The sequence below is a fragment of the Bacillus rossius genome, chromosome 11, assembly GCF_032445375.1.
Source record: "Bacillus rossius redtenbacheri isolate Brsri chromosome 11, Brsri_v3, whole genome shotgun sequence".
NCBI classification, from domain to species: domain Eukaryota; kingdom Metazoa; phylum Arthropoda; class Insecta; order Phasmatodea; family Bacillidae; genus Bacillus; species Bacillus rossius.
Genome location: NC_086338.1, coordinates 40,975,796 through 41,238,884, shown reverse-complemented (window position 1 = coordinate 41,238,884; position 263,089 = coordinate 40,975,796). Strand labels below are relative to the sequence as shown.

The window sequence follows — 263,089 nt, the reverse complement described above, 5'->3', positions numbered from 1 at the left end:
TGTATGATAAGTCATTGAGTGACTGTTATGCCACTTACGTCCAACTCTGCTCCTCCTCCTGGGTACCCCACTGTCCTTTCTTGTGGGTATGCCATTCCGTGCTTCATGGCTTTTACGCTCTGAATAAAAAAAAATCAGTATTCAATACCATTCACTAAAATAGGTATATGATTTAAGAGTAAATTAATTTTTTTAATTGTATGTAGGCTTTTACATCTTAACAATTATTCATTGCATGCTGCGCGCATAATGTATAAATTCACTGTAATTTTTATCCATAACATGCCAAAAGAATTATAACATAACATCACCTGTGTATAACTTGTATGTGGCCTGTTTTCATCCTTTTTGCATGCTGCACGCACTTGTTGATACAGTTTTGTAAACACGTGCATGGTACTTGAAACTGACGTTTAGACGAGTAATCAGTATTTTTTTGTAATGATGATTTTTTTTGCAAATACAGTTTTAATGCAAGCCTAGTGTAAAATATAATTGTTTGTATACATGGAAATAATAGTTTTGGTTTATTTTTGTATTAGGTAACATTTTAAATATAGTCTTTGCGTGGCGAGGCCAATTATAGTTCACCGGGCCTGATAACAGTTTAGCTTTAAACAATAAACACTGAACGAAACAAGTTGTGTAATAGTGGTAATGGCTTGAGATGCCAGTGTTGCTTGAATAGTTATTTTGTGGTTAGAATTATAATAACGGTAATTCTTGTGGTAGTTGTTTGCTGTTAGATAATAACAGAACACGGAGTAAATGCACAGCTAGTTTCACGACACACACGGCACAACACACTGTTAAGGGTATTCCTTTATTCTTGTAAAACACGATATTAATAGTTGCGTATTTCATGTGATGTGTGCGGAGGCTCATTTGTGTAATAAAGCATTAATCAATTTGTGCTGAAGAGTCCACTATTTGTTTGTTGAAATTGTCTTTTGATTTAATTATGAATAAATCTAGCATACCTCTGAACCACTTGCATCTCACTCGTAACCATTCTTAAGACCTTGTAGTGCATTCCTTATTATTCTTGGTAGGTGTGATAAAAATAGAGAACAGTTCTACTGCCGACGCACCACTGCCTCCAGCCACGTGGTCGACGCTGACCCCTGAGAACCCTTGTGCTCTACGCTCGAACGTATGGTAACGTATGCATAAAGGTTTTATGCCATGAATGATTCCAACTACATAGGTGTATAATTATTCTTAAAATATTTGAGAGAAAAACATAATATTAACAATAACATTTTAAAACATAAAAAAGAGTTGCTACATCTCGCCTTGAAACTAGGTGTTCTGTCTGTGCCAATATTCAGGCTGGGATGTTGCATTAAAGGCCCGTCTACAATAGCAATGTCCTAAACTGTGTCCGAAGGACACTCGTCGCTGATTGGTCCACATGACCCTCTGACGTCATGCGTCAAATGCGCTGGACAGCAACAGCAAAACATGGCGCCATACTGTATGGGAGGTAATTCTACTACACACGCTGAAAACATCACTTTTTTAACATAATTTAACGAAAATAAAAGCATATAAAAGAAAGAAAAATGTATGAAATATACAACATAACAACATATATGTACCATAATATTAACAAAAAAAGTTTTAAACAATAAAAAACTTAAATTGTTGAAATATCAAGATAAACACAGCCCATATATTTTACAAATTTCTTTATATTTAAACGTCTCCAGGAATCATACCATGTATTGGCCGAACATCAGCCATGTACCAAATGAAAGCTGTCACCTTACTTAACAAAATATACTGTTCAGAATTTTTGTCTGGGCCGACACTTTTAATGCCGACGGACAGCAACAAGATCGCGCGCCCAGTTTCACTTGCAGGCAAAAGCTTCACCCGCCCATTACAGGCCTTGAAAAAAACATTTTACTTCTCCGTTAAAAAGTGAAATATGAAAATTCAACAACGAGGTCCTAAGCACAAGATATAAGGCTTTTTATTTAACCTAAAAAATTTGTAATTTAAAAACATTTTTTAAAATTATTTAAGGTCAAACAAAGTTCATATTTCAGAAAATGGCATTATATTATAACGACTCCAGGACTCATACCATGTATTGGCCGAACATCAGCCATATACCAACTGAAAGCTGTCACCTTACTTAACAAAATATACTGTTCAGAATTTTTGTCTGGGCCGACACTTTTAATGCCGACGGACAGCAACAAGATCGCGCGCCCAGTTTTACTTGCAGGCAATAGCTTCACCCGCCAATTACAGGCCTTGAAAAAACCATTTTACTTCTCTGTTAAAATGTGAAAAATAAAATCCAACAACGAGGTCCTAAACACAAGATGTGAGGCTTTTTATTTAAACGAAAAATTTGTATTTTTAAAAACATTATTTAAAGTTATTTAAGGTAAAACAAAGTACATATTTCAAAAACTTGCATTATATTAAAACGACTCCAGGACTCATACCAAGTATTGGCCGAACATCAGCCATATACCAAATGAAAGCTGTCACCTTACTTAACAAAATATACTGTTCAGAATTTTTGTCTGGGCCGACACTTTTAATGCCGACGGACAGCAACAAGATCGCGCGCCCTGTTTTACTTGCAGGCAATAGCTTCACCCGCCCATTACAGGCCTTGAAAAAACCATTTTACTTCTCTGTTAAAATGTGAAAAATGAAAATCCAACAACGAGGTCCTAAACAAAAGATGTGAGGCTTTTTATTTAAACTAAAAAATTTGTATTTTTAAAAACATTATTTAAAGTTATTTAAGGTAAAACAAAGTACATATTTCAAAAACTTGCATTATATTAAAACGACTCCAGGACTCATACCAAGTATTGGCCGAACATCAGCCATATACCAAATGAAAGTTGTCACCTTACTTAACAAAATATACTGTTCAGAATTTTTGTCTGGGCCGACACTTTTAATGCCGACGGACAGCAACAAGATCGCGCGCCCAGTTTTACTTGCAGGCAATAGCTTCACCCGCCCATTACAGGACCTGAAAAAACCATTTTATTTCTCTGTATAAAACTGAAATATAAAAATCCACCTAAAGGGTCCTAAACGCAAGATATGGCGCTTTGTATTTAATTTAAAAACTTAGTATTTGTTAATAGTATTATTAAAATTATTTAAGGTCAAAAAGGTACATATTTCAAAAACCTGCATTATATTAAAACGACTCCAGTACTCATACCAAGTATTGGCCGAACATCAGCCATACAACACATGAAAGCTGTCACCATACTTAACAAAATATACTGTTCAGAATTTTAGTCTGGGCCGACACTTTTAATGCCGACGGACAGCAACAAGATCGCGCGCCCAGTTTTACTTGCAGGCAATAGCTTCACCCGCCCATTACAGGACCTGAAAAAACCATTTTATTTCTCTGTTTAAAACTGAAATATAAAAATCCACCTAAAGGGTCCTAAACGCAAGATATGGCGCTTTGTATTTAATTTAAAAACTTAGTATTTGTTAATAGTATTATTAAAATTATTTAAGGTCAAAAAGGTACATATTTCAAAAACTTGCATTATATTAAAACGACTCCAGTACTCATACCAAGTATTGGCCGAACATCAGCCATATAACACATGAAAGCTGTCACCATACTTAACAAAATATACTGTTCAGAATTTTAGTCTGGGCCGACACTTTTAATGCCGACGGACAGCAACAAGATCGCGCGCCCAGTTTTACTTGCAGGCAATAGCTTCACCCGCCCATTACAGGCCTTGAAAAAACCATTTTACTTCTCCGTTAAAAAGTGAAATATGAAAATACAACAACGAGGTCCTAAACACAAGATATAAGGCTTTTTATTTAACCTAAAAAAATTCAAATTTAATAACATTTTTTTAAATTATTTAAGGTCACACAAAGTTCATATTTCAGAAAATGGCATTATATTATAACGACTCCAGGACTCATACCAAGTATTGGCCGAACATCAGCCATATACCAACTGAAAGCTGTGACCTTACTTAACAAAATATACTGTTCAGAATTTTTGTCTGGGCCGACACTTTTAATGCCGACGGACAGCAACAAGATCGCGCGCCCAGTTTTACTTGCAGGCAATAGCTTCACCCGCCCATTACAGGCCTTGAAAAAACCATTTTACTTCTCTGTTGAAAAGTGAAAAATGAAAATCCAACAACGAGGTCCTAAACACACGATGTGAGGCTTTTTATTTAAACTAAAAAAATTGTATTTTTAAAAACATTATTTAAAGTTATTTAAGGTAAAACAAAGTACATATTTCAAAAACTTGCATTATATTAAAACGACTCCAGGACTCATGCCAAGTATTGGCCGAACATCAGCCATATACCAAATGAAAGCTGTCACCTTACTTAACACATTATACTGTTCAGAATTTTTGTCTGGGCCGACACTTTTAATGCCGACGGACAGCAACAAGATCGCGCGCCCAGTTTTACTTGCAGGCAATAGCTTCACCCGCCAATTACAGGCCTTGAAAAAACCATTTTACTTCTCTGTTAAAATGTGAAAAATAAAATCCAACAACGAGGTCCTAAACACAAGATGTGAGGCTTTTTATTTAAACAAAAAATTTGTATTTTTAAAAACATTATTTAAAGTTATTTAAGGTAAAACAAAGTACATATTTCAAAAACTTGCATTATATTAAAACGACTCCAGGACTCATACCAAGTATTGGCCGAACATCAGCCATATACCAAATGAAAGCTGTCACCTTACTTAACAAAATATACTGTTCAGAATTTTTGTCTGGGCCGACACTTTTAATGCCGACGGACAGCAACAAGATCGCGCGCCCTGTTTTACTTGCAGGCAATAGCTTCACCCGCCCATTACAGGCCTTGAAAAAACCATTTTACTTATCTGTTAAAATGTGAAAAATGAAAATCCAACAACGAGGTCCTAAACACAAGATGTGAGGCTTTTTATTTAAACTAAAAAATTTTTTTTTAAAAACATTATTTAAAGTTATTTAAGGTAAAACAAAGTACATATTTAAAAAACTTGCATTATATTAAAACGACTCCAGGACTCATACCAAGTATTGGCCGAACATCAGCCATATACCAAATGAAAGTTGTCACCTTACTTAACAAAATATACTGTTCAGAATTTTTGTCTGGGCCGACACTTTTAATGCCGACGGACAGCAACAAGATCGCGCGCCCAGTTTTACTTGCAGGCAATAGCTTCACCCGCCCATTACAGGAATTGAAAAAACCATTTTATTTTTCTGTATAAAACTGAAATATAAAAATCCACCTAAAGGGTCCTAAACGCAAGATATGACGCTTTGTATTTAATTAATAACTTAGTATTTGTTAATAGTATTATTAAAATTATTTAAGGTCAAAAAGGTACATATTTCAAAAACTTGCATTATATTAAAACGACTCCAGTACTCATACCAAGTATTGGCCGAACATCAGCCATAAACACATGAAAGCTGTCACCATACTTAACAAAATATACTGTTCAGAATTTTAGTCTGGGCCGACACTTTTAATGCCGACGGACAGCAACAAGATCGCGCGCCCAGTTTTACTTGCAGGCAATAGCTTCACCCGCCCATTACAGGACCTGAAAAAACCATTTTATTTCTCTGTTTAAAACTGAAATATAAAAATCCACCTAAAGGGTCCTAAACGCAAGATATGGCGCTTTGTATTTAATTTAAAAACTTAGTATTTGTTAATAGTATTATTAAAATTATTTAAGGTCAAAAAGGTACATATTTCAAAAACTTGCATTATATTAAAACGACTCCAGTACTCATACCAAGTATTGGCCGAACATCAGCCATATAACACATGAAAGCTGTCACCATACTTAACAAAATATACTGTTCAGAATTTTAGTCTGGGCCGACACTTTTAATGCCGACGGACAGCAACAAGATCGCGCGCCCAGTTTTACTTGCAGGCAATAGCTTCACCCGCCCATTACAGGACCTGAAAAAACCATTTTATTTCTCTGTTTAAAACTGAAATATAAAAATCCACCTAAAGGGTCCTAAACGCAAGATATGGCGCTTTGTATTTAATTTAAAAACTTAGTATTTGTTAATAGTATTATTAAAATTATTTAAGGTCAAAAAGGTACATATTTCAAAAACTTGCATTATATTAAAACGACTCCAGTACTCATACCAAGTATTGGCCGAACATCAGCCATATAACACATGAAAGCTGTCACCATACTTAACAAAATATACTGTTCAGAATTTTAGTCTGGGCCGACACTTTTAATGCCGACGGACAGCAACAAGATCGCGCGCCCAGTTTTACTTGCAGGCAATAGCTTCACCCGCCCATTACAGGCCTTGAAAAAACCATTTTACTTCTCTGTTAAAAAGTGAAAAATGAAAATCCAACAACGAGGTCCTAAACACACGATGTGAGGCTTTTTATTTAAACTAAAAAATTTGTATTTTTAAAAACATTATTTAAAGTTATTTAAGGTAAAACAAAGTACATATTTCAAAAACTTGCATTATATTAAAACGACTCCAGGACTCATACCAAGTATTGGCCGAACATCAGCCATATACCAACTGAAAGCTGTGACCTTACTTAACAAAATATACTGTTCAGAATTTTTGTCTGGGCCGACACGTTTAATGCCGACGGACAGCAACAAGATCGCGCGCCCAGTTTTACTTGCAGGCAATAGCTTCACCCGCCCATTACAGGCCTTGAAAAAACCATTTTACTTCTCTGTTAAAAAGTGAAAAATGAAAATCCAACAACGAGGTCCTAAACACACGATGTGAGGCTTTTTATTTAAACTAAAAAAATTGTATTTTTAAAAACATTATTTAAAGTTATTTAAGGTAAAACAAAGTACATATTTCAAAAACTTGCATTATATTAAAACGACTCCAGTACTCATACCAAGTATTGGCCGAACATCAGCCATATACCAAATGAAAGCTGTCACCTTACTTAACAAATTATACTGTTCAGAATTTTTGTCTGGGCCGACACTTTTAATGCCGACGGACAGCAACAAGATCGCGCGCCCAGTTTCACTTGCAGGCAATAGCTTCACCCGCCCATTACAGGCCTTGAAAAAACCATTTTACTTCTCCGTTAAAAAGTGAAATATTTAAATTCAACTATGAGGTCCTAAACACAAGATATAAGGCTTTTTATTTAACCTAAAAATTTTTGTAATTTAAAAACATTTTTTAAAATTATTTAAGGTCAAACAAAGTTCATATTTCAGAAAATGGCATTATATTATAACGACTCCAGGACTCATACCATGTATTGGCCGAACATCAGCCATATACCAACTGAAAGCTGTCACCTTACTTAACAAAATATACTGTTCAGAATTTTTGTCTGGGCCGACACTTTTAATGCCGACGGACAGCAACAAGATCGCGCGCCCTGTTTTACTTGCAGGCAATAGCTTCACCCGCCCATTACAGGCCTTGAAAAAACCATTTTACTTCTCTGTTGAAAAGTGAAAAATGAAAATCCAACAACGAGGTCCTAAACACACGATGTGAGGCTTTTTTTAAACTAAAACATTTGTATTTTTAAAAACATTATTTAAAGTTATTTAAGGTAAAACAAAGTACATATTTCAAAAACTTGCATTATATTAAAACGACTCCAGGACTCATACCAAGTATTGGCCGAACATCAGCCATATACCAAATGAAAGCTGTCACCTTACTTAACAAATTATACTGTTCAGAATTTTTGTCTGGGCCGACACTTTTAATGCCGACGGACAGCAACAAGATCGCGCGCCCAGTTTTACTTGCAGGCAATAGCTTCACCCGCCAATTACAGGCCTTGAAAAAACCATTTTACTTCTCTGTTAAAATGTGAAAAATAAAATCCAACAACGAGGTCCTAAACACAAGATGTGAGGCTTTTTATTTAAACAAAAAATTTGTATTTTTAAAAACATTATTTAAAGTTATTTAAGGTAAAACAAAGTACATATTTCAAAAACTTGCATTATATTAAAACGACTCCAGGACTCATACCAAGTATTGGCCGAACATCAGCCATATACCAAATGAAAGCTGTCACCTTACTTAACAAAATATACTGTTCAGAATTTTTGTCTGGGCCGACACTTTTAATGCCGACGGACAGCAACAAGATCGCGCGCCCTGTTTTACTTGCAGGCAATAGCTTCACCCGCCCATTACAGGCCTTGAAAAAACCATTTTACTTCTCTGTTAAAATGTGAAAAATGAAAATCCAACAACGAGGTCCTCAACACAATATGTGAGGCTTTTTATTTAAACTAAAAAATTTGTATTTTTAAAAACATTATTTAAAGTTATTTAAGGTAAAACAAAGTACATATTTCAAAAACTGGCATTATATGATAACGAGTCTAGGACTGATAGCAAGTATTGGTCGAACATCAGCCATGTATCAAATGAATGCTGAAATCTTTCTTAACAAAATATTCCTATCATAATTTTTTACTGGGCCGACACTTTTAATGCCGACGGTCCTCAACAAGTTCTTACGCCCTGTTTTCCTTGCAGGCAATAGCTTCACCCGACAAATATGTTGATATTTTTATTTATTTCATTATATTTGAACCACTATTATATATTTTATTATTTATTGCATACTTAATTATTGTATATAAGTTTTTGATATGTCTTACTAATACTGCAAGGGGTGGAAAATTTTCAATCTGCGCTGCCATCGGAAGAGGACGTGTTGTGGAGCTGCTCCAAGGGTTTATGACGAGCGCAACGACCCGACCTTTCAAAGTATAAAGAAAGGTTTCCTTTCTGCTAAGACGCTCAGGCTATAAAAGTGTCAACTCATCTATAAACTTAGTCACCCGACTTGGCTACACCCGGGAAGCTAACATCCCTATAGCCTTCTTGTCGCCGGGCGTACATTCGCTAGCTTCGCTCGCGCGTGCTGTCGGCCGGGAGTGCCCTGCGCCCTTTGGGAATCACCTAAGGCGTGCAGTTCACCGAAGGGGAGTTGATGCGGGAACCGTAGCGTTTACTCACGGCATGCGCGGGGTGTGTCGCCCTGCCCAGGCCCTTGTCTAGGAAATACAAAAAGAATCACAAATCTGTGAAAAATTTGTCCATAGCTGAATTTCTGCCAATTGTTAGAGTTGACTATGCTTAATAACATACCTGAAGTTTACCGTTGTAGACCTTATGCGTATCACCGAAAACGTGCAGTTAAGTCCTAGAAGTTAGAGTCTTACAGCAGTCCATTAAAATGATTCCCGTTTACGCAGTTAATAACGTAGACTCTCTGTAAGTGCATAAAAATAATCCAGAAACACTATTCAACACGATCACGTTAAAAAAATTCAATGTTGAATAAAAAGTTGAAACAAAGTCGATAACGTTATTGATTATGTTTTTTTTTAAACATTCATTGAAATAAAAGTATGATTTACATACAAAACAAGGGTCGGCGTGTGTGCCGTCCTGCGGCGGTGCTTTGGTCGCAGCAAGCCGGCGCGACGAGCGTTGCACGCGACCTTCATGGCCAAGTTTCAAAGTTCCGAAGATTTAGTTTAGGGATTGCTGCAGATATGTTACGTTTATTCGATTTAACAAAAAATCCGTTAAATTATCGCAAATAAGATAATAATCTAATATTTTTTCTTAAGTTATGATGGCTCCATAAAGTTGCAATAAACAATTTTGTTAGAACTTGTTAACAGGAACACCCAAAAATACCAAGTTTAACAATTATGTATACAAATATCTAAAAAAAATTGGGAAAGCTTTCCTTCTCATAAAGAACGATTTAAGCTTTTATTTTTTATTTGACTAAATCTGTTTGAAATGGGAAAATCGAAACACTAATGAACTTTAAAGTAATAACTCTAGGCATCGGACGCATGACGTCACATTGGAGATGAGGCACAATATCAATATTTGAGAGCATGTTTTCAGTTCGTAAACTTAAAAAAAAAATGCTTTAGTAAAGACTGAAAAACCAGATTAGAAAAACTAAGTAAAGAATTTAAAATTAATACCAATACTAATCAACAAATAAATATATGATAGTTATTGTCTTATTCTATTACTTCAGTAACGTAATCTATTTTTTATCCAGGCTTCATGGTCTATTAGAAACAAAACATTTACAGTTTTCATAGCGCCCATAAAGGTTTGTGGTTTTTATCTTAGGTAAATATTTTCATTCTGATGTATTGTAATAAAATCAAATAAACTTTTGCATCTACTTACATTAGTTAATTGGAGGAATTTACTAGCGATTTTTATCTTTATTTTTAATATCTTTGTTGCCTGTGACTAAAACACTCCAACACAAACGACTTTAGCATGAAGCCTAGAGCAGTACACATTGCGACGCTCTAACGGCTCTAGCGACCCAATAGGTTATTGTAGACAACTAAATATATACCATTTAAAAACTAATAAATATCAAGAAACTTAATTTAAAAGACTTTCAAGTTCCTGTAGTTTATATATATATTAATTCCTGCGATTTTGTAAAAAAAAAAAACATTTCGCAAAATTTTGTTGATACAACTTTCTTATTTTGCATTATATATATATATTAATTCCTGCGATTTTGTAAAAAATATAATGCAAAATAAGAAAGTTGTATCAACAAAATTTTGCGAAATGTTTTTTTTTTTTACAAAATCGCAGGAATTTATATATATATATATATATATATATATATATATATATATATATATATACACACTTCTAAACTTTCAAAAGTATAAAAGATTTTGAAAACTAATTTTATTTGATAACTGAGAAGATACAATAATAAAAACGTTTGTAGAATTCATATTTGTAGAGCGCAACAAGGAGCTAAGATTTAGGACATAACCGCTAGTTTTCTGAGTGATGCACAAGGTATGGGGCGATAAACTGTTGATATGTTACTACAGAACGTTGATTCTAACTCTACTAAATAAATTCAGCGTTTATGTTTTTTTTATATTAAAAGTGTTAGTTTCCTAAGAGCTAAATTCACCGCAGCCCAAGTGACTTCAGCACCTCCCGCAGTAGAATAGGCCTACACATTACGCCGCTCGGAACGCTTCAGCGCCAGCGGGCAGATCAATGGAGTCACACTCTTAAGCAATATACCATTTGTTAAAGCTTAAAAAATATGCAACTTCGTTGGTTTAAATGAATTTTACGTGGGGCCTTTCATGTTTATGTAATTGTATTTTTATTTTCTTAAATTAAAAAAAAAATTGGTTGTCTGTAAAGTCGGTTTATGGACGATAGTTTAACGTGACGTCATAACAAAATATTGATGAAATGATTGCATACTTTTATGAATAAAATTGAATCAATTTTATTGAATTATCACTATTTTGTATTGATACAAAGAAGGAGTGAAATGAAATCTACTACCTATTTAATGAAAATATATTTAATCTTTATAAATGTGTTTGTTTTTAACAATTGAAGTTAAGTTCCTAGAACATTTTGGGCTTCATTATGAGATTATACTATAGAAATTGCATTTACAAAATTTATTTTTGTGGGTCAATGCAAGAAATTGTAACTTAGGCCTTAACTGCACGATTTTGGTACAACGCACAGGGTTTGCAGCGGTAAACTTTTGATATGTTACTAAGAAATATTGATACTGCTGCTGTACAAAATTTCAGGTTTTATGTAATTTTCCATATGTTAAAAAACTTTGTTTCCTAAGACCAAAATTTGTTCCAACCCGAGCGACTTAAGTACCCACACGGTAGGATACACACTACGACGCTCGGAACCTTTCAGAGGCCCGGTCAGTTGAGTCAGAGAATTAACCAATATACCATTTTAAAGCTTTAAAAATATGCAACAACGTTTGTAAAAGGGATTATTACGGCGGACCATATATCTTTATGTTAATCGTGTTTTTAATTCTTTCGTTGTGAATAAAAGACACTTCTTATTACTTCATCGATTAATATCGTACCTTTAGTATTAACATTTTGAAAATGTTTTAACATAAATGTGTAAAATGGTGTTTCTAGATTATTTGGATGCATTTACGGAGAGTCTACGTTAATAACTGCGTATACGCGAATCATTTTAATGAACTGCTGTAAGTCGCTGCCATCTAGGACTTAACTGCACGTTTTCGGTGATACGTACAAGGTCTACAGCAGTAAACTTTCGGTATGTTATTAAGCATAGTAGGCTCTACCACTGTGCAAAAATTCAGCTTTGGGGAAATTTTTCACAGATTGAAAGCTTTGTTTCGTGGACGACTCGGGGTGCTCGCCTCGCAACAAGAACCGGGGGCGACAGCTGCAGGCACTCTGGAGCCGGGGCGCCCGCCCGGGCTGTGTGCCTGCGGGGAGGGCGTAGAGGCAGTCAGTCACGCCCTGGAGGTTTCCAATACAGGAGCTCTTTGTTGGGAATATAGTGAATACCAACTCGCGGACAATTCGGCGGAAGTCGCTGTTGTATCGTCGGCCCTGAGAAGATCAGTGGAAGCCGATTTTTCAAGTCGATAATGGGAAAGGAACGAGAATATTATAATAATACAAATTTGACAAAAAGTTGCGTGTAAAACGTTACACTACCAAAGCGTTGTGCTCTTATTTATGACAACTTGGTATTGTTCCACGTGGTGAGAACAAAACATGCAACACGCTTTGTTGCTGGTAAGACGAGAGTCGTAGCGCCAAGGTGCCATCCTTAAGGACGTGGTTCAGGTGTATAAAACATTTTCTGCCATTGCGATATTTCACTGTTATTCTATTTGAAAACGGGAAAACTTCTATTGCTGCCTATTCGAAGACTTAACTTTGCTATTGCAATTAAAGCTAACGATAATTAGATAAAATAACTTTTAACTCTAAAAATAGGAGCTAGAGTATGAGTCAAAATGCTGTCAATCAGTGTTGTTATGTAACAGATACCTAACATTTTATTCATACATGATAATCAAAATATGTAGTTTCATTGTTTTTCTAAAGTATTATCCCTAAAGTCTCCTACAGATACAATTGGATCATAGTGCTCCATTAATGAGGAAATAATTATTTTCTTTATTTTGGTGAATACATGTGATGACAAAATTAAAATTTTTAAGTGAAATAAGTATAAATACTGCTAAGAGTAAAAGAAGTTTTATGGATTACTTAGATGCTTTGTGCGTTTCCTTTTTTTTCTTAACCTAACTAAAACCAAATGTATTTGGGAGGGGTCTGGGTTAGGGAGAGACCTAGGTCCGTCTCAGGCCGAAGCCTATACGCTCTAATCATGCAGGGGTTAGCCATGCAGGAGAGGTCGCATGCATCATGTGCTAGGAGGGAATTGGTCAGCCATGGCCACCATTAGTGCCATGACAAACTCCCCTCACTGACTACTCTAGACTAACACTAGATAAGGTGCGCCCAGGTGAAACCTCTATTGACAGAGGGAAAACCCTGGGTTCATTCATGCTGGATGCAAAATTAATGTATTAATTAACAAGCAGGTTGGTTACGGGAACAGAAGGGTTGTTCTGGAAGAAGAGTTGGACAGAGTAAAAAAGCACTACTAAGCGAAGGTGGTGAGCTTGGACTGTTTGGTCCGTGTTCGCGCCATGATGCCAGCCAGCACACATTCTTAAACTAGAAATATCAGTATGAATGTGTACATGTGTATGGGATTATTCTTGGGCGCTTCGCCATTCAAGGTCTCAGGAGACCAAAAAAGTGGAAAATCAGACGATAATTCGAGCCCTGCTGGGCCGAAACACGACAGTATTTTTCGCCTACACGGAAGGACCTACAGGGAGGGCTGCGTCGGTGTTGGGCGTTGTATGTCAATTAGAACCATATTATACTTAATAATACTTAATACTATGAGCTGCCAGCTTAGGATTGCAAGAACTGTGCTTTTTCGCTGGCTCAGTATATGTGCTTAATGAAGCACCCCCTCAGCAGACTCTCGTCTGACTGATAAAGGGATAACATCATCGCCGATGTGGGCCGCGGGGCCCGAATGCCGCATCTTGGCATCGAACTCCGCGACCCTTTAGGAGTACCAGGTGGCTTACTGCCGACCCATAACCTCCTGTTTTGCCTAATGTGTTTTCGGTTTTGACTTTTTGTGTGACTGACTTTTAAATAAGCTGCGAAGCTGTGTTTTGTTGCAAGTGACCTGGTATAATCTACTTTAATTTCGTGTGGTGACTCTACTTTAAACTCGTGTGTTGTCCAGCCCTCCCTTTAAGTTTAAAATTTAAATTCAAAGGGGGGGAAGGGGGGTGAATATTAATTTAATCTGAGCAGTTGGCCTTAGCTGCTCAGTTTGTTTTGATTTTTATTTACTTGCTTGAAGAGCGTGTTGATTTATTTATTTGCGTGTGGGCAAAGGCTGGACTGATTTACTGTGTTAGCTACTGTGTTGTGTGTGTGGCGAGGTTCCTAGACCGTGGGCTGCTGACCCCCTCCCTTTAACGGGAAGAGGGGCTAGGCCGGCGGAGGGGACAAGTCCCCTCTGCCCACGGCTGGCTCGGTGTGTACCTAGCGCGGCTCAGCACCGCAGTTAACATTTCTGCCAACTGCAGCACTGCGCCGCGCGGAGCAGACTGCAGCTCGGTGCGGCCCCAGGCCCTGGGGAGCTGCGGTCTGGTGTGAGCTGGTTCAGCTGCGAGCTGTGCGCCCTTGGTGGCTAGGCCGGCCTCCAGGAGTCGAGTGGCTTCTTCAGGTGTTGCAAAAGCCACTCGGTGAAGGCCGGTGGGGCGCCCTGTTGCCTTGCTGCGTATGCGCCAACACTTGGTCGGTTTGTGGCCGGCCTCGTGCAGTGCAGACTCCACTTCTTCGGTCGGTACCCCAGCCCCTCCGCCGCCCCGCAGGACGACAAAGTGCCAGGGCACTCTCTTCAGTTGCGGAGGCCGCTGGCGATGTTCTGCAGCAGGCTGCAGTCTTGGTTCCCGCGCATCAGTGGCGGCCGCCTCCCTCTTCTTGGCTGGAGGGGCCGGCGTCACTGGGCGGTCTCGAGGCGTGCGCAGCTGTTGTTGACTTGGTGCTGGTGCTGTGGCTGCAGTGCTGGTACCTTTCTCTGCCGTAAAAACGGCGGTTTGGGTGCCAGAGTGTTTCCACTTGGCTGCGGCGGGCGTCTGACACGAGGTGTGTCGGAGCCCTGCTGGTTTGTCCGTCTGTGTGCTGCAGTCCTGCAGCTCTGGAGTGAGCTCAGGCGTCTGGAATGAGCTGTCGTTGCTGTGGTTATTCTTGTTTTGCCTTGCTTGCTCCTCGCATTGCACCACATCCCAGTAGATGCCCCATCCGAGGTAATCCGGCGGGTCTGATGCAATGCGGACGACCGCATTTGTTGTACGAATGCGGTACCTTGAGTCCCGCACTCTCTTGAGACGGTCAAGGCAGGCCGAATCACGCAGATACACCAACGCCTCTGTGGTGCCTGCTGCGCTGCGGATCGGCACTACATCTACTTCTGGCTGGTACTCTTCATCGTCGTAGTCCTCCACGTATCCAGTGACCAGCTCGCTCAGCTTCCCCGGCTCGATGGCTGGATCCCACTTGATCGTGCAACAGAAAGCCGGGGAGCCGATGCCAGCGGGCATGTGTTCCTCGTAGATCTTCTCGTAGAAGTCGATTATTCGACCACTCTCTGAGCGCATCGGCGACCAGTCCTTGAACTCTGCCTCTAGGCTGGATTCGCATTGCTCGGTGTGCTTGTGGCCGCGGTGGTTTCCCCTCCTCTTTCGGTGCGGGTTTGGCATCTTGCTGCTAGTGAGGAGAGAGCTCGACCGACCAGGTGCTTTTTCGCTCCGCGCGCATTGGCCGGCAGTGCCGCTTATATTTTTGTCTTACGTCCGGATCAAAATTTCCGAGCGATAAAACATGTGGGTTTTAACTATTTACGCATTTATCGTAAAATGTTTCTGGGGTTCGAATGTAAAAGTCTTGCAAAGTTTCCGTGTCCGTTTCACAATGCAAGGCTTCTGTAGGGTAATACATTGGAGCGTCTGTAGCTATTCGAATACATTTATTCTGAATTCGCTGCAGCTTTAATAAATGTGTTTTCGCAGTGGTTGCCCAGACTGGGGCTGCGTACGTAATAATAGGGTGAATCAGTGTTTTGTAGAGCACAGTAAACCGTTCGTTACTGTGCCTCCACATCGCCTGCTCATTACTGGATATAGTGAGCTTAGTCTAACCTCAGTTTGAATTCTCTAGGCATCTATATGATGGTGCCAGAGAAGCTTCCTGTCCATGTGGACGCCTAGATATTTTACGACGTCCTTGTGTGGGATTTGTTCGCCAAACAAACGTATTTATGGCCTGTGTTCTACAGGTGGAAGATTTCCGCGAGTAAACACAATAGCTTCGGACATCGTTGTGTTCACTTTGCTAAGCCAGGTCGTACACCATTGCTAGCACACAGCTAATGCATCCGTTTTTTTCCTAGCCTAATTTAATCTAAGCTAATGCAGTCTGGTAGTGGCTAGGTGAAGTGTGTATGATCTGCTATACAGAAACGTGTCGTTTGCATAGCACATAGCAGCCTAACTTCACTAGGCGGTGTTCGGGGCGTGGCAAATCTCTAGAAGGCTATATATGTTAAATAGAACAGGGCCTAGAATACTGCCCTGTGGTACGCCTGCTCTTATTTGTTTGATGTCAGACATAGTTCTTTAAGTTGATACTGAAAACGTTCTGTCTTCTAGGTAGGACGCGACTAGCTTGGTATAGCAGACCAGGAAATTAGTTTGATATAGTTTGTATAGATTAGCCCCGCGTGATAAACTCTGTCGAAGGCTTTTTCTACGTCTAAAAACGTCGCAACTACATAATCTTTTACGTTGAAGGCGCTTGTTATCTCTTCAGTGAGGCGTATGAGTTGGTGCACTGTCAAGTGATTACTGCGAAAAATCGAATGGCCTAAGTGTACAGGCCTGCCCGATCCGCGGACGAATATTTTCACGTTCTGCGCGCATACTTTTCGTTGGTGATACTGCCGACGAGCGCGGGTTTGAATGGTAGTTTGATGATATGAATTGACAAACTGCTAGACTGTGTGTAATATAGTTACCCAAATAACACTAAAACAACAAAAATGAATTAAATAATAAATAACCATCTCTTTTAAAACTATAACGTGTCAGAACTTAGTGTTATTGTGCAAACAAAGACTAATTTTAGCAAAGATTATTGCACGAAGTAAGGAAGGTAGGGTTATATGAATAGTCAAAATAAGTTTTTATAGCAACTGATCTTGAGAAAATGATTTTTTTGTTTGTGTAGGCCTCAACTTTGACAGCTGAGTAAAGTTTATTTAAACAAAGGCACAGCATTTCAATGAGTGTTTTATTTTTTAATGAATTTCTGAATTATAACCTTGTCACAAATTTTTATGTAGGATACATACAGATGCAAGTTTATTATAAACTGAACTATTAGTATTAATGTTTATACGTTTCATTTAGAAAATAAATTTAGCTCTTATTGTTACATGAATTAATATATCTGATACGCTTACTTGCGTTATTAAAATAACTTGCATTAACTTCGGAACAATTGTAACGTGTCCCAAATTTTCGGTTGTAAACGCAAACCAAATATTTTCATTTAATTATATTATTAATTGATGTCATGTTATGTTGATAGAACTAACAAAAAACGGCGAAATATAAATTCAAATTTTTGATATTCGTGCTTTATTGTTTGGCTATTTATTTTGGCAATTTTTCATAGTTTAAGCACTTATGAAAATATTTACATAAAATTCTTATAAATGTTTTTTGAGATTCTTTAATTATGTGTGATGATTCTGCTAATAGTTGTTGAGATAATTGAGGTAGATTACCGGTATTTTACCATTGGTTTTGTATTTTGTATTACGTTAGCTACTTTTAAAATACTTTTAAGTCATTTGGATGGTTGGTTAAGTTTTGTTAGCTTAATTTAAAACATTGTTTAATCGTGTGAATGGCTGGAGGGATAAGGTAATTTAATTTCGAACACTGTTCAATTATTTGAATGATTGGTTGTATACAATATTCATTTAAAATACTGTATATTGGTGTAAATGTTTGGGTAAGTTACGTTAGCCACATTAAAAATACTTAACGGCGTTCTTCGGGATAGGTGTTATTCAAAAAACCATTAAATGTTCTTAATGGAGAACCTTCTCTAGAAAATTAGCATTACTTGAAATAGGGATAACAATCTGCAGGTAGAGAAGTAAAGATTGTGTTAGGTAAGTTCCGGGAAGAGGAGTGGCAGATTTTGCATTTAAAACTGCAGAATAAAAAGTACGAATTTTTGAAAAATTTAAATATTTAAGCTTTGTGAAACGATTAATAACCATGCAACATTTTTAAATAATCAATATTAATATTACAAGACTGACATATTTTTAATTATATAATCTTGATTTTTGAAATAAATGCTTTTTTTTTTTCGGATGAGGTTGTACTAACCAGCGAAATGATTTTTTTTCCGTATCTAAACTACCGCGTTATTATTTTCCTGCCTAGTATTTTGTTAGTACAATATATAGTACACAATATATAGTGCACAAAATAATTTATTACGGTTGTGGCAAACAACAGTTAACTGGTGTCACTGCTACAAAAGTTTAACATTATTTAGCCAAACTTGTGTTGTGAATGTATTACACTGAAATAAATAATAAAATCACTTCAGGCTATATAAAAAAAGATTGTCAAAATTAAATGATATCGTAGCTTTCGTCCATTCGAAACCTAAATTGGGCGGAGACAAAACAAAATACAGAAAAAAACTTATTTTGTAATAAATGAGGCAATAAAATTAGTTATAGGTATCTAATTTCTTAATTTATTTACTTGAATGGAAATAAATTTGCCATTAGAATCATCATTTGTTGATAACCGCCGTTCTAACAAAATGTAAAACTCAGATTAACGTATATTTCCGTATACATAGCCTACTTTAGCAAAATATCTCCAGAGTGACGTCACAAATTGCTAGCCAGTGAAAGAGAAAGGTGCGCAAAAGGATACATATATAACTTCACGATGATTCACCCGTTATGTTCACAGTTGACAGAACAGAAGAACGAATGAATATCAAGCAATGATTTGTGTAACATTTTCTTAAGTGTTATGAGTACGTAATAAATATTCTCGCAGAAACTGTATGGTGTTATGTAGGCTGAAGTATCTATTTATTCGATTTTTTATTTATTAGAAAACAATTTGATCCGATTTCCGCATAGGTAGTTGAGAAGTGTAATTAGGATAATAAATTTTAAGCTCAATATTGTGCTAAAACAGATTAAGATAAATTGTAATTGGAACCGAATTAGGGGTTCATATGTAAAAATACAAATGTTTGTTAAGTGACACAATATTTCTGTAAACCTTTGTGTTCTGTACCATTACAAGAAGGAACAACCATATTTCTATACATTTGAGAATAATAACAGTAGTATTACAGAATTATTTTTATTTGGTTTCATATAGAACTTCTATAAGCACTCGAACTATGGTCAATGGACTGGGAATGTTTAGTTTAATGCCGATTATAATTTGTTGTGTTTGTTGCCAGCCAAACTTGTTTAACTATATGATAGAACCTTACACTTAGTACGTGTGGTTTCCAAGTGATGTTATGTTCTCTGGATTATGTAATTACAGTTTCCCTTATACGAATGTACCGAACAAAAATAAAGTGTTGTGGTGTATACCACCATTGAAATATAAGAAACCTCTTAGTTAACACTAGGAAAATAACAAATGCAAGTGACAAGTAGCTCATTTGACATTGAACAAGAGGATCGTTCCAAAGAGAGGTTGCACCCTCCTTCCTGAGCGAGCCTTTTGTGACGTTGCAAGTTGTTTCTTGTTTCATTACAAAGAAAAATTGAAAAAGTAAGCCATAAATTGCACCATTTTAAAACATATTTGCAACATTGCAAATAATTGCTTGAATATCTTTCACACTTGGGGTTGGCTAATGACTAAATTTCGAATAAAATTTTCTATTTACTCATTGATATAACGTTACGTTAACCATGCAAGCACATTTGTTGAAATGCAGCATGTACTTTGTATGGTGTACAATTAACAGCATCTTTCATGTACTTTATTTTAATAATTCTTGGGAATTTTTTTTCCAGAACTAATTGATATGTTCTCGCCCCTTAAATACAGGTAACGAGATGCTGGCCCGTTACCATCACATGCAAGGTCTCAATAGTATATAAACAACATTATTCTAATGTATTGTTATTGTGGTGACTAGCGAATGAATGCAGCAGATTCCAACTCTTCAGAATTGTTTCCAGTAGACGCAGCGTCGCAATGCGTGGCTGCGACTGGTTGATAATCGCTGGCTCCTCTGTGACATTGTGGGCATTGGTGAATCAAGCTTGTCGTGAATGTCAGTGCGCTTGCAAACTGACTCCCCTGCTGCAGCTCATACACCGGTCGTCACTGGATTCTGATGTACTTTGTAATAATTAAGATAGTTTCTGAACCAGAACAGTTGATAAGCTACGGTCCTGAATCAAAAAAGGTAAATTTAAAATGTGTCGTAACTTTATCTTTGAGCCTCATTTAGAAAATGTTAACATACTCACCTTTCATTGTTAGGTACATATTTTTTTACACAATCCCGCATAACCCTGCAAGTTATAAAAATTCTTCCAATGTATGAATTTCCCAATTACATACATATTGATAATGCCGAATGTGGACTTTATATATATATACACATGCATACTTACACATATATGTATAAAAATTGAAAGAAAATGTTTGCTTCAATGTCTCCCCTATAAATAATAAATGAATTACCTATATGATTAAATATCCGTGTTCTTAGTGGATATAACTAGGAAAATCTGCATAATTTGTATGTATTTTGGTAGTTATTAAAAAAGTACAATTAAACTTACAATATTATGAATTGTCATACCTCTAATGTTAAATTTTACTCTTGTACAGATAGCACACTGTATCTAAGTAACATAATTAAGATGTCACAGATATAATAATTAATACTTACTAATTTTATTCGACAATGTGTTTCCGATTCATTTGACTTCTTGCAAATGGGTTATAAATTAAGTATAACTCCAGAGACGTACCAAATTAGGTTACCTTGAGAAACTCATGACGTCAGCGTGTATGGTTTATGTGTTAGGGAAAATTTATTCAAATACTGTGTATTAAAAAAGTGCATGACATGGTATATTATTGTTTTATTTTGAAACAATTAACCCCAATTATTGCGAACACCATGGTAATATGCTTAAAAAATGTGTGAACTCTGGAGTGTATGAGAAGTTATTTCCAGGCCGGCCGTCGAATCGTCCGGTTTTAGGATCGAGTATAAATGACAGAACTTCGACTATCATCCCTTTTCTACGTGTGTCTAAAGCCAACCAGGAGCGTGGAGAAACCCCCCTGAAAAGCCTGACTCGAATGACAATTGAAATGTTTTCCTAACTTAAATTAAACTAAGCTAAAGTGTGTGGGAAAGGGGCCAATTTAAGGTAGGACCTAGGCGTGTCTCAGGGCAAACCCTATACACTAGAATAAATACCAATTATTTAAGTTAAATACAAAGCGTCATATCTTGCGTTTAGGACCTTGTAGTTGGATTTTTATATTTCAGTTTTAAACGGAGAAATAAAATGGTTTTTTCAGGGCCTGTAATGGCCGGGTAAATTTATTGCCTGCAAGGATAACTGGGCGCGCGATCTTGTTGCTGTCCGTCGGCATTAAAAGTGTCGGCCCAGACAAAAATTATGATTAGTATATTTTGTTAAGAAACGTTACAGCTTTCATTTGGTACATGGCTGATATTCGGCCAATACTTGGTATGAGTCCTGGAGTCGTTTTTATAAAATGAAAGTTTTTGAAATATGTACCTTTTTTGACCTTATATATTTTAAAGAACACTATTAATAAATACTAATTTTTTTAGTTAAATACAAAGCGTCATATCTTGCGTTTAGGACCTTGTAGTTGGATTTTTATATTTCAGTTTTAAACTGAGAAATAAAATGGTTTTTTCAGGTCCTGTAATGGGCGGGTGAAGCTATTGCCTGCAAGGAAAACAGAGCACGCGATCTTGTTGCTGTCCGTCGGCATTAAAAGTGTCGGCCCAGACAAAAATTCTGAAAAGTATATTTTGTTAAGAAACGTTACAGCTTTCATTTGGTACATGGCTGATATTCGGCCAATACTTGGTATGAGTCCTGGAGTCGTTTTTATAAAATGCAAGTTTTTGAAATATGTACCTTCTTTGACCTTATATATTTTAAAGAATACTATTAATAAATACTATTTTTTTTAGTTAAATACAAAGCGTCATATCTTGAGTTTAGGACCTTGTAGTTGGATTTTTATATTTCAGTTTTAAACGGAGAAATAAAATGTTTTTTTCAGGTCCTGTAATGGGCGGGTGAAGCTAGTGCCTGCAAGGAAAACAGGGCACGCGATCTCGTTGCTGTTCGTCGGCATTAAAAGTGTCGGCCCAGACAAAAATTCTGAAAAGTATACTTTGTTTAGAAATGTTACAGATTTCATTTGGTACATGGCTTATGTTCGGCCAATACTTGGTATGAGTCCTGGAGTCGTTTTTATAAAATGCAAGTTTTTTAAATATGTACCTTTTTTGACCTTATATAATTTTTAGAATACTATTAATAAATATTCTTTTTTTAGTTTAATACAAAGCGTCATATCTTGCGTTTAGGACCTTGTAGTTGGATATTTATATTTCAGTTTTAAACGGAGAAATAAAATGGTTTTTTCAGGGCCTGTAATGGGCGGGTGAAGCTATTGCCTGCAAGGAAAACAGGGCACGCGATCTTGTTGCTGTCCGTCGGCATTAAAAGTGTCGGCCCAGACAAAAATTCTGAAAAGTATATTTTGTTAAGAAACGTTACAGCTTTCATTTGGTACATGGCTGATATTCGGCCAATACTTGGTATGAGTCCTGGAGTCGTTTTTATAAAATGCAAGTTTTTGAAATATGTACCTTATTTGACCTTATATAATTTATAGAATACTATTAATAAATATTCTTTTTTTTAGTTTAATACAAAGCGTCATATCTTGCGTTTAGGACCTTGTAGTTGGATTTTTATATTTCAGTTTTAAACGGAGAAATAAAATGGTTTTTCAGGTCCTGTAATGGGCGGGTGAAGCTATTGCCTGCAAGGAAAACAGGGCACGCGATCTTGTTGCTGTCCGTCGGCATTAAAAGTGTCGGCCCAGACAAAAATTCTGAAAAGTATATTTTGTTAAGAAACGTTACAGCTTTCATTTGGTACATGGCTGATATTCGGCCAATACTTGGTATGAGTCCTGGAGTCGTTTTTATAAAATGCAAGTTTTTGAAATATGTACCTTTTTTGACCTTATATAATTTATAGAATACTATTAATAAATATTCTTTTTTTTAGTTTAATACAAAGCGTCATATCTTGCGTTTAGGACCTTGTAGTTGGATTTTTATATTTCAGTTTTAAACGGAGAAATAAAATGGTTTTTCAGGTCCTGTAATGGGCGGGTGAAGCTATTGCCTGCAAGGAAAACAGGGCACGCGATCTTGTTGCTGTCCGTCGGCATTAAAAGTGTCGGCCCAGACAAAAATTCTGAAAAGTATATTTTGTTAAGAAACGTTACAGCTTTCATTTGGTACATGGCTGATATTCGGCCAATACTTGGTATGAGTCCTGGAGTCGTTTTTATAAAATGCAAGTTTTTGAAATATGTACCTTCTTTGACCTTATATATTTTAAAGAATACTATTAATAAATACTATTTTTTTTAGTTAAGTACAAAGCGTCATATCTTGAGTTTAGGACCTTGTAGTTGGATTTTTATATTTCAGTTTTAAACGGAGAAATAAAATGTTTTTTTCAGGTCCTGTAATGGGCGGGTGAAGCTAGTGCCTGCAAGGAAAACAGGGCACGCGATCTTGTTGCTGTCCGTCGGCATTAAAAGTGTCGGCCCAGACAAAAATTCTGAAAAGTATATTTTGTTAAGAAATGTTACAGCTTTCATTTGGTACATGGCTTATGTTCGGCCAATACTTGGTATGAGTCCTGGAGTCGTTTTTATAAAATGCAAGTTTTTTAAATATGTACCTTTTTTGACCTTATATAATTTTTAGAATACTATTAATAAATATTCTTTTTTTAGTTTAATACAAAGCGTCATATCTTGCGTTTAGGACCTTGTAGTTGGATTTTTATATTTCAGTTTTAATCGAAGAAATAAAATGGTTTTTTCAGGGCCTGTAATGGGCGGGTAAATCTATTGCCTGCAAAGAAAACTGGGCGCGCGACCTTGTTGCTGTCCGTCGGCATTAAAAGTGTCGGCCCAGACAAAAATTATGATTAGTATATTTTGTTAAGAAATGTTACAGCTTTCATTTGGTACATGGCTGATGTTCGGCCAATTCTTGGTATGAGTCCTAGAGTCGTTTTAATATAATGCAAGTTTTTGAAATATGTACTTTTTTTGAATTTAAATAATTTAAAGAATACTATTAATAAATAATATTTATTTAGTTAATACAAAGCGTCATATCTTGCGTTTAGGACCTTGTAGTTGGATATTTATATTTCAGTTTTAAACGGAGAAATAAAATGTTTTTTTCAGGGCCTGTAATGGGCGGGTGAAGCTATTGCCTGCAAGGAAAACAGGACACGCGATCTTGTTGCTGTCCGTCGGCATTAAAAGTGTCGGCCCAGACAAAAATTCTGAAAAGTATATTTTGTTAAGAAACGTTACAGCTTTCATTTGGTACATGGCTGATATTCGGCCAATACTTGGTATTAGTCCTGGAGTCGTTTTTATAAAATGCAAGTTTTTGAAATATGTACCTTTTTTGACCTTATATAATTTATAGAATACTATTAATAAATATTCTTTTTTTTAGTTTAATACAAAGCGTCATATCTTGCGTTTAGGACCTTGTAGTTGGATTTTAATATTTCAGTTTTAAACGGAGAAATAAAATGGTTTTTTCAGGTCCTGTAATGGGCGGGTGAAGCTATTGCCTGCAAGGAAAACAGGGCACGCGATCTTGTTGCTGTCCGTCGGCATTAAAAGTGTCGGCCCAGACAAAAATTCTGAAAAGTATATTTTGTTAAGAAACGTTACAGCTTTCATTTTGTACATGGCTGATATTCGGCCAATACTTGGTATGAGTCCTGGAGTCGTTTTTATAAAATGCAAGTTTTTGAAATATGTACCTTCTTTGACCTTATATATTTTAAAGAATACTATTAATAAATACTATTTTTTTTAGTTAAATACAAAGCGTCATATCTTGAGTTTAGGACCTTGTAGTTGGATTTTTATATTTCAGTTTTAAACGGAGAAATAAAATGTTTTTTTCAGGTCCTGTAATGGGCGGGTGAAGCTAGTGCCTGCAAGGAAAACAGGGCACGCGATCTTGTTGCTGTCCGTCGGCATTAAAAGTGTCGGCCCAGACAAAAATTCTGAAAAGTATATTTTGTTAAGAAACGTTACAGCTTTCATTTGGTACATGGCTGATATTCGGCCAATACTTGGTATGAGTCCTGGAGTCGTTTTAATATAATGCACGTTTTTGAAATATGTATATTTTTTGACCTTATTTAATTTAAAGAATACTATTAATAAATAATATTAATTTAGTTAAATACAAAGCGTAATATCTTGCGTTTAGGACCTTGTAGTTGGATTTTTATATTTCAGTTTTAATCGAAGAAATAAAATGGTTTTTTCAGGGCCTGTAATGGGCGGGTAAATCTATTGCCTACAAAGAAAACTGGGCGCGCGATCTTGTTGCTGTCCGTCGGCATTAAAAGTGTCGGCCCAGACAAAAATTCTGAAGAGTATGTTTTGTTAAGAAACGTTACAGCTTTCATTTGGTACATTGCTGATATTCGGCCAATACTTGGTATGAGTCCTGGAGTCGTTTTTATAAAATGCAAGTTTTTGAAATATGTACCTTTTTTGACCTTATATAATTTATAGAATTCTATTAATAAATATTCTTTTTTTTAGTTTAATACAAAGCGACATATCTTGCGTTTAGGAACTTGTAGTTGGATTTTTATATTTCAGTTTTAAACTGAGAAAAAAAAATGGTTTTTTCAGGGCCTGTATGGGCGGGTGAATCTATTGCCTGCAAAGAAAACCGGGCGCGCGATCTTGTTGCTGTCCGTCGGCATTAAAAGTGTCGGCCCAGACAAAAATTCTGAAAAGTATATTTTGTTAAGAAATGTTACAGGTTTCATTTGGTACATGGCTGATATTCGGCCAATACTTGGTATGAGTCCTGGAGTCGTTTTTATAAAATGCAAGTTTTTGAAATATGTACCTTTTTTGACCTTTTATAATTTAAAGAATACTATTAAATAATACAATTTTTTTAGTTAAATACAAACCGTCATATCTTGCGTTTAGGACCTTATAGTTGTATTTTTATATTTCAGTTTTTAACGGAGAAATAAAATGGTTTTTTCAGGTCCTGTAATGGGCGGGTAAATCTATTGGCTGCAAGGAAAACTGGGCGCGCGATCTTGTTGCTGTCCGTCGGCATTAAATGTGTCGGCCCAGACAAAAATTCTGAAATGTATATTTTGTTAAGAAATGTTACAGCTTTCATTTGGTACATGGCTGATGTTCGGCCAATACTTGGTACGAGTCCTGGAGTCGTTTTAATATAATGCACGTTTTTGAAATATGTACATTTTTTGACCTTATTTAATTTAAAGAATACTATTAATAAATAATATTTACTTAGTTAATACAAAGCGTCATATCTTGCGTTTAGGACCTTGTAGTTGGATATTTATATTTCAGTTTTAAACGGAGAAATAAAATGTTTTTTTCAGGGCCTGTAATGGGCGGGTAAATCTATTGGCTGCAAGGAAAACTGGGCGCGCGATCTTGTTGCTGACCGTCGGCATTAAATGTGTCGGCCCAGACAAAAATTCTGAAATGTATATTTTGTTAAGAAATGTTACAGGTTTCATTTGGTACATGGCTGATATTCGGCCAATACTTGGTATGAGTCCGGGAGTCGTTTTTATAAAATGCAAGTTTTTGAAATATGTACCTTCTTTGACCTTAAATAATTTAAAGAATACTATTAATAAATAATATTTATTTAGTTAAATACAAAGCGTCATATCTTGCGTTTAGGACCTTGTAGTTGGATTTTTATATTTCAGTTTTAAACGGAGAAATAAAATGGTTTTTTCAGGGCCTGTAATGGGCGGGTAAATCTATTGGCTGCAAGGAAAACTGGGCGCGCGATCTTGTTGCTGTCCGTCGGCATTAAATGTGTCGGCCCAGACAAAAATTCTGAAATGTATATTTTGTTAAGAAATGTTACAGCTTTCATTTGGTACATGGCTGATGTTCGGCCAATACTTGGTACGAGTCCTGGAGTCGTTTTAATATAATGCACGTTTTTGAAATATGTACATTTTTTGACCTTATTTAATTTAAAGAATACTATTAATAAATAATATTTACTTAGTTAATACAAAGCGTCATATCTTGCGTTTAGGACCTTGTAGTTGGATATTTATATTTCAGTTTTAAACGGAGAAATAAAATGTTTTTTTCAGGGCCTGTAATGGGCGGGTAAATCTATTGGCTGCAAGGAAAACTGGGCGCGCGATCTTGTTGCTGACCGTCGGCATTAAATGTGTCGGCCCAGACAAAAATTCTGAAAAGTATATTTTGTTAAGAAATGTTACAGCTTTCATTTGGTACATGGCTGATGTTCGGCCAATACTTGGTATGAGTCCTGGAGTCGTTTTAATATAATGCACGTTTTTGAAATATGTATAATTTTTGACCTTATTTAATTTAAAGAATACTATTAATAAATAATATTTATTTAGTTAAATACAAAGCGTTATATCTTGCGTTTAGTTCCTTGTAGGTGGATTTTTATATTTCAGTTTTAATCGAAGAAATAAAATGGTTTTTTCAGGGCCTGTAATGGGCGGGTAAATCTATTGCCTACAAGGAAAACTGGGCGCGCGATCTTGTTGCTGTTTGTCGGCATTAAAAGTGTCGGCCCAGACAAAAATTATGATTAGTATATTTTGTTAAGAAATTTTACAGCTTTCATTTGGTACATGGCTTATGTTCGGCCAATACTTGGTATGAGTCCTGGAGTCGTTTTTATAAAATGCAAGTTTTTTAAATATGTACCTTTTTTGACCTTATATAATTTTTAGAATACTATTAATAAATATTCTTTTTTTAGTTTAATACAAAGCGTCATGTCTTGCGTTTAGGACCTTGTAGTTGTATTTTTATATTTCAGTTTTAAACGGAGAAATAAAATGGTTTTTTCAGGGCCTGTAATGGGCGGGTAAATCTATTGCCTGCAAAGAAAACTGGGCGCGCGATCTTGTTGCTGTCCGTCGGCATTAAAAGTGTCGGCCCAGACAAAAATTATGATTATAATATTTTGTTAAGAAATGTTACAGCTTTCATTTGGTACATGGCTGATATTCGGCCAATACTTGGTATGAGTCCTGGAGTCGTTTTTATAAAATGCAAGTTTTTGAAATATGTACCTTCTTGACCTTATATAATTTAAGGAATACTATTAATAAATACTATTTTTTTTTAGTTAATTACAAAGCGTCATATCTTGCGTTTAGGACCTTGTATTTGGATTTTTATATTTCAGTTTTAAACTGAGAAATAAAATGGTTTTTTCAGGTCCTGTAATGGGCGGGTGAAGCTATTGCCTGCAAGTAAAACAGGGCGCGAGATCTTGTTGCTGTCCGTCGGCATTAAAAGTGTCGGCCCAGACAAAAATTCTGAAAAGTATATTTTGTTAAGAAATGTTACAGCTTTCATTTGGTACATGGCTGATGTTCGGCCAATACTTGGTATGAGTCCTGGAGTCGTTTTAATATAATGCAAGTTTTTGAAATATGTACTTTTTTTGTATTTAAATAATTTAAAGAATACTATTAATAAATACTATTTTTTTTTGTTAAATACAAAGCGTCATATCTTGCGTTTAGGACCTTGTAGTTGGATTTTTTTATTTCAGTTTTAAACTGAGAAATAAAATGGTTTTTTCAGGTCCTTTAATGGGCGGGTGAAGCTATTGCCTGCAAGTAAAACAGGGCGCGAGATCTTGTTGCTGTCCGTCGGCATTAAAAGTGTCGGCCCAGACAAAAATTCTGAAAAGTATATTTTGTTAAGAAATGTTACAGCTTTCATTTGGTACATGGCTGATGTTCGGGCAATACTTAGTGTGAGTCCTGGAGTCGTTTTAATATAATGCAAGTTTTTGAAATATGTACTTTTTTTGAATTTAAATAATTTTAAGAATACTATTAATAAATACTATTTTTTTGTTAAATACAAAGCTTATTATCTTGGGTTTAGGACTTTGTAGTTAGATTTATATATTTCAGTTTTAAATGGAGAAATAAAATGGTTTTTTTCAGGGCCTGTAATGGGCGGGTAAATCTATTGCCTGCAAGGAAAACTGGGCGCGCGATCCTGTTGCTGTCCGTCGGCATTAAAAGTGTCGGCCCAGACAAAAATTCTGAAAACTATTATCTGTTAAGAAATGTTACAGCTTTCATTTGGTACATGGCTGATATTTGGCCAATACTTGGTATGAGTCCAGGAGTTGTTATAATATAATACCATTTTTTGAAATATATATCATATTTGACTTTTAAATAATTTTAACATTGCGTATAAAAATTCACTTTTTTTTAATATTATTAACTAGCCTTACGTTTTGCCTTTATGACTTCGTAGTTGTATTTTGGCTTACATTTTGTCTATTTTATGTTTGGGTAAATGTTTTTGAAACGCGAAAACTGTCATGGCCGAAATGTATGTGTGCGTCTGTTGCTGTTGCTGTCCAAATGCATAATTTTGACTCCGGTCCGAACCTACCTGGTCCGAAGACATTCGTCAATTTGAACTTTTTGTCCCAACCTGTGTACTTCGGACACAGAAAAAGAACAGAACACTCACGATATTTGAATTTCCGGTTCCCGTTTGAAAACTAAGTGTTTGTTTTTGTTATTGAAGGAAATGGAAGGTGTTGTAATTCAAGAAGAGCAAGACGACATTTAAATTAGTGTTGTTCGATTGCTGTGATATGAGTTCATTTTTTAGCATTTACATTTGCCACTTTGCCTTACTGAATAAATATATAAAATTGAACTCCCACAACTTTCAAAAGTTCATTCTCAAACTACAAAGCATCAAAACAATAAACAAAAACTCATCGGGTTTTACCTTACACAAATAAATGCTTTGCTGTAGGCTACATGAGGTTTTTAGTTTTAAAATATAAAATTTTGAAAGGAGAAAATTGAATCTAAGACTATATATATAGCCTATTATGGAATTACCTTACTAGAGTTGATAAAGATTTTGCCCAGCATGATAGGGGATTGAAATATAAATAAAAATAATTTTTTCAACAAACTTTTTACATTAAAATATATATTTGGGTTTTTAATGGTTTTAATTATATTTATTGATTGTGTTTTAATTTATTAAAATAAAAATATATATACTTATTTTAGGGGAGTAATCTGCTAAAAATATTGTACCACTGATTTAACAGTCTTTATTTATTTATAATAATATTTAAAAGATTTATAATATCACAAATTAGAATGAACGTTAGATTTTCTCCAAGTCATAATAATTTCACGTGTTAAATAATTTGTAAATTAGTATATGTTAAAAATGTTACGGGGGCCGCGGTCTCTGATCTTTAATAACGGTTTTTTTTTTTTTTTTTTTATGAATGCTCGGATTTTAAGGGCGCCACCGTGCAACGGGCACGGACCTATGTGAGACTCTTTACCAGGGTCGTGACGTCGCCCATGTGAGGCGTGATTTTAATTCCCCCCTGAAAACAACCTAGCACTAATGCCTGCCCGCTCTCAGAGTCGGGCACGCTATTCCCTACGCAGTGGGCTCTTAGGCGTCCCACACGCCGTCGCACTCCACGTGGCAGGGGCGTTGGGAAGGGGGGGGGGATCATAGGGATCAATCCCCTCCCGAAATGTGTGGAAGGTTTTTTTTACCTGAGTTGAGTTTGTAATTTGTGTTATTTTAATATTCAAAATCAATAATGTTTACAGCAGAACAATATTCAATGTTATATTATGAAAACTGCTAAAATAGCACCATTTTGCACGTAAAAATCCAAATTTTTCCGGGGAAGGACCCCCGGACCCCCCCCCCCTCCCCCCCCGCTTCACAAGGGGGGTGGGTGAATAGCCAAATGTTTAATCCCCCCCCCCCCCCCAAATAAAATCCTGGCTACGCCCCTGCCACGTGGTCACACATATTTAAAAGAATAAAAGAATAAGTTTAGATTTACACACCTGATTTATTTGGCCAACTCCGATCATACACGTACACGATTAAACTGCATCAAACGCCCGCAGCACGAATCGGTTTAAGTGTAGTGACCCACCACGTGGGCACACCTCGACTTACGTATTACATTTGGAAAAAGACCGATATTGGTCGCAAGGTAATTAATTAAGCAGTCCCCCGACCGAGAGGAGCTCCGAGGACTAAACGAAAAAGATTTGAAAAAGAATTAACGTGGAACAGAATTACTTAGCGGTGAAGAACAAGCGGTGAGGTCCCCGGAGTGCTGAAGCGTCTGCTCTCGGTCGTTGATGGCGGAAGACTGGGCTGAGATCATGGCTCGCTCGACTAACATGGCATCCTCCCGCCGAAATAATTGCCGTTGAAGATATTTCTGAATTCGTGCCACGGGAAACTAAAATAACATAAAAAAGATTCTTGAAATATTACGTGATAATTACTGAATTTAAGAAAAAGATCATTCAGATTATAATTATTAAGAATTACATTTAAATATTGTCTGGCTTCGACTTCCGTCGGGAATGTCCGGAAACGCTCTTATATTTCATTACACAATTTTAATTAACAGTACATAAAAAAACCCTCCCGGCCGATCTGCCGTCACGTTGCACTCGGGAACAATAAAAACAATTTACACAATTGACTTTAATTATATTTTAGGGGTGCGGTGCACTGGCTCTACAGCGCCCTCTTGCCGGGCGAACACACACGCACGCACACGTACGCACGGGTAAGCGGGAGGTTTGAATGGATGTTGGGTGGTGTTTGGGCGGTGGCATATCGGACTTAAAAGGGGCCGCAGGCCCGGACGATGTCAAAGATTTATTCTATTAAATATTAGTTTATTAAGTATTTTATATAAAGTATGAGCACAATTTCGCAAGTATGAAAATAATACCTCCATAACAGGATTAAATGCAATATGACAAGATTGACTTTTATAAAAAAATTTAGCATATAAGAATTTAAATTAAAGATATGAGCACAATTTCACCAGTGAGAGAATAATCTCTACGTAACAGCATTAAATGCAATACGATAAATGACATCACTTAGATGATATATCTGTAATAATTTCTATTAGGCAAGTGTAATTACATGTTTTGGGTTAATATTATATGTAAGAATACATTATGAATGTCTTAAAGTATAGGCGTGCAATTTTGTACGACTAAAAGGGGGGTAAGTATGTTTTAGAGATTAATAACTATATCTGTGATTTATTTACGAAAAATTAATGATTTTGGTACCAATAATAAACATATAAAATTTTACAACAAATATTTTTATATTCTTCATAATTCAACCCATAGAGTGTGAATAGAGGTAAGTATGTTTTGAAAACGAATAATTATATCTCTAAAGTTAAAGTAAATTAAGCATAATGAATGATTTTGGGTACCTACTACCAATAATGACCATAAGAAAACTTTTTTAAATTCAATCCCTAAAGAGTGAAAAATAGGTAAGTATGGTTTTAAGATTAATAATTATATCTCCAAATTTAATTTAGCTTAATAAATTATATTGGGTACCAATAATAAAGATACAAAAATAACCAACCACAATTTTTTTTTTCATTTTGTGAATCCAACCCCTAAATGGGGAAAAAGGGATGTGCATGTTTTTAAGATTAATAATTATATTTCCGAATTTAACTAAGCATAATAATTTATATTGGGTACACATAATAAACATACAAAAATATTAACCACAATTTTTAAAATTTGAGAACTGCACCTCCTAAGTTTAATATATACGACATTTAAGTTTCATTTCGTCCACTTAGCAAGATAAATTTACACATATATGTATCATTTCCTGTTAATAATAAAGGACAATAAAATCGTATTATTTGTCTTTAACTACATTGTAGCATGTAATAATTTGTTCTTTAGAGAGGCCATGGTCGTTCAGGTTCTGACCTCAAATGTAAACAGGGTGAAGGTTACATACCTACACCCACTTCCTAAATTCTTTACTTCTTGATTCCCTGAGAGTGGCATCTGTTTGGTACATTAAATGTCACACTTAAGTTAAATTACCGCTGGAGCTCTTATGTATGTGTGTATCCTCTTAATCTTCAATAACATATTTCATTAAAACAACCACAAGGATGATTATTTCCTTAATTTATGAATGCTTTCATATTAAAGTTACTTTTTTTATTGCTGTGCAGGAAGAGTTTTTTTTATATATTATTGAAATTTTTATTATTTTGAGGGCGTACCGATGTTACGTTTTGCACTAGTTGCGGAGATAGTGGGCGCCACCACGTGAGTGGGCACGTGGACCCGACTATAGACTCTTATTCAGGGTGTTATGTGGTCTGTGTGAGGCGAGATATTAGCCCTCCTGATCTCGATGCTGACACCTGTTCCTATACCGAACCCGCTCTCAGCGTCGGGCACACTTCTACCTAACCGCAGTGGGCTCTTAGGGTGTCCCACACGCCACTGAGTGGGTTAAGGACCCATGTGGCCCCCAAACACAAAAGACATGTGACTCGATTGAGTTGGTTTTATTGATACGTTACACGTCCTTCTACACAGCTAAAACACCCGAGGCACGAATCGGTATAAGTTGAGGAGGCGGACCACACACGTGGCCGCCTCAAGCCTTTACGTAGAAAGAAGGTGGTAAAAAACTCCTGAGAGTATAAAAATTAATTATTAAACAGCCCCCACCAACCGAGAGAGCCCCCGAGGATGAAAAAGAAAGCGATTTGGATTAGTTAATTTTACAGAGCTACTTATCGGTGAGACAACGGTGATGTCCTCGGGGTGTCTGCAGAGATGTCTGCTCTCGGCCGGCTGAAGAAGGAGACTGGGGCGAGACAAGGCTCGCGGCAGGAAACATGGCATCCTTCGCGCCGAACACAATTACCGTTAACATTTTAGAGACTGCGTGCCCCGGGTTATTACAGAGAATAACATGAATCTTTTATAAAATTAATATACACATACCCACGACCAGACTGTCTATAATATTTGTTTGTGCATGAAATTAGTTTAAATAAAGTTATATACTAGTTCCGCCATCGCCCGCTAGGGAGCGTCCTTGGCTGTGCTTGCACTTACTTTATTAAAAAATATTATATTAAGAAAACAAAAGACACTCACTTGACTGACCCGTCGTGACACTGTTTAGGGGTGAAAAGAAAAGGTTTACAATATTAATTTAAATACATATAGGTGTGCGGCGCACTGCAGCTAAGCGCCCTTTTGCCGGGCGACCAACTCACACATACAGGCACGCACTTGTAAGCGGGAGGTTTGAATGGAGGGTGGTTGTTTTTGGGCGGTGGCATATCGGACTCAAAGGGGCCGCAGGCCCGGACGATGTCAATTTAAAGGACAAATTATAAACATTTTCAGTGTTAATTAACAAAAATATGAGATAGTAGGTACTTATTAATAGTTCTAATGTTCATGTCCCTAAAAATGATTGTATCCATATTCTTAAAGTGAGCAAACAGAATTCGTGCGCCCTCACTAGACAAATAACAATTTTAATGAAGTAGAGTTTCGAAAATGGCCTGTTCATGTTATTAGGTACTGTACATTTAATCCTGGACGAAGGGGTGGGGGCGGGGAGGATGACACCACAATGTCTCTTGATTGATACAAATCTATAGCTATAAAATATATTATTTGGGTGTTTATAGACCTTGATTGATACCTCTTTCCCTCTTGGCATCTAGCTTAGCATGGTATTGCATGAGACACACCTCATTTCGTGCTATGAAATGATGCCCTCTATATGTGTACTGCTTGTTGAAATTGATATCTCAATAATTAAAATTGTTTGGATCAGCATACACATGGCACCAACACAAAGAAGAACGATTTTTGTTTAATATTTAATTTAATGGTGAGCTAAATTTTCGTGAAGACGTTACTCTGTGACTGTTTGTGTCACTGGGCATCAAACACTCGAACCACGGATTGGCCACGAATTTATGATTACGTATAGCAAGTCTGTGTGATTTTTTTTTTTCCTTCAGTTAATACGTATGCACAATTTGTTAGATGTCCAAAAAAAATTGCGGCAATGTAGTGTTAGCTATGTGAAAACAATTTTAAAAGATATTTTATTAAAGTTACTTTTAAAAAAGGGAGACATAATTCGTAGGTACTTACTATCCATCATATAAAGTTAACGTACACCATTTCCGCATTTTTTTTATGGTCCTGAAGAGGTGGTGGGGGGGTGGTTATGAAAAAATATGGTGATTCTAAGGTTACATAGTTACATTTAAAAGAGCTGGTATTTATAGTAGTATCTTTCGGAAAAATCTTGAAATTCTCTTCAGCTACATCTTGAGACAATCTTGTGGTTTTATTCGGGGATTGGAGTAAATATAAATAGGTACTGTTTTGTAATCTGTCATACTTAAATATCACTAAACAAAGAGCGTTGAATAAATTAATACTTAAGTAAATTATTTTATTTAATTTTAGTTTGAAAAGTAAACTAGAAAAATTAAAACCATTTTTTAAATCATATCAGTTTTTGCGCGGGCAGCTGCAAGTTTTCGGCGCACGCAATTGTTTCTAAATGCTTATACAGAATATCTTGACCCAGCTAGAAAAAGTGATTAATTCATTTTGTTAAGGAACCTTATAGCAATCGCTGGGTGTAGTTATAATGTGTGTACATAATTTGGTTTGATTCCAGTTTATTTTAAAAATGTACTTTTTTTCCGGGGTGAAGGTATAATATCAAGTAGTGGTTTTAAATTTATTTTATTCGAAGATCGCTATAAATAATAATTTTAATAAGTAATGCAGTAGTGAAACTGGTTTTCAATATAATAGGTTTAATTTATAACATCTTAACTTAATAATCGTACTTTTTCGTTTGGATAAATGTTTTTGAATTGATGAATTTTCTCAGAAGCCATCATGGTGGTGTGCTGTATGAGTTCTGTTGTTGTTTCAGCTATACATATAGAAATTGACTGTGTTGTTACAAGGTTCTAATATCGCGAGTTGTGATTTTGTGTTTGATTAATAGAGTATTTTTAAACGGTTGTCTGATATAGTAAGTATTTTTAATATTGAATTGTTTGCCAATAAGGTAAATTTATTGTAACTTACTAATATCGTGGTTTTTTTTAGTCAAAGTAAAACTATTAAATGTTACGTGGTGTTCTAGAACATTTGTCGAGTAATGCCGGTTCTGTTTTAATATTTACTTTTCTATCTGCATAATTATGTCTAACTTAAGTAAATACTTTTATAGATTACATTTATATTATTTTACGGTGTGATGCCAATTTTCAGTTAGTTTAGTGGCGACTCGCCACATTGTACAGTGAATATTTTTGCATTGAAAGTGTTAATCGGTCACGAATCACAATTTCCTCAATATCTGTTTAATTGCACAAATTTTTTGCAGGAAAAACAATTGTATTACGTTTTTAGGGTCCACGTATATTGCTTGAGTGGTTCCTGTAAAGGTGTGTTTGTGTACAATTTTTTAGAAATTTAGTGGAGGAAGACGTAACTGTTCTGTATCACGTATCCAAGTTATTCCTTGTTTCTGATGGTATCGTCTTTTATAATTGCTCCTGTAGGTCATGATGCTTGCTGTTTAAATTTTGTACATCAAAAGATCCGAGACAATATTAAATATCACAATACAATTACATTATTAAATATCACAATACAATTAAATTAGGTAAATATGTAGAGTCGCGGTATATGCGAAAAAAAAGTGCTAAAAATCCGAAAATACTTTTATTCTATGCTGTTTCACTTCATCTTTTCAAATCAACCGGCGAAGATAAGAAATTCCAAATACTTTAGGAGATATCAATTTTTTTAATTTTCATCACAATACCTGGGTATTCATGCGGCGATCACCATTGTTTCTGGTTTGCGAGTATCTATTATGTTTCTTATTGGACAATTTTGTCACGTGACAGTTCCATGATTGGCCATTATTAAAATGAACCAATATGTATTTATTTATTTATTAATGTTCTGTCGGAGGTATCGCGACGTAGGTGAACGACTACATCATTTCCTTCTAATGGCAAAGGAAATGTACCCGCCTCCAACTTAGGTGGTTTTTTAACATTTCTAATTTTAAAGTCTTATTTTTTATTTGGATATTGTTGTGCAAGTAATAAGTAACAAAAAGAATTGACGTGAGTTGTTAATGTTCATCATTTGTCGGGGTTTGTTAGGTCAGGTCAGTTACCTTGTAAATACTTTAAAACTAAAGAATCATTGAAATTAAATCATATTATTTTTAATGTACGCTTAGTTTGAAAGTATTCATAATGTAACTGACCTGACCTAATCGACCATTTTATTTCCTACTGTTCATCCTTTGTCCCGGTTTGTTTGGTCAGGTCAGTTACATTATAAATATTTTAAAACTAAACGGCCATTAAAATTAATTCACATTATTTTTTATGTCCGCTTAGTTTGAAAGTATTAATAATGTAACTGACCTGACCTAATCGACCATTTAATTTATTACGCATTCACGAACACACTGCAAAATAACAAACATGGTGACGTTCGAATGGTTGTACAGGTGTTGTATTGCAAAATTAAAAAATTCGATATCTCCTAAAGTATTTGGAATTTCTTATCTCCGCCAGTTTTAATGAAAAGAGGAAGTGAAAGAGCATATAATAAAAGTAATTTCAGATTTTTAGAATTTTTTTTTCCACAAATACCGCTACTCTACATGTTCAAAATTAAAAAATTCGATATCTCCTATAGTATTTAAATTTCTTATCTCCGCCGGTTGATTTGAAAAGAGGAAGTGAAAGAGCATAGAAAAAAGGATTTTCGGATTTTTAGCATTTTTTTTCGCATATACCGCTACTCTACATATTTACCTTAATTAAATTATGTTAGATCTTCGGGAATTAAATTTTTTTATGAAATTAGACCGTTGTGCTTGAGGTTATTCGAGTACAATTCACAATGGCAGAGAGACGTGTACTGATCAAAATGGTTGCCATTGGAAGAACTTTCTCCTGTTTCCATTTTTGAAAGCTGCACTCTCAGCACGTCACTTCTAAAACAATGCTGAGGTGGTGCAGGCTGTGCGACAATTCCTTGCATGACAGGGCACCAAGTTTTACCAGAGTGGTTTCTTCAAACTGATTTGCAGGCTACGGCAAGTGTCGCAATGACGGTGGCGACAATGTTGAAAAATGGTGCAAGGTGTATAGTTTATGAGACTGTAATTTTCTAGGGACTATGCTAATAAAATAATAAAATTCTTCGGAACATACTTTTTCCGAACACTAAAGACATTCCTCTATTTAGCCTTAAAACAGCGTTTCTCAATTTTTTTTTTTTTAAATTAATTTATTTAGAAATTACTGTTTATAGGTTACATTACAACACCTGTGCAGTGTGAAGTGGCCGTTGCCATGTTGTGTTTTAATTGTGTTGCAGATCCTGTGGTTTTCCATAAATAAGAACTTTTATATTTTTGATTTGGATATTGCAACGTAAATAGTGACGAAAAAATTACTTGAACCCCTATTGTGCATCCAAGTCCAAGCGTCAAACCTTGACTGGGATTTTTTTTTTATAAAAGAAATTGTCATTGTGTGTATCAAGCAACACCAAATTAATTTCTTCTAGTAAACAGTATTTAAAAAAAATTACAACCCGATATTCACAAAAATTACTCAGAAATACTCAAAAACAACCATACAGGACCTATGGAAACAAACTGGTAAAATAATTTATGTTGAAAAAATTCTTATAGATATTGCCAAGGATATATTTGTACATGAATACAAATAAATTAAAATTATAAAAAAGTATAATTAATTTAAATTAAAGTTTGCAATGACTAGTTTTGTAAGCAGCTGCTGCCATCTACTATTGGATGTCCAAAAATGCCCATTTAAGTTACACTCCGTGCTTTTGATGTTCTAAATTAAAAAAAGCAAGCATCAGGTTCATATTAAAATACTACAATTCAAACAAATTATATCAGGCGTTGTGGAATTTAATTTTTGTATTCAACTTTGTCATAATTGTTATATCAGAAGTTTTTGTTATGTCCAGAACCTTCAACATATTAGATTTTAAAAAAAGCAAGCATCATGTACTACAAGATCAATGGGGATTTGTCTGGATTCTGATTCTGTAACAATACTGATGGTGTACCTATGAAGACGTCGCTTACGTCATTACCACCTCTACATTCTTATGGAACAAGCGCGGAAATATAGGAGTTTTGGGTGAACTATAAAAACACTATTTTTCACGTATTTTATTTTTAGAATATTAGACTATTTTGGCAAGTATTGTAAAACAGACTATTCTATTTTGCAATACTGATATTTTTCTTCTTTGCAATATTGCAAAAATGTTATGGCAAAGTGTCTCATTTTCACTAAATGAAATTCTGGTATTGCTAAATAGACCTGGTAGAATTTAAGTCTACTTTACGATAACCCAAACTTATAATTTAATTAAGTGAAATATGAGAAAATACTGCATATACATTCTCTCTTGTCAAAACCTATTTTTTTCACTTATATTGTAAGAATGTACAGGTTATAATTGCTTCAGCACAGTCTTGTTGGTGACTTCATGAATATCCCTACCATATCGTAATGTAAAAGTATATATAATTTTTTTTTTATTACCTGACCTACCCTCACCAAACCTTTCGCTCTGTTCTTTCACTTCAACAACTCAGCTTTCACCTAACCTATCAAATGAAATTCACATAAAATAACTTTTAATTACAGACATATATTACAACAATATATAACAATGCTTCATTCACTGTGCTTATGCAGTAAGTTATAGTACTTCATTTGTGTCATGGAATATTCCTTGTGAAGCTTATTGTATCAATGAACATGTGTTTCTCAAGCAGTGGGAGTGAAACTGTAAGTGTATAAATCACTATAACAAGACATTATGAACTTAGTTTGTTGACACTTTAAACTTATTCTCATTTGTAAACTTAATTTGTCTAAATATATATAACTCAAAGGTGACTGACTGACTGACTGACATAGTGATATCAACGCACAGCCCAAACCACTGGACGGTTCGGGATGAAATTTGGCATGCAGGTAGGTGTTATGACGTAGGCATCCGCTAAGAAAGGATTTTGATTAATTCTACCCTCAAGGGGATAAAATACCACTCACTGACTCACTCATCACGAGATCTCTAAAACTACACCCGATTGACTTGAAATGTAGCATAGTTACTCATTTTGTGATGTAGACGCTCACTAAGAACGGACTCTGCGGAAATCTGATCCCAAGGGGAGTTTCGGGGGCGTAATATATCAAAATTTCCAGTTTTTGGTAGGAAATCACCATGGCAACGGCTGTTGCTTTGTTGATGCTTCATTCGTCTCTATGGCAACGACTATTTCATTATTAGTGCAGTCCTCATCACCGTTGAAATTTTGCGGGTACTTTAAATGTAAAATTTTCCCTTTTTTTTTTTTCAAGTATATATATTTTACAGACTTGAAACTTCACAGTAATGTTCCTTATGTTACGCAGGATGACATTTTCCGAAAATTAGATCCCATGGGTGGTTTAAACCAGGCAACAGTGGGTACTTTGTGTGCATGAGAACAGGATTTTGCATTGTTCATGCCTTCTGCATCTCCATGGCAACGGGCATCGCGCGGCAGTGGCGTACCCACAAGGAGGGGCATGTATAATGAGCGGCCTAAGAGTGATCTGCCTGTAGACTGCCGTAGCGAAGTACGGGTACATCAGTTGTACGTTGCGTGCACGAGTCGGGAAACCATCAGTGCTATTCATTTTCTCTCCGGTACATTATACAACATTGTAATAAATTTTCACTGAATATTTTTTTTTTACCCTAGTACTTTCTTTCTTTCATTCTCCCAAATTTAGACTTTCATAATTTTTTTATTTTATATTTTGATACATAAAATTAAAAATTTAAAACTATACGCACAATTGTTGTAGTTACATTTTGTGGGAGAAAATTTTTCCAGATTCTTAGTGTTGATAAATTGTGTGCTATCATTTTCCATAAAAATATAGTGTTCACTAACTTTTGATGCTACTAGATAGGCCCCTATATCTTCTTCTAGTGCCTCTTCTGCTCCTTGGAAATTTAAATCACCTAAAGTTTTGGTAACATTATGGAGCACAACACAGCTAACAATTATTTTATGGCACATTTTCAGATTCAAGTGACAAATGTAATGTAGGAAACTGGTGCTTCAGTTGGTCAAAATATTGTTCAATTATTAGTATCTCTTTTTCAAAAGTTTGTTATAATTTAGCTCAGCAAAAGGAGTAGAATTTCTAAATGGTATAATGAGGCATGTCTCTATCCCATACCTATCATCAAGTAGCAAAACATTTACCTTACTTGTTAATTGCAATCTGACCTTTGAATTTTTTCATGCCTTCAAATTGTGCATGGATCCAGGCCAACTATTGTCAATACTAGTGAAACATTTCTCTTGCATCACAAGTGGCATGCATATGTCCAGAGTATGTTTACTTTTTCGATGTAATCATCTTCGTGGCGATTTGGTTTCATCATTCCTACGTGGGTACAATCAATAATAATGCCAGTTGCGATTGGAATTTTATACTTTCTTTGCCATTACTGTTTCCCCCCAATAATTTGATTGTTTGTTGTTGGAAACTTTATTGATACATTTGACTGTGCAATTGTGCTGTTAAGTACTGCAGTCACAGTCCAAAATACCGTAGCTTGACTAATGCAAAGTTCTGACCAATAATATTTTGATAACTGAGATATCGTAAACAGTAAACATATTTTCAGTCAATGAACAGATGACTATGCACCTCTCCGAGTTTCTTCATTTGCTCCTAAAAATCTGTTGCCACTGTACATTTCCTATTTTGAAACTGTATGATCCTTTAAATTAAAATCACAGAAAGTGGGGCTTGTAATTTTTAACATCGTCATTCACAAAAGCTACCATCATTCTGATAATTGAATAAAACAACCCTTCACTATAAACCTGAGTCTGCTACTGACCAAACTCAGAATTTTTGAAGGATATGCTTTTTATTTAATGTAAAAAGTAAAGGTTATGCATATCCATTTACTTCTACATGAGTACAAGTCAACTTTGAATATGCGTATAGGTACTCTAAAAGTATTAGGTTTTGCTTGAAATTATTATGAATACAAGCTGAAGGATTTACTTGATAAGGATCTACTTATGTTTTATGAATAGTACCCTATGTAATTGCTTGTGAGTACATATTATGATTGAGCTGAAAAAATATCTATTGCTCATGTATGTGTTTTATGGTTTAGCTAAGTGAATGTAAATTGCCTGTAAGTGTGTATTAGAGTTAAGCTAAGTGGAAATAAATTGATTGTATGTTTTATGGATGGTTAGTTGTGAGTGCATTTTATGATTGTGAGATGACTGAGTCTCTATTGTTCATATTAATGCATATTGATTGTATGTATTATACAGTAGTTTGGTTAAGTGAGTGTAAATTGCTCATGAGTATGTATTATGAAAGAGCTGAATGAGTGTAAATTTATTAATGGTCTAGCAAAGTGAATGTAAGTTGTCTGAGTAGAGACCTGCAAAATTCACGGTTTCGATGGCCTTCAGGATAGACTGCACATACCCCTGTACACTCGTGCAAATAACGCAAGTTCTTTGGCTGCCGGCTCGTAAGTCGTCTCAGCTGGTTTGTCTGTGATTCGATCCTTCTTTGGTTGAGGGTTTATAACTGGTTGAGATTCGTCCAGATGAACAGTAAGCCAATAGCAAAACTATCTAAGAGGTATGTGTGTTTGAATTCTAGCCTATCACTGAATGAATCTGCGAATTTTGCAGGTCTCTATCTACGAGTCTGTGTTATGGGTTGAGCTAAGTGAACGTGAATTGCCCGCTGGTGTTAATGGCTGAGCTAAGTGTCGAGCTGAGCGAGGGTGCGTTGCCGGCAGGCAGGCGCACCATGTCGGCCGGCCCACTGTCGGAGGCGGAAGTGAAGCTGCTCAACGAGGTGGTGAGGCTGTGCAAGCAGGACCCGGCCCTGTTGCACCATCCGGGCCTCGGCCCCTTCCGCAGCTACGTGGAGTCTCTGGGGGGCTCCATCCCGGCCGCCCGCGGCCCAGCGGCGAGCCCCGGTTCGCCCCGGCCGTCTGCCCCGGCCGCCGCCGCCTCGGAGGAGAGCGAGGAGAGCGACATAGAGCTGGACAACTCCGGGGTGATAGGTGAGTCGCAGGCGACCAGCTTGACCAGGGAAGTTACTTGACCACTTCTGATTTTTTTAAAAATTTTTAAACTATGTCACAGGGACAGTGACCTGGAAAACTCAAGGTCGTTGGTTCAGTTGCATCCAGTAATTGGTAAATTCACTGTATGTGTATCTTCACACGGGTCACGGGTGGTATGAGTGGTCGGACCATTTGCCCCCTTGCCAAGCTTATCTGGGTTCGATTCATTGCCACTCCCACTATCCCAGGGCGAGCGACCACCACAATTTCCCGCAACCTTCCTGGAGTCTTGCGTCGGTTTTGCGCGACATGCGAAAAATTACGTTTGTTCTCGAAGCCGCGCCTTTGCTTGACGTGTTTTTCCCCCCCGGAACAGGGTACAGACAAATGTTCTCAAAGGGCATAAATTGAAAATAGCAAGCAGCGTTTTCAGCAAGTTGGAAACGGGTTGGATGTTATGTTTCCCCCACCAAATTGATTGAAGATGGCTAGCAACAAAAAAAATTGGATAAGTCAGGATATTTTTTAGCAAAAGTGAGGGAAAAGTCAGGTAATTTCTTAGGTGGTCAAGGAATATTTTTAATGATGTGGCTAAAAGTCATTTCAGATTATTATTTTGATGGTTACTAGTTCTATGTGCTTATCTTTTCTTCCCCCTTTCCAAACTATCTATGTGTTAATTAATATTTTCCTCCCAGTCCTTTATGTTTATCCGCACCTATATCAGCACTTCATTTATGCACATTTTCAGTACTATTGACAGTTGTGCAATGAAATAATTATTAATAGCTGCGTTTTTCAATAGCAAAGTGTGGTATGCGTACAAATAGTGGTTTTGAATTTTATTTTTTCGTAGTTATTAGGGACTAAGTAATTCCCCAGTGGTTAGACAATTATTTTTTCCAGACCTGAGAAAGTGAAGGATTTTTTCTTATCACAGGTGTGTTAGCCTCCCTGTTATTTCTATGCAACTCATCATTTACACCTCATCCGTTTTCAGTGATCTCTAATTGGCGAGACAAATCCTAAATGTAAGTCCATTGCAAGATTTAGTTTACATTCAGCACTAATTTGACTCTGTGAACTCCTTTGTCAAGCCAGGTTTGCCTTCTTTGAATTCTTGTTCTTATCCTCTGACGGGGAGTCTGGCTTTCCGGCTTTCCTTATCCCTCGAATCGTTTGACATAGTTTTTCTGCAACGTGATTCAAGGGATTGGGGAACCAGACTTTACAGAGGATTGGAAACATGAAATTAAAGTATGGATAACTTGGCTGGACATATGAGTTCCATGTGAGTAAACATTCTCATTATTTCCACCCCAAGCAACACGATTTTGAGCACACTCTAACACTTGATCGGAGGTTCTGTTACCTCTGAACTCAAAAGTTATTCACTGTACCTACAAGTTTTGTAATATCTTTAGCCCCTAAGCCTGTGCTGGCCAGCTTCACTCTCTTTGATGGCCAGATATTTTTTAAACTGATCCGAGGCCAGACACATACAAATTAATATTAAATATGTTGCATCTGATGAAATATTATACCTTTATGCACACACAAGCTGTACTTGACCATGTGTTCTCAGTCTGGTTAAATTGGGAAGGGGGGGGGGGGGGGAATAGCACACAATTTTTTTTGTAATTTGTTTGAAGTAAGTAAACATATACAAAGCATCTCTATCACTCTATATATATCCCTCTATAAATCTTACTATATTTCTCTGTATATAAAACCTCTCTTATCTACATATTATATATCCATATCTCACTCTATGTATCTATATATATTCTGCTCTCTATATATCTTTATCTTTACAAAACAGAAGATGAACACTTAAACATTAATTTTTATATATTTATTTACCTATCTATATTTTTATCTTTTTTAATGTCACATGTGTGACATAGGTATATAAAAACATGTGCATATTTGAATGCAACTGTGTGTCAAATTTTCAAAGCAAACGGTGAAGAACTTTCGGAGGTTTCCGTTTTTGAATGAATGAACAAAATTTTTGTTTAGACTAGCTAATAACCCATGGCTTTGCTCACACATTTTCAGGGTACTGCTGGTATTTTACCATTGAAAGAAAAGTATGTGATTCAATCAATCATTTTTATCAAATGTGCACACAAAATTAATTTATTAATTTTTTATTAATTAAAGTATAATTCTATTAATTGAATTCTTATCAAAGTCATATAAGAACAATATTTTTAAGTGTTTACATTTAGGCATTTTATTTTTAGTATAGATTAATGTTACCTAGTTGATTTTGATGAAATAATGTCTGTGTTGCCCCAAGCTAAGCTCAAGTTACATGTGAAAAACCCCATGAAAATTTGTGTAGTACCGTAATCACTTGTGTAATGTCCGCAGTAATTTGACCACATTTTTGGCCAAAAAAATGGGGTGCGGACATTATGCGAGGAAAAATACAAAAATACAAAATTTTGTGTCTTAATTATTACTAAAAAGGCACAAAACGTATCTAAAATCAATTTGGATTTCACTAGCTAGGTATTTTAAAAGAATATTGCTGCGGGATCACTTGCAAACAACCCGGCTTAGACCATGTTTACTTTGCTGTAATTGCCACCGGTAACCGTCTCGCACCCGCCGGAACATTAAAAAAAATTATGCGCTACACTGAAATAAGTGTGGTTACGTGTGCCTTATTAATGTGATTAATATGTGATGTATTAAAATGGCTATTAACGGCACGGCTGCAATATTTTAGCAGTACCATATCCTTACGTGCGGCGCGTAGGTAACCAGCGAGCTGGCAACAGCACAGTGACTCACCAGTTCCACATCTGCTGCGCACTGTACTCCCCCCCTACCGGCAATATGATGGCCTTCGTGACGTAGAGAAGGAGGAAGGGGAAGGAAACATTTAGAGCGTGAGAATGGCCAAGGGACGGATTCCAACCAAATGTAAACAAAGAGGGGTTCTGTTCTGTCCTGACACGTAAAACAGGGTACACACTAATTAAAGTTGACATTTCTTTTACGCTGCGCTGCGTGTCTTACCTCAACAGAAAACAAGACTGATCCACGCCGTGTTGCATTTGTTGACTGCAACTGTTCTTTTATTTTCCGCCACTGACGAACACTTTTTTCGTGCACTTCAAACTCCCTTTTAGCAGCCCTGTTCCCATGCTCTTCAGCATAACGAACAACTCTTAATTTAAACCGCGCAGTGAAGGATTTATATTTACCCATTCTGTACTCTACACTACAAAACTCGACGCGAAACTCATGCCTTGAACTTGCGTGCGTGTTGGTCAGCTGTGTTTACCGTTACCGTGCTTTGTTCAGTTCAACGAATTTTCCCACCCTTTCAGGACAGGAGAGAAAGGACAGCTCAAGGTCACGGCTTTGTTTACAGAGCCGTCAACTTTCCATTCATACTGCGTCCTTTAGGGGTGGCCAAAGTTGTGTTGCCCGCCGTAGACGACTGGTGCGGACATTATGCAAATTTTTAATTTTTTCTTTTAGGGAAATATAAATAAAGGGTGTGGACATTACGCGAGTGAATACGGGTTTTGAAGATTAGCGTGTTCAAACAAACAAACTTTTTTTTTAAATAGTCATATTGTGTTATTACTCTTCCTACATCACCTGCAATCAGTTTTTGCAAATATTCTCAATGTACTGACAATGCTTATACTGTTTTTATTATAGTATAGGTAAAAGCATTTTGAAAATAGTATGTACAAAAACTACAAAAAAAAGAGATTTAAAAATGAATATCATGAAACAATTGTCGTCCTGCCGATGTTGATGCGTGGTTGGGTGGTGTCTGAGGGCGCCAACTAACCTTTAACAGGGGTGGTTACTGTGGGCTAGTTCGCAGCACGAGACTCCGTCTCTCTGTGGTTGTGACGTCGCCACGTGGCAGGCAGGAGTGGTTGGACCACACACACGACTAACGTTGTCGGCACGCACACGACCGTCCGGTCCGCACACGAACGCCGATCGCCGAACTCCGTGAGTCGCACACGACTGCTCGCGCCGAGGGGTGAAGGCCAACTGGCGCGTCCTGGCAGGTCCCGTTAGGGCTCGAGTCGATCTCCGCTCTCCATGACAATCGACCTACACCCGTTCGAGACACTACCACCGACCACACACGCCGACCGGTGAGGCACCGAGGTGGCATAACGACCTGTGCGAGCCACGGGAGCACCTGGGACGACGTCAAAACCCCCCTCCTCACTGAGGCCGTTATGCCCCTCGAAGCCCCCATCACACGCATTGCCTCGGGGCATTTCCTCCGTAGGTACACTGTAAGTTCTCTGGAGTGCACTGTGTCTGAGAGGTGTTGGTAGATGTAGTGGAGTTGGGCTGGGCGATATGCGGTAGCAGCCTCATCACTGAGCAGTGGTGTGCATCCGGGAAAAGGTTCTGTCTAGGGTTGGTGCGGCCCCCAGCACTGGCCTCTAGTGGTGGTTGGTACCCCTCATTTACCCCGAACCTGACGGGGGACATGAGGCCGGGTCGATCGCCGCACCACCTGAGTTTGTGACGTGGCGTCTGGCTCAGCTCGGTTGGGTACAGGCGGTGCTTTCCCTGTGTCGTCGGCCTCATCGAGAGGGACGATGGTCACTCCTCCGTCCTCCTGGCTGGGTTGCCCGTCGCCTCGCTGGTCTGCCCCTGTGGACTCAGGCTCGTCAACCGGCACCGAAAATGTCGATCTCTCTAGACTCGCATCCGCTGGCCATTAAGGGGGGGACATGCCCTGGGTAACGGCAGATGCCGTTAACCCCAGATAGTCCCAGTAACCCAAGCGCCTCATCATGTGCTCCAGCTCGGGCATCGTGGCCCTGCTTGCCTGGGGCTCGGGCATCATGGCCCTGCTTGCCTGGGCCTCGGGGGACGAGCAAGTATGGTGCGCATTCGCCGTCTGCATGGCCTGTGACAGGAGGGGTTGACCTGTGGCTGGTGTCATTGGGCTTGGTGATACTATGGTTGCATGATCTGTGTCCGATGTCGCCGCGAGAGGTGATGGGGGGAATTGATGTTTGTCTGATGTCCTTCTTGTCCTCTGTGGACCTTTGTGCAGGTGTCCCGGACCAACCTTAGGGTGGACTAACCGGAGATCATCTCAGTGAATTTTGGCGGCTCTTCCACTCCGTGTTGTGACCGCGTAGGTGGTAGGCCCGAGTCGCTTCACTACCTCACGGGGTTCGGACCATTTAGGGGCCAGGCTTGCGCAAAACTTCTTGCCTCTGGAGGAAAGGTGGTGACATCGGACGTACACCTGTTGCCCCGGCTCCAATGGCAGGGGTGGGTGAGTGGTCTGAGGGGTATGAGTGGCTCCAAACTGTGCCTGATTCCGGCGTGCATCCTCCCGTCTTTCGGCGACAGGCATTTGAAGCACTCGTTCAGCAGCACCCGCTACACGACCTGTGCGAGCCACGGGAGCACCTGGGACGACATCACAATATAAAGATCACATGTATAGTAATAATATTTTTTTTTATATATATATATTTTTGTGAAAACACTGAATGCTGTTTTCTGACAAATTATTCAACATATATTTGACAAAGATGACTAATGCTCAACAACGTAACTAATAATATTTTATATATATATATATAAAATTATTTAAGTTGCCTATCACTGCTATAAGTAGTAGTATAAGAGTTCTTATCTGAAGAAACTGACTAAAGCTGGTAAAATAACAAACAACTGTAAATTTAATGTATTTGTTCTCAGTACAGTTTAGAATCTGACAAATAGTACACGCTAACCTTGATATAATTAGTCTTATTTGCTATGTTTATTTATATTTCTTTCAGAGCCGGATGATGAGAAACCCCAACCGATGGGTGATGCTGACAAGGAAGTTAGTGAGGAAGACATAGAAAAATCTAATGAGAAAAAGAGGGAAGCAATTTCTGCCTTTGCAGAGGGTGACTACCAGAAGGCCATTCAAATGTACACAGAGGCGATTCTGCTGAATCCTCGTGAGTGTCGTAGGATCATTCTAAATTAGAGCTCATCCAATACCTCCTTTTCTGATATTTATTCCCAATATTACTACCAATATCTCAACACCGCTATAAATTCATAATACTACTATCAACATCTACAAATACTGTAAACACTATGAATAAGTAATGGAAATAATATTTTTTTTATGGTCATGCTGAAGAATGTTATTTTATTTTTAAACTAAATATAAAAAAGCGTATTGTAAAACTATATGCATCACTTGCCGTATTCACCCGAAAATAAGTCGACTCTTGAAAGTAAGACGACGCCCGTTATATAAGTTAAGGTTCCAAGAAAAAATTATTCTCGCCTTTTTTCCTTTCCTTTCTTAGCAGTGCATAGAATCATGAAAATATTTGCAAATTGAATTTTTGAATTATTCTTCCGAATTTGAGTAGTTGTATTAATTGCTATGCACAGCCAGTGGCGTAGCCAGGATTTTTGTGTATGGGGGGTGTTAATGAAGCATGCAACCCTCCCCCCCCCCCCCCCCATATTAAAGCGGGGGGTCCTCCCCCAGGAAAATTTGGATTTTAAGGTGTAAAATAGTGCTATCGTACCAGTTTCCGGTACTTACGTTTAAATATTGTAATGGTAAAAATTTTATTGATTTTAATATGAAATTTGTTTGAGTGATGAATAAGAAATTATTTAAAGATTTGGTGCTAAGGGTAGGGGGGGGTTGAACCCCTAACCCCCCCCTCCCCCCTGGCTTCGCCCCTGACAGCTATTCGTGTTAAAAGACTACTCACTCGCCCCTCGTAATCATCCGTGTGTTTGTGTGTTTTTTGTGACAAGCCACGCTTGAAATTTAATGTTGTCGTGTCGAGGAATAGCGGGAAAAATTCGAAAAACCCAAGCTAACGCGGGCCCAACTCCTCGGTAAGAACGGCTTCTGTCCTGTGGCGGGCGCAGAGTCGGCGCTGCTGTACGCGAAGCGCGGCCAGTGCTACCTGCAGCTGGGGAAGCCCAACGCGTGCATCCGGGACTGCAGCCGCGCCCTGGACATCAACCCCGACAGCGCGGCGGCCCACAAGTTCCGGGGGCGCGCCCAGCGCCTGCTCGGCCGCTGGGAGGAGGCCGCGCGCGACCTGCGCGACGCCTGCAAGATTGACTTTGACGAGCAGGCCGACGAGTGGCTGCGGGAGGTCACGCCTAACGTGAGTAGCGGGACGAGTGATTCCTGTGTTACCGTTTCTGATTTTCATGGAAGTGTGTGTGTTAAGGGCAGTAGCGGCCGGTATTAAAGAGCACAGGTGCACGTGCACACCCAGTTTTCTACAGAGCATTTATTTATTTATTTATTTATTTATTTATTTTGTAGAGTTAAAAGTTCCTTTTTATCTACTTTTACCAGTGGCAGCTACAGCTACCAGAGTTACACTCGTCGCTTTGTTTGCATCTGTCACGGACGTCTGTTTTTTTTTTTTTTTTTTGCGATTGCGGCGATATGGCAACGCTGTAGTGTTCACAGTGGATCTGTGCACGAAAAGCGCTGCCTGCATGCCTGCCTCGGTCCTTCTGCGCATGCGCACAAAGTAACTACGTCACCTCCTACGGGACATTTAACACTGGACGAGTGCACGACTCTGATGTGCTCGCGATTGTCCTGGCGTTTCGTTGCTCATTGTTGGAGTTCCAAATTTCAGCACGCACAGCAGCACTGATCAGAGAAGTAAGTCATAACTTATGAATCAGCCCGGTAGATGCCAGTATTGTCCACTCAAATACTATTACCCCTAACCAAACAAACTTTTCGTTTTCAGTTTTTTACGTCCAGTGGAAACAAGCAGTTGCGTGTGGTTCAATGTGAGCGTAAATATCTGTAAATAATTATTGTGCGTGTGCGTTTGTAAAATATTTTTCTGAGCCTTACGCAGGACATCATTTTTCTGAGGTATGTTATAAAGTTTCCCTTTGTTGTAATACTGTAACTGTGAAAATGTGACTGTGTTATTTGGCGCGTACAGCAAACATGTACGATTTTTAAAAATCTACATAATGAATTCCGTACAAACAATTTTAGCGAACAGAAAACTTACATACAAGGAAAAGTTAACAATTAAAAATTTAGGTCCTGATCAGCCTCATTTAGAAATAACTACGGAAACAAAGTCACAAAAACGTATTTTCAGACGTAAATTTAACAAAAACATTTACACAAAACTTAAGTGGCTATGCGGCTGTGTAAACACAAATGCTCTGTTTTGATTTTGGTGCTTGATTTTTAGTGCAGAAGTTAGAGCTTGGACAAAGTCAGGTTATAAGGACCTCGTACATTTGGGCGATAAAATTAATAAACATGAAAACTCTCTTTCTCACAAAAATGCCAATGTTGAACTTACATTGTTAGATAGAATAAACATCAGTACACAGCTAGACAGTGCTTACAGAGAGTCTGCTTTCAGGTGCAACACTTTGATAAGCTAAAGCCCAGCCACAAATTTGAAAAATCAAGAACATCAAACATAATTTTTTATTATTTATGTGAGGCTTGATCAGCAATCGACCATTTTAATTACAATTTAAAATCTCTTAAAATACAACTAGTCTGCTCAATAAGCTTCGTTGTGTTAATTTGGGCTACAAATGAGTTTGTGTAATAAACGAAACATATCTTTCACGACTCCAAGAAAAGCAGTAACTGCTACGGTGCCGCACCAACACAGATAATCTGACACCAAAACAGTCTTCAAGAACGCAGTAAGGTAGGACGTCTTCTTTTTTTTCTTTATGAGTGCCTATGTGTTCGCATGTGTGTATGTATGAGTGTATGAACACCCATAATTTAAAATCACCGGCCGCTACTGGTTAAGGGGGTGCCTCCCATTTCAGGTCAATTTTTATATTTATAGTAAGTACAGATAAACTTGTAGATGTTTTCAATTGTTTAACTTTCACGAAATGAAAAATAATTACAGCGCATACTTTTTTTTACATAATTAGCTGCCAAAGTTGCATTTTTAACATTTTTTGGGTTGTACAAATGAGGAGAATTTAATTTATTGCAGAACTGAATCTTTGTAAGGTTTAACTGCAATGCCACTGGCTACTTCAAGAAATGGTTTCAATTTCTTTCAGAAAATTTTAATTAATTTTACCTGGCATTTCAAAATTCTCAAATTTGTTACGATTTTGAGAGCCAAGAAACATGAAATGATTTTTTGTGATAGAAATGCAAACCATTATCATGAAGTAACCAGTGGCATTTCAGTTAACCTAAAAAGTTTCAGTTCTGCAATAAATTAAATTCTCCTTATTTGTACAACCCAAAAACATTAAAAATGTAATTTGGGCAGCTAATTATGCAAAAAGTATGTGATTTATATATTTTTCATTTCGTGAAAGTTAAACCATTGAAAAAGTCTAAAAGTGAATGAGTGATTAATATAAATATAAAGTCATGACCTGAAATGGGAAGCACCCCCTTAATGAATTTTTACTCTTTATAACATTTAAAATGAGAAAATCATACTTAATACAATTTTCAATAAAGTACCTCTGTGGTGATTACTGAACAAGCTGTATTTTTTAATTTAAAAAAATATGTAAATGCATGTGTGGAGATTTATAAGAAAAAAAAATAGAAGTATAATAACGGTGCGACAATTATGCGCATGCAATGATTATGCGATAAAACACGGTAAGTACAGAAACATGTACAGAAAATGATTAAAGTATAATTTGAAATCGTTTTTCAGTATATATGTGGCACATTCAACATTCTGCAGTTTGCTTGTTGCTGGTAAAGAAGTAAAAGATTCCACTTTTTTTTAGTTTTTATCATCATCATCATCATAATGAACTTCAATAAACATCATTTTAAAAATATTAATTTTTTTTTTTATTTTTTTTTAAACTAGCACAAAACAAGTTAGGCCTCTCCAGCACCCAAGGACAATGGCTGACTACACATATAGCTAAAGAAGTCAGAATCCATGTAGGTACCATAGCAGGTTTTCATAGATTTTTTCTGTACTCAACAAAACTACAGCACAGTGGTTACACATTTCCGTTCCATGCTTCTTCTGTTCTATTGCACAAAATTACTTCTACCAAATGCTGAATACTGAGAGCTAAAATGTTGCACATAAAAAAAACCCCTGAGTATCAGTTTTTTAGGACGTGAACTCGAGTTGTAGTATTACAAAATAACTTGGCTGAAAACTCTAAATTTCAATTCCCAGGTATCTAAATGAAACTCTAGCATGTTGATGCAGGCACAAGCTTCACACTGAATGCAGGTTAGGTGTCCTTTTGAGGTTTTTTTTAATTCAACCGTAAAAAACTAAGTAAAATTTTTTTTCTTAAGTAGTTGTAGCATCCTTTGAAGCTGCATGCAGTTAGCCACTCCAAGAACTACTTTAAAAAATTTCTTAGTTCTTCTGCAGCAGACATCTCTGTGATGCAATTAACTCTTTGCCAGCAATATACAATCATAAGAACTAACGAGACTTTATTGTATGTTGTAATATTTGTAGTATTTATTGTCAGATCTCTAATTCGTGGATTCCCCTTTATTGTATGAAGTGATGAACCAAGTCTTGGTTTGTATGGATACCAGAGATTTAAAAAAATATTTAAAAAGCTACTGCTAAATTGCTACTAGTTGTAGAGAAATGTTTTAAAAAAAATTATAAGGTAGCTGAGCCAAATCCTAAAGGTGCCTGCCCACCTGGTGTGTGAAAATACACTTTTTTTTTTTAAGTGCACAGATTTTTGGGATAATTCAGAACCTAATTCACAATTCTGCAGCGAAAATAATGTGATCCCCAGGATATTGTATTACAGTAGAACCCCTGCCATACTCTTTTCAACGGAGGGCACAAAAATGGTGTATGATGCGGGAAAGTGTATGAAAAAGGAATGGAAATAATAAAAAAAAATTTCAATCTAGCATACCAGCACAATGTCAGATTAAACTTCAATAGCCTACATAATGTGTGAATAATTGCATTATATTAATGAAAGATATGAATTCATCATTATATATATATATTATATGACAGTTGCAGCCGAGAGTTCATAGCCGACGGACGTGTGCGCCGTGCGCTCCGCCGGCCTTTTGTGTGTTGCGTGTTCGCCGCGAGTTATTCATCATTAATTTGTCAGTGAGCAATCAATCAGATTTTTTGGGGTTTCCCTCATCAGTGTGTGATGCGTCCTTTTGTGAAACAAATGTAAAATCCCATTCTAAAATGTTTAGGTCACCCAATAGGAAATCGGCATCTGTAACTACTGGATCTGGATCTGCCTCTACTGATTCTCTGGAAAAAAAGACGTTTGGAATTACAAGGCTGGAAATTTTAGATAGTACTGAAGCTCCTAATTTCAATGATTTAGTAAAGAGGATTGACTTGCTTTGTGCCAAGTTTGACGGATCTACGAAGTGAAAATGAAGTTCTTAAAACTTTACTAATAGACTCGCGTAATGAAACGGCCGAAATCAAACAGGAACTACTTCATATTAAAAGTTTATTACCATGCTTGGACAAGGTGAAATCGTATAGTCAAGCTTTGCTTAAGTCCTCAAACAACAAGAACACGGAAAGTGAAAGTGTCGCAACAGCTAGTGTCGCAACAGCTGGTGTCTCGGGTAACGGTACTCCGTCCCGTGACCCACTTATGAATCAGCATGAAAAGCGCTTCGCCAAGAGCAGTAATAATATCACTAACCAACAACCCAGTGAAGATGGTTTCACTACGGTGCAATACGGACGGAAAGCCAAGAACATTGTTAATTCAGATGAAAAACGTGACCATGATCGCAAAAAACCGCCCATGCAAGTAGGCATCAGAAATATCCCTACTCTAAAGACTGTTAGCAAATTGGTTCCAAGGAAAACAAAAGCATTATTTGTGACACGATTTGACCCCTCTGTTCAGGAACATGAGATAGTAGAGTATATTACTAATGAACTGAATCTCTCTCACGTTAAAGTCGTTAAACTACGTACCAAATTTAACACTTACTCATCATTTCATATCTCTGTGCTTGAAGAAGACTTTGTGAGAATAAATAACATTGTTTTCTGGCCCAGTGGATGCCTGATCAGTCCTTTTTACGGGAAACTGCATCCTGAACAAATCATTAATAATGGATCTACGTCTGCTTCTGGACGGGCCAACGGCAATCCTGAGATTACATCTGCGTCGGCGTCTGCTTCGACGCCTACACTTATGTCTGAGTTGACCTTATCTGCGTCTAATCCTTCCCAGGAGCCCGGAGGAGCTCCATAAATCTTTATTTGTGGCTGTTTCTCCCAAAGAGTGGGTAATCTTCTACCAAAATGTGAGAGGACTCAGGACTAAAGCAATTGAATTTTCAAATAATATTTTACATACAAACTATGATATCATTTGTCTCACCGAAACCTGGTTTACGGCAACGTCTATAAACTCGCACTATTTTAATGATTCGTATCACGTATTTAGAACCGATAGAGACCCTTCTTTAACACTAATGAATAGAGGAGGTGGTGTTTTAGTTGCAGTAAATAAAAATAAATTCAAAAATGTATTTATTACTCATGAATACGACCATTTGGGAATAGAAGCCATTTGGATTAAAATTAGAACCAATCGTAAAAAATATTTAACACTTGGTAATATTTATTTACCACCTCAAATTACTCCAGAAACTTATGCACTTTATTTTACACATCTGGAGGAAAAATTTAAAAATTTCCAAGATGACATTTTACTCTTAGGAGATTTTAATGTACCTGGAGTTGATTGGTCTCACTTTCACACTTCAAATATTACTCAAAATTCTATAAAATCTAAAGCATTTGCGTTAATCAGTTTTGTAACCACTTTGGGTTTGAATCAGTTTAACTATACTCAACCTCCTACTCGTCTACTGGATCTTTGTTTCACTAACTTAGATCTATGTACTATAAATAACGCTCTTGATTATCTTGTTAAAGAAGATGTTTATCATCCAGCACTTTCTGTAAACTTCAAATTGGAAATAGTATCTAATGTTCAAAGTGATTCTGCTTTGTTTTTAAATTATAAAAAGGGTGATTATCTTGGTCTAATCACTGCATTGAAAAATCATGATTGGTCTGTTATTTACAATAATACTTATGACGTAAATACTATGGTGGATCACTTAACATCCATTATGCATGAACTCATGAATACGTATATTCCGACTTCTGTAAATTGTAAATCCAGGTTTCCTTTTTGGTATTCTAAACAACTCATAAAATTATTAAAATTAAAAAAACATTATCATAAATTATATAAAAGAAATTTGAACCCTCATTATATTCAATGTTTGCACATTTTAGGAAGGAGGTAAAAAAACTGTTAATTAGAGACAAAAAATATTGGTTAGAAAATATAAATAATAAAATTAAACATAACCCAAAAAAATTCTGGAATTATGTTAGGATAATGAGGAAAGGCTATGATCAACAATTATCACTTAAAATTATTGACTCTGTAACTAATGATTCTTCGCTGATGGCCAACTGCTTTGCAGACTATTTTGCTAGTGTCTATTTAACTCCTACCAAAATTAATTATTCATCTACTTTCTCCTCAAATAACCATTTCATACCCATGTTACTCATTTCTGAAAGTCTTGTTCTTTGGAGTATAAAATCCTTAAAGTCCTCTCTCTCAACTGGTCCTGACGATATTCCCAATTTTATAATTAAAGGTTGTGCATTTATTCTTGCACCTATTCTTCAACATATTTTTAATATTAGTATCTCTAGTGGTATTTATCCCACTAAATGGAAAACTGCCAAGGTTGTTCCTATCCATAAGAAGGGTAACAAGCTTGATGTTTCTAACTATAGACCAATCTCACTATTGAATGGGTTTGCTAAAATTTTCGATAAAATTATATGTAAACATCTTAATTTTAATCTAAAAACTTGTTTCACTGAGGCTCAACATGGTTTTAGAATTGGAAAAACCACTACAACGAATTTAGTGTCGTTCTTAAATCCAATTTACTCTGAAGTTATCACTCGTGGTCAAGTTGATGCTTGCTACTTTGACTTGGCCAAAGCTTTTGATACTGTAAATCATCAAATTCTTCTTTCTAAATGCTCTTCTTTTGGACTAAGTGACAAATATATAAATTGGCTAACTAGCTATTTAACAAACAGAAATTTCTTTGTTGCAATAAAGAATATAAAATCAACTCTATATACTGCACCCTCTGGTGTTCCTCAAGGTGGTTCCCTTTCTCCCCTATTATTTAATATTTTCATTAATGACATCATTCATCAACTTAATTACTCTACTGGGACTCTATTCGCTGATGATTTAAAGATATATCGCAAAATATCTTCTTATCATGATTGCTATCTTCTTCAATCCGACATCTCTGCAGTGGCAAATTGGTGCAACACAAATTTGGTACAGCTTAATAAAGATAAAACTACCATCATATCATTTACTAGAAAATACTATCCTATCTGTTATAGGTAGTACCTTGACAATTCTCCCATACTAAAAACTAAACATGTTAAAGATCTTGGCGTACTTTTGGATTCTAAATTATACTTTCATTTACATACTGATTCACTTATTTGTCACTCTAATAGAATTCTTGGTCTCATCAAGTACATCACCTTTCATTCTACTAATATTGATTCAATATTATCCTTATTTATGTCTTTAATCAGATCTAAACTTGAATATGGCTCTATTATTTGGAATAATTTAAATTTAACTGACATTGGGAAATTGGACAAAATTCAAATGAAACTCTGCCACTATATAATACAAAAAAACAATAGTTCAATCAACTTAAATAGTCTTCTAGGTTCACTTAAGGATAGAAGAAATGTTCTTGATGCTCTATTTATTCATAATTGTTATTATAATTACCTTAATTGTCCTTATGTCCTAGAATCAACCGGTATTAAAATTTCTTCCTTTAATTGTCGCAAACCACCTTTTTTATGTACTTTCAATAAAAGGAATGATTTATTATATAGATTGATTTCTAATTACAACAAACTTGTTAATCATTTTGATCAAACCAACAAAAAAATTTGCCTCAAGAACATCTTATCTAACTTCTAATATTTTATTATATTTTTTGACTTCATTGTATTTTAGTTTCCGTGCTATTTGTATATTTTTTTTCTATTGTTGTCCAGTTTGTATTTGTTTGTCCATGTGTCTTTGTAATCTCTTTGTATATATGTATGGTGTCTACCACTATGGCTTTAGCTGTTGGTAGACATGTCACAATTTTAAATAAATAAAAATAAATAAATAAATAAATAAATATAATAAAACCGCCAGAAATGTAAAATATAGTCCATAATCAAGTAAAGCAGTCCTTTCTTGGAAGGGGGGAAGTCACCAAGACTAAATTAGAAATTAAAAAAATTAGGCTATTGTAAAAAGAAAATCAGAAATTTTTGCTTGTTTGTTTCATTTTACAAACAACTCTATGCAACAGAACAATTTTCAATAAAATTTTAACTTGAGAAACGTAAAATACAAAGCAATCCGATCGTAAGAAAACAATAACAAACGGGTATATTCAATTCAAAGATTAATGAATGCACAAAATTTGAGATCCGTGCCTTGGTAAAGCGCGGCACCATTTTCATAATCATTGCTAGTTTGCGCCACTAGTCTCGCTTGGTGCTGGCCATAGATGCTACTAGCGAAGTGCACAGTCTTCCTGATACTATCCATATCTATGGTGCAGTAAAGTTATTTTCTTACGTTTGCAAAGGTAAACAATGAACGTTTTTCAAAATAAAAGCATTAAAACGTATTTTATCAGGAGGAATATAACAAAAAAATTTGTGAATTTTAGGACTTCTCCGCTTCGTAAAAACGTATGAAACTGGAAATTAATGATTTTATAAGTATGTTCTGGGAAAGAAAACCATTGTAAATATAGTACTTTCGACGGGACCAAAATTAATCGGTGTATGACACGGGAAAATGTGTGAAACGGGAACGTATCATCGAGGTTCTACTGTAAAAACATTTGTTAGCTATCTGGTGGATCGAGACTTACAACATGGCCAAAAATTTTCACTTTACATTTTATTATCTTAAAATTTACCACCTATCCGAATATTTATGGATTCCTGCTATGAAGTATGCTAGCTAAACAGTTTTCACTAGTATGGCTATTTCTTTGGAGTTAATTTGCACAGTACCTAGAAATTACATAGAAGTAATTTGTTTAATACAAATCTATCATTAATATGTAATATAAATTTGTTGTGCTTAGGATAAGCAATTGCATGAAGTAATGATTGGTTAAACAAACTGTGTGAAGTTTCAACTAAACTAGTACATATTGATGCCATTAATTTGGTTCAGTGTAATTGGGGGAAAAAGTTTTCAAATTACATATTCTTCCAAAGTGATAGCATGTTTTTATGTTGGTAATTTTTAAAATTTTGGTGTATTCTTCTGTCTTGAAGCCTTTAAATAGTAGTACAGTACAAAATATATTTTTTGAGCCGCAGGTGTAGCTGTTTTAAAATTTTCTTAACGATCCATAAAAAAAGTACATTGGTGCTGTATAAAATTGTGTGCAAGTTTCCTTGGACAATTTTTTTTTTAAGGCGTGGTTTGCTTGTACTAAATGAGAAAAATATTTTGAACTTAATCTAAATTTTATTTTGAAATTATATAAAAATTGTGATTAAATTTTGCAATAGTTGGTTAATACAAACCTTGTTATTTCAAAGTGATACTATGAAGGTACCTTCAGGTTTCTATTTTTGAGGTTTGACTGAAAATGACCGTTGGGGTCACACCCAGATTTTTCGCCATTGGAAAACATGGTGAAAGTTGAAGCAAGTCTGGATTTTCTTGAGTTACTCCAGTTGACTTTTAGTCACGAGGCAAATTTCGCTCAGTGGGCATTAGTATTTCCCCACTGGTATTTTAAGGCTGCATGTATAGAATGTTGACAGAGGTTTATTTTCATCTCAAAGTCATGGAGCTATCTGCAGAGGTTTGTGTGTTCAGGGGTTCAATAGTTATTTATAGGGGGTTTGTTAAAATATTACTGTTGTGATTAAACGTGCATACATTTTCTTTCTGAGTAGAAACCATTCGACCATACATAACCTTACGGCACAAAAAGCTTTTCGTAGTTACGGTATAAAAAAAATGTTGTGCACGAAGTAATTTTGTTAAGTCTCGTGTGTGGTACTCACCATTTGTGGATTTTCAACTTGATCTATTAGATAGGCATAAGCTTTTAATTGTGTGAAAATACCTTGTTGAAATGCACATTATTTAGGTAATTATACTGTTTGTGTGTGCCCTTGTCTCAGTTGCAGAATATTTTGTATGATTGCGATTCAGTCTATAAACATACATAAATATCTTGTCGAGCAGCAAATTGAATGGCCTTGCTACTTAATTTAAGTGCATGCCCGGGAGTGGCAGGCAAGCTGGTCTCTCTGCTGCTGAGTGGGCCGTTCTGCCGGGTTGTTCGATGGCCGCCGTGAGTGGCCAGAAGCGGCCCAAACCACCCCGCCTCGCAGTCCCGCACACAATCGCACAAAAAAAAACCAGCTAGTGCAAAGAAAAAATTTTTTGGACAGTCGTAATTTGTGATAAAGGTACATTTTTTTCACATCTTGTTTACTACGAAATAATTGTTTTCAATAATAGACAAAGTGTGTAAAGATTCTTACATTGAAACTTAATTTTTAATGCTGTAACATCCCAATCATGTGGGAAAATACTACCAGATTATTACGTACGCTTATTTCATTATTTCTTCATTTCTTTTCAGCATCGTCAGAAAAAAATGTTTTTAGAGGTTTTGAGAAATAGTTTTTGTTCATACACTCTTTATTCATGGTACTGATTGTTTTGTTTTGAAGTTTTCCTCCCTCCCCCCCCCCCCCCCCCCCCCTTCTTTTCTGGTCTTGCTGCGTCTACCTGACAAGATTGACAATGGGTGGAGCTCTTTTTGCCTGGTGACGTTATGGCAGTGAGGTTTTTCAGCGATAACTTCAAATCGGTTTTTCTTTTGTGAAAAATACTTATTTGCAAGCATAATTTTTTTTAAAATGGCTTGTAATCAGTAACAAACATTGCTAGTAGAATGGAATGAGATAATAAAAACAATAACCAGGTGGAATATGGTAATTTCTTCAGTTGGTGTTGGTACAATATTTTTGTCTGTTTTTAAGAGAAAGCAGCTAGTAAAAGGTTTTTGTATAATATGATGATCTTGTGAAGTACATCAGTTTTGGAACCTGAGTCTATCCCTATAATCTGACCAATTTGCTATCACCAAAACTATAAATATCTAGTTTGAGAAATCATGAAAAAAGAACCTTTCTTGCTTCCAATTTCTCCCTTTATTAAAGAAATCTTCTAATTCTACTGACAAAACAAAACAGCATCAAGTTTAATATAATACTACACTTTTTTTTCAGAAACATTATACTGTCTCCCTTCTTTCACATATTTTTTTTCCCTCATCACAAGGGAGGATCATCTTGTTTCTGGAAGCACAGCCTAATAGGGGTCGTTATGTATGGCTCGCAAAAATAGTCACTATTTAGGCGTCCACAGACTTCAACTTTGTTACGGAGTACACACGCACAGAATCTTTCAACACGTTTTCACCTCTTTCATCCCACGAAAATAAACTAAGATACAGCATTTTTTTTTTTTTGTAAAATTTCCTACTAAATTAAGCGAGGTGGACATTTGACACAGAAAAATGGAATTGAGTTCATGAACTCTTATGCCAACTTGTGCACTATGAAAAGGAATACAATTACTAGTTCGTGTTTGTTGAGTGCACACTTTCAAACTGGTTCTGGGATAACACAATTACCACCTTCTCGGAAGACGCTACAACAAAGGATATGTAGGAAGGTGAATGTGTTAAAACTTTAAAATGTTTATAATCAATAGAAAGTATTTATTGTTAAAATTGTTTCAAAATATTGAAACCAGCCATGGAGAAGGAGCTCAATCCCAAGATATTCTACTTTTTTTGTCCTGTAACAGTCATTTGTTTGTTCCCTGCAGACTTAATGTTTATTATTATTATTATTATTATTATTATTATTATTTGAAGTGTGTGTTCTCAGATGTGTATTGTTGCTGGCTGGAGACAATCACTCAGTCGAAACCAATTTTTCAGTAAGCTGTCATTCAGTTTTTATCATAGGAAAATTTTATTGCAATGTAGTTTTTGCACTAGTTCGTATTGTTTACTGCATTATTAGGCAATTATTACTTTAATATTGTTAATTTTTTATTTTAGTGTTTAATCATATAAATTTTGTTGCAGTAAGTTTTTTTTGTCCATATTTCTGTTGCATTGAAAGGATACTGACCAATTTTTACCAACCACAATATAACTTTCACATGTGTTTTCCTTTGTATTGGCCTATACTATCACTATGCCCTTCTTTAATTTTATGTTTATAATTGATGTAATAAATGAATAAATTTGGTTGTGTTTGGGGCTTATATTTTTGTGGCAGTGACTGACATTGATTACCGGTGTAAGAATTTTTTTTGGAGTGTGAAAATTAAAATCTAATTTGATTTTAAATATTTTATAACACTTTTTGTAAGTTAATGGCTAATTTTACCCTTTGTTGCTTTTTCGAGTAATAACATTTTTTTTTGGTCATTGTTTTTACACACTTTTACTTTATACAAGCGTGTAAGTAAAACTTCCTCATAAGTAGGAACAAGATTATATGATGAATTGCGATAGAACTTAAATAACACCAAAAAAAAAAGTGTGTCAATGCACCATAACACCGAAATGTAAGTTAATACACCATAAACCACTGCAATGCAACTAAAATCATGAAATTAATCAGCCATTATAAATAAAATTAACTCAAATCGCAAAGACGTAATGTTTCAATACAGTAAGTTAAATAAATGTACGTTATTTAGCTGGAAATTTATATCAACTTGTATGTACTAAAAAATTGGAAAACATTTACTTTTTTTTTTTTTTTTTTTTACTATGGAACTGTTGTTATTAGTAACTCAGTTTTACATTAAGATAGTAAATGTTCAAAACACAAATTTGCCAATTTAATTTTATTGTTCCAAAAAGATAAACATGCTTATTAGAAATTATTACATTGTAAAAGTGCAATATATATTAGAAAAAATTATTTAAGAGCCATTTATTTAAATAATATGCTATAGTTATAATTATGAATAAACAGAATTCATTAAAAAAAAAACTACTGTTTTTAAAAATGAAATAGACCAAAAAATAAAATCATATAACCTTGTCCCTACACATGAGCAGTGTGGCAGAGCTGCATTTTAAGGCGTTTTCGACATTACACATGATGTAAGGTGTGTCATCACTGGACTTGAGATTTTAAGGTATGTGTACAGTTCAGTCAAAGCAATTTTTAACCAGTTAAGCAGGCACTGAAATATATCGAGCACCAGCTGGGTTATTGGCTGGTATACGGTAGTTTTTTAATTGATATAAAAACAAATTTTTTACTGTAGGATCAGTGAAATAATTTAAAATATGTAATGAGAAATGCGTAACGTGCCAGTGATACGATCTAGGAATACGAGCCTGCTTTACGAGTTATTTGGTGACCGTGGACTAAATTTAAATTTTCCCCCTCTGTTTAACGTTTCCATCATATTTATCTAAAGTACTTTATTTAAATCTTACATTTTCGCAAGATGTGCTTGTTTTCAGCTGGAAATGGTTCTCGTTCCTGCGCGTGGCTCCCGTCTGGGAACCGTAGGGGGGCGGTGCCCGAGACCTGTTCTTCGCCGCCCGTGGTGGGACGACAGAGGGGGAGGGGGCGGGTGTTTCGGTGCTCCGCGAGGCGCGGGCCGGCGCTCAGCTCTTGGGCCTGGTCTTGCCGGTGACCTCGCCGACCGACTTCTTGTACTTGCCCACGAGCTCGGGCAGGTCGTACGCGATGGCGACGTCCAGCCGGTTGATGGGGCAGCCGCGGAAGTAGGTGCAGGTGGACGCCAGCAGCGGGAAGTCGTAGAGCGGGTTGAGGCGGAAGAAGTCGCGGTACACCTCCGGGTCGGGCAGGTCGTAGCGCGAGATGTTGGTCAAGGTGCTGAGGCCCTCGTAGATGTGGTAGTTCTGCGGCCGCTCCACGATGTCCCCGCTGACCTTCTTGCGGTCGCCGAAGATGGACTTGTGGTTGTAGTAGGTGGTGAGGTAGCAGTCGACCATCTTGGCGTGGTTGCGCACCCGTACCTGGAAAGAGAACCGTGTACCTCTTGATACATAAAAAAAAAACAAGAGGGACCACATTTTTGTGCGTTTGTTGTAAAAGAGATCTTAATGAAACTTTATTCAGGGATCAAACATTTAGATTTCATTGTATATTGTACTCGTACCTGAAAGAACCGTGTACCTCGATACAAAAAGAAACAAAAGAGGGACCACATTTTTGTTCATTTGTTGTAAAAGAGATCTTAATGAAACTTTATTCAGGGATAAAAACATGTAGATTTCATTGTATATTGTATTTTCATTGTATATTTTATGCCAGACTCCGCTACCGACCTGCGTATCGTAAGACCCGCTGCAGGGTGTCTATACAAGTAACTAAAGACATAAAAAAAATCCCAAAATAAATAGTAATGGTACTGGAAGCCACAAAACTGGAATTTTCAGCAGCCTTTTTACGAGCATACAAATATAGTTAGACAGAGCTCGTAACAGGCATTGAAACTGACTTTTTTTTTATCAAGTCACCAAAAGTAACTTTTTTTTTATGATTGCGATTATTTCAGGCCTTGACACTTTTTTGTTGGGACATTTATTTTACTCTGGAGTCCATCTGAAGGACTAGAATATGCTCCTGCCGATTCATTCCTCGGGCTCACGCAGGTGTGCGGTGTGCGAAACACGCACTAGCTAGCCAACCGGGGCACACGGGCTCGACTCACCGCGAACCTCCTCGCGCTGGCGATCTTGTTCTCGACGCGCTTGTCGACGGCGTCGCGCAGGTCCCGCAGGAAGGCCCTCTCCTGGGCCTGCAGCAGGCGCAGGGGCGCCCCCTGCTCGTAGGGCAGCGACCACAAGGACACGGAGTACATGACGGGCGGCTCCGTGCTGGACATGAGCGGGCTGATGTTCCACACCAGCGTCCCCTGCACGCGCATCAGCTCCTCCGGTCGCACCTGGTCCGCCTTGTTCAGGATGATGCGCGTCTGCGGGCATCGGCGTGGCCGTGTTCGTAAAGTTGCGGGGGGGGGGGGGGGGCGAATAATGATTTTGATGTCGTGTAAACCCAATTCCCCCCCCCCCCCCCCCCTCTTACTAAGACGGGGGGGTGTCCGGGGTTTTCTCCGCCGGAAAAATTTTGATTTCAAAAGTGCAAAACAGCGCTTTTTAAGCAGTTTTCATATCTTAACCATTGGATACATCGATGTTAAAATTATCATTGTTTCCTTAAGATAAAATTTGATGAGAGATTAAATTACAAAATAAAGTTGGGCAGAATAATATTATAAAATAAAAATATCACGGTCTAGAAAGTTAGTTGGGGGGGACAGTCCCCTTCCACCCAAAAGTTCAGGGGGACACGTCCCCCCCCTGTCCCCCCTCCCCCCCTCCCCCGGTTCCTACGCCCCTGTCTGCGGGCCCCCCGGTTCAGAGTGTCATTTGTCGACGGAAAACCGGTGACGTTATTTTAACTAGGGATCGGTAAAAATCTCAATTTTCTCTTGTCAAAATATTTAACTACCAAGTGTACTTTAAATCTACCCTCAAATCTAAATCTAGGTCAAAAATTAAATTTAATTAATTTACCCCTTTAAATGTTTTTATACACAAACAATTAAGTTCTTCGAATCACTATAGTTACATAATTGCATATTAAAAGTACAATGTTGCAAGGAACAGTAATAAGATAAATACTTTTTTTAATTTTCTGCATTTCATCTGATTATTTTTTTTCCTCAAATTTTATTCCTAGAATTTCAAAAATTTCTATGTACTAAATTTTCATTGTTTTTGTGATTTTACAGTGTAAACATCATAACATCAAGTTTATATGCATTCTAGATCCAGTTAACACACTTGATAGTAACTAATTGTAATTGTTTTGGATGGACTACAGATTATTTTTTTTTCTTTTATTAATGAAATAATTGGTTTTAAGATGCAGTTTTTCGAACTTTCCCAAAACCTACCAATTTTGACATTTGAGGTTTTAGAGCTTCAGCGACAACAAGGTTATTTTTCATTAACATTCTAACATGCTATCCTTAATGTGAAATTTTAAAAAAAAAATGCTATTTGTTCCAAACCCTGAGTCACGACCTATATTAGAATTATTGTACAACTGAACCTCAAATTTATACTACTGTATTTTGTTTCCCCTTGCTCTTTATCCCCTGTGTTTGATTACAAAAACAAAATTAGAGCAAAACAGAAGAAACCAAAGAAGTTGCTGGGTAAAAAGCAGTGTTAATATTTAATGTTATATCACTTCTTAATCTTTGAAAAACTGAGCAAGACAGATTTCTTTTTTTCCCTGATAAAAATTAATAAAGTCGGTTAAATGTGTTTCCCAGCCCTTTTTTCACATAATTGTGCCATCTCTGGTGGAAACCTTGACAATCTCTTTAACTCTTGACAATTATAAATTTTGAATAACTGTTCCCCATCTGCTTTCAAGCGAAACTCTCATATTTGGGAGAAGAAAAAAAATTCCTCTTGCCTGGTATTCCCGTCCTTTGAGTTGGTCCAAGATGGCCTCCGTCTCGGGGCCCACGTCGAGCTTGGCCGGGTCGTAGACCAGGAAGATGATGTCCGCCCGGTCGATGAACCACTGGCAGGCGTCGTTGAAGGGGAACAGCCGCTCCACCTGCTTCCTGATCTCCAGGATGCCGGGGATCTCAACAATGTTCACCTGGAAGGGCATTGGCGGCATCGTCACCATCCTCAGGGTTTTGGTTAGGCATGCATGTTGCAAAACCCTCGGGGACCATCGGTCAGACTTGCACGTCCGCGACGATGTCGCAAGCGACATGTGCGCTTCCACCCCGTAGTTTCTCTTTGACATAGTGCTGAAACCAGTGGTGGGTTAGTGATTGATTTTGCATTCCGAATATTGAAGAACTGGAAAATTCGTAAGGGGTTTCCTTTCTTTTGGACTCATCCATGGACTGACTTTACTATATAAATAAAAATGTAAATGATTGTTCAAATTCTACATCTCCAAGAGTTCTTCACCAATTCGTTGCATTAGAATACGCACGTGTTTTTATATACCGATATATGTGTGTGTGTGTGTGTTCATATTCTGTTTTGTAAAGATAAAGGTATAGATAGAATGCATGATATACACATAGAGAGAGGGAGATATACAGATAAAGTGACGGATATATAGAGATACGTAGGGAAATCTAGATAGGGAAATAGATTGAGATACACATAGAAACACAGGTGCATAGAAATTATTTAGAGTGATATGGAGGTGTGTGTGTGTGTATATATATATATATATATATATATATGGAATATAGTGATCTATACATGAATATTGTGGGATTTGTAGAGGAACATATATAGAGAGATAGAGATTCTTTGTATATTTGTACCTACTTCAAACAAATTACAAAAGAATTAAGAGGCAAAGCAATGCCTGCCGGGCATTAGCTAGTATTTTAGGTTTGTGTTACCAATTTTTAAACCTTTGGTCTCAACGCCATGTTGATTTCTCTTTGTCATCATTTTTAAGGGCTCTTTCTCAGATTTAAACATGATACATGCCTTCCATGTGTTATGTCATTAAGTATAGTATAATGGGTGTAAAAAGTCATGCAAGTGTTTGTTATTATCATCACATGTGTGACTTTTTTACTCATATTATATGACAATTATTCTTGTAAGTTTTCTATACTTTACTTGTTTTTTTTAATAATCCTACTCCTTTATAAATCAATTTTTAATTATTTGGTATTGTAAAATACAAGTTACATCAGAAATAGTGTGTGTAGTTGGGCACCATGATCAATTTAACATATAATGGTAATTATATATGCTTAAGGAATAATCCCATACATCAAATCAGGTTTGCTAAGGGGAGAGCATGCTAACAGACAGAGCTAGGCAGCGTGATGATTGAATTGTAGTACAGATAGCTGTTCAAATGGCAGTCAACAGGTGTAGGAATTGTCGGAAAGTCAAATGTCGATACATAATAAATTTGTTAGGTTTGTCAGTAAGTCTGTATTATTCTTGTACAGTTTATAAGAAATATATGTTTTAAAATCTTTACTGTTAGCATGATAAAAATTTGTATATGCTATAAATTTTCATAAAAAAAAGTATTAAATTGATTGTAACTTGGATATAAAAATATTAACCTCGATATTGAGTATGACATGTAGAGAAATATATTTTGAAGTCTATATTGTGACGTCTAGCTCAGACCGATGTGTCAAGGTCTATTGTTAAGAAACTACCCCTGATGTAGTGGAGGGCGACACGTGGAGCTCTCGTCGGCGTGAGGGACACGTGGGTGAACAGTGCCGCGGGAGGACACAGGGTGTACCTTCTCGAGCAGCTTGTTGGGCAAGCGCAGCCCGCGCAGCCGGTCTAGCAGCCCCTGGCCGAACTTCTGCAGCCCGGAGAAGGTCCAGTCCGCGGCCAGCTGGGTCCCGTCCACCACCTCCTCCCGCTCGCCCCACATGAGGATGTTGAAGTAGGCGGGGGAGGGCTCGGCACCTGCGACCAACATGCACATGGTCCGGGCCAAGGCTCCTCCAGAATAAACCCTTCGGAAAGTCACCGTCCTCAACCATTATGTGCATAATCTAGGACTGTGTGACATTACCTATCAGTAGAGACCTGCAAAATTCGCGGATTCATTGACCTCTAGGATAGACTCCACAGTCCTTTAAATACTCGCGGAAATGACACCTATTCATTGGCTACTGACGCGTGAGACGTCTCAACTAGGCTGTCCGTAATTTGGCACTTTCTTGGTTTAGTGTTTCCCATTGGCTCACAGTTCCCCAGATAAAATTTGGGCCATTCGCAGAAGCGGTACGAAAGTATAGTTGTTTTGATGCTAGCCTATCGCGAAATGAATCCGCGAATTTTTGCATGTCTCTACCTATCAGTAGAGACCCGGAAATTTCGCGGATTCTTCTGGCCCCAGGATAGAATTCAAAGTTATAGGTGTGCTCGACCCATGTTTACTTTCCCATTGGTTGATTTCTTAGCGAGAACATTTTTATCCTTCTTATTTGGCACTACCTGATTCGCTTACTTCTCTCCTAGCTGGGCATCATTGGCTCACAGTCGTAGACGGGCGTGTCCAAACAACTGCGTGCCAATCATGAACACAGTGCGAGAGTGTGAAGGTTTGCATTCTAGCTTGCGACTAAATGAATCCGCGAAATTTCCGGGTCTCTACCTATCAGTTACTGATTGAAGTTGGAGGCGTGCGTAGAGCAAACTTCCACCCTTCCTTGTTTAAAGCAGAAAAAATGCAGAACATATTGCTAGCCAAGTTTGAGTTAACGTTAAAACAGTACAACCAAATTCTTCAGCTACTGAAAAAAATTCTTTGGTAGTCAATTTAGCAGGTATTCAAATATCAGTTAGTGAATGTTTATAAAAAATTCCCGGTAAATAGTGATGATTGTTGTTACATACTTTCTAGTCTCAAATGAAGAAAATTTTTGGTTGATATTAATGTCTACAACACTAAACCACCTTATCTTTTTTTTTCCTGCCTGGGTGTTTGTCAATCCCATAATAGTTCATAAAGTTTGTATTAAACTAAATTTTTAATAAATATTAAAAATGGAAGATTCGAGTGTGGTTTGCATATTTTTTATTCATCTAGTAAACATAAAAAAATTTTTGCCCAAAACTTGCTCAGTGCTATCACCAAGTTATTTTCTTGTTCAAGTGCTTTATAATAAAAAAAAATGAAGGAACTGTTGCTGCTCAATCATCTGAAAATAAATTGAGTGATACGTATTGCCTTACCTGTACGTAGAGACGTTTTAGTGTATTCGTTGTCGAGAAGGTAATTAATTATCGAAGATTTCCCTCCACTCCATGGGCCCATGAACAGAATGAGGGGTTTTGAGAAAATCTCGGGATCTGGAAAAAAAAAAGTTGGCGTAATGACAAGTGTTCTTCGTTATCTTGTTGTTCTTCATTATTTTACACCACCAGTATTTCCACTAGAAGGAAAGTGATGGTGGAGGGGTTCAGGATGGGATTGGGCTGCGAGTTGTGATTCTCGCACTTGACGTTTAAGTAATGATCATTAGCTTAACCCTGTTTCTGCCCTGTGCACAGACGGGACTCCAGCAGAGACTCGAACATAGGACCTCGGTCGAGAGTACCCGCAGCCGGGCACATGACTGGGTGAGGCTCTCGGCCCGCTGGACTCTACTCCCGCCCGTCTCTTGGCGACAAAACATTATCTCTGAGTAACTACCAATTACTGGTCTCAAATCGGCCCAAAAACGACCTTCCCTGGAGCTTGCTGAGCACACATTCTGAACTCTCCTGAACCCGCGCCATCAGAACCACTTGTCATCTCGAGGCTCGCATGAACCGTGTTGCCAGAGACAGCGCACTGCAAGACGGCAGTTACCTCTGGTGGAAAAAAAAGGGGGGGGGAGAACAGCAACTTGGGTGCTATATTGACAATTGCACATTCTCCGATGGCCTTCATAGAGTTATTGGTAGATAAATTCTATAATCTTAAAATTGCTTGTAAATTCATAAAATGTAAATTGAAACAAGTGATGAAATTCCTTGGAAATACAATACATTGTTAAAGTTTAGCAAATCTTAAAAAAATATTAAGTATAAATGTATGAGGCACTTCCAGAAAATAATGCCCTTTAGGAAATTAAAAAATTAATAAAAAATGTTAAACAAAAATTTTAATTTTGGTTAATTTTTCTTAGATGCTACTAATGACCTAACCTAAAAAATAATACTGACTGCATTAAAACTCTCTTAATAGGGTCTTTGGTTCGATACAATTCCATCTTCAATTAATTTTATTATTTCCTCGCATTGCATTGTTTGAAAATTGTTTCTGAAATTTATGTTGATGACTGCAATCCATGTAATGAACAATTTAAAGTCAGTTAACAGTCATTAACGAAATTCTACTCCCTACTATCTGCAACATTCGTCGAGTTTCGTTAAGTGTTTTGGTTTGTGCAAGTGACAGTCGTCGTCTTAGCTAGGCACGATTATGACTTGTTATAGTTTGTTTGGACAATGTGGGAAGACCCAAGTTCTGGTCAGGTCACACTATTGCACTACCAGTGGTTTTAATTCGCTCAGAGTTTATAGTGCCTGCCTGTTTTACTTTCAGTACAAAGTTTTCCTGTTTTCTAGCAATTTACCTTTCATATTTTTACATTTGGTATTCCCGATATAACCATACTGATGTTTAATAATCGGGCAAACTTGCTAATCCAGCTTTTCTATGGTCCTGAAAGTGAGAGATTAAAGTCCTTTAACTGAATTTCCTTTTCCCACATCTTAAGGGACTTGTTTTCGCGCTTGGAAGGACGCTTACCTCCGAAATGCCGATTGCTGAGGTCGCGGTACTTGTAGACTGTCTCCAGCGGCTTGATGGCGACGTCGTACAGCCGTTTGAGCTCCTTGAGGGTCCCCTCGACCGTCTTCTCGAGCAGCAGCTCGTTCTCTGCCGAGTCGTCGTCCAGGTGCAGCAGCTGCGCGATGTGGTCCCTCGGCCTCAGGTCCTCGGGGATTTCAATCTCCTGCCGGCAGCGGTTGGCCACGTCCAGTGATATTACACCAACACTGACATTACATTAAAGAATTCAACATTAAATTGTGTGTCCCAGTTTCATATTATAAGTTTATTTGCAACATGAGAACACGTTGGTTAGCTCGTTACCGGAGTTAGATGTTTCCACATCACTGGCAAGTACTGAAAGAGACTTTGACTTTTTTTTTTTTTTTCCACTAAGTAACTCAGTAGAAGGTCTGTAACCCTGCATTCGTTGGTTCGACACATTCCGTAGGCAGGCACCAATCAGCTGCTCGCCTCGAGAATTTTTCCCTGTTTTTTGATGTCTAAAACCAGATCGCATTATTTCATTGCCGGCATTTTTAGTATGCTAAGATTTTATTGTTACTGTCTGTTTTCAAAACAGTACAGTCTACCTGTTTCATAGTGGGTTATTTTTCACTTCACACTCTGTAGTCCCGTTGAAACTATATTGACATTCTGAAGTATGGCAAAATCTCTAATCCAGCGTAGCCGTGATCCCGAATATGACAGCTTAAAGACCTTTCCTTTGTATTTAAAAAATAAAAGGAAACTGTATGCTGTCACACAGTTGTGGAAACATTGAAAATGAATATCTAGAGCAGCGCTATTCAATTACTTTGTCGTCGGGCCATTTGGTAAACATAAATTTCGTGCTTGGTGGGCCAGGCTTACAAAATATGTAATTGTAGTCAATGTGTTTGGTGAGGAGGAAGTGATAAAACAGACTAATTTAGGTCATTTCGAGAAATTAAATATAGTTTACCCGAAAGTTAGAAAACAATACTGCTACCATAGGTACATTGCCTGAAGGTAAAACACCACGTGCCCCACTTTCAAAAATTTTGACGGAAAGCCCAAATTATTGAAATGCAAAGCATTGCCCTAGGCCATTCGCTGGCATTTATTTGTCTGAATATGCCTGACCTAGATTGTGGTGATGCAATTACCAAATACTTGCCTGACTTCTTAAAAATACCAGAATAGCTGATAGCAAATGCAGCAAAGCACAAGCGATGCTTTTTTGTTGCAGTTGTCCTTAAACTAATCTTATGACATGAAAATGCAACTACCCTAGCAGTAACATGGAAACTCCAACCTAATAGGACTAGGATGTTTGCTTATTTAAAATTTTCTAGTCACTCTGTTTGAAAGGCAATGATGATGCACTTCTACAACAAATTGCTGATATTACCTGTGTTAACTCCTCTTCGGGCGTAACTTCAGGTTTCTCCTCTGAAATCAGATTCATGAAACTCAAAAAAAATATGTTAATTATGTACTTAAAAATGTAAATGTTTATTAAAATATACCTAAACACATTAAATATAATTTTAAGCAAGACCACTTAGCTTTGAAATCTTATTCTCTGGTGTGAATGCTTTGTAGATTAATAATATATTTTTTTTTGTAATTACTCATAAGACAAGTTTGAGAGATTTTTCTAATCCTCAAATACATTAATTCACTGTGTTAATATTTTCATTTGATATTCAAGAGTTGATGGAAAAAATTCTAGGCAAGAGAGGACTGGAAATGTACAAAGAATTACCAGAGAGTTATTTTTTGTGTAAGTACTGCATTTAATTACACAGTTCATCATCAGAAATTGAAAATATTCTCTACAAAAGCTTACCCAAAGGACTTAGATACAATTTATCTCCTGAGCTACAATTAAGTACAATTTATGTTGCTGATTAGTGATCCTATTACATGTCCATTGACATTGTTTTCAAATATAAGTATGTATATTTATTAGTTTTGTTGCTTAGCAAATTAAATACATACTACTACACTTACCTTCCAAGGATTCTTCATCTTTTTCGCTACTGACAGTTTCATTTTTATTTAGGTCTTCTTGGCTGCTTTCTTCTATTTCAATAGTTTTTACATCTTCAGTACTTTCAACCTCTCCAGTACTTTCCTTTTGTATTTCGGCACTATCTTCTTGCACTTCGACATCATTCTCAGTTTTTTCGCCACTGTCCCGGTCATCTACCTCTCCATCTTTTTCCTTATCTTCTTCACTTTTCGCACCTTCCTCTTCAATGCTCTTTACCTCTTCATCCTCTCTACTTTTCCTCTCTTCCTCCTCTACACTCTTTTCAACTTCTTCACTTTTACCATCTTCCTCTTCTGTACCCTTCCTACCGTCTTTTTCAATGCTCTTTACATCTTCCTCCTCTTCTGTACTCTTTTGATCTTCTTCCTCCTGTATACTTTTTCCATCTACCTCCTCCTCTGCATTTTTTTCAGCTTCCTCTTCACTCTTTCCACTTTCCTCTTCCTTTGAACTTGTTCCATCTTCTTCCTCTACACTCTTTCCACCTTCCTCCTCTTCACTCTTACCACCTTTCTCCTCAACATCACTCTTTCTATCTTCCTCCTCCTCCTCCTCCTCTTCCAAGCTCTTTCCAATTTCCTCAGCCTTGTATATGGTCTTTACATTCTCCTCTGTGCTCTTCCCATCATCCTCCACACTTATTCCTCCTCCTTCTACACTCTTTCCTCCTTCTTCCTCTACACTCTTTCCTAATTCTTCCTCTACACTCTTCACACCCTCTTCCTCTACACTTTTTCCACCTTCTTCCTCCTCAACACTCTTCACACCCTCTTCCTCAACACTCTTTCCACCTTCTTCCTCCTCAACACTCTTTACACCCTCTTCCTCTTCTATACTCTTTCCACCTTCTTCAACACTCTTTACACCCTTTTCCTCCTCTTCACTCTTTCCACCTTCTTCCTCCTCTTCACTCTTTCCACCTTCTTCCTCCTCTTCACTCTTTCCACCTTCTTCCTCCTCTTCACTCTTTCCACCTTCTTCCTCCTCTTCACTCTTTCCACCTTCCTCCTCTTCACTCTTTCCACCTTCTTCCTCCTCTTCACTCTGTCCACCTTCTTCCTCCCCAACACTCTTTCCACCTTCTTCCTCCTCAACACTCTTCCCACCTTCTTCCTCTTCACTCTTTCCATCTTCTTCCTCACCACTCTTTCCAACTTCTTCCTCTACACTCATTCCAACTTCCTCCTCACCACTCTTTCCATCCTCGTCAACCTCTACACTTGTTTCTCCTCCTTGCTCTATGCTCTTTTCACCTTCTCCTTCTGCCGCAATCTTTTCACCTTCTTCCTCTACACTCTTTCCACCTTCTTCCTCCTCTATGCTCTTTCTATCTTTATCATCCTCACCCTTTTCACCATTTATTGCATTCTCTTCACTTTCAGCCTCAGAAATCTCTTCTTCAACTGTACTTTCACCCTCCTCTTCTATGCTCCTGTCATCTTCACTTTCTACTTCTGCTCTATTATCTGTCTCTATAGAATCGTTGTGATCTGCATCATCACTTTGCTCATTGATTTTTTCCTGTGCTTCAGAACTTTTTTCATCTGCTTCTGAAATAGTTTCTTCCTTTTGAGCTGCTGACTCTTCGCCGTTTTCACCCTCCAGTTCGATCGATTCTGGACCCTAGGCAACAAAATATACAAAGAATTTTAATTGTATTTCATTAAGAAAATTTCAATTATTTTTTTTATTAGTTATTTATGTTTTTTTTTCTTTTAAATTTCAGTATAAATTTTTTGTGGGTACATTGTTAGGTGAGAGATGGTTTAAACTATTTATTGTGAAATTAGTTATGATATTAAAACTACCCTGAGATATATAACTTAAATAGTCATAGAAAAAAGTAATCACAAGTTTTAAAATATGTAACAACACTATCATTACTTACTCTATTGATAACACATTGTCTCCTATTAACGTTTCCACAGTCTCGGGAGCGCTACACAGCTATTTTTTTTGTTGTAATATTTCTCAGACACCATTAAATAATATCAATAATATCGATTCAGTTGGTCACACTGGTTAATAAATCTGATTGGCAATATCAGTGTCAAAACATGCCTGCATGACTAAGTGTGTTCACCTTTTTGGTTATGCAGCATTCGTTTTGTTAGAAAAACTTTATTTTCTTTGAAGACTTTTTATCTTGAAATAAGGACCAGTAAGTGAGTGATCTCATTAGCAGTAATAATTTTCTCTATTATTTTTATTATTATTTGAAATTTATTTTATTATTATTATTATTTGAAATTTCCTTATAGACTAAAATATTAACAGTCTTCTCATTCTGCTGTTGGCTGCTGACCATTTTTGAATCACTTAAGCCATTTATAACACTTCCGTGACCTAAACACTACTGGTCATTGTACATCTATATTGGGCGGCATAAAGGGCGTAAGTCTTTTAGAAACCCATTTGACTTGTGCCTTTTATACCATCCACAAAAGATTTTTTTTTAGCATTTGTAGGTCTGTTGAATAATTAGAGGTGAACATTTTCTATAAATTTCAAACATCTGTCCCAAAAAAATCAGAGAAGACAGCACCGTAAACAAAGTGACGTGCTTTTTTACTTGATGCATTGAATCACATTAGGGAACAGACAATCTAAAAAAGTTAAAATTTTTTTAATGCTGCTTTTTAAAAATTTTGAAGCTACTTGTAAGCAGTATTTTTATTGGTTTTAGAAGAATGTTAGTACTTTACTATATGGTATATGTATCAATGAGGAATTGGCAAATACACTTCAAATAGTCTAATTATTGGTTATTGTGACCAAATAAGTATCACATTTGGAATTTCATTTAAGATTATGAAACCATGTTTTAAATTTCTTTAATTTTGTATTCATCTGTCCTTACGGCATTAACTTAAGTGTGTAGAACTAGCTTTGTAATTTACTGTAAAGAACCTTAGCTATATTTTGTTTGATTGTGGTTTGTGCATGTATTACCACACAAATAATAATAATAAAAATCTGTTCATCTATTTTAAATATATGCCTTAAAAATTGTTATTAATTAAGTTTTCTATTTTTACGTTTAAGTTATATAATCAATTTTTGTAATCAATTTTTGTAACACCTTCCAAATTTATTTATTTGAGAATTTCTGAAGTTGCTTACAAGAAGCTTATCTTAGGTAGATAATGTCTTTAAATTAAATAAATACTGCACTCTGCTAGAAATTCCATGGTGGGCTTACCTCTTTGTAATTTTCGTCCATTGAAGAAGGAATGATTTCTGCCTCCATGCTGCCAGTATCTTCTAAAGCTGCAAGCAGAATAAATACCATCATCATGTGGTGTCCTGTTGTCATGTCTCCATGTACACATGAAGTACTGTTCATTCTAAGCATTAAAGAAAATTGATGCAGTGAAATTTCTTTCATCAGGCATTTCATGATTCTGCATATTCTGAAATCTGGCACCAATTGAGTTAAGATTTTTTTCAGGTGGCTTCCGGCTTTTGATCTTGGGTGCGAGGGCGCATAATGTGTTGTCAGCGTTTTTTAGTTGGCTTGGAGTGTATCTTTACTGTCAGTTTTTATTTCAGTGCAGTGCTTTCTGTTTTATATTGGGTTCCTTTTCTTTAGTGATTTTTTTTTAACAAGATACCTATTACTGGCACAAAGTGACATCAGATACTTTTATTTTACCAATAATGCTATCCGTATTTTGGTTCTGTCTACAGAGAAGCTTTTTACAACTTGTTTTAATACTATTTTACTGTATACTAACTTTTGTTCGGTATTCCCATTAAAACTATGTTAACGTTCAATCTGGCAAAATTGCTAACGCGGCTTGATAGTGGACTTGAACAGGCCTGATTAATAAATAACTGTATTTGGCCTGCGTGCTTACTATAGTGTATGTAATCTTTTTTTTTTCTTTTTCATAAACTAGATATGTACTTCATCATATTTTTATTTCTTATTCACTGGGGGGGGGGGGGGGGGGGGGGAATTTGTTTTTTAAAAAAAATCATGTATTCACGAAATATAATCATTACCTCAAGATTCTTTAAGAAACTTTAAATTAAAAGAAAATAAACGTAAGATTTTTAAAAATTCTAATCCAGGAAAAAATTATAAATCATGGCACATTGGATGTTTTAATCCTCAGTTCAAAACATAAGTTGAAGTGTTGTTTTATTATTATTATTTATTAAGGATTTGACAGTATTTTAATGTGAAAAGTGGGAGCAGATGCATATTCGGGTCAGGATATGATTTTGTGCACGTCATACATTGTGATTGGTCAGTCGACTCACATCCTGGTGGGGTGTCCGTGCTCCCGAGCTCTTTCAAGGCCTTCTCGATGTAAGGCCGACACTCAGACTCAGTCGGCTGCGCGTGGTCTGAAGGGTCGTCTGCCCTCGCCACTGGAACAAATGAATTTTTTATTAGTGAAGGTCGACTATGCTCAGTTGGCAGTAATCAAAAAAAAAAATGTGTGCGTGTATTAATGTACTTACACTTACTTGGCGTAGTAGAAAACCAACTTGCTGAAAATTAAAAGAAATAAAATAATGAAAGGACTGGATTGATATAAATACAGTTGGTAAAGTATAAATTAAATCAAATTAAAAAAAATTTAAATCAATAATTAGTATTCAATATTAATATAAACACTTGTATAAGCTAAATTATTTGATTTCGTAAAATAATTGTTAAAAATTATAATTAATAACAAAAATCAATAAGTATGCTGAATGTTTATTCTAATTTGTTAATTTTAATTATTTATTAAATAATAATGTAATATTTTATCATTTATAATGACTAAACCTTCCACAGAAACTCCCTGCCAGCGAAAATGTACGCTCACATGCAACCTGACATTGTTATACATATTGGAACATAACCTCACTTACATAAATACACTTGAAAAGGTTTATAAACACATTTTCTATTACTAATATTCACAATAAAATTAATGTTTTTAATTATATAGACTAGTATTCAGTATCAAACACCAAAGTATATGATTAAAAAGCACATATAAAATTTTTATTTGACTGTAGCCTTTTTTTCATCCTGTGAAAATGTTGTTGCATGGTGCACATGCATCGTAAAAATTCACTCATAATTTTTTCAAAACATACCTAAAGAAGTGTAACTTCAGAAATAAAATGCTTTACTCAAATATGTTTAGGCCACGGTAGTAAGAACGCTCAGATCATTCGCCTATCAACAAGGCGATGAATGTTCCATTCGTGGTGGGATCAAACACGGATTTTTCGTATGCTGCGAATGTTGCAGTGATCCAGTGTGGTTTTCCAGGGTGCTCTAGTTTCCCCCCACCCATTTATTATGTCATTGCTCCGTTACTATCTCATCACACTTTGTAATCTCTAATGATTCAGATGTCATCACAGAGACGAGGTTGCCACCTGACTGGGCCACCAAACGGCTTACGGTTGTTAATGCGCCATTTACAAACTTTTTTTTAGATTTCTTGAAAGCGTCTGATAACAAATACCATTTAAGAGCCATTTCACTTGTCTGTACAAGTTTTGGTTCATATATTTAGGGCAGTGGAAAAGGCTAAAACAAGTGTTTTCACAGACTTCTTAGGTATGAAAAATTCAAAACTCAGTATTTTAAGTAGTGTTGACTGTAAAATTGCAGGGTTACCGCTAAAATTCCGCTAGAAGCATGTTGCAGACTCGAAGACTGCACGCCAGTTTGATGCTTGCTCATAGAGGTGAAGAGGTGTGTGTTATGCCAGCTAGTGTTGTCTTTAGTGGCCCTCTAAGTTCTAATTTATTTATTTATTCGCATTCAAATACATGCATTCAGCAAGCACAGTCTATAGTCGGCAGATGGTTGAACTTAATCTCCGGCTACTCCTCTGCCTGACTTAACTACTGACTGCAGACTGCTGACTGCAGACTGCTGACTGCAAATTTTTAATCAGCATCTAGATCACCAGCCCTCGGTATTAAGAAGTTGTGACTATAGTTCAGAAAGTCATTTACTTAGTGCATGTCATGTCCTTGGCATTTTATAATTGTGGAGTCATTGGTCTTACTCAACACAAAGGTTAGAAATACTTCATCTTGACTGGTTCAAGTGAACATATTCAGATTTAAAAAAAATCCACTTAAACTTTTCCCAAGGTTATGCGAGAATCAATTATAATATTCAAAGTAGAGTTCATACTAATAAACTTACTGCAACGATTTGTAACAGCTACAATGTAATTTAAATTAAATGCCTAAATTTTAATTTTCCTTCATACTGCTACAAAGTACAAAATGTTTTAAAGTAAGAACTTACTTTCTTATGCCACTCGTCGTAAAACTTACTTTCTTTGAAACTAAATAAATTCTCTAACTACTCAAGTTGACTAATGTCACTTTCTATATAGTTAAAATACTTCTATTACCTTGAAATAGGTCCTCACGTGTATTCCACTATCTTAAAATAGTTTAATTCAAATTAAATCATTAAAATAATAAGTATTTGTCTAGTTAAATATTCTAAATTCGTGCTAAAAATTGTGAATTTGGATCGGTTTTTTAAATACTTACAATCTACCTTTCAGTAACGGTGAGAATTTATCATTCAAAGAAACTTGACAGCTTTTGCTGAAAATAGGCTTATTATTTATAGCAAAAATGTGTTGTTTTTCTGTTGTATTTAGGTCTCCCTTCATATCTACCTCTGGATATTCCTGAGTATTTTTTTGATTATGTGCACTATTAGTTTTGATGAATATTGTGTAGCACCTATGAGGGTGTAGTGTGTGTATTGTGTGTTTGCGTTAGGGTTATTGAACTCTGGGTCAGCATTAATCAATTTTTTAAATTTTAGTAGTGTTATACTAAAAGGTGTGCTGAGGACAGTAGTGGGGGTACCAACCCACCAATCCTACCCTTACAACTCTCGTCCCTAAAAAAATTGACAAATTTTACGTGCATCGCACGTAAACATTTTAAAATCAATTTGAACAATCTAATTGTAGCTGAAAAACTGCTTTCTGCAAATACTTAAACCTTTTTGCAATGAAATTAATGTGGACCACACCAACATTGGCTAAGCAAAATCTTTGATAAGATGGATATAACAAAATTTCTGGGTTTTCAGTTGGCCCTGTGGTATCATTTTACCGGGTGATGGTTTTCCCAGTTATGCTTTGGTGTAGATGCTTTCACATCACTCCATGATTTGCCCTGCCAGTAAATGGCATATTTGGGGTTAATTTTCTGTAGGCTTTCCACAACAGTTAGATCATCTTCTAGGCCCTCAACTTCAAGCATATGTTTCAACAGCATTTGCTGGAATGGTGCTATAGGTAGATCCGGATAATACGGAACCTCAATCAAAGCTCTTTTTATCAAAACACTACTATATTTCTGTAATTTAAAAAAAAAAAGAGTGCATGTAAAACAGTACACATGATAGAATTTAAACTTCTTTGGCAATTCAAACCTCGATTCTTAAATATATCGTAAAGGGCAAAACGGCAGAGAGATTGAAAGAGAGAAAGAAGACAATATTCTAAAAATAACACTGCAGGTTTTTTGGCTATCATTTCTTTTTCAAGTATTTAAGAATTTTAACCTTTTTTTGTATTTTTTTTTGTAGTTCGATTAAAATTTAAATAAACAAACATGAACTAACAAAATTATTACTCCAGAATAATTGCGTATGATATAATTAATATTTATCAATCAATAATTGATTAACAATGAATATTACTCTCTGTTGAAATACTCACGTCATAAAGAAAAACTATGCATGTTACTGTTTCTTGAAACAATTCTGCCATTTAGAACATGCCAAATCTCTGAACAAAATATGAAAATCATAACAGGTAGCGCTGTCTGTGCGGGAAATGCAGGGACTGTCTCAACAGCGCTCTCTACACTGCTGGTTGAACAAGGAACACTGGCGTGCTGGTAGCAAATATAAAATTGAAGGCATTCACAGTTGACTGTATGGGATAACCATATCTGTTTTGTGAAACAAGCACACACTGTCTTATTCATTCATCTATCTCTCTCTCTCTCTCTTTTTTTTTTTGTGTGGGGGATGATGAATCATCACACAAAGAGGAGAACAAAATGAGCCCAGCAACTTATATAAAATAGTACTCTCTTTATATATCTTTGGCCAAGTACCTATTCTCTGTCCTTTTCGCATCATAAACGTTTCATTCAATGTTTCACGTAAATTTTGCATTACAATTCAGCCTTGATATTTTACTCTCATCACGTCCAAAGAAGTTTCACTTAAAAAAAATGGAATTTCGCCTGCCCCACCTTTATTTCACACACCATGAATCTGGTTTTGTGTTTTTTCTTCTTCTTTTTTCTTCTGTGGTGGCCTGCTTGGAATCTCCCAAAGAGTGTTTGCTTGTACTGAATTTATTACCGTACATTTGCAATGTGTGAGGGGCTGACATGCAGCTAAATGTGCTTGACGGAAACGTGAGCTGCCTTAGGCCGACATGGAATGTGGCCAGATGGCTTGTCGGATGGTTTATTTATGGGCTGCCAACATTTCCGGGCTAACACTGGGCCCCTCTTATTTTTTTTTTTTTTTTTTTTTTTTTTTTTGCTATCTGGAATCCACATCTGTGATTCTTGCTTGTCACCGCGAAGATTCTGCAGCATTGGTCCGGCTGTGCTCTCCAGCATTTATGTTTGGTTTTGTTGCAGCCGCACCATGTTGAAAAATGGCTGCTGTAGTATGTGTTTTGTTTGTTATTGATACAACACTTGTACAATCCCTGCGGCTGTGGTTCTTTTGAGCTATGATTTATCCTAAAGTTAATATTTTATTTATTTAATTTGTGTGTGTGAATTTGCAATTTACAGCTGCAAGTTCATTCAGGGCTCCTGCAGACAAAGGAAAATCTAGAAAACTTAGGGAATTGAAAATTTTTTCATAACCTGGAAAACACAGGGACATTAAACAAACTGGATTTGAAATTTGTTAATGTCTTAAAACTAATCTGTATTTTAATCACAAATTCATGTGTAGTTGGAAACCTATAAATTAAACATAAGAATCATCTGTGAATTGAGTCAATGAATTGAAGCACAATCAAATGTCAATAGTCATTCACCTGGTCACAATCCAGTGTTTCAAAGTTTGAAAAGTATAGTGGTGTTATATTACTGACTGGTAGCGTTGGTTTGCTTAGCTTGTTAGAAATGATAACAGTGCAAACTGAGTATGGGGAAAATATTTTATTTTAATTCACCATGTTAAATTGTGTTAAAATGGGTTTTGATAAGTATTTTTAGTGTAGTGTATTTATATTATCTTGCAAACTTAATTAACTAGACAGGGAAACATTTGGTTGTACAGGGAAAACTGAGATAACTCTGGACAGTGGTCTAGAGTAAGAGTATGGGAAACCTGTTGTTACAATTTATTTCATATATCTTTATATATGTAGTTACAAAATTAAATATATCCAGACCAATATGGTCATTTAAGTAGGAGATAATTCTTCACATAAGCATGGTCATTACAGTGGGAGCGTTTGATCGGTCATTCTTAGGTTTGGAAAATGTTTTAACCTGGCACTGATCTAGCCGCTCGTGTTTGATTTTTTATCCCGGTTTTGTAGAAAGTTACACATCATGTTTGCACGTTAATATAACTGTGTCTGTACAATTTTCAGCCATGGAGTAGTCATTACAACTGGTTTTAAATATTGTAATGTATGCTAATTTTTCCTTGGAATTTCAGTTAAAAGGTTAAAACTAAATTAAGGTTTGATAATCCTGCAAAATCGCTAATCCATCAGGGACGAATCTAAGGATTTCTTCACCCCAAGCAGGAATTGTGATTACCCAGCCCCTCCCCCCCCCCCCCCTCTTGTATCCTCCGTTACCCCCTTCCCATCCTCCATCACCCAGTTGTACCAGGCATTATTTTTTTGCATCCCTGTAAATTATTTTAAAATTTTAAGTACTTGTCAGTGTTTAATTTTAAGTTTTATTTAACGTATAACTGTATGTGCAGCAATAATATAGTGTCCAAGGTTTAACAAAAAAAACAAAAGATTAAAAAAATTTTAAAAATCCGTAGTTTTTGTTGTGTTGCTATGTTAAAATTACAATATTAAAAAAAATGATTGGACATAAATAAATTTACTTTTACTGTTGTATTGCCTAAATACTATATATATATATATATATATATATATATATATATATATATATATATATATATATATATATATATATTAAAAGTCCAATAAAAATTAGTCTGTCCATTCTGTGCCTCCTCTAACCTGGCGTCCGGGCCCATGTCGAGACTCTTCCCTGCTTTGACCGGTTCATAAACATGTGATAATAGGTGCATTATAAAGTTAGTGGAAACTTTCGAGCATTCTCTTAATTTTCGATGATCGCTTACTTGCCTATGAATTATCGGAGTGTAATGGCATGTGCTCACGGCGGACTGTTAGGGGCTTGGCAGCCGCTCCTCCGGACTATATATAGTGTCTGCACTCGCGCGCTGCCAAGATTACCTGGCGTGTCACGACACTGGGTTAGTGGTGGCCGTCTCCCGGCGAAGCTCTCTGGCGCCACGTTCGAGAGTGGTTTCGTGTCCGCACGGCCGCATCAAGAAAGTGGGAACGTTAAGTTTCCTTCATTACAATAATACATGGCCAAAAAATTAATCAAAAAAAGTTGTAAGGGTTATTTTCATCACAATTTTTATCCAAAAGTTAAATATATTTAATTGTTTATGATGATAATGTTACATACACAGACTTATCCTAAAAATATATACATATTTTTTGAAACTATTTAAATACATTTAAAATTTCTTGTAGCATCATTTTGTTATTTTTATTTGTCAGGTTTGGCATCAAAATAACATCTTGCTGGCACAGAAGGAAAAAACAATGGCAAGCTCTCTCAACCGTAGACAAAGTACTAAGGAAGCAACAAAGATATTAATTTGTTTTGTAATATTCTACGTAAGTTAGGTTTGAACTCTTGGAGCAGAGGGAAAGGAAGTGTGGGAGATTGAAGTACTGCATTTGAAATGTGGTTTTAATGAAGGATGCTCGGAATTCCAAGGATAAATAGTGACAAATAAAGCTGTCTTTTAGAGTGTTAAAATGTTTTGCCTTTATAAAAATAATGAAGGAAAAAAAGAGAGAAAGAAAAGGCACCGCATTTCAGTGTAGGCTTCTGTCGAAGGAAGCCGTTTCGGAGGTAGATCCTTAAAAAGAAAAAAACATTAACAATATTTTAGAATCTCTGTGCTGTTTTACCTTCAAAAGATAATCTGTGTACTGTCCAGATCATACAGTGCACTTAACTGCTGTAAACCAACCTCAAGGCTCACAAGCTATGTTGGTTATTTCTTTTTCTTGTCATTACTGTTATTTAAGATCTTTTGCTGTAAATACATTGCAATAGCTCTTTTGGATTTTAAGTTTTGTCTCTAATTATTTTAATGGATTTGCTAAATACTATCTAATAGTAAAAACGTCCCCCAAGTATTCGAAGGACGGATTCAAGATGATGGTCAGGTGAGTCCAAATTAAATTTTCTAATACTACATTTTAGTACATTTAGAATTTAAATATTTAGTACATTTTATTCATGGTTCAAAAACATCCTATTACCAATAGCACTGCAGTAAAATAATACTTTATTATGTTTAGAAAATTATGAATAGGAATTAGGAGAAAATATGAAAATTATTCAGTGCCCTATGGCACATCCTCTGGATACACCAGTTAAGTATTCACAATTACGATTGCATACATAACCTTATATAGCTCGATTTTAGTGTATATCTGGTAAGAAATTTTTAAATCCAAAAACAAATGGGAAAAAAAAGTTGTCAAAATAAATTGCAGGAAAATCCCTTTAATAATATAATTTACAAAAACAAAGTGCATATGTGGTGTCCACGCGTAACAGAAGTGAAACTTTGTGCTTATTAGGTATAGATAGAGATTAATTTTTAAGGTTTTTTTTTGAACAATTAATAAAATAGTAAGGATAAGGGTATGCTCTCAATTAAAAGAAATACAAAGTTAATGTTTCCAAATATGTTTTACAAGGATTTTGTTATTTAATTTGACAAAAAACATGAAACGATTATGGTAATTAGTTATCATTTTTTTATGACTCAACCGCAGAATTATCAGTGTCTTTCACAGTGACCATTGCTTATGATAGCTAAAATTGACACTAACTTTTGGGATTCTTAGAAAATACAGCATCAATTGTTGTGCCCGACCGGGATGTTAGATTATTAAGCTAATTGCACAAATCAGTACCTCTTTTCCTTACCAATAAATAACTCGTAGATACTTTAAATTAAATAAATATGGTAGCGTCAATCATTAGCTGTTACAAACAAACACCGGGTCACGAGAATTCCGTAGCATCACTGCAGCGTCATTCCCACCTCTCCCATGCCGTTTCCCCTTCCAGCCGTCACAACTAGCATATAGCAGTCTATGCTACTTACCTATCCCCCCATTTTTTTTTTTCCCGTTTTTCCATCTGACCGCTAGTGCATGCGTTCGAGTGGCGTCACTGCTGATGCACTCTCCTCCTTTACCAGTTTTTCTACCATGTACCTAACTATTCCTCTGTTGTGATTGGAACTTTTGTAACGCTCAAAAATTGTAGAAGTCCCCCTCTACAAATAAATTTCACTTCACAAACTAACTCAGTACTGTCTGCATTATGTAACTTGTCTCAAATGTGACAGTGCTCAGACAGTGCCTAAAGTATTTACTAATGGTCTACATACCCTCCTGCAACAGTGTTCGTAAACAAACATCATGTGTTGCTTTGCAAGTGACATTTGTGAAATGGCTGCCACTGCTGCTACTTTTGAGAACTGCCAAATTTGAGAGCCAAGTTACATGACGCAGGCCTTTGAAAGACTGTTCAGGTGGGTCAGTGGCGAGGGAGGTGAGGTGAATTGGGGAACAGGCTGTACGGGGGAGGAAAGACCGCAATTGGAATCTTTGAAGGGTTCGGAAGAGGATAGAAAGAGAGAGGCACTATTTCTTAATGAGGTCTGGTATCCTATTCACTAAATATTTTTATGGCAACCTGATCTAAAATTTAAGGCGTCGGTAGCAGTGCTACAGTTTTTAAAGTACTAAGCAACAAAAGGTACGTCAGGTTTAACTTATAAGCTAGTGACCAGCATTAAAAATGTTTTATTAGTTCACTTGCAGTGTTTCAAAAACAATAGCTGAATTCATTGAGCTAAGGGAAAGCACTAACCAATACATAAAATGAATTGTACCCAATTTTTTGTTAACCTTTGGATGTTTTCGTTGAAAATTTGTGTCAGAGAGTCCATAATGCTGTCTTGCCAAGTCCTGTCACGTCTGTTTTTATTTAGTTAACAACAGTGCTTAGAGAATAACAAGTGCTGTTAAGTGGATAGTGCTGTGAATATATGTTGAAAGATTAAGCTAGTGTCGCTGAGTGGCTAAAGTTGGTGAACTGCCCCCCCCCCCCCCCTGGGAGGGGGTAGAATGAGCTTGTGGGGGATGTGGAAAAGGGTAGGTGGAATTTGATAAGATTGAGGGGAAATTTGATTTCAGGTTAATTCTCCTTGGCAATGGGCTCTGTTGAAAGAAAAAATTCTTTTTTAGGTAGACTTCAAAGAAATACTACCTATTGTAGCCGCTAACATAGTGCGTCTTCAGAAGATTTTTATATATTTTTTTAGTTTCATGGTCCATAGACCCTAAAAACCATCGTCACAAATTTTGTGGATACTATAATTGGCTCAATTTTTCACAAATCACTTCCAAACTAATACATAAAATCTAGTATTGGAAAATCTCTGTTTATTTGGTTAATAGGCAATATTCAACCAAAAGGATAGAAATGGGGAAAGTTTTTGAAAGAAAAAAAATCACTAACTCCCATATGGAAAACATCACAACCATTTGAATGTTTATACCTCGTAGGAGAAATACCAAAATCTTTTGTCTGAATAAGTTTTTGATATGACCAACCATAACTGCAAAGGGTTGAAAAAACAAGGGTTGGAGGACAAAAAAATCATAACTCCCTTAGTTGGCACAACATCGAATTCATACGGATTATGTATTTATCTTATAATTTTTATCTGAAACTTTTGTCTGAAACAATTTTTGATAATACAAATCATTATTGCAAGGGGTTCAAAAAAACATGGGGTTGGAATGAGAATAATAAAACTTCCCTACCCAGTACATTATCGAATCCATTTTTGTTTACCCAACCATTACTGCAAGGGATGGAAATAACAAAGTTTTAAAATTACAAAATAATTATTAATTTTTTTAATAGATATACTGTCACATCCGTTATAATTTATTGTGTGAATCCTAAACTTCATCTAAAACTTTGGTTGAAACATATTCTACTGTAAAACCGTGGGTTGAAATAAAAAAAAAATAAAAACTTTCCTAGTATCAAATTTGTTTGAATATATTAATATATGCAAAGCAAATTTTTATACAACCAAATTATTGGTGCAAGGGATGAAAAATAATATTTTAAGGTAAAAAAATTAAATAACTACTTTAGTTGGCATATAATATTGAATTTGTTTTAAGATATTCGATGCTGTGTTCTAAACTATTCAATACTGGCTACATTGAGTTAAAAAAATATTTGTAATATTTTTGCTGCATGGAAAATGAGCAAATGTTTAATCAATCATTTTGTAATATTGGAGTACATAAATACGTTATGTACATTAATTTCGTAAAATGTTCCAGAAGTTTATAACAGTTATCCAAAAAATTTACAGGATAAATTTTCATTCAATTTTTTTCTTTAATAAAATTCAAAAATATATTTAAATAAGACACTATAGCTACAGTTACACAATATTGGTTTTGAATATAAATTATGAATACAACCTTTCTCATTCTCTTGTGAGAGGTATGTAGCTAGTTAATATTTTGCAGCATTGGATTGCATATTCTTTTTATTTTTATTTTTTCTGCAAGTTTTCCAATTTTGTTCGCATTGTTTTCATTTGAATTTTTCTATCAGTTTTGGTACAATGCTCACCTGGAGAATTTGTGTGCGTGATTGCTTTCATGGAGTGTTAACGGATCTCGCGACCATGATGGTGGTGCAGTCTAAGAGGACATGGCGTATTTTTATCTCCTCGGATCAAAGATGCCACAAAGGTTTATTACCTAGAGGAAGGGGGGGGGGGGGAAGAAGTGGGAAGGGCAGGGTGCGGTGTGTCAGGAAGATTGGAGGGGGGGAAAGTAAACGTGGGCAGGCTTCGGACGTCAATCGCTATAAACGGTGCCCCAGATTCGAAAAAGTCGCCACGTGTGTGTTTGTGCTTGCCGGCAGGCGTGTGTGACGCATTGCACCCTTCCGTCACCGCCCCCTCCCCCTCCGTCTCCATCACTGCTCGAGGGAAGGGGAGGGGGAGGGGGGAAATACCCTCCGGCTGTGGCGCATCTGCCGGCTCGTGGAATGTGAATTCTCTGGGGGCAACCATTCCGCACAGACTTTTGAATCCTTGCTGCGCGGTGCATCGCAACCAACATGGACATTTTATAATTAACTAGCTGCCCGACCCGGCTTCGCACGGCTATACCTTTGAATATATATACTGTATAGAAGTCGCCAGCCCAGGTTAAAATTTCTAATACGGTTTTGAGGTAGTTGGTTAATTCACCGCTGCAATCGCCACCATCTCTAGGGCATCGACTTGTGGTGGTCCCTAGCGGACAAGTGTCGAACTCTTCAATCACCCCTTCCCCCTCCCGTTGAACGAACTTGAGCTGCAGTGAATGATAGAAGGGGGGGTGCGGGGAATGACAGCGGGCGACAGTGCTGCGCTCTAACGTGTAAATAACAACTAAGACGATACAGGGCGTTACGGCAGCGCACTGCAGCGGTGAAGTTCCCAAGCTGCTCATCATACGCTTCTGAAAAACGTAGAGTAAATCCTATCCACTCGCGACTTCTATACAGTATATATATTCAAAGGTACTATTGACATTTTACTTGAAGACAGTTAAGTTAAATGGTGTTAGTTTTTCTTTTGGGTCTACGTATATGACTTTTTTTTTCTCTTATTATTCATTTAAGTTGGTATTATTGTTGCTTTTATGTGTTACTCACTTATTTAATGAATATGAACACGATTGATTTGTAGGTAATATATTAATTCACTAGCTGCCCGACCCGGCTTCTCACGGTTGTAGTAATTGGGGGGGGGGGGGGGGGATGAGACCAAATCTCTTATTTACAGTTATAATAAATGAAATAAAATGAAATAATTAATTTTGACAAAAACTTAATACAATGCTTTGTAATGTACCGAAGAAAAAACGAATAGCACCGATGGTTTCCCGACTCTCGAGCACGCAACGTTGTCATGGAGACGAAGTGCCCACTGTTTCCCGGGCTTAAACACCAATCAACATTGATAATCAGTTTATTATCTTAATATATATAAATCCAGTGTCCTGATGTTTGTTTCCAGTGAACTCTTCACCAAGTCAACCGATTTCGATGAAAATTGGCATTTATGTGTAATTTTTTCCAACTTGAGAGATTATTAAGACCATTAATCGAAATATAAACTATCCTATCTCTCAAGTTGGAAAAAATTACACATAAATGCCAATTTTCATCGAAATCGGTTGACTTGGTGAAGAGTTCACTGGAAACAAACATCAGGACACTGGAAGTATATATATTAAGATATACTTTTGAATTCTGTATTTTCTTGTTGTTTTTTTTTCTCTCGATTCAATGTGATTTTCCAGATTTTACATGTTTTTTTGATTTTAAGGATTTCGTTTTTAATATTCTAATAATTTTTTTCAATGTTTGATTTATATATATATCCACTATATACTTTGTTAACTGTTATAGTATTTGTTCAGTTTATTATTGTATTGTTATTAGGAGTTTTTGAAACTGTTTTGTATTGATGAAGGGTGGCTAATATTATAGTGTGTGGGTGGTGTGCAGAAGGCCCTAAATCTCTGTGGACTGCGTCACTAAGCGCAAGTGAATATCAGCGAGCTGTTTGTCGGTGATTGGGCGGCTGATCCTGCCGTTGTTTTTTTTAGCATGCAAACAAGAGTGGGTTTATAATTAGAGCGCATCTCTGCTGTGTGCGGGCGGGCTTGCATCTCCTGGGTAAGCGATAACTGGTCTGAGCTGTCCGTGCATAAGCGGCACACGCGTATTGCAACGTGCGTTGGCTTTCAGTTCTTGGGTTGTGGGCAGAAGCGTGCGCAGGATTGTTATTTTTTTTTTTTTTTTTGGGGGGGGGGGGGGGAGATATAGGCTCTCTTTGCCTGCTGTTTGGTTTCAAATCCTTTCCTTTTGTTCTTGGGAATGACAAGATTTGTTCGTGTGTAACATCGTATTTGCATTTGGTGGGAGTGATTTCGTGAATGCGACTTAAGTCAAGGAACGGAAATGTGTAACAAGACGTTGCTGTTGCGGATGGCGCGAACAGGAGTCCGCAAAGCCAAAGGGGAACTTTGTAGTATTGACTGTTTAATGCATTTTTAACAAGATGGGCAGTATTTTCATTAAATCCTTGTCGGAAGTCAGGTCAAAAGCCGGTGTTTAGTAGGTTTTTTTTTTCCTATTTAGCTTTTATTTGAGCCGTTTGTTTCATTATATGGTTTAAATTTTCTGTCTGCAAATGGAATGATTCGATAGTCGACGTAGCTGTTACGTCAGCAAATTCTAACCACGGGTGCGGAAACTACTGTGATTCGCGTTCAGAAATGTAGTTGAAGAAACGCATTTTGCTTATAATTATCACGCTCGGCATTATTTAAAAGAATTCTACTTTAAATTTCGTGTCAGAGTTTCTTATTATAAGTGTATTTGCAACATGAGAGCACATGAATTTGCTCGTTATCGAGCAAGTACTAAAAGACTTGCCCTTTTTTTTTTTTTTTTTAAGGTTTTCGGTAATTGGCGGGGGGGGGGGGGGCATATCCACTCATAAGTTTGACTATTATTACAGTTGTATGTTGTACCGATGCTCGTAAATAATATCATACTAAGCACCAATGACTTTACCTAAACTATTTGTAGCATCTAATCACAGTATTCTATTTATTTCAACTTTCTTTGTATTAGGAATTGTTTTATGAAACTTTATCGCATTATTTTTTGGTTATTTTTACTAGATGAAAATGCTATTTTCGAAATGGTAGTTTGATGTTTTAATTGCGCAAATTCTGTTTCATAAATAAATTGGCATGTCAGTTATCTCCGGGGTACAGAAATAATGTAGCCTAAGTTCTGGGCCAAATGTAAAATGTCTTGGAGTTTCCGGTGACTCAGCGTTTCTCAAGCGCTATCAGCCAAAGCGCCAACAAAGCTGTAGTGTAACATCTTTACGTCAGACCGTTTTACCAGTGAGCCCTTGTTGCCTATTTTTGGGACCAGTGGTGGCTGTTTTATGTGAGTGGCCGTGCGTGGAACATTCGAAATACGTGTGTGTCAGGTAACAAACTTGGGATTGTTTTCCATCCGGGTGAAGTGATGCGTGTTTCACCGTAACTTCACTTATCAGAGAATTTTTTTAACGCATTTCAGAATAATGGCATCTTCAAGGAACAGCTGTGGTTGACGAGCTGTAGTAAATACAACTAATTAAATATCGCTCTCCCCTTTGAAATATTAAACTGTGGTCACATTATGTGAATAAATAATTTTTAAAAAAAATGTACATAGTTTCAAAAAAACTTACAATTTAGAGGGCTTAATGCATGAATGTGTATATATTCCGTCTTCGAGTTAAATTGCTTGTGGATCGACCAATATGGCCATCAGCCTAATGGTTGTAGGTACAGCCCCACTTCTTCTCAAGATTTAGTCCGAGGACCGTAAACTTTAAGTCATATTATTTAATGCGTCTGCTTTTTTTTTTTTTTTTTTTTTTTTTTTTTTTTTTTTTTTTTTTTTTTAATAGTTTCATCTGGTTCGGTGCAATACCGGTGGAATTGTGTGTTTATCTTGTTATGTAGTAGTTTTAACTAACTTTTACAATGCCTCCTCCACCTTTTTCTTCTTTTTTGTTAGTTTGTGTACATACGCGCGCATCGGTATTGAATATTGAAAGGCTACAGTCGTAAGATTGTGTTAACTTATGTTTACAAAAGCGTAATTTTTAACTGTGGATAGTGTTTGTAAGACTTAAGGTTTTTTTTTATCGGCGCCAAAATAAAATACAAATTATTCTAGGTCTTACATGTAATGTTGAAGAGATAAAAGCTTGTTAAATTATTTAAATTGTGAATGCAGACTGTCGGCTGTTATAATTGTGTGTAGTTCTTGGAGTCGTTTACCGTTAAAACTTAGGTAAAGTGTGTCCCGAATTCACGTGAGATTTGAATTGGGAGGCAAAGTGTTGCTGCGCGGGGGGGGGGGGGGGGGTGTAGAGAGAAATAGCTGATAATCTGACAGTTCAAAGGTTAGTAAAAAGAAAATGGAGCGGTACTCTAAAAAAACAACGCGTTTTCATTGTTGAGCAATATTTATACATTTTAGTTTTTAAAAAAAATGTGTTTTCCATCAAAATTACTTGTTGCGTGAATATTGGGACATTCTGTACTTGTACCATAAGCTGCGCCTCCGCAGAGGCGTAGGATGACGGTCAGCCACTTACCCCCCCCCCCCCCCCCCCCCAACCCCCAACCCCCAACCCCCCAACCCCCAACCCCCAACCCCCAACCCCCAACCCCCAACCCCCAACCACCAACCACCACCCCCAACCTCCAACCTCCAACCTCCAACCTCCAACCCCCAATCCACCAACCCTAACCTTCCCTAGCCCTGATACCTTCGACGGCCACCTATGCGTGTGGTAAAGGGGATCAGGCATTGGGTGACGTCACGCTGCTGCTACTACCACAGGGGATAGGCATTGTCGAGGGGTTTTGACGACTGCTGCGACCCAGTGGGACTGTGGCCGGACATTCCAGGCAGGTCGTCTGAGCCCACCCAAATCACGATTGATGCGCGACCCTGCAGTTTTTTTTTTTTTTTTTTTTCAGTTTTTTTTTTGCCACACCTTTATTAGCTTCACATGTATGACTGAACGGACTATGTAATAAAATCTTTCCATTCAATTGTCACCCACTTTTCGACGTCCCAATGTTGTTGAAATTTTGCATAGTACGTATAAAGAACCTCTGACAATACAATATTTGATAACTTAAGACCTTAGTGTTAATGGGGGTCTGGGGAATGTTGAGAGGGTAAAAAAAAAACCTAATTTCGAGCCTTAGTGGGTAATAACCTAATAACCCTAATAACCAGACTTTAGTGTATCCAGAGGTCGGGGCGTGGTGGGGATTTTCCCGGGGTCGACTGTTACCCTGTGGGGTGGGGGGGGGGGGGGTGTTTACAGACCCCCAATTTCAAAAATTTTTAAACTCGATGTTTTTTTTTTTTTTCATTTGGAGTGTTTTCCGATCCAGAAAGTCGGGTTATGGTGAAAAACGTGACCGGGGTTCGTTAATGGCAATATGGGGTACTATATCTGAAATTATCTGGCCACTCCTCCGGCATGATCAAGTGTATGATACGGACATTCCATCAGTCCGTGTAGATTTCGACACAAATAATGTTCATATAATTAAACCAATAGCTATTCAGTTTCCAGCGAAATGCAGCAATGGTACTGCTGAAAGGCGAATGTTGCCATTAATACTGAGTTGGGCATCTACCGTGCATTAAATGCAAGGCTATGCTGTTTATTATGCAGTTTATTTTGGATCCCGTCTCTTTGCTGCCGTACAGGCTTATGTAGCAGTCGCGTAAAGTCACTGTATGGTCTCCAAGTAGAAGAACTTGATTGCTCTAAGATAACAAGAAAAGTTAATACTTTTATTGTTGAATGAACTAAAAATTGAAAAATAAAATTGTATTTTTTAATTTTTTTGTTAAACAGCCAAATAATGCGCCACAACTCTGTATAACTAAAAACGTGGGGTGCTCTCTTTCATTTTCGTAATGACTATATCCTAAAATTAGTGATAGAAATTTTAAGACCAAATGATATCAAGCACCCCACGTTTTTAGTTATACAGGATTGTGGTGCATTGTTTGGCTGTTGGACAAAAAACTTTATTTATTTTATATTTTCAGTTCATTCAAAATAAAAGTTTGTTTCCTTTTTTTTTTTTCTTTTTTTTTTTTTCAAACTATAAGTTTATTTATGTGTCACATCTTAGCTTTCGGTCTAAGGCATTTGGTAGGGAGTAATTTCGTGACTGGAACGGAAGCAGCGTGTAACGGAAATATGTAACCGCGGTGCTGCATCTGTGGCTGATGGCGCGAACCAAAGTTCACAAAGCCAAAGGGAAACTTTATAGTACTAACTGTTTACTGAATTTCAACAAGATGGGCAGTGAGTATTTTAATAAAATACCCTGTCGAAAATCAGCTCCAAAGCTGAGGTTTTGTATTTTTTTTTTTCGAGTCTTTTTCGCTTCTATTGTAGCCGTTTCATTATAGTTTGAAATTTCTGTCTTCAATTTGAATGATTCGTTAGTCAACTGAGTTTGCTCCCACAGCGAATTATAGCGGCGGGGTGCGGAAACTGCCGTGTGATTTCGCCTCAAGGAACTAGTTGAAAACCATTTGCGTGTATTTATCGCGTTTATCTGGTACCATTGTAAGGTGCTCTGCTAGTCTTATATCTATCTGGTTGTGCAGTGTTGAGTGAACATTCGCAGTATGTTCGTAGTAATATCTGGTTTTGGGGGGGGGGGGGGGGGGGGGTATTCTAATGTAGTCCCTATCTTGATGGATCTCCATCCCGAACTTAACAGTTAGGCATATTATATCGACGTAGTGAGCACTGCCAATTCATAAAAAAAGTAACTTCTCTGAAGCCTAAATATTTAATATTCCTATATCCGCGAAAAAACTCAAGTTTCCATGATTTTGTGTAGGGGAAGGGGGGGTAGTAAGAGTTGTACGACAAAAGCTACATAAAAACAGTAAATTCAAAACCGTGTACTGAAGCGTGCCTCATCCTTTGTTTGTAGTTTACATTCGCGCTCTTTCCAATACGCGATTTCTGCCACTAGCGTTATCTTTGTTTCCACTGTTGCCAGATATAGGCCAAAGAGCACAAACGTTTTAGACACACCTTTGTAATGATCCAAAAAAAATGTTAATGAAATGTTTTTGAAAAATAATCTGAAATATCGTATGATCTATAAGGTAATTTTAAATAAGTGTTTGGGAAATGATGAATCTTTATGTTGTATTTCGTCGAAAAATATACATAACTTTTAAATAAACAAAGCCAAAAGGTATCATCTTGATCTCAAAATGTAGGTTGTCGACGTTTATTTTACAATTTAATGTTAAACTTTTGGTTTTGTTCTAGCATAGCACATGATTGAATGAAATGCATGAAATTAATAATGACAGTCGCTACAAATAGTTTCTCATGTGAAATAATTGGCGTTTGTTATTGAATCAGTGTTTTCAATATGACTAACAACCATAATAATATGGACGAAAGTCACTTTTATAGTCTTAAATTGAAAAATATTTAAATTAAAAAATTTTTTGTATAATTTACGATGGCGTTCGAATTAAAAATGTTAGTGTAAATAAGCCATATGTTTAATTACTGGAACACAAGTAATCAATGTTGCCGATTAGTATTGGTTTGACAACAGTGTGCACCATTTACTCTGTACTGCAAACAAAGAGAGAGATGCTCTATACGTGATTTTATTATCTCAAATCATGCTAGGATTCAAATATAAATGGTTCTTTTATGGTTCTTGAAACTTTTAACTAAACATTTTAAATCATCATAACACTTTGTAAACATTAAATAAATCTTAAGGATATTATAAACATATTTGAAATCGTTAGAAAATTACTGAAGTATTAGAGAAAAAATTCTTTACACTTCAAGTCTTCATATATACGTTCGACTTGAGGATAAACCAACCACAGAGGCGTTTCTAGGGGAAGAGTGATGTAGGCGAATTCCCCCCCCCCCCCCCCCCCCCCAATATCAACTAGAACTACAAAAAAGAGGGATAACATATTTTATCTATCCAGAATGCCCCTAACCACTAAAGTTGTTTTTTTTTTTTTTCCAAAAAAATATATCTACCATATGGAGGAGGCATAAGACACAGTTACTTTCGGTCGAAATGCACTTTTACCCATAAACTTTGTAGTGGCATACAACACTAAGATCTACTATATGACCAAATTTCTCATATTTTGGGTATAACATAGTTGAGTAGTTGAGATACTATTTAAAATTCTTTAAACCTATCTCATGAAATATATGATCTATGTCACATAGTGAATTATGTCTCGGAGTTACAGAAATAATTTAACGTTTTTTAATGCTATTTTACTGGTTTTTTTTAATACATTACTTTTAAAAATCAGATAAAGACAATATTTTTCTAGTGACATTAGACCGTCAGAAATGAGTTTCAATAGCGTTTCAAGAGGATATTTAATTTTCGGAATTTCCGACTCCCTATTTAACTGGACGGTATTCCATACCACCCAAAAGCCTTCTGGTATACCTCGCCCCATATTCGAGGCTGAGTTCGCTACTGACCATCCATGAAGCTGGAGTCAATGAGACTTACGCATGTATTCTCGAAACGCAACCGGCGTATGTAATTGACCTCGTGTGCCGATTATTTATGCGTGGAGTTCGTAACTGCTGGTGGTGAGGTAGTTTTTCGTGGTAACGTATTTTTACTTGTGTGGACACTAGGTTTGTATGTTTGAAATTTACAGATCGAACTTGGGTTGCCTTCGGAAACAAACCATTTCGCTTCCCTTACCTTTCCTGTTACTCCTATGGTTGTACCATATTGCACCACTCTCGATATCTTTGTGGCACTACAATGTCCAGATACTGTTAAAAATAATAATAATAATTTAACTTTCAAGGGTTGTTTCACTCGTAAATGTGGAAAACATCTCGATGGTGTGCACATTAACGTAGTTTGCATTTTGTGCCGGAGTATTGCCGATTATCCTGCAAATTCACACGTCAATTGCTTGATAAACGTTATCGGACTAACTAGTTAGAGCTCCTCAGAGCAACTTTGAAAAAGACGACGTTATACGCTACTCGCTTGCCATGGTTGTGTTGGGACAGTTGCAGGAAGAACTTTAAACACAAAATTGTACTTTCATTTAATTATAGTCTAGTGAATTTTTTAAAAGCCATATTTGCACCCCCGGTGTAAGAGAAACTCGCCGAGGTAACCATCACAGGGCATTGCTCGCCGACGGGTGGCCAATAAGCTTCGGCCAACGCCATCGAGGGCCTCGGTGGCCGGGTTTAACACCCGCGCTGACGTCACCGCCGCCCCACCTGTTGGCGATGACGTCCTCCCCTCCTCCCGGGGTCGGGCCCCTCCCTCACCTTGGTCGCGGCGACGGCGAAGGCCGCGACCAGCCACAGCAGCGCCGGAGCGCCCCGTGCCATGTCCTCTTGCTCGCTCGTCGTCGTCGTCACCACTCCCGTCCGACGGCGGCCCTTGTCGAGCGACCACCCCGCGCGACCGCTGCCCCGGCCAGCATGGGACTGCCGGACCCCCGGGGGAACTTCGCCCGCCCCCCTCGACCCTCCCCTCCACTCGTCCGCGCTTCCCCTCTCCCGCGCGCCCCGTTGCCCCGCCGGCGCCGCGACGCGACGCGACGCCGCCGCAGTCAGTCGGCGTCCTCCGACACTCCCTGGAGGGACCTCGATGACCGACCGGCCGCCAGGTACGTCTTTTCCCGGTGTCTCCTATAGCCTGCGTCTCACCACGTCGACGTCAGTATAAGATCCTCCAGTCAGCGTAGCCCTCGAGGACCTCGGAACGCTTCCAGAACACTCGATGGCGACATGGAGTCACCAGGACGTGATGCCCGTGGACTTGGCGTGGGCCGCCACGAGCAGGGCCGCCGAGGACTCGTGTTTACGTTGGTACTTTTTTTTCTGTGGAAAATCTTTCTTCGCCGTCCACGTCTTCGTCGGTCCGGGTGGTTCAAGCTGCGATTTGCCATTCGGTGCCTATGGGCAGTGAAGTGGTCTTCCCCTCCTACTTCCGCTCCGATTCCTCCCTAGCAAGAACCGTGTGGTAGGAAGCCGAGTCCGAAGTAGATCTCGTGAATTGTGTAGTCAGTAGGCCCAGACGCTGGCGTTGCACTCCTAAACAGCATCCGTCGCTGCTTGGACCGCGCGAGCCTGATATCGCTGTTACATTCGGCAAGCGAAACTAGTCGAGCCTTTCGAAACAGTTTAGAGGTAGGGTTATGTTGGCGTATATCGTTTAATATTGAATATTTTCCATCGGTAAGGTAGATATTACGCATTTAAAGAGATTTCGAAAACTATTCACGCATTCAATTGCATTTTTTTTTTGTTACATGCATTGACCAAGCCAAATATTGATTATCAAACGATAGAAAATGGTTAATGGGGTGAATACTGTTGAAACCAAAGTGGCTTCGAACCACGGGGGGGGGGGGGGGGGGGGGGTTACAGCCCGGGCGCTCGTGAACTTTGGTGTTCACACTAGGGGGTCTGGAAGTCGAAGGAATTCGTAATTCGTACGTGTTGTCGCGGGAAGAGTGGGTGCGATTTTTAACCGTCCCAATACTTGGAAATTAGACCACGTCTGCAATTTAAATATTTTAAGGAACATAGCAATGTCATATAGTTGATTTTTCTTTCTTTCTCTAGTTACTCGGATACAGGAAGTCACACGTATGCAGCAGTGCAGCAGTACAGAAGAACGATATAGCCCTGCAGTGTTCGCGCCTTTATTTTCCTTTTGGTAAACACCACCACCCGCCCACCCCCCATATTGCCATAGCCTCGGCAGTCTTCATTACAAGTGTTTCACTGTCGCTTGAAGTTCTGGGTTCGATTAGTGGACAACGGAGAAAATGAATACGTCTTGCATCGAAAGATCGCGACAGGCGTCTATTGCTATATTCGCATCGTTCGACGCCGCCGTGAACATTTCAAAAAAAAATTCTTATTCTCTAAGATCTCTGTTTTTCTTAACTCTGTCTACGTCTAGGAAGTTAAGGGATGCGAAAATTTTAACGATACATATGATTGGATGCCGTCGTCCGAGTGATCTGATTTGTTTGGAACTTAATTAGGAGTCGGAAGTGCTAAGTAATAAAACCCTTCTCAATCAGTCTCGCTTTTCATCGAAGTGTCTTCGGTGATATGGCATGTACACCTAAGACTTTGCGGGGCCCTGGGCTTTTTACTTTTATGAAGGCCGTCCCGTCCCGTCCCCCCCCCCCCCTTCTGAATTTGAAAAATTAACTCTTTTCAAACAAAATTTTAAGCCAACGTGGAACTTAAATTCCTACAATTGCTCTGAAAATTAATCTGGAAAAATGTTGATATTATTTCCTGATAAATTATCTTTGGGGCGGTTTTATAAATTCCTGTGGAATCGCATGATTGTACGTGGCAATAAAATTTTTGAAATTTTTTTCTTCTAACACGAAATCATGAATTGAAATTTGTACTGACCAGCATTTTAATTTGCATGCTAATAAAATTTTAACTTCCCCCGTCCCCAATTGATATCCATATTTTAAAAGAACACTATACAAACAAGTAAAATAAAAATGAAAAACATCGGCGCGGGGTTGCCCTGTAGCTACCCCTGCACCCGAGTTAGTGTCCACGTGCAGAGTCGGCGCGTTGACAGTGGGAACACTGCGATTTGCCTGCCCCTCTCTCTCCTCCCCGTATTCTCTCTCTCCCCTCGCGTTTGGTCATCCTTGGTGGCCTTGGGCCATTGTAAAAATAGTCCCGAGGGATTGATTGGCGCGGAAGCGGTCGTGCAGTTACGCCATCCGACGCAACGGCAAGGCACGAGGGTTACAGCCCGTCCCACGAACGAGCGCGCTTTTGTGACAGATTTCCAGGAGACCTTGTGTGGCTTCAGGGGGAGAGGACACATACACGCGTGATTTGAAAACTGCTCAAGATGTCACAGTGGCATTTAAGAATACGCTGAGGGCGGATTAGCGTTTGCGTGTCAGTATTTCGTTTTTAACTTTTATTTTTATAAGAGTTAAAATGGCCAAATAAAAAAAAGCGTGTTTTTTTGGAAAACATTGTATGCACGAAACACCCCGGTACATATTCTTGATAGCACTCAAGGGACTTGCATTACACCTTTATCTTCATTTCTCCGCCATACAATGTTATTGGTTGCGACTCGGATATCATAGTTGCCCAATGCACGATGAGAAGACTGCACACCAGTACACAGCCTTGCCACTGAGGCTAGAAGCATCAGCCTCACTAACACAGATACACCCCTGACTAGGCCGACTCCTTAAGCTATCGGTCCACATCAATTATTCCATGAACTAAATTGAAGTGAGTTTGTTTTACCAATTTGTCTGACTCTGATAAAGCTTTGGATTTAGGCTCTTATAATCATCCTCGCAAAATTTTTGAGTGGGTTGAGTGCTAAAAAAAAATTTACATCACCCATTTCGAACCTAGGTACGTTTGGCTCTGAGATACAGAATTACGTGAAACTATAATTAATTTCCACACCCCCCCTCCCCTCCTCGTAGACTCCTTGGTGTTTGAAACTCTTTCAGTTTGGATGTTAATCTTGGACGATGTGAGTTGATGGAGTGACAAGACGCCGGAGTACCCGTGTTCGAATCCATCTCCAGCTATGACTACTGCGATTTCCTGTCATACTTTTAACTCCAGGCCAATGCTAGGAATGGTTTCTCGCGATAACCTGTGGTTGATTTCGTCCACATTGCCTCTGATCTGTATAGGTTCCAATTGTCTTACGATGAATGCTGTATATTCGGTTCTCATTGTCTCTGATTTTTGTTGTATAATAGGCTCCCATTTTCTGTGATTTGTTTTATAATATGTTGCAATTATCTCGTGATGTGTGTTGTATTATCGGTTCCCATTGTTTTTGATATGTGTTGTATAATAGGTTCACATTTTCTCTGATTTTTGTTGGATAATAGGTTCCAATTGTCTCTGATTTGTGTTCTATAATAGGTTCCCGGCTGTGATGACCTCGCTGTTGATGACGGCAAACTCGATGGGGGTTTTTATCCCTGCATCTTAGTTGAAGTAGATGATATTTTCTTTTTTTCTGTAAATTATTTTTTGCAGCGATATACGTTTGTTATACGTAGTTTTTTTTTTTTTTTTTTTTTTTTTTTTTTTTTTTTTTTTTTTAGCAGCTACAGTAGATAAAGTAACATAATTACGAATTAACAATCCACGACTGAACACACCGAAACAAGGGCGCCAATAGCGTAAACTGTGCATTTGAAAGAGAAAGTAAATGCCCATTTAAAAGCACGCTGCAATCTAAGGATGAGACGCGCAAACATTTGTAGTCTAATGAAGAAGGCGATAAAATTAAATTAGATTAAATTCTTGTAATATATTATCAGTTAGGTGTGAGCTGTGCCGATTGAGCAGTTGTCGGCGCGAATGTTTGGTTGACGGTCGCGTGAACTCGTCACAGTGGTCTGGAACGATGGCGTCGGAAATAGTCCCGCGGCGAATATATTTGGAGTCTCGTGCGCAACCTTGGAAGGGGTGGGGTGGGAGGGGGGGGGGGAGGTGGTGACATGCTATCGGTTGCTTTGACGTTCGCCGCGAGGCACCCCGAGTCATAAGCCCCGCCTACCCGCGCGCGCACACACGGTGAGCAGAGCTTCAGCAGAATTACATGCGTGATATGAAAACTGCTTAAAACTTATCCGATTGGGGTCGGTTTGGGAAACATAAAAATACGGTGAGAGCAGATGAGTTGGGTTTCCGTATTTCTTATTTAAAACGTGTTAATAAGGAAAGTATAAAAACTGCTAAAACGCGTGTTTTTTTTTTTTTTTTTTTTGCATGAATCATCCGGGTACAGGTTCTTTAAAGCACTATACAAAATACTTGATGAAATCTCCGAGTCATCTTGACTTCACTAATAAACATGGTTGCGTTAGTGATGTTTCCGTTGTCGTCATGTCATAACCTTCCAAACATTGTTGGAGCAACGTCATTGGAAGCGAGGGCGTAATCCAACTGAGTTGGTGGAGGGGGAAGGGCATTTTTTCAGATTCCAACCACTTTCATTGAGAACAGAGGATCCATGGTACCATAACAATAATAAACATAATAACTCAGTGTCTTTATTTCGTAATTTTGAAATACCGACAGGCAACTGTCAATTTTATTTCTCTCTGAAAACAAGGGTGTTGGAATCGAAAGCTTGACAATGTGACAGGGTCTTTTTTCTTTTTTCCCAGAGGATTGGCCAAGCGTCCTTGAACTGAAAATCCTAGTTCACCACCACACACATACATACACTTCAACGGCGCATATTATTAGCGCCGAATTGAGTGTCTCTCCGTCGAGGGAATATATCTCCGCGGGCCGCAGAAATCGTGTAATCTAATTCAATTCGAGGCCGGCTCGGCCGAAACGGAACTTGCGCCAGCCTCCGCCGCCTCTTTTTATAGGCGCGTCTGGACCCGTCGCGGTGTTGCCAGCTCGGCGGCTCCGAACATTGTTCGTTTAGCACGTGGCAGATATCATCACACATATTAATACAATAAGAATTGCTATATATTAATTCCCTTTTTTTTAAAGCAAAAACACCGCAGCTAATCCATTTAAATATAATCTCACTATATATATATATATATATATATATATATATATATATATATATATATATATATAGTATTTATAATATTATTGACTATTTAATTGTTTGTTCGGGTATAGTACAAAAACTACTGAACCTATTTTGATGAAACCTTTTTGTGTTTAAAAGCTTATGATTGGAATTAAAAACTGGTTTATATTTTATCTCACTACGGCGACGGGAGCCGGAGGTTTAACAGTAACACCATTTTTTTTTTTTTTTTTTTTCACAGACAAGTGCAACCAATGTAAGGTGAGCTTCCATTTATACCAACACTCACTTCTACCATTATTACTTACTATGAACCGCGTGCATAAAAAATAATTTATGTATGTATTCTATCGCAATCAATGACTATTTCACAATAGACGGGAACCTTTTAATTGCATGATGTGATGATTAAAGACAAAAATATCGGTGCGATTATTTGCACGAGGACACACACACACTAGTTATTTGTTAATAGATATCATGGGTGAACTGATTTTTTTAAATTTAAGTTCCTTACTATGTATATATAAAATATATATATATGTGTTAATTTGATTAATATATCAATTTTATATATTATTTTCGTGGCGTGGAGGTAGCGCAGTGGTAATACTGGTCTCGCAATTAGAGGACCTTGCTTCGAATCCTGTCTTTCCCGCCCGTTCTATGCTTAAGACCATAGCCAAGGGCGTAAGCAATGGTAGAGATTTGGGGGGGGGGGGTGTTTGTAGATAAATATAACCCCCCCCCCCTTTTTTTTTTCCCCTCCCTGTGAAATCCTGAAAGATATATCATTCCCGCCAACAAATCGAACGGATTTGAAAGCAAACAGCTGGGAAAGTGGTTTTATTTCCCTCCCCCCCCCCCTCACCACTTTCTCACCCTCTCGATATTTTTTTAACCGTATAGTCGATTTTATCCGTAGAGGCGTCAAGCAAGTTTCGGTAAGCGACCGAATTTCCATCGTTGTTGAGTTCAAACAAAATATATGGAGGGGTTTTTTTTTTTTTTTTTTTCGCTTCAGAACTTGGCAACACTGGCCTCGTCAAGGCTGACCAATACCACCTCCTCACCGCTCACCCCTGGGCGAGGGGTGTCCACGGGGCGGCCGGCCGCAAGTTGGCAGGTCGCCTCGCGCGCGCGCAAGCCCGGCCCCTACTACCCCCTCACCACCTTCTTTTTATATTTAGCGGCCTCGTCCGCGGCCTCTCCCCCCCTTATATGGCCGCCGCCAGCCGATACGGCCGGTCCTCGCCTCCCTGATAGACACCCCCTGTTGCTCCACCCCTTCTTCACCGCCTTGTGAAACTCCCCCCCTCCCCCTTGCCTGGGCTCAACTGGCCCGAGGAATATTCCCCCCCCCCCCCCCCTTGTGACCGCGCCGGCGGCCCTAACCTAGATCACCGGCCGGGTCATTACCCCACTCCCCCCTGTCGCGGGTGGCAGCGCTGTGTTCCAGTGTTAATAATAAGTGTTTATCAGAGGTTAGACATTAGATTGTAATCAGATACTACAGTTCGACATTATAGAAACCATAACTGTACCCTCTTTTTTTTTTTTTAAATTTTTTACCCATCCATGAAAAAGTTAGGGTAAGATTTATTTTATATTAAAAATTTAATTCATAATACATATCCAGTTTTTTTTATATTTTATAATAATTATATTATATTTAACTGTATTATCAGTATTATTTAATAACTTAATTTATAATATATGATAATAATGTAATATACAGAATTTATATTATGTTTTATAATTATCTATATTATTACTATACCAGGTTTTTAATTATTTTTTTTAATAAATATCTTAAAGGTATTTGCCTGTACAAGTTAAGTTTTATATTTTACCGGTATTTGTTTGGACAGTGAAGGGTGTTTTTTATATATATGTAATAATAATTTTGGTACACAGTATTGTAAGTAGAATATTATTCCTTCTTTCGAATGCATGAGCTTCAAAAGCGCGGGACACGAAGGACAACATGGGTCATGCATCGAATGTCTCTTCGCCTCTACACATCGGGTAGCAAACTGGTGTGCAGTCATTGCGTCGGTAACTCGCCTCTATGGGACTTTTTAAGCTGTCGTCCTGTAATTTTATGTTGAAATATTAAAGATATACCACTTACAATACTGGGTAAAGAATTTTTCTTATCTAAAAAGTCAGTGAAAACACATTGGTTCGTTAACACCTGGAACTCTGCATGCCGTTTGGTGAACCCAGACATGCAACGCCCTTAAAATTACCCTATTTTGCTTGTCTGTATGGGTTGGCATCATTGATTTTGATTCTGGGTGAGATTTTACTGTCTAAATTCTTGAATTTATGTCGTACAAGGTTTGGCTGAGTTACGCTAGTCATCAGTGGGCAGTTTATACTGACAGCTTTCAGATTTTACAAATAACAAATAATAATGGTGATTTTGCTACAATGTTCCAAACACTGAATTTTGAGGGGTAGCAGAAAAGAAAGGTGAATTCATTATTGCATTCAGTTTGCCGCTCTTAAATAGTTGATCACCTTATTGGACCTAATTATGTAAAAAAAATTTCATTTTAGTAGTAATGATAAAATTCTACAAATGCCAAAAGCCAATGTTGTACAAAAAATAATAGTACGGCTCTTGTAAACAAGTAATTTTTAATTTATTAATACTCGCTTTCAAACCACAGCTCTCCTTGTGAAAATTCTGTGTAAGTGCTAATGTTGCATCATTGCAAGAAATACATGTGAGCAAGTTGTAACATGTAATAGATGCAGTAAAGTGTCAATCTTTTTACAGTTAGATTAATACAAAATCTTATAAGAGTGTAATTTTAAAAGACGTAATAGATGAATAATTAGGGCTTAACGTCTTATCAACATTACATCATTAGAGATGATGAAGGGTGTTGAGGTGAGCATACAGGCAATCTTTTTCTTGTTGATTATTCATACTTTTTTTTTTTTTTCAATACTATCTATCTCCTTTTCACACTTTCATAGGTGGAATTTGTAATTATGTATACCCTAGCTTTAAAGTTCGTCAAAGAATACACCAACAATGTTGATCAAAATCCATTCAGTAGTTTTTGTATGATGTGGGAACATAGAGACAGACCATTAGAATAAAATGTTATAAACTATTGATTATAGTTCTATAAATTCTAAATAGCTTTTTTTTTTTTTCTTTTTTTTTCTGAGATGTATAAACTGCTAGGTGAAAATTTGAGATTCAGCTCGCAATGAATTGTTAGGAAATGAAGGGGCTGTAAAGAGTAATTGTTAACAGATGCTCTGAAATTTTTTTTTTCCCCCACTCCCTAAGTGTTGGTTGTTAATTTGCCTAAAGCTGTTGGTAAGCTCTTACTTTTATTACATAGCAATGTAAAAATTTAGTAAAGCATTGTAAATTGAACATTCTTTTAAAGAAGTGTGTGAAATGAACTAATATTTAGGTTGTGTTGAATCATTACATAAGGGCACAAACAAGCATAGCAAACGTTATTCAATATGCCGTGACGTTGATGAAAAATTAACTAAATGTACTCTCGTTTAGGCATTTTATTAACAAAATAGAGGATGTAGACTACAAAATTGTACCTGTTAATATATACTCATGATACAGTGCTGCCAAGTTTTACAGATTTTACATGATTATTAGCGATTTTTTCGTCCATGTACAAAATTGTGGAGTGTTATTTATTACAGAAACTGAGAAATACATTCACGATAGATAATGTAGCTCATATATGGTAAACCTTTTTGTAATGTATTTAACATATATATATATAACCTTAAAAATTATTTTAGAAATTTTAAATTTTAAGTGGTAAGTAACTTGTATACTTTTTTTTATGTGTAAACTTCTTAGCTCTCTGTATACAACATTAGATACGAGTAATTTCGTACGAAAATGGAACTGAAGTCAATAATGTTAATGTGTCACAAATATGTTGGACCCACAAGTAGTAACATAAACCCATAAATAGCCACTTTTGTAAACACTAGGGGACATACCAGATATATTGATGTGCCAAATGAAACTTTATGATAATAAAACTACCCTGGAATATAATTGGTAAACTAATATGGTCATAGTAAAAAGTTATAAGTTTTAAAATACCTTACCAATGATTATAATACATATTCTCCTTCAAAATTCATATCAGGCATGGAGTATGTGATAGGTCTGAGAACATCCATTCCTGTGTGGAAGCCATGTACGACATGTTACGTGCTTGTTGCTAACACCATGTCCTGTACTCGAGCAATGTTGTTTCCATTCATGGACGTGGAGGGATGCCCACTTCAACCTTCATCCTCCACACTCTGCCTCCCTTCACTGAACATGCAACACAGCAACCAACCATTTGACGAGACACAACCCCTCTACCGTACATGTTCCGTAGACGTTCATGGATGACCGACACACTAGTCCCACGTGCCCATTCATACCGGATAACAGCACACGCTTCCGTTGGCGACCTCTTTTGTCGGTACGCGTCTGTCTGCCATCGTGGATTTGTATTCGAATAACCTCGGGCATGCCCGTCTGCTGCTGCTCTCTCTTCTTTGTTGCCCTGCGCGTGCTTCGTTCCTCCGCCGCCGACACTACTTCCGTCGTTGATCCAGCGATGGGTGTGGATTCGTATGGTGATCATTTGTTTGAACCTGGTTTACCGTCTGGCTCTTTCAAAAAAAAAATTACGAAGCTTACTTTCGGAATGTCCGTCGCTAGTTTCTGCAGTCTCTTAATTTGTGCGAGTGTTCAAGGAATGATGTTTGGGACGGCGTGTGTGTGTGTTTTACAGGCCCGCAAGTTGGAAGAGCACCGGCGCAAGTACGAGCGCAAGCATGCGGAGAGGGAGTTGCGGGAGAAGCTGGAGCGGGCGCGCCGTGCCAAGGAGGAGCACGCCCGCGCGGCAAGCCAGAGCCAGGATCAGCCGTCCGGGGGGGCAACCGGGGACACGGGTGACTTCTACAAGAAGATGATGAATGACCCGGAGATAATGCAGGCGTTCATGGTCAGTCACCACTCGTGTCTCTTGAAGGGGTGGTATCCTAAATTAATTTGCTTAATTTGCTTCAATGATTGCATGTTTTTGCTAAAATATAATTTCATGTTTTTGATAATGATTTTGAATTATGTAATTCATAATAGATCTATTCTTGATTTTTTTTTTGTAAAAGAGGAGGGTTTTTTTTTATACTTAAAGACATATTTACATTTCAATCATAAGTTAGAGTCCAAATTTTTTTTTCCCCCAGTTAAACATTCAAATGTATCTATCACATTAAAACACTTAAATTTCAGTAAATATTCCATAAAAGAAATTTGTATTCCCCAAAATTATAGAAACCAATTTTTTTTATTATGGTTTTGGGAAAACTAAAGGTTTATTTTTTGTTTATGAATTATTTCATTAAACTACAATTTTTACGACAAAAGAAACATTGGAATGGTTAATTCTGAACTGTGTATCACATGATTTCATAATTCATTCATGCAAAGATGGAAATATAATTTGTCTTTAAGTTTATAAAAAAATCATTAAATAAATACTTTTTTATTGATGACCATTTTACCAGTTTTAATCATAGCTGTTTAATTTCATTATTTAAAATAAATAATAATCAATAGCTGAAATTGTAGCAGCAAAATTATGATAGTATCACTTAAAGTTTCAGCCTCATTTGTGTTTGTTTTCTTCTGTTTATAGATATTTATTTATATTTTTTTTACTAAATGTGTCTAAAAGATTATTGAAGCTATTCTTATACTAAACCCATATGTATAAACCAAAGAATAAAATTTGCTTGAGTGGCGATGTACAAAAAAAGTTTTAGATATGAATTAATGACTGACATTTTTATGAATTTGAGTCAGTGATAAATAATGTGCAGTGCTTATACAATAGAGAATCAAGTAGGGAACAAAAATAATGCAATGAAAAAATAATAACTAAACAAGGATGGTGAAGCAAAGCCAAAATATTTCATTTTGTTCATGAACTTAGTGGTTTGTATCCAACAAATCCTCCGAGCAGAGAGGGGTAAAAAGTTAGCCTGCATTCCAGAGGAATGGTCTAGAGTCCCAGGCTATTCATCCGGATATTGTTTTCCGTAGGCCATAGCCATTTCTTTCCCCATTTTCCCCGACTAGTGATGCATGCATACCTTGTATTGTTGATGAAATTTTGGATGAAAAATACACCTTCAATTTAAGTGTATAGGCCAACGTCATCATGTACTCCGGCACAGTGTGCCCGGTTTTTTACTGTGATGCACTCTTTTAGTGCCCTCCCGCAAGGCACTGAGATCCTCGATCCTCAAAACTTCCCTGCGGTCGATCCTCAATCCTCAAAACTTTCCAGGGCGGTTGAGCGGTCGTATAACTCTCCTCCCACCAAGACAATCTGGGTTTGACCCCCCCAGTGGGGCCAAACTCTTATTTTCCCAAGTGGAAAACATGGCAGGTGTTGCAATGATCCAGTGGGTTTTCTTGGGGTGCGTCTGTTTTTCCCACCCATTCATTCAATCAGTGTTATAATCTTTATGCCTTGTCTTCAACGACCTTTATGCTGGCAGGACATTACGCTCAAATTCATTCATTCATACTGTCTCTCCAGGATGGTTCAGATCAAAAGTAGTGCTGCCGTTAACTTCATCTTCCCGTCATTGGTTGCAGATTCCCCTAATCTGCTGGCTTCAGCATGGAAAGTTAACCACTGTCATCACGAGTCCACATATGTACTTACATGCATTTTTAGCCTGCTAAAATCATATATCTTATAATTATTAGTTTATTAGTAACTTTTGCATTCATATTCTCCTGCCACCTTTAAAATTATTATTGCATATGTGATTGAATTTTTACATGTTCCAAGACTACTAGAAAACATTTTAGAGTGTTTCATTTTAATTTGGGTCGACAGCATATAAGTGAATCAACCTTTGCTGCTCCTTAAAAAATAGGATTGTAGGAGGTTAGTGTCCATCTGTTTATCTACGTAGTACCCTATATTGGGAAAGATTTGTCTGCTGCTGTCTTTAACCGAGGTGCATTTTAGCTTATCTTGCTTAACATTTGGTTATTGACTTCTGGGTGTCAGTCATGGCATCAGCTGTACGAATAGCAAATCAAACATTGGTCATTTTATGCCTGTTCCAACTGACAGCGTACTAGTTTTGTACCTTAATGCCTTCTTGACTGAAATGAAACACTTAATGATTATTTAAGTGTTCAGTTTAGTTTAACTGGAACATACTCTCTTCCACTTTACTATACTGTATATTACACTGTTATTTGATACTATGTTATCATTGAACAAATGTGACAAAAACTTTTTTTTTTATGCCAGGATCCAGAAGTGTCGGCAGCCTTCCAAGATGTGCTCACTAACCCTGGCAACCTGGCCAAGTATCAGAGCAACCCGAAGATCAAGGCTGTGATCAACAAGCTGATGTCGAAGTTTGGCGGGTCGATGCCGGCCGGAGGGTTCCCCGGCATGGGTGGCGGGTTCCCGGGCATGCCTGGGGGCTTCCCGGGTGCCTTCCCGCCCCCGCCGCCCACCGGTGGTGCAGGGGCCGCCCCTCGCGAGGATGACGTGGGCCTCGACTGATCTGCGCCAACGAAGAGGTGCGTACCCGAGGATGTTTGCGCGTCCCAGATACGGAACACAAAACTACTGTGAAAAGTATTTAATCTGGCAATGTTCGAGACCGTGCCCATTTAGGATTGGTGATTTTGCCAGAGTGTGGAATGTCAGTATAGTTTTAACGGGAACACCAAAGAAAAATTGATATGCAGTACGATGTTGTTTAAAACATAACAAGCTGCTCTATGGAAAAAATATACATATGAACACCAGTCTTCTTTAACATAACAAATCATAACTGAAGTGTACCCTTTAAAATGTGAAATGTAAAATTTAGCTTGCTAGAAAACACGGAACCTTGTATTGAAATAAAAACTGCTAGTAACGATAATCTCTGAGCAAACTATAAATACCTACCAATAATGTTTGAACGCAGGTGGCTCTATTGGTGCCGGATTGCAGTATATGCTGAACCGTAGAATGCCATGTTAAAGACCTTTCACTGGAGTATAATAATGAGAGTTCTCGAGCATTTGAACAGCCTTTATGTACCTAATTTAACGTAGTACACAATATTACTGATTATTGTAATGTATCATTGACAGTTAGTGTGGGCTAAAGAGAGGGAAAAGATATAAAACCATCTTATTCCAACCCTCTCCTGGTTTAATAGGGGAACTTGCCCCAGTGTCAGACACTTAAGGTTAAAAATTTATATCTAGAAATCTGTTGACAAATAAAACAAATTTATATCTTAGTTGATAGATGGTGACATGAGTTATAATGTTATGCCAAAATAACCCCTTTAAAATTATTTTTAATGGTGTAATAATAAGATTAAAAATACCATGCTAATCAAGATATTAAAAAATCTGTTCCCAGTACCAGACATTATTTTTTACGCAATAACATACATCACACATTGACATGAAATACGTAACTTTAAGTGATTTTATCACTTCGTAGTGCTTATTTTTGTTCATGTTGGCAGTGTTCACACACAAAGTATGCTATTTGGTCACTGTCAGCACATGTAGCATGAGCCCATCCATATCAGGTGTAACAGTGATACCAGTCCTCTTCTAAATACTCTCCACAAGTCTCCTTATTGGTAAAGTATTTACTGAGGTAAAGATCATTGTAGACTTTCTGTTGGCCTCGTTTGTTCCCCCCCCCCCCCCCCCCCCTTTTTCCCTCTTTCATGTTGTTGAACATTTTCCTTCCTCATCTTTCACTTTATTCTGCTTTTTTTTTCCTTATTTTAGTATTTCCTGTCACTTAATTTCTTCTTTGTCTTCCAGAAGTTTTATTTTTTTTTTATGTCCAGCTGCATCTCTAATACTGAAATTACCCACCAAAACATCATAGATCCCCCCCACAATTTTATCTTCATTCCAATTCCCGTTTTTGGCTGCAGCCATCAATTCAAAATATCTCTGAAAATAAACAACACTTACAGTGCATTTTTCACAATGTTTCTTTGTGTCCGGTACTGGGAACATAGCCACTGTCCTGTGCTGGGGCCAAGTGATGGCTTACAAAACATTACAAACAACTAAAACCCAAATAAAATCATACCAATGTAAACACAACATTTTAATTTATACATATGTAATCTTAAGTAAACTATAATAAACATACTTAACTCACCTAAAGAAGGTAAAGAACTAGTTCGAAAATTGTGTAGCTTTTCAATGAATAACTAAACTACAGCAAGGAATGTGATTTACACCATTGTTTTGTGTAACGCTTGTCACCTGTGATCTACAAGTGCTGCTATGTAGTGGAGAAACTTGTAACCCTCTACTGTCCTTTACTGGGGCAAGTTTCCCTATGTCTTCTCGTTAAATCAATATGGACTGATTCCAGTGCATCGAACCAACCTTTCAACATACAGTGAAACCTCGTTAATAAAATACCGGTTATTTCAAAGTTCGCATTTATTCGAACACTTTTAATTCCCCTTCAGACTGGGATAGCATATTTAATGTCAATCAATACGGTTAATACGAAATGTTCGTTATTATGTATTACGAAGTAACCTCACGTCCGCTCACGTAGTGTACTATTGTTTTATTATCGGATAAACCGAATGAAATTTTAGAACAAGAATCGCACACTTTAATCACGTGTACGCAGCTTCACTATAATTCTGTTAACGGCAAATAATTTGTACGGTAAATGGTCTACAGTCAAACCTCTATCTATCGAACTCGCATGTATCGATTGTCCGTGTTTATCGTATACTTTCTACGGTCCCGGCAAAATTGCCATACAACTAAGGTTAAAAAAGTCCGCTTGTACCGATGTTCGAATTATCGTTTTGTCCGCATTGATCGTACAAAATATGTGGTCCCGTCACTATAAATTATAATAGATGATCGTTTAACCATAAAGATTTTGCAGAAATAACCATTTCTTAGAAAGAAACCGTCATAAAAACAGTAATGATAGTATACAGTAATAAAAATCAACTTAAATCTGCAGCCAAGTAATGGAGCACGTAAATATGAAGAAAAGACAAATGAACAACAACTTACGAAGAAATTGGATGATGTACCATAACTACAGTACAAACCCAATTGTTATCCTAAGATAATTACCATAAAAAGAACTAAATATTCTTTGTCGATACCATAAATACTACAGAAGCACGATAGCTACCACATTTGCACTACAGTTACCGTAACAACCGAGATGTATATTTACCGTGACGGTAATGTATTTATTTATGACATATTAAAAATAAAGAACATTATTGAAAAATAGGATGTTAAATTTTTATATGTACTTTTGGTACATGTTGCGAAGAAATAATGCGATCTGAAAAAATGCAGTACTACTACGAAAAGCGAAAAGGGTAATCGTGGATTTTTAGGTTATGGCAGTCCCTCTCGTTTTTCAGTAATATCGGCCGAAAATTAACAAGCGTATCGGAAGTCGGCAGAAATGCCGATTCAACTAAATATTGGCAAAATCGGCTTCTTCAGTGCAGTTCTACATTTGATAACATGAGTAAACATATTTCAGACTTCAGGATATTGAAAAAGACTTTAATTACCATGTAGATTTATTGTGCGTATGTTTTTTTTTTGCAAGTGTAAATTGAATTAAGTAAAATACTTCCATTTTTATTTATTTTTTAACTGATTTAACTTTAATGACAAGTAACTGATATATTTCTGACACTAATTTTGAGGTTGAAATATTTTTTAAAAATTCTTAGAGTGAAGTCCACTTCAGCATTAATTGTCTTGGAAAATGTTCTGGCTGCTAGTGATGTAGACACTGATGTCTTGTCTTCCTTCGACAAACTTTGCAGTGCAGTAAAGGACATTTATGCAACTAAAAAAGTGCAGAAAAAAATCAATAAATTTTTCAAGCCTCTTTAATTCTCTATTTGACTAATTTTTGAGTAAAAAATCAATACTTGATTTTGTCGATTATTATTAATGTGAGCATATGCACCTGTTAATACAAACCTCGTTAATACAAACTGCAAAATTTTAGGTCCCTTCAGAGGTTTCACTGTATTTACACATAAAAGTTATGCTGTTTTGTAAAATTAGTAAGATGAAAAATAATAATCATATACACTCGTGTATTGATGTACACTATGGATAATTACAGCATAACATATTTTGAGTATACATAGTGTTTTGTATTCAGGTTTTATTTTTTTATATAGTCTTTGAGTAAATAATATAACTAATCATGAGAATGTGTGTTAAAGGATTTTTTTTTAAATTTCTCTTTCCATTGTGGGCTGAAAGACCTATTATTGTGTTATGTCATTTATTTATTTATTAATGACTTGATATGTTATATGAACTTCTTCCAGTACTGTGCTTAATTTATCTAACCTATTGTTATGATCTATTCTAATGTTGTGTGTTCAAGCTACTTTTCGGATCATCAACCAGTGTTTTCATTTCTTTTTTCCAGATGTCTGCTGGTGGCTGTTGCCCCAAGCACCTTGTTAAACTTGGTTATTTTTTACATAGATTGTAACTCTAGCTAGCAATGTTTCGTCAAAGGGTTACGTTGGTAAATTCATAATTTGATTACCGCAATCGAAAGACTGATGGGGATACCAGTCGAGGCCAGTTGTTTGATATTTAATGTGCAATTTTGTCTTATTAGTTTGTTGCACACACATGTAGATGAAACTTCAAATTGCTCTTTGCCTTTTAGATCTGTTCTGCATCTGTAGTGCTATTGCATTGGAACACATCATAACCAAGGCTGCTTTCAAAATGCAGTCTTTGTTTTTTCACAGATAACGCAACATTGGTTTGTAATTTAAGTTGGTGATGTACTCAATCAAAATGTGTTCATTATACTGGTTACTAATAAAGATTGAAATGTAAAATTACACTAGAATAGTTCATTAGTGTTTACCTTCCTCTTGAACAGAATGATTCTGAAACATATCAGATAAGGTTGCATTATTTATTTGTTTGCGTAGGTTTATGCTATTGGAAGTGTAAAAAAATTATAAGGAGTGGGAATCAAGAATGAACCATTAATTACACACACACAAAAAAATTTGGTGCCTAGGATTTTGGAACTGATTTTAGCTATATGTGAGGTGTTAAATCTAATAATGAATTTTTTTTTTAATCTCTACTATTTGAGATAAGTGGGAAAAAAGAAGTAAAACCACCTGCTTTACTAAAGTCCTTCGTCACAGGGATACCCCAGGCTGGGAATCCCCATTTTTTCACTGGAATATCCCAGTATGGGAATCCCAGCCTTCATGTCAACGCTTCAACTAAATTTGAGGTCAGTTTGTGAGTTTTAGCCATGAAGGATGGATCGAAGTTGATATAAAATGAATTCCAATAGAAGAAGTTGTGTGAATCATCCTCATGTGTTTTGCTACATATGCGGAGAATACACATTAAAAGATAACAGAAAGACTGTTGGTGACCTTGTAAAGAGAGCTTATCATGGATACATTGGTGTTAAGCCGGTGATCAGGATAAATCCTGGGCACCGCATCAGGTTTGTAAAACTTGTACAGAACATTTATACCGGTGGACTAGTGGGAAAAGAAAAAGTTCGAAATTCGGTTTATCGATGGTTTGGAGAGCATCCGAAAAACACAACGATGACTGTTATTTCTATCTAGTAAATATTATTGGAATCAATCAAATTAACCGTAGCAAGTGGACTTATCCTGATTTAGTCTGCAAGACGCCCGGTCCCTCACTCAAGAGGAAATACCAATCCCAGCATTTCACCAGCTTCCAGAGCTTTCTGAGGATGAGTGTTGTCCTTATAACCACCCTTCCGATACTAAGGAAGGTGACAGTGATTATGAGGGGATGTCAACAATTCCTCAATGTTTCACCCAGGATGAATTAAATGACCTCATCAGAGATCTTAACCTGTCAAAAGAAGCTTCTGAATTACCGGCTTCCAGGTTGAAGGAAAAACAATTTACTTGAACAAGAAACCAAAGTTACTTTTTACCATACGTGAGCAAAAGGGTCTGCTACCATTCTTCTCTCAAGAGGAAAATCTTGTATTTTGTCACAATATTAGAGGACTCCTGGGAAAAATTGAGTCTTCCTAATATTTTCCAGATGATTGGCGCCTATTTATTGATAGCTGTCAAAGCGAAGCTTGAAATAGCACAATTGGAGAAGAAAAGGTATCGTGAACATCAATGGGTGATTTGTGTGGACTTAAAAATGGTGAACTTTCTCCTTGGACAGCAAAGTGGCCACACCAAATATCCTTGTTTCTTGTGCCTCTGGCATAGCAGAGACAAAACACACCACTGGGTTAGACAAGAGTGGCCTAAGAGAGAAGACACTGTCGTTGGAGAAAAAACGTTATTAACGAACCCTTATTTGAACGAGAGAAAATCATCTTCCCTCCACTGCATATCAAGCTAGGCCTCATGAAGCAATTCGTAAAGGCTCTTGATAAGGATGGATCATGCTTTGCATTTATAGGGGGGAAATGCCTCACATGAGTAAGGAAAAAATTAAAGCAGGAATATTTAACGGCCCAGCAATAAGAAAATTCATTAAGGACTATGCTGTCGTAAATTCCATGAGTGAGGTTGAGCGAAAATCCTGGACTTTATTTGTTGCAGTTGTCCGAAATTTTCTGGGCCAACGAACAGCAGAAAACCTTGTTGAACTAGTAAATGATATGCTTAAAAATTTCAAATCCTTGGGTGCAACATGAGTATTAAAGTGCACTATTTACACAGCCACCTGGACAGTTTTCCTGAAAATTTAGGAGATAGCAGTGAGGAGCAAGGTGAAAGATTTCATCAAGATATTAAAATTATGGAGGATCGCTATCAAGGAAGTTGGGATACACACATTATGGCAGATTATTGCTGGAGTTAAAAAGGAACTGTTCTAAGATGTATTCAAGAAGTTCACGAAAAAGAAGCTTCCGAAGTGTTGAGTGACTAGTTGGTTCCATCAATGACTTGGTACTATATGTATTTGTATAATATAATGATATTTGTATAATATAACAATATTTGTGTAATTTAATAATAAAATTTATGTTTAGTTTTTAGATTTGATTCATGGATTTAACCTGAAATAATGTAAAATGTACATTTCACTAAAATGTTATATCTTAAAAAATTTGACCTAGGCAAAATCTAATGCAATATTTGAATTCAGGGCACCAAATTCGTATGAAATCAGCTCCAAATACCCCGGCACCAAAACTATTGTTGGCCTGTGTTATTTTTCCCTCTTTTGTTTAACTTGTGTAATTACTTAATGGATGTTACGTAAATAGTACATATTTGGAATTTAAAATTTAAATAAAATTTTATAAACAAATCTATTTTTGTATTTGCTTTTGCTAATGAAGCTGCAAGTTTAGTTGCAGAGTTTGTTCAATACAATTACAGTTTAACTTACAAAATTGCTACCATTCAATGGTGTTTAAGTACTTCTTAGATTTCCCCATGATATGTTAAAAATCTATATTCATATGGAGCAAGGTTTCCCACTAGAAAACATGGGACTTGCATTCCAGAGGCTTCAGGGCCGTAGCCAGGGTCTTGTGAAGGAGCAGCTCCAATATAAACACTGTCATTTTTCATGAGTAAGTATTTACTGGGAGGTCGTAATAAGGTGCCCGTTGAAAAATTATGAATGTAACACTTTAATTTAACAGAACCAAAATTGTTTATTAAAAATTCAATTTTTTTTTAATATTGTGCAAATGAAAATAATTTCTGATATATATATTGTGTGTGGAATTATAAAAAATATTTGAAAAAATATGTACATACGTAATGTGCATCTATACTATCTACGTATAATTTTAGTAGCAATAAATTGACTATAAAAAGAATATAATACAGAAATTCAAAAGGGAATAACTAAAAACAAGTAAATATGCAAAAATACCTGAGCATACAAACGTATATTAAATACATAAAACAAAATTCCCGATGGTTTTAATAAAAATATAAACTTCAAAAATATACTTTTATTTAAAATAAAATAAAAGATTTTGAATAGGGCATAAGTGCAAAATTCAAAATATCACAAGGTTCCTAGTGATGCACACTTAGATTACCAAAAGGGAAAAATTTTCATTATTTTTCATTAAGAGCTAAACTTTCTGAGATATAAGCCTTTTAGTAATTATAACCATGATTCTAAGGCACCTAAGGCGGTGTTCAAAAATGATAAATTTATCAAACATTTTAATCTATTAACTAAGGTGTGTCCACTTAATGTAGCTGTATTACAAATGTTACTCTACAAAACTTCCATTTTATATTTTATACACATCTATGTGGAGTAGGCTATTACTTGTGCTTCATGATACGCTTGTCTCCAAGGTATACATACCTCTTTGGAGTTACGTGATCGTTGAGTCAGTGATGAGCTTAACTACATATAGGATAATGGAATTTTTGGATTTTTAAAGATAAAATTGTTTGTTATTCTAAAATCTCGGGGAATGGTAGACTTTTAGTACCCCAACGTTTGCACATAGAATTTTTTAAGTAATAATTTTTCTTAATAAAACTAAACTCTTTTTTTATATGATTGTTTTAATGCTTTGTTCTTAAGATAATTTTTTATTTCTTTAAGACAATTCATAAATACATATATGTAAATGTTAATAAAAATATTAATGTTAATAAATACATGAAACGCACATGTAAAGTTTCTGTGATAGACATGCTTTCAGTAACTTGTGTGTAAACTGGCATTTAAGTACAGACTGTACTTAGAAAAACAATTCCAGTCATTTCTGTGTATGAGGGCTGTAATATGAAGAAATACACTAAGGATTACAATAATATTATTTCCAAAATGGTACCTTTTTAACCTTATATAGCTAAATTGCTGTTTTTTCCAATTCTGTTTTAGCATGTTCTTCCCTCGTTTCCCCCTTTTAATATTCCTGAACGGAGGGGTCCAGACCCCCGGGCCGCCGCCCCGTCCGTCCTCCCGCTACATCCCTGAGAGAACTCTGGTTCATGTATAAAGTTTTCAGTGGTTTCCTCAAATTGCACCAAGCAAATATGTACTAGGATGATTCCTGACTGTAGATTACGGCTGATTTCTTTAATAATATTTCTTCTCTGTTTGTTTTGTCTCTAATGGCCTCACTGTCAAAGAACCATTAAGTCCAAAAATTTATTTTCATGCCCTAATTTAATTTGTACAATGGTAACACATACCAAGTATGTGTGTGTGTGTGTGTATATATGTGTATATATGTATGTATATATTGACGTCGTCCGGGCCTGCGGCCCCCTTTTGAGTCCGATATGTCACCGCCCAAACACCACCATCTCTGTTTAAACCTCCCGCTTGTGCGTGCGTGTGTGCGTGTGTTGGTTGCCCAGCAAGAGGGCGCTTAGCTGCAGTGCGCTGCACCCCTATTTGTAATTAATATTGTTGTAACCTTTTCTTTTCGCCCCAAAATAGTGTCACGACGATTCTGTATGTGAGTGCCTTTTGTTTTATTAATAGGTTATAATTTTGTAATAAAGTACGTGCAAGCATGGCCACGAACGCTCCCTAGCGGGCGACGACGGAACCAACACATAATTTTATATAAACTATATTTTACCACATAAGGAATTATTACAGACGGTCTGGTCATGGAAGTGATATGCTAATTTTTATAAAGAGTTCATGTTATTTTCAATAATAACCCGGGGCACGCAGTCGCAGAGATGTAACGGTAATTGTGTTCGGCGCGAAGGGCGCCATGTTACCTGCCGCAAGCCCTTGTCTCAGCCCAGTCTCCTTCTTCAGCCGGCCGAGAGCGGACGTCTCTGCAGACACCCCGAGGACATCACCATTGTCTCACCGATCAGTAGTTCTGTACCGTTAATTAATTCAAATCGTTTTCTTTCTATCCTTGGGGCCTCTCTCGGTCGGTGAGGCTGTTTAATTAGTGAATTTTATACTCTCCGGAGTTTTTCAACCACCCGTGTTATAAGTAAAGGCTTGAGGCGACCACGTGTGTGGTTCGCCTACTCAACTAAACCGATTCGTGCCACGGGCGTTTTCTAACAGTATCAAGGAAGGATTGTAGGAGGGCGTGTAACGTGTAAGTAAATAAAAACCAACTTAACTGAGTCACGTGTCTGTGTTGGGTCCGGGGGGGCCACGTGGGTCCTTAACCCAGTCAACGGCGTGTGGGATGCCCTAAGAGCCCACTGCGATTAGGTAGAAGCGTGCCCGATGTTGAGAGCAGGCTCGGTTAGGAACAGCTGTGAAATTAGATATCAGGAGGGCTAATATCTCGCCGCACACGGGCCATGTAATGCTCTGAGTTAGAGTATCAAGCCGGGTCCACGTGCCCACTCACGTGGTGGCGCTCACTATTTCCCTCGGTTTTCAAATCGTAACACCGGTACGCCCTCAAATGGCATCCAATAGCGTGTGGCGAGATATTGAACGTGTCGTGAATACCAGGCCCACACGAGTTAGCGCGTGTTAGGCGGTTGTACACCGGAGCGCGGTAGCCAGCGGAGCCGAGAGATAACGGGACTGGCCGGCCACGTGACCAGCCGAGCGCGCGCGCTTCCGAGAATTCGCAGCGAGCAGCCAGGTGGCCGCATTCCTCGCGACAACAACAGATTCCGAGCAGAGTATGTTATCACAGTGCTGATGTGGACGGAGGTATTCGTGAGTAGTTCATGAGAACGTGGACGTGAGGACTGTTCGTGTGAAGAGTACCACGTGTGTAAATATGTATGCAGACGAGTGCATCGGGTGTTACTTCACCTGCCCGAGTTGGGACTTACATGGCAGGACCGCCGCCAGATATGAGTGTGGCTACTGCACCGAGTACCGCATACACGGCGTGACAAAGTGTGGAGCTAGTTCAAGTTCCGGAGGAATTAGTGAGGGATATCGCTGCCAGGAATGTGCCGGCCTGTGGCATCGTGGCTGTATCGGCAAATGTGAATGGACTATACTGCGCAAGTTTTTTACCTTTACATGCGCGCGATTTACCGCCTACCTAGTCACCCAGGTGCAGTATCAGGCAAAGACGCCGAACAGTTATTCTCCACGACACGCCGACGTCGCTCACGCCGACGCCGCTCACGCCGACGCCAACCACGCCGAAAACGACCCTGCTCGACCCGCCGATGCATCACGTGTTAAGGATGCCGTCCGTTGCCGGTACGGCATCCCCACAGCACCGAGCCGACCTCTCACGCACGACGCCGACACCAGCACTATGAAGGTACGTCCCGACGTCACCCGCACAGTCACATGGCACATTACTGACGCCTATCGTCCTGACGCCGATGCCCATCATCCTGACGCCGACGACCGTCGTCCTGATGCCGACGATTTTCATGCCAACGCAGAAGCTCATCGACTTGATCCCTCCCAACCCAAATCCGATGACGCAATCACCTGCAAGACCTCGTTTCGTCGACCCGACGCCACTTATCCCGACACCGACTCTCGCCGTCCCGACGCCGACAATTCCGCTCCCACCGCCTCCTGTCCCAGAGCCGCCAGCCTCGGCACCTCGTTCACCTGACGTCTCCCGACACTGGTCCGATTACATCATCGCCAGCAAAACCACGTTTCGCCGACTTGACGCCACTCATCCCGACTGTGATGACGCTTCACTCGCTGAAGCCAATTGAGCGACGCACGACGACGACCGTCCCGCCGCCGTCCAGCACCCGCCTCATGTCGGAGATACCTCCCGACGCCGGAACGACCTCGCCACCAAGGTCAATTTCGGCGCAACCCGCATCGTCTCCGCCACACGACTCGACGACTCTTCGCGCCACCTTGTCGCCACCACCTGGCTTCGACGTCATCCTGCCTTCGACGTCATCCTGCCTTCGTCACCGCCACCCGAGTGCGCAGTCGCAGACGGGATGCTCTGCGACACGATGTCCAGGGCCCTGATGCCGAGACGCCTGAGCGCTGCCCCGCCACCTTGATTCGCTCCTCTGTGCCCACCTGGATTTGCTCCTCTGTGCCCGCCTGGCTTCGAGGTACAGCTGGATGAACCTGCCCGAGTGAGACAGATGCGCGCGACGCCATCGCTGATGCCGCCTTCGTGCCCACCTGACGTGACGCCAGGAACATCCGAGACGCCACGACGCCCAATTCCGACGCCGAGTGCTGTAGTACCGGAACGCCGGTCAAGTGCCCTGCCGCCCGAGATGCCACGCACATGTCGCAAGTTGGCAGCATTGGGACGCCGCACCGTGAAGCCGCCGCGGCTACGGGGTCGCCTGAGCTCCCTGCATCCGCCTGTCGCAATGCAGGTCGACGCCACGACACCTGGATGCCCGACCGTTCCACCACCGAACATGACCATCACCCGGACATCTGCACCTGTCACCTGTCTGTCACGACAGGCCGCGAAGCACCCACATGTCGGCGAGGCTGAGGTGGGCCGTACCAAGCCCCACCCACGCTTGCTGCCCGCCTGCCACAAGCCGCTTGACCTTGGTCGCTGCCGCACCTGTCGGCCGGCGCCCTGGCCACCGCCGCGCCGCTGCGCGCTGTGAGACGCCGCAGCCGCAGATTCGGAGCTCGGAGCAACTGGTGGGTTTCCACACCCAAGGTTAGTCAGCCAGCACCCATTCTGCCCGTGTGTATTGTTCGTCCATCATCATGTAAACATTGCTCTCCTTCCATCATGTAAACATTGCTCACCGCCCGTCACGTCAACATTACCATCTGCCCGCACGGACGTAAACATAAACATTGCCACGTGGTAGTGCGCGACGTAACCATTACAGGCAACGGGCCCCCCCCCCCCCCCCCCCCCCCCCCCAACAATCTGTCACACGGCGCGGTCATATCGGCCTAATTTCGGAGGGGGCAATGAATGAGACACTAGAACAATAGTAATTATTCATACGCATTAAGCAAGTGCGTCGTAGGTAATCCGTGCGAGCACCGCACGCACGGAGTGGGAAACGAACCTCATTACCAGTCGCCGCAGCCACTGGCCGTAATTACAGTGCCCATGAACCTGAGATCAAGTCAGGTTAGGAGAAACCCAACCTAAAAAATTTACACGGAGACAATTTGTCACTATACTGACAGTCGCCAACTTGGTGCGACATTTCAAATCATTAAATAATACAAAACAGCTGTTAAGCACCCAATTACCAGGTGCTAGATTTTATGTAAGCTTCTGGAATATTTTTTTGTAATAATTCAACCAATTATTATAATATAAGTTTTTGGCACCGTCTCACAAGGGAAGTGAAAATCCCCCCCATTGCGAGGCGGCCATGTTCGGCAGTCTCGAACCACTCCGCGCCGGGTCAAGATGTGTTCGTCCGTGAGCAGCCTTCACCTTTGTGCTCACCGATCGCTCCTTCTGTAAGTAATGAAATCACGTAACCTTCTAATTCGCTGCTGCTCACGTCGACTCGGCGTGCATTCCGCAGAACCGGGCCTATCCCGACCGTCTTTTTAGTGATTCCACACCGCGTCGCGGATCACGCCACTTACGGTACTGGCCGACTCCAGCCACAGTATTTTTAAGTTAATTTGTCGCGCATACGCCTGCCGGCTCCAACGTCACGTAAATGTTACAGTTAATTTAGGGTCACGCTCTTCGAACCCTCCCAGACTCGTTAACTCTCGGCGCTGGCCATTTCAAGCAAACATTAATCACGTTCCCGCGAGACTGCCGCGGTAAAATCCAAGAATTGTTGTAGTGTTGTTTTTTGTTTTAAAGTGTAAATGTAATACGGCGTAGATGCCGCACAGCACATTAGCGCGGTTTGTGTAGCGACTTTGTACCGCGTAGTGTACGTGTAGGGCGTACAAGGTAACCATGCGTACCACCGGAAAGTACGTGAATTAAACACCGTTTAATATAAACTGTGTCGTCTACCGTCATTCTGCTCCCTTCCGTCCTCCACACGGCCAAGCGCCGCAACTCAGGATAGGTTTCAAGCCGCATACCTGGCGGGGCACGCTGGGGCCGAGTACCCACGACCCACCATCAACGGCCTAGTATCGCACTAGCCTGGCGCCCCTCCGGACACTAAGAGCATCGCGACACCTGTAGCGCCCGTCAGGTACCTCCCGGGCCTTGATCAGAGGTCGGGTGACGGCAAAACAAATCGAATAAAGTTTCCAGGTCCTTTATGCAGGACGAAATACTTTACATGGGGCTGCCGCGCATCCGCCTGTGACTATCTCTATAGGGCGTAGCCCAGTTCTGCGCACTTTTATTATACTGAAATACGGGACGTCCCGCCCGTGACGACGACTACCCAAGCAGCAAAGACTCAAATTCGCTATGACTCGCGTGCAATAAGATAGCTGTCTGACTGTACAACACATTGACTGGGAAGACACTTTAAGAACACAGTACTTGCGACGGCGAACGTCCAGTTTACAAAAAATAATCCGCGACTCTCAAAACTTGTGATGAGAACACGCCTGAGAGAATGACTAAGTGAAAGACGCAACTGAAAACTGTGATTACTCCCACACGGCACAGCCCGAAGCTACTGATGATACCGCGCCCGTTCGAATCCAACCTTACCGTCCCGGAGCGACGTCGCTCACGCGTCCGCTGCCTCCGTGCCGGGTCAACGACCGACTGTTCCACCAGCGCGGAGAGATGCCACTCCCGTGACTGCTGTCTCTTGAGCCCAGATGACGACTACTCTCCCACTCCGCCTGGCGCGCCCGAGCGCCTGCATCTCCCCCTCTTCCACGAGCCCGCGGAACACGTGGATTGGTCACAGGCGGAAGCCACGGCCTTGGCGTCTGGTGAACAAATATAACTTACAGAATACATAAAACTTCCAATGAAATTTACAATAAAATATGAACAAAATATATACAATAAAACGTGAAACAAAATATATTTACAATAAAAATAGATGTCAAATCCTGGAAAGAAATAGCATATTTCACATCACCACACTTACGTTGCACTAATCACGCAAGAGATGGCGGTGACGAGGCATAACGGCCTGAAGGAGCCGGGGAGACACTTGGGTCGACGTCACTGCCATCTACAGTGACTGACGTGAACCGAACGAATCGTGCTCTCCGTCATGCCGCGGAACCCAGGCACTCGTTAATACATATTTTCCTTTGTTTATCGCGAGGGGCGTTATTATTAATGAACTATAAATAAAATTTCATGCCCGGGGCCACAATTGCATATCATTTTAAGCACTGGAAGACATAAAAACGTAAAATATTCTCAACGAATTTTAATCTGTTTTTCATTGCTTATTACAACAATTTCGGCAATAAAGGTTAATTATTCTTGCATTTTAAAAATCTGATTACTAGTATAATTTCAAGTATTTATTCTTTTATTATTAAAATAAAAATGATTCAATTTTATTCATAAATGTATGCAATAATTTCATCAATGTTTTGTTATGACGACACGTTAAACTATCGTCCGTAAACCGACTTTACAGACAACTAATTTTTACAGACAACCCATAGATAAAGGTTAGTATAGATCGGGATCTCCCATACTAAAGTCGTTGACAGCGAAGGCAGCGCTCCCGGTGCCTGGGAAAATGAACTAATCCAATATGGCCCCAAACTATGATGTCACATCCTTTGCAACAGGTTGCTATGCGACCATATGTATACTTACTTTTACCTTTGAATATATATACTGTATAGAAGTCGCGAGTGGATAGGATTTACTCTACGTTTTTCAGAAGCGTATGATGAGCAGCTTGGGAACTTCACCGCTGCAGTGCGCTGCCGTAACGCCCTGTATCGTCTTAGTTGTTATTTACACGTTAGAGCGCAGCGCTGTCGCCCGCTGTCATTCCCCGCACCCCCCATCTATCATTCACTGCAACTCAAGTTCGTTCAACGGGAGGGGGGAAGGGGTGTTTGAAGAGTTCGACACTTGTCCGCTAAGGACCACCACAAGTCGATGCCCTAGAGATGGTGGCGATTGCGGCGGTGAATTAACCAACTACCTCAAAACCGTATTAGAAATTTTAACCTGGGCTGGCGACTTCTATACAGTATATATATTCAAAGCTTTTACCCTAGTAACCACTTGTTTACACGGTTACCACACAACACATTCTGTCAGTACCTTGTGTTTACGAACACATACCACCAGATTCCAAGGATGTGATTCCATGTGGGTGTATCTTGGGCTTCCCATCTACGTAGATCAAAACATTTAGTGATGCATACAGTAGCAAGTACAATATAATATCTGAATAGCGTCATATTTTGACGAGGATTGTTTCAGCATTTTTCAGTGATAAAGTAATGAGCCATAACTTAGTTTGCCACATTTTTGCAGTGCATATCTGTTAACTATAATTCTAGTTGTTGGCCTCTAATAGCAAATATGAATCTTCCAACCACTGTTTGTGTCAATTGTCCAGTGCTAATAATATGATTAAATTTTTTGTGAATAGATGTTAATGCACATTCTATTTGTAACATGCTTATGTTGTGAACTGAATTTAATTCAGCATCTTCATACGAATCGCACTGCCAAAATGGTTGTCATCTTGTTGTGTATTAAATTGAATCCACAGCAAGGGGTATTACTGAATAACCAGAGACAGTTAACATGCAGTGTAAAAACAAATAAAAACAATTTGATTAAATATTTCATGTATATTAAATTAGTGTTTGTTTGTTATAGTCATCATTTTTCAATGGGCACTTTACAACTAACTAGTATTGATTTTTTTTCGTTGTTGCAGAGCGGCCTTTGCATCGGAATGGGCGCGTGCCAATCATCAGCTAACTGTGTCAAGCCCATGTTCCAGAAAATGCAGTGTTCAGTGAAGAGAATATAATGTTTTTATCTATAACTGACTGGTCTCAAGCAAGTTATGAGCTGTTCTTCCATTGGTAGGACAAGTAGTTTTGTACTACTAGGGGTAAGATAATATGGTGAATAGTGGTAAACAAAAAATGCAATGAAATAAAAATACGTAATTGATACCACACAAATGTAGGCGGAATTTCATCCAGATCCGTTCAGCCGTTCTGGCGTGATTGAGTAACAAACATCCATCCATCCATCCAAACTTTCACATTTATAATATTATTGGGATTGTGATCAAATGTAAAATTTAAATTTGACATTGTCCAATGTTAATTTGTTAGCTCCAATAACAAAGATACTTTTTTTTTCCTTAAATGAAATGTTACATGTAATAATTTGAGTTATTTTATATATTAATGCACATTACTAGTAACATATGTACAATATTCATAAAAATCGAAATGACAAAGACAAATAACTAGTATAAATATGAAGCCATAATTTCTTGCCTCTATATTACTGATGAAACTGAATAATATACCTGTGTGTATGTTTGTAAGTAGCAATGGCCAGGCCTATAACTGACTTAATGTTGCATGTGACAAGCCGAAACGTGTGATAGTGTTAACCTATGTTCTGGCTGTTTTTTAAGCCCAAGTCTTACACGTCAACTTCATTATTTCATGTTGTCATTCTTGTTAATTAATTCAGATCTTTTGCATTTCTTGATGGGCTACAAATTTTCTCACCAGATACTTTAAAGAAATTTTTGTAACTGTAAAATGTCATGCTATTTAACACACTAAAACCCTGTTACAAATCTTTTCAAGGGGGTACAAGGTAAAAACATAAGTAGGGAATAAGTACATACATCTGATAAAACACTGAAATGGCAAGGAACTCTCTCTCTCTTTCCCCCCCCCCCCCCCCCCCCCCCCCCCCCAAGCAAGGGTGCCAACAAACACAACTGAGAATGTTTTGTACTGTTGATTGTTGATATATTGAATACACTGCATTTGCCAGCACTTGTAGCTATGGTATTCTGGCATAAATACATTTTATTTTTGTATACTACTGTAATTGAAAAATCTCCATCTATGAAAATGGTGGTTGTAAACAAAAAATGTGTGTAAAGAAAACCTTTTAACATGTTAAACTTGCCTGTAGGCCTAGTTAGGTTTTTAAAACTTTTTATTTTTGAATTTGTTGAATTTTGGAAAGTAATCAAGCAGGAAATGAACCATTTGGCTACACTTGTGAAATGTAATGAATACATTGTCCTCGTGGGAAAAATGTCAGGGACTTAAATAATATGGTAGAAGAAGGAAAAATAAGCAGGAATATTGTAACAGGGTTCTACTGTAATTATACACTTGTCATGTTTTACAGCTTTGTGATATCATGTGATTTTACTGATAAAGCAGTTTCCAAGGACATTAAGTTGGAACTCCTAACAAATTTTTACTTAATGTGCAAAACTTTCACATGTCAATTGGTAATAAAAAAAATATGTGAAAGTTTTGAGCTTTAAGTAAAAATTTGTTAGGAGTTCCAACTTAATGTTCTTGGAAAACTGGTTAATGCTAAGAAATGTTTCAGCTTTTATCAAGCAAGATGCGAAGTGTTATTTACTGCCAATAATGAAATATGATTTTGTATTTTGCTGGTGCAAATAAACTGTTATAAATTGGACATGTCAGATTTTTTATTACCATGTTTGTATATTATTTCAATATAAAACTAGAAAACAATTTTTTTGATGTTGGACTTAACATGATTTTTTTACAGCATTTTTTGTGGAAATATTTGTACATTTAGTGCTGTTTTCAGTATTTTTGTGCAAATTGTGCTGCTATATTTGTCCTATTCAGCATTTTTTGGGTTAAAGTTGTAATATTTTAAGTATTTCAATTAATTTAAATTTTGAAACCCACATGACTACCTTACTTTTAACATTTATTTTGTTGCCACTAGGCAATGTGCTGGTTTGAATTATATTATGAAAAATTAAGTTGATTCACAATTAATCTCCTGTTGAAATTCACATAAAGATGAACTAAAATTTACCAAAATGTCTCCACATTATCTTAAATTGTACAGAAATTCAATTTAAAAACCTTAAATTTCACCTAAAATATTGCCCTAAGTCCAACATCAAAATTTTTCATTCCTAGTTTTATACAATAGAATTTTCTTAACCAGGGTATTAATAAGATAAAACAACTTTCCTGTTCAAAACAAAATTTATATTTATTTATACTACACAAGTGAACATAAATTAATAATAAGGAATTTGTCACAAGATTTAAAAAAGCAATGATTTCTGTGAACATGTTCATTATCAAATAAGTATTATTTATCACCTACTCATAGGACACTGTGTCTAAAATACTTAATGAATACAAACATTAGATGCTTGGCAGACCACACATGTTAGAAATGTACCATTACTCTTAACCATAGTTTTTTATCACATAATAATCACACATTTTATATTAACATCTCAATTGAAAAGTTTTTCATAATAAAACACAATGCATGAATAGTATGTATAATTAAAAAGCAAATCATGCAACAAACCCCTATTTAGTTCAACTTTAAATAGAGAGAGAAAAACTGTAACCCTAACATGAGCTGGAAAGCATAACTAAATATAGATTTTAACTTTAAAAGACATAGTTTTATATGGGAAAGAAAACATCTTGGGCAACATTTTACACAGTAAAAGTAACATATATTGATCAAAGGGCAAGACTAAAAAACATTGACCATATTGGATAGAAATTCATATTGTGCCAGTTCATTTTAATTGTAGTACTATATTTTTCCATTTTAACTACCAAACTGCCCGACAGCAACTTGAAAACTGAATGCTGTTGAACGGTGCTTTATCCTGTCACGTATACAACCTAGACCATGAATCTAACAGCAGGACCATAAACATCATGCAACGTTTATGTGAGAATTTTTTTTTTCAAATGTTGACATCCTAAAATAACAGTGATAAAACACTGTAATCAATTTAAACAACAAAATAAACAATTCAAACATAATTTCAAAATAAAACCAAATATGAAAAACTACCAAACAACAATAATTTAAAAAATATGTAATACTCTGTAACATTCTTGACATGCGAGAGAGCCTGAGTGATTTTCCAGCAGGCAATACATACACAGAATGCAGTTAACTACTATGAATTTTAAATTTTGTACATTTCAATTTAAGAAACCACTTTACTCAAAAATAAGTACACAATAGTACTTCAGTTAAACCTCATTACCTTAATACAAAACTCATTAATACAAAATATTTTCACAGCCCCTAGAAATTACATAGGAGTTATAGTGCTAAGCATATTATTTAGTACAAAATATTTTTCTTATCGTGTAAAACAAAAGTTTTTTTGCCCCCTGGAAAAACATTAAATGTTTGTACAAATATCACAAAATTATAAGTCACTATTTCTTTTTCAACTAAAATAATACTTATGCCATATTCTAGTTCAATGTACGATGAAGAAACATCTTAGAAAGTATATAGTAATTACAAATAAAGATATGTTACCTTGTAGGTAATTTCAACTTACGTATATGTTGTAAGAGTAGTACAGTACAAAAATTACATATTTTATTATTGCTTAAAATTATCTTCTGATAATGTGTATAATATTTATAACTTTAATTTGATTATCTTTACAAATTATTAAAATTTGTTAATCACAAAGTTAAAATCATAATAAGAAAGTGCCATATTTACGGACCCTTTATTTTGGTATTAGTAAGATTTGTCTGTGTACTGAAAAACACACTACTATCATTCTAAATGTTTATAAATAATTTCACAATTGCTGTTGTATTTGATCAAAATCACTGGAAAGAATTCTATGCAATTTCCAACATAACAAAAATTGCAGCACTGTAGCATCCTTTAAAAATTCCTTTCCAGAGAATTAGGAGTGGGGCACTCAATGTTCCTTCTCCCTCCCAAGCATTCCAGTCATCACCTCAACTCACTCCACCTGGTACCCGCCTGTAACAAAAAAATTAAGTGCATGCAAATTATTCAACTGTCTTAGGCCAAGTTTAAAAATTACGCACAGCAATGCAAGCATCAACCAACTTCCAACTATTTGCATTCCATCTTTTTTTTCTCCTTCCCTGTTTGAAGTGAAGTGTTCCAAAAACTTTCAAAGATGCAGATATTGTGTGCACGTTATGTGCACATTATTTGTATTTATACACATCACATTTTTCACCTGTATAAGTTAGGCGTCTGCGAGCAGAAGATTTTCACTTCGAGTCGAGCTCGAGCGAGTTTGCTAAAATACTCGCGAGTATCGAGTCGAGTTCGAGTTTTTTTTTTTTTAAGTTTATTGCACATAAATTTACTGTGATGGAGTAATAAAATGTGAGAACTTTTGAGAAAAATATGGAAATAAAAAAAGAAACCATTATCATTGTTTGCCTACTAAATAGATAGACCTACATTAGAGGTCTGCGAGCCTAAGAATTTTACTTTGAGCCAAGCTCGAGCGAGCCTACTTGAAAGTTCTCGAAGCTTGAGCTTTTGTGATACAATTACACTTTTGGGAAATTATTTTTACCTTAAACTTAGTAGGTATAATGTTTGAATAAAGTATTAAAATGAAGTGGGCTTATTAATTTTGGGTAACTATTTACAGAGTGCTTTTATAATTTGCACTGCTAGGAAAAAAAACATGTTTTCCATTGAATCTAACCTGTTTCCATTGGTTCATTAGTAACTGATATCATCCAACTAACATAACCACAGTTTACAAGTACGTATATGTTTGTGTAAATGTAACATATCTTTGGAATAATTTCATCCTTGTCAATTTTTCTGGAGTCCTTACTGAGCTTCAACTAACTGAGCACCAAAAATCATGTTGTTTGAAAAGTACATTCACATTGTTTCAACATTTCCACTTTTCGGCACAAAAATTCTGAGAGAGATTGTCATAGAGTATTAAATTCTGTTCTTCAATCTATCATGCAGAAAAATAATTTGTTCTGCACGTTCAGGAGTTAAATTAGCTCTACGATTGGAGATGGTGTTTACAGCAGAAGAGAAGCGTCTCTCGCTGGCAACCTGTGTGGCTGGAATTCTTTAGTAAAATTCTTGGTAAATATGTAGAGTCGCGGTATAAGCGGAAAAAAAATGCTAAAATTCCGAAAATACTTTTATTCTATGCTCTTTCACTTCCTCTTTTCAAATCAACCGGCGGAGATAAGAAATTCCAAATACTTTAGGAATATCGAATTTTTAAATTTTCATCACAATACCTGGGTATTCATGCGGCGATCAACATTGTTTCTGGTTTACGAGTATCTATTATGTTTCTTATTGGACAATTTTGTCACGTGACAGTTCCGTGATTGGCCAGTATTCAAATGAACCAATACGTGATTATTTATTTATTTATTAATGTTCCGTCGGAGGTATCGCGACGTAGGTGAACGACTACATCATTTCCTTCTAATGGCAAAGGAAATGTACCCGCCTCCAACTTAGGTAGGTTTTTAACGTTTCTAATTTTAAAGTCTTATTTATTTGGATATTGTTGCGCAAGTAATAAGTAACAAAAATATTTTACGTGAGTTGTTAATGTTAATCATTTGTCCGGGTTTGTTAGATCAGGTCAGTTACATTATAAATACTTTAAAACTAAAGAACCATTGAAATTAATTCACATTATTTTTTATGTCCGCTTAGTTTGAAAGTATTAATAATGTAACTGACCTGACCTAATCGACCATTTTATTTATTAAACATTCACGAACACACGGCAAAATAACAAAAATGGCGTCGGTCTAATGGTTGTACAGGTGTTGTATTGCAAAATTAAAAAATTCTATAGCTCCTAAAGTATTTCGAATTTCTTATCTCCGCCGGTTTTAATGAAAAGAGGAAGTGAAAGAACATATAATAAAAGTAATTTCGGATTTTTAGAATTTTTTTTTCGCAAATACCGCTACTCTACATGTTCAAAATTAAAAAATTGTATATCTCCTAAAGTATTTGGAATTTCTTATCTCCGCCGGTTGATTTGAAAATAGGAAGTGAAAGAGCATAGAATAAAAGTATTTTCGGATTTTTAGCATTTTTTTCCGCATATACCGTTACTCTACATATTTACCAAATTGTTTAATCTCAAAATTAGTGTCAAATATCTGTAACTTGTCATTAAGTTTAATCAATTTAAAGTAATAAAAATAGAAGCATTTTACTTAATTCAATTTACACATGCAAAAAAACTTACGCACAATAAACCTACATGGAAATTAAAGTCTTTTTCAATGTCCTGTAGTCTGAAATATGTTTACTCATGTCATCAAATGTAGAGCTGTACTGAAGAAGCCGATTTTGCCAATATTTAGTTGAATCGGCATTTCTGCCAACTTCCAATACTCTTGTTAATTTTCGGCCGATATTACTGAAAAACGAAAGAGACTGCCATAACCTAAAAATCCACGAGTACCCTTTTCACTTTTCGTAGTAGTACTGCATTCTTTCAGATCACATTATTTCTTAGCAACATGTGCCAACCGTACATATCAATATTTAACATCCTTTTTTTTTTCAATAATGTTCTTTAATTTTAATATGTCCTAAATAAATACATTACCATCACGGTAAATACACATCTCGGTTATTACGGCAACTATAGTGCAAATGTGGTAACTATCATGCTTCTGCAGTAGTTATGGTATCTACAAAGAATCTTTAGTTCTTTTATGGTAATTATCTTAAGATAACTATTGGAATTGTACTGTAGTTATGGTACATCATCCATATTTCTTCGTAAGTTGTTGTTCATTTGTCTTTTCTTCATATTTATATTTACGTGCGCCATTACTGGCAGGAACTTTCATAAAAATTTTAAACGGGACTTTATATCACACATTTAATGGCGTAAATGATGAGACCCCGGACAATTTAAACGCTTTTTACAGTAAAATGCGGGAAATGTTTCCGCATAAAGCGGGAAATACTTCCGCATAAAGCAGTAAAGTGATACATTAATGCTATGCGGAAAATTAAAGAAGTAAAAAAAATTAATCACGGAAATTCGTAAATCCCGGGTACGTAAAAATGATGTGTTCATGTAAATGGTCGATCATGTTACATTATAAAGTAAAGGATAATAGTGTTGTAAGACTTTTATTCCGATATAATGAGAGTCTTTTTTTTTATAGGCACAGTGCAAGTAGAGCTCGCTCGAATTTCGAGTTGTTGAAAAGACACGAGCTCGAGTTCGAGTATTACTAAAAAACTCGACTCGAAACTCGAATTTCGAGTACTCGCAGGTGTCTAGTATAAGTTTTGCATAGTAAAAAGGAAACACTTTTAAATCAAATATTTGCAACGAACGTGACGCGTTGTTGGAACACTTGCCTGGTTTATAAATCCAGCCTTGCTGTTGCAATTCGTAACCCCGCCTGTTGACGTGTCCAGTCCTGCTAACAGGAACCTTCGAACACAAGTTTGTCAATGCGAATGTGCTATAAAAACAAAGGCATAGCTAAACAATTTAAAAAGATGAACTTAGTGTTTGTATTTCACTGCCAACCTCAACATCTGAATTTAACCACATGACTTGCCAGTAACGCAGCACGGTAGGTGCAAGGTAAACTAGCCCTTAAGCTTCTAGCAGGAAGCCCTAGATTCAAACCAGTCAATTCCAAGGCCAGAACAGTTACGAAGTTCGCAGCTCACGCATGCTGCTTCGTAGCACATACTATAGAATTAAAGCACATGGGAAAGATGTTTAGATTGACTTCCATATTCTAAAGAAAATGGTATGTAATTGCCAAGCTACATAAAAAAAAAAACCTTCAAAATAGCGTGAACGGCAGATTGGGTTAGGTTTGCTAAATTACAAATACAATAAAATAATAAGGGCAATTGGTTATGTTATGTTACTACATCTTGAATTGGTAATTCCTAACCAACCAATGAAACTATTTTACAACATTTTAAATATTGCTAACTTAACCAACTGTTCTCACGATACCACAAATTTCAAATATTTACACCAAAATGTTAAAATGGTAAACTATTAACATTTTAAAAAATTTTATTGTTCACTTTCAGAAATGTGGCTTTCATTCAGAATTAGCCATGTTTAATCCAATCAGCATTAATAAAAAAAATACATGCTCACATGTGCACACGCAATCAAAACTGATACACATGTGCGCATGTGTGTGATATTTCCAGAGCTGCCAACCTCAAATCACACCCATCAGTAATGACAATTATATGAAAAAAGTACGCGTAAATCATGCACGAGAAATTTTTCCTGGGGAATTATGACACACACAAGATAAAACAAAGACAATAATATGCAAAAAAATGAAAAATATAGGCCTATGTAAGTATATGAATACAATGCAAATTAATGAATCGAAAAAATATGTAAGAAATGTCAATAATTTTACTGGAAATTTTTATTCTTCAATTCAAAGTATTCAAAGTTAAACTTTGAACTACTGTCTTTTTATTTGCTTCTTTTATCCTGGTTGGATAAGAACTGTCTTGTAAACAAACAACAGAAGACAAACACAAGAACTTGTAAACAATAACCATGCGTTCATTACTTTCGTTTCTTCAGATGTAGCGAAAAAACGATGATACAGATTTATTGCTCATCATGGCTATAAAATGTTCTGCATGTTTCTTTGATTCAATATGCCGCCTACAGTCATCCCTTCCGTTCTGTCACACGCTTCATTTCTACAACCGGCACTGACGAACACAACACTATCGAAAAACATAAAAAATTTCACGTCTGTAGACACGACAAAAACACTGATGAAAAAAATGGCTTTCAAGAAATAAATTAAAACAACACAGGTTAGCCAAAGTACCGTACAAAAATTATCGTGATGTAAGTAGCCGACAAACGAAAAGTCCGAGAATATGTACTAGTTGTATCGTACAACGGACGTAATACCATCCCATTATTATTTCAAAACACGAGAATTATGTAATCTACTTATTTCGACAGTACATGCGCACACTTACTAGTTCCGTTATTTGCGCAACCACGCGATGTATTCGAACTGCGTTCACGAAACGCGCAGCAGAAATGGAATTTTCTCCGTTACCATGCAGCACAAAGCCTCGTTTCAGTAATAAACAAGCGATATTCCGTAATTCGGTGTTAAATCCGTAATAATTACGGAAAATCCGTAATGGTTGGCAGCTCTGCATATTTTCATGGTTGCTTCAAGCGTAGAAAGCTGGCTACTAAGAGTTAAGAAAAAGCTTACACGTGGTCATGAAAAACAAAATAGTCTGGAAAAACCTTTTCTTTTAATCTGGTAGTCAGTATTTTATTATGTTATATAACTAAAAACATTTCTTAGAGACAATTTCCACACAACTCACCCATGAAATATTTTCTCACTGCTCTCCCCTCTTTCCCATACACCCCAACCAGTGGCTCAGCCCCTTTTTCCTCTCTTCATCAATTTTTATTCAATTCTATGTTGTGACTGGCTGTTGGCCAAACCCTTCGACCAATGACTCCACCCTTTATCTCCCTTCTCCCTCAATCTTCAAATTACACTTTTTTTTTTTTTCCTCTCTCACAACCAACCCCTGGATGACATCACAGATCTGAAGTTCGCAGAAACCATTCCTTCAGTTTCCTTACTTCTCCGTGGGTTCCCGAGACCCGTGAGCTCCGGTCCACAACTCCCTCGTCGCCGTGCGTCACCGAGAACTCCGTGCCGCGGGCAAGGCGCGGCGACACCACCAGCGCTGGGCTTGAGCAGCTCATCTCGGGAGGGGTCGCGCGCGGTCTACTATCCCTGTCAACACATTCATCAAAGTGTGTACTAAAAGTCGTAACAGGGAAAAACTTATTAAAAAGGTACAACTCTATAGGTATAGGACACGTGTCAATGAATTCTTACTTTTTCGAAGGTTCACATTTTTCTTCAACAACTGGTGTATTTCTTGACAATGGAATATCACTTGTGTTGCCTGTTAACACAAGTGCAGCCACATGGTTATCCACATCTTGAAGAAAAGGTTAACAAAAGAAGAGCATATGCTTTAACTACACATGGCATGGCTGCAAACCTGTTGCATCCAGTACATAGAGGGAAAAGACCATCAACTGAACAACATGATGAGGTAGGTAGATAAAGGAGAAGGAAGTGGGCTTAACGTCCAGTAGTAGTATCTGTCCACCGAATCTTTTCCATCCTCCTCCAGTACCACATTTCAAACCTTTCCAGATACTTCTTTTCCATTTTCCTCATTGTCCATGTTTCAGTTCCATATAAACATAAAGCTACACTAGCTACATAAGCTTCTGTCTTAGCTAAAGATCTATTTTTAGTCAGTAGTGTTTCATATTTTTGCTGAAATACAAGTTTGGAATTTCAATTTGATATTCTCTTTTCTCTCTTAGGTAGAAGACTTCCTTTTCAATGAACTTGATGCAAAAGGACTAGAAGACTTGGCCAATTTCAAAAGTTCGGCAGCAGGAAGTGTGTTCACAACACTAAAATCAAAAGGAGTCAATAAAACATCCAGTATTCAGCACACTAGCTCTGAAACTGCTATATAGGTATTCCTGCATCTACAGCACAGTTGGAGAGAGTATTTAGTAACTGGTCTTTCGTTCACTGTCCATTGAGGAACCGACTAACCTTTGAACGTTCCAAGAAGTTGTTGCACGTCTACCACATGCTAAAACTGCATGATGTTGCTTCTGATGAATATTGAGAAATTCTAAAGACTATTCATAATGTAATCTATCTACTATATGTATATATAGTATGTAATTTTGGTTAAGTATCACTAGATGAAACATAGTGTGTTTGTTCCTTCATGAATACTTTCAATTTATTATTACAAACTTATAAGTAAATTTGACAACCAATCGTATCATGTTAATTTATGTACGCAAAGACATTCATTAAAAGCAGGCTGTAAAAAGATGAGTATTATACATGTAGAATATGTAGAAAATTCAATATTTTACATTACATATTCTACAGTAGAATATACGCGTAGAATATACATATTCTACGCTGCATATTCTACTGACCCAACCCTGTCAACTTCTTTTAAAATTTACACATTTCCTTCAAAGTAAACTGCTTACATTTCTTTTAATCTTTTTGGCCATCCATCCTGATTAAAATATTCAATCAACAATATTGTTTGCCTCGTGCCACATCAAACGTAAACAAACCTCTCATCCATAGATAACCATAACTCCGCACTAGTAGCGCGCGTCGCGAGCATGGCTGTGCCAGGCAACATTCCGACCTTTATGGCAAAACAATGAAAGTGTGTCGGCCATGTGACACCAAACAGTTCAAAAATTAACCTGCATAAATTAACATTATTGGATTTTCTATTTTGTATATAAGTTAAAATATAATTTTTATTTAACGTTTGTATCTGCGGTAATTGAAACTTTTAAAACGTGCTCTATAAATAACCAAAAGATGGCGCAGCTAAAAAAAAATTGTCTTGAAGAGCGGCGAGAGAGCAATAGATTGTTTAGATCGTCTCGTGTACTAAAGTGTGTGATCCATGGAGGACGAATGGCGCGTTATACTGTACTATAATTTTATGAATCATTGATACAATGTTTGTTTACGTTTTATACTTGTTAACGATTCTTGAAAGTGATAAAAATTAATCATAATGTACATTTATATTAAAGAACCCCTGCGCAAACACTATTATGTAAACTTTTCCTGATAACTGGAAAAGAATGGTCATTGTATTGAAAGGTAGGATACGTTTTCAATGTTAAAGTGAAATATTTTTACATTGTTTACATTGGTGTTTTGAGCGGGAATATAAAATCATACGTTGAACTGAAAGATACGTTATTCTGAAGTACGTTGTGACGGAATTTCACTGTATTATGTAGCATTTGAATTTTAACTCTATAATTTAGTATTAAGGCCGGGCTTCAACCAAATTCACTCCGGCCGCGGTATAGGCATTTACATGCAAAACAAATTCCCGCGCGATTTCTACAATTTTTGTGAAAACGGCGTCAAACAAAAGCTATGTTGTAGATTTCGAAGACCTTAACAGCGCTATATCTTTAAAAGTTTTAATTTTTTATTTCAAGATGGTGATATTATGTGATATAATATTCAAAGTATCATATTTTTCAGGCTATTCATTTAATCGCTTAAACGGCTGTACTGGAACCTTGACTGAGTTGAATTCTTTAAAAAAGTCAGCGGGACTGATACTCTATCTTTAAAAACATAGTCACAGGATGATTATTTGTAATGGAAACATTGAGGCCGCGAGGCCCAGCACGTGGTTGTGGGCGAGGGGTGCCAGGGGGGAAGAGGATGACGCGCTAGGTGGCGGAGACAGGCTGCCATGTTGCCAGCTCCTTCCTGGAAGGTCACCCACCCCTCGCGACTGTGAGCCAGGGAGACGAACACGGGCTAGTCATCTGTCACGCCTTGCGCGCGAGGTACTGACAGTTCTGACAGTTCTGCATTTACAACTTCACTGGTTAGTGTTTAACTCTTTACAGGACAGAAAATAAAAACAAAAACTGATAGCATTATGGTCATGTATTAAAAACAGTATAAATTGTTCTCGCGCAGTTCGTCTTCACAAATTAAATTTGTTCATTATTTTAAATAGCTTTTTCTGTGGTCGTTTTTTCGTATATAATTTAGGAGGATTTTATGTCACACTGTTATGCACACCGGCGCTTCATCGAAACAATCCTGTCTAAACCAAATGTTTATTAAAATTTTTAACTTCACATTTATTGTGACACAGATCTCAAATTCCTATCTGAATATCTACACATACTTGATCAATTTTTATTTTAATAACGAGTTTAAAAAATAACATAGAATAGCTTTTGCTATCTTTAGGTTTAGGCTTCTCCTGAAAATGCAAATGTTTCTGAAGACGCACAAACTATTACATTATGAAGGTTTGCTTCAAACTGTGATATTATTGGTAGACCTGAGTAGATAAAAAAATATAGCGACACTCACATTCTGTCAATTAGAACTTTTTGTAATAAATTTTTTTTATGGCGTTGAGGCCCGTGGTTAGTTGCGCCCTCGGCTACCTTGCATGAGGGGAAGGGATGGGGAAAGGTGTTTGGCGCCAGCGTCTCACCGAGGTCACTCATTCTCTCTTTTTTAGTATTAGTGTGACGCTCGACTACGTATGACTTATTCAATGAAATTTATCAAGTCTTGGTACGCATTGTGCGATTATCGGCAGCACAAAATGTCTCAAGAAACGGCCACAATTATCAAAGCGAAAGAAATCCGCAAAAAAAGAAAATGATTCTGGCACGTAGGCCTACTGCTAAAAATAAAAAGTATGTACATGTGTTATATATATATTATATATACACGGATATGAGACATTTATATTTGACATACTGTAAAACTTTTAAAATATTATTGAAAACAGAATACTGGAAATTAATTTTTAACATTTGTAAGAGTTGTTAAATATATTTGCTCTAGAACCATTTCAAACGAATTTAACGTTTCATTTTATGCGTAAAAATAAGCCTATAGTTTGAAAATGTATTAATGATACATTACACATTTGTTCTAGTGACAATGTTAGCCGTAAAATTGCGGATGCATGCGGGGCAATTTTGATTTTTATATGCAGCTATAAATACCATTTTTATTAGGATGCAATTTTGTCTATAATTTTTTTGTAATCTTTACTGTCAATTTTACGAGCTGGCACTTATTTTCAGCGACAATCGATTATAAAACAGGAACTGAGAAAACAATCCCGAAATATTTCTGTAAAATATGCTTTATGTTATTCATTTTTTAAATTTTACCATGAATAAATTATTTTATACGTCTATGTAAAACAAACATTTTATTAAAAATTTTAATTTAATGTAAAAATCAATTTACGTTAAAAGTAGTAATAATTTAGAATTTCTGAGTTTCGGTGACGCCTTTGCCCACTCACCGATGGATTGCCATTGTGATTATACACACGTCTTATATTTACTATAATGTGACTGAAAAACGTTATATAATTAACGTTTATTTTTATTTAATAGTAATGAATAGTATTAAAAATGTATATTATTGTCATGTTATAATTGCATGTCTGACATCTAACAGGTGCACAAGTTAGTATATTTAGGAGTATTATTTCTGTGACAAAACAACTTATGTAATTAATGTTGATTACATCGAATCACTGCAAGTCACTTTTGGAGAAAGAACTAATATCGTGAAACGAACAAAAATGCTAGCTGATTGTGAGCTATGGCACAAAATGAGACGTGTGCGGTTAAAAGTCAGTAATTTTGGCGTTGTTTGTCGCCGGAAAGAATCTATGTCCTGTTCAAATCATGTTAAACAGTTACCTACTTTACATGCCCCCGTTTTCGACACTGGCAATGGAGTACGGTGGTCGCAATGAGCATATTGCCATTCAGAGGTTTCAAGCACAAACCGGATTAGTTGTACAGAAGTGTGGTTTATTTTTGGATCTCTAATACGGATATTTCAGTGCTATCCCTGACGGACTTGACCAAGGGCTCCAAGAAACTGCAATAAGAAAAAGAAAGTTTTTTCCACGTGTCAATGAAACGGAAGTTTAATTATTAAACGTTCACACCTTTATTTTTATGAGCTGCAAGGGACTTTAAACATACATAGCGCGAATACTGTTACTTCATGGTAATGTCTGTTGTTCGTCAGAATTTACAAGTAGAAAGAGTAGAAAGAGATGAGCTCATGCGGGAAACAGAAATGTTGCCGAAACTGACTAGATTTTATCGTAGGTGTTTTCTGCCTGAGATAGTGGTGCCAAATCAAAGCATAGACAGAGCCATTAGAGAACCAGGCTACATTTTGGAAGCTGAAAGAAGCTTGGCAGAGAAACAGCAATCAAGACGTCAAAAACTGACCCGGAAAAAGCAAGGAAGCAAGGGATAAATGAATGTAAATATAATTGAAGTAAGATATTTTTGTTCTTTGAAACTCTAGACGATTGCCATAAAATGTTCTATTGTGTTCAAATTTGTTCTAACATCGAAAACATTAAGTTAAACGAAAGAAAACAATTTTTTTTTGGAAGTAACTGTACATGAGTTTTTATAAGGTTATAATTTTATCTGAAGTTTATATTTTAATTCTGTGGAGACATACCTTTTAAAATATTGTTTACAATGAATTCCGAAGAACTGATTATAGTTGTTTATTTTGATTATAGTTATTTATTTGTTTTGTATGTTTTAGTAATATACGTGTCTTTTGGTCTCTATGCTGATATAAACTGTGTTTCTACTATCAGTTATAGCCTATGGTTTTTCTTCTCATTTTTCTATTTTGTATGATATATTATACTGAATGAGTAAATGTCACTATTATATTGAATTCTTTGTAAAATATGAAATATAAAACATGATTTTCAAACCTAATGTATTTTCTTTAACTGTGGTTCACATTTCGCAACAACTTAAGAAGTGGTCATTCTACGTAATAACTATTTGTAGTACCGGTAAATGTAATAATTAATACACGGTTACCATTAGTTGTAGGTACAATCATTAGCATTAAACATTATGGCAGAGGGAACATACATTTTTTAAAGAAAAGTTAATCTAATATTGTGTTAATCCTGATTTAGACACATTTTTCACAATACCAATCTTTTGAGCATTGTCATAGCCACATCCTCTGATAAGATCCTTCATAAAGATTAACTCATATCGCTGAATTTACTGATCAATAAAGAAAAATATTTGTAAAATTTACAGCTTTGAAACGTATGGAACCGTATTTATGTTTCAAAAATACATAAAACATTTCTTGTAATTATTTTGACACATTCTCAGCTGATATTAATTGCCTGAAAATAATTTTTAAAAATCAACGCAAACAACTTTAATTATTATGTAATACTTTAGCTGTGAAGTTATATGTGGATGAAAATTATACAAATTCTGGCAGGTTTCATTAATGTTTTATTATTATGAGGTTTTTTTTCTTGCAGCAATTGAATATTAAAAACGTAAATCGGTTTCAGCTAAAAATACCCTACACTTAACTGAAATTAATGATAAAAACATATAAATACGTTAATGTGTAGTTCTTACTAACTTATAACAAACTTCTTTATCTTGGAGAGATCTCAGTTTCGCAAAAAAACTTCGTTTTCAAAGTATAGTTATATTTCAATGATACATACAAACACACACATACATATATATGTATATATATACATATGTATATATATGTATATATATAATTATTTTTCATGCATTAAGCACAATTTTACTCTACTGAAAATCTCTGTGTGTATTAATAAATGCTGATTTATCATTATTTGCTTGGTAATGGGAAACTAGAAGGAAATATATATTTTTTAATGAGGTTTGGATGGCCACTTCTAGAAAATTGAGAAAATGACAAAGTAAATACGAACCTTCGTACACACGTACTGATTTCACGTTACTTCTATGTAGGGACTCGGAAATTTCGTGAATTAATCTGGAATCAGGATAGAATTAAATGTTTTAAATGTGCTCAACCCATGTTTGCTTTTCCTTTGGCTGATTTCTTATCCTAGTTGATCAGCACTACCTGATTTACTTTTTTTTCTTCTCCTAGTTGGGCATCGCAGAGGGGTAGCTAATAACTATCGCCCAAAAATGAACTCAGTGGAACAGTATAAATGTTTTCATACTAGCTTGCGACAAAATGAATGCGCGAAATTTACCTATCTCTATTTATAGGCCTATACAGACTGATAATACTGGCTGTGATTCGATTCGCCAGTAGTATAGGAATGTATGTCCGGGCACAGGCGCCAGGCGCTGGTGTCGGTGCCGGGTCAGTGACCGACCGACCTCTGACGTCACGGCGGCCATCTTGGACTAAAAAATTCCTTAAAATTTCTCAGAAATGACTCAAAATGACTCAAAATGTCCCATTTTCCAGGGAAAAATTCCCGTCTCGAGGGAAAATTTACCGTTTTTAGATCTTAAAAATACCAGCGGGTAGAAATATCCATATTGAGGCTTAAGCATCCATGTATACAGCTTCCGATAAGCCTCTGACGTCATAATTTAATATGTCATCATGTAATATGACGTTACAGTTGCAATTTCCGTTACGGCAGCCATCTTGAAAATCATTATTTATTATCCTATTTTAATGAAAAAATTAAAAAATTAATAAAAAAGCTATTTATGAAAAAATTTAATTTTTTTCATTAAAATCGGATAATAAATAATGATTTTTAAGATGGCTGCCGTAACGGAAATTGCAACGGTGACGTCTTATTACATGATGACATATTCAATGATGACGTCAGAGGCTTATCGGAAGCTGTAGACATGGATGCTTAAGCCTCAATATGGATATTTCTAGCCGCTGGTATTTTTAAGGTCTAAAAACGGTAAATTTTCCCTCAAGACGGGAATTTTTTTCCCTGAAAAACGGGAAATTTTTACAAATTTTGAGTCATTTTTGAGGAATGTTTAGTCATTTTGAGGAACTTTTGAGTCCAAGATGGCCGCCGTGACGTCAGAGGTCGGTCTGTCATTGATCTGGCACCGTCACCAGCGCCGGCGTCTGTGCCCGGACATACATTCCTATACTTCTTTCGCCTCTTTTTACTTTTCCGTCCCTGTTTCAGGTAAGAGGTTTAACAGATTTGGTAACCAACCTTGTTTTGTCTAATCTGGTATTTGTCAGTCTGCATTTATTGTAGGTCTTGTCCGCACTGGCCTGTAGATCATAAAAGACCAACTATAAAAATTTCCATGTTTACATATTATATAGTTCGTTAGGAACGCTGCATCTGCAAAGTTGTTGACAGCTCGTCAAGCATAACTTTACCGTCGTTACAGCCAATATATGACTGAAACACTGTTGATTCTTATACTGGAAAGCTTAGACAGTACTCTGTAATTTTTTTTCAATCAAACTGAAATATTCATGCACACAAAATTACAGATATTTGTAAATATGTACATTTGCACGAAAGCAAATCGCTGCAAATGTGGGATTGTATTATTGCCCGGGCATTTATTCTTTGGGTTGTCCCAGTACCTGAATTAGTTACAGTTATTTATAAACATTTCCCTGTATAACTTTCCACGACTAAATGCGCACGCACAAAAGCACAATAAACAATTATGAAGTCCAATTGCTAAATATTATTACATTTTCCAAGGGTTAAAAATGTACCCTTGTACAAAAAAGTCGTAATATAATATTATATTGCAATATTCGTAAGCGCGACAGTAAATATCCAGCTTTGTTTAGAAAAACGCAAATCATAAATTCAAAAATAACCATAACAATGTTTTGTAGAAATTTACTATATTTTCTCTAGTAATATTACGAAATATTTCTTGGCAACCGTACTACAAAATATCATGCTTCCAGTATAAGATACGACTCATATCAAAGTTTATAAAAACCATTAAATAAGGTCTTGTTTAGTATAATAACTAGAGATGGTGATTTATAGTATCAGACTTTCCCAGACTTCAGAATAAGTTACCAGGAAGCATTTAATTACAACTGTGTAAGCTTAAAAGAGGTGTATGATAGCCCAACCACTAAAACTATCTCCGAAATTAATTTTTACAAGGCTTTAGCATCTGTCCAAAATTCGGGTTCTGCCAATTTTTTTTTACTCTGATTTGAATTTTAAACATACAGTGAAACTTTTCTTAACAAACAAATGTCCAACAAAATTTTATGTAAAATAAAAAAGGGTGTTAATAATACTTTGTGGAAGCCTGTACATAAAACCGATTTGCAATAAAAAGAGTTTTCTGGGAAATGATGATGTTTTGATGTAGGTACATACCTGATCGCATTGGCGATGTCACAATTTGGTCACATGTTGGTAATGAATCGTGGTTCTTATTGCCAGCAACATTGTGCAAGCTAACAGTTGAATCTGTAAACAATATAAGCAAATCTTTATTAGCTAACATGAAGAAATACACAGTCAACAATTAATAGGCCTGTGTCAATATACTTTTAGTTTGAATCAAATACCAAATTATTCTTAAATACGATTATCCATTTAGAACAGTAGGAATTAGAATTAGAATCCAATAAAAATGCTTTGTTTCCCCTCATATCATGTAATAAATTGATAGGTAAAGAAAAGAAAAAGTAACAACGTAGTAAAGTGGCTTCTGGGAAATTAGACAAATAAATTTTAAATGCAAGGTTTGTTAGGTTTAGTCTGCTACAATTGTTTAAGGCCTACATATGCATGTTGTGTTCGGCACGTAATCTCAAGTGATGATGAATTTGAAGATGAAATTGTGGTTGTGTTTGTAATACGTGAAGGATTATAATCAGAATTTTCAGTTGTTTAGAATGATGTATTTACTGTAAGCAGAGATCAAATTTTTAGTATTTTACCAGAACCAAAACTTATTGAAAAGGACAGAAAAATTATTTACGTATTTCTGCATCAGTTTCAGTTTTTGAAAAACCATAGGTCTAAGCATTATTCGTCACAAAGGAAGGTGTTCAATTTTATTTAGATTAATTTATTCTTCATTCATAAGCTATGGTCTAGTATTTTGAATTAAATTTGTAGAAGTTGCAATTCTGTTTGAATAGAGCCTGTAAATATGGAATATGGAAGTTTGTTAGGTTAAGTTAGGTTATCCGCATAATTAAGAACACAATGTATTATTTCTTAATTCAAATATTTAAACAAATTTTTCCATCTAATTATTGTAACCAACTTAACCTAACCAACCATTCACTTTAAATCATTTGTTTAATTTTCTGTAAGTTGGTACATAATGATAAAAAAAATTTTTAGTGGGATATAAAAACTCATTCTTACTTTTCAAATTAGATATTTGTATTCAAAACAAACACAAATATCAATTTGTCTGAGTTGGGAATGAAAAAATGAAGTGTTTTTAATCGTTCAGATGATTTTTCCATTTAGCTTGACAAAACTACAGTGAAATAATCTTTGAATACTAGTTGCATGTTTAAAAAGATGCTCATTCTGCATGTTTTTTTTTATTATGATATACCATTGAAACATAAAAAATTTTATTTGTATTATTATCTTTGAAAGCTTTGTTCAATGAGAGTGCGTAACTTGATGTAAGCTTTTGACCATACGCCATTGCTAAGCACATGTATGTCTGTAGAAGAAAACTATAAAAACCATAAGACAAAAAACACAAAAAGCAAAAAAAAATTGCTGTTGTCAACAGGATATATACACCACATAATATTCCATAACAGGAATATGGTCAACAAACAAAGAAAAACAAAGAAAAATGGACCAGCACAACATTTGTCTTGTCTCAACTGTTGTGCTGGTCCATTTTTCTTTGTTTTTCTTTGTTTTTTTGACCATCTTCTTGTTATGGAATATTATGTGGTGTATATATCCTGTTGACAACAGCAATTTTTAGCTTTTTTTTTTGTTTTTTTTTTTGTCTTATGGTTTTTATAGTTTTCTTCTACAGACATACATGTGCTTAGCAATGGCGTATGTCCAAAAGCTTACATCAATTTATTTGTATTGCACAATGTCTTAACCTCAACAGTGAATGTTCGAGCGGTATGCTATGTACGCAAATGAATATTCAATATTTAAAACTTTAAGTATTCAAGGTCAAATCAAATATTGACAGTGGCCTAAAAATTAACCTAAACTGTCCTTGCAAAAAATTATAAAAAATACAGTGTTTAAAAAGAACTGAATACCGGACATAAGAATTTTTTTTTTTTTTTTTAAGTTTTATGTGTTAAGGAGTCTGTATTTTAATCCAAATTAAAATTTACGTTTTGGGGGAAGAAGAAAATATGCATACCTGATTGAATTAGGGTCGTCACTATATTGTCACATGTTGGGAATAGATCATGGTTCAGCTTGCCAGTCGCACTGTTGAAGCCAACAGTTGAATCTGTGAACAATTTAAGATACTATTTACTAGATAACATCTACAATATTCAAATTCTACATACTATAACACAAATTGTCTACACACACATAATTATAATACACACATGCACACACACACACACAGTACCAGCTTAACACACGCAGTTAGTTTTGTGTCTACACTTCGTTACTGTTATATATACAGTCTGGCCAAAGTTTTGTCGTTATTTCACAGGAACTTTAACGTATCTAGGTATGTCATATTCCAGGACCTAAAGTATACCCTATCATATTTCATGAAATTCCATTATGATATTAAGGTACTATTGGCATCAAACTCACCCACAAAGCAAATAAAACAAACAAAATTTCTGAAGTTAAATAGAATAAAATTCCTAACCGAGCAACAAACAATCCGCACAAAAAAAAATCAATAGATCAACTTATTCCAAAATGAATAAGTATAACACAAATACACATCCAAATCCTTTATTTATATTAAAATACAACTGGATTCACGATAAAGAAAAAATACTTATTTTCTTTCACAATTTCCATGTGTTAATTACTGTCATTTACTTTCACTGTTGTTCACCATATGATAACATTGCCCTAACTTTACTGAAGTACTAAAAATTACAAAGAAATAATTTAAAAAAAATAATCTGCATGTTTATCAAAATCTTTGCAGGCGTTATCATATTCTTAACATAATTAATGCTTTGTTTCCTATCACAACTTGGTGCATGGAGCATGTTTTCTAAGAATTTATTTAAAAACATAAAAATCCTTCAAAGCTGTGGTATTAACTCTTTCAACACTGGCTCCTTTTTTCATGATATTCTTCAGTGAACTGCAGTTTTTTGCATATGTTCAATATTTTTTTTTTAAACCATAATATTGGAGATACCTTATCAAGTTTGTATTTTAATGAAAGCTGTGTTTTTATTTTTGTAAATAAAATTTAAAAATTTTTTTATTATGTATCCGTATAATTTTTGAGGAAATTTTTTTATAACATTACATCTACATTTTGAAAAAATTTACACACTATTTGTACATGCTTAGATAATATTCACTGAAACAGATTTCTAATCATTATTTTTAGTGATAGAAATACTAATAAAATTGTTAATTTATGAACATTCAAAATTTTTAAAATATAATATGTTGTTTCGTAAAAAAAATTATTATATAAAAACCTGCTTGAATATTATAATATTTACATGAAGTTCATTCCAAACACTTAGATAAAAATATAAAATTTTGAATAGTTCTTTACAAATGTATCTCTCTTTACATTTCCTAAAAAATAATGTTTGCACTGTCACACAATATAATTGTCATAAACACTAACTAAAGAAAAAATTCGAAAATATGAACTATCCTGAAACGAATGACAAAAATATATTTACATACATAGGAAAGTTTACAACAGGAAGGTTTATGTAAAAGTCTGTTTCAGGCATAGTGTACCTTGGTATGAAATTCCTGGAAACATTTTGGTACACAGAGACCCACTCCACACTCTTTGCACCACCATCGACTCTCCCTCCGCACTCTTTTCCCACTGGTTTTTTTTACCCCTATCTGAGCACACTTTGCAATATCGTGTGGCATTTTGTTTATTTGCAGTTGAAGGCACTTTCTCAGGAAAATGACGACACGAAAGCCTTGCAACTGAAGTGGATGGTGACGGATTATCAGCAGCTACAGAAGCACCAAGCATAGCAAATCTGTTTCCTAGACACCTGATAAAATTTGCTAGTGTGATGGTCTTGCCAGATTTTTCTTTGTAAAGAATGAAGGCATTTACAACAGACATCGTAAAAATGTGGAAGAATAATTTCTTCCACCATTTCATTGACTTACGCTGGAAGGGGTAATAGCTGTGCAGCTGGTCTGCATGATCAACTCCAGTCTTATACATGTTATAGTCAAGTATTATATCTGGCTTACGTTTATCAACATTGCCACCCTTGGACCTTACAGTAACAGTGGAACTTGTAGCCTTGTGTTTAGTGGAGAGGCAATAAACATCTCTAGTGTCTCGCCATTTTACTGCGAGAAGTGGACCATTTCTGAAAAAAAATTGCTTCATTCTTCTTGAGTTTACTAGTTTGCAATTCCTTCGGAAAGCCTTTGCGGTTTTTCATAACTGTTCCTACCCCTAACGTGTTATTGTCCCACAGCATTTTGAGAAGTGCCGGACTTGTGTAGTACCGATCCATATATATACAATGTCCCTTTCCAAAATACTGAGAGCAAAGCCTTTCAACTAAAGCAACAATGGAGTTGTCAACATTTCCAGAAGACCCTGTGTATACTTCACAGTTCAACACGAAGCCAGTCGCCGAGTCACATAAAACATACAGTTTCAAACCATACTTGTTTGGTTTGTTCTTGATGTAAACTCTAAAACTTACCCTGCCGCGAAATGGACACATCGCTTCGTCTATTGTTAGATTTGCATGGGGTGCCAAGCTAGTTTTGCATTTATGAACAAAATTGTCAAAAAAGGGTCTTATTTTGTGTAGTGGATCATGGTTTGTTTGGCCTCTGGCTATGTAACTGGCATTGTCGTTCACATGCAACATGAATAGAATTGATGAAAATCTATCTCGACTCAACATTTTGCTAGAAAATGACGTCTGCAGGAATGGATCTGTAGACCAATAATCACTAAGCTTAGGGAGTTTTTCAATGCACATATGCAGGATGATAGAAAAAAAACTATAGAGTTCATGCAATTTTACAGTGCACCATTTATGCCAGATCGAACTTTTTTTTAGTTTGTTTTGTCGCTTCATTCTATCAATTGATGTGGCAGCATACCGATTTGTTTCTGTATTATTTTTTTTATGCTATCATTATCCAAAAAAATACTGAAACACTCCAGCTCATCACACTCGTGACTGAGAGGAGCGGAGACACCGCACTGCTCTTCAAATACAGGTAGCTGAGGCTGATCATCATTTCTAGACCACTCAGAAGCACCCGTAACATTTCCAGCGGGAGCATTTCCTCCCACAGCTCGTAAATTACCGTCTGGTGTGGGACTTTCAGAACCTGTAATTCAAAAATAAATGTTCTGAAATTTCGTATGACAAAATTTCTCCAGCTAGCAACAAAATAAAATAAGTATAAACGTTCATCACGTAAGTTATTTGAATGTAAATCTAAAATTTTCAAAATATATCATTTTTTGTTCTGTTTTTTCAGTCAAAATCTTTATAATGTATCAGAGAACGCACCGATCGTGCACTTTCTCTTGCAGCTACAAAATTGCTGTCAGGCTTTTAGAAGCTGAAATATAAAAATTGTCTCATCTAGACTATCACCGTATATTTTACAGTATATTATTGCATAAACTATGGCCTCAGCAAACTTGTTTTGACTCTACTATAATTGCAAGGTAAAATATAGTATATTTCTTCCCTCATCGATTTGAGAGGCACAGTGAGATGCACCGCTGTGGATAATTGAGTTAGAAAGAAGTCATAACAATGTGGTAGAGTATCGGGTCGAACTATTGGTGTGACTTGCAACATTTGGTCTAAGTACGAATGAAAGGTGACCCAGTCCGCTTTCCGTGTATTATAGGTAGAGTAACCATAGCGCTGTGAAACCATCGTTCTCATTTTACCAGGGCACGTGATGTGGGTAGGGTAGTGATCGCTTCCCCAATTATCGTCCAACACCGTCCAGGCTAAAGAGTGGCAAATATCTAGAGTGGTGAGGGTGAGATCTATGGCGGAGGGAGCTGAGGAGGGGGGGGCCCCGCCAAGTAATGTGTTTTGTATTAAGAAGAAAAAGGTTAGACGTGTGCAAATACTCCACTAAATTTTGACCCGCTTTGTCAGAGTAAACATTGCCCCAAACAGTATGGTGACAATTAAAATCTCCTCCTACAATAAGTGTCCCAGAGAATTGTGCAAAAAATTGCTCCCAGTCAGAGGCCTGAAAAAAGGACCGCGGTGGAACATAAACAGAAACGACGAAAATTGGACCAGTACTTAAACTGAGACGGATTGCGATAACCTCCATAGTCATCATGGAATTGGGAATAGTTAAAGGGACTTCAAGGGCACCATATGATTCATGTGCTAAAACAGCCGTGCCCCTCATGGACAACGGGTAAACATATTGTTTGTACCTGGGAATTCGAATTGTACTCTGTGGAAGTAATCCTGACTCTGAGAGGATTAGAATGTCTACTGCATGTTCACTTAAATATTTCATAAGTGGGTAACGATTGGACCGGATTGAACGAGCATTCCACTGTATAATGTGAAAAGTTTGGTCTAACATACCTGGTTATACAAATGATAAATTGTGTTGTTATTTAAGGTTGTAGAACTTGTAGAAAGGAATGTAAAAATACTCTCTCTGTCAAAAGTAATCGTCGGGTTTTCTCGGGCCGAGTTAAACATCAGTTCTAGTGTATCAATGAGTGAATTAAGTTTATCATGATAATCTGGCAGTGTTGGTTGTAGGCGCACGGGAGTATAAGTTTGCTTCTCCTCCTGTGGTGACGTTCTTCCCCGGGCAGCCGGGTTGTCAATAGAGTTTTCCTGTTGAAGAGGAGTGGTACCAACAGGAGGGCTCTTATGTCCAAAATTGCATTGTACTAGAGGTATCGGCGGGGTGGCTTGTGGATACAAATCAGGGGTCTGTGGGCGGAATTGTGAATAATAGTGCCTGATATCAAAATCAGTAGGACGGCCCATATCCGACATAGGTGGAACAGACTTGTAGCAAACAAGGTACCCATCCTTCCCGATGGAGCGTTGAGGCTGGGGAGAATGGGCTGCCTGTGCATACGAGTGGTCATAATGAGTAGAGGTAGTAGGTATAGTTGTCTTCTGAGTGTTTAACACTGGAAAGTCTGAGGTCGTTAAGATTGGGAAAGTAACCGGGGTTGGAAGCATTACGCGTTCTCTGTGGTGTGAAACCCGTGGTTTTCTGCACCACATCTTTTGCCTCTAAATATGGAAAGTTTTTATATGCCATTACTCTCTTAATTTCTCTTTCAAATTCCCACGACGGGCATCTTTGTTTATCTGTTGCACAATTATTACCTCGACAATTAACACACATGGGATTGTCTGTGTGGAGACAGAGATCCGGTTCAAGATTCTGACCACAATTAGAGCATAGACTATGCGGAGCCCTGCATATAGTTGAGGCATGTCCGAACCGAAAACATTTCTTACACTGTAGTACAGAAAGAACTTGCGGGGTTAATTTGTAGCGTTCTTTATAGAATAGTATCGACTCCGGTAATGTCAACCCTTCAAAAATCACCTTCACTAATTTCATACAGGGTGGCCACTCTTCTGGGATAATAAAATTCCTGGTTTTTTCCCGGTTTTTTAAAGGGTGGTTTTTATCAATATTTGCATACAATTTGCATTTTTGTTACACAAAGCACACACAATATGATGTTTTATTGGAGTTAAACAATAGACAACTTAACTATAGGCTTAAAAATTAAATAAATGAACTCGCTGAAAACAAAACCTACCACCAACAAAAAAATTTATATAATCTCACATCACCAAAATTACTTGACACCAAACGCATGTGTTTTGCCCCTCTTGCGTGGCTGGCTAATGCTGTTCTTCCCATGCTACCGATATTGATTTTAACATTACACAGATTGCAAATGGCATTTGTCCTGCACTTTGGATCTTTCTCCACCCATTCAAACTCTTCTGTATATTTGTCATTGTATGTGGTGATCGAACTCGTTGACATTTTGATAGTCTGCGCAAATTACATGTTAGATTAAAAAATTCAAAACAACGTCCCGCAAAACTAAATTTTTAAAAAAACTCAAGAAAAGTATCCGTGATACCGTGATGCAACAACATGAGCGCAAAGTAAAAAACAAATATACATACAAAACAAGTGCTGCCAACATGCAATGCGAGAAATTACTACCACCCTACAATAACATTTTCAGCGAAAATGCTGTTGCTTTTGAATACAGAAACATAATAAGTATGGAAGTCTGAATTGTTAACGGTTTCTTACGTACTACAAAAGTTTTTAAATGCAATATGAACAAATATAGCTCACGAGCATACTGTCGTGCTTCGACGGGTGGTGAACGTGCTCATTTAACAGCCGTATGTTATTGCGATCGTTACTTCATAAAAAAAATGCCCGGTTCTAATAAAAATTCCTGGTTGATTCCAGGTATTCCTGGTTTTTTTTAAAGAAATCCTGGCTATTTCCCGTATTTCCCGATTTCCCGATTGGCTGGCCACCCTGTCATAGGTTTACGGGGCCCGTTAGGGTCATACTTAGTTAAACGTTCAAAGGAGACAATAGTGTGCGTGGGTGATTCTACCCCATGCACTAATTCGTCTACATCCACTTCCAATTGTACCCCGTAAATCAAACCCTCTTTCTGTAGTAAGCTCTGGAGTATAAACGCCTTTATGTTATGTTTGGACGGCAGTACAGATCGAAGGAAATTGTTAGCTCCTTGAGAGGATTTAAAAGTTATTTTCAAACGGTTGGTGCCAGATCTCTGTAAAGTTCTATGTCAGGGTTTGGATGTAATTTACGCCCAATCGCCATAGGATGTAGGTTACCGATATGTTTGTCAATGGATTCTATTAGAACTAGATAGGGTCCAGGATGTTGAATAGGAAAGGATGTTGTCGAGCTATGGTCATACCTGCTGTTGTCTGGAGTTCTCGTAGTCTCATCTGTCCGGTTTGCTTCCGTTGATCTGTTATCCTCTGGATTATCGTCTGCTTGATGTTTTCTTTTAACGAGAGTAGTCGGTGCAATATCCGTTGCAATATTCTGGTTAGTTAAATGGATCACATCACGGTCAAATGCACTCTCCACTACTGCCACTACGCTAGCTTTAGATCCGTGCTCTCGTGCAGCTGAGCGAAAAGCATAGACAAGGGAGGGGATAGACGGATATCTTCCATAGAGCAAACATTGACAGTGCTTACAGCGCTCCTGGTGGCTGGACCTCGAACTAAACCAAAAAAAACTACTGTGTCGGGCAGTTCAAAATGCACTATTGAGACTTGCATTCCAACTCCATCAATGAAATTTCGTAACTGTAAGAGCCAATGAGTAATTAAATTTTACAAACAATAAATTCCATTTACCGAGTATACACCATAAATTAATGTCCTGTTTGCGAATTTTAATAAACATTGACATAAATTGTTAGAAGGAAAACATAAAAAAAAAATTATGAGTTGAATTACAAGCCTTAACAGTGCATTTAGAACTGCCCACCACATGTGTGCATGTAAATTGTTAGTTGAGATAAAATATTGTAATAACTTTATTAAAACAAAAATAGGTATATATGATACTGGTGACTAGAAAAACAAGCATTCAGATTGTACATTTGCAACAGTATAGAGCAAACATATTGCCAAATGTATAAAGCAGCAACTAGACAACTGTATACAATATAATTTATTTAATGGAATGTAAATATAACTGGAAATAAATGTTTCATCATTTATTGACATTGCAGAATTGTAAAATAGTCAGTACCTACACTATAAATGATATGATGTACTGTGCCATAAAAGCACAAATTCTATCAAGAAACAGTGATTGAATTTTAATGTTTTATATTGTTGCGCAAATAATGAGTAAAAAAAAAAAATACGTGAGTTCCTACTATTCATCCTTTGTCCCGGTTTGTTATGTCAGGTCAGTTACATTATAAATACTTTAAAACTAAACAACCATTAAAATAAATTCATATTTTTTTTAATGTCCACTTAGTTTGAAAGTACATATTTATAATGTAACTGACCTGACCTAATCGACCATTTTAATTAATTAAGCATTAACACACGGCAAAATAAAAAATGACGGCGGTCGAATGATTGGACAGGTCTTGTATTGCAAAATAAGAACGGCGATATCTCCTAAAGTATTTGGAATTTCTTATCTCCACCGGGTTTAATAAAAAGAGGAAGTTAAAGAGCATATAATAAAAGTATTTTTGGATTAAAAAAATTTTTATCTCACAAATACCTCCCAACTACATATTTACCGGGAGGGTTTTCGAAAAACAGAAAAATTGCAATAACTCCCATAATATGATGAATATCACATCCGATGGAGCATATAATAAATTGTAGTGAAAACACAATTCTTTTTTGTCCAAACTAATTTCATTATACAACCAACCATGATTGCTAGGGGTAGAAAAACCGGGTTTCCTAGACAAAAAAAATTCATAACTCCCTCATTAGGCAATCTATCAAAACCATTCAATTTTTTGATCATTCATATAATTTTTATCTGAAACTTTTATCAAAAACAATTTTTGATAATTCGAAACATTGCAGAAAGGGGTTTAAAAAACTGGGGTTGAACATAAATAAAAATTCGTAAGTTCAGAACTATGTAAGATTTTTAATACAGTCTTATTTATTGTTAAACATTGAATTATTGTGTACAACTTCCGTCTGAAACAGTTTTTTTATACGACCAAATACGTTTTCCCATGCGTACCATAATTATAGTACAGCACGATAAAAACGAACGAAAATGACCCAGGGCTTCAGTGCAAGAAGGACAAAAGAAAATTATATGGTAAATATGTATTTAACAAGGAAAATTTATTATAAACAAACTAAATAATTATAAACACTTCAAAGATGTTAAAAAAATTATGAACCGGGAAGGGGGGGGGGGGTGGAAATATAATATACGTTTTAAAAAGGTTACTGCTCCATGTACATACAGTCCAGTTTAGTTAGCAATTTTCACTGACAATGTGTCCAATAAGCCAAGTTCAAGAAGTTATTTAGAGTGACTCGAATTACGTACCCTATAGAAGTACCTCACCTTAAAAAGCACTCATTTGAGTACACAATATTATATCAGATTCTTATCAAAATGCCATGTTTGAGAGCATGTAAATTCAAAAATGAATAAATAAATGTGATTAAAAATGAAAACCGAATTTTCTACCTAATTACCAATAACACCACCTTAAACTACGCTACTCTGGGTACAACACAGGATACCAGATTCAAAGTCATATCGGTTTCTGCCTCTTTTACAGCCCTCCGAACTTGGTACATTTAAACACCCATAGGTCCAAATCGCCAAGTGTAAGGTCATTTAAAAAAAAACAGAATTTTCTACCTAATTACCAATAACACCACCTTAAATTACGGTACTCTGGGTACAACTCAGGATATCAGATTCAAAGTCATATCGGTTTCTGCCTCTTTTACAGCCCTCCGAACTTGGCACATTTAACACCCATAGGTCAATATTGCCAAGTTTAAGGTGATATAAAAGGAAAACCAAATTTGCTACCTAATTACCAATAACACCACCTTAAACTATGCTACTCTGGGTACAACTCAGGATACCAGATTCAAAGTCTTATCGGTTTCTGCTTCTTTTACAGCCCCCCGAAATTGGCACATTTAAAAACCCATATGTCAATATCGCCAAGTGTAAGGTGATTTTCATTGTATTCAGATAATACATAGGCCTATATTTTTCATTTTTTTTGCATAGTATTGTCCTTGTTTTATCTTGTGTGTGTCATAATTCCTCAGGAAAAATTTATCGTGCATGATTTACACGTACTTTTTTCATATAATTGTCATTACTGATGGGTGTGATTTGAGGTTGGCAGCTCTGCCTACAACGTGTCTTCTGACCATAGACAAAGCATCAGCAGAGAGTATGTGAACAGGTTCTTCAAACGGCCATAGACTAATGACTGAGATACTGAACCTTAGTACACTTAAGGTGTTTCATGTGTTTATCAGTATACATATTTATACCAATGCTTATGTTTCAGTATAAAGAACTTCAGTATAACAAACTCAACTATTTTTTGGTCCCTTCATGTTCTTTATAGTGAAGCTTTCCTGTATATCTTTCGTTTATAGCCGAATGTTTTCTACCTGATCCACACAAGATCCTTCGCCACGTTTTGAACGAAAATAACCACCAGCCGGCTAGCATAGCCAAACTCGCGTCACACAAATTCACTTAGCGCGAGTGTTTATCGTAACCCATTGTTCGGGGAATGCGAGTCCAAGGTGTAATATGAATTTAAAAAGGTGTCTTTCTTACACCATACTATTTGAATATGAAAACTATGCGAACAAAGGTGATTTTATTATGTATTTGGATATATTTGGCGGGGGGTAAAAATTGGCCCGAATTCTCTATTGCAACCATTCCCTTTATAAGTCCTTTTTTCCGAAAACCGTGAGGGGTCATATCAGCGGGATTTACTGTACTGCGAGAAAAAGCATTGCATGTAGGTTCCCGCCAAGGTATTTACAATTTCACTGCTTCAACCAGCTGGATCGATCATTTCAAAAAAAGACCCTACATTGTTTACAACAATGTATGCAGGTAGAGTAGAAGTGTAGTTCCTGACACTGTGGAACACTGGAAAGAGAATCATCATATCTTGTGAGTGAAAATGAACCCCGCAATATCTTCAATGCAGATGAAACTTGATTTTTTTCAATGTTTTGCTAAATAAAACATTGAGTTTCCATGGTTAAGGTTGTCAAGGTGGGAAGCTTAGTAAGTAGCGGCTGACTTTTTTGCTGTTCACCAACTGTTATGTTAATGAGATGTTACCGCATGTTGTTGGTAAAAGTTTGCAAACACGAGAACATTAATAACAGTAATACTACACACCTTTCGTAAATGTTGTTCATTTCCTTTGTCATATTGGCAAAGTCTACCAAAAATACTGGTTGCCGACCTGAAAAAAAAAATAATAATTTTGTTATATTTCCTTATACATATTCACAGTTGCACTCAATATATAGCAATTTCTATAAATGTGACATTAAATTTAATAATTTTTTTGGCATAGCAATGTATAGTTCTTAACCAATAATTATTGAAAGAGTGAGTTTCTGAGTTCAGTATTACCAACAATATCATAGAATAATTAGCAGTAATCTAATGTGACCAAAAATTATCCACCACTATGCACACCCACAAATGGCTCATTACGCCTATACACATGGCACGGCAAACGAGTTCCTGCGAATGACCATTGGGCAAAGGTAAGTGATGTGTTACACAGCGGACTTTTGAATTGCGGATGTAAAATAATATTGTGACACCTAGAGACCCGAGGCGAGCTTCAAAAACAGTGAATCCAAAACCATCACCCGTCAATTTGTCACACTTTAAACCAAAAAGGAATGCCTTGACTGCTGCTTCCAGCTCAACTCCCCCCCCCCTCCTCCCGCCTTTTCGTTTCTTTCAAGCGTTCTTTTCACAGCGCCCCCCCCCCCCCCCCACGCTTAAAAAAAAAAAAAAGTCCTTCTACCTCTTTTACCTTCCCACACTCCTGACGGCTGGAAGAGGCATTTTTCACACAGTTATTTACATCTGTTCTCCCAGGCACATTTGTTTTTGTAATCATGTCTTGTAAAAGGAAACGTTAAGTACTGACAATAGCAGAGAAGTTAGAAGTTGTGGACAGGTTAAAAAAAGGAGAAACTGCCGCGAAATTAGCACAGGAATATGAAATTGGAATCCAAACCGTGCGAGACATTAATAAAAGTGAAGAAAAACTTTTGCAGTTTGCTAGTAGATCAGACAGTGTGGCAGGGCCTTCTAAACGTTAAAGCATGAAAACATCTACCCACGCAGATGTTGACAATGCTTTGTATGTTTGGTTTAGGTCGTTAAAAGGGTGGAGGGAGATGCTGAGTTGGGACTGCAGCCGCTCTCCGCTCTCCCTCCCGTAGCAATAAAGGGTACAGGAGAAGGATGGCGGCAACACAGTGCCAGTATTGTTTACGGTCCAATAAGCTGGGACAGGTATACAAAGCCTTTGCTTGTACTCATAGAATTCTACTGAAGAGACACTCTTTTGCCAGTAAATACACACATTTTAAGTGGTGAAACGGATTATCCGGGTTTTTTTTATGGGCTTTCAATTATCCGGGCATCGGAAGGTCCCAATTAACACGGATAATCGAGTTTACTGTGAGTGTATATATTAAATGAATTAATATCTTTCATTAATGTAATGCAATTAATTACACATATATATTTATGTTTAATCTGACATTGTGCAGGTATGCTAGATTATAAAAAAAAAATTATTATTGCCATTTCCCTTTTCACTTTCCCGCATCATACACCATTTTTTTGCTCTCTGTTGAAAAGTATATTACAGGGGCTCTACTGTAAATGTGTACACTTAGCTGACAGACAGCAAGTTAAATCAGTTACGATAGAGAGTTAAGAAAAACCAAAAATGTTGTGCATTTTATAATGTAAGTACAGTAGAAGATCTTTTTCATGTACCATGGATTTGCAAATTACGGTAGTTAACGAATGTTTTTATTTGCACAGTCATTTCTTCTATTCTATCAATGCATTATTTTCCAGCTATATGCGGAAGCATTTCCCGTAATTTACTTTGCAACAGCGCAGCATCTGTGAGAATACCATCAGAAAAAGTTCAGACAGAACACTATAAAATAAAATCAAGATTATTATGATTATTATTTCTAATACGACCACGAATGTACACGCGACACCTTCAATTTTCATTGTAAACAACCTTCATTTCCAGAAACGTTTCTGTGCCACAGCACGATAGGTAAAGTTAGATTTGTTTAAATATTGATGCATAAATCTACATACGTTCTTTAAATTGAAAGAGACACGACTACTGACCGCATACAAAAGGGCTTTTTGTGTTAGCGATGTCAGTAAATAAAATACGTAAAATTAAATTGTATTTTATGTTTCAAAACTGGACATTTTGAGATGCAATGATGTGTACGTGGGTACCCAAGCATCTCTTGTTAATGAACTTAAATACTAACAATTATTTTTATCATTTCGCAGTTTTTACATATTACTGCATTTTACGTATTTTTTTGGGTCCCTTGAAATATATTAAAAAAGAGGTTCTACTGTACTTCAACAAATAAAAGTAAATGGAAATATGAATTACTTACGGTTTACACTCTGCCCAATTTCAGCCTCTCTACGCAGATGGGTGTTCCATTCGTTTAGAATGTGCAGTCTGCTGAATTTCGGCACAGTAAACATGAATACCGTCCTCCCTCTATATATGAGGAAGCGCAGAAAACTTTGTAGCTTCCTCTTTATCTTGATGATGGGTACACCTTTCTGGAACCATAACTTAATTATTAAGAAAATTGTAGATTTTATTTACCTTGTCATTATTGGAATATTTTCTGAAAAATAAGTAGTAGCGACAGCAGGTGATTATTGTAATTTGCAAAACAACTTTGAAAAGTCAATTCATTTCCTCCCTGGTCAGAAGCTTAGATAAAGTTTTTCTGTACATTATACCATTATGTGGAATAGTGTTTATGTAGAAACCCTGATAAAACAAAAAAGAATTAATTTTACAAATTTAGTTCTGAATTTATGTCGGTAATGCAATGGGACCGCTCTAATGCATAATTTACGATTAGGGAAGTAACATTGTATGAAACAAACTACATTCGGTTTCCAATTTAAACATGGAAGTTATTAATGTCTTGTAATGATTTTGACGTGTGTAACATTTTCTGTAACCCTAGGTATTTCTTCCAGTCTTCCTTACTCAGTTCAAATGTGATTTTTATTTCATTCTCTTCTGCAATTCATTAAAGAACATTGGTGGCGGGCCAGATCCGGAATTTCTGAAAAATTTTTTCCTCGGCAGTGAATATTTTTCCCAGCGTTTTGGGTGCAAACTTATTTATCAGGTTGGGAAAGTCCTATCTTTATCATCATCAACAGCATTGCAACCAAAGGAAATACAATTAATGTGAAATTGTTGTGATGTCAATGTGCTTCGTAAAAAAAAAAACACATGGACGTTTATATACGTGATTTACATCAAAACTCACGAACAAAAAGGGCAACGAATCGGCCTGAAATTCAGTAGTGACATGACATTTTAATAGTTGAAAAATATATCTGCCTTTCCCATGTTCAATTTTCATATTCGTTATGAATGTGTACTGTTTTCTAGAATAAAATAGAGATAAAACAACCAATTTAATCTGGTATCCTGAGTTGTACCCAGAGTAGCGAAGTTTAAGGTGGTGTTATTGGTAATTAGGTAGAAAATTCGGTTTTCCTTTTATATCACCTTAAACTTGGCAATAAAGACCTATGGGTGTTTAAAAGTGCCAAGTTCGGAGTGCTGTAAAAGAGGCAGAAACTGATATGACTTTGAATCTGGTATCCTGAGTTGTACCCAGAGTAGCGTAGTTTAAGGTGGAGTTATTGTTAATTAGGCAGTAAATTCGGTTTTCCTTTTATATCACCTTAAACTTGGTGATATTGACGTATGGGTGTTTAAATGTGCCAAGTTCGGAGGGCTGAAACAGAGGCAGTAACCAATATAACTTTGAATCTGGTATCCTGAGTTGTACCCAGAGTAGCGTAGTTTAAGGTGGTGTTATTGGTAATTAGATCGAAAATTCGGTTTTCCTTTTATATCACCTTACACTTGGCGATGACCTATGGGTGTTTAAATGTGCCAAGTACGGAGAGCAGTAAAAGAGGCAGTAACCGATATGACTTTGAATCTGGTATCCTGAGTTGTACCCAGAGTAGAGTAGTTTAAGGTGGTGTTATTGGTAATTAGGTAGACAATTCTGTTTTCCTTTTATATCACCTTACACTTGGCGATATTGACGTATGGGTGTTTAAATGTGCCAAATTCAGAGGGCTGTAAAAGAGGCAGAAACCGATATGACTTTGAATCTGGTATTCTGAGTTGTACCCAGAGTAGCGTAGTTTAAGGTGGTGTTATTGGTAATTAGGTAGAAAATTCGACTTTCCTTTTAAATGACCTTAAACTTGGTGATATTGACCTATGGGTGTTTAAATGTGCAAATTCGGAGGATTGTAAAAAAAAGCAGAAACCGTTATAACTTTGAATCTGGTATCCTGAGTTGTACCCAGAGAAGCGTAGTTCATGGTTGTGTTATTGGTAATTAGGTAGAAAATACGGTTTGGTAAATCTGTATTGTACGGATTAGCGCCAAAAAAAATCGTACAAATATTAAATAACTTTCATTATATGCTATCTTACGTCCTCTTTTCAGAACCGCCTGCGGAGATTAAAAATTCCAATTACTTTTGGAGATATCGAATTTTGTAATATTCATTTTTTGGCAATTTTTTTAAAAAATATTTTAAAATTCCGAAAATACCTTTATTCTGTGCTCTTTAACTTCCTCTTTTCATTAAACCCGGCGGAGATCAGAAATTCCAAATACTTTAGGAGATATGGAAATTTTTAATTTTCATGTTGTGCACTGATGCGGCGTTCAGCGGGAAGCCTACGATTCACACATCCTTCTGGACATACCCGAATACTCACGTTGGCAAGCCTTCTTTTCTTAAAATTAGCAACAAGTAATTAAAAATACTTTAAAACACTGTGGATGGTTGGTTATATTAGGTAAGTATAGCTACATTAAAAAAACTGTAAAATCATTTTATGGTTGCTTAGCAAATAACTTTTTAATATGTAGCTATCCAGCGCTAGGAAACAGTTTACATGATTTCACAGTGTAGCTATCCTAACCAAATCAACCATCCACAATGTTTTGAAGTATTTATAATGTAGCTAACATAACCTAATTGACCATTAGTTTTCATGAGTTGCATATTTATTTACAATAAAAAAAATTTTAAAAACCGAAGATGCACGATCGGGCGTTCCTCTCGTCTGTTGAAAGAAGGCTTGCCATCGTGAGTATTCGGGTATGTCCAGAAAGATGAGTGAATCGTAGGCTTCCCGCGTTTTCACCATTGTTGCTTGTTTACAAGTACGATTTTTTTTTTTCGCGACGTAGTTGAACGACTACATCACGTAAAAAGAAAATTACGTGAGTTCCTACTGTTCATCCTTTTTCCCGGTTTGTTAGGTCAGGTCAGCTACATTATAAATACTATAAAACTAAACAACCATTAAAATTAATTTTTATTATTTTTAATGTCCGTTCAGTTTCAAAGTATTTATACTGTAGCTGACCTGACCTAATCTACCTTTGTCCCGTTTTGTTAGGTCAGGTCAGTTACATTATAAATACTTAAAACTATACAAGTAAAATTAATTGATATTATTTTTAATTTCCGTTTATTTTGAAGTATTTATCATGTAACTAACCTTACCTAATGGAAAATTTCTGTTATTTAGGCATTCACGCACAAACGGCAAAATATAACATGGCGTCTGTTGAATGATTACATAGGGCTTGTATTGCAAAATAAGAACGGCGATATCTCCAAAAGTAATTGGAATTTTTAATCTCCGCAGGCGGTTTTGAAAAGAGGACGTAAAAGAGCACATAATGAAAGTTATTTCATATTTGTACGATTTTTTTTGGCGCTAATCCGTACAATACAGATTTACCTACGGTTTTCCTTTTATATCACCTTACACTTGGCGATAATGACCTATGGGTGTTTAAATGTGCCAAGTACGGAGAGCAGTAAAAGAGGCAGTAACCGATATGACTTTGAATCAGGTATCCTGAGTTGTACCCAGAGTAGAGTAGTTTAAGGTGGTGTTATTGGTAATTAGGTAGAAAATTCTGTTTTCCTTTTATATCACCTTACACTTGGCGATATTGACGTATGGGTGTTTAAATGTGCCAAATTCAGAGGGCTGTAAAAGAGGCAGAAACTGATATGACTTTAATCTGGTATCTTGAGTTGTACCCAGAGAAGCGTAGTTTATGGTTGTGTTATTGGTAATTAGGTAGAAAATACGGTTTTCCTTTTATATCACCTTACACTTGGCGATAATGACCTATGGGTGTTTAAATATGCCAAGTACGGAGAGCTGTAAAAGAGGCAGTAACCGATATGACTTTGAATCTGGTATCCTGAGTTGTACCCAGAGTAGCGTAGTTTAAGGTGGTGTTATTGGTAATTAGGTAGAATATACAGTTTTCCTTTTAAATGACTTTTATTTATTCTTTTTTGAATTTACCTTTTCTCAAACATGGCATTTTGATACAAATCTGATATACTATTTTTACTCAAATGTGTGCTTTTTAGGTGAGGTACGTCCCTTTAGGGTACATATTTCTAGTGACCTTAAATAACCTATTGAACTTGGTGATTTCCACACATTGTCAGTGAATATTGGTAATTTGCCTGGGCTGTACATGGAGCAGATACCTCTGTCAATACGAATCTGATTTACTTTTGTGTACTCAGATGTGTGCTTTTTAAGGTGAGGTACTTCTCTATAGGGTACGTATTTCGTGTCACCTTAAATAACTTCTTCAACTTGGCGATTTCGACACATTGCCAGTGAAATTTGTTAACTAAACTGGACTGGGTAAATATTTACTTGGGCGGTATTTCCGAAAAAAAATGTTAAAAATCCGAAAATACCTTTATTTTATGCTCTTCAACTTCCTCTTTTCATTAAAAGTGGCGGAGGTAAGAAATTCCAAATACGTTAGGAGATATCGAATTTTTAAATTTCATCATATGTAGTTGAGCGGCATTTGCAAAAAAAAATGTTAAAAATCCGAAAATACCTTTATGATATGCTCTTCAACTTCCTCTTTTCATTAAAAGCGGCGGAGATAAGAAATTCCAAATACTTTAGGAGATATCGAATTTTTTCATTTTGAAATACAAGACCTGTGGAACCATTCGAGCGGCGCCATTTTTGTTATTTTGCCGTGTGTTCGTGAGACGTGAATACGTGAATCGTGAATGCGTAATTAATAAAATGGTTGATTAGGTCAGGTCAGTTACATTATTAATACTTTCAAACTAAGCCGACATTAAAAATTATTTTGTGAATTAATTTTAATGGCTGTTTAGTTTTAAAATATTTATAATGTAACTGACCTGACCAAACAAACCCGGACAAAGGGTGAACACAAGGTAGTTAGAGTATATAAGGTAAGCCATTCCCGCTGACTGCGCATTCATTGGCTGAAGGCATCTGACGTCACGTGGAGGAGAGAGAGCGGGCTGGAAGTTGCCGGCCAGCGCAGCAGTACGCCGCGATAAAATAAACTCGTCATTGTGAAGAAACTAAAAGACCAAAGTAAAATCTTTTTTTGGGATATATTCCTTGATGTTCATAGCCTCTAATGGTTAAGTTTTCAATGTATAATTTGCTATGATATGGCAGAAAAAAAATAATACGCCACACAGTGATTTGAAGGTTTAGCAGATGATTTGGTACAATATTCGTTATCTAAGGATATTACTTTCCAGATGGCACTAGAAAATCAATGTAAGCATCTAATATGTGCATTAAGGATCAAGTATCAAAAATACGTTTTCTTATCGTCAGTGGATATAGCCGTTCGCTCAGAATCGTCTTGTATGTTTTCGGGTTCCGTGCGCGCTTTCACTTGCACAATGGTAAATGCTTCAGAAAAGCTATCTCGAAGCTATCTCTTGGTTTTAACATATTTTCCTAAGAAATATATATTAAATCATCTACTTGTTTATATATAGGTCTGTGTATATGTATGTATATGCACATGTATGTGTATATAAACACACACGTATCTGTGTGGACATGTATATATAGGTATTATATTTTATATATCACACTAACTTTTCTAACATACTGTGTTACATTATTTAATATAACTATTGTTTATCATAACAAAAATAAGATTTTTAATGAATAATCCAAACATCATGCCAGGAAAAAAAATCATGCCACACAAAATGCATAATTATAGAAAAAAATAAATAAATATAATTATTATGGTGGCTGCCTGCCTATCAAACTGTATTGCAGAGCTTCAGAGGCAATTATGTAAAAAAAAACTAAACAATGTGGTTTTAAGGTATCTAACTGAAACAAAAAAAACATTGAAGGGTTTTTAATGCTTCTCTACAAGTTTCATTTATTTCTGTTCGTTATTTACATACTAGTTATTTTTTACGACAGTGAAAACAGGGTCAGAAGTTCTTTGGAAATAATACTTAAGTGTAAAAAATTTAGCACGTAGTATTTAAATTGTTAAAAAAAAATAAAGTGCATTTTCATATTATTAACTATTTTTCCACTATAATATACAGTACCAGCTTAAAGTTTTTTAAAGGCTTGCTGCCGATGAAAATAATGTTCTCAAGATGCACTTCAGTTAAGTAAGCAATATATAAGCAATTACTTAGCAGGTTAACCAAAGGTAGAAATACTTTCCTTGGTCTCATGTCATGACTATGCAAGCTGACCTGCGGCCATACGTTTAATCCTGACAGCCACCATAATTAGAAAATATATAAGTTAGTCATCTTGTTATGCAAATATATAATTGATGAGTAGTTAGTGGTTATTTTATAACTTACATTTTGATTATTTTATGATGATTTAGAAGAAGCTGAAGCTGCCCACATTCGGCGCTTTTTTGCTGAATGCTTCTCCGTGGCTTGCATTTGGAGTTTTTTGTTGAGATGGCGTATTCTAATGAAAGTCCGTGTCCTTGCGTACAGCGAAATAATAGTCTCGTCAAGTTCTGGAAATTTTGATTTGATTAGACATTTCAGAGTGTGTATAACTCGTTCACATTTGGAAATATTAAGTCCGTGAAAACTGCCGAACAATACCTCCAGTTGCTTTATTTTTTGACACCATTCATCAGTTGGACGAGTAAGGCCGCCTTTTGAAATTACTGTTATCCAGTCGTGTGGCACTTGCCCCGACGAAGGAAATATTTCATTTTTAGCACCTAAGCTCTCGTCTACAGAGCGGCATTTAAATGCCAAATAGCCCGCCAGATATTTTATTGCATCCTCATTTATGTCTTCATTTTCAAAGTCGTTGCTTGTTTCTTCCAACCGCAATAACTGTAACGTTTCTTCCAATTCATTAACATGGCTATTTTCCATGGGTCCCTCGACGACATTTATACACAATTCATTGGTAACAAAGTTCAAAAAATTGTTCTCATTACTAGCTATTAAGGAACTTCCTTGATATCTTGTAGGTGAATCATGTTCTACTGACACATCGCTGGAGAGAGGAATTTCGTTTTTTCCTCCAAGTAATAGAAGTCTAATGCTATTACGAACTTCGAAAGGGGATGGATTGTTATAAAAAGCTCCTAGTCCACGGACAAGAGAGAAGAAGTTCTCCAAACAGTCTTGATTTAATCTTGAAGTTAAAATGTAAGACATATTTGCTTTTTTCATGTCTTCAAAAAGTCCATAAAGAGAATTTATGGAGATTATGAAACCTTTCTGAAATGGAAGTAGGTTTTTTCGTTTTGTTACTCTCACTTGCGAAATCACTTCCAAAAAACGTTTCAGTGTGTTTTCTTGGCTTCTTAAATTCAAACCATATCCGCTTCTTAGGGGAGTCTGTTCGTCTTTAGGAACTCTAGAGTTCATCACATCGAACGTGTCATTGACTAACTCAACGAAGGTGCTTTCAGAGTTCTTGTTCAGAATATATCGAACTGTTAGAGCAGTGCGCCTGGAAAATAATTGAGCAGCCATTCTTACATTCTGACGAGATCTTCCACTTACACTTAGATGAGCCTCGTTAATGTGGTGTGTTATTGATAAGTCCCCCTTTTGAGTTTGTAAAATGTTTTCAATTATTTGTTTCTGAAATGATGTACCATCAGCTAATATTAAACCTTCATCTAAAAAGTGGTTTCTCAACAATTTAAGAAGATGGGGAACATCACAGAACACCCAAACTTTCCTTTCATAGTCCACAGGATTCATGAAAAAAGATTTTTCTGTGTTTACATTTAGTTCCTTCCACACCTTAGAATTTTTCCCTCCCATGTCACAAGTAACCGCGACAACACGGATTCCACAAGCTTCTAGGTCGCTAATAATTTTCTTTAACAACTCTGATGTCATCGTCACGTCAAAGTCATAAAATATTGGTTGTTTCCATGCAGCAAAAAGGCCCCTGACCATAGCTACCTGTACATTACTGTGAGGTCCTAGTATGCGATCGTCTGATGAATCGTATGAAATACGCCCGTCTATGTTCATTTCATCAAATGTCAGCACTGCTACTTTTTCATGCTCCTTGTAGTTGACTGCTCTGGCTTTCAACATACACAAAACTTCATTCAAAATTCCAGGCCTGCATTTAAACTGCTTAATCCACCTTTGTAAAGTAGTACGACATGGTAGAGGAGTGTGGCGTTTTCTCAAATAGTCATATGCTTTTCGGGAAAGAGATCTTAAAGTCAAGGCGTTCGCTATATCTTCCGAGGACCATTTCACTCTCTTGTTCCCTCCCAAGAGACACCTAATTTGCCCCTGCGTGAAACACCTGGACAGAATCTGAACTATTTCTTTTCTCTGTTCCCCAACTTTTACTTTGCGAGAAGATGGCAGTCGTTTTGCTACGAACTTAGGTCTTTTAAGCTTAGCAGCTTCCCTCTGCCTTAGTACTGCGTTAGCTTTCTTCAAAATCTCAACTTGCTTACGGAGTTTTACCATCTCCTCATTTTGATGTGCTTCTGTGCTAGTCGCTTTATCAAATTTTCTTTTTTTAGGTGACAAAGTTTCTAATGTTGATAGAGCTCTTTTCCTCACCTGCCTAGCTTCTTGGCGCGTTTCTCTGTCACTGGTAACCTGTAAAATATAATTTGTTTATTACATTTAAGCAAAATTGGACAAAAATATATGTATATAGAATGTCTAAAATGATTGTGTGCAATTCTAAATCAGCCCCTTATTATTAACAAACACTTAAGCTGTCACTCAAAGGTACCCGCCTAGTCTATCGCAAAGTTACAATATTCACATTGAATAAAAAAAGTTTATAAAATTAGAAACCAAAATATAATATGTATCTACAGAAGACTCCCGATTATCTGGGGTAGTGACTGTCAAGGGGTCCGCGGATAAAAAAATAACACAGTTAAAGCAATGTCGATAAAACTGCATGGTTAAAAAAAATTATCTTGACTATCCAAACAAACACTGTCTAGGGTTGTTGTACGTAATAGGTACTAAAATTTTAAGACGTAATTTACAGAAAACGTTGCAGTACATGTCACGTAAACATAGCCGTATTTTCCATCGCCCTATTTTACGTCTAGCTGTTCGATAATTTTTAATTTTTGTTGAAAGTTAAATTCCACTCATTTCCAATCATTAATGCACATTACTCCCTTAAGATGACTGGAAAAAAAAAACTGCTGCCTTGCGATTGCTGCCTTAAACTACGCACACAGGTCCGTTCACGCTCGCGCGAGTCACGCTGCCGTCAACTGTGGGCGGTTCATTCTGGCGCGTGGAACACAGGCGCGCGCGGCTCACTGAGATGCGTTTATAATTTGCCACAGCCGTTGCGAAGTTCATGGCCTAACACTCACCAGTTATGTATGCACTATGTTTGGCAGCATTATTCATCTTGAATCACAGCGTAAAGGCTCTCACATAAATAAATAAATAAACTAATAAAAAAAAATTTTTGTGTGTTTTGTGAAGTGAAATATTGCACGATTAACCCGTAAACTGAATAACTCACACCCGGACAGTCAGGAGTCTACTGTATTTGTAAACGTTAATAAATAGAGCCTGGACCAAACAATCATAACAATGAAAAATACCTTTTAATCCAAAATATATATAAAAATTATAATAGAAAACGAATAGGTGTGCATATCAAAGACATAAAAATAGCAACTATCTATATGTAAAATAAAGTTAGGGTGAAAACAAAACCAAAATTATTAGAAATGACATTTCAGCCATTTGTTATTTTTTAATTTAGCTTAACTTATAGTGTAATTTATATTAAGGTTAAATTGCTATGGTTATATGCAGTAACTAACGAAAACATCCAAACATCCAATTTTTTTTTTTCAAATGTGTTCGTGCGTGGTATGATAACCACTTAAAATTCCAAGGGGGTAAAAGATACCAGTGTTCTTTCGAAGTTTGCGTGTTAATGTTTTAAACCAAGGAATGTCAACCTTAAAATTATATCCCTGTCTAGGCAGACCCTATAATAAACTATCTAATATAGTTAAAATAATAAATAATGTCGCTTATAGTAACCTTTATTTTTAATTATTAGTTAGCCGTGTAAGAATTTTTTTTCATTGGTGTGAATGAATTATTGTCAAACACTGGCAATAAACTAATTACGACTATAAATTACTATATTAACAACTATAATTTTGTACTTTTAGATACATACCTGTTCTGTAGTTTGGCTGGCAACAGTGCAGTCACCAGAGCTACAGCTGGGAAATGAACTCGAAGCCTTGTCACCATGCCAGTTTGCAATAAACAGAGAAGGGACCGCATTTTTTCGCAAGATTTTTCTTTGCGGTATTCCCAAAAGTTCATTTCGCAAGTCTCGTTCGTAATCATCCGCGCGGAAATGTACAGAACACACTCTGGCATTTTCTGGCTTAAATTTGTCACTTCTTTTGCAGCGCAAAACCCACACTCGCTTAATCTCCTCACATTTAGGAAATCTGTGATACACAACACCAGTAGTTTTCGATCCCCAATTGGTACACTGTGCCATAGCACAACTAACTCTGTACTCAGATTGTTTATTCATCTTTGTCACATTTAGCAAGAATAGACGGCGCACTGAACTGTTAGTCAAAATCACGCCCGTTGCTGAACGTTCAACACAAGAACTGCAAGCGAAAAGCTAGTCTAGCGCCCCCATAGTGACTTCAGCGAGACGCGAGTTTGGAGGGGGAAAGCATGGTTGCCGGGAAGGGGCCCCGCTGCTATGCAATAACGACACTTTTTTTTTGTTCAGTGGTATTTCCAGGACTTGTACCCTGCCACGACTACCTGCTCTGGGTATATTTAATCCCCACTGGCAGAGGCTTTTGTTAGGTGACATTTGTGAAAGTTGGTCGCACAGGAATTTTGACAACGCTTCAAAAATAGCAATCTTTCTGCTTGCAGGTGATTGGAAAGAGTAAACTTTTATATTGCTTTTAAATCACTGGCTCAATATTAAGAATATTATTTCTAAGCATCTCGTAATTTACGCATTTAGTTTCATTGACATGACATTAAAAAACGCACTGCAAAGAATATCCCCCAATTTTTTTCCATGCGATAAATATTAAAAAAAAAACAACTAAATGTAAATGTATACAATAACGCCGTACCTAATGGATCCAATACCGCCATTTTTCATTGATATGTAGTTCTGATAAAATATAGCGATTTTATTCAGACTCTATTGTCGAATACTTAATGCCCCTATTCGTTTTTTAAGCATATAAATGCAACAATTAGTGATTAGATTTGTATCACAACATATTATCTTGATTACTACAAAAATTAATGCGGAGGAAAATTTAATTTCAAAATTTGGTTTCAAGAAATAATTTCGCAGCCTTACTTTTGGATTTGTATGTCGTCGGTTGGATTTTTAGTTAAGGGATAAGTTAATCAATCATTTTTAATTGTTGATGAAGAATGTTTTATTGTTAGTCAGGTCACGATTAAATTAAAACATTGTTTGCTCTCAGGCATGCATAGAGTAAAATGATGAAAAAAACTTTTTAAAAATATATTTTAAATGCAATATACTAAAAAGTATTATGGTTTCTTAATATTTCCATAAAATATAGGGTACTCAGTTTTATCGTACTGGCATGCGTGTACTATGACTCTAAAAACATGGAATCAAGACTAACTCTAACCAAGATAAATTTACACCATTTCATTTAACTGGGCTCAAATCAGACTCATTACTCAGTTAAAAAACACTTTCGAACAATTATTTAATACATTATCTTTTTTTCTCTGGCGGAAAATGGAGCGATACAAACCACAGGGCAACTGGTCACAGAAACAGATCTTTAGGGTGGTACAACTTATTCACCAGGGGTCAAAAGTAGCAACAGCTGCTAAGGAAAATAATGATTTCGTAGAAAATTACGTGACCACTGTTCCGCTATAGTTTTTTTTTTTTTTTTAAGAAACGTTATTTCACTTACTGCTTTCGCTCCTAGCCTATATTCAGAAAAATCACAACATTCAAGTGACCTCAACCCCATCTTAGGTGCCGCTACGGGAACTTTCCCAATCACTTTCCAGTGTCTGTAACTGAAGAAGCCAGGCTACTTCTCTTCGCTAAACGCAATAACGGCTGCATAACTTAAGAAATATAACCTCAAAGTTTTGTGAAGATTGGTTAATTAGATTTTTCACGATGGCAAGTTTATTTTGCCGCTGTGTACGGCTTAGCAAGCGAGGAGCTAGACCGGACTCCTCCACGTGACGTCAGCCCGACCCGGTGTTGGAGGGGGGGGGAAAGCGCGGCAGCCGGGAAGAGGCCGGCCTGGGGTGAACAGTAAACTAAAATGGTCGATTATGTCAGGTCAGTTACATTATAAATACTTTCAAACTAAGGTGATATTAAAAATAATGTGAATTAATTTTAATTATTCCTTAGTTTTAAATTATTTATAATGTAACTGACCTTACTTAACAAACCCGTAACAAAGGATGTACAGTAACAACTGACGTAAATTTTTTTGTTACTTATTACTTGCGCAACAATATCAAAATAACAAATAAGACTTTAAAATTAGAAACGTTAAAAACTCACCTAAGTTGGAGGCGGTAATTAAACACCGTTTTAAACAATAATTGAACTTAATAATCACGTATTAGTTAATTTGAATTCTGGCCTAACAATCACGTGACATCATTATCCAATAAAAAAAAAAAAAATACTCGTACGTAAACAAGAAACAATGGTGCACGCACGCCACAGGAATGCGCTGGTTTTGTGCTGAAATTTAAAAATTCGATATCTCCTAAAGTATTTGGAATTTCTAATCTCCGCCGCTTTTAATGAAAAGAGGAAGTTGAAGAGCATATAATAAAGGTATTTTCGGATTTTTAACATTTTTTTTTAGCAAATACCGCTCAACTACATATGAATAAATTTAAAAATTCGATATCTCCTCAAGTATTTGGAATTTCTAATCTCCACCGCTTTTAATGAAAAGAGGAAGTTGAAGAGCATTATATATAGGTATTTTCGGATTTTTAACATTTTTTTTCGGAAATACCGCCCAAGTAAATATTTACCCATATTTTAAGTGTTTATAATTATTTAATTTGTTTATAATAAATTTTCCTTGTTAAATACATATTTACCATATAAATTCCTTATGTCCTTCTTGCACTGAAGCCTTTGAATCATTTTCGTTCAGTTTTATCGTGCTGTACTATAATTATGGTACGCATTGGAAAACGAATCTGAGATTCGAATCTAACTTCACCTCAGTGAAAAACTAGGGGTTCAAGAACAAAAAAAATTCATTACTCCCCCATTAGGCACACTATCAAAACCGTTCGAACTGTTTATAAATCTTATAATTTGTATCTAAAACTGTTACATGAAACAATTTTTGATAATACGAACAATTGCTGAAAGGGGTTGAAAAAACTAGAGGTGTAAAAGTAACGAAAAAATGTGTACCCGTATGTATTCGTTACTATAACAATTAGTATTCGTTACTTTCGTATCGTTACTCGTTACTTCTGATACCGCATGACATGGCACATGCTATGTTATGTTTTTTTTTTTTTATTTTTTTTTATTTTTTTTTTTTTATTATAGTGGCCTACAGCATGAAGCCCACGGCCATAGTTCAGAGTGTCGGGAGCATGTTAATCAGAAGAGGAGACTAGAGAATAAACTACATCTTCTTGGTAGAGGCCCGTCTACCGAGGGTGGAGTAGGCCGTGGAGCATGGAACAAGGAGTTGGGGAGGGCCGGCCACCAAGGAAGTTACAAGAGCAACCCCAGGGTTACAAAATGATGCCATTGGACAAAAAGTAAGCGATGATTGCCAAATATGCAGCGTGGGTGGAGGTGTATACCATATTAGGGTATGATAGTGGGGACGGCAAGTCCAGTTCCTGAAAAGTACGTAGGAGGTGCGTTCTCGCACTCAAACGGGGACATTCCAATAAAAGATGCTGAACATCTGCGACAGGAGCCCCACAAGGGCAGGTCGGATGGGGTGTCATGTTCAATCGACAGAGGTGCTCTGGAGTCAGAAGATGCTCGGACCGAAGACGGAAGGACATGACCGCCTGACGGCGAGAAGCATATGGGGGAAGCGTTTTGTAAACTGGAACCGTAGAGGGATGGAGAGAAGGGTAGAGTGATGAATGCGTGTGGGCATAAGCAATCCAATCCTGGAACATAATCTCCTTGAAGTATCTCTTCACGAGAGGGAGCAGAGGCTGGTACGAGGCGGGTTGTACTAGGTGACCGGTGGATATGGCTAAATTGGCCATCTTATCGACAGTTTCATTTCCCCCCAAGCCAACATGGCTGGGAACCCAAAGGAACGTAACAGGGCCCGAATGTGGTTCAATTTGAAGGCAGAGGTGTTTAATACGTAAGAGAAGCAAGTCGGAGGTCTGATGAGAAGAACAGAGGGACGTGAGAACGCTGGCAGAATCTGAAACAATCAAGGGAATGGGAACCACGTGCGACAGAATATATTGTAAGGCCATAAGTATTGCAAGCGCTTCGGCATAGTAGATGGAAGTGTAATCAGGAAGCCTGTAAAGTCCAGATCGACCGTGCGAGGAGTCAAACCATGCGGCACCCACACCATCCTGACGTTTAGAGCCGTCCGTATATATGCGAGAGGCAGAGGGGTATGATGCAAGAAGGTCCAAGTATATTTGCCGAAGCACCGCGGGGGGTTTGTCTTTATGACCCTCAATACGAACCAAGGGGACATAAGTAAGAACATCAAACGAGTAGCAGTATTTATAACAATACAGTCCGGGATCAATGGATCGAGCAGCTGTAAGAACTGGAGTGGGAATGTCATATAGGGCGTCCATAGCCCGTCGTAAACCTGGCATCTTTACGATACGAAGGTGAACCCAATGGCGGGCATATAGCATACGGCGAGATAAGGATAATGGAATAAGGCCTAGTTCAATGTACATATACATGATAGGTGTGGATTTAAATGCACCTAGGATGATTCGCATAGCATTATTCTGAAGTGTTTCCAACCTTTGCAACTGGGAAGTGGACGCGTGCATTAATACCTGGCTACCGTAGAGAAGGATCGGTCGGATAGTAGAAATGTAAAATGAGCGAAGACTACGGACATCAGCCCCCCAAGTTTTCCCCGCTAGAGCCTTAAGGAGGTGTAACCGACGAGAGCATTTATCAATGACATAATTAATGTGAGTGATACCGAGCATTCGTTGATCTAAGAAAACACCAAGGTATTTGATGCACGTGACTATAGGTAAGGGAACACCATCCAATGAAATAGCATGAGCAGGCGTCGTAACCCGTTTTCGTGTGAAGTGAATTATCTTCGTTTTCGATAGGGACAGACTGAATCCATGCGTTCCCAACCAATGTTGAGCCTTAGTGAGTGCAGCTGAAAGAGTAGTACTAGTGTCAAGAATAGTAGAACCACGATACCACAACACCACATCATCGGCGTACGCAGTTAATTTAGCCGAAGTTCCAATGTGAAACATAAGGTCTTGAGTATAGAGAAGGAAGAGAAGAGGGCTAAGAGAGCTTCCTTGCACTAATCCCTGGGACACCTGGCGGGTGTAAGGTGCAGGTCGTACCATCCGCGGTGTATAAGTACGAGAAGAGAGTAAGGCAGAAAGGATCCTGATAATCTGACTAGGAAGTCCTAATTTATATAGTTTCGAGTACAGGATGGGAAGTTGGACATTATCAAAAGCCGCAGATATGTCCATGAATATGGTAGAGAATATCTCTTTACGTTGAAAGGCTAAACGAATTTGAGAGTAAAGGGAGCAGATGGCATCTTCAGTGCCCATACCAGAACGAAAGCCAAATTGTTCTGGACGAAGGAGGTTATGATACTCAAACCACCACACCAACCTATTTTTGAGTAACTTCTCAAATAATTTAGCCAAGCACGAACGGAGAGCGATAGGTCTATAGGAGGTGGCCTCAAGAGGAGACTTGCCTGGTTTAAGTATCGGAAGGATGTAGAATTCGCGCCAGCTAGGTGGAATAATGCCAAGCCGTAGAATGAGGTTAAAAATGTGCAATAAGAAGGACTGCGCATTTACAGGAAGATGACGGATCATACTATAAGTAACCAAGTCCGGTCCGGGTGCAGAATCAGGCGTAGTCTGGACACATTGAGAGAGTTCTGAAAAAGAAAAGTCTTGTAGGAGCGAGGTACAGTCCTTATCCTTTGACGTGGGGTGAACCGGAGGAACGTCATCGATGAAAGGCGGAGGAGAAACTGTAGGAGGAGCGACCAGTGACATGAAGTCATGGAGTAAGTGGGGAGGCAGAGATGCCCAGGCCGTGGATGTGAGACTATGTCGAAAAGTATTGAATTGTCGCCATAACGTTTTCAGAGAGGTAGAACGTGAAAAAGATTCACAGTAAGATTGCCAGTGAGCTTGTTTACGTTTTTTCCAGGTTAACTTAGCAAATGCTTGGGATTTTTTAAGAAGTATAAAGTTGTCCAAAGTAGACCGTGTTTTGTACGTCCGTAAGGCGTTTAAGCGCTGCCGATTGGCACTGGCACAGTGTTCATCCCACCAGGGAGCCTTACTTTGTTTATGTACAGGACCCTTTAACCGGAATGGCATAGATGCGCAAGCTGCTTGGAAGAGGTTATTATAGAAGCTAGAGTATAAGTGAAGGAGGTCATCATTGGAAGAGCAGAACGTAGCAGCGGTCCGAGATTCCAGCCACGAAGAAAACAAAGTCCAATCGGCCCGTGATGAAAGAAAAGTATAATACCAGTGTGATTCTGAGTGCCATTGGGTAGTGGGGTGTGACGTGGTGATAAGAATAGGGAAGTGGTCACTGCCCCAGTTGTCCGAAAGAACCTCCCATTTAAAGTTGCCAGCCAGATTAGACGTTATGAAAGAGAGATCGATTGCAGTAGATGACGCAGTAGGAGGACCTATCCAGGTGTGTTGTGTACCATTTAATAGAATATAAGGAGACGTATGTAAATAGTCAAGAAGATTGATCCCAGCTGCATCATTAGATTTGTTGCCCCAGAAAACATGATGGGCATTAAAATCACCCCCAATGAACACAGCACCATCGAATTGTTGAAAAAAGTCTTCCCAATTTTGAGATGTATACAAAGATCGGGGGTGGACATAAATCGAGACAATGGTGAGGGGAACATCATCAAGGAGGAGCCTGATAGCGATAGCATCTACGCGTTGCATAGAGGGAGGGAAGGACACGTTAATTTCCGTGCTGGGATGTCTTCGAGAGACCAGAATGGCCGTACCCCTATCCAACTTTTTCGAGAGGTATAAGTTATAGCCGGGAAAAGTAACATGATGTCCTGAATTTAAAAGAGTTTCTGTAAGAAGAACTGCATCACATGAGACCGTAGAGAGAAAATGGAGCAGGGGGAACCTATTAGCCGAAAGAGATTGCGCATTCCACTGAAGAAGCAAGAAGGGGTGTTTGAGAAGCATTGTTAAACTAGCACCTGGACAAAAGCCGCGATGAGGCTTTCTTTGTCGAAGGCGTAATCAGTTTCCTTTTTAGCTGTAGCTATCATAATTTCAATGGTATCGACCAATGACTTAAGTTTTTCCATGTTAAGCCTTAATCGTGTGGAGTGTGGAGGTGGAGCTATGTCAGAAGAGGAAGTGTCCTGAAGGGCATCCTGTGAAGGATGACGCGTATGCATCATAGGGGGAGAAGAGGACGGTCCTCCGTCGGGAGGCCCCGGCAGTGCCACACCATTGGTGATGTCAGGCGTGTAGGGCCGAAACTGAGAATAATAATGTTGAAGATTGAAAGAATTCTGACTTGTTACATTCGTGATCGGTGGTACTGCTTTATAGCAAACCCTGTACCCATCCGGTCGAAGTGGTGGATTCGAGGAGTCGGAGTGAAGAGCCTGTGCGTAAGTGTGATCAGAAATGGGAATGTGTTGTGGACCGATAGGTGAAGGCTGCGTCAGAGGGGGGAAGCTGGTGAGTCTCGGCAAGTGGTGGGGATCCATACGATCTTTAGGGAATGGGTATATCCGACCAGTAGCGCGCTGTACCTGCTGTCTCGCATCCGAATATGAGAGATTATTGTAGGCCATTACCCGTTTTATTTCCCTCTCAAATTCCCAAGCAGGGCACTTAACCTTGTCCGTGGAGGGGTGGTTACCCCGGCAGTTGACACATAATGGAGAATCGTTATGGGGACATGTATCCAAGGAGTGCTCCTGAGAGCAAATTGCACATGATAGAGCCTTAGATCGACATAACTTGAGCGAGTGACCAAAGCGGTGACATCGATGGCATTGAAGGACTGACTGAACACGAGGTTTGACGATGAAACGCTCTTTAAAGATGGCAATATATTCGGGAAGGGTTTGTCCCTCAAACGTCACTTTAACCAGTTTAATGGGTACCCGGGTATCTGGAGCTATATATTTAGTCAACCGCTCAAGATGTATGACGCGTTGAGGGGACTCGATACCCTCTAGCAGATCGTCAATGGCCACGTCCAAAGGGATGCCATAGATCAATCCCTCCCGCTGGATTAGGCCTTGGGGAATAAGACATTTAACCTGAAGTGACTTGACTTGCTCTGAAGTAACGAATTGGTTCGCTGCCTGTAGGGTAGCGAAGGTAATCTTCAGCCTGTTAGGCCCCGAGCGCTGAATTTGGACAATATAAGGGTTAGGATGAAGTTTTTTGCCAATGGTCAAAGGGTGTAAGTTACCTATATTATGTTGCATTGATTCTATCAGGACAATATATGGGCCAGGATGGTTAATGGGGTAACGACACTCTGAACGATGAACATACCTGTTATTAGGAGAACTGTGTTGCTGTGGATCTGCAATCTTATGAGCCTTAGCTTGTCTATCAACTTCAGTAACTTCCTCAGTTAGCAATTTCCTCTTAGTTAGACTACTATTATCCACCTCCATAGTTAAATGTTCGGTAACCTGCAAATTTACATCATGCTGTAATTCACTATCCAGACTGACCACAGATTACAGTCTCTGTGAACTGTCGCACTCGATGGTCAAAACCGGTATCTGCTATGTTATGTAACAGCATCGAATCGAGTCGTATTTCGTACTGTAGGGCCGCGACGTCTTGGCGTGTCGTTTTGCGGGGAAGCGGGGAAGAGTAAATGAGAGGGGAAGCAGCTGCGCGCGCACATCAGCCGCTATGCGGTTCATAGCAAAAACATCAGGCGCCACGCTCTCAGTCTGAAGTGAATAATGGAGCCCGACGCAGGACGTTCAAGATACAATAAAGTAATACATAGTGGGGAGAGGGAAATTATAAGTAGTGTAATCCAGTGTTGTGATGAAGAAGCTGCCAACAAATGTCTGCTAGTACCTCTAACAAATGCAACCGAAAGAGCTGCGCGATACACAGGTATAAGCCAAAGATCAGTTTCGCGCATCCGAAAACACAACAGAGAGACGACAAATAAAAAACAAACAACAACATTATAAGTTTTTCAATGCATTCCCCGTAATTTCACCCGCGGTTTGTTTGTTTTGCATTTGGCAATTTTCCCAACTTTCTGCACCGCTTGTTAGAATATTTTTTATCTACAAGTGTAGCCGATATTGCTACACATTATATTGCATTTGGTATATTACATGATATTATATTACATTATATACATTATATATTGCATTATATATTTTATAATATATATGATTTTATGATATATATTAATGTATATTATATTAATACATTATTTATTTACAATTTATATGTTTATATTTACATATATATATATCACTCCTTTATTTGACCGTTAAACAGCCTCTCATGTTTAATTATTCATTTCAAGCCAAAAAAAAAAACTGGGAAACGTTTGTTGTCAGTTGATGACTTTGATAGAAGAGTGATCAGAGACACTAGCCACGAATTTTATGCAGTAAAAAAACGACAAGGAAACTACTGCCAGTTTTGAAAGAAAAAATCGGATGGAGTTAGGGAAAGACATCGCTGCGTAAAATACTCAAAGAAATGGGTTTTGTGTGGAGAAGAAGCCAAAATAAGCGAATGCTTCTTCTCGAAAGATCTGACGTTGTTGCTTGGCGATAACGGTAGCTGACTCAGATGAAACAGTGCAGGGAGGCTGGAAAGAATATATTTGACATGGATGAATCCTGGGTTGACACTAATTTAACCTTTCAGAAATGTTGGCAAAAGAAAGGTGACGCTGAAGGTGTAGGTAATGGCAACAGGAAATGCAGCGCACAGACTGATAGTTTTAAGCGTTGGTTCTAGGCAGGGCTTCCTTCCCGGAGCCTCTCTTGCTTATAAAGCAAGCACAACAACAGGAGACTATAAAATACGCGAGGATGGTTTGTTATAAATATGGTTTTCGGACCCCTCGAAATTACTAAAATGGTTCTTTCAGAGTGCTGTTATGGAAAAAATACCAACCCGTGTGCATAAAAGTGGTAAGGTTCTTGAAGTGCGTGAAAGTGTCATGTCGATCGTCTTCACATTTCAGCCAAACCAAATGGAAAAGTAAGCATCAGCGAGGGAGTTACATGCAAGTCTTAATTAATTGTGTTTCCTACAGCAACCCACAATTACAAATTTAGTTCTTAACTTTAAAGAATTGTATAGCTATGTTTAACTATATTTAACTAAGCTGCCCAGTCGAGCAAATGGTGCACTACCTTTAAATAATAAATTACCGTAAAGCATTATCACATCTTTGTATCATTAAGATCTGCGCTGTGTTGCACCGTACGTGAGATTGTTCTCGACCAATGTTTTCGGAACGGCATGGAGACTTCCAGGCCGTTGTTATCTGCGGAGCAGACAAGGCGGGACGTGTCGATTACAAGGTCGCTGAGCTCTAGGGAGTCGACCCGCCAAGACGTCGCGGCCCTACTATACGCGTACAGTATGACGTCGCGTAAATAAAAATAAATCGAATATAAACAATTAAAAATATTTGATAATTAACAGCTTTTGTTAACCAAGAAACAATTAACTCTCATTAGAGCGGCTTTATTATAATATATCTTTTAAGATAAGAACATAAAACGTGAAAATACGCGATTATAAAAAACAAAAACATACATATTTATAATTTGTAAAAAATACTTTCTTACGTTGTTTCTGTTCGAATCTAAAACTTTGTCTACACACACAATACCTTTAATAAACAGTAAAAACCTTGGACGACGAATTTCCAAATTATACTTTTATTAATAAACAAACATCGTTCTTTGTAACGAATAAGCGCGCGCATGCGTGAAACATACGAAAGATGCGAGTAACGAAATGCATTCGTGTGTAAAGTTTCGTTACTCGTTACTAGATGCCGCACCCGTTACTCAGTAACGAATACATACGGTTTGCTACAGCTCTAGAAAAAACATGCCGATATACGAATACGAATAGTAACAGAAACAGATGATACTAGGGCATAACTTGATATTACTAACCTGGCAATAGGAGGGTTGCATATCCTGGAGACTTTATAAATATGCTCATTACTAATGAGAGCTAATTTCGGCGAAGCAATCACACGTTTCCGGTACTGAAATACAAACACTTTTTTTTTTTTTTTGGTTGAGTGGCCTACGGTGTGAACCAGCAGCCATGATTCAAAGCAGCTGAACTTAGACGTTAGTGGGTGACCTACGGTAAGGAAAAATACGGGTAGGGAGGCTAGTCTTCTTGGTAGAGGCCCATCTACCACAGGAGCGGAAGGCCATGGATGAAGGAAGAAGAGGATGGGCACGGAAACCGGCCACCTCGGATTATTACTACTTCAGGGTTATACATGAATATGATTGCGTAGAATGAAATCAATTAAGATCTGACATACCTCATGTGTATGGTGGTATAACATCGAAGGATACGACAAGGGGAATGGCAATCCCAGCTTTTGCAAGTCCTGATACATTTTTTGTCTGTCCACAAAATTTGGACATTCCAGAAGTATATGTCGCATATCTGCATAAGGGTGTCCGCAGGAACAACCCGCCGAATCAATAATACCCAGCTTGTAAAGATGTGCCGGTGAACTATTGTGATCGGAACGAAGACGGAAAGATATTATAGCACGATTGCGATGTGATGACAGGGGGTAGTGGGATATAACCTTAAATGTAGTACCATGTAACTCACGATATAAGGTAGAGCGGGCAGCAGATAATTGTGTCAATTGGGAAATCATGAGAGAATGATAATGGGCCTTGATAAGCGGTTGTAAGAGCTGCGGAGATCGCGGGTACATAGGGACACCCTGTGTAATTTCCATTTTCGCTAGATGATCGACTATTTCATTGTTGTGTATGCCAGTATGACTGGGAATCCATAGAAATACAGGTTCGTTTGTGTATTGACGAATGGCTAAGCATAATTTTTTAATTTCAAGGATAAGAAGCTCCGCAGGAGTCCGGAAGGATTGTAGCGAGGTTAAAACGCTAGCAGAGTCTGAGAGTATGAGAGGAGCTTTTATCTGACAGTTTAGTATATATGTCAATGCTTGATAAATCGCGAATGCTTCCGCCAGATAAATGGTGATGTAAGTAGGTAATTGGTAGAGGCCCGTTTTGTGATTAGTCTTATCAAACCAAGCTGCTCCCGTTCCAGCAGAAGTTTTGGAACCATCGGTATAGAGATGGGTACTGTCCGGGTATTGTATAAGCATGAAATACAAACACGAGGAAATGTGTGACGGGTTTCAGTCCTGTTTTGACAACCCGGCATACAACAGTTTTTAGTGTAGTACATATTGACATAACGCAAGTACGACAAAAACACTAAATATAAATTACACGATCAACAGGAATGAGCTAACCTAAACTGTGCACAGTTCATAAGAATTTAAGCGGGAAAAAATGTCAGTCAACGTAAACAAAACAGACTACTAGCGCTCAAATGCACTCACGTGGGTGTACCTCGAACTAATTACATTGTAAGCGGTTTTCCCATAGAGATAGCCCGCCATGGCGAAAAGTGGCAGCATTTATACTTATAAACCATTTTAGAAAATGTCAGCAGCCAGAAAATTTCATTTTAACACATTCATAAGCCAACGTGCTTCAAAATCCAAGCCACCATTACAATTTTACCAAAGACTATATACTCGGGTAGCCTAAGATTCACTGACATGGGACGACATTCTGTTTGGGTGGAGTCGTTCATCTTCGATTTTTTTTTTTAAATTTGATCACGAATAGATAAACAAACAACTATTAAGTAAGCAAAAGATTAGTTTTCTATCCATTGTTGTAGAATATTCATAAATTGTGGGAAGATTTAGTTATTATTATTTGAAGGAACTTCCAGGTAAGGAAATATGGTATTTCTGGTAAAGTTTGTTTTATTTATTTATTTATTCAGTTTTTGATCGGTATATCCCATTTGAAGGTAAGGACTCCGGGATATAGGACAAGTCAATTAATACAAATATATACATTGACGTCGTACCGACCATGGCCGTTAAGCCCGTGCTCCACACTGCCAGTACCGTATCCCGTTTTCGGAAAGCGCCCCTTGCCAAGCCGAATTAAGTCATGCGAGCGCCCCGGGCGTGACCTCAATAAATGGAATTAAACATCAGGACACAAAACTCCGGGGGCTCGACTACGGAAAACAATTCCCAAACGAGGCACTAGGACGAAATTAATTAATCACAAGCAGTGAGCAAGTGCGCCGTAGAGATTCCGTGCATGCGCGGCACGCACAGAACAGAAAACAATGCTCGTTACTAGCCACAGCGGCTACTGGCCTTGATTAATTGGCCTATGATAGTGGTCTAGCCAAACTAAGGGAATTCAAACCCAAACAGTGCTCATTGAGACAATTTGTAGTTAAATTTACATTCGCCAACTTGGTGCTGCTTTTTAAATTAATAAATCAATTAAAACAACAGTTAAGCCTTAAGCAACTATGTACCAGGGGCAAACTTTTAATCAAGCACCTGGAGTATGTTTTTAACTCATCATATAACAAATTAAATTATTATAAGTTTTTGGTGCCGACTCACAAAGAAGAGAATGTTTCTCTTCCTTGCGAGATGGCCATGTTCGGCAGTCTCCAACCACTTGGCGCCGGGAACATACATGTGTCCGTGGGCAGCATTCAAGTTAGTTTCATTGATTATTTTATTCTGCACTACATCTTCAAATTTAAATCCTTTTATTAATTCACCACTGCCCACGTCGACTCGGCGCGTATTTTGCGGAACCGGGCCTATCCCAACCATCTTCAGCGTGATAACGTGCTGCGTATCGTATCACGGAACTTATGGTACTGGCCGACTCCAGCGAGAGTATTTTTAATTAAGGACGCTGTGCATATGCCTGCCAGCTGGACTCACGTAAGTTTTTCTCCGAACTTAGGAGCCCGCTCATCGAGCCCCCCCCCCTCCCCCCCCCCCCCACCCAGCAACCGTTAACTTTTTCGGCGCTGGCCATCTCCAGCGAGCATCGACCCAGGGCCGGTGCAAGGTAATTCGGCGCCCTGGGCGAAAAACCTTAATGCACCCCCCCCCCCCCTCAGAACCGGACACCCCAAAATTTTTTTCCTTGCCTCAAAATACATCACGTAAGCCTAAGATTTTGTCAACAATCAAATGTAAGCGGGCTTGACTGTGAAGGCCGCTCGGCCGTGTGGAGGACGGGGAATTACGGAAAATGATATACGAGTTGGCGAGAATACATTTAATTTGGGAGTTTCACCGGGGGTCCATGTGGGTACACGGTACACTCTACAAGTCCGCTCCGCGGTTCAGACCCGCTACAAAAATTCTCACCAACACTAAACACAACACTACGTGACAATGGTTACCGCGGCAGTCTCGCGGGACGTGGGTCGATGCTTGCTGGAGACGGCCAGCCCCGAAAGTTAACTGGTGCAGGGGGGGGGGGGGGTGGTCGATGAGCGGGCTCCTAAGTTCGGCGAAACACTTACTTGATTGATACGATCCGCAGCGCGGTATCATGATGAAGACGGTCGGGATAGGCCCGGTTCCGTAAAATATGCGCTGAGTCGACGTGGGCAGCGATGAATTAATAAGAGGTTTTAAATTTAAAGATTTAGTTCAGAATAGAAATAATCAATGAAAGAAACTTGAATGCTGCCCACGGACACACGTCTGTTCCCGGCGCGGAGTGGTTGGAGACTGCCGAACATGGCCGCCTCGCAAGGAAGAGAGACTTTCTCTTCTTTGTGAGTCGGCGTCAAAATACTTATGTTAATTGAATTTACTCTATTACCAGTTAAAACATGTTCCAGGTGCCCAATTAAAATGTAGCAGCTGGTAATTGGGTGCTTAAGGCTTAACAATGGTTTTAATGTATTTAATTATTTAAATTGTGACATCAAGTTGGCGACTGTAAATTTACTAACATATTGTCCCACTGCGAATTGTTTTAGAGGGATTTCTCCTATTCTGACATGATCATAGTCACGGGCATTTTAATTAAGGACAGTGGCTGCGGTGACTGTTAATGAGGTTTGTTGTCTGCTCCGTGCATGGTGTACTCGCCCGGAGTGGCTACGACGCACTTATTACATGTCGGGTAATTAGTAATTTCGTACTAATGGCTTTTCCCTTAATTGAATTATGTGTTCGAGCCTCCGGGGTTCTGTACCTTTAAATTTCATTATGTCTATTGGGGTCACGCCCGAGGCGCTAGCCTGACTCAATCCGACTTGGCAAGGGGCACGCTCCGAAAAACGGGATACGGTACCGGCGGTGCGGAGCACGGGCTTAACGGCCATGGTCGGTACGACGTCATGGTATACAATGTGTGCTGTTTTAATTTACTGTGCTGAAGTTCGCTCTATCTGGCCGCCCGGGTGTGTCATACTACAGCGCGCTTGGAACAACAACGGCCTAAGTCATTTCATGCAAGTACGGAAATTCTAATAAACATGACAATATTAATTCAATAGAATATGAGATAGCTGGTTTTAGAAACCTTCTTACATGTGTATACTATAAATTAAAAATATAATTGAAGGTAAAAATTCCGTACCAGACGCACTAATGTCTCTCAGTGCCTCCAATATATGGTTTTCAGGGTATCTTTCACAAACATTAATTTATTTTACCCTCTTTGGCCATCGCTACCGATAGAGCTGACATATAGGGACCTTCCTACAAGTATATACAATAAATAAAAAATATTACATGTGACCAAACTATCGTAGCGGTTGCACCAGGGCCTCTGAGGGCCTCCAAAGTATGGTTTTAAAGGCTATGCTATAAACATGATTTTTTTCTCCCATTTTGGCCATCCATACCGATAGAGCTGATATATAGAGACCTTTCTACAAGTGACGTCCCACGGCTTGAGGCCCCCGGTTCCCTGCTTACGTGACTGTCCAGTTATGCCCGTACTGCACCAAAGATCCTTGCTGCGTCGCGATCTCAGGTTCGTGGCGCTCCCACGACGCGTTATCTGTCGCGCCACCGATCCTTGTCGCGTCGCCCGCCGTCTCCGGTTCACACCGCTCCCACGTCACGTTATCTTGCGCCGAACGTCTCCGGTTCGCGACGTTCCCGCGCCTTGATAACTCTCGCTGACGTCTTGGGTTTCCGTCGCTCCCACGTCGCGTAATCTCGCGCCGACGTCTCGAGTTCGCGTCGCTCTCACACCGCGTTTTCTCCCGCCGGCGCGCCGTATCGAGTTCGCGCCGCTCCCACGTCGCGCGGCTGCACCTGCTTCCGTCCTGTCCTGCACCTGCGCTTGCGTGCTTACGGCCACACTAGTTGGGCGCCAAATGACGTCCCTCGGCTTGAGGCCCCCGGTTCCCTGCTTGCGTGACTGTCCAGTTATGCCCGTACTGCTCTCGTCGGTAAGGTGTGGGTCCAGGCCAACGTGGCCGGGACCGGGAACTGCGGGACCTGGAGGGCGGAGTTAGGTGGAGAGGAATAGTGGTAAACTGTTCCAAGAACAATTCGGCATTGACGATTTCACGAGCCTCTTTTATTGACGTTTTATAGCCTGCCGCAGCCTGGCGGAACCATCGCGGAACAAGCGCCCTTCCCGCGGCGACCCGGACTCCCGTAAAACCGTACTGCCCGTTAAGACGTCCTGACACGGATTGGGAATTTGTATACGTAAGACTGACCCTGTTTAAGGTTACACCGTGAAGAAGCGCTGTACGTGCGCGTCCCGTTACGTAACGTTTCGTAAGACGATGGAAGTTCTGAGTCCCGTAATTGCGCGTCCGCGTTCTAGAACTCTCGGCTGGTTACGTCACTCGACGACTCGAAAATTCAGTAAAGCGGTGAATGACTCGCGGAGGCAGCTTGACTGCCGCGACAACCCGTGAACTGGAAACGAAAGACTGGCCACGAGCTCAAGGTACGCGCTTCGCGAGCAGCGCAGAGCGGCGTACAGGACTGTCCTCGTTCGAGCCCTGAACACGACTGACTCTCCCCGCCCGCCAGCGGGCCGGCGCTCGCGGGCTGCGGGGAGGGGAGGAGAAATCGGCCGGCGTGGGAGAGGTCCCGCCCCGCGGCGCGCCAGGCTGCAATTACATACTAGCACACTTGAGGAAACACAGAATATTTACACAGCTAAACGAAACATTAATCAACAACAAGTTTACAGAATTAATAAATTACGATTACAATATTTACATACTCGTTGAGGCCCGTGACCATTTGGGAAAATATACAAACACAGAATTATTATTGCACAAAAGAAGCCACTGGCATGCTAGGGCGCACGCGGGTGAGTCCCTGGCCGATGCACTGCACTAATGGTTGCACTGGGGAAACAAGAGAGGACGTTGACGAGGCATAACGGCCTGAAGGAGCCGAGGAGACACTTGGGTCGACGTAACAAGTATATAAAATAAATACAAATTATTACATGTGAGCAAACTATGGTAGCGGTTGCACCAGGGCCTTTGAGGGCCTCTAAAGTGTGGTTTTAAAGGCATATGCTATAAACATGATTATTTTCAACCCTTTTGGCCATCCATACCGATAGATCTGATATATAGGGACCTTCCTACAAGTATATACAATAAATAAAAATTATTGCATGTAAGCAAACTATCGTAGCGGTTGCACCAGGGCCTCTGAGGACCTCCAAAATGTGTTTTTTTAAGGCTTATGCTATAAACATGATTTTAGAGATCAGACCATGTGAGACAACCAAATTTTTTTTTTTTTGGTACCGAAGCTACACGAGCGAACGGTGAACTTTGTTATTGTTCGGTTATGTCATTTAACACCTGTATATCTTAGGTTACCCAATTTGAAAATATTACAAAATGCAGCGTGGTCGTGGACACGGCTTGTTTTTGCATTAAATTGTCTGTTTCATTGAATAAAATGCCAGGAAATGTATCTAAAGAACACCAAATTTCTGGGAATTGCACGGAATTATTGGAGAAATTACATGCATGCCGTGACGAGGTAAGTGTTTACAGTGATTACTTTAAAAACTCGACAATTGTTAGGTGTAAAGTAAATATAGAATAAAAATTAGCATGCAAGCTTATCTCCTAGTCGTTAAATAGCTTACGTCAATGTTTTTCGCAGAGTAAAAATAAATTTGCAGTACTAGAGACGTTTCCGTACTTACTCTGAAAACAGAGTTAATAAATTCCTACTAGTTTTTTGAGAATTCACCGCCGCCATTAATTGTGTGCCCGAGTCGGTTTGTGTGTTGGTTTTAGTGAACTTTATTCAAATATTGTGAATGGACCATTAGATAAGGTTGGCTATATGAAAAATACTTAGGCCGGGTTTATAGAAAACGCAAGAACGCAGAAACGCAAGAAACGCAACTACGGTAAAAGTCCAACCTTAACTCTTCTACCAGCACGTTTATAAAAAACGCAAGACACGCAAGAACGCAAGAACGCAACGCAGAAGTTGTTCAACTTTCTACTTCTTGCGTTTTCTCCTTGCGTTTCGGCCTTCTATACTGGTTGCTTTAGTATGTGGAAACTGAAACTGTCATGTAATGCATATAGAAGGCTCTGCGATTGTAATCGTTACGCTTGTGTTTCTTTATTTATGTTTTGGTCTGTCATTCTTCTAGTGAATACAGCGCAATGGAGGAAGCTGATTAATTTCTTATTCAGCTTATCCAAAATTTTCCCTGCCTGTACGATAAGTACAACAAAGATTTTAAAAATAATCATGACTTATTCCTGAAATTTTATTTTTTGACGTTGGCGATGGCCGGCGTCCTTGCGTTTTTTATAAACGACTGTGAATTTCTTGCGGTTGTCGCGTCCTGCGTTCTTGCGTTTCTGCGTTCTTGCATTTTCTATAAACCCGGCCTTACAAACATTGACTGAGGACGGATGGTTGGATTTGTACCTATAGCTTCATTAAAAATACTATAAAATATAATTGTGGCTTAGGAATATACATTAAAATGTAGCTGTACTAACCCAACCAATCGTCAACAATATTTTTAAGTATTTTTTTTATATTGCTTATGTAATCTTAACCTTTGAAGCGTTACTTACGATATGATCCCAAACTACTTTAAATGGAATGTAAAAAAATACTTTATTAATTTAAAAACATTTGGACAAACAACCAAATATGAACTGTAATATTTTCTTACAACTGCAATGCAATGCACCACCATATTAACTATTTTTATTATAAAACAATACCTCCATTGACTAAAGTTCTTCAAAATAAGCACAGAAACCCATATGAGTAAACAATAAATGTTGGCACCACCGTCCATCATACTCGTGTATTTGTAATGTAAGTTGAAAGTGTGATTTTTCATAAACTATTACAGATCCATCTCTAGTATTGGAAGATGGTATTTTTGTACTTTTATTTTTACTTAGCGAAAAAGCCGCGACGTAAAATATACTTACTCTTCCCCTTTTAAAACTCCCTATTCCTGCGCCTGTACCGTAAGACCATGTAATTCATGATAACTTCAGCACAGCCTTGTTGGTGACTTGAATAATATCCCAACCATGTTGTGATATTTAGATTTTTAAAAAAAACTATATTTAGCTGTCCTACTCTCTCCAGATTCTTTGCCTTTGTTCTTACTTGCTACTTTTGAAGCTTAAATACTTTATGAAAACAGGACTTATCCTACAAAGAATATATACATTCTTGCATCTTGGTCTAGTGGCGAGCTCGTCTGGCTGATAAGCCAAAGGGCCCGGGTTCGATTCTTGTCCGGGGAGGGAATTTCTCAAACCTTCTCCCTGGGTTCAGGTCTGGGTGTTTGTAGTGTCCCTTTGACCTTCATCCTGTGGAAGACAATGGTAAACCACTGCGGAGTCATCCTTCCTTGTCAAGCATAGGGATATCATGACTCATTTCCGTTTCATTATTTTCCCTGCATTTTTTTCAACCCTAAATACACATGCTGCTTACCAATATTGAGATATAGACTTGACCAAAAAATCTCTCTCTCTCTCTCTCTCTCTCTCTCTCTCTCTCTCTCTCTCTCTCTCTCTCTCTCTCTCTCTCTCTCTCTCTCTCTCTCTCTCTCTGTGTGTGTGTGTGTGTGTGTGTGTGTGTGTGTGTGTGTGTGTGTGTGTGTGTGTGTGTGTGTGTGTGTGTGTGTGTAAATTGCCGTGCGTTAGTCTCGCTAAAACTAACAAACGGCTCAACCAATTTGAATGATTTTTTTGCTTGCCTCCTTACAGAGATGGTTTAGGGGGGAAAAATAGGAAAAACCCAAAGGAATGCCCGAAAAATCGAAAAAAAAAAAAATTCGTAATTTTGTATGGGAATTGCCACTTAGTATTACTTTTGAATGTTTCTATGTTTGTTCTCTATGCATTCCTAAACCACGGATCCTATCTCGATGAAATTTTGCCCACTTGACCTTCAAAACACAAGGATGGTCACTGTAGGTGCGATTACGATAACACCAACCCTTAAAAGCAGAATTTAAGGTGGCGCGTGATTCATATGATTAGTTACATGTAAGTATTTTATAGTTTTTCCCTCTTTGCTATAGTCCAAATAATGGTGGGAGGGAGGGTGGGACAGAGGATGATAGGAGGAGAGAAAGAGAGAGAGAGAAAGGTTTAGAGAGTGGGAGTAAGGGAAGAGGAAGGGAGAGGAATATTCAGTTACAAAGAGGTAAAGAGATAGAGCCGGAAAGAGACACACTCACACACACTGTTTATGTATACCCACTTTTAAAAATTTGGAAGAAAAAAAAATTAAAGCGGCATTGCAACGCATGCGGGGCATTAGTTAGTCCAAGTATAAAAATCAATTGAAATGCGTTAGTCTCGCAAAAGCTCAAAAATAGTTTGACCGGTTTGAATAATTATTTATTCTGTTCACCTCAATACTGGAGTGGTTTAGGAAAAAAGAACATAAGGAAAAACCCAAAGAAACAGCCGAAATAATGAAAAAATCAAAATTGGTAATTTTTGTATGGAATTTTCCACAATTACATTCAATAGATGACGTACGTGGCGGACCTTTCGTTTGACATCTGCGCAATGCATAACTGTTTTTCCTCTCTGAGTTTTTCATTCCGTGTGGTTGTGTGAAATTTATTACATTTAAAATAGTTTTTTCGTTAAAGAAAGGTAGTGGATGTTGAGAAATGGTTTGGTTTAAGCGAATTCAATTACATTTTGCTAACTTTCATTTTGATCAGACATTCTATTAAGGTTAATTGACTTTCAGCCTTAGACATAACCACAAATTTATTAAATGTGTTTCAGCGAGACTCAATAAACAAGAACTGCGCCATGCATGACTGTTCTTCATTCCATGCGGTTTTGTGAGATCTTTTACATTTTTAAATTGGTTTTTCATTTAAAATAATTTAAAAACTATTGTCTGAGCAATCGAGCCATATTGGCGGCCGAAAACAAAGATGTTGATGATCTCAATGCGTCCATTCAAAATTTCATTTCGAGTCAGTCGTTTTCTTTCAAATCGGTTGACACAGTTATCAACCGGGATGAGGTAGTCAACTATCGTACAAAATTTTTGAATTCGCTGGAATTCGTGGATTACCACCTCACAATTTGGAATTGAGAGTCGGCTCAGTCATCATCATGTGGCGTAACATCAATCAACCTCTACTATGGATCACATAATATATGTGTGAACCCCAACTAAAAGTTCTTTTTTAGGTGCTTTCAGAAGAGATTCCTTTCCATGTTTCTAGTTCAAGTTGATTTGAGAGTAAAATTAACCAATATTTTCCTGTAAACTGAACACAATTCACGCTTTTATGAAATGGTTTTGTTTAGAAAATTATGGCCTATGTTGCTATAGATTTATTTTCAAATAGTTTTTCCAGCTAACTGAAAATCATGGGCAAAGTAGGGGTGTTTTATTAACGTTCTCTGTGTGTGTGTGTGTTTGTGTGGGGGGTATATGTGGGAGTGTGTGTGTGAAAAAACAATTCACTGACTCACTCATCACGAGATCTTCTTAATTATCAGACTTACTGACTTGAAATTTTGCAGACATGTTTCTTTTCCTGAGTAGAGCTCAGCTAAGAACGGATTTTAAGTACATTCATCCCTAAGAGGGCAATTGGGCCAAAAATCTACCGCTATGAGAGTTTGCAGGAGCATTAAAAATATAGTTTTATAAACATTAAACCTATAGACTTGAAATTTGGCATAAATATTTATTGAAATAAAAGATAATTATTGATGAAATTTTTTTTTCTATAAGACCTACAGACTTTAATTTGGCATGAATATCCGTTGAATTAAAATATGTTTATTGGTGAAATTATTTTTTCTTATAATCGACCACTATGAGGGTTTGCGAGGGCATAAATAAGGGTTTTCAGGGGTGTCATAATAAATCAGACCTACAGACATGAAATTTCAAGTGAATAATCATTGGAATAATATAAAAATATTGATGAAAAATTTGTATAGCAAAATCAACTCCTTAGAGATTTTCTAAAGTTATTTATTGAAAAAAAAAATTTTAATCATGTTGGCATTTGCGAGGGCGTCAAAAATTAAAAATTTTAAATTCAAGATGAATATTGGCTGAAATACAAGAAAATTAATTGCTAAACTTTTTTTCAGACTTCAATAATTTATTTTATTATATGTTCCAGTTTTTCAAGTAGGCCTATGTGTACTTAGACTTGAAACTCTGCAGTAATGTGCTCATTTCAATAGACATAAGTCGAGGTTGCTGTTTTCCGAAAATCAGCTTTTCAACAGTAAATTCTACTAACTTTTGTGGGGCTGTTAAATGTCAAAATTTACAGTTTTTCAAGTATATGTCCATACTAGAAACTCAGTAGTGATGTATCTTAAATTACGAGGTTTTCCAAAATTCATCTCCCAATGGTTGTTTCGCCCAGGCAATGCCGGATACTTCAGCTAGTATATAAGTATGTATCTGTGTGTGTGTGCTTGAGTGTATATATGTATGTATTAAGCAAAATACCACTCAGTGATGCACTCGTCACAAATTCTCTAGAACCATACAATCTCTAAACTGTAAATTTGGCACATATATTCCTTTTGCTACATAGGCATTGGCTAAAAACTGATTTTACAAAAATCTTTTCACTAAGGAGGATTGCGGTGGGTTTTTGATGAAAATTTTTCTATTTCAAGTATATGCATGTTAGTGGTTTCTTTGTCTCCATGGCAAAGATGATATCTTTGTTGATGCCTTTTGTGTCTCCTGGCAATGGCTATTGCATTTATGTTTCTCCCATTCCGTTGTTACCCAGTGTTTCAACCTCGCCCTATGTTTAAAGCGAGTGCAGTTTCCCATCTGACTTAAACTGCTGTGAGTATCTACAAGGTACAGGGGCAGTCACTTTGTGTGGCAAGTATTAACTTGGGAACGCCATGTTGTTCACACGGGACTATATATGGCTTGCTCAAGAGTCGGCACACCGTATACTTTACTTGTTTACACTCTGAATGGACAAACAAAAAAGCTTTGTTTGTTTTCTATCTAAATAATATTTACTGTCTTCGTGAGATTTCTAAAAATAAAATAAAAAATTATCCCAATCTATAAGGGTACGTACAGAAATTATGTTCATTCATTTGTATAAATTACTGTTTTACAAATATATGTTTATACCAATAGTATCATAACTGTGGGCAGCGTAGCAAACGTCAAGGACAAAGTTGTGCGAGGAGTAATGGCTGAAAACTTTTGTTTTAAAAATCATTAATATGCATTGGAGTTAGGAACGAAATAACTGTTAAGAAAATTAGAGAGGAATAAAAATTCGTGGTTATGAATAGACGTGTAAGAAACCTTCTGCAATACTAAATCATCAATTATAAGTAATATTCTTCAGGAAATAGTGAATTAAAAACTGATAAATGATGTTAAAATATAGAAGATAAAATTACATTCTAGAAAATACTTATATTAATATCAGTCTCAGATTTCGTCAATTGAATCAACATTGTGAATATTGAATTATACTATTCCTCATCTAACATAAGTGCCACAAGGTATCCTAGAACATAGTGAATCTTCCTACTGTCTTCCCATTGTCGAGCCGAGTTGCATTAGGGAGAGTGAACTGGACCAAATATTGATTAATTTGTGAACATACATTTTGAGTGCTGTAGTTTAATCAAGAGAGTAAATACTGTATTCAATTCATTGGGCCAAACTTTGCAAACCGGTTCTCCTACTCGTTACAGTAGTATTCAAATGATTTTACGAAAAATAAATGTGTGTTTCTCATTCTGCCTTTATTCTTTGGTGGGCCAGAATCCATATTTCTGTAGAAAGTAAATGTTGCTAACACTGCAAATGGTTTTATATTTCCGCTTTTACTTACTTCAGTGCAATTCGCAACCTCCCAAACTTAGCTGTACCAGACATCAAGATAATATTGTTTGACTTCGAGAGTGGACTCCAAAGTTTAACTGTTCGTTGGTTGCCACTTGTGTTAGAAAGTCATAATGCACTTTGTTTGAATTTATCTTGGAATGCGCACAACCGATAATTTAAAAAATTAAAATTAATTGTTCAGTCGCTCAGAAAATAAATGCACAGATTTTTGAAGGGCAACCTGTTGGTAAAAATATACCTCAATATACTATGGGCATTACCTATATTGTTAAAAACTTATCATTCCCAGGGATCATTTATTCATCAGATTCATGCAGTCAAGGACGTAATTTTGGAAACTTAAAAAAAAGTCTGCTGTGCTTTATCCAAATCTCTGTTGGTAGTTTAAAGTCAATAAATTTTTACGCTCATATAATCTTTGAAAAAAATATATATTCTCGTGGCTGTTTGATGTAAGAAGAATACAAAATATGGTTTAACATAAAATATCAGCTGAGTACTGTCTAATAAACTTTAAATTTTTATTTAATGTTGTCTTGCACCAATTGATTGTAAGTGTGGGCCATAACAGTAATCTACTTCCAGGGCTGATAGACTGATAATAGTGGATCGATGTAGTACCCGAGAACTGGACTGAAGAATGTAAAAGATTCTTGAACAAAGTGTTTTAATGAAAAAGTAAAGTAGGTAGGTGTTTAAGTTAGCGCAGTTTTAATGAAGTATGTGCATTTACTCATGTGCTTAATTCTGAAAATGATTTGCTAAATTATGATAAATTTATGTATTTTACTGACAGTTGTGTAACTGTGTTACATTCCAGATTGGCTTGGCAAAACAACCCAAAATAGTAACAAATTACTTGATAACTTGTTTGTATGCAATAACTTTAAAGGCTATTTTTAGTTAACATTTTTACACCAAAATTAGTTACTTGGTAACATTTTTATTTTTAAAATAAAAGAGTTTTTTAAACTTTCTTTGTTTATTACAGTCTTAAAACAAATTTACACACTTAATCACTCACAGTATAGTCATTATCAGAAAACATTAATTGAAAAAGTTTTTTTTTTTATTTATTTATTTTTTATAAAAGGTAGTTCTTAAACTTGTCTGGTTACTTTCTGTGAAAACAATTTCTCAATACATACCAATGACAGTTCCAGTTGAATGTCATAGCTTGATGTTGCTCAATAAAAAAAAAAACATTTGAGTCCCTCAGTTAAGTTTACTTAACTAGGTATATTATCTTGCGGGATTTTCGCAGGGGGATGACGACACCTGGGGTCAAATTTAGAATTTAAAAAGTCCGGGGAAAAAATATATATATTATATATAAAAAGAGGTTACTCTTAGTTCTGGACCCAAACAACAAGCGTTACATTGTCCCTTCACACAGTTCTCATGATAGTTTCACGATTTGCCGACGACGTGACCGCACGCGGCGATAATCGAGCGACAACTAGCTTGCACCACGCGGTTACCTTCCTTTAAAAAGTTATAAACAAAGGGAGGCAACCCTGTGGTCATCCTGGCCAATCACAAAACAGGACCAGATACATGGGCATGTCCGGGAGGGTGTTGCGGAAAATTGTTCTCTGAAAGTCTCGAAATTCACACCACACCACATCATGGTTCCTCCTGATTGGCTGGTTGAAAATCGCCCAGCTTATGAGCTATTGCTGCGCAGTCATGCGCCTACGTGATGGGTTTTCCAGCTACGTATTTCTTAGATACACAAAAAAAAATTAACTTCGGGGCTTTCTTCCTTCCTCTTTAAACCTTCTGGAAGTTTGCAGTTTGTCCAAACGTAACACGTGTGCTAACGGATCAGAACAAAGCCATAGAACAATAAAATAATTTAAAAAATACCTCAAACTGTATGTAAAACCTAACCAAAATTAACCAATATTAATTAATAATTATTTTAACAAAATTAAAATACTAAAGGCCTATGTAAAACAGAAAAATACAAATTAATTATGAACTCTTAAAATAATCAGCAAATGGCAGCAGTTATGCTGTAGTATTATAAATGTAAAAATGTTTATAAGTACTAACTGAATGGAATGTTAAAACGTACTGTCACAATTAATATCTCAATTAACAGATAAAAAAACTTTTGTACTCAGTATGCAATATTTTGTACAAAAAAATTATTATATCTTTACCAATCAAACAATCCGAAAGTAATAAATTCACGTCCATCTGGACTTAAAATGGATGTCGGCAGTACAGTTGCGCAAGACACTATTTTCCATGTTTCAAACAAGAAGATGTTGTCTATTACTTGGTTCCAAAGTTGTTCATCGCATATTTCATGGCCGGCAAGGATGAGGTATTGAAGATATGGATGTTCAAACCAATTGTTTATCAGGGTGATGTTCTTCCAGCTGAGAACATTGTTCGTTCCTAGAGCACAACCTTCAGTTCTTGGTGCACTGATGTCTAGTAAGAGAAGACGTGGCAAGCCATGGAAATGGCGGCCCGCAAGCGAGTGAACGCAGCTTTGGCTTAAGTTGAGAATTTGCAGCTGATTATTATTGAATGCTTCTGTGCTGAACTCTTGTATACTAGTGTTTTGTAACTGCAAATTAACGAGTGATGGCACAGAAAATAAATCGTCGACTATAACATTTGTCAGTGGGTTATCAAACAAATACAAAGTTTCCAAAAACTCAAGTTTCAAAGAACTTAAGTTACTTATTACAATAGAATTATTGTGCAGTGATATCAATTTTAAAGGCCCGCCAACAGGCAAAGAAGTTAAATCAAATGTCTGGAGTCTGTTATGTGATAGGATAAGGTACTGTAATGCTTTTAGGTCTAAAAATGCACTGTGTTCTACAAATTCTAAATGGTTTCTATGCAATGTTAAAAAAGTTAAGTGAGTTAGATTTTTAAATATACTTCTGGTTATTACAACTAATTCATTGTTGTCTAATTTTAAACTTTCAAGTTCTCTAGTATATTTAAAAGTGTCATTGTTAATTTGGTGAATCCGATTATACGATGCTGTGATCTCCCTTAAGAATTGATTTTTACCAAACATGGTTTTATCAATTATTTCAAAAGCATTGTTTGAGAGGTTTATTGACTGAATGTTATGTTTCCTCTGAGTGAGATTTAAATTTAATTCCGGAATGGTTTCTAATCTGTCTACATACACACATGTGTTCTTGTATTTGTTTAGTGAATGTGTTTCACCATTTGAAATGTTATTATTATTTAATAATAAATCACTTAAATAACTAAGTATACTAAAAGTATTAGAATCTATCCATGCAATGCTATTGTAACTAAGGTCAAGAATGCTTAGCATAGATAAGTTTTGAAACATTATCGCAGAAATACAGGATATTTTATTGTGTGATACATTGAGATGAATTAGTTTTTGCATGTCAGAAAACACAGAGCTATGAAGAACCATAATAGAGTTATACGAAAGATCAATAATTGTGACCTTTGTCAAGTTTCTAAATGCATTATGTCCCAGATTTTGGATGTTGTTATCTGGCAACTCTACTCTTTCAATGTCACCAAGACCCATAAAGATGTCAGTAAGAATAGGCAAATAGTTACATTTGAGTTTCAAAGCTTGCAAAGATTTTGAACATAAATCTGTGCCATTTAAAATTTCACTTAAATTAAAACCAACCACACTCAGTGTTTTTACTGCACAAAGGTTTTTAAAAAATTCCTTAGTGACTATGTTCTTATGACCAGCCTTTATTGTGTTATCATGCACTTTCAAAATTTGAAGTTGTGAAAGGTTTTGAAATGTAACGTCGTGAAGTCTGTCGAGATTAGCAAAGTCTAGTGAAATTGAGAAAAGACGTGGCGATTCAGCAAATATACATGCATCGTAAGAAGATATACTATTACCATGTAACGTCACAGTAATAAGTTTGGTCAAATGTTTGAAAATACCAGATTTTAGACTTGTTAGATTATTGTTATCAAGAAGAAGAGACTCCAAGTTAGTGAAAGAATTAAATACTTTATCTGGCAAATAATTTAAGCAATTGAAAGACAGATCCAGCAATCTTGTTTCATGAGAAAACAGAAAGTTTTCAGCTTCAATTCTTTTGAGATTATTATGCGAGAACAAAATGCAAGAAAAATTTGATTCTATGTGTGGTAAGACTGTAAATGAATAATACGAACAGTCTAGTGTGTAGGCACATGGATATTTGAACCAGTTTATTAATTGAATTGTAATATTTGCATTTACATAGCATTCACATTCCAAACTACACAAGCTATTTGCATTATAGGAAGCTTTGTCTTCCAAGCATTTACCATTCACCGTGGAAGTTATAGTGCCCATATCACTAGTGTCCTCAAAAATGTATGATCCACTTGTGTTCTTTGGCATTCCTGTATGTGTTAATAAGTTTTCATTCATAGGTAACTGACATATAACATTGACTTGCATATTTGGGTTAAAAATAGATGTCAGTAACTGTTGGGTATGATATTCACAAATACCGCAGCCTACAACACTAAGAATTTTAAAATATGGTAGATCCCAAATTTCATTTATGAGTGTCAGGTTCTTCCAATTCAAGTTTGTTCCATCGAGATTAAGACGAATTACAAACCTTTCTTTTTTTAAAAATTTGACTTTAATCTCAAGCCCATAGTTTCCTGCAAGCGAAATGTTTGCAAGCTCTAATGTATGTGCTGATTTAGTATCACTATATTTTATTTTTCTGATATTGTTGTAGGAAAAATCAAGTGAATGAAAAATTTCGTTTCCCTGTAAAAAATTACCCCAGGAAGAAAAGCATGGATTTTTGGCTCCTATATCGTCCAGGCATAGATCTGTATCCGTGACGAGTATTTTAGTTTTATTATTACTTTTAAATGAAACTGGAAGATAGCTTAGGTACAACCACTTGATACGATTGAAAGAGAAATCAACTCTATGCATTTTTATCAAGTCCAAGAAAGTGTATTTCGATAGTGCCTGTACCAAGTTATGACTGACATCAACAGTTTGTAGATATGCATTGTTTGAAAATATGGCTTCGTTTAGAAATGCTATCTGATTGTGTGATGCTATGAAAGTTTCTAAGAGTGGCAGTTGCTCCAAAATTTCCCGTGGGATGCATTTCAATCTATTGTGGTCTATTTTCAAGGCTTTCAAGTTGCCAAGATTCTTGAAGAGGTCGTGACTAAGGCTTAATATTGCGTTATTGTTCAGCCACAGAGTGAGTAAGTTCACAAGGCCATCAAAAGTCTCTGGGTGAAGATCAACTATGTGATTGTTGGAAATGAGGAGCACCTGCAAATGCTTCAAGTTAACGAAAGCTTTTGGGTGTATAAAATTTATATTGTTTCCTGAAACATCAATGAAAGCTAAAAACTGGTTACTATAAAAGACATGCATTGGGAGGTTCTCAAGTTTGTTGTTCGCGAGGTAAACTCCCAGCAGGTTCACCATGCCAAAGAGAGAATAACGTGAAATTGTCCCAATGTCATTGTACGAGAAGTCTAGGTAATTCAGGCTCGGAAACCGACTACACCATATAGAAGTGTTGTGGTTCAGGCCGCAGTCGTTAGTTAGAAGTTGGTCTTCTAACTTTGTGAGTTGATTGAAGCTGAAGCTCAAAATAGTGATATTGCTGGGTAGGTCTGATGGTATTTCTTGAAGATTTTGATTATCACATGTGGCGATGTCATCGTCATAATTTCTGCTTAAAATGCAGCCAGGCTGTAGCTGAGCATGAACTTGCAGCTGCAATAATACAAACGTGAATATGACTTGTAGCATTATTTTGTCTGAAACAAAAGAAAGAAATGCAAGTGGAAAATTGGCATTTTAAGTGAAATCCTTTGTAATGACACACACAATTGTTATTAATAAAATATGACATATTTTATGGAAAAAAAACGGGATAGCAAATCAAGCAAGGCATCGTAGATGGTAAGCGATCAGCTAGGTCATATGTTCTTCAAGGATTGAGTTCTTATTAAAGTCCCACTGTTAATAATAATACTATGTATGCAACAATATTTAAAACGTCACTGAAACCTTTCACGTGTGCTGACATTTTTCAGAGTTCTTGGGTCGCACAACGTCTCACAAAAATATGACGGGACATCCAATGAGTGAGTTCCAGAACTCTTGGGAACAAACTGGGTGCTCACGGAAGGAGTCGTCCCTACGAGTGGATGCGAAATACCAAGGGCATTACTGAACTCGGCTGCCGAGGTCCCTGCTTCGGCATTTCTTACTCAGCAAGCGCGCTTCAAAGGAAGTTTTTTTTTTCATTTCTTTCTATTGCTAATTAATTTGGAATTAGTTACATCTCTTCTGCTTGTGGTCGAACTCACTTGAGTCGTCTCGTTCGTGTGGCGATGTTGTATGGTTCAGTTACAGTTCCCGGAATGATATAGTTTTTGTTCAATTGTCAATGAAGATCTTTTGAAGATGCAAAAAATGCATTTTTACAGAAGTATTGGGGTGTGTGATTTCCTGCGATATTTGTTCTCGTGTAAATTCAGACAGCGAAATGGCAGTATGGCCAAACATGTGCAAAGATTATATTTACAGTCAATGTACATAAACAGTCCTATAACTAATGAAAGGTTCGTCACACCGAGTCGATTCCTACTAAGGGGCCTGCCTATTAAAGGGTGGGATTTTAAGTGTGATGCTGGTTTGTGCTTCTATTGTGGATTGCCTCTAAGCGCAAGGTTCTGAACTGGTGTTGCAGTCTTTGTTGTAGATTGGAATGGGATCTGAGTGGTAACCATATAATTATGTGAAGGAGAGAAGTGTGCACTGTAAGTCCATTGAGTGCTTTCGAGAATCTCTACCAGGTGTTTCATGCCCTAGAATTGTTTAAGATGTGTTTTTGCCATTTTCATTCTCATAAAAATACAGTTGAAAAACAAAATTTGGAAATAGAATTGCTTATCTGACCTGAGCATATTTTTTAATTCTTTTCTTAAACACATGCCACTCGGTTATCTGGAGTAGTTTTTAAATTGTGTAGTTTCCCCCCCCCTAGAGTTATGGCCAACTAAGACAAATACAAATTTTGCTCCCATGCCTTACTCTGTACTCGAATTTGGAACCCTTTGTACCTAAAGTCGACGTGCATCTGACCACACTGGTAAGTTGGCATCCGTCCAGCCTAAGTAGCTCAGTGTGACGACCACATGTAAAGGGAGTGCCGCGAACTGTATTGGCTTCACACAAGATATGAGTGGGAAAATTATACTTTAGACAATTTTCTGAGGGTGGGGGGGACATTTTTCCCCCCTATTACTGGCATAGATTTACATAATTTAATATTGGTTGATATACTACATACAATTAAATTATTTTCTGCATATTGGTAGGTACTGTTTGAAACTAAATTTATTTTTGTTGCTATCAGTTGGTAGAGGGTATAATGGGTGCTATCCAGTGTTCAAATTTTAAGTGAGCCATTAACTCATTTCATGTTTTTTGGCTATCAAAATGGTAACAAATTTGAGAATTTTTAAATGTCAGGTAAAATTAATTAATATTTTCTGAAAGAAATTTAAACCATTACTTGAAGTAGCCAGTGGCATTGCAGTTAAACCTAAACAGTTTCAGTTCTGCAATAAATTAAATTCTCCATATTTGTACAACCCAAAAACGTTAAAAATGTAACTTTGGCAGCTAATTATGCAAAAAGTATGCGCTGTATATAGTTTTCATTTCGTCAATGTTAAACAATTGAAAACGTCTACATGTTTATCTGTAATTACTGAAAATATAAAATCTTGACCTGTAATGAGAGGCACACCCTTAAGTTGTAAAGAAAGACCAAATGTATTTTTTTTTTGGTTCTGTTTGTCTGAAAAAGTTGATAATAATTAATTATTTGCTACTGTGAAAGTATAACTTGTTTGAAAATTTTCTGGTTTATTAGAAATTTTCCCCAAAAATACTTTTCCAGAAAACTAACATATCTATATACCAGCATCTAGATGCATTACCACGCATCGAACCACGGATCCGCTGAGAATTACTGAATATTTTTTATCTTAATTTAAATTCTTAAACCACAAAAAACAATTAATAATATAACAATTTTCAGAAAAGTTCCCTGAATCCAAGGAAGTTTTTTTGATTTATTACGGAGATATCTAGATAATTATTCTACCATTTCTTCCGTAATTTTAAAGAAATAGAACTATTTCTTCTCCTACCCAGCCGTAGGTTTATCAAGTGGTTCCGAACTTATGGGTAAAACCCTACCTTAACTTTTTTTTTCACAATGGGTGAGTTTACTTTGGGAAAAAAAGAAGTAAATTTGAAGTGTATGTAAAACTTGTGGCCCATCTTGATTTTCAAACTATGTGAGTGTATGTCGTGAAGTATGACTTTGTTGCAATAAGGCACAACAAAGACCTAGTTGCTCACATTTGATAGTCTATATTTAATAAATAGTTTAATATAAAAATTATTTTTGGTTTTTCAGACCCAATTTCGGTAGCAATGGGGGGGAAAATGAGGCTTGATGTAGGATTAAACATGAATTTATATGAACACCTGAACCTGTATTCTTTCCTAACATGTATGATATTACTGCAAAATCATACAAAAAATTTTTTGTAATGGTAAAATTGTTTATATTTTATCTGAGAGTTGACTATATCGCTTAGTACTAAAGAAAAAAGTGTAAGATTAAAATAAGTATTTAAAATACAATATTTTTAACAGACAGATTAGCAAAAGTGAAGTTTATAAGACATGTGAATGCACTGGTATGCATACACGTGCAAAAACTTTTCGCCTATGCATTTTACACCCATGACTGTGTCTTTATTTAAAAAAAATAAGTCGACTGAATAGCTTATGTGCATGTTTGTGACAGTTTTAAAGTTTGTCCTTATTGAATATACTGTTAAAAGAGTATTTCCTGGGCTTGAAAAAACTTTGGTTTTGTTTATATATCAAAACATTCACTAGCTACCTTATTTCACTTAGTATCTTGTGTTGTATGATGTGTTTATAGCCTTAAGTCACCTCATTGATTCTTTATGAATGTAGTTCACAAACCTTTACTGCATTTAGTTTAAAGTTTTATCTGAGAAAGTATACATTGTAGCAAAAAATTACTAATAAATGCATGGGAATGTACTAAATGAGGGTTGGGTTTCCGTTAGTCATAATTGCTAAAGCATGCACGCAGGTTAGAGGTTCAATCCCACTCACTTTCATGGCATGTATTCTGTCTTGAAGTTTTTCCAAGCTAAATGCAATGTCTGTTATAATAACTAAATAAGAGGACGTGAAGTAGTTACTTTTATGTCACTGGCTGAAACATACAATGTTTTGGTGGGAAACTGGTATCACCTAGGAGACACGCACATGATGACTGCATATATTTATTTGTTATTCTTAGTGTTTTTATATTTTTAATAAATTTTCTTTGTTTTATTAGTAATCATTTTTCTGGAAAATGGTTTTTGGTGAATATTAACTTTATAGTTCTAATTTATACAGTAAACTCCCTATTATCCGCGCATGCTACGAAGAAATACAGCACATATGTAAATCTGTACTTTATTACAAGTGAGCAAATTTGAACTCTACTGACGAGTGTATTGTGTACAGTGTACAGTAAAACGCCACAGGCCTTCTCGGAACTCACTCAGTAGGCTGGCATACGTTGTTTTTTTTTTGTCTCTGTCGCGCTTTGTTTCTAGTCGTATGGTTGCTTTTTTTTAGTGTCTAATGAAGTGTCTGAGTACGTACAGTACTGTATCCTTGTTACGAAGTAAGTACCGAGCACTTTTATGTTTACATTACTGAAATATATTGTATTTTAATTATTCAGTAAAATACTAAAATTTTAGCATCATAAACATTTTTTTACTGTTAATTGTAACTTGCTGTAAATAAATTTTTAGTTTTTTAAGTTGAAATTGTTTCCTTTTTTATTTTCCATTTTCGGCTCGTTTGCGGATTATCCGCGGTGGCCCTGCCACTTAATTTCACGGATAATCGGGAGTGTACTGTTTTCTCACCGCGGGGTTGCAAGAACGTATGAGATGTTACGCCGTTTGCCCTGAACCAGTCTTGAGGTCTTGACCTCGTTTGCATTGGTGTCGGAAAAGTCATACGGACCTCGTGTCGCCGGCTGATTGTGAGGCGGGGTTTTTAATACCTTAACCGCTCGAAAACTGCGCCAAGATTCCCTGCTATAAATGCTCGTTTCGTATGACTATAGGGGAGTCGAGTCTCTCGCTGGGACGTGGAGCTGTTTCATTGGTGGTTGGCATTGTTGTGTTTTCCAACCTGCTCGTCTGTCGTGATAACGCTTTAGCGGTGCGGTCCTGCAATCCATTTCTCCACTGGGAACCAGGCTAGGTTCGGATAAAGCTGGTCTTTCTTCCACCAGTACTCGGTAAGCAGTGGACGGTTGTGAATGCTTCCAGTAACCACCCCGCTTGATACACCGATCAGTTTGAGCCCCTATATCATTATACACCGTCAAGAAATTGATTTTAAAAGTTGGAGATTTTTGGTGTGTGAACCATCCCCTTAACATCGTGGTCAATGGACGACAATGGGTGATTGACGGAACTACCGTGGCGGGAGGGAGAGTGGGGAAAAGACTGTGACACAGCAACGCCCGCCACGTTTCCGAAGTTGAAATAAATTACGGATTCGTTAGTAGGGATCGCAGGCTCTCTTGACTTGCGGGTTTCAGCCGCGTCATAAGTGAAGACTTAACGAACGTTTCGGTAGATATTGCAGTCGCCATCTACACTTACGCGGCTAAAACTTGCAAGCTAAGTAACCTCAATTCGGGATTCGACCCCGGATCATCTTCGTGCGAGACGAGAGGTCTGACCATTTATACTGGATATATAAACTATGCAACAACATACATAGCCAAATTAATAAAATCACTGTTGTTCATAAAGCACGAAAGTCGTAATATATCACCAATCCTACAACCAAAACTTGTGTAAAACAATAAATGAATAATTTCTTCCCGGGCTTCTTTTGATAATCCACATTTATAATGAAAACAGAAATTGCTAATAATTAAATTTTAAAGTGTTATTTTCTTTATGATTGCAAAAGTTTAACTAGTTGAAACGTGTATATATAACAAATTCGTGACCTTTTCATCCAAATCGCGTTGGTGCCTTTAAAAGTTTTCGTAACATGTAATTCAAATATGGAATTTTTGTGAATTGTGTAGTTCATTAACAGGTATTTGAAAAGTTCGTTACTGAACTTCTTTCGTTCTTATATTCCTTGCTTAGTTTAAAAACCTGGCCTTGACCACAGTGTCCCGTGAAGAACAAAAAATGAGGTATCCTCTATATTAATTTCAAACAACTTATTTTGGTTCAAATTTCTTACCTCGTAGAAGAGCGTGCACATGTGATATACCTTCCAGTATCAACTGCATAAGCTGTGTATATCCCGTGCGCGCGCAATCGTTCCGAGTGCCTCACACATGGCGCACGGTTTTGTGAAGAAGACACGCAGGTTTGTGCTTTACGGGCGAGTTGCTCTGGGTCACTGCGGTAGTTATCAACCGGTTCACGAGGTGTGCAAGAAACAGTTTTTTTTTTTCGTTCCTCCAAGGTTGGACATGCTGTAGTGTAGTGAAGCTCGCGAGGAAGCGGAACGCGAAAAGCAGTGTTGCCACGCGGCCAAAGAGAAAATTTTCGTTCTGCATTTAATCAAGAGCTTCATATATATATATGTAAATAGCTCATGATTAATGAAATTATATAAATATAAAACCAGATATTAAAATACATGTTTGAGTTATTGGAATTATTCACTTACAAAATAACAAAAACGAAAGTTTACGATGTCCTGGGAATGATTTTTAAACGCACACTGCAAGTAGGCGGTAGATGTGAGTGTTGTCGGGTTTCCCGCGTGAGGGGCGTGTTATGGTATTCTCTAATACTAATGACACGCCACGGGCGCGCTCTAAAACCAGAGCGTCATTTTACAAGCTCCCCGTTTGCGAGGCTAATCCCTTAACGACAGTGCCTGTGGTCTGACTAGTTCATTCACCTGGCCGGTGATTGTTGTCTCGTGCACGGGAGCTTGGAAATTGACGAACTGTTGTGAGCGACGAGCTGCGGTCGAACTCCCGCCTGTCTGTGGCTTGTCGTTGGTGCTTGAGAACAAACACCACAGGCGGGAGAACCCGTCATTGCTACAGCCGAACAGGAGTCAACATGGCGGACCCACGTGATGCTTCATAAACAAACACACACACACACATATATCGTATTGTGTGTGAAATGAAAATTTTTAATAGAAAATCAATTCTCGAATACAAATTGTAAACTTAAAAAAGTTATATAAATGAGAAATGGCAACTTTAAAAATTGGTTGGAAATTTGGTATTACTAAATTGATTACCAACAATCTCTTTTCACCGTGTGTTGTGCAAATTCGTTGGAAATTTGGTATTACTACATTGATTACCAACAATCTCTTTTCACCGTGTGCTGTGCTTTTTGATTGGGTTCAGATCCCGTCACCGTAAAATATAACATTATAAGCACGGTATTGATAATTTACTAATATGTGTGTGTGTATGTATGTATATGTGTGTATATATATATATATATATATATAGACACACACACACACACATCGTTTAAACTGTATCTTCGAAACTAAAAGGAATAATTTAACCACCGTAAGTACGTTAAAAGGTTTTTTAAATTCGGTTTGTAATGAAACATCCTTCAGAACTCTTTGCAAATTTCGAATTTATCATTTTCTGCTAATGCTCTGCAAATGCCCTATAGTCTTGCGCAGAAAATCAAAATAGTCAAATTCATACTTTGCCAACGCGATTTGTGAATCGTACAGACAATTTAGTGTTGCCAACCGAGAAAAAATGTAAGTTTATAACCAGACCTTTTTTTGAAGAACTGTTTTGTAGACACACACACACACACAGACACGCATACGCACACAAAACTGCTAGGCTTCGTGTCCGTGTTCTCAAAAGAAGATGGCGATCACCCATTGACGCGATCAGCAACGCGCGGCAGGTTTTTTTGATTGATTTGTGTCGTGAGTCGCTCACCGCTGCGACTGGCTTTAGGGTTGGTTGTTTGAGGGTGTGGGGGAGGGGACTCATGTTTTCACACACTGCACCGTGGAGATAAGAATTCAGGGAGAGGTGTGTGAAGTCTTTGTGATATGTTAATAATTGAAGACCAAAATAAAAGCCACCCTTCTTTTCCCCTTTCATTTTGTTTTTTCACATCTGGATAGTAAAAAAAAAATAACCATTTTTTTGTTATATGCAATTCCCTTTTTCCGTTTTGAATTGTTTTTAGCATATCATTAACTTATTTTATAATGGCATCGTTTACGATTTTTCCCAATCGAGTTGACTTTTCAAGCATTGGCCTCTATACAGCTATGACTTGTTTCGCTAACCATATTACTTTGATATTGAGGACAGATCCCCACTCAAATACTAATAACTCCAAGACCACACACACAGCTTCACTTAGCATCTGCTCGCGCCATGTTGAGCGGATGGTTTTTCTGCGTGTATCTTGGCAAGGGGGGGGGGGGGGGGGCACACCCTCTCTCGGCTTGGTGACGTCACCCGCTTCCCTTCGTCGAAAGCGCGCACACTGTGAATTTTTTTTTTTGTAATGAACAGATATTCCTGTAAAATTACAGATATTTGTAAATTTGTACATTTACATGAAAACGAACGTTTCACCACAAAATATAGTGTTCGCAGTAATGCTGGGTTCGGATTCTTAACCGGGAATTTATTCTTTGTGTGGTCCCAGTACCTCCAGCAGTAAAGTTATTTCAAAACCGTTCTCTGAATAGCTTTCCAGTATCTACTGCTCACATCAATAAGAATATTGAGACACGATAAAGTCCAATAATTGAATATTCTATTATCTTATCATGGTTTAAAAAATTACGCATGAATGAAACACTAATTAAAATAAATACTCGGTATTATCTCGAAAAACGTAATTCATATATACGAAAATAACCGTATCCATGTGTTGTACAAAGTTACACTTTCTTTCTTTTATTAAAAACTTTTTTATTGGCAGCTGGTTTCAGTACCGATTTTTTTTTTTTTTTCGGTGTAGGAAGCACTCGACTTCCTGCCTGACCGTCCCTACCGGAAATTACCGTGACCGGGGCCGCATTTCCTTTTCTACCGTTCACCAGCTGAGATCACCGACTAGAGTTGCTCTGCGTCCAGAGGATACTGCGGGCTGCCTGCTGAGGAATGATGGTAGTCACATTGGCGCGACGCGACCGCAGGATATCGCGTCGCGCTGACAATCGCAATGGCGTTAACAGAGGCGAAGCGAAGATACCTAAAAGCCCTGTCATACTGTCGTGTATTTGTCTCCGACTACATCTGACAATAGAGGTTGAGGGGCGGTATTAGACGGAAAATGAATTCCAATATTTCTTCATCAAATACAGATGGACAAATTACCTGAAAATAAAATGTAAAAAAGTTAATCATGTCGCACTATCGTAGTTTATTTTTGGTCTGAAATATCGCAAACTTTTTCGATTTTTAAACTCAATTTGAAATAAAATAACGCATCACAGTGCTGGATGGGATTTTTAAAACTAGTGAATTTAATCCACAATAAAATTCGTGACACAATAGTAACTGTTCGGTGATTTTTTTAAAGTTATGGAAACACAATTTCCTTTTTACACAAAAAATGTTTTTTGCATAAGCGTTTTTTTCTTTCTTTTTTAGTTATTTTACATTGTAACCTCTGTGATCGCCAAAGTGTTCGCCATTGTAAAGTTTCGTTGTGACGGGAACGGAAGTCATTTACGTTTTCGCTAGGCACGGTTTTGATGTCCAATTGCATCCAACATACAAAATATTTTATAACCCGTCCTATATGCAAAATATTTGATGGAAATCCAAATCATCCAACTTGTCAAACAAACATGGTTGCGCTAGAGACGTTGTCGGTGGTGTCATAATCTTCAACTTTGACACAACATTTTGGAAGGAGTTGGAAGCGGAAGTTGGACAGTGTGACAGGGCCCTAAACCATCACTTTCGACATATCTATGACGTCAACGATACAAAAATGCTAGACGTAACAGACTTTCCGATTTTATATATATATATATATATATGTGTATATACATGTGTATATATGTATGTATATATGTGTATATATATATGTGTATTATATATATATTTCTATTTCCATTGTGGTCACTGGCACGGTGTTACTGAAATACGTGCCAGAATTGGATTTTTGAAAAATGGTTAAACTGGTGCACTGGTAATCCTATTATTATTCTTGTATTTTTAAGGTTTTGTTTACTAAATTTATCTGTGAAATCTCTGAACTGTGTTTGTGCACAGTGATTTTTAAGATTGAATGTTAAATATGAACTTAAAAAAATTATCTTCAACATATCAATTAAAAATGCCTGCTAACAAACATTTATTGCTGTGGTATGTTTGCTGGGCAGCGACGCATTTACGCATACACTACCTAGGCTCCAGCATGTGGGCCCGCACACAAACTATTTTCAATCCTCTTTATTTTTAATATCTTGTCAATTCATTAATTTCTAAGTAATGTATAGTAAAACAAAATTAGAAGTGAATTTTAAATAGTTTGTATCATTAGAGTTTATTTGGGAATTACCTCTAAAATGTGATTATTTTTTGTGATAAATTTTTGAAACATCTCCCCTGGTAGAGACCGCACCACAGGGTCATACAAAAGGTGTACAGACCATAAATACAGCACTGTTGCTGGGTATTGGGTATGTAACAGCAAGAAACCCTTTTTTATATAAAATCATTAATTTTAAGTTGTCGCACGAATAAAAACCACGTGTTCACAATAATGCAATATTTTGCTGTCGCATTGCGCCGTCAATCTGTCGCAATTACAGTATTTTTGTGAATGCTTCTCGCCCGTACAATGTGTGTGTGTGTGTGTGTGTGTATCTGTGAGTGTGTGTAGTTGTGTTATTTTATTTTCTTACTATTACATATGCACCAAACATACAACAGGCATCAGTTCTTGCAGTTTTTTTTTTTTTCAATTGACATGTTTTTATTCAAATTTTGCATTCAGTTGAAAAATCACTGGGTGGAAACTCGTTTTAGAGATTCCACAAATAAATTTAATAAAAAAAACACCAATAATTATAATGTTGTCAACGCACGGGTCGAACCATGTTTTCTAAAACAAAATTATTACGCTAGTTTCAGTTGCGTCACGCATGTTAAGTGGTGGAAGTAGAAAATATTTTATTTATTTATGTATTTATTCATTGAGTACCTTCAAAGGAGTATTTTTTTAATGTTAGAAACCATAAGGCTGTGGAACAAGTGAGTTTTACATTGAATCATTGTAGGATTTACAAATTAGATTGAAGAAATAACATGATTAAAAGTAAGACATTAAGGGCGCTGTTCGCCTGGAGCGTAAACGCGCTACAGCGTATGTAGCATGTCGTTCTTGCTCGGACCTGGGTGGCGACTCTAGGAAGTTACTGTTGCTTGCCACCCTGTTCTGTCGCGTTCTTCTCTTCTCCGCCTCCCTGCCCCTGTCATAGTACCCTCCCTCCTGTCCGCCAGGACTGCTGGTCTTGAGGTGACTGAGACCGCCGCTTCGTCATGCACCCGAATAGCTCTTTGCTTCCTTTGTTCAGTTTGCCATAGTTGGCGTGCCAATTACACACATGTTTTGTGTTGCGATATTGCAAAATAATGGTAAATGTTAATACTGTAAGGTATTTTGTACATGTCAGACAGACAATTATGATCATGTGCATAAAAATAATTCTGTCGGAATCACTGTCTTAGAAATACGTGTCTGGACAATACATACCCTGTTGATTTCAATGTGATTGTTTCTCGGGTATTGGCAAAACTACTTGAAATCATTTATGGTGTCGCCAGTACAGCAGTGCTGTGAATGAGTTTTTTAATTTACAAACTTTTAGTACCAAACATGTTTAAAGTATTAAAATTTTGCTTACTTTGTTTTTTTAAGGTATGTTTTATAAATAGGCACAGTCCAGCTAATTAACACTTTAGAATTCTTGCTGTCAGTTGTTTTTTCTCTTGAATGGAAAATATAATACGGTATGTCCATAAAAATATGTCCCAGTTATAAATTTTAATAGTGTTAATTGTAAGTATTGTATTATTTTGGTTTAAGGTCACAAAGAGTAACTAAAACAGATTTAGATAAGCGCATTCGCGAGTACTGCTTTGTTGTTTTCTCGCTTGCAGCACCACCTACGCCAAATGGCAATTAGTAGAGGTGAAACATGTAAACTTTATTTGGCAACAGGATGGAGCCCCTCCCCATCGGGATCTCTTTGTACAAGAGTGGTTGAACGTCAAAGTCCCTGACCGTTAGATTGATCGTAATGCTTGAGACGACTATGCCATGCGATTTTTTCCTTTGGAGCTTTGTAAAAGATCATGTCTAAGTGCTACCTAATGATTTGCCGGAATTGAGATACAGAATTAGAGTATTGCTTCCGTTACTCTGGACTTGTTAACCAAAGTGTGGGAAGAATTCGACTTTAGGTTGTACGTGTGCTGTATAACTAAAGGTGCACATATTGAAAATTTGTAAGAAAAAAGTCAGTTTACTTTCATTTTGATGTATGATTTGTTGTAAATAGTCAAAATTAAACTGTTGTTATATACCATATGGGACATTCTTTTATAGACTTCTTGTATAAAAATACTAGTTCAAATTCATTATCAGATGGAACAGGTGTGAGGTTGGATGTGTTTAATCAATTTAAAAGTTTTCAGATTAGTTGAAACACATTTATGTTTGTACAGCTGTTTCACTGAGAATTTTTGCCACATATAAAATATTTTATGTTTGCATAGCTCATTAAAATATATATGATACTTATAATTTTTTTTTTTTTCAGAACAGATTCTCAAAATTTCTTGGTACATGTAATGATGCATTTAAGGAATTAAACCAGTGCTTGCAAAAGGAGGTGAGTTTCTTGAAAAGATTATTTCAATTAAAAATCACTACACAACGTGGTCTGATGATCTGCCGGCTCAGGTTTGATACTAACTAGAACAATTTTTTTTTAAAAAAAAATTTTCTTGCAATATAAAAACAAATAATTACAGAAATTAAATATATTTAAACAGTTAAATTAGATAATTGGTTGAGGTTTTGCTTAAAATAAACCTTTAAAAAAATTCTTGCAAGTAATTACTACTCTGCTTTTTATTTAGTATCGGAAGAAACATTTAATTTTTTTCCATTTTTTAATGAAATAATACATTGTTATGACAAAACACTGCAAACACATGACCAGACACAGTTCACAAATGTAGTGTGTGTTATAAACTGTAGGAAAAAATGTATAGTAATGGCCGACTAGAGGGGATTTGAAACAGCTTCCAGAGCTATGTGCTCTACAGGCACAAAAGAGATAAAGAAAAAGGATTTAATGGGGATATAACAATCAAACGTTGTAAATGAAGGACAAAAGTTTAAATCATAAGCCACACTCTGCAGTAAATACATTATTTCATATGTATAATTTGAAAACAATTCCTATTTTAATACTTTAACTAAATTAAAAAAAATATATATTGTTTTAAATTTATACATTTAACTGTTACCTAAATAATTTTGATTTCTGTAATTGTTTAATATTGTGAGAAATTAAAATGTAAAAAGATCTGGTTCCAGTGGGCATTGATCCAAGCCTGCAGATTGCCAGACCATTCGTCTAACCACTACACCATGCCACTGATAAAATTAGCTTTTATACTGTACTTTAAAATCTTAAAAGATTTTTATCTTGCTTTCTAGGGCCCGCTCAGGCAAAATATTTTTAGGACGTTGTACAGCTTCTACTCACACAGTTTAAGCCAAATCGATGAGCCCCGAATTCGACCCTCCCCTCAGATTAAAAAGATTTACTGAATTTAATGTCATATTTGAGTAAATGACACTTGCTTGAAGATTAAAATGTATAGCAAACAAATATTTTTGATTGAAATAAGTTCTAACGTTTAAAATTTGCATTTTCTTTTGTGGAAGATTCCTGTTTTTTTTTTTTTTTTGGGATTCACATTCTCAACACTCCAACTTTTGACAATTGCTACAAAGTTACAATTTATTGCTATGCATTAAACTACTAGAAAGCTCCCAAATAAAATAAAAAATGTAAACGGTACTTGACGTTTAAAGCAAAACAAAGTTTTAAAAAATATTCCCACTTCGCAGTCCGCCACAAGCATTGCTAAGAGGGACAAAGAACTAAGGTAATTTGCCAGACCTGTCTATATGACCGTGGTTCTGACCACTTTCTTTGTACTGTGTTTGAATAATATTGATAACTTAAACTATCCATTGTGTGCTTGTGAACTTAGTGTTCAGTTCTATACTTATAAAAAAAAAAATACCACTTTGTAGAAAGAAATTCTGTTTTACAAAAGTATGTCACAAAAAAAAAAAGGAAAAAAAAATTCTAGTTAATCTAATTTAGCTGACATAAATCAGCAAACATTTAAATTCACTTAATTGCAGCCTTGTTTGAACTTCACACGTGTTTTATACTGCGAAAATAGTTTATGCAGCAGGTCATGTTAGTTTCTACATATTATAATGGATATAGGAACTTGTTTAACATGTACAGGTCACAACATTAAGTTTTAATACATAATGTAATTACAACTTGTCCCTCTGATTCTCATGTATAGTAACTTATATAAAGCTTATTGAAAGGGTCACTTTATGTGTATGTTTATTGATAAAAAGCACAATATTCACTTACTAACAAAACATATTAATTTGTTGAAGTAACAGGAGAAGGTGCTGAAGGTATAAACTGAATTCAGAGATGAAGGTAATCTAGTTATTGTTTCACAGTACGAAGACAAAAGGGAAGCAAACCACGTGAAGGCTCTTCAGATGCGAGAAAGGAAGTTGGGCAAAGCTAAAGCATCCCCAGTCTCTTGAACCCACGAGTGAACATGACCGGGACGCAGCAGTTCAACGGCAAGGTGGTGGAGGTCCCCCCAATTGAAGATACGGTGGACAAGGACGCAATATACCAGACAGTGACGGAGCGGTACTTTGTCCCCCGCTATTGTGTGGACCCCAACGGAAGGCAGGGTGAGGACCTGTGTGTCTTGTACCACTCTAACAAGATCTGCCTGGTGACCCTGGCTCCATCGCACCCAGTCGTGAGTGAGCAGAAGCGCGTGGTGAAGGTGGACTTCGACGTGTCTGGCAAGTTGAATCGGCTGGAGAACAAGGCGACAGGGAAGGGTAAGAAAGGGGCCCAGTTCCTGCAGGCGATGTCGGTACTGTGCGTGGTCGAGTGTGACGACGGGAGCAGGTACAAGGTGTTCAGCTGCCTCACGGGGAAGCTGGTCGAGGTGAACGAGCGGCTGGTCGAACAGCCGCAGCTGGTGGCAGAGAGGCCACAGTCCGAGGGCTTCGTTGCCATCGTGCTGCCCAACTTCAAGAACTGGGAGCAGCAGCGAAACGGGCTTCTGACCGAGGCACAGTACCAGGAACACTTACGTTCACGACCAAGTAGACTGAATAATACCCCAGCACAAGGTGAGAGCAGCGACCAGTGATTCAAATGAACTGCAGAGCTCAGTTTCGCTGTTCCAAAAATGGGTGTGGTATGAGATGGTGCTACTATGTTTGGTATTAGTAAATTTAAAAATTAAATTTATTAAAAATTAAATTTTAAGTTTTTGAATAGTGAGGGCTGGCATTTTAATCAACGATTATAAATAACTCTTACTCCCATAGTTTTATTTAAACTAATAGTTCTAATGTTTTGTTTATTTATGTAGTGCCTGTATTGATGTGGTATGATTTTAATTTAAGAATTTTCACATATGAACAGCATTTTTAGTTGATTTGGGGTCCTTTTTTCTGATTTTAACTTAAAAAAGATTTCCATTCCTTCCAAACGAGGGAAAATTGTAATAAATCTATGGTATTGCAAATAAATTTTATCTATTAACAAACTATTAACTGTGCAAATAAAACTATATGAGCAAGAGTTGTGTATTAGGGTTTTGGTAAAATCAGATTAGCCCTCTGATCTGGACTTTTTTTTAACACCATTCAGTTAGTGAGTTCTCAAAGCAGTCTGTATACTGATGATATTTATCTGGTTCTATAGCACAATGTAAATAGCAATTAGAAATCAACAATTAATTGTAAATAGAGTTGGACTGAGAGTCAAAAAATTTGAGTCTAGCAAGTAGCTTTAGCTTGACTGCAGTTTTTTAAACTATATTGGACAAGTGCAACAACAAACATATCACTTGTGACTAATGTGCAAATCTTTTACAGCATTTGCATCATTATTTATGATTTCCTTCTCGTAACAGTTGTTTAAAGTATGGCAATGTTACGTACGTTTGTAACACAGAAAATAAACTTTAAGAAAACATATTTTAATGTTTTCCAAGTACTTTTTGCTACTGTGTGTCAGTAGTATTGATGTTCGGCACCAGGGTAGCAAAAACCAAAAAAGTGATATGTTTTGTAGTTGTATCCTCATATATTTGATTATTCAAAATTCTAATAGCTTAAGTTTTGTTTTTTATTTGAGACTATAATGCAAGTTGCATTTAGTAATTACATTTTTAGTAGGCTCACATAAGTATTATGTAATACATTCTAATGTAACAAAACCAACCTTTCACTTTTCTGCTGAAAAGTGAAACATACTGAATATTTGTCTAAGGAACAATGATTAACTACAGTAGAACCCCGATTTAACGAAGTGCTACGGTTACCGAAAATGTTTACTCTAAATCGATGTTTCGTTAAATCCGATTTACCGATTTTCAATAACCCCCGCACTCATTATCGCGTCCCTACGTTTCCATATCGTAAACAGGGTCGACGCTGATATCTTGTGCTGCCGTGCTATCTCAGACTTCGTCAACTTTCCATCTGCAACGTTTTTGATCTCGCTCGTACGGCCCCCGGTTCGTACGTACACCTCGCTCGTACGTACAGATTTTCAGAAACCGTGAAAAATGAGGCATTAAATTTAAAAAAAATGTTAAAAATATGAAAAGTGTAAGAAATACGTTAGTTTATTAAAATACAGTCGCAACCTGCAGCGTTTATAACAAATACGAGCTACATACACATTGCGTCACAGTAAAAAATGGCCGCAAATTGATGGAAATTTACCGTCAGCGCGTCGTACGCGGAGAAAGGTCATTGTACTCGATCAGCTGCTGTTACGGCGCGGCGTAGCCGCCGGCTGACTTCTTTGTTCGCTGAGCTGCGCAGCACTTATAAAAAACGTATTCCAAAAACTAAACACCGCGCACAAAGCTCTTACTGAGAATATATAGAGCTGTAGCAAACCGTATGTATTCGGTACTGAGTAACGGGTGCGCCATCTAGTAACGAGTAACGAAACGTTACACACGGCTGCATCTCGTTACTCACATTTTTCGTATGTTTTACGCATGCGCGCGCGTATTTGATGTATTTACGTTACAAAGAACGATGTTTGTTTATTAAAGGAATTGTGTGTAGAAAAAGTTTGAGATTGGAACAGAAACAACGTAACAAAGTATTGTTTACAAATTAGAAATATGTAATTATGTTTTTGTATTTTATTATCACGTATTTTCACGTTTTTTTTGTTCTTATCTTAAAAGAGATAATATAAAAAAGCCGCATTAATGAGATTTAATTGTTTCTTGGTTAACAAAAACTGTTAATTATTAAATATTGTTAATTGTTTATATTCTATTTATTATTATTTACGTGACGTCATAATGTACGCGTACGCAGTACGACTCGATTCGTTGGTGCAACATAACATAGCTTTTTAATGCGGTTTCAGAAGTAACGAGTAACGTAACGATACGATAGTAACGAGTACTAATTGTTATAGTAACGAATACATACGGGTACACTTTTTTTCGTTACTTTTACACATCTAGAGAATAATGATAATGGCGTATTGGTGTGACGTGGTCACAAGTTGAAAAAACCTGGAGGATGGGAAAGGGAATATTTGGAAACGTGAGATTATTGCCTAGTACTGCGGGCGTGAGTGGAAGATAACGTGGTGAGTCAAGCCAGGAATTGGAGAGGGGGAGGGGGATGCGGACAAAGAAACCCTTCATGACGTCATGTGTCGAGGACAGTCTATCTATCCAGGCGCGCGCAATGGCACGCACCTACGCAATTCAGTTACAGCGCCCGCAGTCTTTAAGCAATTTGAACAATTTTTTTTTATTTTTTCGTGTTTGGACAGATGATACAAAGTCACATATTAATATATAGTACCTCCATTCTATTAATGACACCACAGAGTGTATTTCTTAATAATATTCCATTACAATTTACTTTCATTTTTTGGAAATCTATATTAATATTTTAATAAATTGGTGTTTTTTTGATGGTTCCTGAAAACCTTTACGTTAAATCGCTGTTTTCGTTAAATCAGTGTTCGCAAAATCGGGGTTCTACTGTACTACAAAAAAATATCAAAATATTTTTTTCTAGTAGTTTCAGCATGCCTTATTTAATACTCTACACCCAAAAATAAAAATTGCAGCTACTTTAGCTTGACTCTGCTAGAATTAATCAAGTCTGGACTTGATGTTATGGATACCAAGCTCTTGGCTACACTAAAAAAAAAGTGGACTTGTCCAGTTGTAATCAATTTACTTTATGGTACTACAGTGATACTTAATTACAAAGTACCTCATTTGAAATTGTAAATTTTCAGTTCCAAACATGATTTACATGTAACAATTAAACTAGAAAGGGCTTTCATTATATAGTACCAAAACTGTAACTACATTGTGTGTATAAATAGAGCAGTAAAATGTTAATGACTGAACAAATCAGACATTATTCCTGCTACATTCAAAATTCTAGAACAAACATTTTCTATTACAATAATGAACTAACCTAGCATTTGCAAGATATTGAGAACTACATAAATAACCAAAGGAAATGAAAAATTTAATAATACTTTTTATTACAATTTAATTTAGCAATTTACACTGTTTTGACATGACTAGATTAGGCACATTTATAGTGTACACATAAATATTTAACTGCAGTTGTGCAAACACATTGATAATTTGAGTTGTAATATAGGTTGAAATAAAGGTATTAGTACAGTATTTGGAAAAATTCTAAATGTGAGCATGTTTGTGTACTGCTTTGACCCTCTGTCCCCTTAAAACCATGGTTTTGAAAAAATTTTCCAATAAATTCTAAATTATTTAATAATTAAATTTTTTTTTTGAGAATGTTTTGATTAATTCTAAAACATTATCGAGGGAGTTCTAGAACATTCAAGAATTTTCTGATAAGTTCTAGAACATTCAAGAATTTTCTGATAGGTTCTAGAGCATATGGAGAGAAAAAAAAATTGAGAATTCTAGACTAATCCAGAATTTTCCAATAAATTCTAGAACAATTAAAAAAAATCAAGAAAGTTCTAGAACATTCCAGACTCTTCCAAAAAGTTCTAGGACATTCAGGAAATTAAAAAAAAATTGAGAATATTCAAGGTATTACTTAACTTACGATTTGTTTTTTAAAAAAAAAGCCCATTTTAAAAATATATAGAAATTTTAACAAAGTTCTAGAGTAATCTATATAGTCCAATAATGTTCTGGTATTGTGTACACCATCCAGGCCATTTATTCTGATTCTTGAATGATCCACTCGCCCATAACCTGTACAGGAGATATATATATGTAAATACATATACATATATTGCACCGGTTAAGGTATAGTGAATCAATATACTTCAGTAAATAAAAGTTTGAAACTAAACACATACTATCTCTTGCAATGATTAATCAGCAATATACCTACATGTTATACAAGCAACACCAGAATATTAACAGAGCATAAGAGAGAAAGGATTGCAGATATCCATTTATTACATATAAAATCTATGCATTCCTACATTATGGATAATTCATGGAATTTTCTGAATTACACAGTAATTAAAGTTTATGCAGCAATTAATTTTCTGATATAGGCAATATTTCTTGCACTTTAAGATGCTATAACTGAAATGTCACAGCTGTTCATGTGCACACAGGCAAGGGTTACTACTTTGAAACAAATCTGGCAGTTATAAATTGCTAAGAACCACTAAATTTTGGGAGAAGAGCAGCCTGAAGTATGGGTTACTTCCAACATCTGCAAAAGTTATTTAATCCATAATGTGGCTTCAATTGACACAGATGTACCAAACTCTGCTCATCAGAATTACACACACAAACAAGGACCCTTTTGTTTCAGAAAGCTGCTGTAAACATAACATTTCAATAACATCTTATTTCAGATTGAAGCAGCTCAAAATGAATTTTCAAATGTTTTTAATAATTTGCACAGGTAACTTTTATAAACCTATAATTTGAGGGAAAATATATCACAATTTGAGCTAGGCTTCAAGTTGTTTACCATTTATCACCCCAATTTCCAAAACTGATTGCCTCACAAATTATTTGGGTGTTTTCCAAAAAAATTATATTAGATTATGTGTAAAATAAATTAGTTACTGTCTGCACATGGTATAGGTAAAGAAAACTGAAGTGCATCTAAATTTAATATAGACAAACTTATCTCACCAGCAAACGGCTGGATCTCCATGTAGGCAGGCTAACTATTCTTCAATAACTCTCTAACTAGCAACTTGTTCTCTAATGACTGTAGTGGAAGGAGATTGATTTGTGCCTTCTTTGGACTTTAACAAGTTACTTAAAACTATTCCAATGAATAAAATCAAACCCACTCGTTGGTTTGAGATAAACTTTGTGGAGCAATCTTTAGGGCTGTTGATGTCCAGTGTGTACAACTGAAACAAAGATAAAAAAAAAACAGCAATTATTACATTGTCAGGACATCCTTAATTTTTTACTTACATTAATCCATATGATACAACATGGAGATGTTTCTATGTCTTTATATACAGATGCCACCTGATTTGCTGAGCTACAGTGTTTATCTGGTAAATATAATTCTGGCCAAAATTAGAAGAGATATAAGTTTAAAGTAAATATGTGGAAAAGTTCTGAAAAAAGTTATTTTATGTCCTGTAAAGGGTAAAATAATTTTTTTATATTGACCCTAAAAATAAAATATGAATATAAGTTAAACCAATATATGGCTTTACTTCGACCTGTCAACTGTGAATAATTTTGTGATTTTAGTTATTTGACCAAATTAATTAATACTATAAAAAAAGTCTGTAACTTAGTTCACATTTCAACATCAAGGGCTTATGGCTTAGTGTGGAATACGAACAAAAGCAAATCATGTTCCTAATAAATTGAAATAATTAAGTTAAGATGTTTCCTAATGTTAATGTCATTTTAAAGTGGTATCACGAATATTTTATACAAACTGTACTACTATCGAACATGCTCACTTCTTAGTGAATTTTGAGATAAGCATTACTAAAATTAAAACTTCAACAGGGAATAATATGAAATGAAGATTCAATAAGCAACAAACTTGGATCATGGGTAACTTTAAGATGAACTGATAGTTCCAGCAGTTCATGACAATAATTTTGAATAGATACTAGTGCAAGCAGATATATCCAGAATGTGTACAGACTTCTGTAGGTTGTTATTTCAGTCGGACATCAATATTATAGAATGATACATACATAAAAATATATCACACATGTATGAAAAATAATTTTTCTAGCATTTCAACCACTTCCCAATGAAATACCCATACTTTAAGTGATTGAAAATGAAATGCTACTTATTTAAATTTAATGCTTTACTAAGAATTATTCATTTCATTAGGATACTTTCTATGTTAAATAGAGGCTCTTTCTTATGAAAACTGTTTCATATTTCAGACCGTTTCCTTTTGTAATAGCAAGTGTGTATACCACAGTCAATAAGCAACAGAGACTAGGCAGCGATAGGACAAGCTGCTACATTTTGGCAACCACAGCAACAATTTTCTTTTTGTGGTACTGTTGCCATAGATTCAAAATGTATGGACTTGCAAATCAGTAACATTAGAGAATGAAAAGTTTTTTTTGCATAAGTCTGTGAGTATGGTTTCATTTATAGTTTTTTTTGTACATGTTTTACACTATAATCTTAACACTATTATTTAAGGGCTTACAATTTAGGAAAAAAACATTCTCACACAAAACTTGCATGATTTTGGTCCTGCTGTTAGATTGAGTGCTTGTGTAGGTTGTAAACATTGCAAAATTCACAGGACAGTTTTTAAGTTGCAGACAGGTGGTGTGATAGTTATGAGAAAATGCAGTAGAACACATTTACGATGTTCTGCACAATACGATTTTACATGTAATGCCCAAAATATTTGTTTATTGCATCAAACAATGTTATTTAAGTTTAAATACAAGATTCGTAGAACATTACAGTTTACTTATTTAACAGAACAAATTTTCAGTGTGCAAATTCTCTTTTAAACACTATTTCAAACATAATAACCTTTATCCGTCCCGTCGCCACTGTGTAGTATGTATGAAAAAGAAAATGTAGCCAGTGCTTGTAAGCATCATGCATATGTGTTGAGTGTGCACACTGTCTTAATATCGATAGCTCACACTCTTTCATTGTTAGTGTGTACGACGACAATAGCTATGGATATGCTACGTTAGTTCTGCCTCATGTTTGGGTCACAGTTTTAGTTTTGAATTAAGTTTACACAAAATATGTTTTTGTTGAATGACTACTTTGTTTGGCGTGCTTTTGTATATTCTGCTTTTTAATTAAACGTAATTTCCATGAAACAGTTTCTAAAGACAACTACTGTTATCTCATGTATATACTATCAATATTTCTTTCTGTAAACAATATTTACTATTATCTTTATCAGTTTGCATACCTGTTTGGCAAGATGTACAGCCACAAGTCCCACCGCAGTGTAGTACAGCCAATCCTGCTGGCAATGCACCCCACACTGTATCAGGCTGGCAACCATCACCGCCCCAAAACCAGACAGCCAGAGCTTGGTGTCATCACCAAACCTCAAGGCAGTAGACTTGATACCCAGGACAACGTCGTCGGCTTTGTCCTGAGAAGGAACAGGTCATACCACACATTTGTAGAGTTTGTAATATGTACAAAATCTTGCTAAAATTAAAAAATAATAATAATCTATTGCTTTGTTATGTAAATTTATAATGTTTAATGTAAGAAACTATTACTGCATTTGCCTCTCAAGGATACAAACACAGGACATCCTAACTATATGAAACCATTCTTTTAACACTGTGCCTTGTTTGGTTTGTGGGCCTGCATGGTATCAGGATAATGCAAGCAAACATGTAATCAACGCGTCCCACAAAGTCATGCAAGTACCTGGTGGGCGTATATGGTATCGTACACTATTGTCCAGCAGATGCCGGCGACGTACAGCGGCAAGCAGGCGGCCCAATCACAGGAGCCCCGCACTGCGGACCAGCCCAGCAGGGCCCCCCAATTGAACGTCATGCCCAGCACCAGCTGTGGCCAGTGAGTGACCCGCTTCATCAGCGGATAGATTATGACCAGGCCTACAAAACAACAGCACTCATGTTTAAAAAAAAATTCCCAGGGCAAGAAATGAGGTAAGAGTAAAGCATTTGTGGCATTAATTGGTGAGAGGAGACAGCTGTACCCAAAGATAACCTACGAGTGTCACAGAAATGTTTCCCACTTGAAAAAATAATCCTGGTTCACACCATCAAGATTTCCTTGGTTGAACGCATGTGATCTGACCACTCAACCACAGTAACTTATAGCTTACAGGAAAAATCTTAAGCGATGGGACTCTAGAACAGATTCTGGCAAGTAAATGGACATCCGTGTGTCAGTTTCAACCACAAAAATTAAATGTGAACATCAACAGAAGCTCTAACAGGACTGTACTTGTAGAAAGATACACAGTTACACAAAAATTTGAAACATTTTGGTGGCCGACTACCTTCTAAGACACTATCTACATTTTTTAGAGTTGAACAAAATAATTCAAGATTACACGAGACACTTACCTAGAGAATACCCTCTTATATCACGTAATCGTCGCACCCATATTTTAGGCCGTCAAAATTGGGATAAAAAACTTCTCACTTAAACTCGCATGATGTTTTTGGTCCCGCTAGTAGATGCCGAGCACTTTGTGTAGGCATCTTTTCCGTATAAAACAGTGTATTTTAAAGTAGAAATCTAATATTTATTCGGTCATTACCACTAAACTTAATTAACGGAAAAATACGAAGTTGTCTGCCGTGTAAATTTTCTTATAAAGACGTTTTTAAACATTATTTCCTTTATCTGATCGTCTGCATCACCGTGGTGTAGGTATCTTTTCTGTATAAAACGATTTTAAAGTAGAAATCTAAAATTTAATTTCGGTCATTGCCACGTATTTATTTCATTAACGGAAATACGAAGTTGTCTGACGTATAAATTTTCTTTTAAAGACGTTTTTAAACGTTATTTCCTTTATCTGATTGTTTGCGTTGCCGCGGCGTACCGCTTATAAAAATGTAGCCAGCGCATCATTCTTGTTTGGTTATGTTGCTTCCCCTATAGAGCACGCGCACGTAGTCGAATATTTATATCTCGCCGATTGGATGCAACGTGCTCTCTCTGTCAGGTGCCGAGTTAACTACATTTGATAGCCCGCATTATTTCGTGTCAAGTGTTTACTATGACACGTTAGTTCATGTCAGATTCAAGTGGCTTGCGTTCGCGTTAAGAGTTTTGGTTTTTCTAATTAGTAAAGTTGAAGAAAGGTTATTGTTTAATGAATTATTAATATAGATTGTTTGGCATGCTCTTGTATACTCAACCTTTTTTAAAATAAACGTACTTTCCATGAACGGGTTTTGTTTTTATGAATAACTTTACCTAACAAGAATTTTTTTCCCCGCATAATCACTGCACCCTTACTTTTCAAACTTGATTTTAGAACAAAATGTGCGACGATTATGCGAGAAAACACGGTAAACGTTCTTTGTTTATGGGTCCTTTGAGATACATTATAAAGCAACATCAAAATTGTCATTGGGGGTTTTCTTTTAAACCAAACAAGTGAACAAAGTAACTTGTTATTTTCCAATGGACATTTGAGCCTCACCATTTATTTTCATATTAATGAATATATATTAAATTACTCATTCATATTATATATTTCTTCCTAACATATTCCAAACTCTTTCTGTAACAACCAAAACAAAAAAAACAAACAAAAAAAACCATCAACTGTTTGATTGTTATGTACAGACATTAAAAATGGATTAACACATGCCAAACAAAAATTTTGTAGGCAAAAATAGTACCAACTAAGCCACTTGAAGTGAAACTAATGGCAGAAAGGATTACTAAGAGAAGGATGAAAATATAAAACATCAAAGTAAAAATTAATTTAAAAATTGTTGCCTTAAAAAAAATAGGATTGAAAACTTGTGCAACTATTTTTGAAAATATGACAAGGTAATCTTGACAGCAGAACCAGGAAGTGAACGGTCATCATTTGACCTTCAGCTTTTCCTGCCCTGCATTCAATAAATTCAAAGAAATTCCAAGATACAGGTAATAGACATCTTTGTTTCAGCCAACTTAAATATTAAATGAGGTATTAAAAAAGTTGCATCAACACAGTACAATGGTAATGTTCACATTAGTAAATATAATGTTTCTACCATACATGTATTTTCTTTATGACCATAAAATTAATGGCATATAGGTTAAAGAAAATTTTTTTAGTCAATATTAAAATAAAAACTTTTTTATTCAAGACTTAATTATTTTGTGGTCATTAGAAAAAGGATTTGATGAGATGAGAGAGCAATGGCTGGATTAATGCATGAGGAGGAAACGGTTGTACCCCGATAAAGCCCACCAGCTTATGGTAAAGTTGGCCCACATTTTCATACCTGCCAACTTGGCAAGAACACAATCAGCAAGATTTAAAAAAAAAAAAAACTAATTAGCTAAATGGCTATTTACAGTACACATTAAAAAATTCAAACGCTGAATTTTTCTGTTTTACCTTAGATAGGAACTACACCGTTCTTAATTCCAAACATATCCGTTGCATTGTAAGAACAAAAGGCTATACAATTTTGTAAAGTCACAATTTTGAGAGTTCTGTCAATAAAAGCCGTTCAATATGTTTTCACAGTTGAAGCATCGTGTAAGTGTGCCATAGCCAACATATAACTAACTGAACTAGAAGAAGGTTCATAATAAGTAACTACAAGTGGATACAACTTGTTATGTATTTGTATCATTGACCCACCTTGCAAAAGCTTAACTCAAGTAGTTGTGATGGATTCTATTTATTTAATAATTGGTACAGTTTTTGTGCATGTGCTTCTATAACTTTTTGCTGTGTCTGAAGTCAGGAACATATTCCCGGCTAATTTCCAGTGATCGGCAACACCAAAGAAGTATATATTCTATGTAAAAAAAAAAATGGTGAAATAGCATTCACTTGAATCAAATCCATGTCACTAGTACAGCTTGATGAGAATATTTTTTTAATTTTTTTTCTTTTGCTCGGCAGATTTCACATTACATGCGTGTTTCGAACACTTCACATGATTAGAAACATCATTATTCCCACCATTAGAAAAATGGCACACGCTGCAAAATCCATAAACCGGGTCTTTATCATTTTTGGTGATACAAGGAAATACAGCAAAACCCATAAACCGGGTCTTTATCATTTTTGGTGATACAAGGAAATACAGCAAAACCCCTTATTTGCACTTTTCATGGGGACAAAGTAAAAAAGTGTAAAACGCGGGAAAGTGTAAATAAAGGAAAAAGTAAGAAATACGTTAAAGTTAATTAATATACACTCACATCCTGCAGCGTTCATAACAAATACGGGCTACATTACACATACGCATCGTACCACAGTAAAAAATTAAAAAAAAAAAAAAGGGCCGCAAATTGGAAATTTACCGTCAATAGCGCACCGTGCGCTGAGAAAGATCATTGTACTCAATCAGCTGTTGTTATGGTGCGGCATCGCGGCCGGCTGGCTCTCTCTGTTCTCTGAGCTGTGCATGCGCAGTATAACTCACTTAACGCTCCGCCCAGACTCGTGTTTTCCATCAGCAGCCAGCCAATAGATGCGAGCTTAGCGGAAAAAAATATAAGCTCCACCTCCCGTGTACCAGTTTTGTCCAGTTCTAATACCAGTTTATTGGTATAAGCACCAGTTTTCTCGCTGCCGTGACATGTTCAGTTTACGTTCATCTTGATGTCTTGATACCAATAATTAATTATTTACAATCCCCAGAAATAAATTGTTAGTTTAAAAAATATGCGTCAACTGTACAATACTTCCGAAATTATAAAATACGTATAAAACACTTACCAAGACTCCGCTCATTTTATCTTGTGAAGTTTATGTCTCGTACCAGTATTTCGGCTAAGTTGTAACATAAATACAGTATCAGAACTTAACAATCAGCCACGTTTCACGTTTATACATTCGTGAGTTTACGTTTCTCCCTCGTGCATTATAGATTGTCTCCTGCTATAATTACTCGGACTTTTACACGCCTAGGCTTAAATTATTACATGTTTAGAAATAAAAGCAACTTTTCATGTTATAAAATATGTATATTTTGCGATTTAAAATGTTCATTGCCGACCATAAACGTTACGTTTTTCACAATGTTTTTAGGCCTACTATGGTTGTTACATGACGTAAATAGCGGGATGCATTCGATTTTTGAGACGTAATTCGCGTGAAAGTATTGTATTGGACTAAATGGGAACTAAACGGGACCTGAAGAATATAGTGCAAATAACGGGAAAACGTAAATAACGGTAACGTAAATAAGGGGTTTCACTGTAGTTCCAAATACCCTGACCTAAACACCTGCCCATACTGTTTGTTATTGTTTGTGGACATTATGATGGCACAAACCACATCATTAATTATCTTCATGCATATGCTTTAACTTTATAACATGTACACAGCATAACTGTACATGCCACCATTTCCACCATGGAACTATACGTCATGTAAATTAATTTTCTTTTTGGTTGTTTCACGGGGAGAAAAATTAAAGGGGATTGTACATCTGCTTACCAGTTGGTGACCATGATTTAGTTTTGGTTATAAACTTTTCACTTTTTCTTGTTTTTGTGCCAAGCCACTGGTGTCATGTGTCGTCCACTGACATAAGGCATGCCACGCGTGCCTGGCTGATTACAAGGGACGACGCTATCCCCCACCATCCTCCGCTCCCCTCACATCCTGCCACGACGCTGTTATCTATTGCGAGTGGCCTTGAGAATTCCACGGGCCACCGCACGAAGTGGCGCGAATGGACGCCGCCCTTCTGGACTGTTCGGGCGTCAGGTCAGCCTGGGATGACGTGACTAGTCACAGACGCTCTCGTCGGTTCTGGAAAGATGACCCACTTGTTCGTTAAGCCGTGACGCCGGCCTCCGCTGGAGTTCCGAGAGAATTCCAAGCAAGTCCCGCGACAGTTCCTTAGTTCCGAGAATTGCGCGAGCGAAAGGAAGTGCGACATCGGGGAAGAGGGTGAGACATCCCCCACCCCTTCCCAGAGTGGCACGACGCGGAGTTCGACTGGCGCACGAGAGTGCGGCAACTGAGTGTGTGTGGTCAGGCGCAAGGTAAGGGACGAACCACTATTGAGCCTAGCTTCAGTGAGGAGTGCGAACTGCGAAACTTGACAGACATCGAGTGTCTTGAGAATAAACATTTTTAAGTGCTAGTGATTTGTGATCCAGACATTTTGAAGTACAATTATTGATTATTAAGTAAATATTAGTAATTAATAAAACTGTGAATTAAAACTAATTGGGCTATCCCTTAGAACCCAGTTCTCCCCACAAAGTTGTAACAGTATATAATTCTCAGTATAAACCATATTTCTTCATAAACAATGTCTTAGTTCAATATAACAATAAAATTGGTATACTTATCTCATGCATTTCACTGTTACATTTATATTACCATCAATTGAAAATTGAAATCAATATCTAAAATCCTAATTTACTGCTTTTAAATAGCACATAATCTGCTAGGACTAAATTCCAGCCAGATAACAAATTCATTAACATTTTACTATTTTCAATATGGCAAAGCCCAAAAAGTTTACTTTCATTTCCATCTGTTGTCCCTTGTTACCATCTGAAATGCCCACCATAGAGCAACACATCATAATTCCAAGGTACTCATAATTAAAACAAATCAGTGGAATAGAGAAAACAAATGACGTATTTCTTTAAGAATTGCATTCTTACGATTTATTTTCTGTACAAACTACCGGAAAACAGTAGAAAATGGCACTTTTGAGAAATCTCAGCTCACCAGAAATCAATCCCTGAATCGCCTACGATGTGTGGGCGAGTGAACTTGTCTGTGTGCTTTGCTTTACAGCTGACTTAGACTCGATTGATCTGATGGGGTTTTTTTACGTCGCACTATTACGTACACAGGCTCATGGCATTGGGGGACCACCATCTTGTGATCGTGGCACACGGAGGACCCTGACGGTTGACTACAGGAGCCAGATTGAAAGGAAACACGGCACAGAAGGACCGAGACGTACCCAACGAGCTGGCCCCCAGCAGGATGCTGTAGAAGTTGAGCTGCAGCAGGATAAGTAGCCCCAGTCCCAGCTGGCCCGCCAGGAACACCAGGGCGTCCGCCTGCGTCAGCTGACCTGTGACCAGCGGCCTGTCGCGCGTACGGCTCACCTGCCGGACAAACAACCACAATATTTTTCAAGTGAAACTTCTTCACAGCCAGCAAGGTTAAGTCAAGGCAATGACTCACCAAAGCATGGCAAAAACTGCAATGCTGAAAAAAGGGGCACAGAGGGGGAGGGTGAGAGTGGATAATGAACAGAGCAGATGGTCGGACGATCGCAAGAATCTTTGCAGGTTTTTTTTTGCCGTTACGTTTGAGACGATTGTAAACCTCCAATGTTTACAATGATTAGTTTTGATGCATTCAGTGCAGGCGACTGATGACAAGTCAAATCCCTTCGCAAGGCCCCGGCGCTCTCGGGGTTTGGAGCTGCATGGTCTTTTCACATCTGGCTTAATGCTGCAGCATGAGCTTGGATCATTTGAGTCTCTCCTGCTGCATGGCAGCATCTCTTCCCTTCCAAACATCACCTACTCAACATTCACTGGCAATCGGTGCCACACTTGTGACCTATCATCCCGGGCAGATATGCTATAAGAGATGGCGCATCAACACAGGGATCCCCAGTCGCCGCCTCACCTAACTGCCTCGGAACCCAACGCTTCAACTGTTGCACCCTCTACCCGCTGGAACTGCCTGCACTTCAAGACCTCCGACCTTCAGCTGCAAGTACCTGGCCACAGCTGCCACCCCGATTCGAACGTCCATTAACAAACACTTCGTGCTTACTGCCTTTCGCTTGTTCACAGGCGCCCTATCTTGAAAGGTAACAGTTCTCCACCGTCTGTTTCTGGACAAGTTGCGGCTCTGTCTTGAAAAATAACAACTATCTACCGTCATTTAACATTTAAAAAAAACCTACTGAAAAGGAAATAAACATTCACTTAAGAAATAAATAAATACTTCACTAGCAGCAGGTGACTCAGCCAAACATACAGCAATGTATGTGGTGATAGACAAGAAGTAACTTGCAACGATGAGCTGCCTGCTGAATGAGCCCCATCTTACTGCAGATAGCACAGCACCCATTTTCATCAAAGATAAAAGCCAAAGGTGATAGTGTGACAAGATCACTTGCCTATCCAGGTTTGATTCCTAGCTGAATCAATGCAGTGAACCAGTGGGTTTTCTTGGGGCAATGGTTACAAATCCACTCCACCATGGCTCCATCTATCTTTTCAAACCTAAGTCTTCTCTAAAGACCTCGAAGTCAACAAATTAACTCATTCAGAACTGTGCATGGCACAAGTACAGTATACAAAGTATATTTGAAATCTTGACCTATGTAACCACCCTTGAGTAAGGGCTAGAGGTTGGCTTTTAATTAATTTTTTTTTTAATTTTTGAAGTTTCATAGCTTTTATATGTAAAATACTAACCTAGACTAGAATTTGCTGAACTTGTTCAAGAATAAATTCAACTGTCACCAAGCTTTCAGAGATGTGCTGCAGCTACTGCAACACATCAAGTTAATTAACACACTTGTAGCACTAGTACAGAGTGGACACTCAATGCTATTGAATCTTCACCTCTTTCCTTCACAATTATGCTACAAGATCACAAACTTGACAAATATTACCATGCATACCTGCCAACTTGGCAAGGACACCATGAGAAAGATTTGATAAAACACTAAATTTTGGCGTAAATCCAACGCGATGGTTGAATCAGTGTTACTCAAATATGTTCCCCAAGTTCAAAAACATTCTAAACGCAACAATATTTAATACATGCATATCTAATAAGTACTACTAAATACCTAAATTGCCAATTAAACTGGTACACATAACAAAGAAAATTAAAACAAACCAGAGCTTAATGCTAATAGATTAAAATATAGGTAGGCCCTAACTTACCATAAAAATGTGTTCCACTGCACAGGTTACGTATGTACTATTGCAATTTTGAAAAAGTCAAATGGTATATACACAATTTAAAAATTAAAGTATGTGGAGTCTAAATCGCTCACTTCTATACACTGGAATTCTGCAGACATTTTGCAGTGGCCTGCTTAGCCCTCTTCAAAAATTCATGGTTAAAAACTTGTTTGTAGCAAATCTTTTGGTTATTGCTTTTCAAAATTGTAATGTCCTGTACTGTTGTGTTGCTCATTGAAGATCTAAATTCTGTTCTGTTTTTTTTTTTTGCAATACTGAACATTCTCTCACATTCAGCATTGCTGTGTGGAACAAGAAGAATGGCCAGCATCACATGGGAAATTTTGTCATATTTTAGTTTTCCATCAGCACAAAGTATTTTTCCAACTTCGGTCCAAATGGAATCAATCCTTTCATACTTGCTTATGACTTCAGAGAGATCTTCAATCTGTAGGGCTGAAAACTGTTTCTGCAACTCATCCATTGCCTGATCCATGGTTTCACCATCCTTGACTGGTAAAATGACAGGAAACAAATTAGTGAAATATTTCAGAGTTGAAAACTTTGCTTCTCCAATGTTACCTATTTGGGCTATTTTTGCATTAATAACCACTTCACTCTTGAAGGGAAATTTGTGTATAACATAGTCACATGCCAAACAGAAATATTTCCTCACTGCTGAAAAAAATATTTTTTTGTCCTCATCTGACAACACAGCAACAACTCTCTCAGTCTGACAACCAATCACCAACTCACTGTCAGATTTCTGATTGGTGGGTGTGTGATAATCTACTGCCAACAATTCTACACCTTTGAAGGCACCACTAACAACAAATCTTAAAAAAAGATTCCTCAAAAATTCTTGCAGCAGATCTAGTAACAAGTGGATTGTGGACTTGAAGACTGGAGAGTTGTGTTCAGTTTATCAAATAGGGGTATCACATTCAACAAAAATAAACTGAATGATTTATTCAAAGGTGAAGAAAGAAACATAAAAATTTTCTCTTCCCGACTTAGCACAGATCGGTTGCTCTTCAAAACAGAACTGCTGCTTTCTACTCTTGCTTTTTTTACATTAACAGTGTCATGGTTACCATTATTTCTTTTGCCAGCTCCCTTGTCGGTATTGATGGTTGATGTGCATGGCTGTTTCCTTGGAATATTGTAGGAGGATAGCGAACTTGTTGATTAATGTGGATGTGATGTGACGACTTCTTTGAAAAAACTTGCAAGCGGTTCCCATTGTTCAATAACCCTGGCCAAGCTGATTCCCAAAGATAACCATCTTGTGCACACATGTTTGAGTATTTTGTGGGTTTCTTTGTCATGAAGTTTCTGGAATTCACGGAGCCTTTATTTCCTTTTTGAGCTCTTTTCCAAAAAGAAAAATATGTCAACAAGTGTATCGTCAATACTAACTGGCAAACTTGTGGAAGCCTTTTCTGCAGCTAAATTTATTAGGTGGCAAAGACAGCCAATTGCCACTAAATTTGGCTGTTTTTCTTTTAAAACAGGAACCACCCCATTCTTGTGTCCAACCATAACCGCAGCATTGTCAGAACAAAAGGCTAGACAGTTCTGAAGAGGCACATTCAACTTTTCGAGTTCTGTCAATAAAAGCTGGCCAATGTTTTTGCCAGTTGAAGCACCTTGTAAAGATGGAATAGCCAACACAGTACTAACAATTGAACCACACGAAGAGTCACAATATGTTACTACAAGAGGATACAACTTATTATTTGTATCATTGTTCCCATCTGTTGACAAAGAAAATGGCCCACCTTGCAAATCTCAACAACAGTGATAGTCCTGCTGGATGCCATTTCTTTAACTATCGCAGAAGTCTTTGTGCGCCCGCAACTATACTTTTTCGCAGTGTCGGAATCTGGGAACATTTTTCGGAACAAACTTCCCGCGTGATCTGCTACACTAAAGGGAATATTATGTTCTATCAAAAAACTGGCAAAATAGCATTCCGCTTCGATCACATCCGTGTCACTCGTACGGCTCGTTGAAAAAAAAACTGTTGATTTTTTTGTTATCCTCCGCAGATTTCACATTATTAACATGTTCCAAAGACTTCACATGATTGGAAACATCGTTCTTCCGACCATGCGAAACATTTATGTCGCAACGGCACACGATGAAAAATGCGTGGTTCTGGCCTTTTTCACTTTTGGTTATGCATGGGAACAGTTCCGAATAGGCCGACCTAAACACCTGTCCATACTGTTTTTTATTCTTCGTGGACATTACAATGGTGAAAAAACATCACCAAGTTCTAACTATCTTCACACACAAACATTTAACTAAAAAATATGTACAGAACATAACCCAACAGCAATAGAAACAACACACGCCGCCATTTCCGCCACGGACTAGAAGTCGAAATAATGGAACTAAATTTCCCTATCGTTTGTATTCCGGGGAGAAAAAACGGAAATTATAAACTACTCGCAGGAATTGTACATCTTTCCAGTTGGTGAACTCAATTTTTCCGTCCCGTATTTTTCACCTTTTCTTGTTTACGAGACAGAATACACACAGAATAAGCTGCTATATTGGGGGGGGGGGAAACGAAACGTACTCCAATACCGAAAAAAAGGGTCGTAAATTTGAAATGCGTAAGATATTGATAATTTCCGTACAACCGTAAAATAAATTATTTTCCGTACAAATTACGGAAAAACCGTACAAGTTGGCAGGTCTGACCATGGTTTCGTTCATGCTTTTAATTTACTATCAACAGGTCGTAAGTAAATTGTTTGTTATTCATAAACTACATGTCCAAATGATATCCTTGTATGTAGGTATACAATAAGTCATCAAAATGTGTATAAAATCTGTATGAGGAAGCTAGGGATTTTTCATTTAGCATGTGGAGGACTTTGTAACATTTTATTTTGATGACATAACGATGGAAGAGTGACTAAAAACGTATCAACATTGTTTAGCCTTCTGTCCCTGGTAGTATAACATACAAGGTACATATCAAATTTATGCCAATCACTTTCACCCTTCCATGTTGCAGTCTTCATTTACGCAAGATTCAACACGCACAGCACCAGACAAAAATTATTAAAAATACTGTTTCTAATAATTAAAATAACTAAAATTTTAGGGTTTTATATTTTTTTGAAAATAAATTACATAATATACTAAATTTATCAAATATGAGGAAAATACAAAAGCTTGAAGAGTTTTATTTATTTTTCCCAGGTTCTTTCGAGTTTATGTTTAGCTATCGTAAAAACTGGTTCACACACACACAGATATACACACATATGTATATATACATAAATATATACTTAAACGTACACACATATATACTCTGTTTTATCGCATAATTGTCACATGCGCATAATGGTAGCATGGTTTTGGTCCCATTATTACATTCCCAGCGTTAGTGTAGTGTAGTGTAAAACAATGTATTTTGAAGTAGAAATCTAATATTTATTCGGACACTGCTACTTACTTATTTAATTAACAGAAATACGAAGTTGTCTGTTGTGTAAATTTTCTTTTATAAAGACATTTTTAAACGTTATAACCTTTATCTGTTCGTCTGTGTCACCACTGTGTACTGCTTATAAAAATGTAGCCAGCGCTAGTTGGCATCATTCATGTTTGGTTATGTTGCTTCCCGTATAGAGTGCGCACCCGTAGTCGAATATTGATATTGATATCTCGCCGATTGCATGAAACGCATGCTCTCTGTCAAGTGCCGAGTAAACTACATTTGATGGCCCGCACTCTTTCGTGGTGTGTACCACGATGACAGTTACCGGGTATGCGTTAGTTCAGGCTCACATTCACATTTAGTTTATCTATTTCAAATTGAAAATAGGTTGTTTTTGCAGGACTTATTGATTTAAATTGTTCGGTGTGCTCTTATATACTCCACTTTTTAAATAAGCGTGCTTTCCATTGTATTTATTATTGTAGTTTTCTTATTTTACATTTCTTGAGTTTAATACTTTGGGTAACAAAGTATCATAAATACCTACATTCTATTATAGAATCCAACTATTCTAGTAAATTTTACGTTATCACATAAGCTCAAATGTCAAAAAAAAAATTTTACTTCACAGAATTTTTGCAGTAGCGTCATTTCTCTGTTATGGTTGTACTTGTAGTTTACTTTTCTATGGTTTAATAAATTTATCTTGGTATCACAAAATATACAAGAATAGTCGCAGTTCAGTTCACAAGTTACCAAATTAAATATATTTCCATATCACAATACCTGAATCCCAGCCTTTCTAGTCTTTAATATGAAACCCACATAGCACTTTCAGATAAAAAGTACTTTTTTTTATTTTTATCAATACAAATACTCTATTCAACCGCTGTTGCCACCAATAAATATGTAAAGTACAAAAGATGTCAACACAACCAACCGTCGCATTACACCGCCATGTTTGTTTTTATGAATAACTTTAGCTACCAAAATTTTTTTTCTCATAAAAGTCACACCCTTACTTAACTTGATTTTAGTATAAAATGTGCAACGAATGTGCGATAAGACACGGTACACACACGCACCTTGCTGTCTATGTCCCTGTCCCACATGTCGTTGATGGTGCAGCCTGCTCCCCGCATGACGACGGCCCCCAGCCCAAACAGCACCAGCAGGCCGAGGTCCGGCCAGCAGCCGGGGCCGGCGCCCGCGGCGATGCTCCAGCCACACGGCCAGAACAGCAGCCAGGAGCCTGCGGCACGGTTCCCACACGCCCCGTCACACAGCACTGTCCAGCGCCGGCATGCGCACATCGTGGGCTTACAAGGGAAACCCTTTAAGAGGCCACTCCAGTGTTTCAGGGGCACTACGCAACCCGCGTTAACCTCATAACATTCAATGCTATTTTCATTTTGCTTATAACTAATTAACTAATATAGATTTAGAAATGATGCTTGCTTGATATGTAAGACAATGATGCTCCTATCAAAGCCCCTTTCTTCAAAAACGTGCATAAATTATGGTTTTATACTAATCTTTACTAATATGCATAAGTGTATTGTCTAGGTTTGAACCATAATTTATGCACGTTTTTGAAGAAAGGGGCTTTGATAGGAGTATCGTTGTCTTACATATCAAGCAAGCATCATTTCTAAATCTATATTAGTTAATAAGTTATAAGCAAAATGAAAATAGCATTGAATCTTATGAGGTTAACACGGGTTGCGTAGTGCCCCTGAAACACTGGAGTGGCCTCTTAAGTCCATATAATGAAATTATGAGAAAAATTGATTTTCATAGTCATGTGGGTTTGTAAAATATTGTAAAATATACACGTGGGTACTGAAACATGTTTAATCTAACATAATAATACACTTGTCATATAATATACTTGTCATGAAACACATTAAAACTGGACTTTTGTCATATGAATATTTTTTTTTATCTAACTGGACTTAGTATGCCCACGATATACTCTTTACTTTCAAATTTGAACAGTTCAATCATTCGTGTTCAATCTGACATCGAATACTTAGCGCTTCGAAACACAGAATATTAAACTGTTTACGGACATTTGACACGAGTTTGTTGTAAACCAATGTTTACTGTTGAGCAAGTCATTTGCGCGATGTAAACACTCGGTTTAGATGTTAAAACGAGCCCGCATAATCACAAACGTGAACCATACCTTAGCGTTCTAAACACTTAAAAGTAAGATTTTAATTTATTTCACAGCAGCGGAAAAAATCACATGGATGATTCAAAACAAAAGAATATTTGCGAAATTTCTAACTTTGTGACACGTCACAATCACGCCCGGCTAAAATGAAAATTTTTCCTTGCATATACAGAAAACACCACAAAAAAAAAAAAAAGAATTCATTGGAAGTTGCAGGTTGTAGGGTGTAAAGGTCTGTCTATGACTGTTAATTAACTTGAAAATGTTCATGGTTATTTTCAAATAAAAGAGCTGAAATGAATGCCGTTAATATTATTCTTCTCTCATTGAAACTACAAGTCCTTTACACGATTCTATCTCATGTGCCAGAAATAAAACACTCAATTTTTTAGCTCGCTCGTCATAGTCTTGTCTTAACTAAATAATGTCCCTAGCGACTTTGGTCACCTAGATACCGAAGAAAAGAGGAACTAAGTCCTATTGGACCAACGGGCTACCCAGTTCAGCGCCGGCCATTTGGGATCAACATTTATATTTAATACTTCAAAACTTGACGGAAAAAAAGTTAAAACCTTGCAACGGTACAGTACTCATAATAATTTTCTGTGAGCCCCAACATACGTAATTTTGGTACAGTACTTGAAAAATGACTGATGAGACAATGCATCTACCTACCACCACACAGGGAACTAGCAGCTGTGTGACCTCAGTAACCAATCACCACATAGCTCTTACATCCAAGGATATAATACCACATAACATATATTACTCTCGTATCGAGGCATTTCTGTAAAAAACAAACAAGTTCTTTCTGATTGGCTGGCACAAAAAATCCCTGACACATTTATGGCCTCTCATGGGAGCTAAAATTTTGCCATCATAAGAATACACGAAGAAAGTGAAATCACATCTCGGGAACTGAAAAAAGGCTGGAAAATTGGCAATGCTAAGCACCTGTGTTTTTGTCCTTTCTTTTACCAACACAATATCCAATGTTCTAGACACATAATAAAAACTTGCAAATAAACACAAACATATAGAGGCATAAAAAAATATTGAACATAAATAAAATAATGTAACTGCATTAAAAAAAAAAATAAATAAACCAGCAAACAATTGTGAAAACCATAAAAACAATTTCAAGATGATTAAATACCATACAGAACTAGGTTACCATTACCTTGAAAACAAACATTACCCCTCAAAAATATCCTACAAATTTGGAAAAGGGCAGTGCAACACCACGACTTGAAAACAAACTATTATCTGTATTCATTTCATCACACAAAGTCACATACTAGAAGTGGGAAAAAAAAAAAAAAAAATTTTAACGACCATGGATTACAACATAAAACGTGGACACTCCTTTCCAACGGCTATTAAAAGTAGTGAACACAATAGTTGCAACGGTGTGTAAATCGTTTGTCACAATCGATCTACCACCATGCGGTACAGTAGCTCATCATGCAAAAGTAGCAGTTTACTTGCTGTATGTATCAATGAAGAAATGACAAACCAGACATTGCCACTCAAAACCAAAATAAACGTAATAATGGTTCCGGATACCAGAGAAAATGAGCAGAAAATGTGTTTGTTATATTGCTCAACTTAAACTCATTGTACCTGGCTGCCATAAACAAAAACACATAAATAACTATGGTTTTAAATGTATATATGAGCTCATTTAATCACTATTTTGAGAATACAGGTATTTAAAAGATTTAATTTTTTTCGTGCAATGTATTGTATTTTGCAATCTATGGAAATTTTCTAGATTAATAGGTAGAGTAGCTTGATCTGGGGGGAAAAAAATGATAAAAACATTATTGAAACGTTATTAAGTATATTAATTGAAGTTGATTTAAGCTAACCTACTTTTAAATTCAGTATTATTGGTCTATTTTCCCAGAAGCTACTACATTTAATATTTACTTATTTTATTTTCTTAATTATTTGTTAATGCTGTAAAAGTTTTTTTTTAGTGGGATTCCAACTTCTTTCTCTTACTATTTGAATTCAATATTCATATTCAAGAATAATCTGATATTCATATTCTTATTTGATGCAAACTAAAAACATGATATTCGCACAAACCTACTGTCTGGGTTTTGACGTCCCGTCACCAATGAGGTCATTAGAGACGACAAGCGATGATGAGATGAGAATGGGGTATTGACAGAATGAATGCTTTTATGGGGATCCGAGTAACATAACCACTCAACAACTTTGGCCCCAACTTTCACGAGCACTTGGCAATAAACACGTAGCGGAAGACATTCACTCTGCATTTATTCACGTTTTCTCGTAATCACAAGTAAATCAAAGCGAATGAAGCAAATATCTGCAAATAATTTAATACTGGCAGCTACGCAAGGTTTATTTTTGCAAGCCTATTATAAAAATCTTATAACATTACAGAAATGTTTCAAAGATTCAATTTCTTTAATGTGACTAAGAAGTTGCAATATAGAGGAGCTCATTTTTTGACTTGAAAACAATTTTCAAATAACGCTTAATTTGATTAATGTTATCCCAACAAACAGCCTATCAGAAACACAAATATCATCACAAATGAGAATTTTTACCTACTGGCCTGTCTATCCTCATCAGCCGCAAGTATGGTTGGATACCGAGCGGCATGCGTTCTACCAGCGCCCTCGCCAGCGAGACGCTGTTTCCCTTCTTGGCCGGCTGCTGCGTTCCGTCGCTCTCGCAGTTACCGACACTACGCGAACGAGCACATTGTCCTCCGTCCAACACGCGCCCGCGTCGCCACTTCTCCGCCCACCACGGGTCGTGGGGGCGGGAGGACGCGCGCTGACACGCTGAGCTGAAGCCGAGCTGGTGCATATAAGTTTCGCAGCACTTGAACGCCGCCTTGTACGCAGTGCACCGTCGGACGCTGCGTGTCAAGTAATGCATCGCAGATGCACCACCGCACAGAAACATCTAGCACTGTCACACACCCTACTTGCAGTTCATCTCATGGGGTTCTACCTGTGGGTTGAAAGAGAGAGAAAAACAGATACTGTTACAAGTCAGAAAACCATGTGATAATATTTTTTTTAAAGAAAAGTCAAATAGAGGGAAATAGAAAATTTTACACAGAACTTAAGTTATTTCTATTGACTGACTACATTCTTGGTAGTGCTAACTTCATTACCCTACAGTAAACTTACAAGTAAGAAACTAAGCAGTATCAAGAATATCACAATACATATATAAGTTAAAAAAAAGATTTTGTCTATTAATTTATTTATACGTATTTCAGAAAAAATGCTTCAATCCATAATTAAAATGTAATACTACACCCAAATACATAAAACTTGCTTATTAACAAAACCAAGAGCTGCCAATTCTAACCAGGGAAAAGCCATTCTAGCTTTTCTGCCTAAAATTCCTATTGATAAGTGTGTAGTTTACCAGTTTCCATAAAAAAATTTAAGTTGATATTTGTTACCTATTTCACTATGTATGAATGTGTGTGCACATGTATGTAAAAAAAAATTGAAAAATTTATAACGAATACACGAACACATACACAAACAGAGAGAGAGAGTCAATAAGGTAACAAATATTACTAAAATATTTTTTTTATGGTAACTGATGGACAGAACCATAACAATATTTATGTCTAACATTTTTACAGGTCAAAAAAACCAAACAACTTGTTATTTTTAATTAAACCAGTTTTTTTTTATTACATTAGTTATTTTGATTCTCACATGTTGAAATGAATGCCATAGAACATCCTGCTTTCTGCCACTCATTTGGAACCACCAAAGTTATAACATCAAAAAACTGAATCCATCTGACTGGGACTTAACAACAGAAAGGGTATTTCTGTAAATATCTTATGTCGCGGCTTTTCCGCAAAGTAAAAATAAAATTACGAAAATACAATTTTCCAACACTAGAGGCGTACATGTATTTACCCGGAAAACCGCGTGAATAATTTCAGCATAAATAAATTTCTGAGAAATTCCAGTTTTTAGCTCACATTTCACTATCTGTCCTTTGCTGCTGCTAGCCATTAATTGTTTACCCATGTCAGTTTGTGTGTTTATTTTGGAAAACTTTTGTCAATGGTTTTTTTTATTATAAAAGTAATTAATATGATGGCACATTGCAGTGATAAGGACATATTAATTTTTATATTTCCTGTTTGTTGGTTGTTTGTCCAAATATCATTGAGTTAAGTAAGTTTTTATTTTGACATTTCATTTAAAGTAGTGTTTTGAATCACATAGTAACATAAAAGATACTTTAAAATATTGTAGACAGTTGGTTGTGTTAGTATAGCGATTTTAAAAATATTGTGAAATCATTTGAACAGTTGGTTAGGTAAGGATATCTACATATTCAATTCATAATTCCTATGCAACCATAAAATTTTTTTTTACAGTATTTTCAATATAGCTACACTAATCCAACAAAACATTCACAATTTTGGAAGTATTTTTAATGTAGCTAGCCTTACCTAATGGACCATTCACAACATTTGAAGTTCTTCAAAAGAAAGACACGAACCTAATGGAGGCAGCGGCAATGCACAATAATTAAAATGTGAACTAAAAAAATTAAAAAATGGGATTTCTCAGAAAAAAAGTAGAAATTTACTAACACTGTTTTAGAGGTAAATACAGGAATGTCTCTAGTGTTAGAAAATGGTATTTTCGTAATTTTATTTTTACTTGCAGAAAAGGCGCGTTGTAAGATATTTACCTGTATTTCCCCACAGGAAGAGGATTCTCCATAGAATAGATGTTTCCCACAGAAAGGGGATTTGTAGTACTGTCAGGAATTTTCCAAAATTTCAATTTTTTTTAGATAATAAATTTATTTATTTCCTCTCTATTTTTACTTTTGGCTACAATTTACTAATTAATTTAATTTTAGAGGAGTATTTAGCTGGGTATAATTTACAACTTATTCAAATAATTTAAATGATAAGATCTTGATTAGTATACAATTATTTGTTACTGTAACACAAGAAACATCAGTGATGAAAGTATTATTGTTATTACAGTTTCATTAAAATTTATTAAGATATTCAATTTAAAAATACATTTGTGTAAAAAACATTTGGTTTTTTAAAAAAAACTCTTGATTTAAAACATTGTTTACATCAGCCAACCCTGAAAGATTCCCTCGTCATAATGAGGCACAGAGGCCAAAGGAAGAGGTGAAATAACCACCGTAAATATTAGCGCTGCTCTAACCCTCCTTTTTGTACAGATGCTGGAGAAAAGATAAGCATATACTCTTTTAAAATAGTTGGGTAATTCTTCGATAATCATTTATGCATGTATGGACAAATAATTCTCATGTGTACGCAGTGGAGCGCTTGGATACGAGTGCTATACAGGATATTCAAGAAGTAACCCCCCTGCCAGTTCGCCAAGTTACGACGTGGAAATGTCAGCAGTAAAGAGTCCATTATAACAAATGTATATTTACTCTATTTAACAAGTATCCGTTGATCTAGTATTTGCTGTATTTATTATTGTAGTTTTCTTATTTTACATTTCTTGTTGAGTTTAATACTTTGGGTAACAAAGTATTATAAATACCTACATTCTATTATAGAATCCCAACTATTCTAGTAAATTTTGCGATATCACATAAGCTCAAATGTCAAATATTTTTTTTTTTACTTCACAGAATTTTTGCTGTAGCGTCATTTCTTTGTTATGGTAGTACTTGTAGTTTACTTTTCTATGGTTTAATAAATTTATCTTGGTATCACAAAATATACAAGAATAGTTGCAGTTCAGTTCACATGTTACCAAATTAAATATATTTCCATATCACAATACCTGAATCTCAGCCTTTCTAGTCTTTAATATGAAACCCACATAGCAGTTTCCGATAAAAACTACTTTTTTAAAATTTTTATCAACACAAATACTCTATTTAACGGCTGTTGCCACCAATAAATATGTAACGTACAAAAGATGTCAACACAACCAACCTTTGCATTACACTGCCATGTTTATAGTTTCTGATAAAGTCTACCTTTGTTTAAACTACCTGCTCAGTTTCGGTATCACAAATATTTACAGATACAGCCTGCCTCAAACATTTATGCACTACCTGAACAAATTCTTAATTACCTTATCCTCGCTTACATTCAGTGATTTTCAGAAGAAATATTTAAATTACCTTACTTAAATGATATTAAATCATTTTAATCAGTGCCTAGAACAATCCCTTCATACTATGTTGTCTCTATAGCATGCCAATAATTGCATTAACTTCCTGTTCTTCATTCGGCATATTCAACTAATTTCTAGGAGAGAGGAACATCTAATAAGCAAATAAAATTCAAAAAATACATTTTTTTTACTTCCTAATATCTGTTCTATTTATTCATTAAAATGTTAAGCTATTGCATAACAATGCAGTTTTTTTATAGAATGATTATAAAATATGTATGTCAGGAAGTATGAGATTTCAAATTCCGAATTTTTATTTGTTTTTTATGATACACCTTTCTTCTGGATAGTTACCAATTTTTATTTGCCAACTTCCATGACATCATGTTTTTTTTCCCAATACAAGAGATGAATAGACCAATCTGAGATGAATTTGACAGCTTGGGTTGGAAACGTTATATAGGAAAAGGGTAGAAATGTTGGTAAGCCCTGTTGCAACCCAGGTTATTGTCCTCCCCGCTTTTGAAATTACTTTACGAAAGATTTATTAAATTGTTATAACCAGAAATGAAACATGGTTAGGTTTTGGTAAATATGTAGTTGGGCGATATTTGTTAAAAAAAAAAAATTTAATTCCGAAAATACTTTTATTCTATGCTTTTTAACTTCCTCTTTTCATTTAGCCTGGCGGAGATAAAAAATTACAAATACTTCAGGAGATATCGCAGTTCTTATTTTGCAATACAAGACCTGTGGAATCATTCGACAGCAGAAATTTTTTATTTTGCAGTGTGTTCGTGAATGCCTAATTAATTAAAATGGTTAATTAGGTCAGGTCAGTTACATTATAAATACTTTCAAACTAAGCGGACATTAAAAATAATATGAATTAATTTTAATGGTTGTTTAGTTTTAAAGTATTTATAATATAACTAACCTGACCTAACAAACTGGGACAAAGGATGAACAGTAGGAACTCACTTAATTTTTTTTTTTTACATATTACATGTGCAACAATATCTAAATAACAAAAATAAAACATTACAATTTGAAACGTTAAAAACTCACCTAAGTTCACGTGACAACATTCTCCAATAAAAAAAATTGATACTCATAAACAAGAAACAATGGAGAACGCCGCAAGAAAAAAAAAAAAATTATTTCATACTCGTAAACAAGAAACAATGGTCTACGCCGCATGAATGCACAGGTAGGTATTGTGATGAAAATTAAAAAATTCGATATCTCCTAAAGTATTTGGAATTTCTTATCTCCGCCGGATTTTATGAAAAGAGGAAGTTAAAAACATAGAATAAAAGTATTTTCGGAATTTTAATTTTTTTTTTTTTAAGCAAATATTGACCAACTACATATTTACCTAGGTTTTTGTCATGATGTAAATAACAACTGTTCATACGTTTTGAGAAATACTTTTGTTAGCCACTGGTTTCATGGTCTGTATATGTTTCAGATGACATGCTTGCTTTCAGTTATATAAGTATGTGACAAGAGACAGTCTTTTCTCAAACATGGGAAAGACTCACGTTTTAGTGGAAATGCCGCTGCCATGCACCAGTACTGGCTGGTATTTTTATGTTAATTTTTTGTAAATGTTTGGAAATTACGTCCCTTGGCCTTTTCGGATGGACACGGAGTTAGTCTGTACGAAGCACCAAGAGATTGCGAGTTGGGCGGTGGCTTGGAATTAACTAAGGAATATAAAAGCAGGGAATTTTGCAGCTGCTGTTGGGGTTATACCCGTGTGTAATTAACCTTACCTTTCGTCACTTGGAACTTTTAATTAGAAAATTTTCACCACAGTCACTCGTGACAGCCCACAGTGATGATAAGTAAATTAGTCATTGTTCGAAGGACAGTGTCCATCTTGTACCATTGGTTGCAATCAATCACTGGATTTACCAACAGTTCATAATTTTCACTTTCAGGGCCAACAAACAGTAAAGTTGTGATTTGGAGTCAAAGAAGATGTTTATGTGCAACCATTTTTTATATTTGTCATGTATTTGTTTTTGTGGTTATAAGATGAAGGCCATGGTTACTTGTGAATTTTCGTGAAGGTTTAATAATCATTCATTGACAGTAACATTTTTTTTCTGAAACTTAAATAATGTTTCAACATTACATCAAAATTTGGGAATACTCGGACATGGCAGCTTTTTAGAAGGGTAAGAAAAAAATTTGAAAAAATAGTTTTCACACACTACACACGTCCCTAAATTTACCCTAAAGGGATGCTTTCTTAATTCCTATTGGTACGTGAAAAATAACAGTTTAAAGGTTTAAAGCTTACATTACAATACCTGTGTTTTCACATTGCCACCGCTACTCATTGTTAACCCACGTCGTATATCTTTTTGTTTAGCACAATAGTAGACAACTATGGAGAATAAAAAATATGCTAATTCTTTTGTTTCATATATTTAAGTTTATCCCTGGATCCTGAAGGCTTGATCCTGATGGTATGATTTTGTTGGCTTGATCCTGTGGTTCATGATGTTTGCTGTTTTAGTTCAGTATATCGAAAGATCATGAAGGCATGATCCTGGTGGCTTGATTCTGTGGTACATAATATTTGCTGTTTTAATTCAGTATGTTGAAAGATTGTGTACATAAAAATAATATTGTCATGTAATAATGAATTAAGATTATTTGTTTTTTAAAAAAAAAAATTTCAACCTACAATTATAATGCCTTCTTATTTCACAATTTCATTCATGTTCTTCCAACGTACTTACTGAACTAAAATAAGCATCATGTACCACAGAATCAAGCCAACAGGATCACGCAATTAGGATTTTTTGACATACTGAATTAAAACAGCAGGCATCATGTACCACAGGATCAAGTCAATCAGGATCATGCCATGAGGGTCAAGCCTTCAGGATCCAGGGATAAACTGGGATACACAAAACACCAGCCATATCAAACACAGAATATCAATATACAGCGGCTGTAATCGAAGAATTCCTCAGAAAGACTGCAAAATGCAATAATATCAGCTACTTCAATGCACAGCACATATGCCTCACAGAAAATCAACGACGTTAACAATTCTATTCAAATTTTTGCCTCCAATAAGATTCGTCCATAACAACAACTCAAACTAGTACGTACTTTAAATGCAATGTAACCAAACAAATATTTCGTAACACAATTACTTATTCTAATAAAACAACAAACATGAAATATAAGCATTTTAAGTTACTTAAAATTGCAAAACAATCATTTAAACGAATTTCATCCTTACAAAAACACCTATATTGACTTAAGTTCTCCAAAAAAATTTTTCAAAAACCCACATGGGTAAACAATGAATGTCAGCGATTGTGTGAATACATATTGTAATGTAAGCTGTAAGCTTTTAGTTTTTACAAACCAGTAGAAATTAAAAAACCTTCCTTCCAGGGTTAATTCAGGAACGTCTCAAGTATGTGGAAAACATTTATTCCTATTTTTCGCAGATATACAGCTGCAGCATTAAAGCACAGGTATTGTAATGTAAGATAAAACAATTTAATTTTCTCACAAACTAGTAGGAACTACAAATCCATCCCTTCGAAGTAGTGTTAGAAAACCATGTTATCCAAATTTTTTTTTTCCCTTCTAAAAACTTGTGATGTCTGAGTATTAACCAAAAATTTGGTAAATATGTAGCGTACGGATTATCGTTAAAAAAATTTAAAAATCTGAAATAACTTTCATTATATGCTCTTTTACATCCTCTTTTCATTACAGCCTGCAGAGATAAGAAATTCCAAATCCTTTAGGAGATATCAAATTTTTTAATTTTCATATTTGGGCGATATTTGTTAAAACAAATTTTAAAATTCCCAAAATACTTTTATTCTGTGCTCTTTAGCTTCCTCTTTACATTAAATCCGGCAGAGATAAGAAATTCCAAATACTTTAGGAGATATCTAATTTTTTAATTTTCATCCTGTGCACTCATGCGGCATGAGCCATTGTTGCTTGTTAACAAGTATGATTTTATTTTTTTTCGCGCCGTAGGTGAACGACTACATAATTTTCTACTAATGGCAAAGGAATTGTACCCGCCTCTAACTTAGGTGAGTTTTTAACGTTTCAAATTTTAATGTTTTATTTGTTGCGCAAATAATAAGTAAAAAGAAAATTATGTGAGTTCCTACTGTTCATCCTTTGTCCCCAGACATTAAAAATAATAAAATTAATTTTAATAGTTGTTTAGTTTTAAAGTATTTATAATGTAGCTGACCTGACCTAATCTACCTTTGTCCCGTTTTGTTAGGTCAGGTCAGTTACATTATAAATACTTAAAACTATACAACAAGTAAAATTAATTGATATTATTTTTAATTTCCGTTTATTTTGAAACATTTTTATAATGTAACTAACCTTAGCTAATGGAAAATTTCTGTTATTTAGGCATTCACACACACACTGCAAAATATAAAATGGGGGCGGTCGAATGATTACATAGGTCTTGTATTGCAAAATAAGAACGGCGATATCTCCAAAAGTAATTGGAATTTCTTATCTCCACAGGCTGTAATGAAAAGAGGTCGTAAAAGAGCATATAATGAAAATTATTTCAGATTTTTAAAAATTTTTTTGACGATAATCCGTACACTACATATTTACCCAAACATTTTTCAAGTACACGTGTATTTAACAGACGAATCAAATTTGAGCTAGCCAGAAGTTTGGTTTGTTACAGGCCAACTGGGAACCAAGGAGCATGTAAGAAGATCTGGAGTGGACATGTGTAGGGCGAGAGCGAAGCCAGCCGGTTGCGAAGAAGGGTTGAAAAGAAAGAGGAAGAAAGCGTATTTCTACTGCAAACGCAGCCCCAGCCCACTTGTCCTTGAGGTTTGAGTGGCACTGGTGTGCGGCTACAATGGTGATTTTCTGTAGCGCATATGGCTGTACAAATCGATGGAATTCCAAGCCGGATGGCGTTGCTTTTCACATGTATTAAAGATTTTTTTTTTCATTTGTTAACTAAATTAATTCCCAAAACTTTTGAAGCATCAGAAAAAAGTGGCAAATGTTTTAAACAGAAGTAACTAATCTTCGAACTTTTCGAAAAACCTAAGAAAACTATTTAACAAAGAGAAGTAGTTTCAGTTGTATAATTCTTTACTTTTTTCATAGATTTCCAAACCGTGACGATCAACGACAGATCTGGGAAAAAGCGACAAAGCGGAAAAATTGGACTGCGTCTCCGAACCATGCATTGTGTACAGTGCATTTTGAAGACAAATGGGTCTTAAGAAGCGAAAATCTAACTCGATTAAAGGATGATATGGTGTTCGGTATATTAAGGTTTCCCTCAAAGGAACGGTTTTACAATGCTTTTAAGATATTAGATAAATCCCAACATAAGTTTAAAACATTTCTCTTAAGAGTGTGCTGTGTAGCATTAAAAGACGTGCCTTAATTATTTTGCAAATTTATCATTGTTATGGTGACGATGTCAGGGGTTTTCGTATTTTTTTTAAAAATATAGTACAGTATGTATTAGCAACTACGTTAAGAACTGTTATTTTATTCATACAGAGAAAAGAAATACAAAATGCTAAAATTTGGCGTCTGTCTTTTTATATCCTATATAGGCTTGTTATTATATGTGTGTTGTAACATGTATAAAAATGTTAAATATATTCAACAATATTTGGTAATTATATATATTTAAAAACTTTTATGTACGCTACTTGAAACTACGTGAAAGGTTTTCAGTCTATAAAGGCCTATTCTATGATTTTTTAAAATTATTAATTCTTATGCAAACAATTAATAAAATTGAAAGTTTCTTACATTGTCAGTATATGCATAGCATTACAGTTATTACAAACAATTCTCTACCAGTGTTAAGCTAAGGTTTGCATGTTACGTTGGTTGAGTAAGTAGACTGGAACATGAACATGATATTGAAAAGACTTCTAACTTCTACTAATACACGTATATTACAAGAGATTTGTAATAGATTAAATGAAGTAAGTAAGAATTCGTTTTTTATAAACGTTGTGTATGAAATTATAAAATTTGAGAAGTATAATAACAAAAAGAAGTGCGTTCCGAAGACATATGTCGGTAGTGTTACCCACTGAAACATTATTCCCACTTCAACTCTCTGTAAAAATAAAAGTATTGGGTTGAATGCATCTAGAGTGGTATATAAATAAAATTTGAAGCTTCTTCCTAATTTCATTCGCAGGTGTCCCCCACCTATAGTTGCAAACAATAATTTTTCCTCGATGTTGAAATTTACTCTGCGTATTCACAAAAAAATTTGGCAGTAAATAGGTATTTAATTTTTAAAAATGAAAGTATTCATGTTTCGAAAAAAATATTAAAGCGGTGTGGGGAAGAATGTTTACAGATAATCCAGTAAAATTTTCAGTTTGATTGTTTTGATAGTTTCGGAGCTGTCGTGAGTTTAGTTTGGAGGATTTTTCCGCCGCGCGAGACAAGTTTGGCTCGTTTTCGTTTTCTTCCAGCGTAGGAAGCAGGGAACAAACGCCGATACCCGGCTTCACCTCGCATCCTTTTCTGGCCTTCCCTTGTCCTCTCCAGATGTATTACTGTATATTAGCTCCATGCTGGGAACTGGGGGGGGGGGGGGGGGGGGGCACAGAGATGGATACAGAAGAAAAGATCAAGAGTAGAAGCTCGGGAGGGAGTAAAGGGGAATGGAAAGAGGAAAGCACTCACTCCTTGTGAGGACAAGGATGCAGTAGAATGGTCTTAAGGGAGAAACATTGGAGTTAAGAGATACACAGCACTAAAGGGGAAGAATCAAGGGTGAAGTAAGAGGGAGGGATCCTTGCCACCAACCTGGTGAAAGCCCAACTGGACGTGGAAATTTCAAGTTCAATTTTCCCAAAAAAAAAAAAAAAAAAAATCGATGATGCACGTCGAGATGTGAACTTAGGTTAAAATGAAAGTTTCTTGAATACAGCAAATGTCTAAAACCTACCTAAAATCGAGCTAAAATAGTCTTATTACATGCGTAAAATAAAATTGAATTTAAGTATCATTATTTGCAATATGTTATTAACCACCTAACAATATCAATACCACGTTGGTAACAAACGAGATAATATTTCCACCATATCTTCGGTCTGTAAACTATACCATACCTGACATAATAATTCTACAGATCCACAATCCAAAAAAGTGATTCTCATTCTTAATTCTTCAATTTCTTTAGAAATATATTTTATGCACATTCATAAAACCACAAAATTTTCACAGAAACCTTGCGCCATTTCAAGTTCACCAACACTTAAAATATTCATTATCTCTTCCCGAGATGTTAAATTAATGAGTAAAAATTCCCTTTTTTTAGGAGAAATATTACCCGCCATTTTAAATGTAATATATTTTTTTATAAGTAATAATTTATATTTCAAATTAAAAATCAAATTATATTGGAATTACAAGGCAAAAACAATACTTTGAAAATATTATCTAAAATTTTTATTTTATTGCATTGTTTGATCATTTATGTTTGTAAATGTTTGACAGTGATATTAGGTATTAGATTAGTCATTTTATACCATGATACAATCGCGACTTGAAGGCTACTTCACAAAGGAATTGAAGTAAATACTGAGTGGGTACGTATAGGAAACGTTTAACAGGGTCATGATGGCAATATCAACTACAACAACAGCAATGTGAACTCTATCATCGAGATCATGACTGCAGCAACAACGACAGTGAAGATCCCGATGGCATAAACTGCAAAGCTTCCAGCGGAAACGACGCCGACAACACTAGAGGATACCGTCGTCCCCGACAACACTAGAGGAAACTTAACATGTGCAGTGTCTTTAGCAACAGTGAAATCGATATCCAAGGAAGCTACAACTGCTGGTGTTCCATCGCCCAACTGTGTTTAACTGTGACATGAAAAACTTGATAACCTACTGACGTCGTCCGACCGAAGGCCACCCTAAAGCCTGACCTGCAAACGCCAGTATTCAACCCCGCTAACGGAACGCGCCCCTAGCCATGGCCCAACCGAGTCAGGTGAGCCACCAGCAGCCAAGGTAGAAACCGGCCCCATAATAAACAGACCGACATTACAGCCGAACACGTTGCTAAAAACACACACAGAATGTAAACAATATTACGTATAAATTAAAAGTTTCTTAACGAAAGTGCGACGTAGGAGTGCCCGGACACTCACGTGTGTAAATGTGTCGATACGTGTGTAAGTGTTCCCCTGGCGGCCTTCTGCCTAGATTAGTTAAGTAATTCATGTGACATAATTATTAACCTCTTGTGTTTCGTTATTACCCCCCACCGGAGCAGTCCGGCAAGAGACGAACAGTCTCTGGTGTGACGTATAATTTAAAGGACATAATTCGTAAACATACTAACTGTAAATTGTAGAAGGGACGGGTAATGTTAATTTAGCCTTAATAATTAATGTAGGAATTTAGCGCCCTTAAAATCTCTTGTGAACGTGTTAAATTAGAAAATAACGTAATGAGGTCAACCCTGGCGCGAGGGACACCGAGCCTCGGCCGGACGCCATGACATCACGCCAGTATAGCGCGACTCATGGACCAGGACGGACGCACGTCCCACGGAGAGACATCATCCATTGTCTGCATTGAACTCACTTCTGGTAATTATAGCCACTTCCTCGAAACCTCTTTTTACTAATCTCTCCGTGCGTACCCGGTCCAATTTTCGGTCCAGGACTTAATCCGGCCGCATAAATTTTAAAACCCCCTGCACCACACTTGGTCTACGGGGTAGTTTTCAGTATACGGCACGGGCCGCCTCCCGAACCACAGAACTTGAACTAAAACCAGTCGCCCCGGCGCTGACACCACCCCGTAAGGGAACTTGGACGAATTTAGCTGCGGTCCGCGCACCACTACAGTGGACGCGAACACCGCCTCGAGACATTGATATACAGGATTGGCCGCCTCCAATCGCCCTCACCCCTCTTTTGGGTAACCAGGTTCAGAACCGCCTAGTGCCACACTAATATGTAACATTTAGGAATTTTGTGCGACGCCTTGAACCTGGAACGTTCTTGAGTAAACTTGTGTGACGCGCCACCACATAACATTCAGTAAACTTGTGCAACGCACCATCACGTAACATTTTTTGTAAACTTGTGCCACACCTTTATTACGTAACTTTTCAGACTAACTTTGTGTAATTGTGTAACTTCTGTATTGTGTGACGTCACCCTCTGTACGACGTGGTGTGTAATCAACGGTATTACACCAAATCCACAGTCGCATGAATAAACGACGCATGTCATTTGTTGCACTACTTTGACACCGCCGTCAGTGCTCCCTCTGAGAGCACAGGCCGTTATGTGTCCTCAAAACCTGATCAGTGCCGCGCCTCGAACGCGCCCGTGCGCGCAACATAGTGCAGTGCCCCGAACGGCGTCACGTCAGTCACGGCCCCCTACGTGTGCAAAGCGCCCGACCGGGTGTGGCACTGCGCAACTAAATAATTTGTTCATGCATTTGATAAGATAAACAAAAACTAATACGTGTAAAATCATGAATAATTAATGTTAATTTAATAATCATTTTGTAAATTGTTATCATTCACAAAACTGGCCGAAATCATCTTCCCGCGCTCCGCAGTTTCCCGCGGAATTTTCCCCCCTCCCTGACCCCGGCAGCCAGGGAGGTTAGTCAGTCGCCATCCAGCACTCGCCAGGGCCGGCAGCCCACGCACGGGGAGCCCTCAATTTTCGCGCCAACATCACCAGTCACTGCAATAGGTAATTATAGCCAAATCGTTTTAATTCAGCTCCCCGGTCGGCCCGAATCGACCGTTCGAGACTCCGCGCGGTCCTTTCATAAAATGTGCAGTCCGACACCGGACTTTTCGTGTACTACGTAAATGATTAGGTGACCCATTGTGGCACCCGCGCCTCATGCTTGTGAAATCCCACATCGGGAATTAGTTCATCGCCCCCGCAGGGCGGCACTGCGCCAAATTCGAATCTAAACTTTCAGACGAGTCATTAACTGGGACGTGCCACGGTCACGTGTGTGATATCCTGCAGGATTCCACCGCGCCCGTACCCAGCGTAACGTGGCCCTCGCCACCTCGCGGAGTAGCCGCAATTAGTTAACCAACTGAGTGGAACACTTTATCTAGACCCGAACCCGGGACTAATCACAGTGACTATTGTGTAGTGTTTTGTATTAAGTAATTTTGTATGATTAATCTCCCCGAGCATTTCACGTTGCGGTCCGCAGACTTTCACGTAGGTAGGAACAGACTTATTGTCCGCCAGAGCATCCCACTCGCAAGTCGCCGGGAACCACCCCTATCAACGTACTTGCCACCGGGTTACCGTGTGGCCGTAACAAGTCCGCCAATAGAGGGTGGCGTGCGTGGAGCTTAGGTCGACGATGAAGCGGCCAGTTACGTGAGCGTGTAACGTGTAAAGTGTGCGACGGAATAAACCAGCTAAAAGTACGTGTGTGTTTTTATTAATAAGGCGTCCTGGGAGGCCAAAACAGCCCGGGGAGTCCTTTGTCGACCCGTCCCTGCCTGTAGCCACGAGGCTAGGAACCCCGCTCTTGAGATTAAAATTCATCGAACATATCAAATTCACGTATAATTCAGATCAGGCAACGGGGACGGCGTCAACTTCAGCGCCTAATCAATTAACCATACGACTCCCAACCACCACCAAGTAGGGAACTCCTCATATCCCACGCAACACCGCCGACGATCCTAGTGGGCCACGCAGGGCAATCGACCCTACGACCCACCTATCGACTAGAAACAGAGCTAGTCTGGCGCCCACTTGGAAACACTACATCGACAACAGCCATTCCCGCTAGGAGCCGCACCGGGACTCGAGCCCGAGACCCCGGACGACGGCACTACTAAATTAATAAAAGTTACCGAATAAAACATATTTTAATGTTTATTTATATATTTCAATTCACAAGCGAACATCTAACTTCCCTTCTTAATTTAGTTAAGGCTGGCTGGCAGCCTGGTGGGAAACTACGAAAGTCGCCCCCAAACAACCAGTTAAACCCAAACCAATGCGGACAGAAATTTCCAAGTGCCCAACCCCCGCATGGTAGACTCTTTTCTACTCTGTCCAACTCTTCATCTTGAACCATCCTTCTGTTTCCCGTATTCAACCTGCTTGCCAATAATGCATGAATTTTTGCATCTCGCATGTAAGTGCCCAGGGTTTTCCCTGTGTCTATGCAGGTTTTACCTGGGCCCAACTTATCTAGTTTTAGTCTAGAATAGTCAGTGAGGGGAGTTAGTCATGGTGCCAATTGCTGCCATGGCTGGCCAATCCCCTCCTAGCACACAATGCATGCACCCTCTCCCTCATGGCTAACCCCTGCATGATTAGAGCGTATAGGCTTCGGCCTGAGACGCACATAGAGTCTTCCCTACTCAGACCTCTCCCGCACACTCATAGCTTTAAGTTAGGCTAGGACTAAAAATATTTGAAGATTCGCGAATATGTATCTAATACACTGTTGTAATAATAACTCTGAATGTAACGAACTTATTGCGCATTAATTAGGATCAAAATGTATATTATGTGGTAAGAAGATTGTATACATGATCAGTGCGAGGCATCATGAAATACAGGATGTCCGAAAAATCTTTCCCTGATTACACAAATTAATAACATCGGCTAGAAGTAAGATAAAAATATGAAACTGGTGACAAAATGTTTAGAAACTATCCAAGTTTTTTTCAAACATCAGTACACTTCCACATGAGCACCTTTGGTAGCACGTAGCACATCTAGTCGATATTCAATTTCCGTCCACACATTAGCCAAAATCATTGGAGGGATCGATGCAATGACTCTGGTTATCCGTTGTCGAAGGGTTGCAGTATCTGGTACATGTGTTCGGAAGACCTCGTCCTTGACATAACCCCATAAAAATAAGTCTAATGGGGTTATGTCAGGAGAGTGTGGAGGCCATACCGTTGGTCCATCACGACCGATCCATCGTCCAGGAAAGGTCAAAACAAGATAGGCACGGTGCACCGTCTTGTTGAAATATGACATCGGAGTGATAATCAAGCAGCTGAGGAACAGCATAAATTTGTAACATGTCCAAATACACTGGAGATGTGATGGTTGCCTCAGCGAAGAAGAATAGCCCGATAATTCTGTCATGCAATAGCGCGCATCAATCATTCACTTTTGGTCTTCCTCTGGTACACTCCATATCCTCGCCAGGGGACTGTGAACTCCAAATGCACACGTTATGGCGATTCACTACTCCACTGGCAAAAAGGTCGCCTCGTCAGAAAAGCCAATTCGTTGGAGATAGCCATTATCGTCCTCCATACGTGATAACATTTCGACTGCAAATTCATATCGATGTGTACTGTCATTGGGCAACAGAGCCTGAACGATTTGCACTTTTTATGCACGAAACATTAAACGTTTGTAGAGAGAGCGTTTTGGCATCTGTAATTCACGTGATGCCCTTCGCACAGATTTCTTCGGACTTCGCAGAAATGACTTTCTCAAAGCTTCCACCCTTTCAGCTGAGGTTGATGGTCGACCAGACTTCGGAAGGTCAGCAACCGATCCTGTGGTCTTGACCTTCTCATACCACATCTTAATGCTCTTGACATCAGGGGGAATCTTTCCATATGTGGTCTGGAAGTTTCTCTGCACTGTTATTGGTGATCGTGTCTCGTGGTACCACAGGACACACTGCACTTTCTCCTGATTGGTAATCATGTCTGGCTTCCTGGGCACTACACCTCAGACACTGCACAACTACTGCGAACCTATAACAAAAAAACTTGAGTTATGGCCTTACATTTTGACACCACTTTCATATTTTTTATCGTACATCTAGCCGAAGTTATAAATTTGTGTAATCAGGGAAAGACTTTTCGGACATCCTGTATATCATTGTTCTTTTAATGAAACTAAGAACTCCGTGTTGTGTGAAAAATATGGTAGTCAAGAAATCAACTGTTATGTGGTGCTGCTCTGAAAACACATGCCAAGACATGTAAATTACTCGCTTCTCATTCAAGAAAGACTGTAGTAATATAGAAATGATAGTAATTTGCTTGTTTTTGTTCTTGTAAAATTTACATGATAAATATTTTTTTTGTAAAAAAAGTGTTGTTTTATTTCTTAAAATTGTCACTTTTATGGTAAATTTAATTAAATAAATATTTTTACCTAAAATAAGCTTTTTTTTTGTCATCCGGGAATCAAATAAATGACTGGATTCGAATAAATCAAAGCAAATTAGTACATTAACAGTAACTTTTTGATTATTTTTTATATTTTCCTCAAATATCGCTCGTCGCACCCGACTGGCTTCCCAGGTCTTCTCACAGGTATCGCCTCCCGATAGGTCCGGTTCGCTCACCAAGGGCCACTTACCCCGCAATGTTTTGGAGAGTTGTAGTCTAGCGATGGTTAGGTGGCAAGTGGCGACTTCAACGGGGGAGCTGAATTGTTGCCCCATTGGATGGGCCGCCCATCAGGATTTTTCTGGCAATGGTTTGTTTGTACAGCGACTGGAAGGGCAGCCCATCAGGATTTTTCTTACAGTAGTGTTTTTGAAAGGTGGTCTGAATTGTTGCCCCTTGGATGGGCAGCCCATCAGGATTTTTCTGACAGTGGTGTTTTTGAAAGCTTGTCTGAATTGTTGCCCCTTGGATGGGCAGCCCTTCAGGATTTTTCTGACAGTGGTTAGGTTAGGTTAGGTTAGGTTAGGTTAGGTTAGGTAGGGTTAGATTAGGTAAGGTTAGGTAAGGTTAGATTAGGTAAGGTTAGGTAAGGTTAGGTTAGGTTAGATTAGGTAAGGTAAGGTTAGGTTAGGTTAGGTCACTTTACAAACTAACCACTGTCAGAAAAATCCTGAAGCGCTGCCCATCCAAGGGGCAACAATTCAGACAAGCTTTCAAAAACACCACTGTCAGAAAAATCCTGATGGGCTGCCCATCCAAGGGGCAACAATTCAGACAACCTTTCAAAAACACCACTGTCAGAAAAATCCTGATGGGCTGCCCTTCCAAGGGGCAACAATTCAGACAACCTTTCAAAAACACCACTGTCAGAAAAATCCTGATGGGCTGCCCTTCCAAGGGGCAACAATTCAGACAACCTTTCAAAAACACTACTGTTAGAAAAATCCTGATGGGCTGCCCATCCAAGGGGCAAGTTTTTAGGATTATTTTAACTCTTAAAGGAGCGTGTTTTCAGAAATTGGATGGGCTGCCCTTCCAAAAATAAACCACTGTCAGAAAAATCCTGAAGGGATGCCCTTCCAATGGGCAACAATTCAGTCGCCCCACTTCAACCACGTCAAAGCAAGCCATCTCCTGACTAGTTCTGCAGGGCCACGGCCAATTTTGAGGGGGAGGGGGAGGGGGGTCAATAACAGAAATTTATCTATATAAGATTACAATGATATCATTTTGGAAATATTATTATAATCCTTATTGGGCAACGTTGGTGTATTTCCTCCATATTACAGCCCTCATACACAGAAATGGCAGGAATTGGGTTTCCAAGTACAGTCTGTATTTCAAGCCAGTTTGCACATGTTTTAAGTATGTGTTTCATACAAACTTGTGTTTCATGTATTTATTAACATAAATATATGCGTGTTTATGACTTGTCTTAACGAAATCAAACAACTTACTTTTTAAAAAATAACTATTAAAACAACGAGATGAAAATAAACAAAAATTAAAAAATATCCTGTTTTCTTTTCTCAAGAAAATCTTTACTTAAAAAAATTCTTTGTGTAAATCGTTGGAGTACTATAAAAATTCTTCTACTCACCAGGATTTTTAGTGTGACAAACTTTTCTTTTTATTTTTTAAAATTCCAAAAAATTCCATTATACTAAATACTTACTCGTGAAAAATTATATATAGTGGTAATACCGGACCTCCTCAATTCACAAGACCATGGCTACCCCCCCCCCCCCCCCTCCAGTAGTGACTACTCCACGCGTACATCAGCGTCCTTCTTGGCCGACGGGAAAAACGCATTCAGCTGCGATGCGACCTTGGCACTCCTCTCGCGGTTTTACGATTGTCTTCCGTCATGCTCACGAAAAGAATATCGCAAGGAGAAAAGGTCGTGTACCAGCATGCAACGTGCAGTTGACCTTCTCTGCCACTTGACCCACATCCAGATTGCACTTGCATCGGCACTACGCACCAAACGGCTTCCGTTCCGGGTTCTGCACGCACTAACGGCAACAGGGGTCCACGGGGAATATCTTGTCTTTCATCTGCGCTGCAGATTCAGACGCGCCAAAACAGCAAAACGACAGGTACTCCGAAATATCCAGCATGCCAAAGTGGTTATACTGAACTAGGGGGTTCTAAGGCGCCTGTTGAAAAACTGATGAATATAACAAACACTTTAATTTAATAAACACGAAATTTACATTATAAATTCAATTAATTTTAATATTGTGCAAATTAATATATATAAAGTGCGTATGTTCTATTTACCGATAACACAGGCCAAAAGGATTTTTTTTGCTGCCTAGGAATTTGGAAATGATTTTAGCTATAGTTGAGGCGCTAAATCTAAATATAAAAATAGTCCCCCTCCCCCTTCTATCAGCACTACCTTTCGAGATAAGCGAAGCTTGAAATGTGTTCTTCTACAAAATGGGAACAAATATGGTTCAATACCAATTGCTCAATCAACGACAATGAAAAAACACAAGCATAGCACCATATCTTTGGTCTTGGAGAAGATAAGGTATCGTGAACATGTGTGAACTTTCTCCTCAGACAGCAAAGTGGCCACACCAAATATCCATGTTTATTGTGCCTCTGGGATAGCAGAGACAAAACACACCACTAGGTTAGACAAGAGTGGGCTAAGAGAGAAGGCATGGTCGTTGGAGAAAAAACGTTATTAACGAACCCTTAGTTGAACGAGAGAAAATCATCTTCCCTCCACTGCATACCAAGCCAGGCCTTATGAAGCAGTCTGTAAAGGTTCTTGATAACGACGGATCATGCTTTGCATTTATAGGGGGGGGGGGAAATGCCTCACTCGAGTAAGGAAAAAATTAAAGCAGGAATATTTAACGGCAGAGAAATAATAAAATTCATTAAGGACCAAGCCTTCGTAAATTCCATGAATGAGGCTGAGCAAAAATCCTGAACTTTTTTTGTTGCAGTTGTCGGAAACTTTCTGGGCCACAAAATAAGAATAAAATATAAAAATTTTAAGGGCGTAACTACAAAATGAAATGCCAGTGTTGAGGGACAGAATTGAAGAGGCTAGTGCTTCTATTACTCCGTTTTGATTTAAAAATTTCTTTGAAAATTTGCACATTTGTGACCAACTTTAAACTATACATATCTACACCCAAGGCCCGGAACACATTGATACTCGTCCAAACGATAAGTCAAATTGCAGACTAAATGCCCGCAGCTGAGTGACTCTTACGTGCAGCTGAGTGACTTATGTGTAACTGAGTGACTTACGTGCAACTGAGTGACTTACGTGCATCTGAGTGACTCTTACGTGCAGCTGTGCGACTCTTACGTGCATCTGAGTGACTCTTACGTCAAGCTGAGTGACACTCATAAGCAGCTTTGTGACTCTTACGCGCAGTTGGCGACTTTGTAAATCTTTTTTCCCTCCCTTAGGTCACTCACTGCTTACGTAAACCACCGCTCGACGCTCACAAGGCTGCGAAAATGCGACACGTATCGATTCGCTCTGTGGCGCAATTATTTATCGAAAGGGTCTCAAATAAAAAAATATATATCACAAGAAAGTTTTTGGACTCTTGTCCCAATACTACTGAAAATGGACTATACTTTTGTTTAGTGTAATCATCATTTTGAGTTACGCTACCGTTTTAACTAGAAATTACGTTTAAAATTTGTATTTATAATTTAAAATTATAAATTTCTTAAAAAAAAAGTGCCATATTAATGTTTTATTCGAACTGTGACGTCGTTATAGCTAATATTTCTCTTAAACAATACACTATTATAACAAAATGAAGGAAAAAAATCAACTAAACAAACGTGAAAAGTTTCTTAAATTCTATTTGCAACAATATGCAAGTCAAAAGTCGTGAACAGTTAAAAAAAATAAAATAAAATAAACTACATTCTGCTACAGTTATGCACATGTTTTGGCAGATAGCTATGTAATCCTTAAAAAAAATTGCATCAAGCAATAATCGTGTTCGCAAGTACGTATACGTTAAGTCTCTAGTAACTAGCGAGATTTGGTAACACAACCACACTTGTAACTAACAAGTTTTGGCCAGATTATCTCAATTAATGTATTGGTAACAGTAACAAGTATTTAGGTGCAGCATAAATATTTTCATAATTTTAATTCATCTTCTTTTTTTATTTTATCTTAGTAAGGGAATAAATTATTAGTAAACTTGTAATTTTTTTAACCAATTAAAATTTTGAGATGGGTAGAAGATTAGTAGTAAGCAACGAGTGTCAGATACAGGTTTCTAAGATGCAGTTGTCATAAGTAGCCTACAAGTAAATCACTTGTAAACTCTTGTCATTACATACATATTGTTACGATTTTCCGCAGGGGTTCGTAAAGGAAAGCCCAATTAATAGATTTTATTTCACACACACAGTTTTATTTATTACCACTACTTGTCACTTACAAATAATCTTCTAAATTGGCAGATAATTAATTACACGTAAAGAAATGTCAATTCCCCAGTCACTCGTTTCACACACCTCGCTGGGCCGCACCTCTGGCGCAACTCTCGCCGCAGCACCCCTCGTGGGTGTCCGCCGCGGGACTCCGTCGCCACACTCCGCCGCCGCCGTCACACCCTTCGCCGAGATCCCACACGACGACTCGCTCGCAACTTCACTCGGGGCTCCGCCGCGCCCGCGACTCTATCGCCCGGAACCTCCCGACTCCACTGAACTCACTCACTCCCTGCCCTGGAACCTTCGTCCAAGGACTTCGCCACTCTGCCGCACCCGCGGCACTATCGCCCGGAAACTCCGCCGCGGGAGAACTCCCGACTCCACTCACTCACTCAGACTCTTACTCCCTCTCGCGTCCTCGGGCCTACCTCCTTATATAGCCCTTGGGTTCCCGTCCAGAACAATCGGGTATGTCTCCGAGATATCGCGCGACCTTCGCCGTCGAAATGTCCAGAAACGCATCGTGAGTCCTGTCGAAGGACGCGGCGGCTGCTCAAAGAACGCCGATAAACGCAACAGCATCGGGTTCCCACAAAACGCGCCGATAAACATGTCTATGCCGCAGTGCGGCCTCTTTCAAGTGACTCGATCTGAG

At 37.2% G+C, this 263,089-nt stretch overlaps 6 protein-coding genes across 22 annotated transcripts; 2 read left to right on the top strand and 4 right to left on the bottom strand.

Moving 5' to 3' along the window:
• The first annotated feature begins 36,258 nt into the window (after positions 1 to 36,258).
• On the top strand, positions 36,259 to 115,830 carry LOC134536864 (putative protein FAM10A4). Its single transcript, XM_063376911.1, has 7 exons — positions 36,259 to 36,407; positions 43,310 to 43,579; positions 49,390 to 49,557; positions 50,501 to 50,745; positions 108,669 to 108,881; positions 111,219 to 111,496; positions 115,401 to 115,830. Exons 2-6 carry the CDS (start codon positions 43,321 to 43,323, stop codon positions 111,477 to 111,479), a joined length of 1,146 nt encoding a protein of 381 aa, XP_063232981.1. The 5' UTR covers positions 36,259 to 36,407; positions 43,310 to 43,320; the 3' UTR covers positions 111,480 to 111,496; positions 115,401 to 115,830.
• LOC134536863 (uncharacterized) lies at positions 64,212 to 98,762 on the bottom strand. Of its 2 annotated transcripts, XM_063376908.1 has the most exons (12): positions 98,586 to 98,752; positions 78,653 to 78,682; positions 78,449 to 78,559; positions 77,382 to 77,449; positions 74,137 to 75,802; positions 73,532 to 73,572; positions 72,118 to 72,322; positions 70,554 to 70,670; positions 69,106 to 69,278; positions 67,267 to 67,458; positions 65,489 to 65,752; positions 64,212 to 64,790 (listed from the first exon to the last, which is right to left on the bottom strand). In XM_063376908.1, exons 4-12 carry the CDS (start codon positions 77,427 to 77,429, stop codon positions 64,416 to 64,418), a joined length of 3,081 nt encoding a protein of 1,026 aa, XP_063232978.1. In that variant the 5' UTR covers positions 77,430 to 77,449; positions 78,449 to 78,559; positions 78,653 to 78,682; positions 98,586 to 98,752; the 3' UTR covers positions 64,212 to 64,415. The 2 variants fall into 2 exon arrangements, with proteins under 2 accessions (XP_063232978.1, XP_063232980.1); XM_063376910.1 differs by lacking the exon at positions 78,653 to 78,682 and having other exon boundaries at positions 98,586 to 98,762.
• Positions 115,831 to 129,939: 14,109 nt separating the features above from the next.
• Positions 129,940 to 183,182, bottom strand: LOC134536862 (uncharacterized). 6 transcript variants are annotated; one of them, XM_063376902.1, is made up of 10 exons: positions 183,083 to 183,182; positions 161,639 to 161,813; positions 159,342 to 159,408; positions 155,344 to 155,474; positions 148,582 to 148,674; positions 146,586 to 146,678; positions 137,663 to 137,732; positions 137,401 to 137,557; positions 135,133 to 135,210; positions 129,940 to 131,744 (listed from the first exon to the last, which is right to left on the bottom strand). In XM_063376902.1, exons 1-10 carry the CDS (start codon positions 183,101 to 183,103, stop codon positions 131,718 to 131,720), a joined length of 912 nt encoding a protein of 303 aa, XP_063232972.1. In that variant the 5' UTR covers positions 183,104 to 183,182; the 3' UTR covers positions 129,940 to 131,717. The 6 variants fall into 6 exon arrangements, with proteins under 6 accessions (XP_063232972.1, XP_063232975.1, XP_063232974.1 ...); XM_063376905.1 differs by lacking the exon at positions 183,083 to 183,182 and adding an exon at positions 180,450 to 180,537; XM_063376904.1 differs by lacking the exon at positions 183,083 to 183,182 and adding an exon at positions 167,997 to 171,392.
• A 1,634-nt stretch (positions 183,183 to 184,816) lies between these two features.
• On the top strand, positions 184,817 to 218,910 carry LOC134536860 (protein Abitram). Of its 10 annotated transcripts, none has more exons than XM_063376894.1 (3): positions 184,817 to 184,937; positions 214,334 to 214,405; positions 216,304 to 218,910. In XM_063376894.1, exon 3 carries the CDS (start codon positions 216,408 to 216,410, stop codon positions 217,020 to 217,022), a length of 615 nt encoding a protein of 204 aa, XP_063232964.1. In that variant the 5' UTR covers positions 184,817 to 184,937; positions 214,334 to 214,405; positions 216,304 to 216,407; the 3' UTR covers positions 217,023 to 218,910. The 10 variants fall into 10 exon arrangements, with proteins under 10 accessions (XP_063232964.1, XP_063232969.1, XP_063232970.1 ...); XM_063376899.1 differs by having other exon boundaries at positions 184,824 to 184,937; positions 214,339 to 214,405; XM_063376893.1 differs by lacking the exon at positions 184,817 to 184,937 and adding an exon at positions 189,811 to 190,032 and having other exon boundaries at positions 214,339 to 214,405.
• On the bottom strand, positions 197,369 to 207,984 carry LOC134536858 (slit homolog 1 protein-like). The gene is made up of 2 exons (XM_063376889.1): positions 207,764 to 207,984; positions 197,369 to 202,179 (listed from the first exon to the last, which is right to left on the bottom strand). The coding sequence occupies exons 1-2, from the start codon at positions 207,810 to 207,812 to the stop codon at positions 198,560 to 198,562; spliced, it is 3,669 nt and encodes a 1,222-aa protein (XP_063232959.1). The 5' UTR covers positions 207,813 to 207,984; the 3' UTR covers positions 197,369 to 198,559.
• A 1,492-nt stretch (positions 218,911 to 220,402) lies between the features above and the next one.
• On the bottom strand, positions 220,403 to 252,069 carry LOC134536859 (4-hydroxybenzoate polyprenyltransferase, mitochondrial). Of its 2 annotated transcripts, XR_010075888.1 has the most exons (8): positions 251,922 to 252,069; positions 241,207 to 241,618; positions 237,528 to 237,694; positions 231,005 to 231,152; positions 224,772 to 224,965; positions 224,296 to 224,484; positions 222,042 to 222,268; positions 220,403 to 221,135 (listed from the first exon to the last, which is right to left on the bottom strand). XR_010075888.1 is itself a non-coding variant. In XM_063376890.1 (7 exons), exons 2-7 carry the CDS (start codon positions 241,568 to 241,570, stop codon positions 222,095 to 222,097), a joined length of 1,236 nt encoding a protein of 411 aa, XP_063232960.1. In that variant the 5' UTR covers positions 241,571 to 241,618; positions 251,922 to 252,069; the 3' UTR covers positions 220,403 to 222,094. The 2 variants fall into 2 exon arrangements, 1 of the variants encoding a protein (XP_063232960.1); XM_063376890.1 differs by having other exon boundaries at positions 220,403 to 222,268.
• Between the last annotated feature and the right edge of the window lie 11,020 nt (positions 252,070 to 263,089).

Excerpts from the sequence above, each read along its gene's own strand:
- LOC134536859 (XM_063376890.1), bottom strand. The coding sequence starts at position 241,570 with ATGTTTCTGTGCGGTGGTGCATCTGCGATGCATTACTTGACACGCAGC. Across the intron at positions 231,153-237,527 it reads ACAGGGACATAGACAGCAAG|GTGAGCCGTACGCGCGACAG; the intron begins GTGCGTGTGTGT and ends TTTGTCCGGCAG. Across the intron at positions 222,269-224,295 it reads CTGTACATCTTGCCAAACAG|TTGTACACACTGGACATCAA; the intron begins GTATGCAAACTG and ends TCTTTGTTTCAG.
- LOC134536863 (XM_063376910.1), bottom strand. The coding sequence starts at position 77,429 with ATGGAGGCAGAAATCATTCCTTCTTCAATGGACGAAAATTACAAAGAG. Across the intron at positions 70,671-72,117 it reads CAGCAATCGGCATTTCGGAG|ATCCCGAGATTTTCTCAAAA; the intron begins GTAAGCGTCCTT and ends TTTTTTTTCCAG. Across the intron at positions 64,791-65,488 it reads CCAGCGCGAGGAGGTTCGCG|GTACGGGTGCGCAACCACGC; the intron begins GTGAGTCGAGCC and ends TTCTCTTTCCAG.
- LOC134536858 (XM_063376889.1), bottom strand. The coding sequence starts at position 207,812 with ATGCAGTTGATACTGGAAGGTATATCACATGTGCACGCTCTTCTACGA. Across the intron at positions 202,180-207,763 it reads TGTGCACGCTCTTCTACGAG|ACAAAATAATGCTACAAGTC; the intron begins GTAAGAAATTTG and ends CTTTTGTTTCAG.
- LOC134536864 (XM_063376911.1), top strand. The coding sequence starts at position 43,321 with ATGTCGGCCGGCCCACTGTCGGAGGCGGAAGTGAAGCTGCTCAACGAG. Across the intron at positions 43,580-49,389 it reads GGACAACTCCGGGGTGATAG|AGCCGGATGATGAGAAACCC; the intron begins GTGAGTCGCAGG and ends TATTTCTTTCAG. Across the intron at positions 108,882-111,218 it reads AGATAATGCAGGCGTTCATG|GATCCAGAAGTGTCGGCAGC; the intron begins GTCAGTCACCAC and ends TTTTTATGCCAG.
- LOC134536862 (XM_063376902.1), bottom strand. The coding sequence starts at position 183,103 with ATGCAACCCTCCTATTGCCAG. Across the intron at positions 155,475-159,341 it reads ATGAACAACATTTACGAAAG|AATATTGCAACGGATATTGC; the intron begins GTGTGTAGTATT and ends TTAACTAACCAG. Across the intron at positions 131,745-135,132 it reads GCTGGATTTATAAACCAGGC|GGTACCAGGTGGAGTGAGTT; the intron begins AAGTGTTCCAAC and ends TTGTTACAGGCG.
- LOC134536860 (XM_063376894.1), top strand. The coding sequence starts at position 216,408 with ATGACCGGGACGCAGCAGTTCAACGGCAAGGTGGTGGAGGTCCCCCCA.